A 288,358-nucleotide genomic window follows, 5' to 3' on the forward strand; every position below is an offset into this window, starting at 1 on the left:
TGAAATTAACAATTGAGCCGAGCACAGGAAACAAAGCCTTGATTATTGACCCAAGTGACCTTTCAGTCTCTCCCAGTTTAAACTTCCAGCAAGTGCTGCTGAAAGGAGTCATCAGTCAACATGAGGTCATGGATGCACCCCTTTGAGCTCTGCAAATTTTGGACGATGTATAATTCATGATTCATACCAGACAAATAAAATTACTCCCAGTGGTTTTTGGTATGTTCTTGGATCCGCTTCTATGAGCTCCTTTAGCTGGAGCAGATAAAATGTAGCCATCAATAAACTCCTGGCATCAAAGACAATGTAGTGACACTCAGCTTCCTCTTAGTTGAATATTTAATGCCATTCACATTATCACTCTGCCCGACAGAATGATGAATGTCACTTGCTCTGGAGAAAAAGCAAATCAATTTATTTGACTGCGAACTCTCGGGACGTGTTTTGCAAAAAGTGAAAACTCCTGAAAGGGTCAGACAAAATAAGCGGTGCACAAATAAACAGTTCATGTTAACTCCACTGTCAGTTTATGAGTGGAAGTCAGAGAGGAAGAGAGGATGAGAAACCGACAGACATCCTTCAAGAAGCTGAAAATATGAGCTGCATAATTTAAAATGTGAAATCATCCATCCACCCATTCATCATTTCCACTGATCTTCAGGTTGCCAAATAAACAGTTCAAGGATGGACCCAGACATCCTGCTCCTAAAATAACCTTCACTAGCTCATTTTGGGAATTCCACGGTGTTCCCAGACCAGAGGCGGTGCAGAGCCCCTCCAGCATGTTGTGGGTGTGCTCCAGGGTCTCCTCCCAGTGAGCTGTACCAAGACCATCTCCATGGGTAGGAGCAGCAGCTCTACTCCAGAGGTCCTCCACTTATCTCTAAGGTTGTCTGGCCACCAGGGGATTGCAGCATTGGCCTACCCTTAAATCCAAAAACTTCACTTTTTAGCATATCTCTTTCTTCGCCCAAATAGTGCCATCACTACTGCTGTAGGGGCCCAAACCATCTATCATCTCCTGTTTTATCATATCATCACTCCTAAGAGAGACATCAAGAAACTTGAAACCCTGAACTTCTCCACTTGAGTTAAAAACTCAGCCTGATCTGGATGGAGCAGTCTACCTTCTGTTATGAACCACTTATGGCATCAAACATAAGAGTTATGGACATCTGGAGTTCTGTGCTGCAGTATGACACTTGAAGTGCTTCAGTTGTGCCTTTAACACACAGTTTTAACAGAAATGTAAAAGGGGGATTTATGGATCAGGCATGTTCTGTTGTTTTAACCTATCATGCAGATCCCAACGTCTGTAATTATCTGTGCTGGTCTGAAAGGGGTTCACCAAACAAGAAGATCACCACCCCGTCTGTACCTTTGTCCTACTCCTCAACCACACTGCATGACAAAACCAGGACACAGACCAACTGGTGGTCTTAACGGGCCTCTGCAATAAATCAACCTGCTAACTCAGTGTTCCTACTAGTAAAGCTGAACAAGGTGAGGCAGCATTTAGTTTCGATGCTCCTCAGCTCTGGAACAAACTTCCTCATTCAAATAAGGACTACAACCATTTTGTTTCCTGCAGTCTGTATTTTAATGTCTTTTTCTTTTATCCAATGTTTTGTTATTTTCTTTTTCTCTTCCTTCTGATGCTCTGTAAAGCACTTTGGATTGTGTATGAATTGGTACTGTATAAATAAATTTGCCTTGCCCTGCCTAGATTCTTTTTGCTCAACCATTTGTTAATTACTGGCAGATTTCCTCTGCAGCGGCATTGTCTGTTTAAAGTGAGAACTGCAGTGAGTGTCCTGTGCCTGAAGCGGCAGTGTAAAAAGCAAAAGCGTTGCTGACTGCTGGTTTTTCTCTTCACATAGGCTACACCTGACCTGGCGTTCTGTTCAGATGTGACACCGCCCTGGAGGGAGGCATTGGCAGAGCCATTGCTGCCAAGAACTTAAAGTTATCCTTCTTCCAATGATCCACTTGGCCCTGTCTTTCAGTGTTTAACCCTGTCTCTCTCCTAGACTGAGCTTTTACTGTGACTAACTGTATGTGCTCTCTTTCATACTCTGGACTTGAAAGCTGGGTCAGAGTTCATCTGCTTAGCTGAGTTTCTCTCCCAGATGACTCTCATCTTAAAGATCATTGCCTGATCTTGGCCACAGAACCACATCATCTGCAGATAGCGAAGATGAGACTGTGATTTTCCCACAGTAGGCAGTCTCCTCTTCTGACTTTACTTGAGATCCTTTCCATGAACACAACAAACAGAATGTATAAAAATAAAACCAAAAACAGGAAACAACAAAAAACAAACTCGAAGCAAGTATATAAAAAACAATGACACTGATTTGACATAGGGCTGAAAATCAGGAATTGCGTATACAGAGAATGAGGAAAAAATGAGAACACTGGATGTGGTGGGATTATAATGTTTATATTTTTGTCCATTGTTGATAAAACCTTTCAAGAAAGAATTGTGATGAAATCTCTGGTAGTGAGCTTGAATTGGTGACCTGTGAAGGTCATTGTGTTTTTATAGTAATTCACATTGACAACGAGAAGCAAGTTCTATGAAGACATAAGACAAAGACAGTATACTAGGTTAGAGTCAGCAGTAGATTTGTCATTGGCTACATCTTGGAAAGAAGCTAAACCAGACACATGAGCTACGAGTACTTTCTATGGAGAAGAATACATAGAATTTATGGAAATAGTTTAATCAATGACTTTGACCAGGAAAGAGGCACAGTTAAACAGCAAAGCACTGTGCAAGGAACACCTTCTATGGTTAAGAAAAACAAAAAAGGGTGCACAAAGCTGACTTAAAGCAGTGCCTGAGAAATTTCATACGCAAATATAGTATTGTGATTGTGGCTGCTGATGTATCCAACATCTAATTATTGTAATCTTAAACTGATGAGTAACATTAAATGATGAGTGCTTACTTAGTCATCTCATTCTTAGCTAAAGCTAATAAAATGTGAATCCAGTTGATACACATAATTTACCCTCAGTAGTTTAGGCCTTAGTCACAGCGGCCATCAGCGTGTAACCCTTAACGTTTGTGATAGCAAGAATTAGAATTAATTTCCACTAAGACTCCTCTTGTTTGTTCTGCCTTGTATGAATTGTGTCAAGAGGGTGTGGCGCAGCATTTTGTTTCAGGAAGTGCCTCCAACATTGGATTAGATTGTGATGGCTCCATTAACCTGCTGCAGCAAGGACCGTATCAGTTCACAACACAGAGGCATTGATCCCTGAACAACACAGTCTGCAGGAGCACTTATGAATAATTGATTCAGCCACGAATGAACGCACATGCTGCTCTGGATGTACAAATATATAAGAATAAAAAATAAAACAGCTTTCATTTATTTTTACATAAGAGGGCACAAAATACATTAAAGCGTGTTATAAGCCATCTATTCACTTTGAATGTGAGCCACGTGTTATAAAATCGTTTACTCTGTGAGCGTTATTGACGTGTAAATTAATCTTAAGTACCAATAAATTTTGTATATTATTCGGTATGAAAAAAAAAACCTGTTAAGAAATAATATTTCAACAAAATCCTGTGTACCACCCTTGCTGTTTATACTGTGTACAATTAATTTTGCGAATCTCACGCTAGTAGGACAGACCTTAATCTTAAAACATATTTCAGTTAGAGTATTTAAAGAGAGGGATCTATGACCATTCCTCTTCGCACCATTTCTCTTGATCCTCCAGAGTCTTTCTATAGGATGTCCATGATGGTTGATTTTGTGTCCGGTGAACTATTTCTGTGTTGATTTGGTCAAATATGGATCTGCGATGCTGTGCACTCCAATGCGGTTCCCAGGGCCTTTAAAAAAGAAAAAGGCCCACAGCACCACAGAGCCACTGTCATGCTTAACAATGGTCGTGACTGTTTGATCCTGAAAAGCTCAATCTTAGTCTCATCTGACCAAAGCTCACAATTCCAGTTAAAATCCCAGCAGAAACTCCACTTTTTTTGTGATGGTTGTACAGAAACAGCTTTATCCTGGAATGCCGGCCTAGACAATCATTTTGACTTTAGATAGAGTCTAAACGTTTTGCCACTGGGCAAAAACTGTCTAGTTAAAAATAATTTAGGCCACAACTATTAGCATTTTCTTAATTTAGAAAAAAATTAAAAATAAATTTATTGTAATATTTTTAATGTTTGCCTACTCAACAATAAACTAAATACACAACTGAATAAATGCATTTATTTCTATGTAAAATTATGCTGTTGCAATAAAATCAACATTAAATATGGGAGATTTTTCCACATCATTACCAGGAAGGCAATGTGAAGTGAACAATAGGTATGACAATGAGCTGCAGTTTCTGCTTGAGTTCTAAAAGGCATTTGACCTTCATGCATCAAAGCCTAATATTTGCTCCATTATGTGTGTGTGTGTGTGTTCCTGTCTTGGCATCACAGTGAGAACCATTTTCCCAATTTCACCATCAAATTGAGGACCGTTTGTACCAAAATGAGGACATTTTGCTGGTCCTCACGACCTATTTTGCTAACGGTTAGGTTTAGGACTAAGATGTGAATTGAGTTTAGGTTAAGGTTAGGGTTAGGCATGAACTGCTAATGGTTAGGTTTAGGGTTATTGTCAGGGTTAGGGCATAGAAAGGGTTGAAAATGACTGAAAATCAATGGAAGTCAATGGCAACAGATGGTCCTCACTACATATAGCAAAACAAGAGTGTGTGTGTGTGTGTGTGTGTGTGTGTGTGTGTGTGTGTGTGTGTGTGTGTGTGTGTGTGTGTGTGTGTGTGTACGCATACTGTCAGAGCATAGGATCATGTGAATTATAGAGACAGTAAATTGAATTAGCAATAAGTCTGTGTGGCTCCACTGGTCTCAGTTGTTTCCATTGATCTGTATCAGAAAACTGTTCTGAACAGCAGTAACTGCACTGCTCCTCTGCTCCTCTAAATTTGCAGTGTGGGTTTACATGTGCGACGGAGACATGTCACAATGTGCCAATGTTGGAACCAATTGGATCATGAAGGTACCCACACACACGCCTCCAAATATGGTGCAACTGCACATGACCACCACTTAATCTCATGCAAACACAAACACAAACTGTGCTGAGTGCTAATAGAGCTAACTAATGCATCTCCAAGGCACAGCGAATGGCTGGGAAATGATACACAGTTTTTAAAGTTTTTATAAATAAAATCTCAAAAGTGAGGCAGGCATTTGCATTCCTATCCCCAGAGTTAATACTAAGTAGAACCACGTTTTGCTGCAATGACAGCAAAACCTTTGAAAGTCATCACTCTAATCCCAAAATAAATACAGTATTCATGTCTATGGTGAGTTCTGACCAGAGCTTTTTCCATTTTCAGGAAGTAATTGCAGCTGCACGGTGGTGCAGTTGGTAGCACTGTTGTGTTGCAGCAAGAAGGTCCTGGGTTCAATTCCTGGCTGGGGATCTTTCTGCATGGAGTTTGCATGTTCTCCCCATGCATGTGTGGGTTCTCACCAGGTACTCCAGCTTACTCCCACAGTCCAAAGACATGCCTGTTAGGTTAATTGGTCACTCTAAATTGCCCTTAGGTGTGTGCATGGTTGTTTGTGTGTTGCCCTGCGATGGACTGGTGACCTGTCCAGGGTGTACCCTGCCTCTCACCCATAGCCTGCTGGAGATAGGCACCTGTGACCCACTATGGAATAAGTGGTAGAAAATGACTGACTGAGGAAGTAAATGCACAAACTGATAATCTTTTAAACTGGTTTGCTATGTAAACACAGGAAATGAGTAAAGAGCCTTGCAGGCAAGTTTTACAAACAGCAACTGGATAAGACCTAAGATAATTTTCATTATATGTGGTCTGCCTTGTGTCTGTCCTTCAGTATTTTTTTTACAGCTGCCCTGCTCTTATATGATCACAGATAGCTTTAAAAATGTGTACCTGCATTTTAGTTTGAAAAACGTTGTTGAGTAACTATTAAGTCTGTTTTTCTGTTGTCATATTTCCATTCTGGGTGGCTCTTCCACTGATTAGTATGTGTTTGTGTATCGTATGCGCCGTGTTTTGTAGGCATTAGGATGCAGATAGACCCGGATATTAATCTGCTGTCGACATGCGAGCTGCCCTATCAGCTTTCCTCTGGGGAGATTTATTTATGCCTGCAGCCGCCCTGATTCCCGCAAGTAAGGCACATCGGCAGAGGTTTCTGTTCTCCGTCTTATTAGGGAGAGAGTAACCTAATCCCCGCTGGTCACCGGACTCCCCTTGGCTCAGTGCATATGAGCTTCCAGAGATTTTTCAGTGTGCCTAATATATCTAAAACAAGTACAATACATAAGCATGCATTTCCCTGGAGGAACACTTAAAATAGATATAGACAACAAAAAATATAATAATATAATCTGTAAAAACAACAAAAAGCATGACAATTGTACAATAAAATGTTATGTGGTGTGCTGATGACATGAAAAGTTAGGGTTGCTGTGTGAATTAAGTTAGAAGGCATCTGATTATAAATCGAGGCATTTTGCAGAGTTTGCACATCATTTCAAGCTGCGTTACAGATGCTGTTGCAAGGACAAAAAAATTAAATATAATATGAAATGAAGGATCACAGTCATGCATACATCTGAAAATGATGCATTTTAGCTTGTGCATTCACCAGAATGAAGACTTTCCACATTTCTAACTGCTTTTTTTTCACACCTAGTTATGGCAGGATATATTTAAACAGATCTTCCCTGTTTTAGAAAGATGTGTCTGCATGCTGACAAATGTTTCATTTTCTCTTCACAAGATAAACTCCATCCTCTCTTATTGTTGTTATTATAATCCGGATGTGCACCAGCAAATCGAGGAGACGTAGAGACAGGGAGAAAATTTAATTTGTGTTGTTTTTTTTCTACTTCAAGTCATAACAACGCTGCTGGAGAATTTTAAACATTCTGGACATGACAAACGTTTTTATTAGGAAAAGAAAACGAGAAATGAAGAAAGTAAATCTTTTGAGGGCCAAAGGTGCAAAAGTCCAGCAAATAAATAAGTCATTATATAATGCGAGATAATTTGCATAAACTAATAAATACATATATATATAAATGAGTTTTGACTGTTAAATGTGCAAATTAAATATTAAATCCGTAATCAAATAATTTAATGTGGAAATGATTCATTATAATTAAGACCCACAAAAATAGGGACGAAAACAAGAAAATAATGAAAGTTAAGAAGAAAGATTAACATTTATTACATTAAATCATTATAAAAATGTAAAGATACATTATTTAAACAACACAGATTATATTTAATTATTTAAATATGTCAATTAAAAATTTTAATTCAGAGGAGAGCATTTGTTTAATTTAGTCTAGTAGAATACTCTGTCATTCAGCACAGGAGCACCCCAAGGCTGTGTGCTGAGCCTGCTTTTTTTCTCACTGTACACCCATGACACCAAAAAAGTATCAAATTTGTAAATGACACTACGGTGGTTAGGCTGATTACTGGAGGCAATGAGAGTGCCTACAGAGAGGAGGTACAGGGACTCACTAACTGGTGTTCAGACTACAACCTGTTACTAAACACCAAATAATACAAAATAACTCATTGTTGACTACAGGAAACAGAAGAAACAGTTTCAGCCACTTCTCATTAACAATGACAGGGTGGAATAAGTCTCTAGTCTCCACATCTCAGAGGACATCACATAGACATCAAACACCAACTCACTGATTAAAAAAGCCCAACAACGACAAATTTCCTTAGTGTTCAGAACAGTCAGAAACTTTGGACTGTAATAACATCACTTAGTCTCCTTCTACAACTCTTCCATTAGGAGTTTCCTAACCTTTGGAATCCTCATGTGGTACAGCAGCTGCTCATCAGCAAACAGAAAGTCTCTCCAACAAGTCATAAAGATAGAAGGGCATATAATCAATACAAACCTGCCCACCCTCAGGACATTTACTCATCATGATGCCCCTGGAAGGCATAAAGCATCCCCAAAGACTATTACCATGCTGCTCACGAGCGGTTTGATCTTCTGTCATCAGGTAGGAGATACAGGTCCATTAAAGTATGGTCCACAAGACTGGCTAACAGTTTTTTATCCAACAGCCCCTGGCACAGTGAACTCTGCAGGAACACTTTAATGTCTCTAAGAACATGTACAATAACATAACACTGTGCAATACCTCAATACTGTGCAGGACACTGTGAATAACTTAACCCTGTGTGTGTATGCATGCTCTGTGTATGCGATGTGATTAAATGCCCTCAGTTTATGGAGCTAAACATTTATGTTGTCTTTTTTCTTCTTCGTCTGACCTGGACACCATTTGTAAAGTGCATCTGATTCTCATTGTATAGGCTTTGTGTATGCAATGACAATAAATGAATCTTATCTTATCTTAAGTGGAGCTAACTGCCCTGAAGTTGAGTTACTGGGTAGTTCAGCTAATCAGATGTCAGGGTCAATTTCAAGAGCCATAATGATAGCTAAAATTATTTTATGGTGTGCTGTAACACAGCAACTTTAAATAAAAAAAAAATTGTTCTTAATTCTTTTTCTAATGAATTGTTGGCATGTTTAACAACTTTTATTTCTATTAAAATAAATAAATGGATAATTAAGTAAATGAAATTATGAAATAAATACATGTTCTAAAGTCACAGGGCTTCAGTTACATCAGCTACTGGACTGTGAGACGTTTTGTAGGTCATTGCTTTTCCAGTTTTATTTTATATTACTAAGTTTATTTTTGATGAGGCAGGATGTGAGTCAGCTGAAGATGTAAAGCCAATGCGAGAGGACATTGGAGCAGAGCTTCTGAATCAATATTAAGAGGAAGATGATGATGGGACTTAGAGAAGACAATATCATTAGTCCTTATTACTGCTTTCACTCAATAAGTCACAAGAACACAGGAAAGGATAGGTCTGGTTATGACTCATTAACATCACATCACACTCATCATGAATATAAAGAAAACAGCTGCACTTTTAATGGCTGCGTCTATCCATTGCTCAGAGTTGGGTAGCTTTATAATGAAGGTTAAAGAGAGACGAAAGAATTTAGGGCAGTGTTAAGAGAAAATGTTACACAAATGTCCTGTTAAAATATTTAAATTTCCTCAACCATTTGTAGTCTGCAAAAGAAACTTCTCACAACTGTTAAACACCTGATAAAAAACATTAATACCCCATAAACATTTTGGTGCTCTGAGCCGCTGAGAATAAACTCATACTTCCAGGCTGACATTCAAAACATTTTGTGTGGTGGAAAACTAACAGCTAGAACACAACATCCCCATGGTGAAACATGGTGGAGGCAGCATCATTACGTGGGGAGGATTCTCTTTAGCAGGGAGAGGGTATTATCCATAGGTCTTTGTGCTTTGGTTTGTCACTTGTTTTTGAATTTGGATTATATCTGGTTGATAATTATTATCAATAGTGTTCCATACAAGGTAATTCCTTTACATTGAATGTTTGGGTTCTTTCTTGTGTTCTGCTCTTTGTGTGCTGGTTTAGATTCCTATTTTGGGATTGGTTGAACTTTTTTTTGTCCTATGGTTTTCCTTCTGTGTTCATTTGTGTGTCACCTTCCTCAGTTATCCTGCACAGGCTTTTTCCCAGACACACTGCATTCCAGTAATTGGTCCAATTAATTGGTACTCTTGCCAATCATTCCCCTTCTCAGTAGTTTCTTTATCTCGTCCCCAGATTCTTTTGTTCTCTGCTGACCACTGCAACCACGTCAGCGTCCCTGTGCTCCAGCTGCTTTGTCGTTTTCAGATTGTTTGATCTTCAGTTCCTCTCAACCCTGTTCCTCAGTTTTTAATGAACCATCATCACCAGCAACAGGAGACTCCCGTTATCATCTCTGCGCTTGGATCCAACTCCAATGCACACATTTTGTTTTTGTTATATAAAGGCGATCAGCTGTGAAACCATCATACTTATGATGAACACTTATCATGTTTCTGTTGCACCTTTGTCATGCATTTTTTGACCTTCTCGGGTTGTTTGGGGTCAATTTTGAAGCTTTAGGAGAGTGACACTTTATTGATCAGGGGAAGGAAGTGGGAGGTCATATCTGGCTTAAAAACATTATGTGGTTAATTAGGTTTTCAGTGTTGGTGCTACAGGCTTGCAAAAGATGTTCTAACTTTATTTGAAGCTATCTTAGATATTTGATGATAATGTTGGTGAAATGTTCACAATTTCTTTCAAAATAAAATTGAAATGTTCAATCTCTGAAAGTCATTGCTAGGAATTTTATTATTTTTTTGTTTGTTTCATTATTTTAAATTGTGTATTTTTATAGCCTGCACAGTATCACAGTTGGGAGAACTGCTGCCTGGCAGCAAGAAGGTCCTGGTTTCAGGTCCCAGTCTGAGGTTTTTCTGCATAGTGTTTGCATGTTCTCTCCATGCATCCATGAGTTCTCTCCGGGTTGTCCAGCATCCTCCCACAATCCAAAAACTTGAATGTTAAGTTAACTGAAATTCCCTATTAGCAACAAACACTCCATGTGGGCCTGAAGGCTGGCTCCTCCTTCTTACTTTTGAACAGAACTCCTAAATGATCCCAAATTTATGGCCAAATCAACACAAATTGTTTTTAGGAACTCAAGGTTTAATAACTTGAATTTGACATTTCTACTCATTCAGGATATACAATAAAGAAAACTGAAAGTATTTTAACATGAATGTTTCTAGAGTTTCCCCTCCATGGACATTTTTAGAAACAGATCGACTGAACACTGGAGAATCTCTGACAGCCACTCTGTCTCTCTCTCCAGTTTATAGGCCGCCTCACTTCCTGCCCAACCTCTAATGCACAGAGGAGAGAGTTGAAGTGAGGGGATGGTTTCGAAAAGCTTATATGTCTCTTGCAAGTCATGTTAACAGTTGCGGATCCTGCTGATGCAATCAATATGAGAGAGGAGAGTTTCCAGTAATTCAGAGAGTGTGCATGCAGCTTGTCTTACAGGGGGATGTGCAACACAAACCTGCAGAGCCATGAAGCATGGTCTGGATGCACACCCTCAGTTTAAACCAAACAGTTCATGTGGGCATAAAATTATGTAAAACGTAACTCAGGCAGCAGGGAATCAAGTGACTGAAAAACGAACTAGAACCGAATGTTTTTATTTCTCGTCAGCCAAGCTATGACCCAGGGATTATTTGCATGTTTTGATTTGTAATTATGAACCTTTTTATGAATAAATGTCCTCAAAAACATATTATTATGGATTATGATGATAATGATTATTATTATATGGTCTGTGCACCATGCAAATACAAACACAGTTGTTCGTGCAGATATTTACTAAGAGTTTGTTTATTTTGTTGCTTAATGGCACATTTAGCGCCACTCCTACTGGTAATACTTTGTATAGCTAATAGGACAGCGCTTAGTTTTCTCCTTCCTTCATTTCACAAAGTTGGGACAAAAAGATGGAGGGACCTGATTATGAAAGAAAAATAATTTTCTTCTCACATGAAGCATTTCTGTGTTGATTTGGTCAGATCTTTTGGATCATTATCCTCCTGAAAGACCCAATGAAGACCAATTTTGTAGTTTCCTGATTTTCTGTTTAAAAGGCACTCGAACTAGGTTTCCAGAGCCTTTGAAAGAAAAACAGGCCCAGGGCATCACAGGCCCTCCATATTTAACAGTGGCCAAGAGGTGCTTTTCACAAATTCATCTTTTGTCTCGGTCCTAACCAACCTGGATTATTTTTGGAGAAATAACCTAACCAGAAGCACAGTGTTTCAGTTAAAGTCCTTGTAGAACAGTTTGGCAAACACATACAGTTATGTTTGCAATGCCAGGACAGAAACACTTTTTCTGACATGCCTTGGGATGGTTGGCAAGAATGCGTCCAGCCTCAAAGCCAAAGCCTAACAGAAAGGTGTGTCTGTGTCACATTAAATGAATAAATAAATTACATTTATAAATTCTATTTATAAATACCAAGAACCTCAAAGCAGCTGAAAAGTAGGATAAGAATATAAACTCAAACATTTCTTCAGTTACATTTATCTTAGTGGAATTGTTATGGGACCCAGTTTATTTGGCGCTGGTATTTTTTTTTTCTCCACTGACTAAAAGTACTGAACTCATAGATTGGATTTTTCTATATTATTTGGAGTAAATTTATACTACCACAACAGAATAGGAATGTATTTTTAAGACTTTTTACACATATTTACCAGAGATCCGAATTATATATGAAGGTGTAATATATCTACAACAATGCCCATGGTTGACATCCTGCAATCTCTGTCAGTCATGTCACATTTTACTGAGGACAGAGTACTTGTTAGGCTCTGAGAAACACACCGCTGCCATCAGCATGTTTATTATCAGATGCCACAAGCTGTTAGTCACCACTAAAACCATTAGGTGCTGCATTGTGGCAGCAGGAGGTTATGTTCCCATCTGTTGTTAAAGGGTTTCAATTCAATTCAATTCAATTCAATTCAATTCAGTTTTATTTATATAGTGCCAATTCACAACACATGTCGTCTCAAAGCACTTCACAACAGTTAGGTTCATACATTCCAATTAATCCTAACAATTGAACAGTGCAGTCAGATTCAGTTATTTATTCAAATTGGATAAAAAGTTTTTCTGTCTAAGGAAACCCAGCAGATTGCATCTAGTCAGTGACTTGCAGCATTCACTCCTCCTGGATGAGCATGTAGAGACAGTGGACAGTCACTGACGTTGACTTTGCAGGCATCCCTCATACTGAGCATGCATGTAGCGACAGTGGAGAGGAAAAACTCCCTTTTAACAGGAAGAAACCTCCAACAGAACCAGGCTCAGTGTGAGCGGCCATCTGCCACGACCGACTGGGGGTTTGAGAGAACAAACCAGAGACACAAAGAGAACAAAGAAGCACTAATCCAGGAGTCCTTTCTATAGGAAGGAAAAGTAAATGTTAATGGATGTAGCTCCTTTAGTCGTTTCACCTAGAAAGAAAGAACAGATAAACTCTGAGCCAGTTTTCAAGGTTAGAGTCTGAAAGAGAGCACATATAATTAGTTACAGTAAAAGCTCAGTCAATTTCCATGTCTAGGAGAGAGAAAGGGTTAAACACTAAAAGACAGGGCTATGTGGATCATCGGTAGAGGGTGAGCATTAAGTTGTTGCCAGCAGAAGCTCGGACGATTCCCCTTTCCAGAAAGGTGTCACAGGTAGACACAGAGCCAGGCCAGGTGTAGCTTCTAGGATTTAATTTGTTAAGGCTCTAAAGCTACAGAGGAGAGGATACAACAATTACTGTCTCTGTGTGAGATTTTTACATCCATCCATCCATTTTCTATACCCACATCTTCCATACTGGGTCACGGGGGAGCTGGTGCCTATCTCCAGCAGTCTACGGGCGAGAGGCAGGGTAAACCCTGGACAAGTCACCAATCCATTGCTGGGCAAAACAGAGACATACAGGACAAACAACCATGCACACACCAATTCATACCTAAGGGCAATTTAGAGAGACCAATTAACCTATCAGTCATGTTTTTGGACTGAGGGAGGAAGCCGGAGTACCAAGAAAGAACCCACGCATGCACGGGGAAAACATGCAAACTCGATGCAGCCGGGAGCCAAACCCCAGACATTCTCACTGTAAGGCAGCAGCGCTACCAACTGCGCCATCATGCAGCTGGAGATTTTTACATTTTACATAAAATGTGCTTAGAATAGAGAAAAGGTGTGCATGTCTACACAAGCTGTTATTTACTGGGAAAAAAAACAGAAAATGATGTGAGGAAAACCTTTGGTGCATCTGTGCTTTAGGTGTTGCATTTTACAAAAACCCTACATGATTGCGTGTGCTTGGCTCCAGAAGACAGTAGATGGCAGCAGTGAGCTTTTGGATGATGGCTGCAGCACCACAAAAGATGCAGAGATCATCAGATTGTCTGTCTTTTAAAGAATTGAATCTGATATTAATATACTGCAGTGGACACTGTGTGTGCAAAAAACAGCCGCAAGAAAATCAGCAGCAAGTCAATTGTTGAGATTAGAACTTTTTAACCAACTGCTCTCAACTTTACGGCTTTGTGTCATTTAAAAAAAGAAGTAAGAGTTATTGTCAATAAAAGCCTTTTCAAAATATTAAGCTTCATTATTTGTTTGTCTGGAACAAATTTAATAGTTGCACAAAACAACTTGAAATATGTTTAATTTTTGCTGGGACTGGATGGAAGAATTAGATGTTGTGTAGGCAACATCTCCCCAGAAAACAGGCTACAACCAGTCTCATCATGTACTGTATACAGATACCCCCATGAGATGTCTCATTTTCTTCTGACATCTAATCTATGAGAACAAAATATATAGCACATATGTAACAGATTGGTGGCTCTTCGCATGTGTGAAAAAACTTTGCCAGCACTCCACCTCCAACAAGCCTGACTCTTGCTAACCAAGCTGCTTCAGCCAGTTTCATCACATCACACACAAACACAGTGCCCTGCAAAAAATTGAACTCAGCTACTCTGCAGCAACCATCTCATATATACTCACAATTATTTATTTAGGATTGATCAGGATACGCTTAAAGGTCATTTGGAAAGCGCTTGTGCATGATTCATTTGTTAGTTTTTCATTTACAGTTATTTATTTGAGCAGACTTGGGCAGTGAGTCACTCCCAGGATACTCCAGTGCAGATCAGGATGTGAGGAAGGCCAGAAAACCTTCCGACTTGTTCGTCACCTCACCAGCATCTTTAGCAGTCAGGGCACCTCTTCTAGAAGTCCATCTGAAGAATGAAACAATACTCAACCAGCCCACAGAAAAGGCCTGGGGGAGCTCAGTATATTCAAATTTAGTGCATAAATATATAGTAAAGCTACTCAGATGGACTCAGGAATACATTTAGCAGATGTGATCCTTAGATTTTTTTGTGTCTCTGTTTCCCTGTTGTTTATGTTCTCTAGGTGCTGCCATATTAGTTCATCACTTTGTGTTTAGTTTTTTTAGTTTATTCCTGTGTTCTATTCTTTGCTTATCTGAAATTATTTCTGTTAGATCTCCGATTGTTTTCATCTCCTAAAACATCAGAATTGTTTCACTTTCAGATGTGGTACTAAATCTGGTTTGTATCCGATGTTTTTCAAAGCGTCCACATTCAGAACGGTCATGACGCATTTCATCAGAACATTTGCGTCATTGTCCTGGCTCCAGCTATTCATAGACTGCTCCACAAAAGGTCATTGTAAATAGTTGCGCTCTTTTTTCTTACCTTTGTTCGCTTCTTTGCTCCCACAACTTAAAAAAGTGATACACAGCCACCAACATCTGTTATTACTTTCGTTCACAGTGTGCTGCTATGTGACGTCAGTATTCCCCTTCTTTGCATGTGGGTGTCTTTGGGGTCATGAACTGTTCAGACTGAAGTCTGATGGCAGTTGCAGTTACATAGTAGTGTGAATTACCATGTAAAAAAGATCGGATTTCAGCCTAAGTCTCAATCTCTCTGCTTTCCAGCTTCCATTCAGTCACAGCTGTTCAGCATGATCTCCTGATTAACTCACCTGCTTTCAATGTCATTCTCCACACCTCCCTCAATATATAAGCTCTCTCCATCTCATGTTTTTTGCTGGACTCTTGCCATGTTAAACTCTGTCTCTGCCGGTGTTTTATGTCCTGTACGTTTTCTGTTATAATTAATAAATCCTAATTACGCAAATCCCTGGTTCCTGTTTATCCTACTTCAAAGTCACGCCACATCACACCAGATGGCAATAAGGTGTTACGAATGCTGGTTCTGATCTTGCTCTATAATAAGCCCTTAGCACTGTTTTCTTTATTAAGTGTATTAGTTTGTGAAACAGTAGGATATTTGGTTTAATTTCTTTTTCTTTCAGGTTTCTAAGCTGACTGTAGCTTCAGTGGGTGTAAAGACATTAACATTCTTCAAAGGTAAAATGTCTTGTTGTTCATCTTTGTTCAAGCTTTTCAATATTTCAGACTCAGTTCAGTGAACTAAGCATTTTATGTTTCTGCAGTGAACATTTGGAATACTAAGACAGAAGTAGCAGACTCATTTCACAGAAGTTGAAAGCTGTTTATGAGGCTGTAGTGCTAACTGAAGCACAGGAACCTTTAGCATTCATTTCTCCAGCATGACACAGCTTCAAAGTTCAAAAAAGTATTTTTTTGTGATGATCTAAGATTTATTTTGTTTTTTAGAGATAAAAGTCCACTTCTTGCTAACAGTATTCATTATACCTGCTGTGATGAGCCAAAACAAGTGTTCAATAAATGCTTCCAGGCATGATTTACTTTTTCATCTAAATTATCTTAGGAGCACATGGTAGCAATGCTCACTTGCAGCAAAAAGCTCTTGGGTTCGAATCCCAGCTTGGGGTCTTTCCGTATGTTCTCCCTGTGCTTGTTTGGGTTCTCTCTGGGTACACCAGATTCTTCCAGAGTCCAAAAACATGACTGTTAGGTTAATTGGTTTCTCTAAAGTGCCCTTAAGTATTAATGTGTGCATTTGTGGTTGTTTGTTCTGCATGTCCTTGTGTTGCCCTGTGATGGACTGACGATCTGCCCAAGGTGGACCCTGCCTCTCGACCATGCTCTGCACGCCCATCGCCCTGCCTCTTTCCCCGCAACCCTGCAAGGATAAGTGGGTATAGATGACCTTTTTATTTTTGTAGAATCCATCCATCCATCCATCCATCTAGTTTCCCATATAGACAGAATAAAAAAGTTCCAAAAGTGAGCCACATTTACAATGAGAAGGTTGGGATTGTTGGTGCCTACAGTATCAGTATCTTGGTGCCTAGTTTGACTGTGAGTTAAAGTTTGAAACACAGAGCTGATTGTCAAGCAGGGTCACCAGGGCATATGTGCATTTTGTTTTGCAACAAGATTTCAACAAACCTTTCTTGAAAATCTTTAAACCTTTTCTGATTTTTGTTGGTTTTATGGGTTGCCAGTGAAGGACAAAAACAGATTAAATTCTGTGGTGAATGTTTCTAGGTTACAGTTGTTCAGTAGAGGGACTTGGACACTCTTTGGAAGAAACAGGTGGCTGAACAGTGAAAGAAAATGATAAGTCGTCCTCTCTGGAGTTTCTCCTATTGCATTCAGGCCAACATGATATTGTGCCAATGTCAAGAATAAAGCTTGGAGCTTGGACACTTGTTCTAAATAGTTATTTCCCCCTCATTTTGCTAGATATTTAGGTATGTGTTGCATTATATGTTTTTGTTCACTATTGTCTCTTTTTATTGCATTTACAATATATACATATTTGTTGATGGTTCTTTAGTTTGAAGAGTCATGTTGAGGTGTTTGCATGGACTGGAAGGCTACAAATAATTTGCCCATTGGGACTAAGAAGGTTGTGGGAATGTGACTCTAAGTCAGAATCTGAATCCATGCCATAAAATGCGATGGTGGCAGCATGGTGCTGTGGCGATGCTTTTCTTCAGCAGAGACATTAAAGCTTGATAAGAGTTTATGGGAAGATGGATGGATCCAATTCCTAAGGAAAACCTGTTGGTGAGGAATAGATTTACTTTCCAGGAGCTTAACAAGGCAAAATAATGAATATTTATGTATGCAATATTAATGGGTTGGAATGGTTCAGTTAAAGGCTAGACCAAAACAAAGTTTAAAAAGTGTTAATGTTCACAGATGCCCTCCATCCAACATAACTGAGCTTGAGCTATTTTGCAAAGAAAAATTGGCAAATAAATTATTTCTAGATGTGCAAAATTGCTAGAGACCTACCCCAAAAGACTTGCAGTTGTAATTACTGCAAATTTTTATGTAAAAATTTTTTTTAACCCACAAATCCTTTACATTCCAGTTCATAATTAAGTTTTTTGTGCTGCTCTGTACATTGAAGACTGTTAAATGTGGAAAAAAGTCAAGCAGTGTCAATGCTTTTGCATGGCACTGAAACAGAATTTAAGCTGTCCATTTTGGCAGCTTAGAAAACTCAAGTTGCAAAAAAAATCTTTATGTTTTCCATAGACGATTTTTAAAAATACATTTTCCAAAGTCCTAATGGAAAAAATCATTACTTCTGTAATGATGGTCTATAATAAACACTTTGGCTGAATTTCTTCGATGCAGGTGAGCATAAGAAAAAGCTCTCCTCCTTTACAGCTGTCTACCCTTGTTAGCTGCTCCTATTTTATTTAACTGCTCTGTCTGATGCATTTAGGCCAAGAACAGCCGTGGAAATTCTGGCCGTGCTTTGAAACGTGTAGCATAAATGACACCATCCTTTTCAGTGTCAGGATGATAAAATAACCCCAGTAAAAGATTGGCAGTATAAACACAGCTCTGATAAATGAGCTGCAGCATAAGTTTCCTTTTGCTTAGAAAAATTGATTGATTTCATTTATGGATTGTTTATCCTCATGACTGTCTGAACAATCAGTCACTTTAAATGAGGAAATAAAGTTTAAGGGAAAGTATTACACAATCTAGGGTTACATCATTATTTAAACCCCAAATTAGGTCACTTTCATTAACAAATAGGTCTTGAGATAATTTAATTGCCAGCATCAGGTAGATTATGTGGGCTCCCTCCTGCTGTGTGTGTGTGTGTGTGTGTGTGTGTGTGTGTGTGTGTGTGTGTGTGTGTGTGTGTGTGTGTGTGTGTGTGCCTGTGTGTGTGTGTGTGGCGTATGTGTGTGTGTGTATTCAGGTTCCTATCTTGTGTGGGCAACATTGCAGGGACTCGGGTTTACTTTGGTAACAAAAAATGTGGCATCAACCAATAAAATATTATTGTTTCCCCAAATTTCTTCTCATTTGCAGCTTTATGGAGATTTTGAGTCTTGTTTGAATTAAGAGCATTGTGAAATCATCCCGTTGGCCTGTATAAAAAATGATTACAGATAGACGTGTATAAAAAATAAATAAAACTTGGTGCTTTATGGGTCAGCCTTCTTCTTCTTCTTCTTAAATGAGCTAGACATTGTTGCCTTTTTTAATGAGAAAAAATGGTACCTTAAACAACTGCATGTAGACTTGTGAAATATTTAAACAAATGTAAAACAGTTGCCATGTATAGGTTCCTTTTAAAATATTACAGAAAGGGTCTTCTTGGAAGAAGAATCCAGGTAACCGTGGATATAATAGTAAGTCTTACAGCTCTTTTCTAACTTAATGTGGGTCTGCTCATCTAACATACAGTATCTTTCAGCTCAAAGGTGACTGCTCACTAAAAATATTATACTATTTCTATGAAAGATGGTTTCTAATTTAAAAAGGTAAATGTTTTACAGAACATTCAGCAAACTAGCAAACTAACAAAACATAAAAGTAAAACAAATACTACAGAAACACATGTATTAAAAAGATTAGTAAAGAACTAAAATAAGTCATTCGTGGCAGATGGCCACTCACACTGAGCCAGGTTCTGCTGAAGGTTTCTTTTAGCTAAAAGGGAGTTTTCCTTTCTACTGTCACCACATGCATGCTCAGTATGAGGGATTATAGTAAAGTTAGTGACTCCACACAATTGACTGTTTGATCAGGAGGAGGGATTTCTGCGAATTCAGTGACTAAATGCAATCAACTGGGTTTACTTAGATCCACCGAACTTGACTGTAGCGTTTTATCACTGATTACATTCAGCTGACTATATATCTCTCTGTATCAATTATTTTTCTTTTGCGCCTTGTGATTGGCTCTATATAAGTAAACTGAATTGAATTGAAAACAAACTTTAGCGGAATCAAAAAAACATCTGTTCCAATAAACATAGTATGCATGCTGTTGACTTGGGTTCGATTCCCAGTTCTGGTAATTTTGTTGCATGTTGCTGCCAACTCTCTTTATCCTCTTCTCCGTCTGATTATTTTACAATAAAGACTACTAAAGCCCAAAAACCCTTACAAAATAATAATAAAAAAGCCATTCAATAGATTGCAGAATTAAAATAATTAGGATTTTAAAAATGTGAAGAATTTTGTGGTTGTTTATAAAGAGCATTCTTTACCTTCTAATACATTTTTTTATTTCTTTTTATTTAATGAAATTACATGAAGGCAAACTTCCAAATTATTGACCCCAGAAGGAGGATTCTAAAAGAATCATAACCCTTTCCAATTCAGAAGGGATAGTAAATAAATCTTCAATTACAAACTTATGGATATATATCTCGGTAATGTTTCACAATACATACATGAAAGTTAACACTTTTCTTTCAGCTGGTGCCATTCTTTGGCAAGATGGATGTATCACCATGATCCTGCAGCAAAACTGGCCAGGTAACTGTCCTCATGTGAAACTGATCAGATCACACTGCAGCTGACACATTACAGCGTCAACGATTTGAATAATATGTCAAGGAATTACCTCAGATCTTTTAAATTTGTGTCTTTCATTTTGAATAGAAAAACCAGTCCATTCAAGATTGATAAAAGTCTAAATGTATGTATAATAAATATTTAATATGTAGTGTTCTTCTACATGCTTTAAATGTGGATGGTTTGCAGAATTCTTTTATGATATTCTTAGAGTCTATTGAAAGAAAATGCCATGGTGAGATCAATAGGGCTGCCCAAGACCTTCAAACAGAAGGTTGCAGTAGCACATGAGTCTGGTAAGGGATTTAGAGAGGTCTCAAAAGGAAATCAGACCTTCCACTGTACACATAATGGTTTATAAGCAGAGGAAACGTAAAACAAGAGAGTTACCCACAAAGCAGGCCACATAATGCTAAGTTTCCAAAAACCCAAAAATTTCAACTTACGGTAAGTAAGTAAATAAGTAAGTAAAGTTTTATTTATATAGCACCTCTCAAGACACAGATCACAAAGTGCTTCACAACACTAAAACAAATTACAATTGGAATAATATATTTATATATGTAAAATAAAAGAAGATAAGATAAAATCAAAAATAAACTAATCAAACGCAAGCCTAAAAAGATGAGTTTTTAGCTGTTTTTGAAAGACACCACCGAATCCGCAGTCCTTATACACAAGGGGATAGAGTTCCAGAGTCGGGGAGCTACTGTTGCAAAAGCTCTATCACCCTTAGTTTTCAGCCTTGTGTGATGTACAGCCAGTAGGACTTTATTGCATGACCTCAGAGACCTGGGGGGATTATACAGATATAAGAGTTCACTGATATAAGTTGGGGCTTGACCATGAAGACCTCTATAAGTCAGGACCAGAATCTTAAACTGAGCTCTGAAATTAATGGGGAGCCAGTGCAGCTGGATGAGTAACGGTATGGAGTGGGAATACTTAGAAGATTTTGTCAGAAGTCTAGCAGCAGCATTCTGAACAACCTGGAGACGTTCCAGGGAGTTTTTGCTAAGACAGGTAAATAAAGCATTACAGTAATCCAAACGTGAGGAAATGAATGCATGGATAGCAATCTCAAGTTCAGAACGTGACACAATGGGACTTTACTTAGCAAGGTTCCGTAAATGATAAAAACAAGAGTGAACCAGTGATTTGATGTGGGTATCTAAGGAGAAAGCAGAGTCAAAGGTTACACCAAGGTTCCTGATGGAAGATTTAGCAAATTTGCCAAGAGGACCAAGAGCTTCCATTATCCTGGGTATAAATCTATCAGTGGCACAAACAAGGACTTGTTTTTTCATCATTAAGTTGGAGAAAGTTATCAGCCATCCAACTTTTGATAGATTCAAAACATACAATCAGCAACTGTAACTTAAAGATATGTTCAGGCTTAAAGGAAATATACAGCTGAATGTCGTCGGCATAACAGTGATAAGAAATCCCTTCAAAAGTGCTCAGGATATGCTGTAAAGGAAGCAAATACAATAAAAATAACAAGGGCCCTAGGACAGAACCAGCAGGCCCCTGCTACTGTTGATGACAAAGTGCATGCCTGTGTAATCAGAAAGAGACTGAACTGAGGTTTTTGAGAGAGAATGTAGACAAAAACCAGGACCGAGACTTCTGGAATAATGTTTGTTGGTCTTATGAACCTAAAACTGAATTATTGGAATACCACAAAAGAGGACATGTTTGGCAGAAACCAAATACAGAAAGAACCTCACACCAACTTTGAAGCTTGAGCTGGAAGTGTCATGGTCGGGGTTGCTTTGCTGCACCAGGGCCTGACCAGTTCACCATCATAGAGTGCACCATGAATTTTACTGTATATCCGGGGGTGGCTTAAGGAAACATGAAACCATCCATCCATTGTCTATACCCACTTATCCTTGCAGAGTCACAGGAGGGCTTGTGCCTATCTCCAGTGGTCATTGGACAAGAGGTGCGGCAGAACCTGGACAGGTCGCCAGTCCATCACAGGGCAACATAGAGATGCACAGGACAGACAACCATCCACACGCACACACATATTCAAATCCAGGACATTATTGTTCCAAGGCAATAGTACCAATTAGTGCTCCACCGTGCAGCCCCAGAAATGTGTAGTGATCTGTAAAGAATTTAGACCAAAGCAGAACAGGACCCTAAAATGTGACAACGACCCAAAGGTTCCTCAGAGTGAGGTCAGAGACTGGTCTTTGGCAAAAATAATTTTATTATTGTTGATGGTGAAGCCAGGGTGGCCAACAGGTGCAAAGACAGCAAATGGCCAAACGCCCCGTGAACACATTAATGATGCAAACTCCATCATTCATGAACAATGCAAACTCCAAAACACAGAAACACACATAAAAAAAAAAAAACAATCCAACAGAAAAACGCTGCAGAAGAAAAATGTTGTATTGTTTTTTTGTGTTTTGGAGTTTGCATTATCAATGTGTTTGCATCGTGTTTCGGTGTCTGTGGCACGTTTAGCTGTTTGCTGCCCGTTTGCACCTGCCGGCCACTGTATGAAGCTAAACTCAGGAGGAGAAAATCAGTGGAGTTTAAAAAAAATCTCTCTTGTACTTCATTGACCTCTTATTTTTGCAGCAAATCATTTGAAAAAATGTTCTCGTTGTAATTTTGTGTTTGTGTTTTGTAAATTTTGTCCCCGGCAGAGTTGATTTGTTGGTCTGAAGGTCAAAAGTTTAAAAACCACAACACTCAGAGGTTGGGCACCCTGAATACTCTGACATTAGACTCGCCTCTGTGCGGCGGCGGCTGGTGGGGATACTGGTATGTCCTCTGAAGCGATGTAAACACAAACGTGTGTGTGTGTCTGTTTGTGTGTTGGCGGACTCTCATGAAAAGCAAGATGGCGGTGGAGCGCACAGCCGGCTCGGCTCGATGACTGACGGACAGACAGAGGAGGCAGCCGCTCTCATAGTGGGACTAACGGATAGACTCGGAGGGAAACCAGAATAAAACCACCAGTCCTCCTGGCGACCAGCACACCTCCATCCCACGGCAATGCAGCTGCACCGACGACCCACCGAGTGAAGTTCTGCGTGAGGACCGATTTAACGTTCATAAGCGGGTAAGTAGGGAATGATGAACCGTTACTGGAGGGATTTACCGAACAGCTGCCGCCGCGGCTCAGAACTAACACACATTATGCTAGCTCTGTCACCAGTGCTCTCGGTTTGTTTATACGGGTTTACACTGATTTTACCCTCATTATATACCTGAGCCCTTGCTGCTTGTGCTTCCGTTGAAGATGGACGTTGTTCCACAGGTTGTTTGAATTGAGTCAATTAAGCGAATCTAAATTTCGTTAAATGACACTGTCAACCAAACCACATCAAACCTTATGTCACCCGGTTTAAACCCGCTAAGCGTGCTGTTCAGGGCTAAAAATAACTCTAGTATTGTCTTACCCCTTTACACCCTTCAGCACGAACATTATGTTTTTAATGAGCTTTTCCTTCAGATAATGCTTGTTCTGGCGCAGAAGTTGCACTGGTTGAATGTGTTGAGTGATTTGTTGCTGTAAAGGTCTGTCAGTGGAAAACAGTTTTTTTTTTTTTTTTTTTTTTAAAGCTCAGTCAGCTGGTTTGGGCTAAAAGGAGACCAGGGTGGTGAGTTTATGCAAATACTGAGCATGTGAATGTTTAGGATGTGCGTCATATTGAATATAAACTCTCATTAACCCTAGCATTACTTTCAATGTAATGCTAGAGCAGGTGCGGTTCTTGCATGAACCGGGCCCTGCCTGAGGCCTTCCCCCTGCCGCCCCCCACACAGCCAAACACATGGAAAGACAATGAAACATGGTTTTGAAAATGAATGTATCGACATTAACAGTGGTATCCGCCGATATTTGTCTTTTTTTTTAACATATTGGTGTTGGTCCGATAAGTAAATTATTTAAGCTGATATTTAATTTTTTTAAGGGCTTTATGGCACTAGTGGACTTCATTCACTAGTAGCTGGACAGGAAGTTGGGCAGAGAGAAGAGGAAGACATGAAGCAAATGGCCCAGGGCCGGGAATCGAACCAGAGACAATGCTTTGAGGACTGAGCCTCTGCCTGCTCTACCACCAAGCCATGGCGCACAACAAACTGGGCCGTTGTTAACAACTAATATTTATTTCCATCCTGTTGCTGTTTGTGTGTGTTTCGGGAGGGGGTTGGCCCGCCATGTGGTATTTGTTTCGGCATGTCACAGTGTAGCAGCGCAGGATTGTGGGGTGTTTAATTGAAGCAGAGATGCAATGTTATCGGTGTGTATGTCTTTTCACAGAGTCGAAAGAGTAGGGAAATGTATAGAATAATAAATAACATTGACCGTTATAGGCCATAACAATATTGGATCTCGGCATTGGACCAAGTTTTCATATTGGTGCATCCCTATTACAAATATTTTACAAAGAAAAATCTAAAAGGTGTTGCATGTATTTGTATTTAGTCCTCTTGAGTCTTTTGGGGTATGTCTCCACCCCCTTTGCACATCTAGACACCTAAAGCTTTGCCAGAGCTTCTTTGTAAAAATAACTTAAGCTCATGTCAAATTGTATGAACATTAATTTTCAGGTTTCGCCCCAGATTCTCAGTTGTACTCAGGTCTGGACTCTGGCCTGGGCGTTAAGCACACAAATATGCTTTGATCTTTACCATTCCTTTGTAGCTCCGGTCGCATGTTTAGGGACATTGTCCTGCTAGAAGGTGAACCTCCAACCCAGCCTCAAGTCTTCTACACCGTCTAACGGGCTTTCTTCCAGGATTTTTCTGTATTTAGCTCTATCCATCTTCCCATCAACTCAGACCAGCTTCCCTGTTCCTGCTGAAGAAAAGCATCCCCTCGGCATGATGCTGCCACTACCATGTTTCACTATGGGGATGGTGGGTTTAGCATGTTAGTTTTCCATCATACAGAATATTTTGCATTTAGGCCGAAATGGTTGCGTTTGGTCTCATCTGACCAAAAGTAAACCTTCTTTCACATGTTTGCTGTGTTCTACACATGGAATTCAGGAACCGCTGTTGTTTCCCTAGTTTTTCTTGCTGTCACTGGGTGAGCAGAAAAAGGAGCCTAATTCCTCTTTAAAGTCACATGTTGCTTACCTGGGCTATTGTGTACTAGTATAAATGACAAAGATTTCCCCAGGACAGTTTGTACAAGACCGTTTATTGGCAGAAAGATTCTAGAGGTGGAAGACTATTTTTACAACTTGTGCGTGGTCTGACAAAAAATTCATTCAAAATCAAAAAAAGACTAGCCTTCCTGTTCCCGTTGAAGAAAAGTATCACCACAGCAAGGCAAATAAGTTATATTTGTAATTGTAATTTCATCTGACCAGAGCACCTTCTCCCAATATTTGATAACTTGTGGCAAAGTGCAAAAAAAGGCTTCTTTTGGGTTTCAACAATTCAATAATCTTGCCACTCTTCCATAAAGGTCAAATTGGCAGAGTACACCACCAATAGTTTGTCTAATGCTCCTCCAGAGTTACCATGGGCCTCTTGGCTTCTTCTCTGATGAATGTCGGTTTAGGTGGTCATTTCCTGATAGGTTTGCACTTTTGCCAAACTCTTTCCATTTTCAGAGGATTAATTGAACAGAGTTCTGTGAGATGGTCAACTTGACTCTGCTTTAAATGTCTTCACAACTTTCTCCTTGACCTGTTTGCTGTGTTCCTTGTTCTTCTTGAAGCTATTTCTTCTGTAATGTTCTCTAACAAACCTCCGAGTTCTTCACAGAACTGCTGGATTTATACTCCGATAACATTAAACTTAGGTGGACTGTTTTTTTAATTAAGTGACTTCTGAAATGCAAAGGGTTGCAATGGACTTTATTTAGGGTAGCAGAGTACAATAATAATAATAACTAGAAACCTGCAAGCAGCTTTGAAGGCCCTCGCACCCCTCAGCGCAACTCGGGCTGTTGAGCGACCACGGGAGCCTGGCATCTCCTCATACACGCCACCGACGATGACACTGCTTCACTTCAACATGTCGTCACTAAGTAGTACTGTGAGCAACATGTCATATGATCTTCGGTCATGCAGAGTTTCGGTCTGGCAAAAAGCATTCAAAATTTCGAGTATGCAGGTATGTCTATGTGAGAGAAGCTGTTGGTGCTTTAGAAAGGAAGCTGCTGAAAATATACCATCGGTCTTATGTGTCAGGCATTACACAGAAACCGCTGTAAGAGTTGATTTTAAGACAATCTGAGGGTTTCCTTTCCTACTCATTTGCTCAACATTATTTTTCTAACATTGCACATGCTGAAAAACTCTCTTGGATCTCCCGTAGCATCAGAAAACACTCTGCGACTGATCAGTTTAAATCCTCAGTGCTGCATACCAGAGAGGTAACATTTGCTACATACGTGTAAACATTTTTTCCCTATATTTTTGGGCTTTTAATCAACTTGTAATCTCAATGTACCTTATGAAATTGAAGGGTTGTGTTTTTTTGCACATGTTGGACAGGTCGTGTGCCTTCTGTCAAATTGTTTATGCCATGTCTGTTCATGTCTGGAAGGCAGAGGGTTGTCGTTTTGGAATGCCAGAGAGGAAAAAAAGGTCATACTTGAAATGAGGGAATGTTGTCTGACTGAAAACGGCCAAATGGCATGTCCTGTCATTGCCTGACCTAGCTGTGCAGTTGTGTGCCAGACAGAAACATCAAAAGGCGCAGGCAAGACGGCTAGACTGTGTCTGCTCAGGTGATTGAAGCCTCAAGGTAACCCTGATTCTTTGATGAAGCCTGCTGTCTGTCTACCTCTTGTGGCTGGGATGGGTTTTAGTACCTCAGGTGCAAGGCACACATTATTCCACATCTTGAGTATTCACTGAACACAAACAAAATGGGGAAACAGGCTGACTTCACAGAGCATAATGCCGCAGAATAAGAATGCTCTGAATGCCTGACCTGGAGATTGTGTTGAAACTGTTTCTCTTTCTTTGTCAGGTTTTATTTATGTTTTAATTGCATGCATGGATTTTTTGTAGGGCAGACGATGCACTGAACCTCCACTGGCTTTCATTTTATAGTCCTCTCTCAGGAGGTTGTTTTGTTATGAAACCGTAGCAGAACTGTGACACCATAAAGAGATTCTCAGTTGAAAGCAACATGCTCTCTCAGCCTGTTGTAGCTGGTTATAATTTTAGCTTTAAATAAAACACGAATGTTATTAAAACTACTGAAAGATTTGACTGAGTAAACTGCGTTGGATGCAGCTGGAGCTCAAACTTACAGTTGAAGTGAGTGATGGAGAGGAAATGTGGAGGCTAAGCAACAGTCAGAGTGATTTACAATCCAGTCTGCTAATTTCCCATTTATGTGAGTATTGAAATAGTCTGTCTGTCTTTTCTGTGATCTGCGCAGTTAGTTTTGGTTTGCTGTTGTGTTTAGAAATAAGATTTTTATTTCGCATGCAAAATACTGAACGGAAACCATTTCTGGTCTGAAAATGGTACAGTTTCATCTATTTTGGCCTTTTTGTTGCACTAGTTTGAATAATTGTGGATTTGCTCTAATCCTCAACATTATACATCCAGACTTAAATGACTGCATACAGCCCTGTTAATATTTGGATACACCACCCATAGCAAGTGACAGATAAGCACCTCTTCCTTCTTTATCATTCCATCCGTTTTGTGCAATGCACGTCCTCCGCTGGCAAGAAATTGGCACCCAGAACGATGTTGCCATCACCATGCTTGACAGTTGATGCTGTGTTCTCCGGTTTGAAAGCCTTACTTCAACTCCTCAAAACATACTTCTCATTACTGTGACCCCGCAGCTCAGTCTTTGTCTCATCTGACTAGAAAACGTGTCTTCAGAAGATAGTTGGCGTGGCCATGAGTGCTCAAACAGTTTGGTTTATGTGTGTACAAGATGATTGTTTGCACAAAGAGTTGTTGCAACATGGAGGCTTGTTTCCCTGAAACACGGATAACACTGCAGCTGCCCGGAGAAACTCATAAATTTGAACTTTCCTGATCAATAACTCGTTAGAAACACTAAAAATGACTCTAACTGTAACAACAGACTGCAATTTAATTCGGTTTAAGCAAGTGGCCCTGGAAGCTGAACAACTATGGCCTCTATGTGAGGCTGGCAGTGTGACAACTCGTGCTAAGGACCGTTTACAAACTGCCGTAACAATAATGGATGCCTCTAATATGTTTTATATAAGGCAATGTAGTTTGTGCTATAACTCATTTTTAAATAGATTTCCTTTAAATTTGCATAACATGGAACATAACCTCTCTTACCCTTTGCAATTGTTGACGTTTCCTTTGGTCATTTTCTGAAGAACATGGAACAGGGGTAATTCAGAGCATGCGCAGAAAAAGCAGTAACCCAGTGGAGACCAAAAATGTACAAGTTGGTAAAGACAAAGGAGTCCCATCATTTCAGTCTGCTATGTGGCCTCCATGGAGTAAAAATGATCTCCTTTGTACCCTTTAAGGTCCCTTTTGAGGTGTTCTGTACCTGTGCAGGTAATTTCAGAATAAAAGCTGTTTTTTATCACAGCAAGCCAGTTTAAAGAGCCGGAAGTGGCCTGGGGGCTGTAGAAACTTGTTTTGTAGCAAAATGTATGTGACCTTTTGCTGGTGTGGATAATAGGAAATTTCAACATGTAGTTAAAAGTGTTTCAGCTGTACAGGAATATTCCCTCCTGCTGACACTTCGGTAGCATGGAAATTCCTGAACTTTATTTGGAGACACAGTGAGGGAAATGTCAGTTGTTGGACCCACCAAACAGCCTATACATTTTAGTCTCTGTGTGCACAACATCCACAGAAGGTCTAGTTTAGCAGAAAACCTAGCCTTCCATGTAAGATCTGAGAGGAAATATTTGTGTACTAAGGGAAACACTGTAAAACCTAATTTATTCCAAATAAATGAACTAAATTAGCAGTTAATTCTCCCATTTCTGAACAATTACACTCAGCTTCACTCTCAGACTGTCACAGTGAAGTTTCAAATGCCAATTTACTTCATTCTTTTAGTTTTTACACGACTCCGTGACGTGACGTGTCCTTGAGAACAATTGCCCCTTTAAAAACAAAATAATTTGCCCTTTGTTGAGACAAAATGGAAAATCAACACAAGACCTAACCTCTAAACTGTGAAGCAAACCGAACTATTGATCTTGTGAACCATTCCACGCTTAACTTGAAATTTAAAATGTTGCTTAAGATGTTGGCACAGAAAAGTACCAAACAGTTTTAATGCCTTTTAACTGTCATTCAAAGAAACAAAATGAAAAGCTTCCTTAACAAGATGCTGTCAAGTCCAGCCTGAAACATCTTCCTAAATCTCACAGTAACTTATGGAAGGAAGCAAAGGAGGAAGGTGACAAAGAACCAAGTTGACAAGTAGGTGCGAAGTGGAAGGAAGCTGAAGGCATGCTTTGTTATAACATTGGAGGCTTTTCAAAGATGGCCCCAACATTGTGGCTCAAACCTTTGACAACACTTAACAACTTTGAATCTTGCAATTGCATGTACGTTTTCTATTTTTTATTTTTTGTCTGTGGCTTTGATCCTCTGCATTCTGGCTGTGCAGTCATTGTGTTCTACTGATATTTGACCCTAACTTAAGTTAAAATGATGAATGTGAGAATTTCTTTGATAACAGGAAGTGTTTCTGTTCACAGCAAAGAATCCTCTTTTATTTTAGGTCATCTTGTCCAAAAGGGAACGGTAATATAAAAGAGAAGATGAATTTTCAGAACAAATGAGAATAGGATTATATGTTCCCGGGGAATACCGTCCACAAACACTAATTAGCCTAAAGCTCGGAGGATTGTCTGCAGGGAGAAAAGTAGGATGTGTCATTGTTTGGTGGGAGGCATCTGCTGTGTGGGGAAAAATATATTTTTTTAAGACTTTACAGCAAAAGTGAGGTTTACAACTCAAGGCAAGTCACTAATCTGAACAGAAATGGCCTGAATTAATCAACTAATATTTGGTTCAGGTTAAGATTGTTGGAAGGTGGTGGGGTGTTGGCTATTTGATCCGTGGTCCCATTTTCCCTTTTTCCTACAATTCCACCACTACTATCTCTACATCAAGATGGGAAAGCTTTGAGAATCTATAATACATGTAAGCAAATATGAGCTGTTGTTTTAATTAACCCACAGTGACCCACCTTTATATTAAGTAGGTCTATGTTTTAATTCTCCCTCATTGGAAAGCTGATTGAATTGAGAGAAAGAGTTCTATTGGATGCTTCAGTGATGAAGTTTGTAAGCTTTATGATTCTATATTATTCCTCTACTGCTGCTTGGTTTCCTGGGTACACCACTGTAAGGCATAATGCCCTACTGTTTTCTCCTTGCGATCCAGAGCAAAAGAATTAAAGCCTAAATTAAAAGAAGAGAGTCCACGCTGGCAGCTCATTTGTGTATTTACATAAATAATTCTGCCTCAGGTGAAGCTACAGACTTGAGAACAGTTCTCTGCCAGCCAGGGAAATAAAAAATCAAGTTAGGGACCATGAGGCTGGTCTATGAGGTCAGGTTTCATACCCACTAAGCTTTGCATTTCTTTCAGGCTAATACTGTACACAGAACTGTGATGGGAAGACCTCCGGTAGCACTAAAGCTTTTAAGTACCTTTTTATCCAAATAATTTCATATGTGAAAAGTTTTATGCCATTTTCTTTCCCTTTATGCTACAGGACTTAATGATAGACCAAGAAATTCTTCCACATTGCATTTTGGATTGTTGGAAGGTAAAAACTCATTGAAGAGTTGAGAAACTAATAAAAACGTGTCTATATGTAGCTCAGGGTGGGGTATTTATTATTTATTTTTTTAATTGCTAATTGGTAATTAGTTGCTAATTGGGGTTGTGTGTGGGTCCCCTTAAGGATTGTTGCAATTTTAGGGGTAGGGTAAGGAAATAACGATTACAGAAAACACAGAAAAATAAAATAAAATCAAGCAATCTAAAATGTTTTATTTAATTAAAATTTTAATTCAGAATGACAAAATGTAAATAAGAGTCCTAAAATGGTAACATTTTGTACTTAACATTGTTGCCTTGCAACAAAAAGGTTCTAGGTTCAGATCCCGGACAGGGGTCTTTTGCATGTTTTTTTGCATCTGTTTGCATGCGTGGATTCTCTCCAGGTACTCCAGCTTCCTCCCACAGTTCAAATCAATTCAATTCAGTTTTATTTATATAGCGCCAATTCACAACACATGTTGTCTCAAGGCACTTCACAACAGTCAGGTACATACATTCCAATTAATCCTAACAATTGAACAGTGCAGTCGGAGTTAGCTTTTTATTCAAATTGGATAAAAAGTTTTTCTATCTAAGGAAACCCAGCAAATTGCATCCAGTCAGTGACTTGCAGCATTCCCTCCTCCCGGATGAGCATGTAGAGACAGTGGACAGTCACTGGCGTTGACTTTGCAGCAATCCCTCATACTGAGCATGCATGTAGCGACAGTGGAGAGGAAAAACTCCCTTTTAACAGGAAGAAACCTCCAACAGAACCAGGCTCAGTGTGAGCGGCCATCTGCCACTACCGACTGGGGGTTTGAGAGAACAGAGTAGAGACACAAAGAGAACACAGAAGCACTGATCCAGAAGTACTTTCTATGGGAAGGAAAAGTAAATGTTAATGGATGTAGCTCCTTTAGTTGTTTCATCTAGAAAGAAAGAACAGATAAACTCTGAGCCAGTTTTCAAGGTTAGAGTCTGAAAGAGAGCACATATAATTAGTTACAGTAAAAGCTCAGTCAATTTCCATGTCTAGGAGAGAGAAAGGGTTAAACACTAAAAGACAGGGCTATGTGGATCATTGGTAGAGGGTGAGCATTACGTTTTTGCCAGCAGAAGCTTGGACGATGCCCCTCTCCAGAAAGGTGTCACAGGCAGACACAGAGCCAGGCCAGGTGTAGCTTCTAGGAAGAGAAAAGAGAGAACAAAGTTAAAAGCTGAAATAACAGCAAATAATGCAATATTGGAGAGTAGTGTGAGAATGTAGCGAAGAGGGTGAAAGTGGTCATTATGTCCTCCAGCAGCCTAAGCCTATAGCAGCATAACTACACAGATAGTTTCAGTTCAGATTATTTAGTTAAACGGCGCTTATTTACAACAATGTCGTCTCAAGGCACCTCACAAAGGGTCCCACTGATGGTCATTGTTATACTAAAAACCACAAGGATTGGGATACCTCCCTCTGTCAGACTGATTATAACCATTGGAAAAGAGAAGGGGTCATACAGGTAGCAGAAATGGAGGGTGTGTTTGCACCTCAACCATAACTGAGCCGGTTTAGGCTAAACCTGACTCCCCCTTACTCCATCCAACAGGGAGGGAGGAAGGCTCTCTCCCTGATAAACTAAGCCACTCTAACTATAAGCTTTATCAAAAAGGAAAGTTTTAAGCCTAGCCTTAAAAGTAGACATGGTGTCTGCCTCACGGACTAAAACTGGGAGCTGGTTCCACAGGAGAGGAGCCTGATAACTAAAGGATCTGCCTCCCATTCTACTTCTAGAGACTCTAGGAACCACCAGTAAACCTGCAGTCTGAGAATGAAGTGCTCTGTTAGGAACATATGGAACTATCAGATCTCTGATGTATGAAGGAGCTAAATCATTGAGGGCTTTATATGTGAGGAGGAGAATTTTAAATTATATTCTGGATTTAACAGGGAGCCAATGAAGGGAAGCTAAAATAGGAGAAATATGATCTCTCTTTTTAATTTTCATTAAAACTCTTGCTGTAGCATTTTGAATCAGCTGAAGGCTTTTAACTGCATTTTGTGGACATCCTGATAGTAAAGAATTACAATAGTCCAGCCTTGAAGTAACAAATGCATGGACTAGTTTTTCAGCGTCACTCCTGGATAGGATATTTCTAATTTTGGCAATGTTCCGGATATGAAAGAAGGAAATCCTAAAAACCTGTTTGATATGGGATTTAAATGACATGTCCTGGTCAAAAATAACACCAAGGTTTTTTACATTATTATCAGAGGTCAATTTAATGCCATCCAGGTTAAGTGATTGACTAAGCAGTTAGGTTGTTGGTCTCTCGAAAATGTCTTTAGTTATGAGTGTGTGTGTGCATGGTTATTTGTTATGTGTTGCCCTGTGATGGACCGGCGACCTGTCCATGGTATACCCAGCGTTTCACCAAATGACCGCTGGAGATAAGCATCAGACCCTGGATGGATGGATGTTGGTTTCTATCCAGCTCTGCCAGTTACAACAGAGAAGTTGGTAAAAATCAATAAACCTGGAAATGACTTTGTACATTGTTCCTGTAGCATTCTTACAAGTTTTTGCCTTATGTCTTTAGAAATATAATCGCATATTGAAGTTACCAATAAATGGGGCCAGCAGGTAAACTTTGACATGAATGTGTCTGCTGCTGCGTCCCCATCCGTCATAATTTGTGCCTCACCATTCCTACCAATCACAACGCAGTCTTATGCTCCTACCAGGGAGCCAAATCCAAGATGCATTTTGTTTTACTTTTTTAAAATGCAGATCAGCATTATATATGTTTGTTTTGTTCAATGTTTACCAGTAAGAAAAAGCTTCTTGTTGCCCACTGCCCATAAGCACATTTCATCACCAGACTCACAGTTAAAGCTGTTATTTCTGTCCGCCTAAACAGCTGACTTTCCATTTTTCAGTTACTTTAATCCAGTTGCCCATTTGAAGGAATGTTTAGGAATCCTAGTTACGTTGGTAAAACCAAGCTCAGATCTGCTTTGATACCTTCCTAATGCCAAAGACTTAATTTCATTCCAGAGTTATTCACCTAGTGAAATAATGCATATTTCCAGCTTTATTTCCTACACTTTAAATTTGGTATTTGTTATATTGGTTTAAAAATGTTGACTTTCTTCAGACCACAAAGCTGAGAGGCTTTTTGTGTTTCCACCTGCAGCATGGATGCTGAGTGTTGCAAGGTTGCTACTCTTCTCATTGTACCATATTCACAAATATTGGTGACAAACTAGCACACACACACACACACACACACACACACACACACACACACACACACACACACGTTTCACACTCATGCACTTAAAGAGATGTTGCAAAAGGTTTAAGGTCATACAAGCCCTGGTTCATATTCTGGTTTTCTTAGATGCAACACTGATCTTACTGTAAAAAGAGAAAATGTTGAACTGAAATTAAGAAAACATTCATTAACCCAACTTTAGCTAACTATACCATAACCAGAATTCACTTCAAGCATCAGTGGGCAGGCACTGATTACTCTGCAGCTCTTGGTTTCAAAGACTGGTATACTTGACGGTTTTGGGAAGTTGTTCCTACAAAGTTCTAACTGTACTGTCACCAAATTGACCTCAGCCATGTATGACCTCCTGCTAGTTAAACAGCAGATTTTAATTTAAAGTAAAATCAGGTGGAATACATATGATATTTGTGCTGTTTATGATTTAAAAATATGTGGGTTATTGTTTGTATTGTGACCAAATGTACCTCCTGTTAAAGAAACTACAGCGCATAATTTAAAGTGAATGTCAGGGGGAATATCACAGAGAAGTTAGAGTTGAATAAAAAAATCCAGTGAGTGTATTCTGGGGCCATAGCACTGGCGGTGTACGGGTGGCTTCTTCTGGGCTTATTTTTGTAGACCTGGTTGCTTATTGCTCTCACAAGATCTGGCAACACTGTTGCAGCACGAATATAATTAAAGGTGGGGTGAAGATAATCACGAGGAGGCTGCATGAGATGTTTTCTGACCTGGGTCCTCTAAACAGTAAGCAGGTTACTTTTTTGACTTTATCATTTGATTGAGTTTTTTTTTTTCCTTATTAGATGTTGACAGATACACTTCTTCTGCAATGCATCGGTGTAAAGATCAACCTTTTACTCATGCTGATGTTTGCAGAAATGTGAAACTTACACTGTAATTGGTTTCAGCATTTCTGGGTGTTGGTTTAACCTCAAGTTGAATACAAAATGACTCATTAAAAGGAGAAACTTCTCATTAAATGTATGATATTAAAATACCTGATGCTGCTAAAAGACAGAGGAACTGAAGGCCTGGTGCTTTTTGCTAACTAGAAGCAGATGTTGGACATCCTACCCACTCATGTTTATGTTCATGAGCACATTCCTTCACACCTCCATGTGTCTGCCCTGCTGTGGTTGTTTCATTGCTGGATATCTATACAGCTGGAACAGAGAGCGCCGTCTGGTCTACAAAAACCTCGATGCAGAGTCCCTTCGGTGATTTTCATTGACCCTGCTTTCCCTGAAGCTGACACAGCTGGAAATTGTCCCCCCTGTCACTTTGACTCAAACACAAACCCTTGTCAAAGCGGACCGAGACCTAAGAGCCTTGGACATCTTATTGCACTCCTCCCTGAACTCTGGCTGGAAATATAAGTCAGTGAGTTTGGGCAAGGAAGCTTTGTCTACAGCTCTGGAGCCAAACCAGTCATGAAGCTCAAGTTTCACGTCCCCTCTCTGATTCTCCAATTAAAACTAGTGCCAAATGTGAATATATCCTAAAGAAAAACGAACAAGTAGTCAACAAGTAGCAGAGTTTTGTGGAACACCAGGTCTCATTAGTAATGAATTATCCCAGCATACATTATTCAGCAATGCATAAATTCACTCTGTACTGCTTCAGGTCCATTGTGAATGAACAGTTGGCTGTTTAAAGGCCTTACCAGATACCCTGCGAAATGCTAACCTGCTTTTTATTAAGGAAAGAAATCTGCTCGACTTCGATCTTTGGGCGTTTACCATAAGACCAAGTCAGACTTTCCATTTCAGGTCAGTTGGCCTGGATAGAAGTAGAGTTGGCCGGAAAGTTCAAATATTTGGCAACAGATTTTAATTTGTGCATGTCAGACACGATGTGAGTCACAGCTTTACATCATCTGGGCGCAGCTCTTTATGTAGTAATGATTTACATACGAAAAATAAGAGAAATTATACAATACTGTTGAGGGTTGTTTAAGATTTACTGCCTTTTTAGAGTATTCACACTCCATAAATTGTTTTACATTTTGTCACGTTAGAGCAACAAACTTCAATACATTTTATCAGTATTCTATATTATAGGTCAACACAAACTAGTGCACAACTGTGAGGAGGAAAATGATAAATACCTTCAAAATAAAATCCTATGCAACCAAATGCCTTCAGAAGTCACCTCAATGATAAGAAACCCACAGATCTGAGCAAAAAATCTTTACTTCAGGAGAAACTGGCCTGAAGAAACCCTTTTGGTAATATAAAGCCATAAGAATTTGTTTAAAGTTTGCCTCAAGCCATGCAATATACATTGAATTAAAATACGTTGAATTCTGTGACCCTAACATGACAGAATCTGAAGAGGTTAGGAGAACGTTTTTTGCAGCACACTTTGGTTTATTTATACTTTGGTGCTAATGGTGACCTGTGGGAAGAAAAATCTGTAAGAAATTACTTCTTACATGGAGAGTATAGTTTAATTTTAAAGCATTTTGATCAACTTACTGTGTATTATGTATGTCGTAAAGGCTGGAATGGTAAGCATATTTATTACTTCCAACTACATTAACTGAGCTAAGAAAAATAAAACCCCCTCTGTCATTTGTGTCCTGTCCAGTGTCCTGCTTTGTTGGTTTCTGCTGTCTGTGAACTAAAGGGCTGATTGAGAAGGGTGGAGCTGGTTTTTACCAGGTTGTCTTGCATTTATGGGGGCAGCATGGTTTATGTGTCCCGTGGGACACAAACAGGTACATCCCAAAACATATGAATATTGCGTAAAAGTGCAATATTTTTTGCCAGTCGTCTCAGAAAGTGAATCTCGTATATTATATAGAGTCATTACACATAGTTAAATATTCCAAGCCTTTGTTTTTTTAAATAATTTTGCTGATTATGACTTACAGGTAAAGAAATCCCAAAATTCAGTGTCTTACAATATGATGTAAAAGTTCATTATTGGACATTCATGGTGTCACACCAATCAACTAATCAACTCAAAACACCTACAAAGGTTTCCTGAGCCTTTCAACGGTCCCTCTGCTGACAAACTGTAAGAAGATGCTGATTTTATTTTCCAGCAGGACTTGGCAGCTGCCCACACTGCCAAAGGTACCAAAATCTGGTTCAATGACCATGATGTTCCTGTTCTAGATTGGCGAGGAAACTCCCCTGACCTGGACCCTATAGAAAATCTGTGGGCTGTTGTCAAGAGGAAGATGAGAGACACCAGACCCAACAAGGCAGATGAACTAAAAGCAGCTATCAAAGCAATCTGGGCTTCCCTTACACCTACGTAGTGCCACAGGCTGATCGCCTCTATGCCACTGTGCATTCATGCAGTAATTTATGCCAGAGAAGGCCCAACAAAGTATTGAGTACATAGAAATGAACATACTTTTCAAAAGCCTTGTATTTGTGCTTAAAACATCCTTTTTCTAATGTGTTCTAATGTGATAATTTAATTTTCTGTGTCACAGAATTTTTGGTTTTCTTTAGCCATAATCATGAAAGTTACAAGAAATAAAAGCTTGAAATATTTTACTCTATGTGGAATGAATCTCTATAAAATGACCATTTCACTTTCTGAAATGACTGGAAAAAATATTGCACTTTTACGCAATAATCAGATTTTTTGGGATGTGGCTGTAGACGAACTTCGTCCCTATGTAACAGGCTGTATGTAGTATTCCTGTTTTCTCCAGCTTTATATTTTTAGCAGGCGAGGATGCGTTCCAGTCTCCAGGCCCGTCATGTGATACTGTGGGAGGTCTCTGCTGCTCTGCATCTGTGAGACTGAAATGAATTAGGTCATCATCTATTTTATAGTAAGTGAGGCGGGGGATATACCGAACCTGCATACAACGGGTTATTGCTGAGTCTCATGCAAAGTCCTCCAGGTTAAACAAAGCACGTCATTTGCAAGAAACAAGATTACTGCTAACAAACACACTGTGCTATTAGCATATTTACACATCAGCTTTGAATATGATTCTCAACTGAATAATTGCAGAATGACTTTTTTTGTTTAAAGCATCTCTGCCTTCAACAAAGCCACATGTTTTAGGGTATGTTATCATTTCTGCTTGTTTCTCTGTCTATGAAAAACAGAGAATATCTGGCCAGGCACTTGTGTTTGCATGCATATGTTCCTATTGGGAATGTCAGAGCTGCTGGACATTCCAGACACAGGCGCACACGCAAGTTTTATTTCAAGGCAAAGGAGGTTGTGGGGACATGTAGAGATTGGTTTGGTAGGAGTTATCCTGACAGCCGTGATGCTTCAGTCTACCTACATTTTGAAAGAAGATAAATCTTGTGTTGCGTATTTTGTATCCTGTTGAGTTCGCTTCTGACTGAGGAAAGTGTTTTCCTTTGCTGTCCTCTGAAACCTGTGTTTTCTGATCTGGGAACATTTGCAAACCTTTTCCGTTGCTCAGACAGGAAGTGGAGCACTGACTGTGGTCTTGGACTCAGTATCATGAACAGATGGGTGGAGCTCAGGGCTCAAGTGGTTACTCTTAGTTCAACCAATTGCTGTTAGGATCAATTCCAAAAGGGGGCTTTGGTATTAAGGTACAGTGTCCCCCGCACTAATTTACTTACTGCGTTAACAACAAATAACAAGAATACTCTGTACACCCCCCTTTTGTCGATAGGAAATCACCCAATCATCTCAAGAGAGAGGATCCTTGACAATTCCTCTTTGGACAATCTCTTTAGATCATCCAGAGTCGTGGATCCTCTATTATGGTTTCTTCTCATAGGATCACCCCACAGGTCTTCACCAAGATTTCAGTCTGAAAGCTGAGACTGCAATGTAAGACGCTTGATTTTGGGTCTGAACTATTCCTGTTGATTTAGCCATATGTTTTGTGATCATCATCCTGCTCGAAGACCCAGTCTTGACTAGACATGGTTTCACACTAACACTGTAGAGACACAGAAATCTGTAACAATCTACATTTCCTTCAAATCAGAAAAACAGCAAATATAACATTGGTGTTGCTGAAATTGCAGATGTAATCTTCTCTAAGAAAAGCTAAAATTGTTGTCAGTGAGCTGTGTCATATACTCATGACTATGAATTAAAAATATGTTGTTGTTTTTAAACCAAAGATATTATTAGATAACCTGAGACTTAAATGCTAAAATTGTTCTATATAAATAAACTTACCTTGCGTTTCTTATAAACAGAGAGAGATCTGCTGAAACAGGGAAGGGAGACTCAATGTCACTTCAAACTCTGCCCACTCTGGGATTTTATTAAAGGACCTTTAAGCCAGAGGAGCAATATGGCCAAAAATGTTAATGGTTTAAAACTGTGGCTCTTTTATACTGGTACTTGGGGGGAAAAAGGCTACTCCATGCCTTTTTTCTGGCATTTAAAATATCTTTGTATTTCAGACTGCATGATGGTTCGTGATGTGGACGACGGTGGTAAGGATTTGTCCTGTAACTGGTGGGTTGCTGGTTCAAACCCGCTCTGTCTGTCTCAGCAGTTGTGTCCTTGGGCAAGACGATTCTGCTGCCTTTCCTGCTGATGGTGGTCAGAGGGCCCCGGTGGCCCCGATTGTAAGGCAGTCTCACTTCTGTCAGTCTGCCCCAGGGCAGCTGTGGTTACAGTGTAGTCTACCACGGTCAGTGTGTGAATGGGTGGATGACTGATTGTAGTGTAAAGCCCTTTGGGGTCTTCAGACTAGTTAAAGCGCTATGCAAGTGCAGGTCATTTAGCATTCTATGTTGTCTAACACAGTTCCCAGGGCATTTGTATAAGTGACAGGCCCACAGTATCGCAGATCCTTCACTGTACTTAATACTTGCGAGTTGCTTTTCCACTAACTAATCCTTTGTTTCATGTCTAACCCACCTGGACTTTTTGTTGCCAAAAAGAAAAGTCTCATCCAACTGAAGCACAAGGGTGTAGTTAAAGTCCCAGTAGCATTAAACAAGCTCCATATGTTTATGTTTTTGATATTACTCATGCCTTCCAAACAACCACTTGGCATGCAGATGGTGTCTGATAGTTGTGGCCTCAACATGCCATTGTTTGCTGTAGTTCTCTAACAGTGAGCTTTGATCACACAGTGTGATCAAAGATAAACTGGGGCTCTCACTCAGCTTTGTTCGACACAAATCTAGTTTTTTAAACTCTTAAAAAAATTGTTCTTACTGTAGACATGGCCAAGTTTAGGCCAGTAGCTATTTTCTTGTAGATTTCCTGATTTGCTAAACTTGAATAGCATCTATTCTTTCCCATTTTGACCAGTGGCTGTGAGAAATTTGCTTGCTTTAGGTCCCTTTATTTTATAGGATGTTTTTAGGGTGAGTGATCAAATAATAATTTTCACCAGACATCTTGTATGAAAGTTATTCCTTCTGCATACCACAGCTTTATAAAAATCACATGACACCATGAATCAGCTCAGCACGCCATGGCTGTTTCCTCGTCACTTTCCCAGAGTGTGGAAATGATGAGGCAAGATGTGTTCGTAATCTGAGTGCAAGAACCAGAACACACTGAAACAGTGCTTTCTCACCATCTTTCAATAACACAGCAGTGGCAACCAGGAGAGCAAAAACATGCCGTTCTCTGCTTGGATGTAAGCTCAGCTCACCGACCCTGCAAAGATCGTTTTATTTTATCAACAAACAAGCATTTCTTCACTAAATGTGTACAAAGCAGTTTATCTCAGAAAGAAACAACCATTATATTAGAGAAATGACGTGCAGAAACTCATGGGATACTGAATGAATCTGAAACAAAAGATGGAACATAAAGATAATAACCCGCTAAACTCAGAGTTTACTGTTTAACTACAGGTGAAATAATCTAGGTACTAAGAGTGGATTTGTGTAGCAGTAATGGCAGCAGGAATCTTGTTTGCATGGCAGCACACATGAGCCAACGAATTAGATGTAGTCACACACCTTACTAATGAAAGTCTGTTCCCACACCCTCCGCCTGCATATGGTTGGACTCTATGACCTCAGCTGGCATATTTTTTGGGTCTTAACATGTTGAAATAATTCCATAGCTGCTGAAACACACATTAGTGAATTCTTTAAAAAAATTAAAACGCATTTCCCGTGGTTTCTTTTTGCTAGCTCTTTGTGGAGATTTGTGGTATTTAAAACATTGCAGTGAATTGCTCCTGAGGCCGTTTCCCACATTTCCTGATTGCAGCTATCATGATCCACATGTGTTCTTGTGGCTATTGCATCATTTAACAGGAGAATACAGGCAATGGACGAATGCTCACTGCAGCCCACAGAGACTCATTCATGTCCTGAAGGTTTGTGTTAGTGAGTAGAGAGGCATATGGGAACATTACAACACCACACCCCTAAAATTACAAGCCTGCAGAGAGTGAAGGAGGATAATCATTTTGGGTTTACGTTGGAGCACCGTTACACTGGTTGACTGATCTTGATCGTTTGTCTGAATAAAAAAATAAATGAAATGGAGAATAACAGCCTGTTAAAACTCTGCAAAAAAAAAACAAAAAACACATACCATCTCCTACATCAGCCATAGTTTCTCTTCACACCATTGATTTTCCTTCCAAATGCAAATTCAGCTGTTTCATGTCACATCTTCACCTCATTTGTCCCACTTCCTCTGTATTCACGAAATACTCTCTCTGATTGTGACACTGCAAGCAATCAGTGGTCAAGTGCAAACCAGCACAGAAGTAAAACACTACTGTTAAGGAGCCCTGCTGATCATCTGATCTGCTGCTCATAGCTTAATTAGGTTCTTTGAAGATTTTGTGACAAAATCTTGGTGTCTATTAACATTTTGTCATTCTGATGAATGAACTTCATACCATCACAAGGCTTTCAAGCAATATTTTAAGTGACAATTGTTCAATATTCCGACACAGGGTTCCTGTTCTGTCTGGACACTATGACATTTTTATGTTCTAGGTCAGGATAAAACTGGAAAAGGGAAGGAGTATGGAAACCAGTTAATATTTCCAGACTTTATTCCATAATCAGTTGTCTTAACATTGAACCTAACAGTTCATCCATCAGTCAGTGAGTCTGTCCGTCCATCCATCCTTTCAACAACTTGTTCTTCTGTCTTTTCATGCATACATCTGTCCATCCGTCAGTTCTTCCATCCATCCGTTCTACCATCTATCTGGCCCTATGTCTATTCGCTGTAATTATGCCATGTTTAAAATGGCTAAATATGGATTAAGGAATTAGGAAATTTGAGTTTGGAAAACTCAAAGTTCTTTGTAGCCATCTTCAAAAGTGAAATAAACTGAAATTCTGTTCTGTTCTCTGAGACCTCTGTCCTTGAGTAAGGATGTTGAACCTTTAATCTTACTTCAGCTAACTTTCTAAACTTTAAGTACCTGCCTCATACTTGAAAACGTCTCCTTCCCTCCTCACATTTTCACTTTCTTTCATTTGCCCTTCCTCCTTTTAGTAAGATTAATGGCTGTCAGATTTTTATATCACGGCTAAAGCAAGCATAAAAGCCCTACTTCCTGCTGTATCAAAAATTAATCTTCCATAAGTCTCTCATTCTGTCTTCACGTCTCTCTTTCCTCAGAGGGCAGTTGGTGGGGATGGGAAATGATGGAGGACAAAGGCCCCCGTGTAGCCGACTACTTTGTGGTTGCCGGTCTGACGGATCCGTCCAAGCCATTGGACCAGGAGATCCATTTTGATGATGTGTGCCACAAAACGGCCAAGCCAAAAGCGCCCATCACTGATGTAGCAGTGGTAATCCGGTCACTTGGTGAAGAGGTACCTCCGGGGTTCACGTGCATAGAGACCACGGCGACCGGACACTCAGCTGATCTGAACAATGGAGGCCTCATGGCGCCTCAAATCTTCCTGTGCTACAGGCGAGGCCGGGACAAACCACCGCTCACTGATCTGGGGTGAGTACCATTCTCTAAAGTTGATTGAAACAAGGTAACATATTGTTGTAGGACGCTAATCACACTGTTCCTACAGTCTAGAGAAGTATTTTCCAGGTCTAAATAAGTGTGGAAAAATGACTTCCGTGTGTCCGTCCATCCATCGCCTGATGTTTACTTAATTAATCCCAAAGGGAAATTAAATGTTGTTACTGTTATAGAAACTTCCTCAAACGTTTTTGTGGATGGTGATGGCTGTAGGCAGGTAGGATCTCTTGTTGCAGTGGGTCTGAAGAAGCCTCTAACTGGAGACATTGTTGTTGTGTGACAGTCTGATGAAGAGGATGTTCTGGGTTTTCTGTAATGTTCTTTATTTTATGAAGAATCCTGCTTTGTACAGTCATCTCCAGAGGTTCTAGAGCAGTCCCCAGAACAGAGACAACCTTCTTTTTTAGTTTGTTGAGCTTTTTTAAGTCACTGGATCTGATGCCGCTACCCCAGAAGATAACAGATGATGGCAGAAGATATTGCACTCTCCACTACAGACCTATAGAGGATCTGCAGCATCTTGCCAACGCTGTAGGATTGAAGCTTTCTTAAAATGTACATTCTGCTCTGTCCCTTGTAAACGGCCTAATCTGTTGTGTCTCCAGTCTAGTTAGTTGTCCAGGAAAACACAGCGGTCCAATTATTTTTACCCATCCTCCATCTGGACATTCATACATCTATCAATCTATCCATCCAACTGTCCGTCCGTCCAGCCATCCTTTGTCCATTTTGTTTTTGTTTTTTTCTGAAAGGACAAACTTGACTTGATCTGTGCAACATTTACATTAATCGACCTGCCCATCTTTCCTGTCTGCCTACTGTCGAAAAAAAAGAAAAATAAAGGCCTCTAGTGCCAAAAAATTATCTTAAAAAAATAAATAAAAATGCTTAGCAACATTGTTATTGTGTTTTATACAGAAATGACTAAAACTACTATTTTTCAGTCTTATAGAAACTCTTTTAGGAGGATATCCTACAAATTTGCTTAAAATGCTATGACAGTTATTCCTAAACAGGAACATATGACTTGATTGTTTTTATTTATTTAAATCTCACATTAATAAACTAGTTACAGAAAACAACTTGACCTGCTGCAGTGCAGTGTGAACTAACCCTGCAGGGAATGTTTCCGTAAGGATTGTGTGCCTTTGTCTCAGACAGACGATTTTGCATGGCTGTTTTGTTTTGTTTTCTTGTATCACTTTGCTGTCATACAAGAAACCGGAATTACCAGGGCCACTTAAGTGCTTTCTACAATTTCCCGGTTGTCCAGCAGCTCCAATCAGTTGTGTTTTTACAATGAGCTGTTAGCAGTGGGATAGCTGGGCGTGTTGCCTGCAGTGTAGAGGTTCTCCATCTTGGATCAGATTCACTGAAGCTTTAGGTTCTCGTGTCTTTCTTTCCCTCCTTCCAGTTTCCTCCTTATTGCCATCTTTTGTTTTAGTATTCTGTCAAATACAGATTTTTCACTCTCCCAGTAAGACTTCCATAAAGTCCTGTTTTGTTAGTCAGTATAAGTTAAGAATTAAAAAAATGGTCCAGACAATCCTTTTCCTAAACTCTGTATTCCACCTGATTTACCCCAGGTATTCCCCTTTTTTGCCTGTTGTATCTGTAGTGGTGTCTCCCTCCTGGTAATTATTTACTGCTGCTATCAGTGATCATTGTAGTTGCTTTGCTCTTTCAGCTGTCAGCTTCAGTACATCTAAAATGCTGAAGTTTTCTTAGTTTCAGGGAGTGCTTAGTTCTGCCTAAAAGCCTCTTGGTTCAGCAGCCGCCTTCAGGCTGTTCCACACCATGAGTCTGCTGTGAAAGTGAATTACAGGTGTCTTCCACAGCAGTATCATCTGAATTATGTGAATTCAATACTCCATCTTTACGCACCGAAGGCAGGTGGTGATGATGCTAAACGGACACCTCCTTCTACCCGACAGTGCGGAATCAGTGCTTATCAGGCACCGATGCAGCCGCTCTGCTCAGACACAATCAGCGCCTTTGCTTTTGTGTGCCTGGTGGGACTATGGGGAGCTGAGGGGTTTAAATGAGCAAGTGTAGTCATCATTTTACAGACATTTTTAGTGCTCGATATGATGGTGAATAGTTGCACAGCTGGTGTTTTCTGACAGTTTGGGTTCATTTAGACAATATTATTCACTGCCTTTGCCAAATTAAGATTATAAACAAAGTCTAAGGTATTTTTATTTAAATGTACAATTTTCTGTTTCTTATGAACACAAATCTCATAAATGCTTCAACTTGTCATTAGGTTAATGTGCCTTACAAAAGTATCGATGAACTGTTACACTTATGTCAGCAACCTTCAATGTGTTTTGCTGGTATTTAATGTGAAAGACCAATGCAACATGGCGATTAATTGTCAAGTGGAAGGAAAATTATTTTTTTTTTTTATCTTGTACAAATAAAAAAAGAAAATGTGGCTTGCATTTGTATTTATCCCAACTGAGTTGATGCTTTGTAGGACCTCCTTTCACGAAACTAAAGGTTTTGCCCAATTTAGGAAAATGGAACAAGATCAGTTTAAATCGGATGGGGAGCATCTGTGAGCTTGAACTTTCTAGTCTTTCCTCGTGTTCTCTATGGATACAAGTCTGGACTTTGACTGGGCTGTTCTAACACATGAACATGCTTTTATCCTGACCCCATTGTAGCTTTGGCTGTATTTTTAAAGTTGTGCTCCTGCTGGTAGGTGAACCTCCACCCCAGTCTAAAGCCTTTCTGACAGTTCTTCTTGTCCTGTATTTAGCTCCTTCCCCCCCTCCTGTCAGCTATGACCAGGTTTCTTGTTTCTGCTCAAAAAAGGCATCCTGAAAGCATGATGCTGCTTCCACCACCTTACACCATGAGGTGTTGTGATCAGGATGCAATGTTACTTTACCCACCATGCATTGAGTTTTGTATGTAGATCAAAAGTTGAATTTGGGTTTCATCCATTCAGAGAATCTCCTTCCAGCTGTTTGCTGTGCCCACATGGAGTGTGGCAAACTGCAAGCAGGACTTGTTGCTTTCCTTCAACAACGACTATAATCATTAGATACACTGACTCACTCCTACACCTCATACATGCCTCTTCTCCTGCACACATATACATGGATATTCATAAACACATATGTGAACATACTATTCCTCCCCTCTCTCTTCTTAATTCTAGCAGACCTATTTTCTTTCTTACCCGTATTGTTTGATTTTTGTATGGTTGTTCGCCCTTAATTTATTTTAATGTTTTTAAATATTTCTAAGTATGTCTGTGTTTTTGTACCTTTTCTTTAAGGGCCTCTCGGGCCAGATCATCTTTGTAAAAGAGAACTAGTTCTCAAGCCTATTCAAAAAACTACATAAAATAGGTGGCTGAAAATAAAGAGTAGTTCCTGTAAATGCTTTTCAAACCTTTGACCTTCTTATACAAGCAGATGTTTTCAGGGAGTCTGTTCAAGGTCTCATTCAGCAAACACAAAGGCAGTTTGAAATTCTACTGAAATGCTGCATTTGTCAACAAAGGACAGATGCGTGATGTAAATAAATTGGAGTTGCTAAAATGACTAATTTTAAATGCCTTTAAGTTCTTTTTTTTGTCTGTAGGTCCTCCATACTGGGCAAATCTTTTGATCATTACTGCTTTGACCATTTTGGTTCCTTAAGGGCAAAAAATATATCTTTTTTCCTTTTATAGTGTTTGAACAGTTGCATTCATTGTCCTTGAGTTCAAATTGTAATCAATCAATAGAGACGGTGAGGCGTCAGTTCACAAGGAAAAAGCTAAAATTTATCGTCTTGTACTTTATGTCCAAATCAAGACCAGCATCTTTATTCCAGGGCAAAAACCACAAACAAAAGAAGAACGTGTATTTTCTTTAGTCAATAATTATTTACCACAACCAGAACTTGCTGTTGGGTTTGAATGCAGGTAAAACTGAGTTCTGTGATGTTTGAAATATGCAGGCAGCAGTGCTGCAGAGCTGTCAATTTCTCTGCATAAATAGCTGCTAATAAACTGAATGTTTTCCATATGGATGAGTTATTGTAAGTAAGGGAAGAGCAGTTTTTGTTTTTGTCTGTTATTCATTCACTGAGCCTGTTTTTCTGTGATCTTTAAAAAGTGGTTTTAATTAATATTTCATCAGGTTCACAAACTATTTCTGAGCTTTCATTTGAACATTTCCTGCTTTTTGTCCCCATTTCAGACTTGTTTTTCTTCCTGACCGTGATGCCATGCTGTGCCGTTTTAGAAAAGTTGATCATAAATGTACTAGGCCTGCAAAAAAAATACAGCAGAGGAATAGCAAGCCTGGTATTTGTTTTATAGATACAGGAGCAAATTTTGCGTTTACAACTATTTGAAATGAAATATTTCTTTATAAACCTTTTAAAATTACAGTCGTCAAACCATGCGTATAATTGCTGAGCAGCTTTTTGCATGTTTCCACTGGCATTTTCATGTTTAATGATTAGCTCCAAGTCTTTGAGGTTGGAAGGAGTCAGTCAATAAAAAAGAAAATAAACACGCTGGGGAAATTAAAAGATTACTTTAAACATAGGTCAGCCAGGGGTATGAATATTTTGGGCTGTAACAAACAAGGATTCACAATATTGAAAAGTGTTGTTTCACCTGCCAGCGCACACAAGGGAACTTCAATGACATCTCATTCTTAATGCACAGGCTTCAATATGGTGTCAGCCCACTGGTTGAATCTACAAAAGCTTCATCTCATCTGATGAGGTCCTCCCAAAGTTTAAGAGTTTTTATGGAATTCTCTGATCATCCTTCCAGAAGAGCATTTGTTTGGTCAGACACTGATGTTGGACGAGAAGACCCGGCTCAGGGCCTCTCCTCTAATTTATCCTATTATTGTTTAATTGGGCTGAGGTCAGGGCACCGCGCGGACTAGTCAAGTTCTTCCTAACCCATATGTTTATGGACCTTGCTTTTTGCACTGATTGATTATGTATACACTGTGGACGTATACACTGTGTTGCCAGACACAATGTCAAGATTCATCACTTCAATTAAACTTTCTTGACTCCTCTAGAGTCCGCTGACAGCATGCGTTGAACCACTGCGTCTGTGCCTTTGCTTTACACATGCTGATATAACTCTTGGGCCATATATGAAACTCTGCTTACTGTTCTTGAGCCAATCTAAAGCCCACATGAAGTTTAAAGGTCTGTAGCAATATGACTCTACATAACGTTGGTGACGTCTGTACCTCAGCATTCACTGATCCTGATCTGTGATTTTACGTGGCCTAACAGAGGCTGAGTTTCTGTCAATCCCAATCTCTTCCACTTTGTTATAATACCACTAACAGTTAACTGTTTGGGCATTGATTTTATACATCTGTCACCATGGAATCGTTTTGAAAACTTGAATTCAGTGATTTGGATGGGTGTACAAATACTTGTGGTAGTATAATGTATGTACGGTACAATGTCAGCACTCCATTCAAGGACATAAATTAGTGATGCTTAAACCAATCTGTGAATTTTCCCTTTACTGGCAATTCAAAAACTGAAAATTTTACTACCTTATCGAATGTATGAAACGAACAACATGCACCATTTTTGGTCATTAATGCATCAACCAACATCATGTACTTTGATGGACCTTTTTGAGTTTTGTTAAAAAAAAAAAGGCAATTAGTTGCACAGGATTAAAAAAAAAAAACATGAGTGTAAAGGGGGTTGAATACAAAAAGCATCTTCTCCTAAACCAAACTTTGGGTCTTCACCTAATTTGCCTATAAATTAATAGCCAAACAATTTTCTAATTGAACAACTATCTGTAGCTTCACATCATGTTATTTCACTTTATGTAGGGTCCTGTATGAGTGGAAAGAGCGGCTAAAACAGGGCTGTCACCTCATCCAGACCACGCCCGCTGGTCGGCCCGCCAACATCAGCGGTAACTCCTCCCAGCGAATCTACGTCACCTATCGCCGAGCGCCTGACAGCCAGCTGCATGCCTCCCTGGCTGTCACCGACATCTGCATCATCATCCCGAGCAAGGGGGAGACGCCCCCACACACCTTCTGCAAGGTGGAGAAGAATCTCAACAGCAGCATGGTGAGGATCCTCGAGACTCAGTGTAAAACTGCTTAACTTACATTACATTTTGTTTGGCAAGTGTTTCCTAGTGGATGTTAAAGCTGATAGAGTTTAGCGGAGAGAAAAACTTCTGTAGGTATATAGTACCGTGAAGATAAATGCATCTTCTCGTTCATGGATAAAATGGATAGCAAGTGTATGTCGGACTTTATATGCCTGCATGTCTGTTGATGCAGCTGTTTGAGGAAATCCTTGAAAATGGAGGAAATTAAGGTAGCAGGTGCAGCCTCGGGAGGCGAGTGTCCTGAAATATGAGAATTCATTGCTGGTGTTATCAGTAGTGGTCGGGTTCCCAAGTTACTGCATGACATTTCTGAGTCAGACGAAAATCACTCACTTTATCTTCACTGTGATGCCTCTCCTCTCTCAAATCTTTCCTGACTTATTTTTAAAGGTTCCTGAATTTCAAGTGAATAATTGAGTGAAAGCCAAAAAAAAAAAAGCAAAGGGTAATTCTGACAAGACCCTGATTTACACATCCTAACTTGTTTTGAAAATGTTTTAAAAGATCAGCAAATGACAGGTACAAACCATTTACTGAAGAGGTAACGGATGCACGATATATCTGTATTAACATTGGTGTCGGCCGATGCTATTCATTTTCTAACATATCGATTTGGCCCCATAAGTAAAACTGGGCCGATTATAACAAACACACACACACACACACACACACACGTACATATTTTGGGAGGGGGAAATCCTGGGAAATGTATAAGGGAATATAAATATAATGTATGATATTGGTAAATATTGGTTATCGACCTTTACAGCAATAGTAATATTGGATATAGGTATCGTCCTAAATTTTAAAATCAGTGCATGTGTAAAAGAGGTATAAAGTTTACCATTTTAAATACAATGTAAATCTCATCGAGGTAATTAAAATTTACTTTACAGACACCAAAGAAAAGAAATCCTTAAGTCTTTTCCAAACATTTAATAAGGTTCATTCAATCCTGGAAATCCTTGAAAATGATTGAAGCTTAATCGTGTTCTCCAGGATCAAAAACACGTTTTTCATAAAAATATATGCTGAATGCATAGTTCATATTGAGAAAAATGACATATATTGACTTTGTCTTGTTGGCCTCTCATCTCTCACTAAAAGCTGTAAACCCAACAGCAGGCTGGACTCCTGCAGGATCATAAAGATTTTAGGTTTAGAAAAAAATAACAAACAAGGAGCATCCAAGCTGGTGAAAATGATGGCACCACAGAGCAAAAAAACTGGAACCAAACCAGAGGAACATCTAGGAGAGTAACTGAGGATATGACTAAAGCTGGATGCAACTGAGGGATATTTATACTCGGAAAGGTGGTAACTTGGACAAGGTGGGACTAATTACTGAGCAGGAGCAGGAGAATGAGATAACTGAGGGAAACTAATAGGAGTGAATAGCTGAGCAATTTAATACTGCAATGACACACAAGGGCCAATTAAAAGACTAAGTTAACCATCAAAACAAAAAGGATAAAAACCAAAAAGGATAAACCAACAACAAGAGTTACAGTATAGATGCCAGAACACAAAACCAAAGATGACAAAACTAAACATCTTAGATAGAAGTTAACATCGTTAAAAAGCTTTATTAATAACAAGGCCTGATCTGATTTCATATGAAGAAGTGAAAGTTTCAGACTTCAACTGCAAAAAAAAACTTCCAAATGAACTGTGTGATGTCAGATATTGTAATGTTCCATCATATGAAAGATAGGAACTTAAAACCCTAAAGAAATTAGTTTTTAGATTGAGTTATATTTATAATCCATTCTGTATTTTTGACTTGCCACAGCACAGCCTGTTTTTTTACTAAGTTATCTTTTGTTGTGTGGATACTTAGAGATGCATAAACCCATACAAATAAGGGAAAAGGAGTCATTTCACTTCTTGTTTTGGCCTCTAGTCCCTTTAAAATTAGGGTGTGAAACTGGACTTGTGGTTCTGTAACTGGGTCTGGTTTCACTAACAAACAAACCAACAAACAGTCCTTTGTTTTTTGAATTGGTGCATACAAAATAAACACTTTTCACAGATCAGAAAATATGCTTTAAGTGACCTGTATTTCATGCAGTCCAGAGTTTAGAAATCAGCCAATTGTAGATATGAAATACAGGTGAGTCTGGAAAAAATGATGTAAGACTACAGTTCCCATAATTGAAATAACCTTTTTCCAGATTTAGTAACAGAGCACCCTGGCGATCTGTGGTCATTGTTGTCCTGAAAAGCAGGTTTTCCTTCTCTTTCAGTCCAGCAGAATTTATGCAGGGCTTCTTTCTTGCACAATACAGTTTCCAGTTACATTTCTGAGTCCAGCAGGAAGTACATGTGGTCATATTGATCTTTGTGGCAACATTCCTTTTGCTGTATTGTTGGGGGGCCTGAAGGTCACATGCATTCCTCAGCATCTAAGCACGCCTACATTTTAGCTCTGCATCATCCATGCAGTCCTACATTTTCAGGTAGCTGCTGGTTTCATTCTAGCAAATCAGGAACCTAAGATGGCTCCAAGGATGCAAATATACATGAAGGATGGGAGACAAGAGGAGCTTGATGGGATGTAGCCGGATAAACGTTTGAGTAACAGTGACTTTTTAAGTGCAGAATATTGCCATAATTATTTAATTTTCCAGCTTCCCTTTTGAAATGTTGTTCCTGATTGTCCACAAACAAGGTGCTGACTGCTTCTGTTCTGTTCCTGCTTGCAGTGGGGCTCCTCTGTTTACCTGTGTTACAAGAAGTCTGTGGCCAAAACCAACGTAATCGCCTACAAAGCAGGTGAGCCTTCCTAATCCAGGTGTATTTCCTTACATTGCCAGGTGAACTTACATAAACTGACTTCAGACATGAGAGAAACTAGTTCTGAGTGTTATTTTAAATCAGGGGTGCCCTTCTGAGCTACTATCCTGCAGTTCTTAGATGCACAACTGTTCCAACACACCTGAATCAAATGGCTGAATTCCCTGCAGAGGCCTGGTAAGAAGCAATTCATTTGAATCAGCTGTATTGGAGCAGGAATGCATGCAGGATGGTTGCTTTTGCAGACTGGACCTGGGCACTCCTGTTTAAGATAAATGCCAGTCCAGATGTCCAGTTGCATTGAGGATTATTTATGGTTTATTTAATAATAATAATAATAATAATTATATAGACCGGGGAGCATTTAGGGGCTGGAGGTCTTGCTTAGGGACCCAGAGTGGCAGGCTGTGGGATTAGAACCAGGGTACTTGTGGCCTCTTCGGGAAGCAAATCCCCTGCTCTCTAACCACTAGACCACCACTCCCCATTATTTGAATAAATATGTGTGACCTTCAGCTGTTTCTGTACTCCCTGCATGTTTGTGTCTTCAGCGATGATGACTTCAGAGTGCACTGGTTTCTCTGCATCCTTGCTAACAAGTAGAGGCTTGTTGAAGCATGCAGGCTTAAAGGTTGAGTGATAAGATCAGCTCCAGTTGTGCCAGTATTTTTGGTTGCTTTTAGTCATTACCATATTTTTCATATGACACTATTATTATTTTACATGAAGCATCTGTGTGATTTGGAAACCAAAAAAACAATGTTATGTTTACCTCGGCTTCAGATCCTCTGGCTGACGTGTTGGTGAGTATGCAGAAGACTGACTGACTGACTCTTCAATCTGAGTCTGACTAACACTTCGGATGAGTCAGTGACCAGAAATGCAGTTTATTCCAACAGTTTCTGTGCACATTAAGCCGCAGTAACTGCCTTTTTACACAGGCAGTTTAATGAGTTGATTTTTTGGCATTCATATTAGTGTTTTGCATGTAGTTCTCAGTATGTGGAATGGATTTGATATTGTATTGATATCCAGTCATAATTCTCTAAGTAAGTTTTATTTAGATGATTTAGCCCGTGCAGCACAAAGGACTCCATAGGAACTAAAGGCAACATTTTCTCACTCATCATCTTGGAGGTTAGGGTTGGTTGTACAGAACTGGTTAATAAAGAAATCCAGGATATGAAGGGTTACAGGGATTCAACACAGCCTGGAGTGTAATTTAAGGAATTCCCAGGTTTGGATGAGTAGATAAATAGTTGTGGAAAATTGTATTTCTCAGCTTTATCGTCTGTACGTATATCCGTCCATTCATCCGTCTGTTCATTTGTTCATCATCAATATATCCGGATAGATTTTTTTTTATGTCTTACGTTAATTAATTTATGCTTTAAACATAGTTAAAAAAGGATCTGGGAACTCTGGAAGAAGAAGTTTTCATTTGTTTCCACAGAGCGGAGTTTACCTCACTATCATTCACAGCTCATTTGCATATATATTTTTTTATCCTTTAAGGTTTGTTCAGCAGATATCCAGAGGAGGACTACGAGTCATTCCCTCTGCCGGAGTCAGTCCCTCTCTTCTGCCTTCCCATGGGGGCCACAATCGAGTGCTGGCCAGCAAACACAAAGTACGCCCTTCCTGTTTTTTCCACCTTTGTCCTCACCGGAGCCTCCGGAGATAAGGTAAGATGGTTAAAAGTTCTTTCAACTCATTTTTACTGACAAACACCTTGACACAAGCATCAGATTAAAAATACTGCCGACAGGAAGACTGTAACTGTCATACATGCAGCTGGTGTGTCTGGAGACTAAACACGCCACAGTGATGCACAAAACAATCCCACAGTGCACTGCTTCCCACGAGGAAAACTGGGTCAAGCATGTAGCAGAAACTGTGCAAATTCATGTTTCTCCCTTTGCAACACAAAACAAAAAAATCAGTCATGTGTCGATCTGTTCAGTTCTGTGAGTTTCTCAAGCCTACTTTTGGAGGTTTGACATTCTTAAGTTCTAGTTTTTTGACAAAAGACTTGTTGTGAAGCTTGAAAGCATCAAAGCTGTGTCCCGGTTGTATAGAGCTTAGTCTTTTTCTGTAGGTTTAACCTGTCAGGAAAATATTTTAATTACATTTTCTGTGTTTTCTTTTTTTTTTTCTGCTCTTATCATTTACTTTCTTGTTCTTCCTGTGCAGCACTTTGGTGCAACTTGTTTGTTATGAACTCCTGTATAAATAAAATTGACATTGAGAACAAAATAAAGACTCCAGGGATCAAAGTTCAATGAATCTGAATTTAAAAAAAGAATAATCCATTTCAGATTTTACACATCCAAGTACTACAGATTTTAAAATCCAGCTGAGACAGGTTTTTCCAGATGCCCTAAAAACAGTGAAACAACTCTTCATCACTTAATGAATTAAAGGCCAGCTTCAGCATTTGGTTCATTTTGTAAATTGTGAAACATGCAGATAATAAAACCCAACTCGGTAAATATTTTTTACTCAAATGAGCATCATATTTTAAAAACTGTTAGAAAAATCTGGAAATTTGAGTGTAGAAAAAAAGAGAATTTGAGCATGGAAAATTTGTAGGAACACTTATTCTTGATTTCCGAAAACACAAACCGTCCCCCGCTGCTCTGGTTCTGGGTTTGCAAAGTGGTCCTGCTGGGATGACTGAACCATGAGGTGAAACACAATCGTGATGAAAATAAATAACCTCCAGAGTGCATTGATTTTTTTTTTTTTTTAGTGGTGTCGAAGTTCAGATAGTGTCAAACCCTGCTGCTGAGTCATGGATCTGTGTATACTTATGTGTGTGTGTGTTTATGCATGGAGAAAGGCTGGAGGTGCCGCTGTTACACATGCAGGAGGATATGTGGTGGTGTGTATGCTGACTCGTCTTCAGGTCTGAGAACAGCTCAGCAGGACAGCTTAAAGACTGTTTACCTGGAAAAAAAACATCACCTGATAAATATTGCAGATGTGAAACTGAATCAAAATGTGTAACAAATCTAGATCAGTTATCAGGAAGGAGGACAAATGAAAATCAACTGATGTGGAACCCCCTAGAACCCTAATGGCACCCCTGTTGTTACTTCTCGGGACATCCCCCTGTTTCCAATAGAATGGCACATAAAGTTCTCCTATAACGTTTCACTGTGTTGCAGTGCACAGAGCAGAGGACATTTGACCTTCTTCCTAATCTTATCTAGGTTGCCTTGTGTCCTCACTGGTGTTCTCTTCATTTCAGCTCTGATTTGTTTTTTGGTGAGTCATGTTTGGATAGAGTTGGCCATTTGTTATTAATCATTATCCCGATGAAACATCGAATGACGACTCATTTTTAGCTTTCTGGCAGTAGTCACCGAACTTTTATCTAGGAGTGCACCAATTGCACTTTTCTGGCTGATTACTGACCTTCAAAAAGCCTGACCTGCCGATTCCGATTTTTGCCAATACTGATTTTGTTTTTAGAACTGACACTGTCAGGTGTTATAAGGTCACAATACACCTTCACAGTTCTAATCTTACTTTATTCAAAAGCATTGACGAATGCCCCTGAAATACCGTATTTTCCGCACTATAAGGCGCACTTAAAAACCATTAATTTTCTCAAAAAATGACAGTGCGCCTTGTAATCCGGAGCGCCTTATATATGGATCAATTGGTTAATTGGTTGATCCATACTGGTTGTACACGGCGCTCTGTCAAAATGTTTCAGTACGACTGGTAGCCGCACCGCTTGCAGCATTACGGCTACCGTAGTCAGGGGCGTCGCCGAAGTAATAGCGGTAAACACCTGTACTGTGCTTACTCCTAGTCCAACACCACTTGTGTGTGTATAACGTTTGAATGTACTGTTGCAGGAATTGCCTGAACTATATGTGATTAGAAGCTCAGTGTGTGGGGTGTATGTTTCGTGTGTGTGTATGGAAGATGTTGACATTACTCCTCCGGACAGAGGTGGCGCTGTGTGCTGCCGTAGCTGAGAATCAAGAGTGAAGGAGTGACGTCGGTATTATTGTGTGTGTGGGGTGGGTAGAGACGGCGACCGGAGCAGCGGTGTATGAGTCTGTAAGCCCTGTGTTTTTACGTGCTGCAAAGTCATTAAAAAGAACCCCGAATCTCGTCAACAACTCAGTGTTTTGATGCTGTTTCTTCATGCTCAACTCAGCAACGTATGAGTGAGGGAGTTAACCCCGAGGAAACTAGTAACTTCGGCCCTGGAGAAAGCGTCTCCCCTGTGTCATCAGACTACGGTCAGGGGACAGAAACAGGAAAGGTTAACAGTACTAACGTTTGATTTAGTGCATCAAACTGTTTCTTTTACGTGTTTACTGAATCAGGGAAAAGTTCCCTTTCACGTTTTAACTAACGTTTGATTTCAACTTCAACTTCATAGACTCCAATGCATTCCTAACGTGCGGTTGGCTCTATTCAATAGAATTCTATGTAGAGGAGACCTTACCATGAGAGTGAATGGAGTTATCAGAACGCTGGTTTGTAGTGTATTAATAAAGTTTGACTGACTGTTTTGTTGACATTCTCTTTAGCACAGCTCCATCTAGTGGATGCATAACGCAACCCCAGTCAAACGTTTGACTGCAGTAGCTTCTATTCTATGCGCCTTATAATCCGGTGCGCCCTATATATGAAAAAAGTTCTAAAATAGACCATTCATTGAAGGTGCGCCTTATAATCCGGTGCGCCTTATAGTGCGGAAAATACGGTAATACAAATTTGTTTTAACTGCACATAAGATGGTGCTTTCAAATATAAATGACACATTTAGTGCTTTGCCGTTCCTTTAGTCTTTTATTTTTCACATTTTAAAGAGAAACAAAACGTGCACGATAGATTTTACAAGTAAATAAGATCGGTGGATAAGATCGGTTTCATTTTAAGTATCAGCGGCCCACCGATCTCCCAAAATTAAGGAAATCGGGGCCGGCCAATTGGCTGACCAATGTCTTGATATTTAAGAGTTTGATATCCCATGCACTCTAACAAGGTTTGCAGCAAAAAAAGAGGCCCATACCATCATACGGCTTCCATCGTATTTAAGAGTAGGCATATGGAGCTTTTTTCCTGACTATTTCACACCAGATCCACCCACGAAAAATCTTGATCTTAGTCTCATCTGACATAAGCACATGGTTAGTAAAATCTAACTCTTGTCAGAAAATGAAAAAAAATTGTTCACTGTTGAATAATGTAAATTAAAAATATTTATACATTTTAGTTTTTTCTTGATTTGAATGTAAAGAAAATGCACTAAAATTTTTGCTTACCATTACACCCTTACTTAATATTTAGTAATATGTTACATAAATTTTAATACATACATCCATACATGAAGAATCCTATTTCTGGGACACATTAGAGTCACATCCAGCTGATAGATGATTGACTTAACTTTGAGCTGATTGAACCTGAAATTCATCTTTGGGGATTACAGAACATCTTTGCTCTCACAGGTCACATTCATAGTGCAATTATTATTGTGGAAATTTGACTTCTTCATCAGAAATTTTCGTTTTGCTCTAAATTCATGCAGGACCCTCACAGATTACTAAATTACACTGTAAGAAGATCTTGGTAGCAGTCATTTCAGTGACCATTGTGAGCAGTACTGTGCAAGGATAGATGTGAATTAACTCCCTTCTCCTGTTTCAGGTCTATGGTGCTGCCATCCAGTTTTATGAGCAGTACCCACAGGAGTGCCTGACTGATCAGCAGCTCACCCAGTTGGGTCTCCTGAGCCCAGAACAATGCAAATCCTCTCCATCCAACTCTGCAGCTGATGCCACCAACAATACTGCAAACGGCTCCACTAACGCCAGCTCAGTCTACACCAACAAGTGCATCTGCCTTCTCTCCCACTGGCCCTTCTTTGATGCTTTCCGCAAGTTCCTGACATTCCTGTACCGCTACTCCATCTCAGGCCCGCACGCGCTTCCCATCGAGAAGTAGGTCCTGTTGGGTTTCTCGTGCTTAAAAAAAGCAATTTTATATATTTAATGTCATCTTTAGGCAATCTACATGACAAACGTGTCTAATTTATATCCCATTACTACGGTGGCCGGGAGGTGTAAATCAACATTACAAAGTCTGAAACACTTTTACAAACTTTAAGACAAATTAACATTTTACATGCGAAACACTTTTACAAGTCCCCGGACAAATTTACATTTGACAAAGTCAGCCGGAAACTCCGAGGCTGACCCGGAAGTGATAACAGGAGTGCTCATTGTGATCCAAGACGGACAGCAATCGAGTGGCATTTTGCCCGTTTTCGGAACTACCCCTTCAGTTGTTTAGATACTGGACTGCAATAGGTGATGCAGTTGTAGATAGTACTTGAAATATGTTGTAAGGATAACTAAGAGATCATAAATGATCGGACAAATAAACATGATGTCTAACATTGACTGGCTTTAATTTTGAAATTGCACATCACATCTTAAAGAAATTCGATGAGAGGAATCTGCAAGTGTTCTCTTATCATCTTGAAGTGAGTAATCACTGGAAACAACCCGTTTTGTTGCAATAAACACAGAAACTTAGGGAAAATAAACGTAAAATGTCTTGTTTTTAAGGCCTTTAATTTTGAAATTCCACATCAGATGCTGGTGAAATTTGATAAGTGACATAACACAAAACCGCGTGAGGGCTGATTTGACAGTCATTTTCAAATGAAGGCTATAAAAGTGTTTCACATCTTGTTAAATTGTTTTCTGAAATGGGAATTTGTCTCTCAAGCTTTGTAAAAGGGTTTTAGATTTTGCAATGTTGGTTTGCATCTCCTGGCCACCATACATTACACAGAACCTACTCATACACTCACTGGCCACTTTATTAGGTACACCTGTCCAACTGCTCGTTAACGCAAATTTCTAATCAGCCAATCACATGGTAGCAACTCAATGCATTTAGGCATGTAGACATGGTCAAGACAATTTGCTGCAGTTCAAACCGAGCATCAGAATGGGGAAGAAAGGTGATTTAAGTGACTTTGAACATGGCATGGTTGTTGGTGCCAGACAGGCTGGTCTGAGTATTTCAGAAACTGCTGATCCACTGAGATTTTCACGCACTACCATCTCTAGAGTTTACAGAGAATGGTCAGAAAAAGAGAAAATATCCAGTGAGCGGCAGTTCTGTGGGCGCAAATGCCTTGTTGATGCCAGAGGTCAGAGGAGAATGGCCAGACTGGTTCGAGCTGATAGAAAGGCAACAATAACTCAAATAACTACTCGTTACAACCAAGTCATGCAGAAGAGCATCTCTGAACGCAAAACACATCGAACCTTGAGGCGGATGGGCTACAGCAGTAGAAGACCACACCGGGTGCCACTCCTGTCAGCTAAGAACAGGAAACTGAGGCTACAATTCACACAGGCTCATCAAAATTGGACAATAGTAGGTTGGAAAAACGTTGCCTGGTCTGATGACTCTCGATTTCTGCCTTCAACATTCAGATGGTAGGGTCAAAATTTGGCGTCAACAACATGAAAGCATGGATCCATCCTGCCTTGTATCAATGGTTCTGGCTGGTAGTGGTGGTGTAATGGTGTGGGGGATATTTTCTTGGCACACTTTGGGCTCCTTAGTACCAATTGAGCATCGTGTCAACACCACAGCCTACCTGAGTATTGTTGCTGACCATGTCCATCCCTTTATGACCACAGTGTACCCATCTTCTGATGGTTGCTTCCAGCAGAATAACGCGCCATGTCATAAAGCATGAATCATCTCAGACTGGTTTCTTGAACATGACAATGAGTTCACTGGACTCAAATGGCCTCCAGAGTCTCCAGATCTCAATCCAATAAAGCACCTTTGGGATGTGGTGGAACAGGAGATTCGCATCATGGATGCAGCCGACAAATCTGCAGCATCTGTGTGACGCTATCATGTCAATATGGACCAAACTCTCTGAGGAATGTTTCCAGTACCTTGTTGAATCTATGCCACGAAGGATTAAGGCAGTTCTGAAGGCAAAAGGGGGTCCAACCCGGTACTAGCAAGGTGTTGGGGCCATCCATTTTGGTCGCACATTGTGACACACGCAGCTCAACAGACGTCGCAGCTCTGACGTCACTGGGAGCATAAACCGGCCGAGATGCAGAGTTTCGTTGCCATTTCCCGCTGGTCTCACAGGACAGCGCAACGGAGGCGCATATCTGGAGAGACAAAGCTCGCAGGCGAACTTTTGCTCCACAAGGCCATTCCCGGAAGAGCTTGAAAGCTGGAAATCTGTCTGATACGAGAACATCAGAGGATTTATTCACCGATCGAAGACCACGCCGACACCCGGAACAGGTGGAAACCCACAGAGGTTCTATGTCCAAGGAGATGAGTTTTCCTCCTTGTGTAATGCAGTCGACTAACGGTTCATCTTTTCCCCTCCTGGACGGATGAGAAATGACCGTTTTCTTTTTCTTTAATTTGATCACGGACGCGTGGTCCCCCTCCCCTCCTTTTTCTTCAGACCTGATCCATACTCAACTGGTGGAGAGCAGAAATCAACGTCAAAGTAATTTCGTTCTTTTCATAGTAAACCGGATAGGTGCATTTAGAAGTCTGGGCAGGATAAGGCATAGTGAAGGTGATTTAGAATCACCAGCAGTTAATCTCAGGTATTAACTTGTTGCATGCAATACTGATTGAATTATGTTGTGCTGAGCTGTGTTTTGATTTGGTGCGCAAGCGCTGCTGAATTGTGCGTGATTAATGTTTTGTTCGGCTGATCCCAAATCAGTCAGGAGTTAGAAGTTGGACTTTTAAAAGTTTTTCATTCAAAGCAACTGCGGTCTGGGCCTCGCCCAACCACTCTTTGTTCCAGTTTTATTGCTGGAGATTTTCCACTGAGTTCCCGCCTCAGAGTTTTATGACCCTTTGTCAAGATTTGGGGCGATCAGCTGGTTGTGGCTAAAGGGGCGTGGCCCCACCGTTTTATCAGCTGATCGCTGCAATCGAGACATCCGAACACCAGGAAGATTTCTTTCCATTTAACCCAAATTACACATTTTGTCCATAAAACTACTGGTTTGATCTTCATAGACATTAAATGCACATATATATTTTTCTTTTATTATTATTGTTAGGTAGTCATTGTTATTCCCTTTGTGTAGAACGGTGCTTGTTAGTTAGGTGATGGTTTTGGACCAGAATAATGGTATATCATGATTATTCGGCTTCAATAAATCTTCATATATATAATTAAGAGAAGCTTTTGTGTTTATTGCAAGAGTGATTTATCTGTCAAAACAAGGTCGAAGTTCCCCCACCTTCGGTGAAGTGGTTGAATAAACAGTGACAGTTGGTGGTTTTGGTTAATAATTTGTAATTATTAAAGAGCTTTGACCCCATAATCACAACACCAGAGGACATCTCTGATTTCTATTCGTAAGTAATGATTTTTGGTTAAGAAATTTATTTTTTTCAAATAATGATTTTAAATTATAATTCTTGATGAACATTAATTAATCAATAATCATAATCCTTACAAAGGTGGTGTACCTAATAAAGTGGCCGGTGAGTATGTTTTGGTAACCATAGCTTTGACAGCAGCCTATCCTAGGAAGGGACGCAGCTGGGTCAGGAGTACCTTCTATGGGAAAGAACAACAAACAAAAGTGCCTTCATCCAGGAAAGAGGCAAAACTGAGTCAGGAGTACATTTTATGACAGGAAGAATGGATCACATAAAGTTTAAACAGCTATGCTTGCGGTTCATGTAGAGGAACAAGTAAAAATAGCAAAGTGAGGAAAAGTTGTCTGATGGGCACTAAAAAGACGATATACAATGCATTTCTTTTTGTATAATTAATATAATTTATTGCTAAGTTCCCCATGTTACCTGTTGCTGGCAGATATTTCCTACATTTTACACAGCACCCCTACTTTCTATGTTTGCCTTATAAATAATAGTGTTTTGCTGGCCAAATCAAAGAGACTCTGATGTTGGTACCTGATGTTTATTGCTCAGTTCTTTCACATTGAGTCGCTTTTTTTCCCGTACATCAGAAAATGGTAATAGTTTGTTTTTTTCCTGAAATTCTTCTACTCTGGTAATGTGAAAAAGCCTTTTTATGTTTCACTGCTGCACATAAAAGACATTATTCTGCCACCCACTTCTGTTATTTCTGGCCTCATGTCCCCCGCTCTTCTTTCCAGGCACATCTCTCACTTTATGCACAAAGTTCCTTTCCCGTCCTCCCAGAGGCCTCGCATTTTGGTGCAGGTAAGCTCTTTAATTGCAGGAGTGAATGCTTTGCATGTTAACCTCGGGTAATCACTTTTGCACAGAGGGAAACGGTGAAGAAGGTTTCCATTATAGATGAATATTTAAATGATTTATTGCAGGGTTTTTTTTTTTTGCTTGGTTGGTTTTAATCTCACTTTCCAGCTTTCCTCCAGCTTTCTCCTCATGACAGCCTGATGTTGAGCCAGCCAGTGAGCTCTCCGTTACCACTCAGGTGAGAGCAGCTGCTTTTAAAGTTTTATTATACAAACCTATACAATCTTCCTCTCAGACATTAGCTGCAACATATAGCTGCTACACCTTTTTAATGGCCATGATGGCAAAAGGGCGCTATTGATTTATCTAATTTTATTCTTGATTTAGGATCTTTCTTGTAGAACTCTGCAGTTTCTCAAATAGTTTAGGGGTGTTTACACTGTCTCTAGCAAAAATCAGTCACCTCCGGTTCTTGTAGTAATTGTATGGCTTTTTCATTCAGTTTTCAGTTTGTATTGTTTACTTGTGCTATCGATGATGAAGCCCAAAGCGCTCTTTTGCGTCATATCAAAGTTCTAGCTTTGCTTCTAACCTGCAGAAATGCATTTTTGATCCACAGTTTTTGCATTTTGTCTTAATTTTCCTTTTATCCCTTTAATTGCATTTCTCAGAGCCTTTCAAACTATGAAAATTACAAATTGAAACCATTGTTTTATTTTTTAGGGGTTTACTATTTTCATTAGAGATGCATTGGTTAGGCCTTTCCTGGCTGATACACATTTCCAGTTTGATTTGAAGTGTGAGCTGCTCTTTCTAATTTTGACCAGTAGATTCGTTTCTGAGGACCATATAAAAGTGTGCTGCAGGTTTTCTGATAGAAAGCAAATGTCCTTAACATTTAATCTGATTTTCATCACAGTTAAAAGAAAGTACATCAAAGTTCATGCATTTACAGATTTTGGCTTCTCCTGGCTTTAGTGCATATTGAATATTTTTAAATATTTTACCTGCTGTTCACCAATCAATGCCGATCAAGGGAAAATTCAATTTAATTCAGTTTTATTTATATAGCGCCAATTCACAACACATGTTGTCTCAAGGCACTTCACAACAGTCAGGTTCATACATTCCAATTAATCCTAACAATTGAACAGTACAGTCAGAGTTAGCTTTTTATTCAAATTGGATAAAAAGTTTTTCTGTCTAAGGAAACCCAGCAGATTGCATCTAGTCAGTGACTTGCAGCATTCACTCCTCCTGGATGAGCATGTAGAGACAGTGGACAGTCACTGGTGTTGACTTTGCAGCAATCCCTCATACTGAGCATGCATGTAGCAACAGTGGAGAGGAAAAACTCCCTTTTAACAGGAAGAAACCTCCAACAGAACCAGGCTCAGTGTGAGCGGCCATCTGCCACGACCGACTGGGGATTAGAGAGAACAGAGCAGAGACACAAAGAGAACAAAGAAGCACTGATCCAGGAGTCCTTTCTATGGGAAGGAAAAGTAAATGCTAGTGGATGTAGCTCCTTTAGTCATTTCATCTAGAAAGAAAGAACAGTTTTCAAGGTTGGAGTCTGAAAGAGAGCACATACAGTTAGTTACAGTTAAGCTCAGTCAATCGCCATGTCTAGGAGAGAGAAAGGGTTAAACACTAAAAGACAGGGCTATGTTGATCATCGGTAGAGGGTGAGCATTACGTTTTTGCCAGCAGAAGCTCGGACGATTCCCCTCTCCAGAAAGGTGTCACAGGTAGACACAGAGCCAGGCCAGGTGTAGCTTCTAGGAAGAGAAAAGAGAGAACAAAGTTAAAAGCTGAAATAACAGCAAATAATGCAAAATTGGAGAGTAGTGTGAGAATGTAGCAAAGAGGGTGAAAGTGGTCATTATGTCCTCCAGCAGCCTAAGCCTATAGCAGCATAACTACACAGATAGTTTCAGTTCAAATTATTTAGTTAAACGGCGCTTATTTACAACAATGTCGTCTCAAGGCACCTCACAAAGGGTCCCACTGATGGTCATTGTTATACTAAAAACTACAAGGATTGGGATACCTCTCTCTGTCAGACTGATTATAACCATTGGAAAAGAGAAGGGGTCATACAGGTAGCAGAAATGGACGGTGTGTTTGCACCTCAACCATAACTGAGACAGTTTAGGCTAAACCTGACTCCCCCTTACTCCATCCAACAGGGAGGGAGGAAGGCTCTCTCCCTGATAAACTAAGCCACTCTAACTATAAGCTTTATCAAAAAGGAAAGTTTTAAGTGTAGCCTTAAAAGTAGACAGGGTGTCTGCCTCACAGACTAAAACTGGGAGCTGGTTCCACAGGAGAGGAGCCTGATAACTAAAAGATCTGCCTCCCATTCTACTTCTAGAGACTCTAGGAACCACCAGTAAACCTGCAGTCTGAGAATGAAGTGCTCTGTTAGGAACATATGGAACAATCAGATCTCTGATGTATGATGGAGCTAGATCATTAAGGGCTTTATATGTGAGGAGGAGAATTTTAAATTCTATTCTGGATTTAACAGGGAGACAATGAAGGGAAGCTAAAATAGGAGAAATATGATCTCTCTTTTTAATTTTCATCAGAACTCTTGCTGCAGCATTTTGAATCAGCTGAAGGCTTTTAACTGCATTTTGTGGACATCCAGATAGTAAAGAATTACAATAGTCCAGCCTTGAAGTAACAAATGCATGGACTAGTTTTTCAGCGTCACTCCTGGATAGGATATTTCTAATTTTGGCAATGTTCCGGAGATGAAAGAAGGAAATCCTAAAAACCTGTTTGATATGGGATTTAAATGACATGCCCTGGTCAAAAATAACACCAAGGTTTTTTACTTTATTATCGGAGGTCAATTTAATGCCATCCAGATTAAGTGATTGACTAAGCAGTTTCTTTTTTAAAGACTCCGATCCAAAGACGACAACTTCTGTCTTGTCTGAATTTAGAAGCAAAAAATTTAAAGTCTTCCAGGTTTTTATATCTTCAAGACATGCTTGCAGTCTATCTAACTGGTTGGGCTCATCAGGATTTATGGATAAGTAAAGCTGAGTATCATCAGCGTAACAGTGAAAATTTATCCTATGCTGCCTGATAATTTGACCTATTGGAAGCATATATATAGTAAAGATAGATTAATAATATCTAAAATGGGGCTGGTAATCAGAGGGAACACTTCCTTAAATAATTTGGTTGGGATTGGGTCTAACATAGAAGTTGAAGGTTTAGATGAAGCTAATATTTCTGATAACTCAGGAAGCTTCACAGGATCAAAACAGTCCAAACACAAATCAGGTTCTGCAGTTATTTCCAATGTTGTCTTACTTGCTGAGGATGAAGTAATCATCTTCGGGAGTATGTCAAAGATTTTCTTTTTAATAGAATCAATTTTATTTAAGGAGAATCCCATAAAGTCATGACTGCTGAGAGCTAAGGGAATGGATGGCTCAACAGAGCTATGACTCTGTGTAAGTTTAGCAACTGTACTAAAGAGAAACCTAGGATTATTCTTGTTCTCTTCTTGTTCTCAGTAGGCTATTTTTCCAGTTTAAGTAGGAATCCTCTAGGTGTGTATTTTCTCTCCAATTTTCTAACATTGTGCTTTAAAGTATGCAGATCTAAATTAAACCAAGGAGCCTGCCTCCAATGAATGATTACCTTCTTTTTTAAGGGGGCTGCATTGTCTAATGCATCACGCAATGATGAAGAAACACTATGAATAAAATAATCAATTTGTGAAGGGGCAGAAACAGAATTATTGCCCTCCACTGTGCTTTTCAGTGATAATGAGGAAATTAAAAGTGGAACAGATTCTTTAAAGGTTGTTACAGCATCATTTGATAATGATCTACTATAATTACATTTTCTTTCAGGTGTGGAGTACTTGGTTAAATTAAACTCAAAGGTTATTAAGAAATGGTCAGGGTTATGAGAAAATATTGTTATGTCTTTACACTCAATGCAATATGTCAGCACAAGGTCCAGAGAATGAAGACAAAGGTTTGTAGGTTTGTTAATGTTTTGAGCAAAGCCAATTGAGTCCAAGATAGCATTAAACGCTATATTTAGGCTATCACTTTCAGCGTCAACATGAATGTTAAAATCCCCCACTATAATAACTTTATCTGTATTTAACACTAAATCAGATAAAAGGTCTGAAAACCGATCTAAAAATTGAGAATAAAGGCCTGGTGGACGGTACAAAACAACAAACAGAACAAAACAACAAACAGAAGTGGTTTTAGTGCTTTGCAATTTGGATGAGGAAAACTAAGGATTAAATATTCAAAAGAGTTGTAGCTATTGATTGGTCTGGGGCTAATCAATAAATCGGACTGAAATATTGTTGCTACTCCTCCTCTTCCTTGGACCCAGTCTTGGCCTGATTGCTTAGAGCATCTCTAATTTTCCTAAGTTCAATTGCAAGCATTTTTGGCATATGGCAACAAAGTTTTTAAAAAGTTGTCTTTGAATATTTTTTACTTTGTTATTGTGGTTGTTATTATTAGTGGAGTTTATGCATTTTCACTTTAGTTATAACTCCTTTCATATTCAAAGCCTCCGATTATTTCTGGTCCTGTTGGTTTAAATGAGAAAAGTTGCAGTAAAATAGTTGCAGTAAACCTGCTGCAATCTTTTCACACTTCACATATAATGTATTAAAACTACATGAATCACTCTAGAACCCAAAATACGTTGAACAAGAAGGCAAGTTAGCGGGATGTCGTCTTCTCTCCATTAAAGATTTTTTTCATTTAAGCTGTTGCTCTATGTTTTGTCTTCCTCAGCGGAGGAAGATTTTCCACACTGCTCCATAACCTCGGCCCAGAGAACGCCGTCACCTTACTCGTGTTCGCTGTCACAGAACATAAAATCCTGGTCCATTCTTTACGGCCGGCAGTGCTGACGAGCGTCACGGAGGCCTTGGTGTCTGTAAGTTACTGTGTCCGCACCACACTTCCACCAGACGATTTGAGAAGTTTCAAGTTGGAGAATGACCTAATTTAGTTGGTAATATCTAAATATGTTCCCCCTTTCAGTCTCGGTAACCTAGAGTGCCTCACAGACCTCTTAAACCTTTTCACATTTTGTCACATTACAACCACAAATTCGTATGTATTTTATTTAGATTTTATGTGGAAGACCAACAAGTAATTTTTACAAGTAAAAATCTTACAAGTAAAAAAGTGTGCCATCCCCTTTATTCTGGTACCGCTAAATTAAATCCAGTGCAATCGGACATCACCCAATTAAAGTCCAACTGAGTATAAATTTACCTCAGTATGAATGCAGCTGTTCTGTTTCTGGTCTCAGAGGTTTGTTAGAGTACATTAAAGAACAAACAGCATCATTAAGACCAAGGAACACAGAAGGATGTGCAGAAGTTTGTCAACATTTGAACAGCAAACCTTTGTACCATGCCAGAGTCCGGTTTCTGGAGCGGATCACGCCGGTTTGAACCCATCCTGGACCCTGAAACGGACCAGAGAACTGCACCCTGGCATGGTTTATCTGGACCCTGGAGCCGTACGCTTGTAGTGTGAATGCGTGGCGTTCCCAGTGTAGAGAGGATGTAATGTAAAAGCGGCGCATTTGAGTAGAAGAAGTAGTACAGGAAAAAAAAGTAAGACCATGAATCTGAAGACAAACCGTTAGAAAATGTCTCGTGGGGCAACGTGGAATAGTGAAGAGGTGTTGGTGCACAACTACATTTTAACACCAAAGTAGCAACAGAAACCCCGATGAGACGGATGCTGCCATCACCTTGTTTTACTGCGGTGTTCCTGTGGTGGTGTGGTGTGCTGTGTTGTTTTGATTTCAGCAGACCATTATACGTTATGTAGTCCACCAGGACTAGATGCTTTCTTTTGAAGAAAATGATTGGGTCAGGAACTTTCCGGCCGCTGAACATTGTTTTTCAGTTCCTCTATGATCGATGACCGGTGTGAACCCAAGAAGACTGAAGGTTAAAACCGACTCAAAGCTGGTTCAGCAAAGTATTAGTTTAAGGGTGTGCACACTTATGCAACCATGTCATTGCGGAGTTCTGTTATCACATTTCTCTCCAACAGATGTTTGTTTTCTGGCATTAAAGGTGGAAAAAAAGTTTTGGTGTCCATTATTTGCATCACAGAAACTTTTTATGTCAGCTCTAAAATCCAAATGAAACACTGAAGTTTATGGTTCAAAGGTTATGAATGCTTCTTTGAATGTAATCATGCAGCAGCGCTACATTTGAGGATGACCGGAGTTTCTCTTTTTTGTTTTCCACCTCAGATGATCTTTCCCTTCCACTGGCAGTGTCCTTACATCCCCCTGTGCCCCCTGGCATTGGCTGACGTGTTGAGTGCCCCCTGTCCATTTATTGTTGGAGTGGATTCTCGGTACTTTGACCTTTATGACCCTCCACCTGATGTGAACTGTGTAGACCTGGACACAAACACCATCTTCCAGTAAGCAGGTTTTAACTGAAGGTTTGTGAAGTGGAGGTTTTTGCAGAACTGTCGTCTCTGAGTTTGTTCTAATGCAGCCATTCTCACACACACACACAATTTAAAGCTCGATTTTTGTTGCTGCTTTTTCTTTTTTTCCCCCAGTCCACCAAGCTGCCAGGTCATGAGTTTTTAATTTTAGAGACCAGGCAAATCCGTTTTTTCTTTTTACTGTCAAACTTGCTTAAAAACATAACCAAAATGCATTTTCCCCAAGTTTAAACTTTAGTCAGCTGTGATTCATGTAAACTGTGGCCTTCTTATATACCAGAAACCTTTAAGGTGGTCTGAACTTCGATGCTCATGTTAGCATTGGCCTCTCTGCTTTTTCAGCAACGACGATAAGCGAGCTCTCACATGGAAGGTCCTGCCAAAGAAAGCCTGTAAAAACCTAATGAATGTGCTGAGTAATCTCCACCAGCAGCTGGTTGATGGTGAGTTCTCAGTGGGTTTTTTCTAAATGTTTTCTTTGGTTTTTAAACTTTATTTCTCTTTTCCTGAGTAGAAAGTGTTGAGGTGGAACAGCGGTGTTTTAATCTCAGTTTGCGCTTACAGTTGCAATTTTAAAGCTTTCTGAGTAATTATGGGTAATAAAACAAATTATTTGCTTCATTAAGTGTCTTTAGTTTTTCTTAATTTTTATGTTTTTTGCACCTTTTATTCTTTACGTATTCCTTGTCCTCTCCTTTCAACAAACTGAAAGTGAAAAATAATCCATCATGGATTAATATCCTAATCAGCGTCTGCCCTGCTGTGGAGCTCTCTCTGTTCTTGTCAACCTTCTCTGCTATTTGAAAAGCTCAGTCGCTGTGAGCCTATCGGGACCAGCTGCTTATTCAGCCGTAGTAATTGAATAAATGAATTTTCTGATTCAGTGAGGTTGAAAATCTCCTCTGTTGCTGCCAGAAGTCTGGAAATTGATATTTGTTCCAAGGTTTTTAGGTGAGTTTTATGTCCTTTTGGGAAAAGCCTGGTATAATCTTGAGCTTTATTGCTTTAAACATTTATTGTTCATCCCCACTTGATATAGCAATACTTCAACATTTTAATTACTCCTTGGGTATTAAATCCTTTGAATACAAGCATTTAGATTTTCTCATCCTGGGCATGAAGTCTCAATTTTAGTCTTTTTATTTTAGATTTTTTTCAAAGTGCAGCCATTGTATAGCATACAACTACACCACTTTAAAGACAAGAACTGGATTCATAAGTTTGAATTCTTTGGATTTACAATGGGAAAATCCATGGAGCCAAGTTGGAGTTATTTCTAAACAACTGAAGAGTCCAAGATTATCAATTTAAACATATGTAGATCAGTAGAAGGTACCACATTGGGAAACCAAATATCTTCTGGGCAAAGGTTTGACGATCAGACATGACAGACATGGTGCTATTTTGCCATAGCGACCAGGAGTTGGTTTGGAGGTGTCAAGATTAGGCTTTCAAGCCTAAGAACACTGTAAAAATTACTTAGCATGGTGGTGGCAGTATCATGCTGTGGGGCTATCTCACTGCCAGTGGTAGTGTTGTTTTTTTTAGATACTTTTTTTCTTCAACACCAGTGGCAGTGGCTTTTATTTTTGTTATTTATCCAAAGTAGGTAAACAGGAAGTGGGGTGGAGAGAGCAGAAGACTTGAAGTGTAGGTGTCCAGAGTCAGGACTCAAACCTGGGATTGCTGCATCGAGAACTGAGGGCTCAGTGCACCGCTCTATCGCTATACCATGTTGGTTTTACAGAGTGGATGGAGTTTTTATAGAGGAGAACTAGCTCTGATTCTTCAGCTTCACCTCAGATCAGCAGCTAGATGTTTGAAACATGGAAACATTTGGGTGTTCCAACAGGATGATGCCTGCCACATAAAAACTGGTTTTGGAATAACGTTTAGTTTCTAGAATGCTGCTCCCAATGTCCTGAACGCAACCCTGTTGAACAGGTCAGCGCTATAAACTGTACCAATTTCACCAAGAAGAGTTCATGTTTAATACTTTGTTCCTTTTTCCTCAGAAGTCTGTTATAGGAATCTTATGAGTTGAGCGTGTTCTAGCTTCAACTTTAGAAACCAGAATGATTTTGTTTTTGTTAGTGTTCCGCCTAGAGTTAGGAATCCAAGCTGTTGAGTTGACAGCTTTATTTCTATTCGTTTTCTATTCGTTTTGTGCATTTAAACACTAAATAATCATGTTATGGGATAGAGATTGTAAAGTATCGTGTGTACCACTGGTTCAGTGTGAAAAAAACCATTAAAAGTGCCAATAAATTGTTTATTCATGCAGCTGTCACTACATTTTACAGTTCTCGGGAAAGGTATCACCACCTTACAGATTTAATCTGTTTTTTCCTTTTTTGTCACTCTTAAATGTTTCATATTGTCAAAAATGTAATTTTAAAATCAGACAAAGATAAACTGAGTAAATACAAAAAGCTGTTTGTTTTCAAATGATTATTTCATGTGTGAAGGGAAAAGTAGCTGTCCAGACAGACCTGACTCTACGTGGAAAATTAATCATTTCCCCTTATTACATCATGAAGTAAGTGTGATTAACCACATTGTTAGTATATCAACCTTCAGTTTAACCAGCCCCTCAGACCTAATTATTTCCAGACCTGTAGAATCAAGAAATGATTCTACAAAACCTGTCTGACCACATGAAGTAAGCTAAAAGAGTTCAGCATTTTACCGCACTAAATAATTTAGGTTATTATTATCTGATATTGAAATTTGTTAGATCTGAAACACTTCGGTGTAACAAAAAAATGAAAACAAATCTGTAAGGGTCCAGACTTTGATAGCCATTTTGATTTTGAACTCAGGGTTGGTCGGGGTCCTGATTTTCCTTGGCTGGACCTTCATAATTCCGACTTCAGCTGACCAAAAATATCTAGCTAGAATTTTTGCCAAATTGCTGTTTTTTGTGTTGAAAATAATCTTGTAGTGCTGATGTATATCTCTGTGACCAGGTCAGTACCGTTCTGACGGGCTGCTGGAGCTGAGTATGAGCGATTCACAAGAGCTGAGCTGTGGGAAGAGTCTCCACACACTGGAGCTGGAGATCCAGGAAGCCTTCCTGCGCTTCATGGCAGCTATTTTAAAGGGTTACCGCTCCTTTCTGCGCCCCATCACACAGGCACCTTCGGAGAAAGCTACAGACGCCAGCTCGCTCTTCGACTTACAAGGTATCAGGAAATCATATGATCAAGCTCTGCGTGTGAAACCGGAGGTCAGATCCCCAAAGGAGGCAGGCTGAATGAATTAACCCAGCTCTCACTTTTCCCTGCACCCTCTTCAAAGTCTTCACGCAGGAACCATAACAAGCCCACTAGAGAGTAATGAAACGCTTTTTCTCTGATGGCGTTCCAAAAGCGACAGACTTTTAAGAAAAAAACCTGAGGAAAAATACAAAAACAGCATATGTTGGAACTGAGAGTTGTTTATTTCTTATCTTAAACTTAATATGTGAGGATGTTGAGGTGGGGATTTTGGGTCAAAGAGCATGAATGCAGACAGAGTTTCTGAAAAAAAGTAGCTTTTATCTGTATGGAAAAAATAATTTTAAGATATTTTTTCGGCACTATTGGCCATTATTTTTTTTTATTTTTTTTGACAGTAGGCAGATAGGAAAGAGGGGTAGAGAGAGGGGGAGACATTCGGCAAATGTCGCCGGGTCCGGAACTTGAACCCGGGACGGCCACTTCGAGGACTGTAGCCTCTGCAGATGGATGCGCGCTTAACCCCTACACCATCAGCGCCGCAGGAAATGGAAAATGTTTTCGTTTCCTGTCTTATAATAATAATAATAATAATAATAATAGGAAGAACGATGAAGTCTTTTTGACATTGACTTACATTCAAATAATAAAATTTTTACTTGTCACGTAACAACTTTGTGTCAAACTCATCAACTGTTTAGGTCTTTAAGTTACCGGCTGCCTCTCTTAGATCTGGGTTTTACAGTTTTATTCTTGGTTCCAGCTGGATCTTCTTTGAATGCCAAACAAAGTATTTAAAAGTGCTAGTTCATTAATATGAACAGTTTCAGAATTAAAGTATGAAAGATGACAAACTCTGCAAAGTGTTATCCTTTTTTTAATAGAGCTTGTCTTAATTAGTCGGCGCCAGTAAATAAATAAATAACCCCCAACATCTATGAAATAGCCTTTTAGCACACTGCTTTGTGTTATTTCATTATATTGTGCTGAAATGTCTGGAATATTATCAAATTTGGCAGGAAATGAAGAAAGTCTAAAGAAAGTATGACATTTTGAAATGTAACTTCTTGGGATTTTTGACTCAAAAGGATATGGTGTTATTTCATACTGGCAGGAAAATATTTTGATTAAATGGCTGGAGCCTGAATGATGCTGAACCAAAAATGCAGCCTGTTAACAGTTTTAATCTGGCAAAATGTTTGGCATGTTTTTTTACAGAGGGAAAATAAACAGAAACTAAATAACAATTCATGCATTATAACTAAATTATGAAGAAAACGGACGCAAAGTCTATAAAAAAGGAGAGAAAAATAGTGGAGGAAGAAGAAACCCAACCTGATTGAACGTTAGTCATGTTAAAATGCAGGACGGGTTGGAAAAGTAACCAGCGATACCTAATATTGTCGAATCGAATGAAGATGAAGCAAGGTGGAGGTTAGGTGTTTCGGTGAAACTCTGCAGCTTGATGCTGTTGGACCAATTTGTTAATTGGGTTAATGGGAAGAAAGAAAACACATGACATATGGGAACGTTTCACATTTGATTATCAAATCAAAACACTAGAGCTGCAGCTGCTAAATGCTGATCTTAGTCAAGCCTGTGAAATGAAGCTGATGAGCGCTGGTTCTGATTACAGCTGAAATGGGGCGAGGAAACAGCATGGCTGCATCAGTGGAGGATCACTGCAGCCAAGGTCATGTCCAGTCTGACTTATGGTCTCAGCACACAGGAATGTCGTTGCATTACATAATGATCTGAGCAGAGACAGAACAGTGTTTCTGTCATGTGGGAATCACTTTTTATTCTAATAAAAAGAAAAAGATGAAAAACTTGTTTTTTTATGACACCACTTTATGTTTATCTTGTTAAGGCTAAGAATATTTTTTATGATTACACCTTGGCTGCAGTGTTCTTTACTCCAGTGTCTCTGAAGGTGGCATTTAGGTTGCTTCTGAACTTCTTATTTCTAGCATGATCAAGCTATGATCAGTTAATTACATCTAACTAGGTCTGGTACCTCAAACACTGGGACATATAAATGTGATGGTGAGCTCCACAAAGTTACAAACTAAAAGTTTGAAATTGACATAAAAATATATGAACCAAATCAAATGTGTGGGAAAAGCAGCAAAGATATATTTGCTCCATAATCAAAAAGGTTAAAATGTAGCCTACACAGTTTTCTTCTGACTTATAAATTGAGGCTAGACCTATTTAATAATAAAAGCACTGGGCACCTTTCAGTGTTTTTACTACATGGTCAATGTGCACTGTGAAAAGAGCCAAATATTTTAGGGTTAGGGTGTTTCTATGTTAAGGTCTCCATCTGGTGCAGAAAATTACTTGACATCTGGAGGTGATTTCTCGTACTCGTACTCGTCGTCTTCCGCTTATCCGGGACCGGGTTGCGGGGACAGCAGACTCAGCAGATACACCGAGACGTCCCTCTCTCCAGACACCTCCTCCAGTTCCTCCAGGGGGAGCCCAAGGCGTTCCCAGGCCAGCCGAGAGACATAGTCCCTCCAGCGTGTCCTGGGCCGTTCCCTGGGCCTCCTCCCGGTGGGACGTGCCTGGAACACCTCCCGAGGAAGGCGTCCAGGAGGCATCCGGTATAGATGCCCGAGCCACCTCAACTGGCTCCTCTCGATGTGGAGGAGCAGCGGCTCTACTCCGAGCCCCTCCCGGATGGCCGAGCTCCTCACCCTATCTCTAAGGGAGTGCCCGGCCACCATACTGAGGAAGCTCATTTCAGCCACTTGTATCCGTGATCTCGTTCTTTCGGTCATGACCCAAAGTTCATGGCCATAGGTGAGGGTAGGAACGTAGACCGACCAGTAAATTGAGAGCTTTGCTTTTCGGCTCAGCTCTCTCTTCACCACAACGGACCAGCACAGCACCCCCATTACTGTGGCAGACGCACCGATCTGTTTGTCGATCTCCCGCTCCATTCTTCACTCGTGAACAAGACCCCGAGATACTTAAACTCCTCCACTTGAGTCAGGAACTCCCCTCCAACCTGAAGAGGAGGAGGGGAGAGGAGAGGAGGTGATTTCTGAAAAACATAATTTTGGCTGGTGGTTTATAGCTGCTCAAAGAGGGCTTGAATGTCCTAAATGGTGTTCTTTAAAGTATATCCTACTTAATAAAGTATGGTGTCATCTGCATAAAGGTGAACTTTAACAGTAGACATATTCTTGTCAATTGTGCAAAACAGGGCCTAAACATGAGCCCTGGGGTACTCCTTTTAAAATCTTCAGAAAACTGGAGTAATTTCCTGCTGCAAGAAACACTAAAAGCTACTTTTAAGCTATCTTAAAGGCAACTTGCAGGTGTCCAGTAGTTTAGTAACTACTCAGTCAGAGAACTTATTAAGGCAAAAACTGTATCGACAAGTTTAAAAGTGTGTTTTTTTTATATTGTAGAATATTAGTAAATATTGTTTTGTTTTTTTTGTTTATAAAATAATTTATTTCAAAACCTGTCTTGTGTTTTAGTTTTTATCAACATGGTGGTGAGGGGAAGGACTTTTGTATAGAAAGTTCTAAACTATTTGTACCCCTTTCAAAACATTAGATTTATCCTCACTGACTTCTACTTGGACATTATCCCCAATCTGCTTTGCTGAAGGAATTTAGTATAAATTGAGGGGCTTTCTTCTTGCATATTCCCTTCTCTACATTAAGATTTGCAAGCTTGCTAGTTTTGATTTGTTATAGAATCATTTTGTTAAGCTGTTTGTACATAATTATATTTCAGATAGGAATGGAAGGATAAACAGGAGGCAACAATTCAGAATAAGTCATTATTTACTTAATATTCTTCCCATGATCCTGAGAAAGTGTTGTTTTTTTATATGGGAAAAAGAAAACTACATAGCGTAGATGCCGGGATGAGCTTTGGATTAGAAAATACCTGATAGTCCTGCTTACAAGTGGCCTCTGTCACGATTAAAATATTTATCAGCTACAGGAAGCACTCGGCGTTCACCTCTGAGCTGTGTGCCAGTGGCCGTCCTTCCTGCTCTCTGTCTCATAACAGCTGAGTCTTATTACTCAGTTAAGCTGCTTTCAGCATCTATTATGGAGGCTTTTCATGATGTTCGCGCACATCCCAGATTGGCCATTACACTAATAACACTGCGGCGTGCATTATCCAAACCAAGATAAATGGAAGTTGTGGAATATTTTTCTGACCTTACAGAATAATGGCATCTTTAACCACAAAATCACACACCTTTGGAGGAAGTCAGTTAATTGTTCCTGTTATAGCCCATCATCTCTCTGCAGATGGAATCAGCTGAGCTCTGTACAAATATGAAGCAGCTGTAAATACCCTGATGCATATCTGAGAGTTGAACAAGGTGCAGTTTTTTAAAGTCTGATATCTTCTGTCTGCAGGATTCTTGAAGAGCCGTGACCGCTCGCACCAGAAGTTCTACTCTCTGATGACCAAGACCCAGATGTTCATCCGCTTCATCGAGGAATGCTCCTTCGTCAGCGACAAAGACACCAGCTTGGCGTTCTTTGACGACTGTGTTGACAAGGTGAGTTCCAGATTTCACATTTTGATCAATTTTAATTTAGCTTCCTAAGAAAGTCTTTTCTCATCCTTCTGTTTCTAGTTCTGCTTTGGTTTAGTTAAGTTTTCTTCTCTTTCTCTTCTTGCTTCCTCCTGTGAGCAGCTTTACAACTCAGAACGGAGTGCAGAGAAAGGAGGGAAGGTAAGTCTGCTGCTATCATTACCTGTTCTGCCTGCTCCCAGATGTGCACGACCTGTGCAAATAACCAATGGCAATGCACAGCTGTTTGGGGCATGTTGAAGGCCTTTAGGAAAACTTCCAAGCCTGCAGATCTGGTTTAAGTTTCAACCTTTTCATATGCTTTACATGGTTGCATTAAGGCTGCATCAGCATCCTTGGTGTGGTGCATTTTTAATGTTCATTTAGATATTCGCTGCATGTATTATACTTGCTGCCACAGCAGTTTCTCCTGCATGTGTGAAATAACTTTTTTTAGGTCATCTGTGTGTGCAGTGTTCTGCAAAACATCTCATGAGTTTAGTATAGAACGTTTTTTTGTGATATCTTTAACATTACCAGAATATAAAGGTTTTTGGAGAACTTGTGTTAGAGTCTTATGGCTCCATTTCAAAGGGTTAAGAGTGACCTACTACATAAATGATCAGCCAGAACATGTATGATCATTGCAGGCTCATGCACAAAGCACCCTTAGAGAATCAGTGGTTTGTCTTCCTTTGCTCTGTGTGCAGCATTTTGGACAGTTTAGCCTGTGTTGGTGTGTTGAAGGTTAAACTTCATGTGCTTGCAGTTTTAGGACTCAAGCGGCAACTATTTTTACCTGAGTCACATCTATGGTACACTGGTTTTAGTGGCTCTAGAGTAGACCGGGTATAATTTAGATTTAGTGGAAATGAATCCGGAGCTTTTTGTGCTCCCAGAGCTGCAGCTGGGTTGGTTGGTGTGTCCTGATCTCCTCCTGCCCCTCCTGTAGGTGAGCTGTGTGGAGGAAATCATCAGTTTGTCTTTGTTATCTCTGGCTGTCTTTTTATCTACTCCCATTTGGAGAAACCACAGTGCACCTCTCAACACACACAGATGACTCGAGTAGAGAAAAATCGGCTTAAAGTTCATTGATCCCTGAAGGAGAGAAGATTATTGTAAAAGGTATTTTATCTGAGCTTTTTGAATGTATTTATAATTATTAAAATAAACAGTGAAGAGCAAGAGTAAACACAAACACCCGTGGGGATAGATCAATAAGTATCGTCCACAGCTGGACGCATTCTTCAAATGATTCGTAATCATTCAGGTACGTTTTTTATTGCAGCAATATATTCTGATCCTGAAAATATAGAACTCTTCAAAATGGGAAAGACAAGAGATAATATTATTAAAGTAAGGCACATGTCTACTGATCTTCAAAAGAAAAAGCCCCAATAAAATAGCTAATTGCCTAAAGCTGCTGATATCTGCAGTCTGAAAACTAAATAAATTCAATTTAGTTTATTTGTATAGCGCCAATTCACAACACATGTGTCAAAGCACTTCACAAAAGTCAGATACATACATTCCAATTAATCGTAACCATTGAACAGTGCAGTCAGATTCAGTTATTTATTCAAATTGGATAAAAGTTTTTCTGTCTAAGGAAACCCAGCAGATTACATCTAGTCAGTGACTTGCAGCATTCCCTCCTCCTGGATGAGCATGTAGAGACAGTGGACAGTCACTGGCGTTGACTTTGCAGCAATCCCTCATACTGAGCATGCATGTAGCGACAGTGGAGAGGAAAACCTCCCTTTTAACAGGAAGAAACCTCCAGCAGAACCAGAACCAGGCTCAGTGTGAGCGGCCATCTGCCACAACCGACTGGGGGTTTGAGAGAACAGAGCAGAGACACAAAAAGAACACAGAAGCACTGATCCAGGAGTACTTTCTATGGGAAGGAAAAGTAAATGTTAATGGATGTAGTTCCTTTAGTCATTTCACCTAGAAAGAAAGAACAGATAAACTCTGAGCCAGTTTTCAAGGTTAGAGTCTGAAAGAGAGCACATATAATTAGTTACAGTAAAAGCTCAGTCAATTTCCATGTCTAGGAGAGAGAAAGGTTTAAACACTAACAGACAGGGCCATGTGGATCATCGGTAGAGGGTGAGCATTAAGTTGTTGCCAGCAGAAGCTCGGACGATTCCCCTCTCCAGAAAGGTGTCACAGGTAGACACAGAGCCAGGCCAGGTGTAGCTTCTAGGAAGAGAAAAGAGAGAGAACATAAAGTTAAAAACTGAAATAACAGCAAATAATGCAGAATTAGAAAGTAGTGTGAGAATGTAGAAGAGAGTGAAAGTGGTCATTATGTCCTCCAACAGCCTACGCCTATAGCAACATAACTACAGAGATAGCTCAGGATAACCTAAGCCACTCTAACTATAAGCTTTATCAAAAAGGAAAGTTTTAAGCCTAGTCTTAAAAGTAGACAGTTTGTCCATCTGGAGCCCACTGATGGCCATTGTTATACTAAAAACCACAACGATTGGGAAACCTCTCTATGTCAGATTGACCAAATAAAACCTTTAAAACAACTGGAATTGAGACAAACAAGGCTGGATCAGGAGCCCAGTGGATCTTGCCACCAAGCACAGTGAGGAGAAAATGCATCCCCAGTGCTCACTGTTAGGGAGTGAAACAAAGGCTGAATATATGGGAAAGCACCTCCTGTCCACAGATCAGTATGGTGGAGGATCTGTGATGCTCTGGGCTTCTTTCTCTTACAGTGACCATGGGAACCTTGCTAACGTGCATGGCTTCATGGACTCTTTGCAATACCAGGACATTTTAATAAAACTCTGGAGGTCTTTCCTAGTAGACTAAAAATGGGTCTTCATTGGGTCTTTTGGTCACATAATAATCTAAAACATCCAAATCAACTGGGAAATAGTTCACCAGACACAAACATAACATTCTTCCATGCCCATTCAATTTCCAGACTTAAATACGGTAGAGCATCTGTGTGGTGAGCTGAAGAGAATATGACCATTAATGTGGGTCATCTTAATTAAAGGCTGGCTTTTAAGTTTCTCTTTTTGATTTAGATTAAATTGAAGAGAGAACTAAGAGAACCAGTGTCCTCTAAGAAGTACAAACCAGCTACTAGTGAAAAGCTGTAGAAATAGCTCCTTAATCACCAGTAATGGGCCAATTTGCAGGCACCAATATTTGATTTGATTATCTCTTATATCCTCAAATAAGATTTTTTTTCTGTAGTTCTATAAACAACTTAAGGAGAAATTCTGGGATGACACAAATTCTTTAAGCAGACATCTTAATCTTTCATGTTGCCAAAATCTGCCAATAACAATCCTTCATATCCCAAAAAAGCACTTATCCTTATTACTTTGCAGCTTCTAAAGTGCCTCAGAAAACTTTATTTGAAAATTAAAAGGCTGTGAAGAACAATGCCTAAGCTTTTTATTTTATTTCCTTCCTTTTTGGGTAGTTGCAAACATCTTTCATAAGCTGCTCATATATAATTCAACTTTGTTTAAAGATGACCTAAAAAGAACAACCAAGAAGAAGAGCAGAAGAAGATCCTCTTCTTCATTCCCCAGTGAGAGTCTTCCACACTTCAACCTTGACTGAGATTGTTATCAGTCTTCAATTACCTTCAGGCTAACTTGGCTAAATTATGAACTTTAAGTAACCGCTTCGCCTCCCTTCTGTCTGGAATGGATAAATCAGCACCTGCACAGCTAAAGCCTGCCATTAAGCACTTTTCAATTTACTGTGCTTGCTACTGTGACTGTTAATTCTTTTAGATCCACCACAAATCTCAGATGTGCTGCTGTAAGACTGAGAGTCAAGCCTGTCAGCCTCGGTCGTTGTAGCTGTTGTTAAGTCTGTGCATTAAATTTAAACAGCTTTGAGGAAAATCAAATGCAATCATTGCTTTTTCCCTGTGGTGTGTGGTTGTAACCTCTTATCTTTGGGGTTAAGAGTCACTGTTGGAGACGCGCTGTTAGAAACTCAGATTTATAGTCATTTAATGCTCCTGCTGAGACGATTGTAGGCTTGTAAGAGCCACGTACCAAACACATGATCTGCCTGAGTGCAACTCATGTAAGATTCTTTACAGGACCTTAAAAGATTCATCTTTTAGTGCCACTACTGCATAATTTTTGGACTTTTGATGCTTTGCTATCCTTCATTGTCATCAAATATACTTTTTAAGGAGAAATGCCATGCACAATGCTCCCTAAAAGCATTCAAATACTGTGAACTTTCCCACATTTTTGTCATATTACAACCATGGACTACAATGTTTTTATTGGGATTGTATGCAGTGCAATGAAGGTAATAGATGGTTTTTAAAAGTTGTTACAAATAAAAGTCTGAAAATTGGGCCATGCATTTGTTTTCAGCCTTGTTTTCTCTGATACCCCTGAATAAAATCTAGTGCAACCAGTTACCTTTTCATCCCAGAACATTGTTCAATCCATTCTCTGGAAAAAGCCAATGGATTAAACAAGAAGATGGCAATGACCTACCAAGAAATGACCATTCACCTACCCTGACAAGGAGAGGAACAATCAGAAGCTGCCAAGACGGATATGGTAACACTGGAGGAACTGCGGAGATTCAAATTTTAGGTGGGAGAATCTGTTGACAGGTTAGTTGTGCACCCCAAAAATCAGATCTTTATGGAAAAGAAAATTCTGACCAACATGCAAATACAGGTCCTTCTCAAAATATTAGCATATTGTGATAAAGTTAATTATTTCCCATAATGTCATGATGAAAATTTAACATTCATATATTTTAGATTCATTGCACACTAACTGAAATATTTCAGGTCTTTTATTGTCTTAATACGGATGATTTTGGCATACAGCTCATGAAAACCCAAAATTCCTATCTCACAAAATTAGCATATCATTAAAAGGGTCTCTAAACGAGCTATGAACCTAATCATCTGAATCAACGAGTTAACTCTAAAAACCTGCAAAAGATTCCTGAGGCCTTTAAAACTCCCAGCCTGGTTCATCACTCAAAACCCCAATCATGGGTAAGACTGCCGACCTGACTGCTGTCCAGAAGGCCACTATTGACACCCTCAAGCAAGAGGGTAAGACACAGAAAGACATTTCTGAACGAATAGGCTGTTCCCAGAGTGCTGTATCAAGGCACCTCAGTGGGAAGTCTGTGGGAAGGAAAAAGTGTGGCAGAAAACGCTGCACAACGAGAAGAGGTGACCGGACCCTGAGGAAGATTGTGGAGAAGGGCCGATTCCAGACCTTGGGGGACCTGCGGAAGCAGTGGACTGAGTCTAGAGTAGAAACATCCAGAGCCACCGTGCACAGGCGTGTGCAGGAAATTGGCTACAGGTGCCACATTCCCCAGGTCAAGCCACTTTTGAACCAGAAACAGCGGCAGAAGCGCCTGACCTGGGCTACAGAGAAACAGCACTGGACTGTTGCTCAGTGGTCCAAAGTACTTTTTTCAGATGAAAGCAAATTCTGCATGTCATTCAGTAATCAAGGTGCCAGAGTCTGGAGGAAGACTGGGGAGAAGAAAATGCCAGAAGTCCAGTGTCAAGTACCCACAGTCAGTGATGGTCTGAGGTGCCGTGTCAGCTGCTGGTGTTGGTCTACTGTGTTTTATCAAGGGCAGGGTCAATGCAGCTAGCTATCAGGAGATTTTGGAGCACTTCATGCTTCCATCTGCTGAAAAGCTTTATGGAGATGAAGATTTCATTTTTCAGCACGACCTGGCACCTGCTCACAGTGCCAAAACCACTGGTAAATGGTTTACTGACCATGGTATCACTGTGCTCAATTGGCCTGCCAACTCTCCTGACCTGAACCCCATAGAGAATCTGTGGGATATTGTGAAGAGAACGTTGAGAGACTCAAGACCCAACACTCTGGATGAGCTAAAGGCCGCTATCGAAGCATCCCGGGCCTCCATAAGACCTCAGCAGTGCCACAGGCTGATTGCCTCCATGCCACGCCGCATTGAAGCAGTCATTTCTGCAAAAGGATTCCCGACCAAGTATTGAGTGCATAACTGTACATGATTATTTGAAGGTTGATGTTTTTTGTATTAAAAACACTTTTCTTTTATTGGTTGGATGAAATATGCTAATTTTGTGAGATAGGAATTTTGGGTTTTCATGAGCTGTATGCCAAAATCATCCGTATTAAGACAATAAAAGACCTGAAATATTTCAGTTAGTGTGCAATGAATCTAAAATATATGAATGTTCAATTTTCATCATGACATTATGCAAAATAATGAACTTTATCACAATATGCTAATATTTTGGACCTGTACAGTTCTTTATCAAACTTTTCAGAGCACCGTCCTCCTATGACTTGTGAAGAAGATCCTCATCTGCTTGGGACAGACACTTAAGGAAGATCTGAGACTAAACAGCCAAACTCTACATTTATTTTTTCCTTTTATGCTCCAGGTACTGCCATGAAAGATGGATCAAGACGAGAAAGAAATGGATCCCAGATAAAAGTAGCTAAAAGCTCTTTCTCCACAAAGCAGCCTTGTTTTAAGGTGGAATGAAGAACTCTCCTGGAGTCCTAAGTTGTTTCAGAATCTTTAGGTCCACCTGTAGAGTAGAGTCTCTGCTCTTTCCCATCAAAAGGAGTCAGCTGAAGTGGTTCAGACATATAATCAAAAAGTGTCTTGGAGACCTTCACTTTAGAGCTTTTCAGGGCTGGGAGGAGACCCCCAGGCAGATGCAGAACCCTCTTAAACTTCATATGGTTAAACACAGTTATTCATACCCCTGGCAGATTTAGATGTAAGATGGTTTTGATTGAAACATAAGTTTTGTGTCTGGTATCTGAAATGAGACAGGCTCAAAAGATAATGAAAATAATTTTGTAAGAAAAAAAAACTTTTTTTTTTTTATATAACAAAATGCCACCAATTCAGTAATCAGTGGAATTTTGTTTTGGCATTATAACAATCAAACCCCTCTTGTAACCCACTGGTGTCTTCATTATTTATCTTTGATGATGACCTCCAGGTCTTTGAGGTTGGAATGGCTGCTTGCCATCGCCCTAGTCTTTAGCTCTCTCCATTCATTCCCTTTCAGATAATTATTTAATTCAAATTACCTAAAAGAAACAAGATATTTTTCCTAAAATACAAATATTATTTTAGCCAAAAAATGAATGTCTAGATGACAAAGTATTAACCTGCTTCTCTAGAAGTTAACAAATGCAGTTTTTTGTGGGCGATGCTGATGTTTAAAAGTAATGGCGGCTGATGGTGAGTATTTCTGAAAATAATTTGTCTTTTATGTCACCGATCAGTTTTCTTTCATGCATCTGAAAAGCTTTTCTAAGAGCCGGGATCAGAATTTGTCTTTTGGTACGAAACATCTGTGAGATAGTAGGCTGAAGTGACCTGGCTGAGGCAGCAGATTTAGAGCTCTGCTGCTGCTGGTGGCCTTTCAGAAGATTCACATGCATGGTGTTCACAGATCTGCTCTGCATCTGCCGAGTGTACTCGGGCGAGGCTGCTGACCCATCAAAATATTTGACCAAAGCAGATGTTTTGTGGCTCCACGGGTAAAAAGGAGACAGACATACAGCTGGTTCACAGTAACCTCCAGTTGTTTTAGTGTGTAATGTTTTAATCACACAGCACACAGAAGGTCCTAACACCCCTAGACCTGTGATGTCAGTCGGCTCTGTTGCCCAAGTTGAAACTATACGTTTCTGTCTGCTTTAATTTTAATTACTTAGATTCAGTGTTTTTCATTTACAGCAGGAAGCTTGTAGCTGATCTCCATGTAGCTTAGGCTGCTGCACTGGTTTTCCTGCCAGTTTTCTATTATAGGAGCTTTATTTGTTCTCATTAGAGGCTGCTTGGCTTTGTCTTTTTTCCATTTTCAGTTTTATCATTAATATCATTAAATCTGTGATGAATGAGAATGTGTTTATTGTAGCTTTACTTTGTGTCCGGATGCTATTCATTCTGTATGTGACAGATTGCAGAGGTAGGGGGATAAATCAGAGAAAAGAGAGAGGTGGGGCAGGAAAAACTAGGTCATCTACTGTCACCCTCCCTCATCTCTCTCACCTTCACCACAGCATTAAATTACCCTGAAGTTTTTTGTTTTTTTTTTAGGTACAAGAGTCCAATTTGTATCTTCACCAAACACTGACCCATGCAAATGACGTTGCATTCTGTTCTGATTTAGGAGGATTCTCCTCCCTTGCTCAGTACAATATTCCCTATTTCCATTAGTTGAGATAAATGAAAGCGTCGCAACTCAGGAATATATGTGTGCTGCGGTCCGCAGGTGGATGGTGACCGCCCCGACGAGACCAGGCTGATCGAGATTGATGAATCCCAGCGCAGCGAGCACACAGTCTTCATCACACCTCCAGAGCTGCCGCCTCTGCCTGATGGGGAGGAATATCCACTGTGCTACAGGTACAAACTGGACCTTCTGAAGGGTTGTTTTAGTCCAGTACAGAATGGAAAAACATGTATGTTTCCAAGGTGTTCTCCATGTTCCATTTCCAGAACATAAAGTTCTTGAGTGGAGTAATGCTCAGACTGATTATATAGAAAAGATGTATGGACAGTGGGGTTGGTCCAGGGGCGGATCTACAGGGGGGCCAGGGGTGGGAAACTGCCCCACTGCTGTATAGGCTCGCATAGGCTGTGGAGAGAATCTACAGAAACAAAAAATAATAGACAAGAGACTAATGGGGGCAGACATAGAAACAGAAGGAGCGCTAATGTACAGGACTGTGAAAAAGTTTAAACCACCCCTGTAGTCTGTATATTTGTTTACCAAGCAGCCTGATTTTTCTCCTGAAATCCATCTTCATCAATAGTTCTCGGAGATTTATGAAGGTCTTATGAAATTTGTCTCTGGACTTGTCTCCTTTTTCACCCATTTCTGGACCTAATCAAGACCGCTTCTTTGAGCAGTTTGTGCAACTTCTGTCAGCTGTTGAAAATAAACTCGTTAAGTAGGGCTGCGCTGCACTCTGTGATGGAACATCTCCGTAATATGTGTCTGGCCGTTGTCTCACAGGTATGATGGTTTCCCGGTGTTAACTCTGGAGCTGTTCGACCCTGTGGAGGGCCTGCGGACACCCTCCTCCCGCCTTGCTGCCAGACACAGCTGTCCCACCAGTCCTGCCCCGATGTTCAGACGCACCAAGCAGGTGAGAGCAGCAGTAACCTGGTTCCTTCGGATTGGTATGGCTTACAGATAATGAAAACCCAAAATTTAGTGGAGAGAAAATGTGGCAGGAAATGGTTTAGCCAACAACATGGATAATTGCAGCCTTGAGAAGATTATCAAACATAATTCATTCAAGAATTTGGGGGAGCTTTACGAGGAGTGAACTGAGGCTGGAGTCAGTGCATCAAAAACCACCTTCCTCGTGTCAAGCCACTTGTAAACCAGAGATGTCAGAAGGGTCTTATCTGGGCTAAGGAGAAAACAACTGGCCCAAAAGAAGTGGTCCAAAGACCTCTTTTCAGATGAAAGTAAAGTTAGAAATCAAGTCTGGATGAAGAGAATCCATGCTGCTTGAAGCACTTCATGCTTCTTTCTGCTGAGGAGCTGTATGGAGATGCTGATTTCATTTTCCATCAGGACTTTGGCACCTGCCTACACTCCTGAAAGTACCAAAAGCTGGTTCAATCACCATGGTGTTACTGTGGTTGATATCCCAGCAAACTGGCTTCTGCTGAACCCCATGAAGAATCTATGGAGTATTTTCAACAGGAAGACGAGACACCAGACCCAACAATGCAGATGACCTGAAGGCTGCTATTAAATTAACCTGGGCTTCCAATACACCTCAGCAGAACCACAGGCTGATCGCCTCCATGCCACGCCAGATCAATGCATAATTCATGCAGAAGGAGCCCCAACCAAGTATTGAGTGCATCGAAATGAACATACTTTTCAGAAGCCTGATATTTCCATTTAAAAGATCATTTTATATTGACCTTGCGTATTGTTCAAATTTTTTGAGATACTGAATTGTGGGTTTTCAGTTTCAAAAGCCATAATCATCAAAATGACAAAAAGTAAAAGCCTGAACTATTTCACTATATGTTCAATGAATCTCTGAGTTTCACTTTCTAAAAAGACTGACAATTTAATACTTTTTTCCCGATATTTCAATTTTTTTTGAGCAGTGCCGGTATAACTTATCTTTATCCCCAGGAGATCAAATCAGCGCAGAAGATAGCCAAGAAGTACTCGTCCATCCCTCAGCTGTGGTCCAAGTGCCTGCTTCGTCACTGTTACGGCCTGTGGTTCATCTGTCTGCCAGCGTACGTGAAGGTCTGTCACTCCAAGGTCCGGGCGCTGCGCACCGCCTACGACGTCCTCAGGAAGATGCAGGCCAAGAAGCTGCAGCCTCCTGATGAGGTACATGAGCCGTTTCCTGTCTAATCAGTCGGGGTGCTCTAGCCTCATTGTTTCAGTCAGCGTTCAGTGCTTCCATCTTCCTGCCTAAACAATCACACCCGATTACACCCAGGTGTGCTACCGGGTCCTGATGCAGCTGTGTGGACAGTATGGCCAGCCTGTCCTGGCTGTCAGAGTCCTCTTTGAGATGAAGAAGGCCGGCGTTCACCCCAATGCCATCACCTACGGCTACTACAACAAGGTATGTGTATAGTGTACAGTTCTGATAGCCATTAGCATGTGATGTGAGAATGGCAATATATTAAACCTTTTGGAGGTGGCTTTCACAGCAAAAATGTATACAGAGCAGTCGTAAGTAAAGTATAGGTTCTGCAGCCCTAAATATATGATGAGATGATCCAACTGAGATGTAGAAAGAGCAGGACTCCCGCAGCATCTGGAAATGAATGCAGTTTAAGTTTTTTTCAGGACTAGATAAGCAGCCATTCGTGTTTTTTTTTTTTTTTTTTTTATTCAGGTTTTATATTTAAACCTGGGCTACACAAAGTCACAGTTGTTAGCCCTATCGCTTTGCAGCAAGAAGGACTCCCAGCCTGGGGTCTTTCCGCATTAAGTTTGCTGTGGGTACTTTGGCCTCTTCCAACAGTCCAGAAAAGGGTGGAAAATGTGGGGTCATTGTTAATCAGCTCTTCAGTGTTTGTTTCAGTAGATGAAGTTAAAGCCATGGTCCGAAGACATACAGCTTTGCATGAGGAATAAAAAGTGGACCCACAGCAGCCTTGATGTTGATTATTTATTCATTAATAATTATGTTCAGATTATTGAAGCACTCCACAGTTGTTACCCAGGAGGGACCACAGTGACATATTTGCAGGATCGGCTTTTATGTGGATCGAAACAAGTGAAATAAGCAGTTTTCCTCCAAGGTTGTACACCGTTGTGGGCTATAAATCACGTCTCTGTTGTTGGTGTCACATTTCCCTGATCTGGTGATCTATGCAGTATACAGGTCCTTCTCAAAATATTAGCATATTGTGATAAAGTTCATTATTTTCCATAATGTCATGATGAAAATTTAACATTCATATATTTTAGATTCATTGCACACTAACTGAAATATTTCAGGTCTTTTATTGTCTTAATACGGATGATTTTGGCATACAGCTCATGAAAACCCAAAATTCCTATCTCACAAAATTAGCATATCATTAAAAGGGTCTCTAAACGAGCTATGAACCTAATCATCTGAATCAACGAGTTAACTCTAAACACCTGCAAAAGATTCCTGAGGCCTTTAAAACTCCCAGCCTGGTTCATCACTCAAAACCCCAATCATGGGTAAGACTGCCGACCTGACTGCTGTCCAGAAGGCCACTATTGACACCCTCAAGCAAGAGGGTAAGACACAGAAAGACATTTCTGAACGAATAGGCTGTTCCCAGAGTGCTGTATCAAGGCACCTCAGTGGGAAGTCTGTGGGAAGGAAAAAGTGTGGCAGAAAACGCTGCACAACGAGAAGAGGTGACCGGACCCTGAGGAAGATTGTGGAGAAGGGCCGATTCCAGACCTTGGGGGACCTGCGGAAGCAGTGGACTGAGTCTGGAGTAGAAACATCCAGAGCCACCGTGCACAGGCGTGTGCAGGAAATGGGCTACAGGTGCCGCATTCCCCAGACCTGGGCTACAGAGAAGCAGCACTGGACTGTTGCTCAGTGGTCCAAAGTACTTTTTTCGGATGAAAGCAAATTCTGCATGTCATTCGGAAATCAAGGTGCCAGAGTCTGGAGGAAGACTGGGGAGAAGGAAATGCCAAAATGCCAGAAGTCCAGTGTCAAGTACCCACAGTCAGTGATGGTCTGGGGTGCCGTGTCAGCTGCTGGTGTTGGTCCACTGTGTTTTATCAAGGGCAGGGTCAATGCAGCTAGCTATCAGGAGATTTTGGAGCACTTCATGCTTCCATCTGCTGAAAAGCTTTATGGAGATGAAGATTTCATTTTTCAGCACAACCTGGCACCTGCTCACAGTGCCAAAACCACTGGTAAATGGTTTACTGACCATGGTATCACTGTGCTCAATTGGCCTGCCAACTCTCCTGACCTGAACCCCATAGAGAATCTGTGGGATATTGTGAAGAGAACGTTGAGAGACTCAAGACCCAACACTCTGGATGAGCTAAAGGCCGCTATCGAAGCATCCTGGGCCTCCATAAGACCTCAGCAGTGCCACAGGCTGATTGCCTCCATGCCACGCCGCATTGAAGCAGTCATTTCGTCAAAAGGATTCCCGACCAAGTATTGAGTGCATAACTGTACATGATTATTTGAAGGTTGACGTTTTTTGTAATAAAAACACTTTTCTTTTATTGGTCGGATGAAATATGCTAATTTTGTGAGATAGGAATTTTGGGTTTTCATGAGCTGTATGCCAAAATCATCCATATTAAGACAATAAAAGACCTGAAATATTTCAGTTAGTGTGCAATGAATCTAAAATATATGAATGTTACATTTTCATCATGACATTATGGAAAATAATGAACTTTATCACAATATGCTAATATTTTGAGAAGGACCTGTATAAGGCAGTATACCAGGCATTGAGGGGGTGGTCTGTCAGGTATCAAGGCCACAGCGGTAAAGGTTGGTCAGGTTTGGCATCTTGGAAAGAGGCAGACTTGGAGGCAGCCTAATTGCACATTCATTGCTGCAGCACAACAGAAAACCCTGACAACCCTTTTACCTCTGTCAACTCAGTACAACACAACTGTAATTTATGATGAACTATGTGGAGTTTTTTCAGTCAAAATATCATCTAAGCAGCTACTTTAAAAGTCACCAACTGGAGAAAGAACATATATACATAATTTTGTTTACCTCAAATAAACTGTAAAACTGATATTAATTTCTACAGAGATCTTTGCAGAGCTATCTTCTTGCATCTCTGTCACCATGAAGGTGTTGATTGATGATGTGTTAACAGGATCTGCGCCCTGAGCATGAGGCCAGAGCTAGCAGAATAAATGGCTACAACGCGATAATCAGTGAGATTCCTGAGGTCTTGGCACCAGAACATCACACTCTGTCGTCCAGCGGCATTCAGACAGACCCGAATCAAATGGCTGGAATACCTTCTCAGCATGTTAAGTTCTGCAGGGGCCTGGTGCTGACCCATTGATTTCATCTTAATCTGTAAAAGCAGGAACTCATTGAAAAGTTTGACATTAGAAGGACTTGGTGCGTCTTTTTAAACTGTATTAAACTTAACCTTCTGTCGATGTTTTATCAGATGCACGTCTCTGATCTCTTGACAAAACAGCAGGTGAAACTTTTAAAAAGGGAATCCTTGAAGTCCAAAATGTCTGATTTCAGCTTGAAATGAAACGTTCTATCATTACATGCAGCTGAGGCCAAAATTATAAATACGCCTGTCGGATTCATTTTAAAAATGGTTTTCATTCAACCAGAACGTTTTGTTTCGGATCATATATAAGACATCATAAAACATAATACAGTAAGAGTATCAGTTTAGGAAAGAAAATCTGGTTTTATTTGCATTTAATAAAAAAACAAATTACCTGCTGAAAATATTTATACTGTTCAAAACAATCCATGGAAATATTATGAAGATAATTGAGAAAGTTAAGCTGCATGTAACACAAAAAAGTTTTCACTTAGTTCAGAGAAAACCCAACTTGTTATCTTGATACAAGAAAATCCTTGAAGATGGACCTGCAAGTCATTTCTTTATTATTCAATCTGAAAATGTCTGGAGAAATTAGATGTCTTCTTGGCTTTTCAAGAGAAAACAAAACTTATCAGCAGATGACAAATTTTATTTTCTTTCTGTAACAAAATCTAATTTATTTATCTCAAGGAAACAAGAACTATAATTACAATGTAATTCAGATTTGTCACATAAAAAATATTTGTATTGCATTTAAAATTTATATGGACGGCCATGTTTAAGTTGGTCCACATCTTTAGAATTTCCATTCAAGAAAAGCCAGCCCAGTAAGCCTGGTTCTGTTCACTTTCAATGTTATAGATATGTTTTAAATATTTTTAGGGACCATTGAAAGTTATCTCAGGGATAAACAGAGACTCTCCAATGTGACTCAGTTGGCCTCAATTATTTATCTTTTTCTTCATTATTGCTGAGCTCAACTGTGCACTAATGACTACAGTAGTTAAAACCTTCAACAACTAATTAGGCCCAGTTTTAAGTCCCTCAGGATATTTTGACGTTTGACGGTAAAATTAGAAGCTATAATTTATTCGTAAATTATGTTTTTCAAGCTCAGTAATTTTTCTTTGGAAATAAATAGAACATTTAGCATTGAGAGATTGGAAAAACATCAAGTATTTTTCCCGCCACCAAACTTTCCTCCTCCGTTTTGTGTCCAGGCAGTGTTAGAGAGCACGTGGCCTTCCAGCACCAGAGGAGGATACTTCCTGTGGATGAAGCTGAGAAATGTCATTCTGGGCGTGGCTCAGTTCAAAAGAGCTCTGCGACGACATGGACCTCTCATCCAGAGCCCTCTGTCAGGTAACTGTAATCAGTCATTAATGAAAAAAGAAATGTTGTTTGGAACTAATGCAGACCAAGAACATCTGATATTTACATGAAAACGCCTTTTATTATTAGTACAAAAATTAGTGGAAAAATATGTTTTTGTGTCAACTTCACCCTTCAGATTATCGGGTACACTTTAGCAGGTTAAATATCGCAATTCTTGATCATTAATCTACAATGGCTTGTTTTGACTCCAACCAACTTTCACTCATCACTCATTTTGTCGTTGATATTTTTTTGTTATTTCCTGCTGCATATTCAACAGCTCAGATCATACGGTATAAGTGATTTGGTTAAGAAATTGTTGAATTTTGCTAATTTGTTTAGCCTGACATCTCGGTGAAAATTTCCTCCTGATTTTCCAAACTGAGATTGCTCTGATTGCTGTTGTAGGTTTGATAATAACTGCTTATTATTACCCCACACAGCCCCACTTATGGGTGTATATCATCCATTTGAGGTTGGGTTTCTAATCCAAAAGCATTTAGCAGATTTTGAGGCTAACATTTAATGTTTAAAAAAAATCTCTAAAATCTGAAGAGAAATTTGTTCACAAATTGAAGAATATTAACCAACTTCTGGGAAATCTTAAACTTCAAGTAACTCTAAAACAGCCTAGAAAATCATCTTGTCATGCATGTGTAGTTCAAAGCATGACATTAAAAACAGGTACAAAACATAAACGTTTAGTTCATTTTTTATCCTTTTATTTAAATGTGGTAGCAAAAATAAATATTCAAATAGAATAAAAAAATGATTAATCAAATCCCTCTTCTCAAAAAATATTTGTGGTTTTAATTATAAAAACAGCCTTTACTACTTTTATTTTTTGCATTGTATTTTGCTTGATTAGTTCAATAAATAAGTTAAGTTAATTAAAATTAACTAAACTTAGTTTTAAAAACCTAGTGTTAAAATTTGTAATGTATTAATTTTTTTCAACATATAAAACATCTGTTATTTATGATCATATTTATTAAATAAAAAATATTCTTCATAACCAAAATTAAATAATTTAAGCAAAAGTCAATTAAAATGTAGAATCATTTTAACAACCTATTATTAGTTTTACAGTGCCTGTGACACGCTTCTCACTCAAATGCAGATATTGAAAGGAAATATCTTTAATATTTAAGAAAATGCGCAGGAATTGACATCTTAGCATTAAAGACTTGATTAAAGGCAATTGTGTGACAAAATAGGCATATTTCGTTGTCAAATTTTGCAAGTCCAAAGTTGCCAGGAAGTGACATCAGAGGGGTAGTCTTGGTCATTCATTGTGTGAGCGTTAAAGAACAGTTTAGGTAGAGGCCAAGATGCATTGCAAACAGAGTTAATATGGTGAAACAGTGCATTGTTGGTGGTAGCAGCAATACTACGACAGCAGCCGTTAATCTGAACTACTTTCCTGAAGTGAAAAGGGTCAGAGCTGGAAAACTGAGGAGGGACAGATGGGCTGGTCCCACCAAGCACAGCCAGTTGTGATCGGAGTACTTTTCGGCAAACTGCTTTGAACAAGAAAAGGTTGTTGCTGCTGTTGCTAAACTGATCAAGGTTCAGCAGGTAAGAACACGTCCTTGTTGCAAAAGTACATTTAGATGTCAGCATTAATAAAAATCCGAAATTTTTATTATTAAAATAGGATATATTACACGTGCATACAATATTTTTAAATGAATGTTTCTCTACAGATTCTAATATAAAGTAAAAAAAAATGACACATCAGGTAATGTCCCCAGATCTTGAATCATCGGTTGTGTCTGCTGCTGCTGCTCCATGCTGCTCACTTAGCATCCGGTTGTTTAACTCAGTGCTATAAAGATATTGTAACCCTGGATTTACACTGTATCTGCTCTGGTCCAGTCCATTGCGAAGCCCGGAGCAGCACCAAGGACAATACGCAGATAAGTCCAAAGCAACTCATTCTGTGGAAGTTAAACTGCTTCATTTTTCGTTTTATGGATCCAGATATTTTCATGTGCTTTGTTCTATAATGGGTGAGTTCACTGAGTGCAGTGAAGCTATATTTGTTGCTTAATCTGGTGCATTTAATGTTTAATTGCTCAGTTTATAATACCTTAGTTAACCCAGTAACTGATCTAATTTATCTAATGCAACAACGGCTCATATATACACATTTATATATAAATATATGTGTGTATTTATTAACAGAGCGAGATCTACAGGTCCTTCTCAAAATATTAGCATATTGTGATAAAGTTCATTATTTTCCATAATGTAATGATGAAAATTTAACATTCATATATTTTAAATTTATTGCACACTAACTGAAATATTTCAGGTCTTTTATTGTCTTAATACAGATGATTTTGCCATACAGCTCATGAAAACCCAAAATTCCTATCTCACAAAATTAGCATATCATTAAAAGGGTCTCTAAACGAGCTATGAACCTAATCATCTGAATCAACGAGTTAACTCTAAACACCTGCAAAAGATTCCTGAGGCCTTTAAAACTCCCAGCCTGGTTCATCACTCAAAACCCCAATCATGGGTAAGACTGCCGACCTGACTGCTGTCCAGAAGGCCACTATTGACACCCTCAAGCAAGAGGGTAAGACACAGAAAGATATTTCTGAACGAATAGGCTGTTCTCAGAGTGCTGTATCAAGGCACCTCAGTGGGAAGTCTGTGGGAAGGAAAATTTGTGGCAGAAAACGCTGCACAACGAGAAGAGGTGACCGGACCCTGAGGAGGATTGTGGAGAAGGGCTGATTCCAGACCTTGGGGGACCTGCGGAAGCAGTGGACTGAGTCTGGAGTAGAAACATCCAGAGCCACCGTGCACAGGCGTGTGCAGGAAATGGGCTACAGGTGCCGCATTCCCAGACCTGGGCTACAGAGAAGCAGCACTGGACTGTTGCTCAGTGGTCCAAAGTACTTTTTTCGGATGAAAGCAAATTCGTTGAAGCAGTCATTTCTGCAAAAGGATTCCCGACCAAGTATTGAGTGCATAACTGTACATGATTATTTGAAGGTTGACGTTTTTTGTATTAAAAACACTTTTCTTTTATTGGTCGGATGAAATATGCTAATTTTGTGAGATAGGAATTTTGGGTTTTCATGAGCTGTATGCCAAAATCATCCGTATTAAGACAATAAAAGACCTGAAATATTTCAGTTAGTGTGCAATGAATCTAAAATATATGAATGTTAAATTTTCATCATGACATTATGGAAAATAATGAACTTTATCACAATATGCTAATATTTTGAGAAGGACCTGTATTCTTTCTTCAGAGAATTATTTTGAAAATCCGGATGTTGTGCTTGTTCTGTTTCCTGGTGGTCCGGTAGGATTCATGCATATTGACTCCGGCATCCGGCAGAAATAGACTAGTCAAATTAGATGGCCGTCCGCACGTCGCAGCACTTGAGCTCTGCCATCTGATGAAAGCTGACTTTCTTCTCCTGACTCTGCTGCGTCTCCCTGTGATAGTGACTGAAATATATCTACAGAAACATCTGATTCTTCGCTGCTGTCTGTGTGCTGGCCATTCTAGCAGCAGTTAGTTGTGGGGGTTCCCCTTTGACGTCATGAAAGAGCTCAACAAAATTGCAAAGGAGTAGTCTGGAAATGCCTGTTTAGTGAAAGTTATGACCATATGTCTCAACAACCGCTCATTTCAGTGGGATGACTTTACTTTTAAAATATTGTATTAATGTTTCCTTCCAATAAATGTAATTGGATCATGAAAATTCGATGTCACAGGCACTTTAAATGAATTATTAATATAAATGGTGATACTTTGTTGATTTTACTTCCCTGCATGCGGGTGAATTCTTCCACACCCGGTGCATGATAATCCCCGTGCTGCTAATCCCTGCTTTATTAAGATCCTCCCCGTTATCAGCCGGCGCTTTGTGTTCCTGACCCGAGTTCAGTGCTGATCCACTTTGAAACACTCAGTTGTTCCAGTTAAACTCATTTCTACACCCAGTAAAGACATAATATACAGATTTCTCTTCTTTGTTTGCTGCATCTCTGAGCTGCTGTGTGCTGATTACAAGTGGTACACATAAAGTGTTCCAGTTCTCTGCTTGTTCTTGGTACTTACTGGCACGTTTTTTCTGGAGGCCTTTTTTTCTTGTCACTGGAAGCACTGCTTCATCTCCTGTGATTGAAAATGATAATAATTCAACTTTTTTATCTTATTGATTCACTTAACATCTATAATATGGTCAGCAAGGATTAGAGCTGGACAGTTTTGAATGAATCCATCCATCCATCCATCCATCCATCCATCCATCCATCCATCCATCCACTCTTTAAACCCATTCCTCTGTCCATCCATCCATGTATCCTTTTAAACTCATCCATCCATCCATCCATCCATCCATTCTTTAAACCCATTCCTCTGTCCATCCATCCATCTATCCTTTTAAACTCATCCATCCATCCATCCATCCATCCACTCTTTAAACCCATTCCTCTGTCCATCCATCCATCTATCCTTTTAAACTCATCCATCCATCCATCCATCCATCCACTCTTTAAACCCATTCCTCTGTCCATCCATCCATCTATCCTTTTAAACTCATCCATCCATCCATCCATCCACTCTTTAAACCCATTCCTCTGTCCATCCATCCATCTGACCTTAATGTCATAGTTACTTTTTTTAATACTCTATAACTGGTTTAAAAATAGCTGATTTTGAAGTGAAACTTTGACTAGGAACTCTGTGATTTATTCATGTCTAATTTAAAACCCATCTACTGAAATAAGTAAATTCCAGGAACATGAAGGCATTCATTAATAAACAGAACAAAGAGCAGTTGAGGCATTATGACGCAAAAAGCCATCTTTCTTTGACAGCTTGTTGTTTCTGGGCAGACGGCAGTGACCTGGACGCTGTGAGTCATGGCAGTCTGGATAGCTCTGCTGAGCCTAACCTGGCCGAGCAGAGCCCCTTCGCCTCTGACTCCGTCAAAGTAGACCCCACTGACGATATATCTAGCACAGGTACACTTCAGATGGTTGCTGCCATCGGCATTCGTCATGGTTTACATCTTTTTCTTTTCTCTCATTGACATTTTATTATCCTCCTTCCTTATGTACTCCTCCGCTCTACTTGTTTTCCTCCTCATTTCACACCTCCCTCCCTCTGGTGCTCGATATTCCACCTTTATTTCACCACTTCCTCTCACTCCTCTGGTTTTGCGGCTGTGGTTTCTGCTCTGCTCTGTCCGTAACCCTACCCTTCACTTTGGCCCTGCCTGTGCTGCCCTTGCATGCAGTTGGCCGCGGGGGCGACAGCGTGGGTGCCAGGCCCGTGGCGGCCCGCTCACCCTGGGTGGGCTCTGAGCTCAGAGAAGCCACTCTCCACCCAGGTAAAACCTCTCAATCAGTCCGCCTCCATTTCTTTCTCTGCATTTGTCTCTTTTGTTGTTAGATTTTTCTCACTTCTTTTCCGAGTCGATGGTGTCATTCCTCTATCCGACACATCCGTCTGCTGCTCGTTCCTCTCCTGCCCTTCACTCTTACTCTCGGTCCTCTCTGTGTTTTGTCATTGTTAATTATGGAGTGTAATTGCCCAGAGGCACATTCTTTTAGATTATGGACATCATTCTAATCATGGAGATGGTGCCTCTGTGAGCAGACTGGCACTTTGTGCTGAGAGATGTTACAGCTAAGCTACAATGATGGATTTATTATTTCAGTGCTGAAAAGACTTTTTTAAAACTTGCAGGGAGCTGCATATAGCTTCAAACGGTATTACACAGAAGCTGCGGTGTCTCATGGTTAATTTAGATATGATGACATGAAAGTGAGAAAATCTTTGGACAGACAGTTGCCTAGAAGTTGAAGACGGAGAAAGGAGTCAAATTTATCAGCAGCTGTGAAAAAAAACATTTTCTGGCAGAAACTGTAGAGATCTGCAGGGCATGTAGTGGATGTCTTTATCAATCTCGGTGTAGCTGACCATTTGGCCTTCTTATGATCCTCAGAGCTGGGGAAGAAATTGATGAACAATTCTTTTGTGTTTCTTATTCATTTATTTACTACTATTTATTTTATTATTTTTTTACATTTATTTTTTGAAGTTGCAATTTCTCCAGATTTAAATAAACATAGATGTCTGTTTTGTCTGAGAAATAGTCACCAAACAAAAGTTATCTTTGGGTGAACTGACACACAGTTTAGTTTTTGTTTGCATTGCATCTGTCTTTCAGTTGTTTTCCTTTCGGTTTTCCAGGAGATCAGTCGGATTTGGGTTATAACTCCCTGTCCAAGGAGGAAGTTCGGCGAGGAGACCCCGTTCCCCAGGACTCCGTCCCCAACAAAGACGATAAGAAGGAGAGCGACTGCAGCTCCTGTCAGTAGTTCATCTGATGTGACCCTCTGCTCTTTTAGAAACCAATACATGATAGAGTTCCAGCCACATGGGCTTTCATACTTCCTCTGCTTTCATCTCTTCCTATTTTTTATAGTTTTTGCTTCTCATGAACATCAAAGTGTCTGTTCTGAATCTGATTTTCTTGTGGGTCCAGTGTCAGAGACTGAAAGTGCAAAGGGAAGTAAGGACTGCCTCCCTCAGCTGGACTTGGAGATCAGTTCCTCCTTCAAACCTCGTGGCATCGTCCGGAGCAGCTATCCGTATGGAAATTCTGCGAGTAAACCTAAGAGCTCCACAAGTGCAGGTACTTCCAGACATCAGAGTCTAATGAGCTTCGGTGGTGGTAACCGATCAATCATGGTCACCAGTTGACCTCTATTTGGTATCTTTCAGCTTTTCAAGCAGCACGGTTATGGTAAAAGAAAACGCACACTTCTCAGTTTAGAAAGATTGAAGGCAAAATTCTAAAAGCTGTGAACCCTCAAAGTTTTGTTTCTGTACACCTCTAAAGATTCACATCATTTCAATCAGTTTGAGGTCTGGACTTTGACTGGGCCATTGCAAACACATTAATTCTTATCTATTATCCATTATGTATTTTTTACACTTAATTTAAAAGGGTGTACTTTTTTTTTTAATCTCAACTGTAATCTAATCTTCAGCTTCCCATCTAAACAGTAACAGGCTGGTTTCCCCCTGTCTGTCAGGACACATCGCCGGTCTCCTCTTCACCACCTCTCTGGATGAGATTGGAGAGGTTCACACCAACAGCTTGCTCAGGAGACACCGGAGCGCCCTGGAGGAGGTGGTGGGCAGTTCTGGCAGCGGCGCCGCTCTGGACTGGCAGGTTGTGAGAGGCAGCCGGCTGAGCGGGGACACAATAGGAAGCAGCGGCAGTGGCACCACCGTCCTTGGCCTCAGTATGAGCCAGGCTGAGACCGACCCAGATAAGATTGCGGGACACCTGGGCGCAGATGCCAAAATTCTCTCCGGTACTAATTACAGCAAGAGCAAGAGGCCTCATTTAAGGGGTTTTGTAGGGCTGGAGAAGCTGTCCGCTAAAGCTATGAAAAACTGTAATCACAGAGAGGAGGAAGAGGATGCACAGGACTACAGTGATGAAGACAAAAGTAACATAGAAGCCATTTTTGATTTTGAAGATCTGGATATAGAAAAGCCTGCACCAGGGGCCAAACATCTTAAAACTCACAAAAGACCTGTTGAACGCAGCACCAGCTATGGAGGCATGAGCACCGTGTTGTCCAAGGGAACAGTGAAGCGTACAGGCATCGAAACAGGCTTCGACCCTCTCTCCCTCCTGGCTGCAGAGTCACAGACCACTCAGCAAGATGTGAGCCATTACTCAGAAGAAGACGAGGCCAGCACGGCGAGCGCTCGCAGGAACCTGGCCAGAGAGATAGAACTCTACATGAGCCACATGGACACCCCACTGAGCAGCCGCACGTCCAGCTCGGAGCTGCAGGATCCCGTCAGCCCCCTGCTCCTCCACCCCTCCTCGGCTTCCGCCTTCCGCAGATCCAGCCTGCCCCATACCTCCTCTCTCAGGACGACTGGAGTACCCCGCTCCAGCACCTTCCACCAGACCTCCCCCTCCCAGCCCATCTCGCGCCAGCGCCTGATGTCGTCCCCTTCCTGCCGGAGCTCCAGCACCAGCCCCAGCCTCAGCCCTCGACCCAGTCCATTCAGGGAGCATGCCGACATGACAAGCCTGGCGTCGCCTTCCTCGTCCTCCTTTGCCATGGACACCCTGCTCACACCGACACTGGACGTTTTCAAGACCAGTATGTTCTCGGCTGGGAGGGGCGTGGCCGAGAAGGCAAGCCGTTGGTACTCACGTTTTGCTACGTACACCACACCCACCAAGGTACAGTGCTGCTGATCACGCTGATTTAACTCATGCTTAAAAAGCTGTTTATTTAAATGATCAAGTATGGAAGTGGCACCATCTGCTTGGCATTAGGCTCATAATTCTTTAAACTTTCAAACAGCCTTATGAGAATACAATTTCAAAATTTGCAGCAGGAAAAAGAAAAATCAGAAAATACAGCCAGTATAAACCTAGGGAGCCTGTTTTATGCACCTAACCTCTAAAAAGTTGTTTTGTTGTAGTAAAACATGATGACCTGGATCTGCTTCCATCTGCTGGCTGCCTGTTTATTTCACGTTCCTGCACAGTCTGGAGAAATGATCAGATTGAACCATTTTCCAGGTTTGGATATAAAAAAAGAAACCGGAGAATAGAAACATTTTTGTGCCTCCAGATTTTTTACCTTTCCGTCCTTCCATCCAATTACACTTAGCAATTAAAGTTTAAAGACATGGGGAAAAGGACAGAACTTTGGAAATTTGTGTCTGGAAAATGTGCAGGAACCCTAGTTTGTTTTTGGGACAATAAGTAAAAACATTTACAAGCCCCATACACTGAGGCTGAAGTCTATTACGGGCCTACAGGTCCTTCTCAAAAAATTAGCATATTGTGATAAAGTTCATTATTTTCCATAATGTAATGATGAAAATTTAATATTCATATATTTTAGATTCATTGCACACTAACTGAAATATTTCAGGTCTTTTATTGTCTTAATATGGATGATTTTGGCATACAGCTCATGAAAACCCAAAATTCCTATCTCACAAAATTAGCATATTTCATCCGACCAATAAAAGAAAAGTGTTTTTAATACAAAAAACATCAACCTTCAAATAATCATGTACAGTTATGCACTCAATACTTGGTCAGGAATCCTTTTGCAGAAATGACTGCTTCAATGCGGCGTGGCATGGAGGCAATCAGCCTGTGGCACTGCTGAGGTCTTATGGAGGCCCAGGATGCTTCGATAGCGGCCTTTAGCTCATGCAGAGTGTTGGGTCTTGAGTCTCTCAACGTTCTCTTCACAATATCCCACAGATTCTCTATGGGGTTCAGGTCAGGAGAGTTGGCAGGCCAATTGAGCACAGTGATACCATGGTCAGTAAACCATTTACCAGTGGTTTTGGCACTGTGAGCAGGTGCCAGGTCGTGCTGAAAAATGAAATCTTCATCTCCATAAAGCTTTTCAGCAGATGGAAGCATGAAGTGCTCCAAAATCTCCTGATAGCTAGCTGCATTGACCCTGCCATTGATAAAACACAGTGGACCAACACCAGCAGCTGACACGGCACCCCAGACCATCCCTGACTGTGGGTACTTGACACTGGACTTCTGGCATTTTGGCATTTCCTTCTCCCCAGTCTTCCTCCAGACTCTGGCACCTTGATTTCCGAATGACATGCAGAATTTGCTTTCATCCGAAAAAAGTACTTTGGACCACTGAGCAACAGTCCAGTGCTGCTTCTCTGTAGCCCAGGTCAGGCGCTTCTGCCGCTGTTTCTGGTTCAAAAGTGGCTTGACCTGGGGAATGCGGCACCTGTAGCCCATTTCCTGCACACGCCTGTGCACGGTGGCTCTAGATGTTTCTACTCCAGACTCAGTCCACTGCTTCCGCAGGTCCCCCAAGGTCTGGAATCGGCCCTTGTCCACAATCTTCCTCAGGGTCCGGTCACCTCTTCTCGTTGTGCAGCGTTTTCTGCCACACTTTTTCCTTCCCACAGACTTCCCACTGAGGTGCCTTGATACAGCACTCTGGGAACAGCCTATTCGTTCAGAAATTTCTTTCTGTGTCTTACCCTCTTGCTTGAGGGTGTCAATAGTGGCCTTCTGGACAGCAGTCAGGTCGGCAGTCTTACTCATGATTGGGGTTTTGAGTGATGAACCAGGCTGGGAGTTTTAAAGGCCTCAGGAATCTTTTGCAGGTGTTTAGAGTTAACTCGTTGATTCAGATGATTAGGTTCATAGCTCGTTTAGAGACCCTTTTAATGATATGCTAATTTTGTGAGATAGGAATTTTGGGTTTTCATGAGCTGTATGCCAAAATCATCCGTATTAAGACAATAAAAGACCTGAAATATTTCAGTTAGGGTGCAATGAATCTAAAATATATGAATATTAAATTTTCATCATTACATTATGGAAAATAATGAACTTTATCACAATATGCTAATATTGTGGGAAGGACCTGTATGTTTGATCTCCAGCCTGGCTACCTATGCGTCTCACTGTGCACGCTTCTCTGAAATTATTGTGGCATCACTAATGTGTTCCTCTCTCCTCTGTCCATCCAGGACATTTACGGTGACCGTCTGAGTGTGTCCTCCCTCAGTGTTGGAGATCCAGACTGCTCATCCGTGCAGGACGAAGCAGAGTGTGAGGAGGCGGAGAGCCTTGTAGTCTCCCCACAGAAGAATGGACCTTCTGGTTTCCGCAGGAGCCACAGGAGAAGCCCTGTCCACAGCAGAGTGGACAGTCCCACAGTAAGCCGCAGCCTCGGGAGACCAACATCTCTTCCTCCTGGTGAGAACTTCTTTTACTTTGATCTGCATGGTAACACAGAATAATCCACATGGTTAGATTCTTTATATCAGCTGAAATGAAAACAGAAGTTCCAGAACAGTTTTCATGGGTCTCTAGGATGTCCTCTCTCTCTGCCTGGATTCTCTCTGCCGGACAAGTCCGACCTTGGATCTTCACGCTACACCAGCAACACCAGCATCTTCAACAACTACGCCATGGAGGTGAAACCACAACATGACGAACCTAAAATGTTTAATGCTTTTTTTACTTCTAAATTTAATCTCAGTTCCTGCAGATTGGGGAGCTCCACTTTTCCAGATAATAAGCTTAATTGTTGAGTCTTTCATCCGTGTGCATTTTCTCTCTGCAGCTGCTAATTTCTAGCTGCTCTCGCTGTAAAACATGCGATTGTTTGGTGTATGACGAGGAGATCATGGCCGGCTGGACAGCCGACGACTCAAACCTCAACACCACCTGCCCCTTCTGTGGAAACCCCTTCCTGCCTTTCCTCAACGTGGAGATCCGGGACATGAGAGGACCCGGAAGGTACACGGTGATCTCTAACAGGGCCCCTCTCCCTTTTTTCATGTCAAGATTACGTAGTTTTCCAGACTCAAATTTCCATAGTTCCCACTCCATTTTAGTATGAACGGAAAAGTTAACTTTGAATTTATGATCAGTGATGGGAGGGAGGGAAAAAGGAGGAATGGAGGGATGCATAGGTGGAAGGAAGCTGTGACCAAATAAAGGCAGAAAGTAGGGAAGAAGGGAAAGAAAAACAAAGAGGAGAAATGAAGCAAGAACAGTAGTAAAAGGAGGAAATGAAGAAGCATACAGTGCAGACCAAAAGTTAGGACACACCTTCTCATTCTGAAGGCAAAAGGGCCAACAAGTGCTAAGCATCTCTGGGAACTCCTTCAAGACTGTTGGAAAACCATTTCAGGTGACTACCTCTTGAAGCTCATCAACAGAATGCCAAGAGTGTGCGGAGCAGTAATCAAAGCAAAAGGTGGCTACTTTGAAGAACCTAGAATATAAGACATATTTTCAGTTGGTCTGTACTGTAGATGAAGGAAGAAAAGAAATGGATGGTTTGAAGGATTGAAGATGGATGATTTGAGAAGAGCCTTGAAAAGTTTTTATTTAGTGGGAAATAAAGTCTAGAAATACAAATATTTTCCACAGTTTTTTTTTCCCATACTGATCTAGACATGGAAGTTTCCTTTTCCAGACTTTAAATGAGCGCCTCATTACTAATCTGAATTCATACTGAGGAAATTTAGGACTTACGATTTTCTGTAAATTATTGAACTGAATGTTTTTAGCTTTCACTATTAATTGAAAAATTCCAAAATATTTTTTTATTAAACCCAAAGGGAAATTAAATGTTGTTGTAGCTCATTATGTAGGTTTCTTCAAAGAGCTGTTGTAGATGCTGATGAGCAGGAAGGATCTCCTGTAGTGCTCTGTCTTACAGCACATCTGAAGAAGCCTCTGACTGAAGTCACTGTTCTCTTTCAGAGCATTCGTTTCGTGTCTCACATTGGGAACGCACTCAGCGTAACCTCATCAGAAGCTCCTATTGCATTATGCCAGCCAGGATTGGCTGGAAATAAGCCTGTCAGTGTCAGAGAGGGCAGGGTCCCTCCCCACTGAAGGTTTATTCAAAAACCTCTTCTTGCAACGAGCAGAAGTTCCAACTAGCTCTCAATTAGATACAGCCTCTCTTCGGAGCCTAGCTAAAGTGTCCACAGATGCTTTGCTCTGGGTTTGTCCAGCATCGCGGAGAGTAGCTATTCCCTCGGTAGAAATACCACGGGAAGAGTAAAAATACTCACCAAAAAAAATAAAAAAATGGGTCAACTTACCTGTTACGGTTGGCCGTTACAGAGTAGCATTATTCCCGCTGTAAGCTACCCATAGGGAAGCCGCAACGCTCCCCCCAACCTAGCCACACCTGGTTAGCTTAGCTGTCACCAGCTAGTTTTCTTCTTTTCTTTTCGTAGCCTCACAGCCAAATATCCTTTTAAGATGGAGATTGCCAAGTCTTCCACAAAAGCTGAGGAGAGCATACAGGTATGAACCTGCCCGTGTGGGATACCCACCTGGCTTGTGTGGTGTGTCTCGGTCTGAAACATGCCCAAGCAGCCTTTGAGCCCGGGGAGGAGTGCTCTCACTGTAGCCGGTTCTCCTTCAAGGTGCTCCGTCGCCGTCTGGCCCGTCAGTTGACATTGTCCAGCAACGACCCAGTGTTGGCTTCGACAGCATCCGCACAGGAACCAGCCAATCAAATGGTTTCTCTGACCACTGATGCAGTAGCCGGACCAGGTTGGGGAGAAATCTTCGACGGCGTGGACCCTCTGCCACCTGAAATGTCCGAGCACGGCCCCGCATCCGGCCCGCTGGACCTCCTCATGGCGGGAGATGAACTCTCTGACCTGGATTCGGAGATACCCTTCTCGGATAACGATGAGGATTATGACCCATCTCCCCCTCCCTCAAGACGGGTTGCAAAACCCACTTCCTCAGGCACGGGCCGACCCGGTCATGGTATGGATGAACTGGATTTTGACCTGCATGACGTGTGCAAACGCACTGCTGCAAACTTAAACATCCAGTGGCCCGAGGTTCAAGCGGAGGTTGTCCGCTCCCGCTTCGACGGAAAAAAGCTGTCAAAACCACGGAAAACAGGCAGACAACTCTTGCCGTTTTTCCCGGAGCAACTGGAAGAACTGGCCGTCTCCTGGCGCAACAAGCCCTTTAAGGAGAAGCACCTGGTGGTTGGCAGTTCGGTGCTGGATTGTGACGGATGGAAAAGTGCGGCCTCAGCCAGATGCCTCCAGTCGAGCCGGAGGTGGCAGCGCACCTACACCCGAAGACCTCCATGTCAGCGGGAGGACCCGCCCTCCTTTCAAGAGCGGACCGTTTTCCGTCCAGCCTGACGGATAAGTCCTGCAGGGCTGCGGCGCTCTCAGTCCGTGCTCTGAACGCCTCGTCTCTGCTGATGGCTTATCAGGCGGAACTCGAGGAGCAAATGACCGCCTCACCTGACGCTGCGTTATGGGAGGAAGTGTGCATCATAACAGATCACTCCCTTCACCTCCACAAAGTGGCAATCCAGGCTCTGGGCAGAACCATGGGGCTCATGGTTCTGCAGGAGAGAGCCAGGTGGCTGAACCTCACCATGCTTTCCATTAAAGAGAAGGAGGACCTCCTGGACACCCCCATCACACCTCAGGGCCTGTTCGGAGCAGCGGTCACCTCGATGCAAAAAAGGTGGGAGGAGAAGAAGAGGGATGATGAAGCCTTGAAGCTGCGTCTCCCCAGACGTACATTTGCCACTGGGACCACGGACCCACCACCCCAGCGCCAGACTTTTACCCAGGCGGCAGCTTGCTTTCCCCCCACCTTCAGGATCCCGAGACAACCGAAAGAGCAATCAGCTGGTCAGGCACCACAGAAACCCTCTGCCTCCAAGGGACAGTGGTCGCCCCGACCAGCCACCTCCACGCAGGTGGTAAGGAGGAAGAAGCGGTTGGCCTGACCTCCTCTCTGGATGGAGGGAGCGAGCAGGGATCGCTTCCCTCCATGGCTCTGTTCCCGAGCCCGTTCAAGGAGTTCAGTGCATGATCGAGAGGACGTTTGAGCCTGCTCAGCACGCCCCAAAGAAACAGAGACTGTGTTCATTACGGGGAATTACACAGCGACCCCCGTTCATGTCCCACAAGCACGTTTTTCTGTTCAACAGAAATAAATGTTCAGACTGTTGCATCCAGGCCACGAGCCGAGGGCGCAGTTAAAAACATTGAAACATATAAACACAATAACTCTTCGGGATTTGGTGCCTCCTTTTTCAGAAGGAGTGAGACCTATCCCGAGTGTGAGCAGCTCTGTTGCGCAGTCAATACTGCGTGCATGCGCACTACAAGACGGAGCTTTTTGCGACCTAGCGCCAGAAGGCGGCGCTCTCAGCCCGTTTTCCACAGACTGGCCTGTCAGCCGCCTGACAGTGAAAATCAATCTTTGGAAAAATGCACAGACTCAGAGTGGGTTTTAAGAACAATAAGGAGGGGATACAGGCTGCAGTTCGCCGTATCCCCCCCATGCTTCAGGGGAGTGACTCAGTCACAAGCAGAAGGGGAAGCCGCTCTTTTCCTACAGGAGGAAATGTCCTCGTTGCTGGAGAAGAGAGCGATTAGACTGATTCCTCACGAACACTACGGTGTTGGTTTTTATTCACGCCATTTCCTCGTGCCGAAGAAAGGCGGGTGAGGGATGCGTGCAATTTCAAACCTCCGGGCGGTGAACAAGCATCTGAGAAAATACAAATTCAGGATGCTGACCCACACCTCCCTGCTGCTCTTCCTACGTCCCGGCGATTGGTTTACTTCAATCGACCTCAAGGATGCTTTTTTCCACATCCCCATATACCCACCACACAGAAAATATCTCAGAGTTGCATTTCAGGGAAACTGTTACGAATACCTCGTGGCCTCTCATCGGTGGCTGAACCCACACTTCCGTCAGAGAGTGAGGGTTACCACAGCCTGCACAAGAGCACTACGTCCTTGGCAGGATGCCAATATGCTGACCGAGGGTGTTCCGATGGGAGTCGTGCAAGACAGAAAGGTGGTCACGACCGATGCCTCCCTGTGGGGCTGGGGAGGTATATGCGAACGACAAATGGTGAATGGGTCTTGGGGCCCAAACATGCTGTCAGCTAACAAATTACCTGGAGCTGATGGCTGTTCACTTAACATTAAAACATTTTCTCCCTATCCTGAGGGGGACAGCATGTGCTTAGATCAACAGGCAGGGAGATCTGAGGTCAATGAGGCTCCACTGGCTGACTCACAGACTGATAATTTGGAGCAGCAGACATTTTCTGTCTCTGAGGGGCACTCACATCCCAGGAGTCCTGAACTGTGGAGCAGACCTTCTCTCCTCTGTATGCAGAGTGGAAGCTCCATCCAGAGGTGGCCAAGCTGGTCAACCATCAGTGGACCTGTTTGCTTCACAGAAGAACAATCAGTGCCCCCTGTTCTTCTCCCTGCACAATCGGAACGCGCCTCCGGGGGTGGCCGCATAGCCCCCTTTCAGTGTTCTATGGCGGTGATTTTAGCCTTCTTACAGAACCTGATTGAACAGGGAAAAGCTTTTTCCACTATTAAGGTTTACTTGGCTGCAATTTCAGCCTGTCATGTAGGTTTTGAAGGAAAAACTGCAGGACAGCACCCCGTAGTGGGCCGGTTCATACGAGGGGCTTGCAGGAAGCTCCCCGTTTCAAGACCCACTGCTCCATCATGGGATCTGCCACTGGTGCTGGATGCTCTCACTAGCCCACCCTACTGGATCAGGTGGAATTAAAGATAGTAGCTCTTAAAACAGCACTCCTGTTGGCACTGGTCTCTGCTAAGCGTGTGGGAGAAATCCACGCTTTATCAGTGCATCCTTCTTGCACAAAATTTTCTCCGGACAAAACTAGGGTGGTTTTGTTCCCCAACCCTGCATTTGAGCCTAAAGTGTTTGGGTCATACTCTCCAATTGAGCTGGTGGCTTTTAATCCCCCTCCTTTCTCCTCACAGGAACAGGAGAAGCTGCACAATCTCTGTCCGATACATGCTTTACACATCTACCTAGGGAGAACAAAACGGGTCAGGAAAAGTGACCAGCTGTTTGTCTCCTGGGCTAAGAATCATTATGGGAAACCGGTGTCAAAACAGCGGCTCGCCCATTGGATCACTGCTGCAATCTCCTTGGCCTATAGTTCAAAAGGGCTTCAGCCTCCAGAGGGCTCTGACTCTACTAGGGGCTTAAGGTCTTCATGGGCTCTGCTCAGAGGAGTATCTCTGCGAGAGATTTGTGCTGCTGCAAGCTGGGCGTCTCCTCACACATTTGCTCGGTTTTACAAACTTGACGTCGCAGCATCATCGCTGGCTCATTCAGTACTCAGTGTGGCACCAAGCACTATAGAGAACTGTGATTGATTGTTTTACAATGTGCTGACATGCAGTGTGTAATCTGCTGAGCAATATGGGAGTCAGTATATTTTCATTCCCAATGTGAGACACGAAACGAATGCTATGAAAGAGAACTTTAGGTTACTTTCGTAACCCTGGTTCTCTGAGTAGCATGAGTGAGTGTCTCACCAAGTCACCCTCCTTGCTTTGACGTTGCAAGGAAGAGGTGAATGTTTTTGAATAAACCATCAGTGCAGCGACAGCTCTATAAATAGGGGGAGGGAACCTGCCCTCTGACACTTTCCAGCCAATCCTGGCTGGCGTAATGCAGTAGGAGCTTCTGATGAGGTCACGCCGAGGGCGTTCCCAATGTGAGACACTCATTCATGCTACTCAGAGAACCGGGGTTACGAAAGTAACCTAAAGTTTTTGTAGTACAGTCTCCTGAAGAGGTTGCTCAGGGTTCTCCATAATGTTTTTCATTTTATGAAGAATCCTTCTTTGCACAATGATCTCCAGAGGTTCTAGAGGAGTCCCAGAACAGAGCCAGCCTTCTAGATGAGTAATCAGAATGAAAAGTAACAGAGCTACTCCAACCTACTGCCACCTTGAGCGGCGCAATTCCAGAATGAATAAAAGCCAACACAAAATTTAGTTATTCCCATCTTAGTCCATCCTGAAACAATTTTGACATGAAGAATCTGACCATTCCTGGATGTAAGTGTCTTATGTTTTCTTCTCCTTTAAGGCTTTTCCTGAAGGGCAGCCCATCTGTGGATGACGCCATGACATCATCGTACTCCGCCTCCACGGGTTTGGACACAGGGACGTCCACGTTGTCTACGCCGTGTCCCACTACAGCTGTGTTCCCTCCCTCACCAACTGCAGCTGCGCAGGAATCTTCTGGAGGGTAGATCCTCGACTCATCCTCATATTTATGCTTAAAATATTTCTGAACTGCAGGTGAAAGCCGAAGGAAAAAAAACCTGTTAGGGCATGTATGTATAACAACAATATATAATAATAATAAATACTTTAGTAGTATTAAAAGCAACATGCAAACCTAAACCAAATAACACTTAAAAACAGCAACAAATTTGACTGCATTTTGTTTTTGCAAAAAGTTCAGAATCAACTTGGGTCGCCATCCTGAACACGCCCTGCCTGTCTCCACAGGGCTTGGCCCAACAGGGCTCAAGGCATCAACATCCCCACAGAGCGGCGCCAGGGGTCGCGGTCCTCCGGAGGACCCATGACCCGTAGCGTCAGCGCCTTCGGCCCCATGGAGGAAGAGTCCCAGTTCAGCCACCACCTGCCGACATCAGGCAGTCTGCCGAGCCACCTGAACGAAGCCACGGTTTGTCTCAACAGACAGAAAACATCACCCTTTAAACTGGTTCAGTGATGGTGGCGGACTTAAGTGTTTTTATCACGCAGCGTTTAGAAATGATATGATGTTCAGATTTTCATTGAGTGAGTCCAAAATGGACTGGATCCAAAATGAGAGCATCAGAGGGACAGCTCAGGTTGGAGACAGGGAGGCAAGGCTGAGATGGTTTAGAAATGTGCAGAAGAGGGACAGTGGATATACTGGACGTAGGATGGTGGATATGGAGCTTCTAGGGAGCGAGGAAAGAGGTTCATCGATGTAGTGCAAGAATATTTGCAGAGGGTTGAATGTTTGGGATGGAGAGAGACACAGGCAGGTGATCTGTGGCGCCCCCTGGAGCCATACGAAAGAAGTACGATTAGAGAAACATTTGCTTGTCCAGACTGTTCTTTATACCAACTTCAAAAAAGTTTATATTGTAACACTCATTTAATCAAATAAGCATATAATTGTTTTTACTAGTAATTATCATAGAGTGAAAGAAATCTTGAGATAAACCCATCAGATCAGGTAAAGCTTTAACACAGTGAGAGCTATAATATAAAAACACCATTTAAATAATGACTTTCTATCCTTCCTGCTGTAAATGGTCATTAATTATTAATATCAGTAGCAGCAGCAGCGTGTGAGAGAACAGTCGCTATAAACCAGGAACAGTTTTACTGATATTTAAAGCAAAATGATTACAGAGTTAGCATGTCAAACTAGCTTTAGCATCTTCACTCAGTAACAACGTCCACACGGATATGGTTTGTTGCTGATCTGGAAAAAGATCTGGGTTTTCGAGTCTCTGGCCAGACGATCAAGCTGAGAATTGTTCCATTCTGGCCACAGACTGATTTCTCTGTACATCTCTACAAAAAAAAAAATCATCTTATGGAACGAGAATCTGGAATTTCGAAATCTAGACGTTTGGACTCAACTACACTAAAGTTTTACCTGCTGGGTCAGACATTTTTGTGTTTATAGTGGAAGAACCAAACTTGAGATGAATGATTCACATAGAGAAGAAAATGACTGTAAATGTCAGATCTTATTTAGTTGGAGGCGCGACACACACGCATGTCTCTGCCTTATTCTGATGCTCTGACTTACATCACCCTGAGGGACTCTATAAGTGATCATCCCACAACTTCATTCCTGAAGCCTGTCACTTGTGTCCCAACAAGGACCCACTGAGCATGGACTGGCAGCTCCACAATCCTGAGCCGGTGACGGTTCCCTACCTGAGCCCACTAGTGCTGTGGAAGGAGCTGGAGAGTCTGCTGGAGAACGAGGGTGACCCGGTGATCGCCGAAGCAGACATGGTGGACCATCATCCCATCATCTACTGGAACCTGGTGTGGTACTTCAGACGGCTGGACCTGCCCAGCAACCTGCCGGGCCTCATCCTCACCTCTGAGCACTGCAACAGAGACTTGCAGGTCAGGAACATTTATCATCTCAGCCTGGTTTGAAGGATGCAGATGCTGTCGGTGTAACTTCGTGTTTTTGTCTCGTCTCTTATCAGGTACCTCGTCATTGGATGTCCGAGGACAGTAAACACGTGCTGATCCAGATCCTGTGGGACAACCTGAAGCTGCATCAGGACCCCGTCCAGCCTCTCTACATCCTCTGGAACACATACAGTGAGTCACGCTGCTAATCCCAAACACAGGAGGTACACAGGGTGAAACATAGAAAGATTTCTGAAATGATTTTTTATAAAATCAGGAAAGAAAATGTATCTGACAGTTTAAACAGGAAATGATGTATGGATGAAGCAGGAGTGGACAGATTTGGACGCCTCTGGCTTTAATTTACATCTAAACAGAGGGAGCGGTGCGGAGGCTGCCAGTTTTCCGAGGAGTCTGTTAATCCTTGTGCTAACGGGCTCTGTCTGCTCTCTTGTCTTCCTCCAGGGCTTAATTGTACTCTGTTGTTAGAGAGTGAGTGCTCCTCTCTGCTGCAGACTCCCTCAGATGAGTCCTGCTTGCCTTCTGGTCTGTTCTATGTGCTTTGCTCCATGCTCTGCTGTGTTTTCTGTGGAAACTCAGCCTCTACCTGTCATAGTTTCAGTGCTGGGTGGTGATTTTGTCTCCGTACGGTCCTGCTCTGTGCTTATATTTGGGTTTGCATCTCCTGTGACTATCCGCTTCGTTCGTCTGATTGTTTTTCTGCAGCAGCATAAAGATGGATGTCACTGTAGGTCTTTAATGGTTTTTCTTTGGACTTTGGCCATTCATTTTTCAGCACATTCAGTCCTTAAATCTAGTTACACGTTTGATCTGATTTTAAATGCTGTAATTTGGATTTTGCAGATATAGTGCCTTGCAAAAATATTCATACCCATTAAACTTTTCAACATTTTGTCACATTACAGGCAAAAACTTCAGTACTTTTAGTGGATTTTTCATGTGATAGACTGACACACTAGCACATTGAAGCTTGGGGTGAAAACACGACAAAATGTAAAAAAAAAAGACAAGGTGTGAATACTGTTGCAATGCACTGTAAAAGCTGTTTAATCACCAATTATTATACTTTTAAAGTAAAAGCTGTGGAGTAACTTCACCTTAGACTGGAAAGTTGATTGAACTGTGGAACAAAATCCAACCTCCTCTCTGTGCATCTGAAGCCCAGACAGAAGAAGCTCACTGCTCATCTGTGTGTGTGCTGGTAGATGCAGGGTACCCTCTGTCCCGGCTAGTCCCGGAGGAGGAGAAGCCCTTCACCGACGAGCTGCTGCAGGGCGTGGTTAGGAGCATCCAGAGGAATGACGTCAGCCGCCCGATGGCTCAGCTGCTGCAGCTCCTGGACAAGATGCTTGGAGTCAAACGGCAAAGGTCAGTTGGAATCTCAATATATAAACACAGAAAAATCCCAGCTAGCATGAATGTAACATGTAGTTTTTGGTGTTCTTTGTGTCAGGAGTTTGTACAGGGACATCCTCTTCCTCTCCCTGGTGGCTCTGGGAAAAGATAACATTGATATTGGTGAGTTGGAATTTCCTCATTTTACTTTTTTTACACATTAAATCTTTACATGATATTTACAATTTTTCCTGCAGAAAGTCGACTGTCAGCTGTTTTATTTCAGAGTTTCTAAATAAAATATATTTTTTACAGTTTCACACTTGGATTCAGCTTCTGTGGAGACTGGGTAGACTTGCTAAAGAGCTGAAAAATGGCTCAAAAGTTGGCTTTCACCAACCCGCTGCAATAAATACCCAACCTGTTGGTGCTTCTCTGTAATAATATCTGTATAATAATTACTACTGGGTTTATTTTAACACTTGTCTGCAGATATTACCAGCTATTGCTATCAGTGCTGATCCAAGCATTTATTAAAATAATGTTCTACCAGAACCATTATCTAAAGGTTGTGTCCATCCATCTACTCATCCATCACTTCAGTCCATCCAGAAAAGAATAGAAATATTCTTCTTGGTCCCACAGTGGGGTAATCCAGGTGTACCAGCAGCAAAGTGAAAGGCAAATGGAAGCATGCAGATATGAACAGAGGTAAAAATAATAAAACAAAAAATAGGAATAAGGGAGACTGGAGAGCAGGAGTGTCAAACTCCAATCCTCAAGCGCCGGTGTCCTGCAACTTCTAGATGTGTCCCTGGTCCAACACACCTCAAACAAATGGCTGCATTTCCTCCTCAGTAGGCAGTCAGGTTCTCCAGAGTTCTGCTAATGATCCAAGTATTTGAGTCAGCTGTGTTGACGCAGAGGAACATCGAAACGTTGCAGGTTTACCGGCCCTTGAGGACTGGAGTTTGAGACCTGTGCTGTAGAGTAAAAGCAAATTTACAACATAAAGAAAACATTGTACAGTTATGAAAAATAACATACTCAGATTAAAAAGGAAATCTGTAGCAGAGTAGGATCTTAAAAAAAATTTACAAAATAATGCATCCATCCACCTTACAACCTGGTTTTTCCGTTTTTGCAGTTTCCATATTTAAAGTCTGGCCACTGTGCAAACATCTGCCATAAATTAATTCAGTTTATATCATTAACCTGCATTTAAGATTGACGTAAAAGGACTGAGAACTCAGGAGTTTGTAGTGTGGAAATGAACGCTGTTTAAAAAAAAAATATATCATTTGTCTCCTCTCAGATGCCTTCGACCGGGAGTACAAGCTGGCGTATGATCGCCTGCTGCCGCACCTGGTGAAGCTGACCCACAACTGTGACCGTCCTCCGAGCACGGGCGTGATGGAATGCCGCAGGACGTTTGGAGAACCTTACCTGTGAAAGGCTCACCTTCATCTCTCTCCTCATGGCTTTAACTCCAGCTCAGGAACCCTGCAGGAAGACTGAATGTGCACTACGGTAACGCTCGGAGCAGCCGTCGGCGATCGACTGCGCCCTGTTTAATGTAGCCTGAACGTTTTACAGACTTCATCTTGGCGATGAGACAAACTCCCAGTGCTTATGGACATCATCCAGCATCTCACCTCGTCTGTGTTAAAATCCTGTGAAAATGACAGATATACTGTAAATACAAGACTTTTTAACCCATCATTTATGTTTAATCACAAAATCAAATGAAGACTAACTAGCAATATTTTAACTTGAATTGTATTTATACAAAGTTAGCTTTATTTATTGCATCCTGTTGTTGCCGTGTTGTCAAAGAACTCACTGCTCTCACCTCCAAACCCAGGAGAACCTGTTTACGTTGCATCAAACCACCAAAAACAGCCATTTTCTACCGCTTATTCCATAGTGGGTCGCGGGGAAGCTGGTGCCTATCTCCAGCAGTCTGCGGGCGAGAGGCGGGGTAGGACAGGTCGCCAGTCCATCGCAGGGCAACACACAAACAACCACCAAAAACAAAAACATAAAAAGCTGCATTTCTCAAGTCAAACCGCAGGAAACATAAGCAGCTCTTTTAAAAACCATTTCATGCCAAACATAGACTGCAGGCTCTCTGTTTCAGCACAGATAAATGTTTTATTCAGTGACATTTTATGTCCTCTGTTTCTCTGCTTTTAATTCAGTTTTCTTCAGAAAGACTGGCACAAAACTAGAAGTGACCGTGTTAACCGTTGACCTTCTCCACAGAGGCTCCACTCAGTAACTAGAAGTAGACAGCAGAGGTTATGCAAAGGAAAACTGTTGCAGGCAGTTAACTTAATTTTACTTTCAAAAGATGAACAACTTGAATATTTTTCCATAATAATGAGATGAGGTCCCTGATTCTGGATACTTTGAGAAGAAACATGTTTGGTTTGTTGAACATCATTTCCCTAACAGAGCATCATTATCAGACTTCCTACATTTATTGAAGACATTTCTAAAGAGTCCAGAGATTAAATTTGGAACCTGGAAAACCCAGAGACAGACAGACAGGAAGGATGGATGGATAGGAAAGGCTGATGGATCGATGGATGAATGGTTGAATATCGGAATGGATGGACATACAGATGGACCGATATTGGGACAGATAGTGGGATAAAACGATGGAAGAAAGGACAGATATCGGGGTGGACAGACTGATGGATGGACAGACTGGCATAAGGGTAAACAGACAAATAAAATAGCAGGATGGACAGAGAGGTGGATGGGTAACAACGTGGACTAAATTAGTCTGGAATATGTTTTCTTTTTTTTTTTTTACAGGTCCAATTTTGTAGAAGTCTGAAATCTGATTTAAGGCTTTCCAAACTGTGTAGGAACCCTGTTTGTATTTTATACAGATGTTTAAATGAAAATCTGAGCATTTATTGCATACCATGACCTGTCTTGCAGATGTCCAGTTTCCATCTGATTGGTTGTGGCCTTGTTCTTTCAGTCAAATAAGTGAAAACGCCTTCGAGACGTCTGCTTTACCAGGTCGTCTCCACAGGCGGGAATCAGCTGGTAACAAATATACAAATAATATCCTAATACAGGAGTTATTAAACAGCTCAGCAGCTCACAACACAGCTTTAAACTATACAGGTCCTTCTCAAAATATTAGCATATTGTGATAACGTTCATTATTTTCCATAATGTCATGATTAAAATTTTACATTCATATATTTTAGATTCATTGCACACTAACTGAAATATTTCAGGTCTTTTATTGTCTTAATACGGATGATTTTGGCATACAGCTCATGAAAACCCAAAATTCCTATCTCACAAAATTAGCATATTTCTTCCGACCAATAAAAGAAAAGTGTTTTTTATACAAAAAACGTCAACCTTCAAATAATCATGTACAGTTATGCACTCAATACTTGGTCGGGAATCCTTTTGCAGAAATGACTGCTTCAATGCGGTGTGGCATGGAGGCAATCAGCCTGTGGCACTGCTGAGGTCTTATGGAGGCCCAGGATGCTTCGATAGCGGCCTTTAGCTCATCCAGAGTGTTGGGTCTTGAGTCTCTCAACGTTCTCTTCACAATATCCCACAGATTCTCTATGGGGTTCAGGTCAGGAGAGTTGGCAGGCCAATTGAGCACAGTGATACCATGGTCAGTAAACCATTTACCAGTGGTTTTGGCACTGTGAGCAGGTGCCAGGTCGTGCTGAAAAATGAAATCTTCATCTCCATAAAGCTTTTCAGCAGATGGAAGCATGAAGTGCTCCAAAATCTCCTGATAGCTAGCTGCATTGACCCTGCCCTTGATAAAACACAGTGGACCAACACCAGCAGCTGACACGGCACCCCAGACCATCACTGACTGTGGGTACTTGACCCTGGACTTCTGGCATTTTGGCATTTCCTTCTCCCCAGTCTTCCTCCAGACTCTGGCACCTTGATTTCCGAATGACATGCAGAATTTGCTTTCATCCGAAAAAAGTACTTTGGACCGCTGAGCAACAGTCCAGTGCTGCTTCTCTGTAGCCCAGGTCAGGCGCTTCTGCTGCTGTTTCTGGTTCAAAAGTGGCTTGACCTGGGGAATGCGGCACCAAGTAGCCCATTTCCTGCACACGCCTGTGCACGGTGGCTCTGGATGTTTCTACTCCAGACTCAGTCCACTGCTTCCACAGGTCCCCCAAGGTCTGGAATCGGCCCTTCTCCACAATCTTCCTCAGGGTCCGGTCACCTCTTCTCGTTTTGCAGCGTTTTCTGCCACACTTTTTCCTTCCCAGACTTCCCACTGAGGTGCCTTGATACAGCACTCTGGGAACAGCCTATTCGTTCAGAAATTTCTTTCTGTGTCTTACCCTCTTGCTTGAGGGCATCAATAGTGGCCTTCTGGACAGCAGTCAGGTCGGCAGTCTTACCCATGATTGGGGTTTTGAGTGATGAACCAGGCTGGGAGTTTTAAAGGCCTCAGGAATCTTTTTCAGGTGTTTAGAGTTAACTCGTTGATTCAGATGATTAGGTTCATAGCTCGTTTAGAGACCCTTTTAATAATATGCTAATTTTGTGATAGGAATTTTGGGTTTTCATGAGCTGTATGCCAAAATCATCCGTATTAAGACAATAAAAGACCTGAAATATTTCAGTTAGTGTGCAATGAATCTAAAATATATGAATGTTAAATTTTCATCATGACATTATGGAAAATAATGAACTTTATCACAATATGCTAATATTGTGAGAAGGACCTGTAGGTTAAAAAAGAACAAATAGTTGATTTTTAAAAGCTCAACATGCTTTGTGTTTCCAGCTGGTAAAGTTCAGAGGTGAATTTCTCACATTCAGCCCTTCACCAAAGAGTACATTATTGATATTTGCTGCCAAATGATCAGCACGCTGCTGCTAAAAGACAAGTCTACGGAGCCCGGCAAGTGTCGGCGAGTAAAAAAATTTAAATGACGGTGGAAATCCGTGCTCACGCTTTACTAAACTGTTTATCAAGCCATGCAGACAGATTGCAGGAACTGAGCACAGTGTTCAGTTTTGCAACCTGTGCGCGCAGATTACCCAGTGATGTCAGAGTTTAGACGTGTAACAAAAATAAAGTCACATTATAAGCTGTGAAGTGTGCCGATTTAAACATGGTAATGCTTTAAAAGATTAAATATGACAACAGATCCACTGAATTTACGTCGCAGGTATGGGCCGTGCATCCAAACTCTCAGATCTCACCGAGTAATCTGCACGGATTGCAAAAACGGAGAGTACAATTTAGTAAAGCGTGAGCACAGATTTCCACAGATCTAAAATTAAATATCCAGATTTTATTTATTTAGCTGCTTTCATTCTGTAGCTAGAATTTTAAAAAGTCTTAAAAATCTTTTTAACAATTATAATTTTCATTTGTAAAAGCTAATTTTTAGAGGAATGAAGTAGAACTTTCACGTTGTATATTTGCTGGCCAACAGGTTTCTCTCCAAACATCCGTCTGGACTCAGAAGTTGTAAGAACTCTGAGACAGAGTTTGGTTCTTCCTCTAAATGTGAGCAGAGACTAGAAAACATGAGATCTACAAATGTTTTCAGGGGTTTAAAGAAAAAGGATCAGTACCAAATTGTGGGGTTTAAATGTGGACCCAGAATAAATCTGATCCAGCACAGTTTCGATATTTCTGAGTTTACTGTTGTGCCCTTTTAAAGATGGGTCCAGATGTTATTTTTGTGATTAAATAAAAGTGTGAAGTTTTTGGGGGATTTGAAAACTGAATGAGATTCTGTTAAGAAGAACCAAATGAACTGGACAGAACTTGATGTAAACACCTAATCAGTGTTTGTATTTTATTTTGTAATGTACAGTACCAGTCCTAGTTCTGGACCTGGCTTCACATAAATGTTTGTGGATTTGGTTGAAGGAGGACCCCTGAGTTTAAACTTGAGGGTTTCATGAGTGTCAACCCAATGTGTGCGATTTGTTGCAGAAGAGACCAAAACTGGAACCCCAACAAGAATCCCAAGGAAAAAAAAAAAAAAAAGATGGAAGAACTGGGATTTTTGCTGCTTGGAAAAAGAAATAAAATAAAATAAAAATCACCTGTGGATTTTTGTTTAAAATGATTTTCCCAGAACTGAGTCCATAAATGTTTTGTTTGCTAGTTGTACAGAAATGTGAGTTTTTACAGACCTGCAGGACTGGAACTGTAAATAAAATCATTTAGAGCTCATCGTTAGGTTGTTTTACTTTTTTTAAGTAGAAGACGTGCCACTGAAAATATATTTGATGAAAATGTGTAACTGAATATTAATAATATGGAGCATAATTTCATTCAATAGAACGATATAAAAAGGCGATGTTAAAAATTCAAACGCCTGTTTTGTGTTTTATGGCAGTTTTAATCCCAAGGAACCGAAATGCAGGGATGTCTGAGAAAATGTTTTCTCTCGCTGTATTTTCTACAGTGCAGTTTGGTAATAGAATTAAACATTAGTACAGAAATTTCTCAAAATGCTCCATTGCCTTTAGATGTAGATTTATAAATTGTCCGTTAATGGGAACTGCATCAAGAAGCAGAATATCACCTTTTTTATTTAAATGGTCGATTTTGGTGTTTCAGACAAATCAAACCTCCAGTGCAGGTACATAAAGGTTTTCTATTGTGGCTACTACACAGTTCTGCAACTCCCAGTAAAAAATTGATTCAGGACAATCGCTAGTTTCTGTACAGAAAGATGTTACTGTGGGCTCCCTGCTCACGCTGCCCACTAGAAACAGCGGGAATCCCCATGGCAACCAGCGACTTTCTCCGTCACTGACAGGAAGGTTGAAACATGTTCGGTTTTGCAAAAGTAGCTACATCCCAGTGCAGCAAATTTGTTCTCAAATTTAGTTTTACAATAAATTAGATGAGTTCAGATTCACTTCCATCGGTTTCCAAAACTGTGGTGCAGAAAGAGCAAAATAAGGTGTTGCGTTTGCGTTGCTTCGTCATTTGTTTTAGTAGTGATGTTTGAATTTAACGACACATACCAAAAAAAAAAATTTAAAAAAATAGGACTACTGTGAATGTCAGCAAATAAAAAAAAAAAGAAACTTTGGTGCATCAGTTCATTATAAAACACCCAATAATATATTGGACTGGTCTTGAAAGCAACAAAGTTGAGCCATATTCAGTTATAAATGTTTTTTAAATGTTTCCAAAAGTCAAATATCACTTGTTTTCCCAAGAACCATTAATGCACCAGTTCCTCTTAACAAAAATAATTTATTGCAGCATGGAATTGCCGTCTCACAAATACATATACTTTATTTATCCGTGTTTGCATCTATTTTGATCCAAACAACAGCGGTTAACAGTAATGCAACAAAGTGACACCGCTCAGCTTTTCCTCATAGCTACAACAATCTGAAGCACTTAAAACAACGACTTTCTCAGACACTTTTCTCCCTTTGACATCAAAACAGGAACAAACAGATGTTTGGGGAAATACTGAGCAGAATTGGAGGCTCACAGGTCAGAAATACTAAGCTCAAAAACTCAGAGGTTGCATCAGTGAATCTGCAACTGCTGGAGCTGATGCATCTAGATAACCTGTTGACGTCTTTTCAGTGTATGGCATTTAAATCCCGAAGTGGAACGATCAAACAACTTAAACAAGTTTTTAAAACTATATTAAAAAAAGGTGCAAAAGTTTGAATTTCTGGTGGATTTTCTATAAATATTAGGCTTCTTCATGTAAACCAACATGGCTCTGTGTGAAAGTATAACTGCCCTCGTTGTTAAATCATGAATTAGATCAGCCCCGTTTTTTGTTTCAGGTTCTGTAGCCCGATACAGGGCCAAATACCGCTAGACCCATAAATTCAAGATATCACCTAAACAGAACCTGTCTGATAACATTGAGTAGGCCAAAATATCACCAAAAAGGTATACATTATACCCAGATCTTAAGAAACAAAGTCACCAACATCTATCAGTCTGGAAACTGTTGGAACCAGTGATAACCATTAACCACAAATGGAGCAAACCTGGATGAGTGGTAAATCTGCACAGGCTGGCCACCAGGAGCACATCAGTGACTCATTACAGAAGCCTACAGAAGAACGTAGAACATCTAAATCTCTGCAGGCTTCGCTTGCATCAGTGAAGATCAAAATTCAACAACGAGAAAGAGACTGGGGCAAAAAGGACCTCTATTGGACACTTCCAAGGCCAGAACTACTGCTGACCAAAAACACCACAATTTTCTCCAATCTTAGGAGACATGAAAGGTCAGGAAGATGACTACAGCAAAAATAACTTTACTGAAATTTTCTCCACCTTCTACATCACACTACTGTGATCTCCTGACCTGGACGACTTAATGTAATTGATAGAACCTTGAATTTGGGTCTCCACAGCGAAATCCCAAAGGAGATCTGGCCAGCAGTTTGTGTCCTTAAGCTCAAACATACTCGTGCTATGCAGCAGGACTAATGATCAGAATCACAACAGCAAGTGGTGGCGTGATATTGAGCAGGCCGTTCATGACCAAACACCTTATATGAAGATGAAAGGAAGAAATTCTGCAAAGAGTAGGTCAAAATCCTCCACAGCTATATAAAACAAAAAACAAAAAAAAAACTGCTTGCACAAATGCTTGATGGCAGTTGCTGCCGCCAAGAGTGGCAGTTATACTTCACAAAGAGCCAGCTTTTTCCTCTTGATAAATTAAATCATTTCAAGATGGCAAACAGAATCTGTAAAAGGGAAACTAATTTTTCAACGCACCGTAGGGCTTGCCACGTTAAAAGAAGCTTCAGCATCGAAGGTTTTTGTTATATACATAAATAAATAAAAACATTTTCCCCATCTTACATGGCATGGAAGGACGGGAAGTGGAAAACTGCTACCTTTAAAGAATAACAGGACCTGTAATCAGTGAAAGTAAATTTACTGACAGGGTTTCCTTCACCTTCTACATCACAGCACTAGTATGATCTTCAGCTCAGGTTATGAAACACTGGCCTTCAAACTGTAGTACATGTGCGCCATCTAGTGGCCAACAAGATGTTAAAGTATCATCTGAAAGGTACAGAAATTATAATATCAGGTTACGTTTGATCAGCAGTTAAAATATCAGGCTACTATTTTAATAAGTTTGATTCCGACTAAATGGCAAAAGTCTGCCCCCTGCTGACACAAACTGGTACTTCCAGTGTAGATAAACTATGGAGTCTAGGAATCCAGCAGTAATTTAAGGCTCTATGTAATCCAGAAACTATGGTTACATTAACTTTGTGGATTCTTTAGCTGCTCTTCGACAGATTAGATAATATTCCAATGTTCCAAAGTTCATTGTGTCTGTATACAATATAGTCTTTAGGTTCTTTTGTTATTACACCCACAATTATTTTGCCCCCCATGCGGACCACTGCAAACGGGAAAACCACATTATGGATTGGGAAAGGGCCAAAATCCCAGCATGGAAAACAACAAATTGTTGAAATATGGAGGCAGTGAAGATTGGAAAGCAAACGTACACCGCTATGGTGCTGAGGCTGAGGGAACCTTCCAGCATCCCTTCACGTGGAACGACATCCTCCAGCGATGAGCCGGCAGCCTCAGGGAACAACAGCAGACACCAATGATGAAGACTAAAGTCTCCATTGAAACATTTTATTAGACATAAAATTGTTTGTCTAATAACAAAAGAACCTACAGACTAGATTAGATAATAAATATTGGACTATTAAAATTATTGTATGCATACTTGCTGTGTGGGGCTTCAGATTAAAAATATGTGTGGTCACCTCAGTCATAATGATGGTACCTGGAGAACTAAGACATTTCTGAGGTGCACAAGGTTGGTAACAAATAAATCCCACAGAACCGATCAGGTCTGGAAATTTATGTCCATCGGTGCCATCAGATTGAAACTGGACAGATGAGAACCTGGTACTCCAGCAGGACACTGAAGACGACGAACACAAAGTACAGTATGAACATGGTGATGCCCAGCTTTTTGCTCATCTTCCAGCGACTGGCGGCGATGGAGATGATGACGAAGAGGAGCATGAGGAAGAGCAGCACGATGGTGCAGAACAGCCCGTTGGAGCTGACTGTTACAGCCTCGCCGTTGTGCAGCACAGAGTATAGGAGCCAAGGGATGGGCAGGCTGGAACCACACAGGACAGGTGTGGCTTTTTAGGTTATTCCAACCATTTCATTTTATTATAACACAGTCAGTTTTAAAATTTAACCAAAAATTTATGTTTGCCATAATTCTTGGAGAGAAATTATAATCAGCAAGTGAGAGTTTTACAAAAAAAAAAAAAGAAAAATCAGAAATCCGACCCAGCATGGAAACCTACCGAGTTAGTTACACTTGTTTGGGTTCAGGATCCAAGAGAAAGAACTTTTTTAAATAATTTCTTCTTCATAGCAGTTGATTTTCAGTAAGATACTTAGTATTTGGGTGATAAAAGAACTGTGGCCCCCTCCACATACAAAGTCGAATCACTGTTGGACTTTAACACAAAATTATATTTCCCATGAAAAAAAGAACTTCCAGTTACAGGATCGCTCACCCAACAGTGATGTCAAAGATGTTGCTTCCCACCGAGCTGGAGACGGCCATGTCTCCTAAACCTTTCCGAGCCACAATCACACTGGTGATGAGGTCTGGGATGGATGTTCCTGCTGCCAGGATGGTCAGGCCCATGACCTCCTCAGAAATACCAATAGTTTCACCTATCTGGGCACAAGCATATGAAGGAAAAAAAATGTCATCCATGGGAGCGATTCAAGGCCGGAACCACTGCCCTCTCACGTTGTTGGATGTTAAATCTGGTGTCAAAAAAACATTATGCTGACAGTCAAACACCTGATGAAAACCATAAATTCTGCTCGCCACCAGAAATCCTGAAGGAGAACTGTGACCTTAAGCTCTGGTGCACTTGGGTTAGCAGAACTGTAATTCAAAGCACACCAGCAAGTCTATCTCGGAATAGCTCAAAAAGAACATAAGGTTAGAGTGGCCTAGTTAAAGTCTGGACTAAAAACCTTCTGCGATGACCTTAAACGGTCCATTAATTTTTGAAACACTTTCAGTGTAGCTAAATTAAAATAATTCTGCAAAGAAGAGTGGGCCAAAACTTGTTGGTAAATTAAAACCTTGTATCCTTTTCCTTCCACTTCATAATTATGCCCCAATTCTGTGTTGGTCCATCAAAAGGCACTGTAAAAACAGTTTTGTTTCATCTGGGATTTTGATGTTTTTCCTGCCTTCAGGTTAGTCTGAGATAAACCAAAAACTTAATCTCCAGTTAACATAGAAAGAAACCAAAAAAATCCAGAAGGCTGAAAGTCATTTTCTGGGATGCAGTTGAAATATTTCAAAGTAAAAACATAATTTTTAAAAAAGGCACAGATTCGGCATCAATGCTTCATATTCATTATGAAGCATTGATGCCGTGGGCAGCAGTCAAGCCTCATATTTGTTTAAAATTCAGGGATCCAGAGTGAGATGTGTGAAGAATGGACCCACCTGATGAGCCCACCACACCATCAGGTAGGAGAAGATGCTAATCCAGAAGATGGAACCGAGGAACGTGAGGATTAAGAATTTTCTGGACGCCTGGAAAACAGTCCAACAGTGACCAAGTGCTACAGAAGTGTTGCAAAGCATTATCAAAACCCAGAGCATCTGAACGCATTTCATTAACTGCTGGAACAATGGGAACGGGGACTAATGGTGGAGTCAAATAAGAACCAGCAGAAATTTTGCCAGAAAATGATTTAAAATTCAGCTTTAGAACGTTTAAGATGTTTCGGAGATGAAAGAAGAGTGTCCTTGCTCACCGGCTTGCGGACGTCCGGCAGCGTCAGCCACAGCAAGAACATGATGGGCAGCAGCAACAGGTAGGTGGCCTGTTTGCGTGGCTTTGCAGGCCACTTCAAAGACAGAGGCGGGGTCTCCTCTTCTTCTTCATTATCCTCTTCCTTGCTCTCACTGGAGTCGCTGCTTTCATCTTCACCGCCGTCTTCCTCAGCGCTGTCCTGGGAGCCTCCAGATCTTCCTTCTGATGCCACTGCCTGCAGACAGAAGAATGCATCTCAAAGTAAAACCATCATCCTAACATTTGGATTTTGGTCCATCCTCTGCTCATTTCTTTATGCCAGTTTGGTTACAATGAACAAAGCAATCTTTTTAAGTGGTCCTGATAAACAGTTCTTCAGGCAAACTGAACGTCTTTTGGAGTTTTTCTTTGTGTGGAAAAAAAAAACAAAAAAAACAAAACATCTAAAGTCCAGTTTCCATCCAGCACCTCAACATTTTAGGAGAAATTATTTTCTCATTCTGTCCTACGAAACATTCAGGCATAAAAAGGCTGCTGAGCTGAACCAGTTCTGTCACCAAAATGAAGCTTTTATCTTGTGTCTTACCTGTAATTATTTTCAATATATTTTAAAAGATAAATCAGATTGTTTGTGTCATTTTTAGTGTTAATAGAATAGGGTAAAAAGCTTTGAATGAAATATCAATAAAAAATGTTTGCCCTCATTTATACATTCTTTAGAAAATATTTGGGAGAATAAATATTGGACAATGCCTTTATTGCTGGTAAGCAACAGAGCTGCTGTAAATGTTTTTTTTTTTTTTTCTTTTTTCTTGGGAACATCTTTGTCAGGTTATTTGTGCTAATTTTATATAGAACATGGTACAGCTCTGCTCTTGTATGATATTCTGATTTTCTTATACTAGCTCATTTAAAATAATCCAAAGTTGCCTAATAATGTTGCTGTATCTACTGTGTAGTTAGATAAGTGTAGTAGTTAGATAGTGTGCTGCAACTGCTTTCATTTTATAAAGCCATGAACTCAACTAAAAAAAAACTGATTTTGCTGAACACATCCAGTAAGTCTCTCTACTTGTACTGTGCAGGAACAGGTAAATCTAATCTAATCCTGGATGGATGCGCTAAGGAAATATTAAACGTGTTCCACACATGAATGCCCATTTTTACTATGCCAATAAAAGAAAACTTTAAACTTTTCTAAACTTCCATAGAGATGGAAAACTATATAACTAACTTCCAAATGGATTCAAATGTTTTTAAATACAATTTTGCCACATATCCGTCCTTCTCCAAAAGGACTCCACTTTACGCCACACAGCAGATCAAAATGCAACGATACATGAATAGAGTCTGGATTGTCTTGACTGGGGTGGAGGCACTGATGACCACACTGACCGCGTCGTGACATAAGCCTTTGTGGGAGCGTTGAAGTAGATGAAGCACTTTGCAGGCTAACATCAGTAACTTGAATTTGATGCGGGCAGCCAGTGGAGCTCAACAAACAGAGCAGTGGCTGATTAAAGACCAGATTGAAGATGAGACGCACCGCCGTGTTCTGCAGAAGCTTTACAGCGCAGGCTGGGACACCAACAAGGGATGACCACTGACTCCACCAGGAGCTCGGTGATGTGTTGGTTTAGCTACGGCATGATCCTACGTTCAACAATGCGAAGCCGCACGACCAAGAGGCAGAGGAAACAATCTTTAAAAATCAGCTGGTCATTGATTGGTTTTATCCAACTTTGATGGAGTAAGAGATGATGATTCATTTCAGATGTGGATGTCTGTGGTTGGTTTGGCTGAGAAGACGGGCAGTTCAGTTTTAGGGAAGTTTAGTTGGAGGTCATGAGCTTTCATCCACGTCCATAAGCCAGAGAGACAGTCTGAGATTGGTGCTGAGACCATGTGTGCATCAGGTGAGAATGACTAATCGATTGTGACCATGAATAACCTAAGCCTTAAATTAGTTTCATTAAAGAGAGGATGAGTTTTCTTGTCAACTAATTTCCAGATATCATGTTGTTATAAAAAGTACATCTGAAACTGTGGAAATTTCAGGAAAATTATGTGTTTGTTTTCAGCAGATTAAAAACTTTAAATGTCTTGCCTTTGACTCCTCTGGCCTTTCAGAGGTCTTCTGCGTGGTCTCCTCTGCAGGAGGCTGCGAGGTGGATGGCTGAGCTGCAGCGCCCCCTGGTGCTCCAAAAGAAGCAGTCTGCTCGCTCTTGGGTTTCTGACCTACGTGTTAAAGCAGAAAAGAAACAGAGCCAGTTGTCTATATGGCAGACATGCAGGACTAATACCATCTCATGTTTTTAAAGTTTAAACTGCAGAATAAATTCCGATTAACGTTTACTTCTGGTATTTACAAATAAATTTAAAATACATTTTTATTGAGATTCTGCACACTCAGTCACCATTTCCACATAAACAGCTGCATTTATCATCTATCAAAAAATAAAAGTGAATATTTTTAAACAAGCATGACAATTTACATATTCACATCCAAGATGTAATCTGCATTTGGTTCCCTTTGGTCTGATGTGCTAAAAGCATGTATGTGAGATATAACGCTTTAATTTCAGATGCTGATTTTTCTGAAAGGACGAGAGCTAACCAAACCTTGGTAAATCATAAATCTGTAATTAACCAAAGTTTCCAGTTTGACTAGCCACACACAGGCCAGATTACGGCCAGACCTTTAATAGACACTTAAACAGAACCTGTCTGACAACATGAAGTAGACTAAGAGATTTCAAAAAGGAACATCATGCCCTGAACTAAAAAAAAAAAAAACTGAACAGATGAGAAAATAGGGTCATGTACATCTCTCTATCTGGAAAGGCTTACATAGACATTTCCAAGACTTTAGGGCTCCAGAGTATCACTGTGACAGCCACTATCCACAAATAGAGAAAACCTGGAACAGTGGGGAACCTTCCCAGGAGCTGCCAGCCAACCAAAATTACTCCCAGAGTGCATCAATGACTCATCAAGAAGGTCACAAAGGAACCCATAACATCTAAACCACTGCAAACCTTACTTTCCTCAGAGTCAGTTCACTTTCATTTATGCAGAATCAATCTGTATTCAAGTAGCTTCAGATTGAGGGTTTAGTCAGGACCTTTTACACTTGTTTATTAAAGAAAACTTCAGCCAACATTGTTAGATGAAGAGTCTCAAACTCTGTCCTGCAACATTTAGATATATCCCTGCCCCGACACACCTGAATAAAATGGCTGAATTGCTTCTTCTGGAGAGGCCTGGTAAAGATCCATTCATTTAACTCAGGTGTGCCCAAACAGGGATGCATCTAAAGGTTACTGTTCCATTCAGGGACTGAAGTTGGAAACCCCTGGTTTAGGTTATAAGGTCATTTGTGGTCAGCAATGTATTTTGGTTGGGAGTTACGTTTCCTTCCACAAAGAGCAACAAATGTTTATTGATGAGACTCATCCATTCTGTAAAACTGAGAAAAGTGCAACTTAAAATTTCTTTGAGGTAATCCCTGACAATTGTCATGCCCAGAACCAGCCCAAGGCAAAAGTGAGCCAAGCTGCTGCTTAGGGCCACATACCTTCATAATCAACTGCTTCAAGTATGCTATGAGCCTACTTAACTGGAAATGTGCCGCCTGATGAAACTTTAATGGAAAAAAAGACAAAAATATTACATCTACGAAAGTTTAAAGTTTGCCATCTTCAGACAATCGACTTTAAAGCTGCTTTAAAGTGTTGAAAACTCAACATACAGGTCCTTCTCAAAATATTAGCATATTGTGATAAAGTTCATTATTTTCCATAATGTCATGATGAAAATTTAACATTCATATATTTTAGATTCATTGCACACCAACTGAAATATTTCAGGTCTTTTATTGTCTTAATACGGATGATTTTGGCATACATCTCATGAAAACCCAAAATTCCTATCTCACAAAATTAGCATATCATTAAAAGGGTCTCTAAACGAGCTATGAACCTAATCATCTGAATCAACGAGTTAACTCTAAACACCTGCAAAAGATTCCTGAGGCCTTTAAAACTCCCAGCCTGGTTCATCACTCAAAACCCCAATCATGGGTAAGACTGCCGACCTGACTGCTGTCCAGAAGGCCACTATTGACACCCTCAAGCAAGAGGGTAAGACACAGAAAGACATTTCTGAACGAATAGGCTGTTCCCAGAGTGCTGTATCAAGGCACCTCAGTGGGAAGTCTGTGGGAAGGAAAAAGTGTGGCAGAAAACGCTGCACAACGAGAAGAGGTGACCGGACACTGAGGAAAATTGTGGAGAAGGGCCGATTCCAGACCTTGGGGGACCTGCGGAAGCAGTGGACTGAGTCTGGAGTAGAAACATCCAGAGCCACCGTGCACAGGCGTGTGCAGGAAATGGGCTACAGGTGCCGCATTCCCCAGGTCAAGCCACTTTTGAACCAGAAACAGCGGCAGAAGCGCCTGACCTGGGCTACAGAGAAGCAGCACTGGACTGTTGCTCAGTGGTCCAAAGTACTTTTTTCGGATGAAAGCAAATTCTGCATGTCATTCGGAAATCAAGGTGCCAGAGTCTGGAGGAAGACTGGGGAGAAGGAAATGCCAAAATGCCAAAAGTCCAGTGTCAAGTACCCACAGTCAGTGATGGTCTGGGGTGCCGTGTCAGCTGCTGGTGTTGGTCCACTGTGTTTTATCAAGGGCAGGGTCAATGCAGCTAGCTATCAGGAGATTTTGGAGCACTTCATGCTTCCATCTGCTGAAAAGCTTTATGGAGATGAAGATTTCATTTTTCAGCACGACCTGGCACCTGCTCAGTGTCAAAACCACTGGTAAATGGTTTACTGACCATGGTATCACTGTGCTCAATTGGCCTGCCAACTCTCCTGACCTGAACCCCATAGAGAATCTGTGGGATATTATGAAGAGAACGTTGAGAGACTCAAGACCCAACACTCTGGATGAGCTAAAGGCCGCTATCGAAGCATCCTGGGCCTCTATAAGACCTCAGCAGTGCCACAGGCCTCCATGCCACGCCGCATTGAAGCAGTCATTTCTGCAAAAGGATTCCCGACCAAGTATTGAGTGCATAACTGTACATGATTATTTGAAGGTTGACGTTTTTTGTATTAAAAACACTTTTCTTTTATTAGTCGGATGAAATATGCTAATTTTGTGAGATAGGAATTTTGGGTTTTCATGAGCTGTATGCCAAAATCATCCGTATTAAGACAATAAAAGACCTGAAATATTTCAGTTAGTGTGCAATGAATCTAAAATATATGAATGTTAAATTTTCATCATGACATTATGGAAAATAATTAACTTCATCACAATATGCTAATATTTTGAGAAGGACCTGTACATTAGATGATTAGCTGAGGGATGATGAATCAGGCTGTTCTTCTACAGATGATCCACTTGGCCCTGTCGTTCAGTGTTTAACCCTGTCCCTCTCCTAGACAAAGCTATTGGCTGACGTTTTACTGTAACTAACTGTACGTCTGTATGACCTTTTCACCCTATAGACTTGAAAACCAACTCAGAGCTTATCTGCTTAGCTGTTTCTCTTCTAAATGAAGCCACTAAAATTAACTAAACATTAACTTTTTTTAAACATAGAAAGTACCCCTGGATCAGTGCTTTTGTGTTCTTTTGTGTCTCTGCTCTGTTCTCTCAAACCCCCAGTTGGCAGATGGCCGCTCACACCGAGCCTGGATCTGCTGGAGGTTTCTTCCTGTTAAAAAGGGAGTTTTTCCTCTCCACTGTCGCTACATGCATGCTCAGTATGAGTGATGGCTGCAAAGTCAATGCAAGCGACTGTCTACTATCTCTATATGCTCATCCGGGAGGAGTGAACACTGCAAGTCACTGACTCAATGCAATCTGCTGGCTTTCCTTTTTAACCAATTTGAATAAACTGAACTTGACTGCATTGTTGATAACTAGAATAAATTATGTCTCTAACTGACTTTAAATCTGTATGATTGGATTGAATTGTCAGTTTTTTTGCCTTGAGCTGTTTGTTGTGAAGTGGCGCTATACAAGTATAGATCTCTCTAAAAATGAAGAAACAGGAATGTTTTCCATTTTCCTTTAGTAGCCGCTTCGTTTTACATCAACTAAAGTCCTAAAAAGATATCTTGAAAACACAGATGTGATAAAAATTGGTCAAGCAGCTCTTCCTGTGCTCCCCCCTCTGAGGTAAAACAAATCATATTACTGCCTCTGAGCTGTTGTGTGAGCCTGTATGAAGTGTGTGTGGGAGAGATTTGAGTGCTCACAGATAAACACTCCTCTGAAGGATCCTCCCATCTGCATGTTAACCCTCGGAGCCGATTGATTCAAGCTCATTGAGGCCCCTCAAAGCTCTCTGCAGCGCGTCTTTGCCGTGCACATCTGAGTCTCAAGCACCTCATTAGTGCATAATGTGATGCAGGGACACAGAGTTTAAAAGTCAGCACTGATTGAAGAGGACACCCTCCTTAGACCGTCTCTTACAGTCATCACAGAAACATTAAAACATTTAAATATATAACATGACTACCATCACATTTGAAAGGATTTCACTTTGGTTCTTCAATCAACATACTTCCTTCCACAGCCAGGGTTTTGGACTGAAGGAAAAAATTAGACTACCTTAAGAAAACCACCTTTTGTAACTGAGCTGCTACCACACCACACTGCCAGGCCTTTTTATATAAAACTATTATAAAAACTTCAAAAAATAAACATAAATCCCGGATCCAAGCGGCTGAAATGAGCTTCCTCCGATGGGTGGCTCAACTCAGCCCGAGAGATAGGGTCAGGAGCCGCTGCTTCTCCACATCGACAGGAGCCAGTTAAGGTATTTCAGGCATCTGATCAGGATACCTCCTAGTGCATCACACTAGGAAGAGATCCTGGGGAAGACCCAGAACTCACTGGAGGGTCTATATATCCTGGTGGTTGTTAGGAAATGATTTATCATGGCACTTTAGGCAGCAGCGTCACCATATGTGATCTGTTACCTGTTGCATTTGGGAAAGCTCAAACAATTCATTTTTTTACAACTCGTGCCTAATGCTTTTAAGCTGGAAGTCACTCTGTGATCCTGCGGTTAAACTGAACTGATGACTAAACCCAAGCCTGAGTTTAATGTGCAGAATCAAGATGGGTTTAAAGAAACAAGAAACAGCATCACGTTCTGTGGATTGGGACAGGCACAGTTAAATGTGGATGATCCACTGTATGTAACGGATCTAATTATAATGCAGCAAGGAACAGGAATTTAAGATGGTATCCATGTTGAAACTGATTTAATGTGTTTATTGTTATACTTTACATTTAAATATCCATTATTTACTCCCAGCCCCTCCCCCATTTGCCACACAACAAGGCTGCATTTCTGCTTTGAAAAGCTAATTTCTAATTTCACAACAACAGCTTTTTGACGGTATTAGAAACCTTTAGAAACTTAGTCAGAGTACCTAACAGCAAAACTAAAATCCATCCTTTGTCAGTTTGTAAATTGGAAAATCCGTAGAGTTGTGAGTTTAGTGTTCAAATGTAGTCAACAGGTCTGAGATGTATTTGAAGATAGTAGCATTTAAAGTGGGATTGTTTTAGGTACTTAGTAGTCACCGTGTTATCTGCAGTGGACATTATATTGTACTTTATCTGGGCAAATAAAGCCAGCTAACACGTCATTCCCTGATCTTCATCAGTCTGTCTGGAGGCCCACTTTTAGTGGTTTCTTTATTCCAGAGAGCCGGCAGATTTTAAAGTACGACTCACTCACCTTCGGCATGGGGGTGATGTGACCAGTTCTCTTGGTTCTCTCTCACTGGAACATCCAGAGGTTTTACTTTGTTCTTTGCTGCAATTAAGAGAACAGTCACTTATACAGAGATCCGAGATGCCCCCTTTTTCCTCAAGCTGTTCTGAGTGACCACTTCACCGAATCTTTGAGCTCAACACACAGCAACCATAGTAATGAGCCTCAATTAGGCACAAACACTGAATTCATGAAGGATAAAAGGGAGTCATCCACCCACATGTCAGCCGGCTGCATGCGAGGAGTTATGCAACGCTGAAAGAAAACGGCTCATCTAGCGTCTACCAATAAACACAAAAATATAAACAGACTGGTGAACTGATGGATCCGAAGCTCATTTTTCTAGCCTTCATAACACCACAGCCACATGGAAGCTTTTTAGCAAAACAAGAACCTGCACAGAGAACCCACATCCACAGAACAAAAAGCACATCATCCAAACAAACATGCAGCTACTTTTTACAAACCAAAACACATTTAATTTACACCAGCAGCACTCTTAAAACATTATAACCAGTTCTAACTTAACATATTCTGTTTTACTTTCTCCAAAAAAGCTTAAGAAACAGTTCTCCATACTTTCTGCAGGTCATTTAAATCTTTCTTTTGACTAATAAAAATCTTAGCACTGAATTGTTCAATGATAAAATGGCAAATCCAAAAACAACATGGCAACTGTATTTTTAAGCCCTTATAAGCAGTCCATTGCAAAAATCAGAATTACAAACAATTTTCAAATGTAAAATACTTTTCGTTGTATCATTAGATGACCTTGTTTTATTTATTGTCCCATATTAATAAGCTAAACAATCCAAAAAAAAAAGAAACTGGAAAAAAAAATGGAACTAGCAGCCAAAGTTTAAGGGGAAATGATAAACCTTCAAAAAGTCTGGAGAACCTCTCCTCAAGACAACATTTAAAAATTACAAGAAAGCCTGGCTGTTTGGGGCGAACATAACGAATGATTTAGAAAAGGACATGACACCAATGTTTCTACGGCTTACCTTTCTTCTGTACAAGCCCCTCCCCTTTGACATCACCGTTAAAGGACGTTTCTGATTGGCAAAAGTGGACAACAGAAGACTTGACATGAGTCACCTCCACACTATCTTCAAACTTTCTGTTTGAAAGTAGTTCAGACATGAAATGAGGACAACGTCTGACAATGGAGCTGCCACTAAGGTCACCGGCATCTACGGCGAGAATCCAAAAGATTAGAAACACCAACGTAACTTCTCTGTTTTTCTTTCAATACATCTCGCCACCCTTACCTTTTGTGATTTTCTTTCGCCGGCTGGCTCTTATGGCCATTCTGAGGACTGCTTCTAAGACGGGAAACACAGGTATGACATGGTAGAAATTACCCAGAAGGTCTTATTCATTCTTAATTCAGGTTCAATTAAAATTTAAAAAGCAATCTCCTTTAATAAATCTTGATTTGCAGGAAAAACAGAATCACAACATTAAAATCTTCTGTTTCACAGAAGACTGGCTACCAGGCTGGTCCAATTTAGCCATGAAATCTCCCACACTAAAATGACAGGTGTTTCAGTTTCATTGTCCAACTACTGTATATATTTGAGCCTGTATGTACAGTGGGGAGAACTAGTATTTAATACACTGCCTATTTTCCAGGTTTTCCCACTTGCAAAGCAAGTAGAAGTCTTTAACTTTTATCATAGGTACTCTTCAACTTAGTGATTTTTTTAAGTAATTAATTTCCATTGTATGGCATGACAAATATTTGATACCTCAGAAAAACAAAACTTAATATTTGGTACAGAAACCTTTGTTTGCAATTACAGATACCCATTACAGATCATATCCACATACAGATCTTCTCCAGATCCTTCAGGTCGCTGTATAGTTCTGGACTGATCCCTCACCTTACTCGTGATCATTGATGCCCCCCGAGGTGAGACCTTGCATGGAGCACCAGACCGAGGGAGACTGACATCTTAAACTTCTTCCATTTTTTTATAATTGCTCCAACAGTTGTTGCCTTCTCACCAAGCTTCTTGGCTATTTTTCTGTAGCCCATCCCAGCCTTGTGCAGGTCTGCTATTTTATCCCTGATTTCCTCACACAGCTCTCTGATCTTGACCATTGTGGAGAGGTTGGAGTTTGATTGATTGAGTGTGTGGACAGGTGTCTTTTATACAGATAACGAGTTCAAACAAGTGCAGTTAATACAGGTAATGAGTGGAGAACAGGAGGGCTTCTTAAAGAAGAACTAACAGGCCTATGAGAGCTGGGATTCTTACTGGTTGTTAGGTGATCAAACACTTATACAATAAAACGTAAATTGTTTATTTAAAAATCACACAATGTGATTTTCTGGATTTTTGTTTTAGATTCCATCACTCACAGTTGAAGAGTACCTATAATAAAAATGTAAGACTTCTACAGGCTTTGCAAGTGGGAAAACCTGCATAATTAGCATTGTATCAAACTTGTTCTCCACACTGCATAATTGTGTATCGACACAGATTTGACAGAATCCTTAATTAAAACGGGTGAACCCAATTCTTGTTTTGAAAAGTAATCATTTAAATGAGTGTGGTTGGGATCACCATGTAAGACCATCAAGAAACCAGTGTGATCTACCTTCTCCCAGTGGGTCGAGTGTGCACATCATCAGCTGGAAGATGGTGCTCCTCAGAGACATGTTGTGGAGGGATGCTGAGCTGCCACCTCGCTGTAAAACAGGACGTACCTGCAGATCAGCAGAGACGTGGTCAGATAGAACACTAAAGATCTAAACAGTTCATGCAACATGTAACTACTGTGGACCTTCGAGAGGAAATCAACCTGATGTGCAGCAGGAAGCATGTAGGGTGTTGTTGCAAGAAACTAGTAAGATTATTTTCCATCTCCTAAACAAGAAGAAGCATGTGTTGCTCTCTTTCCTGGGAGTATCAGTTAATCTTCTTGGCAAAAATGCTTTTAGATCACCCACTCAACTATTTGTCAGTACACAAGTTGAGTTTCAGCAATGATCTAATTTCATTCAAGTCAGATTTAGCATTATTTCTCCATTTTACTGCTCAAAAACAAATATTATAAAAAGGTATAAATAAGTATTATGTAAGGAACAGTTATTTGTTTATTTGCAGCCAAAAACTTCTTTTTCAAGTTTGAAGAAATAAGTCCAGATTGTAAGGCCTGTTTGATGATATGAGATGTGTAACAGAGGCTTTCGTACCCTGAGCAGAGCTTTGTCCTCTTGTGATTCTGGTTGCAGGCTGTTGTGCTGAGGGCTGCTTGGTACAGGTGGTACCACTTCATGCTTGGGTTTGCTCTCCGTTTTTTTGGGATCTGCAGCAGGACGTGGAGGTTGTGCAGCCTCACTATCCTGGAAGTTCAGAAACAGCTTTGCAGTTACACAAACAGTGCTGTGAAAACATCTGCCCTCTTACAGATTTCATTTGGTTTTGGTTTTTTAATTTGTCACAATTAAGTGTTTGAGATCAAACTAAATTTAAAATCAGATCAAACTAATCAGAATAAATACAGAAGGCAGTTTTAAAATTATGACTTCATTCATTAAAGAAAAACAAATGCCAAGATGGTCCCATGTGAATATATAACTGCCCCGTCTGTTAATTGACGGGATTTATTATGATTTTTTTTATCTAAAGAATTTAAAGAACAGATGAGGAACAGTCATTGGCATCTACTAGTCAGGAAAAGGTAGCAAACCCATTTCTAAGGCTTTAGGACTTCTGTGAACCACAGCAAGAACCACAATCTACAAATGGAGAAATCATGGCCCAGTGGAGAACATTCCCAGTAGTGGCTGGCCTGCCAAAATCACTCCAACAGTGCAGTGACGACTCATCAAAGAGGTCATAGAAAAATCCAGGAACACATCTAAGGCACTGCAGTCCTCAGTTAAAGTTAGTTTCAAGATTCAGGCCAGAGGTAGCCTGACTGCCATTAGGTACCAAGATGAGATCCTCAGACCCCTTGTGAGACCATATGCTGGTGCGGTTGGCCCTGGGTTCCTCCTAATGCAGGACAATGCTAGACCTCATGTGGCTGGAGTGTGTCAGCAGTTCCTGCAAGATGAAGACATTGAAGCTATGGACTGGCCCGTCCGTTCCCCAGACCTGAATCCGATTGAGCACATCTGGGACATCATGTCTCGCTCCATCCACCAACGTCACGTTGCACCACAGACTGTCCAGGAGTTGGTGGATGCTTTAGTCCAGGTCTGGGAGGAGATCCCTCAGGAGACCATCCGCCGTCTCATCAGGAGGATGCCCAGGCGTTGTAGGGAGGTCATACAGACACATTTTGACTTGTTTTAAGGACATCGCATCAAAGTTGGATCAGCCTGTAGTGTGTTTTTCCACTTTAATTTTGTGTGTGACTCCAAATCCAGGCCTCCATTGGTTAATAAATTTGATTTCAAGGGTGGCAAAACCAGTTATTAGAGGCCGATTTTTTATTTATTTATTTTTACACATAGGGCTATGTTATTTTGGATAGCTTTTTCCACCATGAATAAATGAAAACTGCTTTGATTAAATCATGATTAATCAATTATTGAAATAATCGTCAACTAATTTTGTAATCGGATAATTGTTAACTGGAGTTCACACACGCTAAAATATGCTATTTGCTCCAAGAACAAACCACTCAGCAGTAATTAGGCCAAAATTGTACCAAAAAATATAAATATTTTGCATTTAAGATGAAAGCCCTTCTTTGTGTGTAAATCTCTTTCCAAGTAGAATAATTTTAGCTACACCTGGTTTGAATCCTGTGAAAATAAATAAATCTCCAATTAAGCTCCTTTTGCTTTTGGATTAATCGAAAAAAATAAATCGACATTATTCGATTCTCAAAATCGTAAACTACAACCCTAGTTATGACACATTTTTTTATTTTCCTTTTGGATTAATACATTATTTTGACTTTGGGAATGTCAATCACTAAATGGCTTCTGATTTTTCAAGTCAATGGCAAAACACAAAAACAGAAGGAGGCACAGATTATTTGGTTTAAAAGGCATATGATTGAAAAAAATAATAATCTTATCATAATTGAATCAGAAATATTTTCATTTTCAGGAAAATCCCTCAAAGCAACCTTTACAACCCTAAGAAAATTTTGCCTCCATTCCAGCTGAATAAAATTTGGTTAGAGCCACAAAAGCAACATGACTCTTCCAAACAAGATGTCTTTAGAATACCTACTATACTACAAACCTGTAATCGCTCGATCTTTTATTTTTATTTTAAACTGAAAAATTTAAAAGCTACTGGCCAGACCTCTCTGTAAATCTACCAAACTGACTTTAGATATAGTTTCTCACCTGTAGAACAACATATCATGGTCGATTGGCTATTTTGTTGTAAAGGTTTTGTTAATCAAGGTGAAATGGGCCCAAAACAAGCTGCTGTGTGCGCATACCTCTGATGATGTCACAAAAAGCACCATGAAACTGATTAGAGTACTTTTGAGTGCATCAATTTTCCCTTTGTTTTTCCCTCCTTAGTTGCAGGTTTTCAATCAAATCCCTCCTTTAAAAATGTTTGAGTCATTTATAAGAAGCCTGGATAGTTAAGTTGATATGTTCCATGATTTTTAGGGTCCTAATGGGAAGCAGTACAAAAACCAAACAAACGATAAATGACCTCCGAAAACTCTGAAAGAGATGTTCTTCAGGTAAGCTATTGTAGTACAAGTTTGTACAGCACACAAGGCCACTGTGCTGAGAAATAATTTTCTTATTTGATGAGTGGTGAATTTGCCCAGGAAGCAACCAGATGGGAAAACAGTTTGGTTAGAAAGTATTCTGTGATATGCTGCACACTTCTGTACCCAGCTATGTTTTAGGTATTAATGTACATTTGTTAAATTACGTAAAAATAAATACACCAGTGGATGGTGCCTTTAAGATGTTCGTCAGATTTGAGCTGATTTTGCAGTGATCTGCAGCGAACAATGGTTTAAAAAAAAAACATTTTCATCTGTATGACCAACAACAATTACTCTGATGAATAACGAGCAGTTCAGGCTAAAGAACCTGACTAAGAAAACCCATCAACCATTCTCGTTTACGAATTAGAATATACAATCATTTATTATTATTATGGCTCTGCTCATTTAATTTTTGAACGTCCTTAATTGTTGATAACATAAATAGAATCTCTGTTATTTCGGAGATCATAAAACTGCAGGAGTTCATGTAAAACATAAGCTTTCAGTTACTGGTGTTTTATGATTTAAACACCAGCTGGAATATTTTCACAGAAAAGCTGCTTGGAGATAATTTATCTGCAAATGGACCACAGGATTTCCTGAAATGAGAATTTTAACACTTCCGACCCAGATGTGAGTCCAAAGTTTCTGCTGACTCACCTTCTCCGGCTCTGCTGAGTTCCTTACCTTGACGATGCTCTTGTGCTTGTTGAGCTGGCGTTTGAACGTCCGCTCAAGCTGACTGTTGAACTTCATGAAGACCACATAGCTCACGTAGCCCAGCACTAGTATGATGCTCTCCCACCACCAGATCATGTTGTCCGAGAAGAAGGCAATGAGCATGATGAGGTCCAGGATGTAGAAAGTCACATCCCTGAAGAGCGGCCACCAGGTGAGGCGCAGCATCTCCCGGGAGACGATGGCACACATACCAATCACAAATAGGATGTTGAAGACAGCCGAGCCCACGATGGTGCCGATGCCCACGTTGCTGTGGGAGATGAAGACACCGATAAGGGAGGTGAAGAGCTCCGGGGCAGAGCCTCCAGCCGCCATGAAGGTGGCTCCAGCCACGTCGTCTGAGATCTCCAGCTTGGCAGTGATGACCTCCAGCGCAGGAACGAAGAACTCGTCGCAGACGATGGCCAGAGCAACAAACATGTAGATCATGCCAGTGACATGCAGGAACACCCAGCCTTGCCGTCTCTGCCGTACTGAGAAGTAGTCTTCTGGATAGTCCACCTTACTTTGTGGGGGCTGGAGGGGTTGTTTGGGAGGAGCTGTGGTGGTCAGCGGCGGGGGAGTTGGACGTGCTCTGGGTAGCCGTGGATGCACGTAGATGCACTGCTCTAGATCTGTCCTGTTGACGATCATCTCCTCCTCAGTCTCATTGGATGCTCTCACCTCCCGAAGTCCGACCTCCACAGCATCCTCACCGCCCCTGTCTGATCCAACATCGGTCCTGATAGGGGCTTGAGGCTGCCTGGTCTTCAGACTCAGTGTGTAGATGAAACACAGCAGTATGCCTGAGACTAAGAAGAGGACACGGCTGCGCTTGAGCCTCCTCCTCTGAGGCGACTGCATGTTCACCGTCTAGAGTCCCAGCAGGAAGTTAGATCAGATGCATTGCTATTCCGCGGTGGCTTCTGTGCCGTTATGTGGTGAGAAGACTCCACAAACGGAGCTGAGGCAGAAAGAGAGTGGGGTTTATCTTTTCACAGCCGGGCGGCTTCAACCTGTGGAAGGCCAGAGAGCAGAAAATCATGAGCATGTGCAAGTTTTTACCTCTCAGTGTGCATGACTACCAATCTGAAGCAGAGAGGTGAGTGTTTGTCGGGGTTGATGGAGGATGCAGACAGCCACATGTTGCCATGGCTACATAATCACTCAGGCTCTTGATTGTCACGAAACCTGAGTCCACCGAGACACGTTCCGCGCGTTAAAATGTGCAGAAAACAGCGCATTTATGATGTCAGTTCACCTGGGAGTCTGAACTGCGCTACAATCAACAACAGGAGTGCACATGAGCAGAAAGTGATGAGACATTCATTTAAACCAGCGGGCTGAGATTCTGAGGTTCATGAAAGCCGAACAGCTGCAACTGAAAAGAGAGTCGAGCAAGTGTAAGGATAACGCGAATCATGACGCAGTTTTACTCTTCGTTTTCTTTACCGCTTTTAAATAAAAATAAAATGAATATGCTAAAAAAACATAAAGCAGTGATGTTCAGTGTTGGGCTGGGTGTGGTCACCCAGGTGTTAACTTGTTCCATCCGATTGTCTCATTCAATAATGTCGAATACTAAAGATGAAGCGTATTTATGTTCGGTCTGCCAGTTGTCCTCCTTACCTGAAGGTGTGTTTTAGGAGAAGCACCTACCGGACTCCTGCCCAGGTGAAAGGATGATAAAGGGTGTATTCACACCTGCCACTTTTGGTCCGCTTTAAACGGACCACAGTTTCCCTCCTTGGTCCGGACCTTTTGCGCAGGTGTGAATACACTCAAGCGAACTCTGGTCCGGACCAAACAACCGGACCGAGACCCACTTTTTGAGGTGGTCTCTGTCCGCTTCCAAACGGACTCTGGTGCGGTTCGCTTGTGGTCTGAATACAAACCGGCCCCGATCCGAACCAACTACAAAAAGCGTACATCTTTGGACATAAAAAGCCACCGTAGCCGGTAGCAAAGGTGTGTGTTGTAAGGTAATCATACCTGATAAGCTTTGTGTTGCTTAGCAACGCTACTGGCTTGTTGTGGGACAAGGCACGTAGAGAACGTCGGCGTTCAGCACGCATTCTCCGACGGGGTTCCAACATTATAAAGGGAACGTCTCAAAATCTACCCTAAATGAGCTGCTCTTCACTCTCACAATAATATTGCAGCTGTAATAACGGCACAAACATGCAGAACAGAGATGCTGCAGCACGTCTACAGTTGTTTTCCTAAATGTGGGTCTGTGCTCTGTCCCGCCCCCGTCATTTCTGTCCAATGGGAACAATGATAGTCACCCGCGTGGCTTTGTTTACAAGTAATAGTTCACTTGTAAACAGTACAATGTGAAAACAAACGGTACCACATGAAAAAAATCAAGTTCGCTTTTGGTTCGGACCAAAGGACTTTCCTGGTGTGAATACACCCTCAGTGTTTAGTATGGTTCTGGTTTTCAAGATGGACCCAATCTTGTCCAGAAACCCCTATACTGAAATCATGGTGTGTTTAAAAAGTTTGAGGGATGTTTAAACAGTACAATGTGAAAACAAACGGCTTTTGCTTTAAACGGACCACAGTTCGTTTCCCCCTTTGGTCCGGACCTTTTGCGCAGGTGTGAATACACTCAAGCGAACTCTGGTCCGGACCAAATAACCGGACTGAGACCCACTTTTTGAGGTGGTCTCTGTCCGCTTCCAAACGGACTCTGGTGCGGTTCGCTTATGGTCTGAATACAAACCGGCCCCGATCCGAACCAACTACAAAACGCGTACGTCTCTTTGGACATAAAAAGCCACCGTAGCCGGTAGCAAAGGTGTGTGTTGTAAGGTAATCATACCTGATAAGCTGTGTGTTGCTTAGCAACGCTACTGGCTTGTTGTGGGACAAGTTACATAGAGAACGTCGGCGTTCAGCACGCATTCTCCGATGGGGTTCCAACATTACAAGTCCTTCTCAAAATATTAGCATATTGTGATAAAGTTCATTATTTTCCATAATGTCATGATGAAAATTTAACATTCATATATTTTAGATTCATTGCACACTAACTGAAATATTTCAGGTCTTTTATTGTCTTAATACGGATGATTTTGGCATACAGTTCATGAAAACCCAAAATTCCTATCTCACAAAATTAGCATATTTCATCCGACCAATAAAAGAAAAGTGTTTTTATTACAAAAAACGTCAACCTTCAAATAATCATGTACAGTTATGCACTCAATATTTGGTCGGGAATCCTTTTGCAGAAATGACTGCTTCAATGCGGCGTGGCATGGAGGCAATCAGCCTGTGGCACTGCTGAGGTCTTATGGAGGCCCAGGATGCTTCGATAGCGGCCTTTAGCTCATCCAGAGTGTTGGGTCTTGAGTCTCTCAACGTTCTCTTCACAATATCCCACAGATTCTCTATGGGGTTCAGGTCAGGAGAGTTGGCAGGCCAATTGAGCACAGTGATACCATGGTCAGTAAACCATTTACCAGTGGTTTTGGCACTGTGAGCAGGTGCCAGGTCGTGCTGAAAAATGAAATCTTCATCTCCATAAAGCTTTTCAGTAGATGGAAGCATGAAGTGCTCCAAAATCTCCTGATAGCTAGCTGCATTGACCCTGCCCTTGATAAAACACAGTGGACCAACACCAGCAGCTGACACGGCACCCCAGACCATCACTGACTGTGGGTACTTGACACTGGACTTCTGGCATTTCCTTCTCCCCAGTCTTCCTCCAGACTCTGGCACCTTGATTACTGAATGACATGCAGAATTTGCTTTCATCCGAAAAAGTACTTTGGACCACTGAGCAGCAGTCCAGTGCTGCTTCTCTGTAGCCCAGGTCAGGCGCTTCTGCCGCTGTTTCTGGTTCAAAAGTGGCTTGACCTGGGGAATGCGGCACCTGTAGCCCATTTCCTGCACACGTCTGTGCACGGTGGCTCTGGATGTTTCTACTCCAGACTCATTCCACTGCTTCCGCAGGTCCCCCAAGGTCTGGAATCGGCCCTTCTCCACAATCTTCCTCAGGGTCCGGTCACCTCTTCTCGTTGTGCAGCGTTTTCTGACACACTTTTTCCTTCCCACAGACTTCCCACTGAGGTGCCTTGATACAGCACTCTGGGAACAGCCTATTCATTCAGAAATTTCTTTCTGTGTCTTACCCTCTTGCTTGAGGGTGTCAATAGTGGCCTTCTGGACAGCAGTCAGGTCGGCAGTCTTACCCATGATTGGGGTTTTGAGTGATGAACCAGGCTGGGAGTTTTAAAGGCCTCAGGAATCTTTTGCAGGTGTTTAGAGTTAACTCGTTGATTCAGATGATTAGGTCCATAGCTCGTTTAGAGACCCTTTTAATGATATGCTAATTTTGTGAGATAGGAATTTTGGGTTTTCATGAGCTGTATGCCAAAATCATCCGTATTAAGACAATAAAAGACCTGAAATATTTCAGTTAGTGTGCAATGAATCTAAAATATATGAATGTTAAATTTTCATCATTACATTATGGAAAATAATGAACTTTATCACAATATGCTAATATTTTGAGAAGGACCTGTATAAATGGAACGTCTCAAAATCTACCTTGAATGAGCTGCTCTTCACTCTCACAATAATATTGCAGCTGTAATAACGGCACAAACATGCAGAACAGAGATGCTGCAGCACGTCTACAGTTGTTTTCCTAAATGTGGGTCTGTGCTCTGTCCCGCCCCCATCATTTCTGTCCAATGATCGTTACCCGTGTGGCTTTGTTTACAATAGTTAATTTATAAAAAGTACAATGTGAAAACAAGCGGTACCAAATGAAAAAATAAAGTTCGCTTTTGCTTTAAACGGACCAGAGTTCGTTTCCCTCCTTGGTCCGGACCTTTTGCGCAGGTGTGAATACACTCAAGCGAACTCTGGTCCGGACCAAACAACCGGACTGAGACCCACTTTTTGAGGTGGTCTCTGTCTGCTTCCAAACGGACTCTGGTGCGGTTCGCTTATGGTCTGAATACAAACCGGCCCCGATCCGAACCAACTACAAAACGCGTACGTCTCTTTGGACATAAAAAGCCACCAAGCAAAGGTGTGTGTTGTAAGGTAATCATACCTGATAAGCTTTGTGTTGCTTAGCAACGCTACTGGCTTGTTGTGGGACAAGGCACGTAGAGAACGTCGGCGTTCAGCACGCATTCTCCGACGGGGTTCCAACATTATAAAGGGAACGTCTCAAAATCTACCTTGAATGAGCTGCTCTTCACTCTCACAGTAATATTGCAGCTGTAATAACGGCACAAACATGCAGAACAGAGATGCTGCAGCACGTCTACAGTTGTTTTCCTAAATGTGGGTCTGTGCTCTGTCCCGCCCCCATCATTTCTGTCCAATGGGAACAATGATCGTTACCCGTGTGGCTTTGTTTACAAGTAATAGTTCACTTGTAAACACTACAATGTGAAAACAAACGGTACCACATGAAAAAAATCAAGTTCACTGTTGGTTCGGACCAAACGACTTTCCTGGTGTGAATACACCCTCAGTGTTTAGTATGGTTCTGGTTTTCAAGATGGACCCAATCTTGTCCAGAAACCCCTATACTGAAATCATGGTGTGTTTAAAAAGTTTGAGGGATGTTTTCTAAAGACACTGTAGGATATTGTATTTACAGAAAAGTATGCCAAAATTAAAAAAAATTAACTCAAATGATTTTTTTTTTTAAACAGAAGAAAATGTTTGCTATTACATATCAATTACTGCCATTATGTGTATTGTCTACAGATCAAAAATATTTGAATCATTTTTCATTTAGTCAGAACAATCCAGGTCTGACTCAGGTGTGTTAAAGCAGGGAAACGTCTAAAACATGCAGCAGTGTGCCTTTCGGAGCAGGGATGAAAAACAGTGAAGTTTTGTGGTTCTAGGCAGGAGTGTCAAACTCCAGTCCTGGTGGGCAGGTGTCCTGCAACTTTTCTAATGACCTAATTATGTGATCCAGGTGTGCTGACACAGACACATTTAAAGGTTGCAGGACACCAGCCCTCCAGGGTTGGAGTTTGACACTTGTGTTTTAGAGCTAAATGTAAATTAATTACTCTGATAAGTAAAAAGTGGAAACTTAAAATAGACTGTTAGCAGACTAAGCAGAGACACCCAGACTTCCCTCTCCCCACACACCCCCTCTGGGGGAAGCCCAGGGCATTCCCAGGCCAGCTGAGATACATAGTCCCTCCAGCGTTTCCTGGGCCATCCTTTGGGCCTCCTCCCACTGGGACGTGCCTGGAATCCCTCCCGGGGGAGACGTCCAAGAGGCATCTAAATCAGATGCCCGAGCCACCTCAACTGACTCCTCTTGACTTAACCCAAGTTTCCAATGTTGCCATGTTTCTGTGATGTTTTAGATGATACTGCATGTAATAAAATACATTCTCACTATAAACATATTAATAAGCACCATAATTGCCATTTTATGATGAGGTTATTAGTGAAAATGTTTATTTGGTGGCAAAATTTACATTCAACATGGCAGCCTTAAGAATCCATATCAGGGGGTTCAATTTTGTTTCATGACCCCACCCAGAAATCACATGGAAAGCCTCATGCTTTCAGCAAGAAGTGAATTATAAAAACGTATCTTCATTAAAGATCGCAAACATCCCCTAAAACACTGATAGATTATAAAATAGGTTATTTAAAAATAGGTTCCTGTAACCGGTGGGTTGCCGGTTCGAACCCTCGTTCTGTCCATCTCAGTCATGACAATGACACTTCACCTGCTTTGCCTGCTGATGGTGGTCAGAGTGCTCAGTGGTGCTGATTGTATGGCAGCCTCACTTCTGTCAGTTTGCCCCAGGGCAGCTGTGGCTACAATGTAGCCTACCACTGTCAGTGTGTCAATGTGTGGATGACTGACTGTAGCGTAAAGCACTCTGGGGTCCTCGGACTTAATAAAGTGCTATCCAAGAGCAGACCAAAACTGACATTTACCTAATAAATAATGCAGTTCAGACTGAAAATTATATCAGAAAATGCAACCAAAAGATTAAGTTTATAAATGTTACAGGAAAAAATGTCTATTTTTAAAAAATTGCCAAATGTTCTGAAATGTGAAACAAATACCGTGTCTTTGAATGCACCACAGTGAAGGTATCATATGATTGTTAGTGAACATTTGGTCTGCTGTGACAGTACATGGCTTGTAGCTTGTAAACGGTGGATTAAAAAGACTGAATTAAATGTTTAACTAGTCCAGGGAGCAGATCCATAACAGATGCACATCTCTAAAAATCATAAATGTCTTTTTCCATGCAGCAACTATGGACTTAAATCCAAAATAGATACCATGCAGAAGTATATAAAATATTGGTGAGATGAGATCTAAAGAAAAAAACTAATTAATAAGAGGTTTTCTAAATGACTTGATCACTAAATCACTTTTTTTAATCAAATGCCAAAATATTTGTTAAAGTATTTCTTAATAAATAAATAAAAAATTTAAAAAATTTGCATTATGATGCTGTAGAGCTATTTCTACCTGGATTTAGTGGAACCTTGGATGTTGCAGCTTTGGTTCTTCATCCAACCAAACAGATCCAGACACAGTTATACTCACAATGTCTTATGGCAAGAAAACCAGTAGCTTTACACCTCATACGCTTCTAAATCATGCAATTATGTTGGGGACAAGTTAAATATTTCTGCATTTTACAGAACAGGGTTTATGTCATTTAGTTCTATATACAGAGGTTTCACTACAGATATGGTCTGGCTTTAGATTGTAGTAACAATAATCTGTGATGTTTACTCTCAAAAGGTCATCAAAGGTCACTGAAGGTTAGCCTGCTTCCCGCCCCTTTCAAACCACACAGATCATTATGCGGTGCATTCACTTGCAACTGGATATCTCATATCTACTAATTTAAACATTAGATCAGATAGATTATAGGTTTGTGTACAGAACAATTAAATGTGTTTAATTTTTTGAAAAAATATATTTGTAATTAATCAGAAGTAACGTGACAAAGTCCAAGCCCTCATTTAAACCAGACTTTGTGAACCGTTGATGCATTCCTCAACACGCTGATATTCTTTAAAAATTCAATAAAAAAAATTAAAAAACTTGTAAAGAAAATAAAAATTAGTAAATCAATAATTTTCTTTAAATACGTAGCTCAATTAGATTTGACTATTTTTTACAATTTGTTTCCTCAATAAATAAATGAAACAATGACAGTGTTATCGCACACAAATTGTGTCTGCCTGGTTAATTTATGAATGATTTTTGTTTCATGCCAATAAAACTGCTGATTTATCTACGGAAATGATTAAGTTTGGGAGTTTCCATGTCCCAGAATCTAAAATAAATAAATGCACATGTAACAAATGTTTTAAAGCTGTGCAAAAGCAAAGTATATGTCAGAACAGGGGTGTCCAAAGTGTGGCCCATGAACCGATTTTGTGTGGCCCCCGACCACAATTCAAGAACATTTGACCCTCCAGCACCGGCGGTTGAGGTAGGTGGCGATTTGTTTTGTTTTAATTAGAACTAAATCTTTACTGACATACTGAGAAATGTGAGGAACAACACAAAGTATTAATCTTTAAATAATCATAATTTCTTTTTAATGTTTTGGTTCTGCAGTGATTGACCGAAAATCAAAAAATACTTAATTTGTTTCACTAAAATATCGCATGTTTAGTTCATCACTGAGCAGGTAAAAAGAAGATCAAGTTACCCATATTTTTTGAGTTTTTAATAAAACAAAAATTAAATATTTATGACCCTTTCAAGTTGATTTTGACCCATGTGGCAAAGATTTCGGACACTACTGTATTAGAATGAATCCTCACGTGCATTTCTAGCTTTGAGAAATGAACTAAGAATATTACGCATTTGACACCAGGTACTGGATTCCAACTCCTCCACGGGAGTTTATTTGTCAGAACCTAAAACAACCTTATTTAACACTATTTAAAATAAAACACTGTAAATAACTTTATCATTGTGTTAAAATATCAGCATTGGGTTTAAAAAGGAGAATTTATTCCCTTGAATAAATATAAACCAATTAATTCCCAAATGGACAGTGAGGGACGTGTCAGACTAGCATGTCCAGAGTTTAAGTAAGTCCTGGAGCTTGTGCAGCAGGAATTTACAGAAGAAAGTTCACCAAGTGGAGGAATGATGACACCATGATGCCATCAGTTCGAAGTGAAAGTGTAAGAAAATGAAAAAAAAAGGCATTAAGAGGGAATTAAACACCTGGTGCCAGGTGTATGAAAAGTAAAGACGTGGATCAGTTATTGGACTTTCTTCTTCCTGGATCGGTATCGTCTCCGTCTCTGCTTGTAGAGGTGTCGGAAGTTAATGAAGAGTCCTGGAGAAAGGGAGAACTTGTGTTATCATGCAGCTTATTGTAGCCCATCTAAACATGGTTCTTCTCATTCAATCCCTTCTCTAATTGAATTTTGCAGTTTTCTAGCACCTTACTGTCATGAAATGTTTCTTAACAGTGGACATTTACTTAAAATGATAAATCCACAACCTAAAACTGCTTGGACTGGGTTTTCCTGAACTACTGAGTCTCATGCATTTTCTTTTTTAAATTTAAGTCAACTTTCTGTCAGATTTTCTGTCTTGCAGCATCTTTATTATCGGACTTCTTTAATGCTGCCTAGACTCTGTATTTCAGTCCTTCTAGTTATGCTTCTTTTAACTACTTGGTCTCCTGTTTTAATTGACTGTCAACTGGTCTTTCCTAAAAATGTGACGTTGTGTCTCAATGAGATTCACCTGTAAAAATATACTTAAATAAAAGGAAAATACCGAAATGACTTCAGTCAGAAATAGTTAATGAAAAATTTCACACAGTTTTATAAGACAGTGAATAAGCTTATTGTGTCCTACTTTAATCCAATTAATAAAAAAAGAAGGAAACAGAATTCAAATTCAATTCAAAAATACTTTGATTCATTTAGAGATTTATTATGACGGGAATTTTTTTTAATGCAGTTTCAAGATTTAAGAAGTAATACTACCTGACACCTTTTGCACTGAGTACCTGTACTACAATTACTGTTACCAGTACTTATTATTATTGTTTTTTATTACTGTTATTACTACTGTTGGTACGATTACTGTTTTACTATTATTATATACTGCTACAATTATTACAATGATAATATATATGGTTATTAATGTTAATAACATTACTTATCATAAGTATTATCACCTTGCCATTATGTACCTTTTTATTGCGTCTACCTTAGTATTTGTATTAAAATCCATCCATCCATCAAAAGTATATAAAAATTATTATCTAATAGTTTATTTAAATCTACATTAATTTTTGTATTTGAACATTAAAAAGAGCCAGAAATCATCAGAGATGTGCCGATTTCTCCAATCAATAACTGAATATCGATTGGAGAAAATGTATTCTATGAAACATCTGATTTTCCGTGAATTTGTCAGAAGAATGTGCTCCAAACTAAAACAGTATTTCACACATAAAGATGCACAGGTTGTTCTGTCGGTGGATTCTCACCCAGAAACATGAGGACCAGGTAGAGCTGCAGAGTGTAGGAGAAACTCAACGATCGTCCGAGCACGGAGGGGAGCGGGATGCTGAACAGACGGGTCTCATCGAAGATGGGCAGGGACTGGATCACAGCGACCGCTGAAACAACAATATAACAATAAACTCAGCAACAAGCACAACCTGCTGCAGACGGTGGCTTCACTCAGCGGAAGACCACAAACCTTCGGCTACAACCCCAAGCGGGTACAGAGGGATCCACAGGCTGTATCTGAGCCATGTCAACAACTTCCACTCGGTGTCGATGCAGGCCAGCATGTAGAACGGGTATCTGACACAGAAAGAGAGAAAGTGAGGTTAACATACACAAGAAAACCACAAAGCAACCAACTAGAAATCACAGAAAGCAGGGAGCAGACCTGAAGATCTCTATGGTGCTCCACAGGTAGAACACAAAGAACACCACAGCTTTGTTCTGCATCTCCTCCAGGCTGCCGAAGATGACAAACAAAATGACGTTTCTCCCTGCCACCTAAAGGAGACAGGACCTCACATTAAAACACAAAATGTGTGAAAACCGAAGTCAGGAAACAATTTAGGGTTTGTTGGACACAGAAGCTCCAGACGTAAAAGCCCCAGTCTGAACAGAGAAGCAGCTTTCCCCAACAGCCAGACCGTGTTGTAAGCCAACCAGTCCATGCAGGGAGGAACAGCTCGCAGATTCAAGCCTAATTTTCTCAGCAAAAGCATCAAACCTGCACGGATGTTGAGTCGTGGACGTGGACGGACCTGGAGCAACGAGGAGACACTGGCCTCATCCATATATGGACTGAATGAGTTGAATGAGCGGCTCTTGACCCTCGCAAAGATTTTGCAGCTGTAATAACAGCCCAAATATGCAGAAGATTAATGCAGCACGCAGGACTTCCATGATAGCTTTCTTCCATTTCCGGGTCTGTCCCTCCTTTGTCATTTTTGTCCAATAGGAGAAATGATCTCCTCACACATGGTTTTGTTTACAAGTTATAATTCACTTGCAAAAAGTACAACGTGAAAGCAAAATGAAAATGTCCACTTTTTGTCTGAACCAAAGGACTTTCCTGGTGTGAATACGCTCATAATATTTAGGTAGATGATAACACATCAGTGCTTTAATCTCACATTTTGGACTAAGTTTTATGTAGGCAGACTGTTTCAGCTCATGAATCACTCTGCTGGGTGGATCATTTCTGTCTTTCTTGCGACTGGTTCTGTTTAGCTACCATGTTATATCCAACAAGTCAGGATAGAGACACCTCTCTGGTTTTTCCACCTGTTTTTTCAGTACTAAACCAGAGCTGGTTATGCTGTATTTGATTTAATCAGACAACAGAAATGACAACAGTAGCATCTTTAAATTTCTAGAAAGCTGATCTAGAAATGCTAGCGATCCCCAGCTTCATGAAGCTGTACACCTTCTCTCTTTACTGATAATGTGTAAGAACTGCTTAAAAACCGTATATTCCCATGCAACCTTAAGCAGATGTTTCTGCCTTGTGACTCACAAGAATCTGCAAACAGACTTAACTGAAATAGAAACTTGAGCTGCTTGTAAGTTCTGTCGTTCTCTACCAGAGTCAGGATACTTTAGATTAATAACAGGCGTCAAACCAGCCTGAAAACGAAAATCCAGATCATTTTGTGTTAAATGTTATATTTGAGTATAAGTCACTCTGTTCAAAATACATGAACTACTTCCTGCTGTAATGTTACTGGCCTTTTCATGTTTGTTGAGAAAAAAACAGAAAAATCAACTCGAGTATCTTGTTTTTATTACCTGGATCATAGCAGGAAAGAACTTGGTCTTAACTAGCCCAAGTAAGGGGTTAATGACCTCGAGCACGGCCATCATCTGACAGAAATACATCATGTCTGCCGCGGTGTGGAAGGTGTCATAGAACGAGTCTGTGGAGGCCGAGAGACACAAAAACAAGCATGATTAAGAAGCAGCCAATGCACCACAAATAACAGTAATCATTTGCCAAACAAATCCCTGCTGCGTTGTTGTGTTCCTGTTTCTATTCAAATGAGCTCATTTGTGCAAAGCTCCTGAAAAACAAAACAGAGCGCACTGGCTGCGTCCTCTGGACTCCTATTCTGCTTTTTTACAGCGTGAACCTAATTGTGTTGGTGTGCTTTCAGTTTTTGTGATCCAACGCTCGTCGGCCCAGTCTCTCATTATTCTGTCCATACATTTTAAAAGCTTTTAAAGAGGACAATAGTTTTGCAACTCATTCCTGTTTTCATTTTTTGTCTACAGTTCCAGAATCCAGATATTAAGTCAGGTTTAAAGTCAGATACTGAGATGAACTGTATAAAAGACATTAGAACTATACGAACATCTGATTTTAACTGTACATCTCTGCTCTTACCACTTAGATTTGATTTTTGGTTGCAGCTACACTGGATACTAAAAAACTAGTATGTAGTGAGTTTATATTTTTCTTTTAAAACAAACCTTGACCGAGGATGACGAGTCGAACGGTCATGTTGACGAAGATCCAGGAGAATCCCAGGAACTGCACCAGGTTGTACATGAACAAGTAGCCCTTCTTCAGTCCGAGGTAGGCTGAGGAAACAGAGGAAGAAGAGTTAACTAACACCAATGAACAACACTCAACAAATATCCTTGTCGACAGAGAAGGTCTATGGCAACGATACAGGCGGTGGCTGGAGAAAACGACTCACGGTCTTTACGAACTCTCGACTCCACGCTTATCTTGTTGATCTTCTCCTGAAACAACAAAAGAAGGTTAAGTTAGAGAGTGACATACTTACAATGTCAACATGTCTTAGTGGACAATCTTTTACATTTTATTACAGCATCCTGTATGGAAGCCCATTTCCACCACTCTGAAGAAAAAAAAAACCCAACAACTTGTGTCTCATAATTATGAGACTAAATTAAGTAAATTTAAAAACTCTAGGAAAGGTACTGTAATTATACATTTTGACATACTTAATACAGTGTTAAATATATTTTTTATAGATATTAGGTCATCTGTTTCTCATGTAAGCATTGGATGTGAAAGTACGGAAGATCATTGCATTCACCAAAGATTAAAAATAGACATCTTTTCTCATAGTTACGAGATCAGGATCTTGTAATTATGAGAAAAAAATGTCATAATTACGAGATCAGATGCCATAATTATGAGAAAGGATCCTGTAAGTATGACATTGCAGTTCCAATTAGGGAAACAGTTAAAGAGCAGTTCCACCTTATTTTTCATTATCTTGAGCATCTTTAATCTGCTCCAGTTCTAATGTGGTCCAAATGACAAAAAAGCACTAATATGGCCCTTTATGGAACTTTTACAAATTAAATAAAGGTTTCACAAATCCCAAATTGTGTTTATACGATTCTGCTGTTAGTGTAGAACAATCTAGTCCAGGTGGAAATGTGTCTAAGCATTGTAGTTTTAAAGTTGGACCAGATAAAGTTAAGTTATAATAATGAGATAGCCATTTCACAATTATGAGATCCAAGTTTTTTTTCCTCAGAGAGGCGGAAACGGGCTTTCATACATTAGCCGTCAGGATTTACAGTAAATAAAAAACAAATAAAGTGAATTTAAATGTGATATTTATTAGCTGTTGTGTGTAGGGAATCCAGCAGCACCAAAAGACAAAATAAAACTGACTTCATTCTCCCCCTTTTACACCAACACATAAATATGGTGGTCCACTATGGCTGAGCTGTGAGGAGGACATCTTCATTACAATAAAAGGCACTGTTAATTCAGAGGAATAAAAACACAAATGTTTTTATTTAACAAAAATCCTAAATAAACAAAGACATTAATTTTGTTAACAATGATCCAAAATATTTTCCATGTTATAGATTTTCCAGACTTCCAGACAGTTCATTTTTGGTTCATTCTAAAGGATAGTTAAAGAAAGGATGGATGGATGGATTGCAGCTACCAGGGATAGATGGTACCCAGGTTTGTTTCAATAATAAAAGCTCTTTCTTGCCTTGGCCTGGAGCTCCACCTCAGCATCCGACTCATCCAGCCAGCGGTCAAAGTCCGGACCCAGAAACACAGGTTTCTTTTCTCTTAGCGTCAGACGCTGCCACCAGCGCTCTTCACGCTTCTTGATCTTGATGTCCACCTGACGCTGAGTGGACTTTTGGTGGATCTAAAAGCAAACCAGCAGCGAACAAAAGGAGATGCTCTGAATGGTGACACACAGAGGAAACAAAATGTAGGGCAGCTGTAATGTGTAAGAAACTTTGTGTCTATATCTATTTCATAGTATTCCTCTCAGGTCATCTACATATTGCAAGATTGTGCTTGCAGACCTACATTAAACCAGCAGTTTGTAACATTTACTGTCAGTAAAAAAGTTGACAATGTTGTACATTCAGCTGGTAATCAGGATGTTTAACCAAAAGGCATAAAGAGTTCAAATTAAAAGTTCAAGAAAGAGGTTGTCCTGATTGACCTTCTTATGTACTATATTGCTGTTTATTCTGATATGAATAAAAATGTGTATACCATCACAAATGAGGAACAAAAAAAGGTATCAGCACCTCAGGTTTAACTGGTTCCAGGAACTCCAAACTGAACTCGTACTGGTTGTCTCCTTTAGCTCCATGACCCTGTGCTGTGGAGCAGTAACATCATTTTAACCATTTGTAGAATATTTTTCACATAAGTAGCACTTTTCACAAGAGCAGAATTATAACCAACGAACACTTCACATAAATGAAAGCACAAACCTCTGAACTGGAGCGTGTTGTCTTCCATCAAGCGGATATCAACGTTCTGGAAAACAAAAAGCTGCAGATTGAAACTCAGAAAATGGACAAAAAGATCAGGCCGGAATAAAAAAATTAAAGCTTTTAATTATTCAACTTTCTTAATATTTCACAGAAAAAAGAATAAGGATTAACAAAATATAGATAAGACAAATATTTACTTTACACCTAAAACCTTCATCTGTTAAACATAGCAGAAACAAACGTGATCCAAACTTCATGAAGGTGATGATGTTCTTTTTCTGTTGTTGAGAGGTTTATCAACTCTACAGCCAATTCAGAAGGTCGTTGTTCTGCAGTGTGCTAATTTGGGTAAATGACTTATGTGTGAAACCTGACAGCAGTTTTTCTGGAAGCCTGTTTCAGCTTTCATTAAGCCATTCTTTAAGAGGGTTGAACTAGATCCGGAAGCACCATGAAAGGTCATGCATCTTTTATGAGCCTACTGTCCAACAGATGCAGGATGAAAGGGCTAAATCTGCAGCTGGGTAAGAAAAGCAGAAGATTCAAACAAAGAGCCAATCAGAAGATCTAAATGAAGAACTGAAGAGCTCATTTTAAAACCACATCCTCTGAGCCTTGGCTCATTTAAACTGCATTTTCCTCTGACTCTCCTGCAGGGAAGCTTTAAGGGAGAGACACCTTATACTGGCAGGATACCTTTGTGGCCAACTGCTAATTATTTTATTTCTACTCAGTTTAAGTTGTTTAATGTAATAAAACTGCAGTTATTTACTAAATGATTCCACTTGTAAACACAGGTATTTGTGGCATTTAGAAGTAAAGTAAATTTGAAATGTAAAATAAGTACATTTATAGAGCTTAAGTACTGTTATTAAATTAATTCAATTTATTTGTAGGTGAGCTGAAACATTATTACTACGAATGTTTCAGTATTTCCTATGCAGGTGTATGTTTCTCAGTCATCCATAGAAACCCGTGTAAATATTTGTGTGTGGGAAAAAGTTTCTTAAACATGGGATAAGAATGTTAATTTGACTAAAGTCTAAATAAAAGCCATGAAATCTAAAAACTCACTGTTTCATTGGTCAGCAAACACATCGTCAGGTTTAGTGAAACTCAGATAAAGGTTATAAGGAAACACCATGACGCATTTATTGGGATACATTTGTACTCCCTTCTGGTCTATCATCTGAAAGTATGAAACCACCAGCAGCTCAAATCCATAGTCCGTGTTTTTAACACATGTAATTTTTGAATTAAAAGAAAGTTTCTACTAGTCAGGGTAGCACTACAGAATGCAGCCTGTACTCTTCCAGAACCTGTGGTTCTTATTTTAGAACTTCCCCAGAGCTTCTTAGGTACTTCCCAGGTACTTTCTACTTTCTAAAATTCCTTTAACCAACCACTTACTTCAATGGAAGATACACTGTTACCACTCACCTCATTATATAGCAAAGTCCCTGAAAGTAACCAGATTAAACATGAAAGTAAATTACAAGTACGTCCCAGGAATGGAACCAGAAAGTTCCATAAAAGTTCAATGAAACTTTAAGAAAGTAGCTAGTATCTTGTAAAAAAGTAACCAATAAGTATGACAAAACTTCCTGGATGCTCCCAAGTGAGTTCCATTTAAAGTTTCAGAAAAGTAAGTTCCAGGAAAGTGCCTAGTAAGTTGCATGACGGTTCAAAAAAAGTTCAATGAAAGTTCCAAGATTGTTCCTGGAAAGATGTGGATTTGTCCAGTAAGTCTGGAAAATCCCAAAAAGCATTCAGCAGATTCTGGGTAATTAACCCTTAAGTGCCAGAAAAGTACAGACTGTATTATTCAGCAGTACGTTTCAAGAAAGTACTTGCTAGGTGGCCGGAAAGCCCCCTACAAGTTCCAAACAAGAACCCTCCAAGTTCTGGGAACGTACGGGCTTTAACATGTAGTGATACCTAAATGAAAGTGTGTGTCATAAAGAGAGTCAGAATCAGCTAAAAATCGGCAGTCTATATTGGCCAGCGATATGTTGATCAGTGCACTTCTTTATACACCAGGAACCTTCATTCCATGGTGAAAACTAGATAAGAGTCTTGGATAGGTAGGTAAGAGAGATCCAGTTGCATTCAACTCAGATACTTTAAATACCTGCTCATATCTGTAGAGGAGTACACAAAATTCCCTAGAATTTAAAATGTTCTGAACACAACCCAAATCTGTGTGAATCACATTTAACATCTGTTTTCTTTGTCCTCAAGGCAGTCGGGGCTCGTTTTGCCACTTAGTGGGCGTAACCTTCAACGTACTGACGTCATGCGCATGGACTGTTTCAATCCAGCTAACCCGTCACTAGCTTACAGGAGAACTATAAAACATCAGAAAACAGCACTGAAAACGTTAAATAATGCTAAGTATCTTAATGGCATCCAGGTGCGGTTTGACCACCAGATAACCCTCATAATGCTATTGGGTGTTGGGCCGGACTGTCCTACCGTAGCATCGCTCAGTTCCACCCTAAGAAAGATCTCTCCGTGCCGCTGAGCCCAGTAAACATGAGGAGTCAGGATCTGCATGTCCACGCTGTGTTTTCTGATAACTACACGCCACGAAGAAGGAGGAAATTCATTCAGATTGATCAATGGAAGTCATCATCGAGACTGTCAAACACCACGGACCCATAGATACAGATGGAGGGTTCGACTTCCGGAAATATATTCTATACAGATTTCAAAATAAGAGCATCAGTAGGCAGCTCTTCTTCCTCTCTCGGTTTTTAACGGCTGGCCCCGTTCAACATGTTTGGACTGCTGCCATCTCCTGGACGTTAGTGATTCCTACAATCTCTCGCCAGTTTAATTTTTTCAAGTGTTCCTGCATTTTTTGTTACTTTTATTATTTTTGAATGTAGCACATGTAATTTTTACGAAATCAAAAATGCAAAAAGGACGATTTGTCACATTTAAGTTAAATATATTTTTGAATATCACTGATTTTAATATTTTAGCAAGATTGTCAATTGTGATCCATTCAGCAATCATTTTTAGTTTAATTTAGTTTCTGAAGATTATCTCGGACTTTTATCTTGTATTTTGTGATCCACAGAGAGGTCCTGATCCCAACTTTAGGAATCTCTGGTATACACTAGTTCCAGGTCTAGATTTTGTGTTTTCTAAAAACACAAATTGTTGCTCCAAGATAGGGTTTAATAAAACATTACAGTCAGTCATTTTCTACCGTTTCTTCCACAGTGGATCGCGGGGAAGCTGGTGCCTATCTCCAGCAGTCTATGGGCGGGGTACACCCTGGACAGGTCGCCAGTCCATCGCAGGGCTAAAACATTAAATTTATATGTAAATGTATATGCCCTGCTAATACATTTAAATGTGATTTTCCATCATTTTTGTGCTTTTCTGAGTATATAGCAAGCTTTTCAGCTTTGTTTTCTGTAAACAATTAGCTAAAGATTAGAGATTATTCTTTTCCTTAGTTTGATTATTCTTACAAACTTAAAATGTCTGATCACTATAAAGAAAAAAAACATTTGAATTAGAAGTTTAGTTTTGTTGTTGTGAAATTGTTAATATTATTAATATTATTATATATTAATTAATATATATTCATATTGAGTTTATATGTATTTGGATAATTGGATTTTACAATTTTTGCAAAATAAAGCTGTTTTTTTTATTTTTTTAGATGTTTTTTAACATTCTAAAAAATATTAAAAACAAAGTAAAAATTATTCACTTCTTTCAAAATATCTTTACGTCTTTCACAGATAGTTAAAGCAAAAACAAGGTATAAACTTGTAAAGAAATACATACTTAAAAAAGACAACAATCCCAGAAAAATCAGGACTGAGTACAACCATTTGTCTTTCCTATTATTTTCCATTTTGTTTGTCTCATAAACAATTTCTTTTCTAGTTTTTTCAGATCCTTGTGATAATATATAACACACTCCTAGCAATGGATAAACATGGAAATAAAATCAACGTTATTCAGTACTGTATGGCAAACTGGTAAATGAGTAAATCATATTTAGTTTTTTTTATTAAATGACCTGAGCTAAACTTTGATTCTTTAGAAGTGGCCCAAGACAAACTCATACACTAGTTCATAAATTAAAATTTTATGAGTATTTCCAAACTGTGGCAATTCATTATGACAAATACTGCTCCTTTTTCTCCATATATGGGGTACAGTGCAAAAGAGTTTGGTCACTGCTAATGCAAGGACTCATGATTTATCTCACATTGCCTTTAAAGCTGATAGTGCTTGGAAAATAATGCACTGAATGTGGACAGAAACTGAAGGGAAAATGCACCAAAAATTGTATTTGTTTCTAAAGAGCCATGAAAAAACATAACTTTGTGCCTTAAGGTAAGAGCATTTTTAAGCCTAAGTAATGTATATGTCAGATTTAGGTGGCTTAGCATTAAAACATATAATATTCATGCAAAAAAAGGAGCCAAATTCCACCCAAAAGCTTCTAGAAAATTATTAATCATTTTGAAAGATTGGATTCTGCTTAAACATAACATGGCGATTTGAGGGATGACTCAACTTTTGGGCAGTCCTGTAAGATTCGTCATCATTTCCTAAAATACGCACATCTTATTTCTAACGTCAATATGTGGTTGGGATTATACAGTAATACGGCATACTTTAAATTAAATTTGACATTATGCTTATGACTTTATATCTCTGTGTCAGCACATGACTTTCATGCAAACAATGATTATGTTTGCTTAACTTTAAAGCAACTTTATGGATTCTTGGTAATTCGTGCAAAAATTTAAAAGTTGCATGATATCATTTCATATAAAAAAACAAAAAACAAAAAAAACAGCAGTTACCTCTACTCCTGCAAAAATAATATAATATATATATTACAGAGGTTATAATGTTATGTGCCTTGAGATGATATTTGGGGGGAATTGGTACTATATATGAAATAACCACCGATTTAATTAGGTGGTTTTCTGCTGCATAGAATATTATATCTTTGTTCTGTTTTGCTCTTTTACAGCAATAAAAGCAGAATAAACAGATATTAGTTTGAGTATATCTTGCAACCAACTGCCAACTGCCTTGACAATCCATGGGTGTGCTTCTAAGCAGCCAACTTCCTTTTTCTTGTACAAGCAAAACATGTAGGAAACATTTTTTCAGTTAGCTAACCAGTAGTGTGCAGCAACAAGTCGGGGAGGGGCAGGGCTGTAAATTCTGTGCACAGTATAGCCAAATAAACCTCAATAAGTCCATCACTTTCTCTGACATTTAAAAAAATGACTAAATCGTGGATACGTTGACAGGAAATGCAAGTCGGTCTGAAACTGACCTTTTCAAATCTTGGTATATCTTGATATCTTCTTGTGCCTTGTCAGTTTCTTTTTAATTATATTTCCATATTATTCCTTCATTGTTGTAATTGTGTTGTGAATTGGCGCTATATAAATAAAACTGAATAAACGAATAAAACTAATTTCTTATCTTACAATGGAAAGCACTTTGAACTGCATTGTTTAATATAAACGTTGCCTTGCTTTGTTTTTTTCTCAGGATGCAGATAAATCAAATGTTTTGTCCATTTCCTGTGAGACGATCGGAGCTTCTTCATGTTTCTATATTAGTTCTCTCAACGATGACAAAGACTGCCGTCACTTTGTTACAACGATTTAAATGGAAGTGGAATTAAAACAAGATCTTCTACAGCTACGGTTCCTGAACGCATCATCAGACTAAACTTCCACATTCTGTAGAAATTTAAGGACAAACTACGCTGTTCTTGATCCACTGAAAGCGGAAACCTCACCTTTTCCGTTATGGATTGTTTATTTTTAAGACTAACCCGGACTGCAGGCCTGTTGCGGATCGGTAACGCCTCTCGGTTACAAAGTGCAACCTCCCGGAAGATTAGAAAAGCAGTTTTATGTGAAAGTTCCTCAGGTGAAAGGACACTTTTACCGACGAGCAGCTACCAGGAGCTGCTCGGGATTTGACTTTCACACAGTTAGACATACTTCAACAAGCTCGGCTGAAGTTCTAGTTGAGGTGTTTAAATTCAGGTCCCCTAACGATGAAACGAGAAGGTGAAACCACAGCGGAACTGTCCAGAGCTCCGGTTTCCTCTCCGGTCAACACCACAGAGCAGTCAAAGAAGATGAGGGTTATGAACGCCGTGTATATAATCACTGCTCTGGATATTACCTGGATGTTTTTGCAATTGTCTGTAACCCCAGTAAGTATAATTTCCATTATGTCCGACAGGGAAAGTGAAAGTTCCGTGATCCCCTTGAAACGCGCACGTTTTGAAGCTGGTAAAACATAAAGCTTTACAACTTTATTTAAAATGTACAAGGGTTACTGATATTGTATGGCTCTTTGGATGTTGCTAAGTTTAATCAGATATACATGCTTAATAAAGTGCTAGATTTTATATTTTCTCCTGCTTTGGAAAAAGTACAAAACGTACATTTTATGTGCCAGTAGTAAATAATCAGCTGGAATCAATTCTCCATTCCAGTTTAAATAGTACAGAGTCCTGTGCACCAGTTTCAAATATCCTCATATTGTTATTTTCATTTAAAGATTAGACAGACCTCGCTGTAATCATTTAAATTGGTCTTGTTCAACACTTCTGCAGTTTCAGATTCTTTATTTGGACTTTGACTGTTCTTTCACTCATTTCTAGTCCTTGTTCTTGCCTAAAGCTGCATCTCAGTAAATTAGAATGACCTCAAAAAGTAAATTTTTCAGTAAATCAATTAAAAAGTTGGATCTAATATATTATGTTGATTCATTGCACACAGAGTGATATATTTCAAATCTTATTTTTTGTTCATTTTAATTATTATGGCTTACAACTAATGAAAACCCCAAATTCAGTTTCTCAGAAAATCTCCATAATACATAAAACTTATAAAATAATATTCATGTGTGGAAGACTGCTGTCTGCTGTTTTCCAGTCAGCTTTCGTGTTAAAGCTGGTTGTAAACAGTGCAGTATCCAAGCATATTAATGTAAAGTTTGGTGGAAGGAAAAGTGTGGTATAAAAAAAAGTGCACAAGCAGCATGGATAACCTCAGGTTATTTTAAAATGAAATATCAACACACAAACCTAAGGGCAATTTAGAGAGACCAATTAACATAACAGGCATTGGACTGTCTTAGGAAGCCAGAATACCCAGTGAGAACCCTTGCATGCACGGGGGGGGAACACGCAAACTCCATGCAGAAAGACCCCCGGCAGGACCTTCTTGCTGCAAGGCAACAGTACTACCGACTGCGCCACCGTGTACCCCAATGAAATAACATTTTGAAATCAAGGTCACCTACCCCTTCTGTCTGAAGTACCAATGCCTGCTTTAAAACCTCTTAAGCCCGACCCCCTGAACTGGGGGCAAAATTTAACTTTTACTTTCTTTTACTTTATTTACTGCAAGTTCCATTAGTTAAATACATATGTGGTATCCACAAAAATAGTAGAATCTTGGCTAAAAGCTGATATAAACAACTTCTACAAACACCAAAAACAGTTAAAACTAAAGGCAACTGAATCAGAAAATTAACAAACTCCACAAAATGACATAACTGGAAAACTCGGTCTCAGCTGTTCATCACACAGCTTCTACCAGCATGTCTGCTGGAAGCAGAAAGTGCACAGATTCTAAAAAATACATTTTGTCTTAGTCCACCCAGGTTTTACTCAACCATCAGTAAAGGCAGGCCAGAATTATCACTTCCATTTGAAAAACACAATAATTAACATAATGATTGTTTAGATAGAGTGGGTCAATTCTTAGAAAAATTCAGTTAGATTTGCGTATGCTATTTTGAGCTCAAACTTCACAAAACCCCTTTAGGCTTAAAAGGTTAATGACCATGGTATCATTGTGCTTTATTGGCCAATAAACTAACCTGACCTAAACCCCAGAGAGAATAAATGGAGTGTTGTCAAGTGGAAGACGAGAGACATCAGTGCCAACAATGCAGACGAGCTGAAGGCTGCTATCAAAGCAACCGTAACTCCTCAGCAGAGTCACAGACTGATTACCTTCATACCACACTGCGTTGATGCAGTAATTCATGCAAAAGGAGCCCAAACTAAGCATTGAGTTTATATAATGTACGGTATATAAACATACTCTGCCTGTCAAAAGTTTTAGAACGCTTTTCTCACTTAATGGGGGTCTTTATTTTCATGACTATGTAAATTGTAGATTCTCACCAGAGACAACAAACCTGTGAATGAACACACATGGAATTATGTATTAAACAAAAAGAAAAAATAACTAAACATTTTTATATTTCAGATTTTTACAAAATAGCCACCCTTTGCTTTGATGACTGCTATGATCTCTTAACATTCCCTCCATGAGCTTCATGAGGTGGTCGCCTGAAATGGTTTTCCAAAGAGTCAATTCAATTCAGTTTATTTATATAGCGCCAATTCACAACACATGTCGTCTCAACGCACTTCACAACAGTCAGGTACATACATTCCTATTAATCCTAACAATTGAACAGTGCAGTCGGAGTTAGCTTTTTATTCAAATTGGATAAAAAGTTTTTCTATCTAAGGAAACCCAGCAGATTGCATCCAGTCAGAGACTTGCAGCCTTGCCTCCTCCTGGATGAGCATGTAGAGACAGTGGACAGTCACTGGCGTTGACTTTGCAGCAATCCTTCATACTGAGCATGCATGTAGCGACAGCGGAGAGGAAAAACTCCCTTTTAACAGGAAGAAACCTCCAGCAAAACCAGAACCAGGCTCAGTGTGAGCAGCCATCTGCCACGACCGACTGGGGGTTTGAGAGAACAGAGCAGAGACACAAAGAGAACAAAGAAGCACTGATCCAGGAGTACTTTCTATGGGAAGGAAAAGTAAATGTTGATGGATGCAGCTCCTTTAGTCGTTTCACCTAGAAAGAAAGAACAGATAAACTCTGAGCCAGTTTTCAAGGTTAGAGTGTGAAAGAGAGCACTTAGAGTTAGTCACAGTAAACGTTCAGTCAATTGCCATGTCTAGGAGTCTTGAAAGAACTTCCCAGACGTTCATTGAGAGATGGGCAAAGGTTAATATTTCAGTCATTACAGCAAAGGACGGCCACTTTAAGGATTCTAAAATAAAACATATTTAAAGTTATTTTAAAATTTTTCATTACTCCATGTGTTCATTCACTGTTTTGATGCCTTCACTGAGAATCTACGTACAATGTAAATAGTCATAAACATGAAGAAAACCATTAAATGAGAAAGTCGTTCTAAAACTTTTGAACAGTAGTGTACTTTTCAGTAGGGTCAGAGATTCCCTCCCGGATCTCTGAGCCTCCTTTAGGCTGGAAAGGTTGTGTATTTCCTCACCATAGTTCCCCGACATGACTTCTGTTGTGGGTTGACGCTATACATTAATAATAATAATAATGTTGCTGTTGAAACGGCTGCTTCTACTCGTTCTGAGTTTAAAATTTTTTGGTAGTAAACGACTTTTTATTTTTTTGTATTCTTTTTAGTCTGATCACTTTCAGTGAGGGAAGAATGGAGCGGGAGATCGACAGACGGATCGGTGCAGCTGCCACAGTAATGGGGGCGCTGTGCCGGTCCATTGTGGTGAAGAGAGAGCTGAGCCGAAAAGCAAAGCTCTCAATTTACTGGTCGGTCTACGTTCCTACCCTCACCTATGGCCATGAACTTTGGGTCATGACCGAAAGAACGAGATCACGGATACAAGCGACTGAAATGAGCTTCCTCCGTAGGGTGGCCGGGCACTCCCTTAGAGATAGGGTGAGGAGCTCGGCCATCCGGGAGGAGCTCGGAGTAGAGCCGCTGCTCCTCCACATCGAGAGGAGCCAGTTGAGGTGGCTCGGGCATCTATACCGGATGCCTCCTGGACGCCTTCCTCGGGAGGTGTTCCAGGCACGTCCCACCGGGAGGAGGCCCAGGGGACGGCCCAGGACACGCTGGAGGGACTATGTCTCTCGGCTGGCCTGGGAACGCCTTGGGCTCCCCCTGGAGGAGCTGGAGGAGGTGTCTGGAGAGAGGGACGTCTGGGCGTCTCTGCTGAGTCTGCTGCCCCCGCGACCCGGTCCTGGATAAGCGGAAGACGACGAACGAACGAACGAACTTTCATAATAGATGATATTCACGGAAATAGTTGTTACTTTGTGTGAATATGTACTGTGTGAGTTGTTGAACTTTGTTTCTTTTTTTCTGTATTTCAGTAGTACTCAGGTTAAATGCCACCAGTTATAATTTCACAGTTTTTTAGTAAAATACCAGCTGGAGTTATAATTAATGTAAACTGTTTGGTTTAATAGAGAAAGTTTTGTTCTCGTTGTTTGGTTTATAATGGAGAAATGATTGATAGAAAAAGAAGAAAAATACAGTGGTGTGAAAAAGTGTCTGCCTCCTTTCTTTATTTTCATTTCTTTGCATGTTTGTCAAACTTAAGTGTTTCAGATTGTGTTTTTAAGATCATGCAACAGCATCTCAATAGGATTCAGGATAGGACTTTGACTAGGCCACTTTAAAGTCTTCATTTTGATTTTCTTCAGCCATTCCGAGGTGGTCTTGCTGGTGTGTTTTGGATCATGGTCCTGCTGCAGAACCCAAGGTCACTGAGCTTGAGTGTCACGAACAGATGGCCGGACATTGTCCTTTAGGATTTTTTTGGTAGACAGCAGAATTCATGGTATCATTTATCACAGCATGTCCTGAAGCTGCAAACAGCCCCAGACCATCACATTACCATCACCATAGTTTACTTTTGGTATGATGTTCTCTTTCTGAAATGCGGTTTTGGTTTGACGCCAGGTGTAATGGGACACACACCTTCCAAAAAGTTCAACTTTAGTCTTGTCAGGAGTATTTTCCCAAAAGTCTTGGGGGCTATCATGATGTTTTCTGGAAAAACTGAGATGAGCCTTTAGGACTCTTTTTCACACCACTGATCTAAAACCTTCCATTGTAGCTCTGGTTGTTAATGTCCTTTTCCTGCCGGACGGGGAACTTCGGCCCAGCCTCATTTTTTTTGCAGCCTCTAACAGTTTTTTCATTTAGGGTTGTCTTGTATTTAGCTTCATCCATCTTCTTATCCTCTCAACTAATTTCCCTGTTACAGCTACAGAGAGCATCCCCACAGCATGATGCTGCCATCACCACCATGTTTCATAACGGGGATGGTGTGTTCAGGGTGATGTGCTGTTTTAGTGTTTTCCACATTGGTGAAAGAGTAAAATTTTGGTCTAATCTGACCAGAGCACCTTCTTTCACATTTTTGATGTGTCCCGTACATTCCTTGTGACACACTGCAAACTAAACTTCTTACTGGTCTCTTCCTGCCACTCTTCCATAAAAGCCAGTTTTATAGGATCCACGATTAAAAGTTGTCTTGCCAACAGATTCTCCCACCTGAGCTGTTGAACTCTGCAGCTTCTCCAGAGTTAGCATGGGTCCTTGGCTGCTTCTCTGATTAATGTTTGCAGTTCTGTTATACACTTTCTATTTTCAAATGATAGGTTGAACAGCGCTTTGTGAGATGTTCAAAGTACTGAATATTGTTTTATAACCTAACCCTCCATATTTCATTGTTGACAACGATCCCCTACTTTGTGTTGTTCTATCACATAAAACCCTTGTAAAATACATTGAGGTTTGCTGTTTTAATGTGACAAAGGGAAAAAGTTTTAGGAGTATTAATACTTTTGCAAGGTGCTGTAATAACAGAGTCTTTCTGTGTTTGATTCCCTGCATTGTAAAGTTTGCATTTTCTTAATATCTCCACAGTATTTGGCGAAGAAACTTGGCTTTGACACGCTGTGGTTCGGTTATTTGCAAACTACAGTAGGAGTGATACAGCTAATTGGAGGTCCTGTGTTTGGAAGGTAGACATGAAGTATTGGCAATATGAAAACAGCTACATATTTTTGCACATTGCATTAGATCTCACCGGGCTGTAAGGAATGTTTAATGCTCTTCCAAAAAAAAAAGCATTGGTAGGGTTTTGATTAGCTTCATTTTCTTGGCAGGTTTGGAGATGTCTTTGGGGCACGAGCTGCCTTGTCTCTGGCGTGTGCATCAACCTCAGTTTTTTTTGTGCTTCTGGCCATTGCAGACCATCCCTTCATGCTCTTCATACATAAACTACCTTCAATCTTTATGCACGTCCTTCCTGGTGAGCATCAACCATCCAGTCCTCCTTAGTACTTGTTAAAGGGAGGGTAAATGTTTTTGTATAGTTGCCTGCAGTCATAAAAGTGTGTTTTTGTGTTTGGAGCAAAATCGTGTCCGTGAACATACAAAATAATTTTCTAAAATGCACAGTAGAAACAAATCATATATAATTGAATTAAATATATATTTTTTATCTGCTAACACATGCAGTTTTGGACTGTTTTCATGTTGTTGTCCTTCTGTCTACAGCATGTCAGATGGTCGTCACAGACCTCTCAGAGCCTGAGAAACGGGCCGATGCTTTATCCAAACTGGGTCTGTGTTTTGGCATCGGGATGATAGCTGGCTCCACATTAGGGGGACAGCTTAGCACGCACTATGGGTGAGTATAACTGTGCGTGTCAGTGGATCACACATGGATCCCTGGCTTCAGCTCTGGAGAAGGTTTCTGTGCTTGTATCTCCTCAGGGAGAAGTTTACAGCCTGTGTTGGTGCTGCAGGGAGTGCCTTCAGTTTGCTGCTGGTTTTAAGCTTCATCCCAAAGTCTACCAAATCCGAGGCGCCTAGAAGTAGCAGCAAATGTAAGAAAGCATACTTTACGTTCTTAGCTAAATCTGAATCTGGAAAATGCTGTTGCATTCAAGTTCCATGCTTGCAAACAATAAGCAAAAAGGTTGATTGTTTTTGTTTTTTATCCAGCTGAGCAGAAATGGAGCCTCGCTTTTCACTGTTGGGTCAGTCAACACCAACTAATAGTCACCGTTCATTTAATCGATTTACCTAAAATCTTTTGTTACTTTGTAACAAAATAATTCTCTAAAACCTTTTAATGATCGTTGATCATTTCTTTAAGTTTTAATCTGAGCTTAATATGGCTAAAAGTCCAGTCCAGACCTAAATCCAACTAAAAGTCTGTGGTGTTCATACCCAGTCCGACTGAAACTGAGATTTCTTTTGGAAGTAAAAATGGCAAAGCATTTCAGTCTCTAGATGTCCAATTCGGGTCAAGACATATCCCAAAAAATTAGCAGCTGTGACTGAAGCAAAAAAGTGGCTCTACAAAGTGTTGACTTGGGGGGCAGAATATAAATGCACATGGCACTTTCCAGATTTTTATTTGTCAAAAAATTAAGAGCAGTTAATCCTTTCACTTCCACTTTGTAGTTATATGCTATTTTGGGTCTTTTACATAAAAACTCAATGAAATTCACAGAAGACCTGCGAAATGTGAAAATTATGGAGGTGATTAAAAGCAGACAGATTAAGAGGCAAGTTGTCTTTACACTTGCTCAGTTTTCCAGCTATGCATGATGCCTGTAGAGTGAACTGCAGGGCACTGAGCACACATCCCTGAGCGACACCTGTGCTTGGTTTAATAGAACAATTTGTTGCGCTGCAAACATGTTGTGTCTGATGTTTATCTAATAGGAAGTCCAATATCTAGTTTTTGAGTATTTTCGATGACTGTGGACGTACCACATTTACAACATTAAAGGCTGAAATAAAGACCTAATCCTAAATGTTGATAAGAAAGCCCTCCTTATCTGTAGAATGATCAAAGGCGTCCAATATTTCAGCTCAATTGTTTGAATATTTTCAAATCATACAATGTGTTGTCACTTGGTTACCAAGGTGACAAGAGGGTTCAAATGTAGTCAAAGCCAGTGTGGATGAAATATCCAACAGCAAAATATGGAGGTTTTACAAACTCTGAAATCTAAAAATCATGAAAGGTATTTAGAAAAAAGGCTGGTGTTCTGTCAGCTTATCACCACCATATTCTCTCATCCATCCTTCCTGATGTGGAGTGGAAATTCACACTCATGCAGAACAAAAATAAGACTCTGCAGAGGGTAAACAAGGCTCTGCAGAAACAAGTTGAGCATCTGTTGACTGGGGGCACACTGCTGAAGGTGGAGCATCAAAGAGCCATCAAATTAATCCAAACAGAGAGCTCCTGAGGGGCCAACTGGTGCAGTGCAAGAACCAACTGGTGGTGCTGGTTAAGAAGATAAACATACAGGAAACTGACTTGAGGAGGGAGTGCAAGATAAGCAAGGTCCACAGGCAAGAGTTGGACATCGTGAAGAAGTCCAACTCTTAGTATAGAGTAAAAACAAGTGGCCAACCAGAGAGCTGAGCAACACAGCCTTAAGGAGCAGTTAGAGCAGGTCATCAAAGAGAGAGACTGCCTCAACAACAAGTGGGTCTGTTGCCAAAATGAATGTTCAGAGCTGCGTGTCAAGATCAGCATCCAGCAGTCAAGCCTGAACAAGAAAGAGAGTCAGTGCAGGGAGGAGATGAGGCAAATCCATCTTCTAAAGCTGGACGACCAGAGACTCGAGAGGGAGAGGATATTTGTAGGAGGAACTAAGCTCAGAAAGGAAGAAGCTCATTAAGAGCACAGCTCATCGCTCATTGAAGAACCAGACAGGAGGTAGAGTGATTTACAGAAAGAGCTGCTCAGTAAGACTGAAGAGCTGAGGAGGACCCAGAAGCTGGGCGGGGAGTCACACTCAGCTGTCTGTGCAGCATCAGCAGAGCCAGGTGGCACTCAGAAACCATAAAGATAAGCTAAAGGCCGTCACGGCCTGAGATGGAGAAAATGTGGAAGGAATTAAAGGCCATCAGGAAGGAGAAGCTTGGGGAAAAACAGAAGAACTGGTCAGTGAAAAAGAAAAAGAAACTCGAGACATAATCTAGAACCAAATCCAGCCAGTCCCTTCACTGCAGTACCAAATCTCACCAGATGGCTGCATCCTTGACACCAAATTATTGATCACTGAAAAGAAACTGCAACAATAAATCTACAGTTGCAATTAGTTAAAACATTGTTTTTATATAACAATGTGACCTGGATTAAATATACTACATCAAAAAGCAAAACAACTTAATAAGTACAAAAATCCTTTAAAAAGAAACTAACACACAGCTGAAATTCTGTTTTAAAAATCCTTTTTGGAAGCTCAGACTAAAGATTACAGCTTTAAATAGCATAATACACGTTTTTAAAAGATGAAGCTCAGGCTTCCTCACTCTGCAGACAAAAGTTGGGATATAACCTGGTTCCAAAGTGACTTTAAATTAACTTTCTTTGCAGATTTGTTTGAAATTGTAAACGTAACTTGAAATTGTCTTCAGTAACGTGGGGTCAACACCTATTTTTAGAGGGGAAAAAAATCAAGGAAAATTTAAAACACAAAATAACATCATGAAAATTATGGGTGAGAAATTCATATTCATAGTTATAATCGGTTTTCATCCTGGTGCATTTTAAATCTTTCTTTAAACTATGTAACGTACATGAAAAAGAGAACACAAAATAAGCTCCTAAACATAACAATTACTTTTTGTTATAATCCATAAGCACAATTTAGACAGGTCTGTGAGATGGACAGGAGATAAAAGATTAAAGCATGAAAACAGTGCTTGATTTCTAAGCAAAAATATCTCCTGAATTCATGGGCTGAACCAGTTTTGTGTTGATCTACAACAGACAAAGAAGAAACCATTTGAATTTGGATCTTGACAAATAGTGTCACCAAGACACCATTTGCTCTTTTTTTCTTAGTTGGATATGAAAAACAACAAATATAACAGCTTGACAGATTACATTTTAGTTCAAAATTTGTGATTTCCAAATAGAAAATAGCTGAAAACTTGACATATGTGATCAACTAAAGGATGATGCATTGTACTGGTGCTGTGTCATTTTTTTCCTCTTTGTAAATGACGCATCTAAAAGAACTCTTCTGCAAATAGATTTTTAAGCCCCGCCATTTGTTTTCTCCTCTACATTTCCTCTTTTCAAATTGTTTCTTTGTCAATGTGGAAAAAATGTTGGCATGGTCAAGGTGCTGGACAAAAAACTTAGTGGAGAAAGTAGTCAAAGCATACAGAAAAACCTGGAAAAAAAAGCCTGAAAAAAACTATTGATCAACATTGGTTTGAAATATTTAATTGAGGCGTTTACAGAATGTCAAAGTGTTTTTATTAGTCTCCCATAGCGTAGTTTTGTTGGACAAAGAGCAATGCTACCACGCAGTACTGACATAAAATAAGCAACATTAATTGAGAAAAATTGTAAAAAACATGTACAGAAAAGCCAGTTGTCTTTGTTTCTTTTTATCTCCTGCTAATCGGTCATTTAACAGCGTGTTTTGATAGATGAATGTACAAATTATTAATAAAACTGTGTTTATGTAAAAGTCTCTATATACTGTCTAGTGTGCTGTATGCAATGTACAGTACTAAACGTACATGATGTCACCTGGCAGCAAATATTTCACCACAAATGTTATTTCCCAGGATTCTGGCGAAAACATGAAGAAGAACAAACTGTTCTGCTGATCTTTTACAAAAATCTTTTCTTCTTTCAAGAAATTGACACAAATTGTTGCAGATGAACTATTCTGCAGGCAGTGTTTCATAGGAATATCATTTGTGTCACTTTTATCAAACAAGATGGTGATTTTCTGCGCTGAGATGGGAACAACACGGCCTGAAAATGCTTCTTGTCCTCTTTACATTGTCTCCACTTGTGCGTTTGGGAGGAATAAGGCCATATGGGCATTGTCCAATAATCAGATACATTTCCATTAATTTGCAAAGACCAAGAGTCACTGCTGCTGTCAGTGTTATCTGAATACGCCTGTACTTAAAAGTCCCCTTGACCAAGAATTAGTCAGGCAATTTGCAACGTCGTGTTTCTCAAATTATTTTTGTAGGTAGGATTATTCTAAAATTACTACATTTAATTTCTTGAAACTTGGAAAGGATGAGAATGGATAAAGAAAAATAATAATAATAATAATGTGATTATCTAGTTTTTCCCTGGAAATAGTTTCCCTGGCAATTAATTATTGTTAGTCTGTTTTTATTCTAATTTATACAAGGTAACATTTTATGTGGTTATTTGAAGATAAAAGTACCATTTATTGAAGGAACATTGATTATTTCCTCTTGGACTTTTCTATAGCTGAGAACCAAAACCAGAAGGTATTCAGTTTGGGAGAAATCACAAGATTGATGAAGTTTCCAGGCGTGATGAGGATTTTTCTTATCAAAATCATCACAGGTTTGCCATCAGGTAAGAATCGTCTACAAGAGCTTCTTTTAAAATAGCTGGTTAATTCTTACGTCATTATTTTAAATTAAATTAATTAAATTAACACAGTTTACTCTGTAAAATGTAATACTCTTCAATACAGTCAGCAAATTTTGCCAATACCAAGATCATGAAGGGTAAACACACCGTAGGAGTCCTGAGTCCATGGGTAAACGGTAGTGTTGTAGTCAGTTGTAGTGTACAGGTTGGAAGAGGGCTTCCAACCTGTACACTAATGAGCTACCAATAACATATGCAACCCTATCCAGTCTGTTGCACATTATTTGATAATTTCCAGTGTGGAGCCAGTTTACGGCAGCTTTCAGTCAGATTATTTCACCACACTAGATCCCCAGCCTCATAGGGGCAATGTCACTGTCATCATAAAAGTCTTCTGTTTGTCACTTGTGGTTAAACTGTTGCACTGACAAAAAGCTGTCTTCAGACGCTTGTACAGAGAGCGAACAAACTTGCCTAGAGAGTTGTGCCTCGATTATTGTAGTCTCGAATCCAGTATGATTTCCAACGGGGCTCGAGCCTACCTGCCATGGGTGAGAAAATATGCCGTAAATAGGGTACTAGAATGCACACTAGTGTTTTAAGCAAACGTAACCTGTGAGAGGAAGGGGTCCCCCTCACCCTCACATGCCAGCAGAGTATTGGAAAGCAGATCAGTAAGAGGTCAATTAAGCCTCTCTACCTTGCCATCGGACTTGGGGTTATAGGGTGTGGTGTTTGTTTCTTATGACCCAACATCCTGCACAACTGTCTTACAACATCAGACTCAAATTGCCTGCCCATGTCCATCTGCAGCATCTCCATCACACCATGGTCAATGATATATTTGTTAAAGAGCCACTCAGCCACAGTGGTAGCATGATCACTCTGCAACTGACACTTCCTTCACTTTAGTCGCAAACCTGCTGCTATGAACCTCAAAAGAACCTCCCCAAGAGCTTTCACTTATTCGCTGAACGACCTACTATAAAAATCAAGATGTCATTTAGATATACTATGCAAGTCTGCTTGGGGAGCCCTTTGAGCACTAGCTCCATGACTCTTTCAAATGTCACAGAGGCATTGGTGAGGCCTATGGGCTGCAGTAAATGTCTTCCAGCTAACTCGATTGGCCAGTAGCCACTGGAAAAGTCCAAAGTATTAAACCATGTGGCCTCAGCCAGAGTGTCCAATGTGTCATCGACCCATTGAAGTGGATGGGAATCCTTTAGTATAACAGCGTTTAAACCCCTGTAATCTGTGCTTTCTTAGGCATATTTCAAGTGATGTTCTCCATCATTGCAATGGATTTCTTCAAGCTTGAAGCTAAGCAGAATGGCTACCTGATGGCCTACTTTGGTATCGTCCAAATGGTGAGACTAAAATAATATTGGAATTCCATTGTTTAAGGTTCTGGAGCCTCACTGTCAGGTTCAGTAAAAACCAACATGTTTTTCCAGGTTGTTCAGGGAGGAGTGATTGGTAGACTCACATCCAGATTTCCTGAGAGATCCCTTCTTCTTTTGTCCATCGGAGTTACCGCAGGAGTGGGACTGGCTCAGGTAAACATAAAACACACACAGATTTGCTGGAAAGTACCAGATGATCTTTCAGGATCGCTGAAATGTGATTTATTTTAAAATACTTATGTCACCTCCTTGATGCAGGCCTACATGCAGACCGTGTTCCAGCTCTGCCTTACCGTCACACCTTGGATCTTTTCTCTTAGCGTGTTCAATGTCATCACCGACAGCATGCTCACCAAAAGCGTGCCGTCCTCTGACACAGGTGGTCTATTTGACTTCTCTTATTTTACTCTTACTTTAAATAATTTACATAAGGGATTCTAACACATGATTGCTGAGCTAAAATTTAAAATCAACAAAAGAAAGATTACCCAGTTTGTTTCGGTGTCAGTTGTAGACAAAGATCCCACAAATAAGGCATTATCAGAAGGCATTTTTGTGCAGTAACTTTCTGATCCCTCCCTGCTCTCATTCTCAGGAACGATGCTGGGACTGTGTGCATCCGTTCAGTCCCTGATTCGGACAATCGGACCGACCATAGGGGGTTTCCTGTACATGAACTACGGCCTTACCTCTATAGGTCTAATTGAGTTCTTTGTGAATAGTGTTGTGTTTGTTTACCTGCTGCAGCGACACCTCAGGAAGACAGAGAGGCAGAATGAATAAAGATGTCATTTTTATTTTTTTATTGTATATTTTTCTAGAACTAGAAAACACAGTGATGAGATGAGCATTGATGTTTCATTGTAGAAATGGCCATTTTGCAGCTTCATGTTTGCAATGTTTGCAATGTGCTGCTGTATTTTTACTTTTAAGTTGGTCAAGATTTAAATTCATTACTATGTTGTTCAAGTGGAAACCACTAGATGGCAGCAAAATGTCCAGTTTATTTGGAGATGTTTCTGTTGAACAGAATTTTTAATTCTCAAGGCTGCTCCTGGGAATTTTTTAAATCATGATTTTAATTAATAATGATCCAGTAAAAGCATTCCAATTATCTAACTTTTAGATTTGCAAACAATGTTTACGTTTTTATGTAATTGTTCTTTTATAATCTTTAAAATAATTACGTTTAAATGCATTAAGTATTTAAAGGCAATATTGTATGAAACAACTATGACTGCAAAATGCATTTGTTTGTAGCAGTTCTTTGTTGTGACTCCTGACATTGATTCACTGACACTAGGTGCTTTGAAAAAAAAACAAAAACACTTTTAATCACTGAAACAGATTGGTCATTTTCAGACGTATGCATTCTGAAAATCAAAAATAGTTTTGATAATTTTAAAGGCCTTTGACCACTTTCTAAATGCTAATTGCTGCCTTTTCCAGTGATGATTACTGTTTATCCTTTACAAAAGACCATAAGGCACATCAGCATCTTATAGCTTTATAACCACTATTGTTTTTTTCACATCGGTTCATTTTAATGTGTGTAGTTCAAAAAGCTAAAATGGAAAATTCCTAAAATTATTTAAATAAATGCAGTTCCTTAGGTTCACCCCAGGGGGGAAAATTCGCAATTCATACAGTAGAATAAATCCCCAAAAATTAGTTTTTCTGTGTGAAGAATTAAATAGTGGAAAGTCACATCTGAGTTTGTACTGGACAGTTAATGTAACCACTGTCAGAGGCCTATTTTATGTAAAAATACTGTTATAGAAGTAGGGCCCATATTCTGTAGGAAAGAGTTGGTGCCAAAAATTAATACAAATTTTTTTTATATACATTTGTTTCTTGGCAGTCAAGTGGTTATTTAACCTGTTGAGTGGACATGGACCAAAATAATGTCTCTATAGTGGACATGAATGTACCAAAATAAGCAAAACATCGCCTAAAATATGTGATGTAAAGATGTGGTTTATTAGTCTGACAGCTAATTTCCAATGGCCATGCTAATGGTGCAATCTGCTACTAAACTACTACTGAAGTTTAATGTTTAACTTGGAAAAAAATCAAACCAAGAGAGAAATAGAGCAATACACAGCTAGCTCATAAATGTGCTAAACGTTTAAAAATTTACTTCTGAAGTAATATAATTAATAGTTTCAATGTCTATTGGCAAACAAGTGGTTGTTAAAAAGTTAGCTCGTATTTATTTCTAATTTAAAGTCTCTAAAAATTAAGCAATATGCAAGTTTTATTCAATCAAGTCGATAATCGACTAGAGAAAGTTTTATGTTATAATATGCACATTTTTTTAATAGAACAAATTAAATGGGAGGGATGTTGTTTTCTCTAGCTACCACTGAGCTGCGGTGTAGCCTACATCCTGGACAGTTCACCAGTTCATCACAGGGCAACACAGACTAACAGGACAAACACACTCAGAGAGAACCTGTAGATGTGAAAATTCAGACCAGAATGTTCTTGCTGCAATGCAACATTTCTAACAACTCCACCCCCCATAAAATACCTCATTTGAAAAAACAATAAGCATTTAATCACTCTCTCTTTTGTTCCTATTCATGTTTTCGCATTTTGAGCCGATGCTGCTGCCAAGCTGCAGCATGTTGAAGTGATGTCATAAAATCTGGAGCAGGTGTTTTCTTTGTTCCCCCCAAAGTACTTTGTTTTTTAAATGTTACATCCAACAACCCCAGATAAACTCATATTACAGGATTTTCACTAAGCAGATGCAACTGGTGATTTGTTTGAACAAATGACTAAAAAGAGCAATGCAGAACAGTACTTTTGGGTATTTAGGTATCATAGGAAAACGTGCTAGAATTGCAGACTTGGTTTGTTATGTTACAAGATAGGTAAATCCAATTATAAGGGTCCAAATACAATTTTAATCAATCCAGTCAAATCATCTCATTTTCAGATTCAACTACATACAGTCCAATACAATCCTAACTATAGTGTACAGTAAGAGTCTAGTCATTTTAAGTTGACTAATCCTACAATTAAGTAAACATTTGTGGAAGAACAAGAAATATGTTATTCTAAGGTGATTTAAAAGATATTTAAAGAATCCAAGATGTTATGGTAAGATTTTATAAAGGTTATATTTAGTCGAGCTTAGTTGGCTGGTTTTGATTGGTTGTTTAGACGGTCTGCACTTTAATATGATCAGGGGTCTCAGTGGGAATCCCATCATTTGAGTCTGATTCCACACCTGGTTCATTACTTGCTGTAGGCTGAGCACACGTTTCGTTAAAAGATTGTCCATGTCGCACATACTTCTTCCATCTTTGCCTCTGTGTTCGACAGACTCAAAGGAACTGTGGGTGGATTTGAAGAGTGTCACTGTATCTGTGGCCCCAGCAGTGGAGAGGGGCGGTCCTGACCACTGCAGGGGGTGCCTTGTTACACTTGGCCCTTTGAGCCAGAGGGAGCAGTCACAATGGTGCTGTTAACACTCCTGACTAGGACCTTTGGGTCCTCTGAAAGTTTAATGTGACTCTGTGAGCGACCTGCGCTCACTGAGGTCAGAGATGAGCGCAGCCCGGCGACGCTCCGAGGCTGCCTTGTGTCAGCTCATTGGAAACTAAATGCCAATGGGGGGGCCCTGAGTCCCAGGCCTGTTTTATCCCCTGCGGCATGGATAATGAGGCATCTGTCTCCACCTGCCTCATGGAGAGATGAGGCTCACTGTCTCTCTTAAAAAGAGCACAGGTTATCTATCTGATTTGACCACAGCAGGCTAGGCATATGATCTGAAGCAGAGGAGCCTTGAATCTAAATGTTTTATAGCATGGCTTTCTTATGTCTGTTTACAGAGCTCCACACGACGCAGGAACATTTTGCTCAGTGTCTCCTTAAGTGCATTCAGGAAATTACAAACAGATCAATCAAACATGAGGAACGGAACTACATCTAACTGTTTCTGCCAAAGCAAGCTTCTCTACTGCCATAGAACTTTGTAATTACATCTTTGATTTATTGGTGGAGTTTTGCTACAAAGAACACATGGAAATTTGGTTTGCATATGAACATCACCTTGACATCCCCCAACAGGTCGTTGTAACCTCCACAGAACCCTCCTTATGGAGCTCGTGGAGCTGGCCACATGAGCGAAAGGTGATCTTAGAAGGGTTTTGTCTTGGTGTAATCAGACAGAGATATCATCAATCATGAGAGGAGGAATTACTGCTGGGTAACAATGGGAGATAAGATAATGAGTTGAGACCCAGTGAGGGACAGCTCGAGTTCCAATCCTGATTACATGGCAACAACCACCTCCAAGGTGAAGAAAAGGAAAAGAACGTTTATTAGTAACTTTCTGGTTGCCTGCGTCTTCAAATAGTTTTTGATGGTATATTTCTTCATGAGAGTAATGAAGCCTGAAAATAATGACTTTAATTGCAACAGCTTGCTTTGGTCAGATGACACAAAGTCTGAGCTTTGTAGAACTAAACACTTCACATTGTTCTGGCAAAAAATAAAGATACATCTGTGGAAAAGCACCTAATGTTCACTGTTAAGTATGGTGGACCTGTGACGCTGTGGGCCTGTTTTTCTGCCAAATGTCCAAAATGTTTGAAATACCAGGTCCTTCAAATTAAAAACAGTTGGAGTCTGGTAGAAAAATAAAAACAGGTTATGAAAAAACCATATTGTATCAAGATCTCAGTCCAAGACCTAAATCCTAACTAAAACCTGTGGAGACGACTTCATAAGACCAAACCCAGAACTCACTGAGTAAAGAGAATTGTTCCAGGACATCTTACTTTGTATTGTCATGTAGAAATACATATATTCCACCACCAAATAAATGTTCTCAACCTAAAGGTTGGATTTTTCAACTTTTTTTTTTGTGTGAGACTATTCTACTGCAAAGAATAGTAATTTATTTTAGGGTCAGGGGTGCCAATACCTGTGAAGGTGTCTAAGGTGCTTACCGAATCCTAAGATCAGGGTTCAATCCTATACCGTCCCATAGAGCATCAATGGTTGCATAGATAAAACCTAGAAGATAAAAACAGCTGCTAATCTTTTATTTTCCCTACTTTGAAAACTTCTGTGGCAGTTTTAAAGAATTGCTTCAAAATGTTTGAAATAATTTTATTTTTTTCCCTGATATATATAAAAACTTGGTAGTAGTTTCATGCTTTGAAAACATCCACAAAGGAAACCTCCAATGATTGTAGATATGTTTATACTGTTTAATTTGTATTGTATTGCACCGACTACGCCAAAACAAATTCCTTGTATGTCCAAAAACGTACTTGGCAATAAAGGTTTTCTTACACTTTTATTGGCATTCAAAAAGCCTGCAGACCTCAACAAAATCAGACTCAGCATAAAAATATTATGGGTGAATTAAAAATCTTTATTCAAACATTATCCTGTCGGTAAATCTCACGTGTGAAAACCCTCATACAGTGCGTAGTCGTGCGTCATGAAAGATGTGCTGACCTCTCCTCAACGTGCTCAGTCCTGTGATAGTGGCTCTGAGCCCCATGAGGCCCGGTCTGACCGGCACCCTTAGTCTACACTCTCACTCCCTGACATGTGCCAGAGCTAATTAATCCTCCACTGACGCCTCTCTGCAGCATCACACCGGACAACAGGACAATAAATGACCTCAGAGGACTGCCGGTTGTCGCCGCATCAGACAGCCTCTTTCCTTTCCCTCCTTTGAAGGCCATGTTTGTTTACTACACCACTGAGTTAATACTAATGAGCTGCAGAGTGTTAGCCAATTATCTTTTTGCTCACCACAGAGCATCAGCAAGGTTTCTTTATAAAGTCAATGCTGCTTCTTGGAAATACCTTTTTCTAGGATAATGACAGTTGGGGCTTTCAGCATTCGAGGATAATATAAAAAAATAGCGGATGTGGCTATCACTTTAATTACAGCTGAGCCGATTAGAAAACAATACGCTGCATTAGTTAAATGCGGGAAAAGTGCGCCAAGCGAGGCATCTGTTTTAGAAGAGCTGTAAGCTCTGCATGTTGTTTGCATGACTCATACAGAGCAGCATCTGTGCCATTAAGAGATAAATCTGACCATTATTGGTCATATTGGTCAGCTTAAAGAGAACCTTGTATGAGTTTTTAAAACAGTCAATTAATTACAAGTTTAAGTCAAGCTGGATTATCTAGCTGGGATAGGGTCAAGCATCTGGAGGGGTCAAGTTGAAGTGTAATATCAAAGCTTGATGTGGCAAAACCTGGATCTTTATAGTAACATTGGTAATACACCCTTAAATTCAAAAATTAACTTTTTTTTACTGCTACAACATTATTTGAGATTGGGGAACATTTTTACTTTGCACTGTGAGAGAAAACCTTGTTTTGAAGGTTCTTCAGACAACTGAACTTGGATGAAAACAGGTTGATTTTCTCCCAGGGATGGCCACTGATGAAGGTTGTGTCTGGTAATTCATTTCTGTCTTAATTCATGTGTTTTGGATGATTATCACACTAAAAGACAGAATGACAGCTCTTTTCAGTTTTCTGGCAGAGGACAGTCAATTATTTTACTTCAAAGACATCGTGGTGCCATGTACTAACACGTTTCCCAGGACCGTAGCATTACAGATCTTCCACCAGACTTAACAATGGATTAGAGATGTTTTTTGTTCTATATTCTTACCTTGTTTTACACCTGACCCATCTGGTCTGTTGAGTGTAAGTAAAAATTTATTTTTACAGACAGGATGTCACAAAAGCAATATCCAAGGGAGAAAACAAAACACAATACATTCCTAAATGCACATTATAAAAATGTCTTTATCAAATTTTTTTTAAGTATCCAATGAGTCCAAACTCTGAGGCAGTGGATACCACTGCTGTCTCCTCCAAATGGCTTTTGGCAAACTGCAAACAGGACTTCTCATGGCTTTCTTCAAGCAATGGCTTTTTTGGTGCTTTTCTTCCAGATCTGTGAAGTGCATGGCTGATACCCCTGTCGACAGAATGTCCCACAAAGCTCTGGATCTTTTTAGCTCCTCTAGAATTACCAGTCCTCTTTTCTGCTTTTCTGATAAATGCTCTCTGTCCTCTTCCTGTCAGTTTAGGTGGACGGCCATGTCTAGGTAGATTTATTGTTGTGAGATGCTTTGAACTTTTCCACAACTTTATCCCTGATCTGCGCTGTGTGCATCTCATGATGCTGTTTGTTCTCTAATGTTCTCTAATGAACCTCTGAGGCTTTCAGAGAACAGCTGGATTTACACTGAGATTGAACTGTACACCGGGGGGCTTAACCAAATAGACATCTGAATGCAAGTAGTTGTACAAGATTTTAGGGTTGTCATATTAATACACATATGGACAAAACTGTTGGTATCCCTCGGTTAATGAAAGAAAAACCCATAATGGTTACAGAAATAACTTGAATCTGTCAAAGATAATAATGAATAAAAATTCAATGAAAATGAACAAATGAAAGTCAGACATTGCTTTTCAAACATGCTTCAACAGAATTATTTAAAAAAATAAACTGTGCAGCAAATCAGCCCCAGAACATAACAGAGCCACCTCCATGTTTCACAGTAGGGACAGTGTGCTTTTCTTTATATGCTTCATTGTTACGTCTGCAAACAGCTGATGTGCCTTGCCAAAAAGTAAAATTTTTGTCTCATCTGTCCATAGGACATTCTCCCAGAAGCTTTGTGGCTTGTCAACATGTAGTTTGGCAAATTCCTGTCTGGCTTTTTTAGGATTTGTTTTCAACAATGGTGTTCTCCTTGGTCGTCTCCCATGAAGTCCACTTTGCCTCAAACAACGTCAGATGGTGCGATCTGACACTGATGTTCCTCGAGCTTGAAGTTCACCTTTAATCTCTTCAGACGTTTTTCTGGGCTCTTTTGTTACCGTTCCTATTATCTGTCTCTTTGTTTTCTCATCAATTTTCCTCCTGCGGCCACGTCCAGGGAGGTTGGCTACAGTCCCATGGATCTTAAATTTCTGAATAATATGTGCAACTTTAGTCACAGGAACATGAAGCTGCTTGGAGATGGTCTTATAACCTTTACCTTTAACATGCTTGTCTATAATTTTCTTTCTAATCTCCTGAGACAACTTTTTCCTTCGCTTCCTCTGGTCCATGTTGAGTGTGGTACACACCATGTCACCAAACAGCATAGTGACTACCTGTAGCCCTATATATAGACCCACTGACTGATTACAAGAATGTAGACACCTGTGATGCTAATTAATGGACACACCTTGACTTAACATGTCTCTTTGGTCACATTATTTTCAGGGGTACCATCATGTTTGTCCAGGCCTGTTTCATAAGTTTATTTTTTAAAATAATTCTGTTGAAGCATGTTTGAAAGCAATCTCTGACTTTCATTTGTTCATTTTCATATAATTTTCATTCATTTTTATCTTTGTCAGATTCAAGTTATTTCTGTGACCATTTTGGGTTTTTCTTTCATTAACCGAGGGGCACCAACAATATTGTCCACGTGTGTATGAATACTTTTGAGTGTTGTTGCTGTGAGAACCAGCGACCTGTCCTGAGTGGAATTCTGTTGGATTCAAAACATGTAGTGTTTTAAATGGGCCTTTTTCAGGCACATATTTTCACTATAGGACTCCTGAAAAGCCTTAGAGCTAAAATACTTCTTTCTTCAGTGCCCCACTAATAAGAAAAAGACATGTAATATACTGTTTTAAATAAGCTTACATGTCTATCATATTTGCTCAGGTGATTGATTCCCTGATTATCACAGCTTTTAGGTGGCAGATGGTGGGGTCGCTGGTAATCTCAGCTGCCCACTGGACTGACCCTCTGAACTCCAGCCGTACTAACAGCCCCCCCTCTCCCAAAATCTTAACGAGCAAGCTAAGCTGCACGGCCAAAGAGCTGCTTTAAACTGGTGAGTAATGGCTGTGTCAGCAGTCAGAAGATGAGCCTCATGGTGGGCCGAGGTGGGAGCGGGTTAAACAGCATGGGGTATTACAGCCCAGCTACAGCTAAATGAGCTCCATTATTAATGGGAAAAGGAGCAGTAAACATGACAGCAACTGTTCCTGTACAGTGCTGCCAACTGCAAACTGACAAACTTTGTTTACCAACGGAAAAAAAGCTCTGTTTACACAATGCTGCATATTTTTAATAGAAGATAAATCTTTACTAAACTGAGTCCAATCTTCAAGTTAGGATTTCAGCATCAGTGGCAGTTTTTCATATAAGTCATATAGCTCACTGCCCAGGGTGGCACGGCATAGGAGAAGGTCACAAGCGCTGGAAGAAAAACATTTCAGTAGTTACCTTAATTATGTTGAAATTGGTAACACATGCATAAACTAGGGTTGTGGGTACATGTTTGTATGCGGTTCAGTGGGTACAGAAGGAGGTGCTCACCCAGAAAACTATTCATGCAAGAACCACCACTTTTTGGGATATTTGTAGTTTCCAAAATGGGGGTTCGGACACCATTTGGTGTTTTGGATATTCTCCAGAAAACAAAGTCAGAAACTTAAAAGGATTTTTTTTTTGCCATATTTTTTTTTTGCCTGAATTCGTAAACGTGAATAAAAACGTTGGCACAGCTGTTTGTGATGTCCTTGTATCCTTCTTTATTTGACTCAATCAGAGAATATCAGGCTGCAAATCTCTGTCATGGTTTTTCTGTTGGTCGGAGACAGACGTTTGGGGCCCACTGGATTAAAGTTTTAAATGGTAGGGCATTCAGAAAGTATAACACTACGTATATCCATGCAAATGTTTACAATATGTTTTTATAGAAATAAAACAATAGTCATTTCAGTTACTTCATCTGCTGTAATCTTCTTGCCTTTTTTGTGCTTCTACAAGGGGGCTTAATCTCATCTAAAGTCATCTGACCTAATCCCCAGTAGCAGCGGTGTTCGAGCCAAATTAGTTCTTTGACTGATAGCCATCTCCCAGACATATCCTTTTATTAGTTTATTTTTACTTGACTCATGCAAAAAGGAAATTAGACAGTTGAGGAGTGGATGAGAGGGTTCTCAATTTGTTGTTGGTCAATTCTTCAAATATGGATCCAGTAAAAACCATAGACTGCATGTAGGATGGATTGATAGATGGATGTATGGTTTTGTTTGTACTTGTTAGTAGGAAAACATTAATAATTTTTGATTAACATTTGTGGAGTGAATCAGCCTGCCTAATCCAGCCCTTTTTTAAAATAAATTGTAAAAGATTATGTTGACGCATTGCTGGTACCAAATTCAACACTACAGTTGCTTGTACTCCCATTCATACTTGTTCTCGTACTCATCGTCTTAAACTTATCCAGATGCCCAGACATCCCTCTCTGACACCTCCTCCAGCTCTATGTGGTGAAATCCGAGGCATTCCCAGGACAGCCGAGATACATGGTCCACTACAGTTGCTTTAAAGCAAAATAAAAGTCATAAATTTGTAAGTAAAAGTGATTCAGCTTTTTTTTTTCACAATTTTCCTAATTGTGGCCTTTATTGAAAGTTACCAGACAGGAAATGGGCAGAGAGAGAAGGGGGAAGACATGCAGCAAAGGTCCCAAGGTCAGGAGTATAGCCTCTGTATTTGGGGCGCCGGCTGTACCGCTCTACCACTGCACCATGCAATGGCCCATGATTCACATTTTTAAAGTGTGACATATTTCTCACCATGGATTCTGTTTATTAATTGTGTTAATGTTTTGGTTTCTGTTTTTAAAATTTAGGTCAGTATGGTTAGTTTTTTTAGGCTGCATGTTGGTGTAGTTGGTAGCACTGTTGCCTTGCAGCAAGAAAGTCTTGGATCTTTCTGCATGTAGTTTGCAAGCATGGATTCTCTCCAGGTACTCCGGCTTCCTCCCACAGTCCAAAAATATGACTGTTAGGTTAATTGGTTACTTTAAATTGCCCTTAGGTGTCAGGGTGAATGTGCATGGCTGTTCATCCTGTGTGTCTCTATGTTGCCCTGTGATTGACTAGCAACCTGTCCAGGTGCATCTCGCCTCTCACCCAATGACTGCTGGAAATGGGCACTAACCCCACCTCGACCCTACAAGGACAGGTGCATATAGACACCTGATGGATTTTTTGTGTTTTTGCCTATGGTCTTGTTCTGTATTTGTTCTTGTTTTTTATGCTGTTTGCTTAAACTGCATTTCTGTCAACACTATAAAGCCTTGTTAGGAAAATGATGGCTATCTTTTGGTAGCTTTCATGTTAAAATAACATGAGTTGAAATAACAATTATTTTCAATATCTTGATGCCTGACCATTATACTGCATAAAAGATTCATTGTGTGCCTATGTTATATGTAACAAACACCAAGAACTTGTAATCCTACTCTTAGACAATAGCTGACATTGAAAAGGACTATCCAAATCCAAGTTGATTCACAGCTGAAGTGAATTGTGGGTTACATTAACCAGATTGGAAAATTGTGAGTAATATATATATTTATACTGGTAGTAGACAGAAAGGGTATGATATATTCCTCAGTTAATGTAGGCAAGTCATGCAATTTCAGAAGCAGGAATAATAGTATAATGTGTGGGTTGGTATTTTCATAATTTCACAGTTTTATTTTGTGGATTTAGCTATAACAGCAACAAGCTCATGGATTGATCGTAACTGCATGTTTTCTGCATTCTTTTTTCTTTGTATATTCATGAGGATCTGAAAATTTAGAGCTGTTTTACATTCTTCTTGCTACTTTTTCCTAGAGGCCAGATTTGTAGAGTGCACAGCGACTGTTTGTTCTGTGAACTGATTCTCCCACTTGAGATTCTCCCACTGCGGTTCTCTGCAGCTCCTCCAGAGCTACCATCGACTTATTGGCTGCGTCTCTGATTTAAACTCTTCTTGCCTGGACTTTCAGTTTAGGTGGACGTCCATGTCTTGTTAGGTTTGCAGTTGTGCCATGCACTTTCCTTCTGAACAGAGCTCTGTCAGATGCTTAAATAACCTAACCCTGTTTTACACTTCTGATGCTGTTTGTTCACTTACGTTCTCTACTAAAAGCCTTTACAGAGCAGCTACATTAATAATAAATATCTACTACTATGAAGTGGCTTCTTAGGGCGGTTCGTTACACTGACTGTTATTTAGAGTCATCTGAGAAAAAAGGGGGTTGAACATAATGCACAGCACACTTTTCAGGGTCTTTTTTTAAATTCCATCTATCATGTTCCTTCACCTTTCTAATTGTGCACTACTTTGCATTAATATGTCACATAAAATTCCTACAAAATACACAAAAGTTTAAGGTGTATGAATACGTTTGAACTGTCCATGTCAGACTTTTAAAGACCTCATAAAAATATATTTCTCTTCATAGTAGCAGCTTCATGAAGACCCAAACCCCATTGGTCTATAAAGGCCACCTTTTTATGTCCGTTACTAGAGAACTAGCGATTTAGATTATGCTCACTGAAGCAGACATGAGGCCCTCACTTTTTTTTATTTTTTTTTTAAATGTGTATTGTTTGAATTCAAGCTGTACTAATTAAAGCTAAAACAACAGTAAACACCCTGAAAAATGTTGCCAGCAGCAGCAGCAGCAGCAGCAGCAGCAGTTGGCTGGTAAGTGCTTGTGGATCTCCTAAACAAACCTTAAGGCCCTGAGCTGCATCAAGAGGCTCAGCTGAGCTCCAATCTGACATTTATCTCTTCGGGTCATTCCGCTGATGGCAGCACGACGGTGCTTTAGGAAGCAGCTGTTTACTGTCAGAGATCTAGGTCAGGACGGACAGAAAGAGCTGGACAAGCACAGAGCCAGGCTGTGATAACAGTCCTGTGTGTATGAATAGCTGGATATTTATGGCACAATCAATATTATGGTGTTTTTTTTCTCAATGCTGTTTGAAGAAAATAAAATAAAAATAAAAATGTAACTATACACAAAAATTTGTCACATGTAAAATATGCCCAAATTTTGACTGAAGTAGACATATCCAGGGCTGCAGATTGATGAAGTTGCTAACCCTGTTGCCTTGTAGCCACAGGTCCTGGGTTCAAATCCCAGTGTAGGAGCTTTCTGTATGTTCTCCTTATACATGCAGGGGTTCTCCCCTGTTACTTTTGCTTCCTTGCACAGTTAAAAAATTTGACTGTTAGATTAATTGGTGTTTTTTAATTGCCCTTAGGTATGAAAGTGTGCATGCACAACCCTGCACGGAAAAGCTAGTTTAGACCCCGGATGGATTAATAAACATCTCCATCATCCAAGTGTTTTAAAAATTAATAACTGTATTGTAATAAATGAGTACAAAGTTTTTCTACACGTGAAAAAGCTGTTCTGCTTGTTTTATTTAAATGACATGCTTTTAGCAAGAAGATCCAACATTGTAAAAAAAATTACCAATATAATAACAGAGAAACAACCCATTATTTTACCAATTTACCAAAATGATTCCCTGGAAGCAGTTCAAATTTAGTTCAAGATTGTTGCATTGAAATGAAGGTTATTGGTAAATAAACATTTGTTTTTCTGTTTAAAAACAAATCTTTTTAACAAATGTGTTAAAAAAACAAACAATAAGAAAAAAACATTGTGAAAACAGCAAAGACCAACCTGTAAATAGCAATAACACTGATGTTTGCAAAAATTGTATTGTTTTTAAAAGCAGTTTTTTTATTGAAGATTTTATTTATTAAGAGACAACAAATATTTCCAAACAAACCTGACATTATGTCTAAATTCTACCTCAATAAATCATGAATTTAATGTAATTAACCAATTCTTTTTTGAAAGCATTAGTTCACTAGCCACCTATATGCCTGATCACCACCCAACTTGTAAAAATCAAGGTTACAAAAAGCAAAACATGCAGAAGCATCTGGACCTTATATACCATAAGTGGTATGACACAATATGTAGGTGCCCTCTCTTATCTATTGGTCCCGACATCATGCAACCTGCCTACTTACAGGGCAGTTGCACAATACTACCATCCAGCCTCATGCAAACCAAAATTATGAACCCCATCAAATTCTTTAAAGTGCAGAAAGGCCTCTCTAATGGCATCTAGAAGGCATGTTTTGTCTCTGGTGACTTTTATGCGGTTGCTCTTGTAATTGCCTGTAAAACTATTGCTATATTCGTGATGCCATCTCCATGCCCTGTTCCAGTTCTTTGCAAATCATATCATTTACAAGATCATTGCTGCTCTGCATGTGTCGTTTTGGGTGTCCAATGTTTTTGTCAAAGCATGTTTTAACATAAGGAAACCATAACAAAACAAGGAATCATGGCTTTGTTGGATGTTAGATCTTCATCACTATTGTTAGGAGTATAGGAATGATTCCTAGGAATTAGAAAAAAAGACTTTTAGGAAGGAGCCAACAGTCAGAAACCTTAACAATTTAATCTTAAACGTTTTTACTGTGACTGACTCTATGTGCTCTCTTTCAGACTCTAACCTTGAAAACTGGCTCAGAGTTTATCTGTTCTTTCTTTCTAGGTGAAACGACTAAAGGAGCTACATCCATTAACATTTACTTTTCCTTCCCATAGAAAGGACTCCTGGATCAGTGCTTCTGTATTCTTTTTGTGTCTCTGCTCTGTTCTCTCAAACCCCCAGTCGGTCGTGGCAGATGGTCGCTCACACTGAGCCTGGTTCTGATGGAGGTTTCTTCCTGTTAAAAGGGAGTTTTTCCTCTCCACTGTCGCTACATGCATGCTCAGTATGAGGGATTGCTGCAAAGTCAACGCCAGTGACTGTCCACTGTCTCTACATGCTCATCCGGGAGGAGGGAATGCTGCAAGTCACTGACTGGATGTAATCTGCTGGGTTTCCTTAGATAGAAAAACTTTTTATCCAATTTGAATAAATAACTGAATATGACTGCACTGTTCAATGGTTAGGACTAATTGGAATGTAAGTACCTGACTGTTGTGAAGAGCCTTGAGACGACATGTGTTGTGAATTGGCGCTATATAAATTAACTGAATTACTCACTCTCATTGTAGGTGATGATGATGCTGAGGATAAAGAATTGCTGCCAGATTTTTCCACCTGACGCACAGGTAAGAGGCTCAGACACCACAGTCAGATCCCAAAGGCAGCTTTATCACACTGTTACATAACACTCACACTGATGCGGGGCTGATGTGAGGATGCAGCCACACTGCCGTCGTCAGCACTGGTCAGATCAGATTTACCTTCCCCTTCAAACCTTCCCCTCACTCCTCCTTGAGTTTCCTTTATGATCCATGGCAATGATCCTCTGCATGTGTGTGCATGTGTGTTATCCTCTTTCATATGAGTGGCCTGCTCAGTCTGGTGAGGTTACAGAGTGCGAGGCCGGTGATGTAATCCAGTATGTGTTGCAATGTATAAACAATTGATGTGATAACTGGAGGTACGAGTGTAATTTCTTAGCTGTGCAGTCAAACAGAAACATATGAAATCATAAAAAAATCAGAGTGAAAGACCTAGTCAGTTAAATGGCCAAACTGAAGGATTCCTCTCCAGTCTGTGTAAAACCAGGATGTGTTTTAAGTATTTTACATTTGAAAAATATTTTTAATTTTAAACTTTATTCCCTGTCCTATTGTCTCAAGGTTCCATCCATGCATCCACCCATAAAAAAACAAACAATTCGCAAAAAGTCATATTCAGTATTTGCTTTCTTACCAGAAGTCAGTGAACATGGGACATTGTTGGCTTAACCCAGCTGACCAGCTTAAGTTTGTTTACTGTAACAAGCTTCACTTCAGGTGCCCGTACCAGATAAACCAGTACACCTGTTTTAATTCTCAGTCCTGGTGCTGTAAGCGATCTTTGAGGATGTGAAGTATAATCATAAAACATCATTCAAACCAGTTAGGAGGATTATCATCAGATCTTCTAAGTTCAACCAGTGCAAAGCGTTACTGTTGTAATGAGTGTTTAAAATAACCACATCCCTATACTGATATGTGCAGCAGCATAGGGATTTGTCCATTACCTGGCCTTTTACATCTCTTCACGAAAACTCAACATGATTTTTTTACTTCTGGCAAGATCTTGTCTGACCACGATGCCGTTAAACTGTTGAAAAAGTGAATAATTAAAAGTAAAAGCAAATGCAAGAACATGTAAAAGTTGTTGAAGACAGATGTTTAGCTGAGAATGTTCAACCTTTATGTTAAAATGAACATTGTCAGCTCTGACTGTCCTGTTGGTTTTAAACAGTCCCTAGAAGCGTGAACTATATTCATAATATCTTATCTTGACCAATGCAGAGCATTTGGCTGCACTGGATTGGCTTCGTTCTTATTTGAATGAAAGTTTAGTGGTAATTTTTTACATTTTCTGTCCACCTCAGCCCATCTGTCTTGTGGGGTTCCTCAGGGATCAATTCTTGGTCCTATTCCTCTTTTTTTTTTAGACCTGCTCCATTTTAGGTCTAATCTTAGTAAACAATCCATCTACTTCCACTGCTACACAGACGACTGCCAGATTTCACAGGCAGTAACAAACTTGGGAGTATTGATGGATGCAGATTTTAAACTGAATAAACAGAATAGCTCTGCTTTGCAGTAAAGTTTCTTCCAGTTAAGGCAAACGACATAACTTAAGCCAGTTTTGTCAAGGGATGATTTGGAGAAAATAATACATGCTTTTATCTCAACTTGTCTATGGTGGGGTCAGTAAAGGATCCCTTTCACGTCTTCAACTTGTTCAAATTCTGTGGCTTGTCTTTTAACTGTTACAAACAGACATGAGCAGGTTTCACCAATCTTCTCCTCCCTTCATTGGCTTCCTGTGCATCACAGGGTTAATTTTAAAATCCTAATTCTGGATTACAAGTGCCTAAATAATCTTGCTCCTCTGTCCTCTGATTTACTCCAGCCTCATCTTCAGTCTTCCAGCTGCTTTTAGTTGTCCCAAAAACTAGGTGGAAACTTAGTGGTGATCGAGCTTATTTGGTTTTGGCTCCCAAACTTGGGAATACTTTGCCTCTAAAAATTAGACAGGCATCAATGCTTTCAGTTTTTAAGTCTCTTTTAAACAACCAATTTTCTTAATGGTGTCTGGCCCCGTGTGAGTTGACATGCTCCTTTTAATGGCTCTGTTCTATTTTATGTTTATTAGTGTTTTAGTCTGTTTAAATCCTTGGTTTCATCTCTTTTATTTATCTAATTGCTGTACAGTACTTTAGGCAAACCTTTTAAATGTGTTTTATAAATAACTGGCCTTGGACCTTGTGTCCTTATTGTTTTTTCTAAGATGTCTTGAATTTAGTGTATTTTAGTTTCCTGTAATAATCTAAAATGTTTCAAACACCAATAATTGAAATCTGCAACTTGCAGAAAAGGGTTTAGTTTTATTAGACCTAGTGCATGGAGGTACGTATGGTTTCACTGGACCTGTGTTGATTGCCTCATATGTGTCATTACATAACACAGATCTTCTAATCGTTCTTTGAATCCTAATATTAGACTGGACCAATGCTAATCTATTTGTCTTGGCATAATCTATGGCCTGCTCATGTCAGCAAGTCTTCACCTAAAACTTGATGGTGTCACTGTAGAGTGCAGCTTATAATTATTATGTAAACAGTTAATATGCTACGATTGGCTCTGCCTGCAGGCTACAGTCATGGACAACACACAGTCATCTTCTGAATACAGAGTCCAGATCTGATTCTAAATCAGAATCAGCTTTATTGCCAAGTTTGCACAGGCAAACAAGGACTTTGACTCTGGTACACTTTGCTCTCAATAATAAAGAGTATCTTTTTAAATGTACATAAATAAACAATTGATTTTACAATTGGATATAATGTGAGATCAGTCCAAGTATGCGTAGTGTGTAAGTAACAGCGCAGTTGCATTTATGACAATACTTTAATACAATGCAGACAATAAACCTGGTGTGCAGTTAGATCATTTTGAAGAAAACCTCCTCAGAACCTTGTAAAAACCATAAAAGGTCAGAATCTTTGTGTGGACCCTTGCTGATTGCTCAACAATCTTTCAGCCTGGACACATAAGAGCAGCAGTTGTTTGTATAACCACAGTGCATCAATTTATCCATCCATTGTTTGGCTGGTGCTTAGTCAAGATCAGATTACATCAAGATCAGACACCCCAGCGGCATTCTCCATATTATTCTTTGGGACTATAAGATGTTCAGATTCCAGAAGTCTGAACAGAAACCCAGATCAGAATGATCAAGAGTGCCATGAAATGAACAGTGCTGAAACACCACTGTGACTGTCCACAGTGAAGCCAGTTTTACACCACCTTGGACTGAGGATTTTCACCAAGAAAAAGCAGCCCGTTTGTGGGTCCCACCCACATAGACAAGTTTGATGGCCAGAAGTACAAAGATTGAGCTACAATTACAAAATAATGTTTGGAGGAGTCAAGGAGAGGATTTCAACTCTTAGAACACTGCAACAGCTCTCAAGCATGGTAGTGGCAGCATCATGCTATGGGTGCTTCCATTGATAGAGATAGTGAAATTTTGAACACTGTAAATTTACAAGAGAATAAAAACAAATATTTTCTTATATTAAAAAAATTCCAAATTTATGCAACGTGCAGTTTGCAGCCTAATAACATTAGTGTCATTCTGTTGTGGAAATTTTATACAAATTTAACATAAAAAAAAATTGCTACAAATATGCTAGAGCTATCCTTTTTTATCTTCATATTTAAACACATTTCTCAGGTCTGTAACAGTTTTGGTTAAAAGGTATGAAGAGTCACTGTGGAGGGCCTAAAGAGCCATGTGTTGCTCTGGAGCCGCAGGTTGCAGATCCAGCCACATTTTCTAATCATTGGAGTCATTTAAAATCTGTAAAGCAAGTTTTTATAGGATGTAGGGCTTTGGAACAAGAGAGGAAATATCTTGATGAAGATCTTATTGGATTATTCTTATTAATTTAGTACAGAGTCCCACTTCAGAGCACACAGAAGCATATGAAGACAATTAACCTTATTCTTAACAAATGCAATCTTTTATTTTGTTTTCCACCAATCTGCTATCCATCCTACAATGCAATGCACCTTACAGTCAGTTTGCATATCACGGAAAAATATCAGAGGGAGAAGAGCCCTCATCTTGGACAAAGGATGGAGGTTAGGGAACTAAACCTTAGGGAACCGATCTGAAACCTTCACAAAAATCAGCCAAAACAGCAGAATATTGAACATTTATGAAGCTGAAATTAATATTTAGACCTATCAAATAACCATACATGATGTTTAGTAATTACACCTCACATTTAATATTGAGAATCTCCAAAGTCCAACCTTCTGACATACCTGACGTTAATAAACCATAAAGCAATAAGAGTTCTGGCTCATAAAATATTTAAAGGAACCACTGGCACATTATATTTAAATTAAAGTTTTAATATTTATGAGGAAAATGTGAATACATGAGTTGGTTAGTCCAGTTTGATCAAAACATCAGTTAGCAGAAGCTGCAATTTCAATATATTAGGTCATTTTTTTCCCTCCATTGAAACAAACAAAAAAAATATTTCATTTGTGGGTAAATATTTATGTTCTAAAAACAATAAATATCTAGTAAGATAAATATTAATAACATTTTTTCTTTATCTGTTTTGTTGAAAATCTTTTGAAATAGTTAAAACAATTTCTTGAACATATTTTCTTACAGATCTTTGCAAAAAAGTCCCATCCTGTGTCATGATTGATGAGGATTGTACTGGACCAAAATGCAGTCAGAAACTGGGGAGCAACATAGTGAGTAAAAAAAAGATTTAATAATGCAAAAAGTACAAAACTTACTTTCAGGCACAAAGAAACCAGACCATGGAGCATGAAACAGAGAATGAGGCAGAAAACCAGACCATACGGCAGAACAACAAAAGGATCCAGCCCGGAACAAAGAGAACTGCTGAGTATTTATACTGGGTCAGAGTTAGAGAAATGTCAGGCAAACAAGAAGAGCTTATCAGAGAAAATGAGTTGCAGGTGAGGCAGAGAGAGAAAGGCAGATCAGCTGAAGGAAGAAGGCTAATTAACATGAAGATAGCAGAAAAGTATCAAATGGAAATCTAACAGGAAAATTTGTTCTTGTTGTGATTTGTGGGTGTTTTGGGGTTTTTGTTGGTTTTATTTCACAGTTAAGGTTTTGAATCGTTCTTCTGTTTGTTTTCCTGGTCATGCATTAGTTTTTGTATTCATGTTTTGCTTAGTTGGGTATTTGGATTGGGCTTCTGGTTATACTTTGGTTTCATGTTTTTCTAGTTAGATTTCTATTTGTTTGTATCCTTGAAGTTCTGTTTTGCCCTGTCATGTTGTGTTCTGTCTGTTAATTATCTTTATCCGGTTCACCTGCTCCAAGCTAATCTGTCTCCTTGCTCCACCTGGTTTAGTCTCCATATATACACTCCTGTTCAGTTATTCAGCGCGGAAACATTTTTCAAACCATGTCTTGTCTTCTGGATCATGCTCATGTGGTTCACACAACACCTCAGCTATATTGGGCACAAAAGCAATAAATTTTGAGTTTTTAGTGAATTGCTAATTTTTTTATGGTGAAATGTTAATAGGACAAAAATAAAAAACAAGAATTTTGTGCACAGGTTTGATTTTAATGTTGATTTTCTCTGATCCACATCAGTTTAATATGCACACAGACCCAACTAAATCCATACACTCCCATTAATTAGTTAAACATCCCTCAGTAAGTTACATCTTGACTGCACCATTTTCGTAGCTTTTATCGAGATTCTGGTATAATTCTGGCTGGATGTTTGACCTTTCCTCTTAGGAGATTTGGCTGATTTGATTTAAATTGGTCACTTTTCTGGTACTGACCTCACCTTTAAGCACAGTGGACAAATGTTCAAATGCTTTGGGAAGGGCATTTAGGAATCCTGCTAATCTTTGATTGGATAACTTGATTGTCCAATCGAAGATCAGATTTTGTGTTTGGGGTCATTTTTACCCTCAGTCCAGCTAAACAAAGCTTGATTAGAGCCACAAGTGTTACATGACCTTTTGAAAAAAAGACAACCTGTAGTTTTGATAAATATCTACTATAGGAAATTTGTTTTGGTTTTTAAAGAGCCACAATTTCTTTTCTATTTTGTTTTATTTTTTATGAAAACCTAAAACCTTTGCAAAAAGAGAATGGATACATTTTCTCCTATGGGATGTTGATATTTGTGGAACATTTTGTAAAATAAACACAGTTTCCAACTTAATGACAAGAAAAATAGATCTATAGAAATCGTACTGGTTCTTTTAGTGTCATTGTGTTGTACAAAATCAATGCAATTATTCCATGAAAAAACTGCTAACCTCTGCATTCACTGTTATATCTGTACTTAAAACTTCTAGTAGGTTCTTTATTTTTAGCTGAAGTTATTAAGGGCCATTGTGGAAGGTCCAAAGGGCCAAAGTCATCTTCATTCATTATTCCATCCACACTATGCAATGCAGTAGCACCTCTGGTGCTGAAACAGTCCACAGCATGATGCTTCCACCTCCTTGACAGTTAGTGCAACTTTATTAGGTTTAAAAGCCTCACATTGACTCCTCCAGGCATAGTTTTTGTTATTGTGGTCAAACAGCTCAATATTTGTCTCTTCTGACCATAAAACCTAGGCTTGTTATCTTGCAGGTGCTTGTGATATTGTGGGCAAATTTCAATCGGTTTTGAAACGGGCTTTTTTGTTGGTTGGCAACATGTTAGTCCTTCTTCAATATGGAGAGGGACACTGCTTGTTCAGCAGTTTCCAGTTTATGATAAGCTTTATCTTTTGTGGCCCCTTGGTTGTTGATGAACATCCAAATATCTTTCTTCTGAGATGGTAGATTTGGTTCTGCTTTTGCCTTAGTGGTGAAACATATGAAAACCTCTTCTCATGTACAGTTGGAATTAGCCCCCAAACAATTTAGATAGATGATAGATATAAGCATTAAAATAGCACACTTGAAACAAACCAAAGGAGGAAGGTGGACACCTGCTTAAGAAAACAAAGCCACCATTCACACCAGTGATCAATGTGTAACTGGGTGGACCCTTGTGGAACCCCCCCCCGCCCCTTCAGACTGCTGACCTCAGAAAACTAATTAACTGTTAAATCTCACAAAGGTCAACCATGTCCCATCCAAGGATGAAGAGAGTAGCCACCATATGGCTAAAGATGATCACAAGAAGTGTGTCTTCACTGCTCTTTTAATCTTTTGAGCTAATTGTGTCTCTTCCCCCTTCTTTCTTATTCCCAGGGCTTCCTGGTGACAGCGGCCGAGGCCCCGGCAGACAAAATGTGCTCAAACTCTAATCTACTTAACTGCTTTCCACTTTGTTTTTCTGGTTATGGTTGGGTCCTGTTGCTGAGGGGCTGAAACACGCTGATATAGACGTAAATTATGCTCTACAAGCACAAATGTTCTGTTTTGATTTAAATGAGTATGAAACAGATGATGATGTCAGATGCGTAAATCTTTGATGGATTAGATAGGTGTTGATTAATTTCTATTAACTATTTATTTATTGCAAATATGAGAACTGTATGGAGTATAGTAGTTTAGAGAATAGTAGTTTCTTCTAATACAGTCATTGTTGAAAGATGTTAGGTGGAACAGTAGAAATAAAATCAGGTTATCATGAATTGCTTAGATAGTCGAATTAGAACAAAACCAGAGGATGAAACAGACTCAGCACACAGAATAAGACGGTAAATGAGATTTATTTCTACTGTAGACAGGTAGGCAGATAGGCAGGTCGACAGGCAGACAGGCAGACAGGCAGGCAGACGGATAGGCAGACAGACAGGAGTCCACATAACTGAGGTTATGTTCCAGCAAAGGTCTTTATCAGCAGCTACCTTAAGAAGCCCATGAGCTCATTAGGAGAATGCGTTGCAGCTGCAGACAATGAGCTGCCAGAACCAACCAGAAGGGGAGGAGCAGAGATCCTACACTACCCTCCCCTCAACGATTGCCTCCAGGCAATCCAGAACGCTTTTCAGGATGGCGTTTGTAAAAGGACGTGATGAGAGCAGGGTCCAGGATGTGAGAACGGGGAACCCAGGTTCTCTCTTCAGGTCCATATCCTGCCCAATCCACAAGATATTGAAAACCACGCCCCCTACGCCGAACATCCAGGATACGATTGACCGTATATGCAGGGTGGTCATCAATGAGTCGAGCAGGAGGAGGGGGCTTGGTGGGAGGACTCAGGGGGCTTTCCGAGACTGGCTTGATCTGGGAAACATGGAAAGTAGGGTGAATGTGCATGGAAGATGGTAGTTTGAGTCTCACCGCAGATGGGTTGATGAACCTCTCGATGAGAAAAGGGCCAATGAAACGGGGGGCCAACTTTCTAGAAGTATCTTTTAATTTAATATTCCTGGTGGAAAGCCAGACTCTCTGATTGATGCGGTAGACAGGTGCAGCAGAACGGTGATGGTTAGCGAACCTCTTATTTTGTTCCAGGGTGCGTAGGAGGGTCCTCCTGGTCTGTTGCCAGATCCTACGACACCTGGAAACATAATGCTGAACAGAGGGGACCAGGATGTCAGATTCAACACTGGGAAACAGCGGGGGTAGATAGCCCAGTGAAGCCTCAAAGGGGGACAAACCAGTAGCAGAGGAAGTATGTGTGTTGTGAGCATATTCGATCCATGTGAGATGTTTGCACCAAGAAGAGGGGTTGTCATTTATTACGCACCTCAAGGCGACTTCAAGTTCCTGGTTGCATCTTTCTGTCTGTCCATTAGATTGTGGGTGGTATCCAGATGAAAGACTTACGGAGGCACCAAGAGCTTTGCAAAACTCCTTCCAAACTTGCGAGATGAACTGCGGACCACGGTCAGAAACAATGTCCAAAGGTATGCCATGGATGCGGAAAACGTGGAGAACCAGGAGTTGGGCAGTCTCCAATGCAGACGGAAGCTTGGGTAAAGGAACAAAATGGGCTGTTTTAGAGAATCTGTCAACAACATTAAGGATGACTGTGTTACCGTCAGATGGCGGGAGACCAGTGATGAAATCAACGGAAATGTGGGACCAGGGGCGGCTAGGGGTGGGCAGAGGTTGAAGAAGACCAGCAGGGGGTTGATTAGTGTTCTTGTTTCGAGCACATGTGGGACAAGCTGCAACAAAATCTTTAATGTTGAGGTTCATAGTCGGCCACCAGAAATACCTTTTGGTAAATGTGATCACACGAGTCACCCCAGGATGACAAGTCAATTTATTGTTGTGCACCCAATCCAGAACTTTATTGACGACAGAGCTGGGAACGAACAGCTTGCCCACTGGGCCAGTACCTGGGTCAGGTTCGGACCTCTGTGCCTCCCTGATGTCCTTTTCAATGGCCCAGGTGAGGGCGCCCACAATACAAGAATCCGGTAGGATGGAAGCTTCAGTCTTGAGTTGGTCAGAATGAGAGAACTGGCGAGAGAGAGCGTCAGGCTTAATGTTCTTGGAACCGGGTCTGTAGGAGATAGAAAAATGAAAACGAGCAAAAAACAGAGACCAACGGGCTTGTCTGGGGTTAAGTCTCTTGGCATTTTGAATGTAGGAGAGGTTCTTATGATCAGTCCAAATGAGAAAAGGGACTTCCGTACCCTCTAACCAATGCCACCATTCCTCAAGCGCCAACTTGATGGCTAACAGTTCACGGTTGCCCACATCATAATTTTGCTTTGCTGGAGACAAGCGACGAGAAAAATAGGCACATGGATGTAATTTATCATCCAGAGGAGACCGTTGAGATAGAATAGCCCCTACTCCAATGTCAGAAGCATCAATCTCTACAATAAATTGTGCACATGGATCAGGATGGGTCAATATGGGTGCTGAAGAAAATAGAATCTTTAATTCCCCAAATGCCCTTTCTGCCTCAGGAGTCCAATGGAACGTTTTCAGAGAAGAGGTGAGTTGAGTGAGAGGTGCAGTGACCTGACTGTAGTTCCTTATAAACCTCCTATAAAAATGTGCAAATCCCAAGATCCTTTGAAGTTGCCTGCGATCAGTTGGAGTAGGCCACTCTGCTACTGCCTTGGTTTTCTCGGGATCAGCTCTGTACCTGCCTGCCTCAAAAATAAAACCCAAAAAAGACAGATGTGACACTGAATTCGCACTTTTCGGCTTTAACAAAGAGTTGATTCTCAAAAAGCATGTGGAGAACTGTTCTGACATGCTGGCGATGTTGTTCTATGTCCTGGGAAAAAATCAAAATGTCATCCAGATAAACGAAAACAAAGAGGTTGAGAAAGTCACGAAGAACATCATTAATAAGAGCCTGGAAAACAGCGGGTGCATTAGTCAACCCGAAAGGCATAACCAAATACTCAAAATGTCCTAGGGGGGTTTTGAAAGCTGTTTTCCACTCATCACCCTCTCGGATCCGGACCAAATGGTAAGCATTGCGCAGGTCGAGTTTAGTGAAGATCTTGGCAGAATGTAATTGTTCATGTATGGAATCAATAAGTGGTAGTGGGTATTTATTTTTAATAGTGATTTGATTCAATCCTCTATAATCAATACAAGGTCTTAATGTGCCGTACTTCTTACCCACGAAGAAGAATCCGGCGCCAACAGGGGAGGTAGATGGACGAATGATCCCAGATGCTAAAGAATCCTCAATGTACTCTTTCATGACCCTTCTCTCGGGTCCGGAGAGTTTAAAGAGTCTGCTGGATGGTAGCGGAGCGCCTGGGAGGAGATCAATAGGGCAGTCATAGGGGCGATGCAGAGGTAAAGAAAGAGCCCCTTGTTTGCTAAACACAGGTGCGAGATTGTGGTATTCAGGTGGAACTTTGGACAGATCAACAGGCTCAGAAGGTTTGAGTTGTTTGATAGAGTGAGAGACAGCAGTCTTTAAGCAGTTATGGAGACAGAGATTACTCCATCTCTCTACTCTGCCCTCCACCCAATTAATAACGGGATTATGTTTCTGCAACCAGGGAAACCCCAAAACTAATTGTGGAGAGATGGAAGAGACAACAAAGAACTCACCCCATTCATGATGGTTACCAGAGGTGATGATGTGAAGCTGAGGCACTTTAAATCTCACTTGAGACATGGTTTGACCAGTGATGCCAGTGACAGAAAGGGAATTGTTGAGAGGCTGAGAGGGTATTTGACGTTTATCAACCAGATCCGAGGAAATAAGATTCTGTTCAGCACCAGAATCAATAAAAGCGTCAACAAGAAACTTCTCTTGGCCAACAATAATAGTGACCGGAAAACACAGACGAGAGACAGGGGAAGAATGGGATATGCTCATCAAAGTCCCCTGACCTATTGACGAGCTCTCTCTTTTCCCTTCTTGGGGCATCTTGTGATAAAATGTCCTCCTTGTCCACAATATAGGCAAAGACCACCCTCAAAGTGGCGTTGTCGTTCCTCTGGGGAGAGTCGAGTGTGACCAATCTGCATCGGCTCCGGTTCCGCAGATCCCTCTGAAGAGGAAGTGGGTGCGTCGAGGAAAGTGGTTCGAGGCGCCAGAGAGTGCTGCCACTGTGAATTGTAGTTCCTTTCTGTTTGTCTCTCTCTTAGACGGTTGTCAATGCGGATCGATAGGTTGATTAATTCATCCAGTCTTTTGGGTTCATCTCTCAAAACCAACTGGTCCTTTACTTGATCTGCAAGGGATTTAACAAAAATACCCTTGAGTGCCGCTTCATCCCAACCCACCTCCTGCGCTGCCACCCGGAAGTTGATGGCGAACTCAGCCAACGCTCTCCTTCCCTGTTTGAGGGTGAGTATCTTCTTAGCTGCTGCCTCCTGCTGGAGTGGTTGATCGAAGACTCTCTTGAAGTGACTGAAAAAAATGGCATAACTAAGAGACTCAACAGGGTTAGATGCCAAATAGGCGTGTGCCCAGCGCAGAGCAGATCCCTTTAGCGAGGTAACAATATAAGTAATCTTGGAGGCAGCAGTAGGGAAAAGGGAGGGGGAACGACTAAATGCTAATTCACACTGGAGAGAAAAACCACCAAAGTTATTAGGATTACCATCAAACAGTTCAGACGGACGGATGTCAGGCTCTCGGATCCCAGAAGATAGAATTGTGGGTGGCTGAGGATTCTCTAAACGAGCTGGAGGATTGGACGAGGCAGGTGAGAGTTTGGTTATGATTTCGCTTAAAGCATGAACCATACCACCAAGTTCTGTGAGATGAGAATCCATAGTCCTTTGTTGTTGCAGTAGCTGTTGAAGCATGGTTTCAGTAGATTGTAGGCATTCCTTTAAGGAAGTCTGTTCATCATCTGAATTGTTCTTCGACATGTTAGAGGGCTGGAACATACTATTATGAATTGCTTAGATAGTCGAATTAGAACAAAACCAGAGGATGAAACAGACTCAGCACACAGGATAAGACGGTAAATGAGGTTTATTTCTACTGTAGACTTTGTTTAAGGAATCTTGAGTTGGAGTTGTCCAGAAGCCAGAGGAGGAGGAGGTAAACCCAGGAATCCAAGGAGAGAGAGAGAGTACTGGTGATGAGAATATTTACAGTGCAATCCTTAGGAGGGAGTATTACCAGATGTTGGTAGGCAGGTAGGCAGGTAGGCAGGTTGACAGGCAGACAGGCAGGCAGACGGATAGGCAGACAGACAGGAGTCCACATAACTTCTTCTTCTTCTGTGTTATTTTTTGGCAGTTGGCAAATAACGTTATGATGTGCATTACCGCCACCGACTGGTATGGAGTGTGGTTCTTCATGGTTTTAAATCTTATTTACTGTTACAACAATAAAATTCTATTTATTAATTTAGTGCTTTTGAAAAATCTAATTATAATTTCAATATGCTTGCTACCTAAACTTATTTGCAAAGTATCTCTCAAAATAAAATTTTATTTAATACCTACAAATTCTCTCCTTAAAATTGTTCTTTCTTGTTTATATTTCTGACACTTCAATATTACATGTTCTATTGTTTCCTCCTCTCCACAATGATCACATTTTCCTGTATTATGTTTCTTTATCTTGAACAATGTAGAATTAAGTCCTGTATGTCCTATTCTTAATCTTGTAATTAATCTTTCCTCTTTTCTACTCCTTCTTCCAGTTCTTACTTCTCCTACTATCTTGTTGATTCTGTAAAACCATCTTCCTTTCTTTTCTTCATCCCACCTTTTTTGCCACTCTTTCCTGATTCTCTGTTTAATTATATTTCTTGCCTCTGACCTACTAATATTTATTTTAAAGCTAATGTTGTTTTGTGTTGCCTTCTTTGCTATTCTGTCCGCCTTCTCATTCCTTCCAACTCCTACATGTGCTGGCACCCATAAAAACACTAATATTAATCCCATTCTTTGTATTCTAAATAAAGTATGTTTTATTTCCAACAAAATGTCTGGTCTACCCTCTGAATGATTATGTTTTAAACTTAATAATGCTGAACTTGAGTCTGAACAAATGATTGTTTTTAATGGTTTTATATCCTCCACCCACTGCACTGCTAACAATATGGCTAATAATTCTCCTGAATATACTGATAATCCATCTGTAATTCTTTTTCCTACTTTTATTTTAAATTCTGGTATTACAAATGCTACTCCTATTTTTTCATCTGTTTTTGATGCGTCTGTGTAAATCTGGACATAATGATAGTAATTGTTTATATATTCTTGTATTATACTTGAATCTAATCTACATTTTGGATCCTTTTTCTTTTCCATCAACGCCATATCCACCACTGCTTCTGGTAACAGCCACAGTGGCACTACTGGCAAAGGCAACATTAAACTTATTTCTTTTTCATATATTTGAAATTCTTCTGCTATATTATTGATAATCCAACCAAAACTATTAACTTGTTTTTTTTCTTTTTCCCAGCATGGTTTTAAAATATCACGTGTGGGATGATCCAGATTATTGCTTTGTAAATTTATCCAGTAATTTATTGCTAACTGTTTCCTTCTTAGATCTAATGGCATCTCTCCCATCTCTACCTGAAGTGCTGCTATTGGACTGGTTCTGATTGCTCCTGTACAAATTCTTAAAGCTCGATGTTGTATATTGTCTAATTTTATAAAATGAGTGTTTGCTGCTGATCCATAAATTATACTTCCATAATCAATATTTGATCTAATGAATCCTGTATAAATTCTTTTTAATGATGTTCGATCTGCTCCCCAATCAATACCAGCCATACATCTCATAATGTTTAATATTTTTTTGCATTTATCTATGATTCTTTCTATATGTACTTTCCATATAATTTTTTCATCAAACCATATACCTAAAAATTTTATATTTTTTAGTTGTTCTAAAACTTGATTGTATAATTTTAGTTTTATATTTTCTCTTTTCCTTTTCTGTGTAAACACCATTACTTTTGTTTTTTCCACTGATAACTTAAATCTCCATTGCTTTGCCCATTGTTCTATTCTAATAATCGCATCCTGTATTTTCTTTTCAATAAGTTTGATATTACGACCCATTTTCCATATAGCTCCATCATCTGCAAATAGTGAGCAACCGACTTCCTTACCAATATTTTTAAATACATCATTTATCATTATAGAAAACAATAACGGACTTATAATACTTCCTTGAGGAGTACCATTATCTATTATATATTTACCTGACAATTCTTGACCAATTCTTACTTGTATTGTTCTATTTGATAAAAAATCTTTAATCCAGTTAAACATTTTTCCAGTAATACCCATTTTATTTAATTTAATTAATAATCCTTCAACCCACATCATGTCATAAGCTTTTTCTATGTCAAAAAATACAGCTACTACATTTTCTTTGTTTATTTGTGCTCTCCTAATTTCATATTCTAAACATAATGCAGAGTCATTTGTGCTTCTCCCTTTTCTAAACCCATTTTGATTTCTAGATATATATCCATTAATATTTAAATAATATGTTAATCTATTATTAATCATTTTGTCCATTATTTTACAAATATTTGATGTTAATGCGATCGGTCTATAATTTTCTGGTTTTGTGTTATCTTTTCCTGGTTTAGCTATTGGAATTCCAGCAAAGGTCTGTATCAGCAGCTACCTTAAGAAGCCCATGAGCTCATTAGGAGAATGGATTGCAGCTGCAGACAATGAGCTGCCAGAACCAACCAGAAGGGGAGGAGCAGAGATCCTACACAGGTGTCTTGGAAAATATGAAATTTGCTTCTAGTATTTTCAAGCATGGATAAGCAGAGGTGGGTAGTAACTACTTACATGTACTCTGTTACTTTTACTTGAATGACTTTTCAGAAATATGTTCTTGTAGGAGTAGTGTTCCTGCACCATATTTTTTCTTTTGAGTAATATTATTTTTAAGTAATGCTACTCTTAATTAAGTACAATTTCTAGCTACTCTACCAAACCTCGAGCTACTTCAGTGAATGAAGAATAAGAATGTTTTACCAAAAATTCCCCAGACCCACACCCACAGTTTATGTTGAAGTGAGACTTCTTGCTTGTACACAAGCTTTGTTATTCTAGTGTTATTTTCTAGCTGCTGAGCCTGCTGTGCAATGTGGAGGTCAAGTGAACATACAGTTAACAGTAGATATTGTCAAAGGAAGTACTTTGCTCTGTTCTAACATATATAGACATTACCTATAGGCTTTTTGTTGTGAAAAAATATTGGAAATGTGTGTTTCTTCAGCCTGAATCTGTTATTTTGTAATAATGTTTTTGCCCATTTTCTTATTTCATTTATTAAAATATCAGCATTTGCATAAATTTATAGCTACTGTCTGATTACATCGTTTTGTTCAAATTAAATTAGATGCTATGATCAAACAGTAATGCATTACCCGAGTCCCGTTTTATCAAATACTTTTTTGCTCCTTATTTACTCATTTTTGGGATAATTGCTTTTCACTTCTACTGGAGTAAAATTACTTCAATGCAGTTTTTTTTGCAGTACCAGTGGCCTTTATTTTTCAAATTATTTCAACAATAAGCTGACAGGAGCGGGATGGAGAGAGGGGGAAGACATGCAGCAAAGGTTGCCTGGGCTACTAACCTGTCCTTCAGTATACTCTATGCACCTCTGTGGACATTTATGGAAACAAGTTTACCAAGTATGGAAAAAAACATTTCTGTTGCTAGAATCTTCCCTAAATTCAATTTTCCAGAATAAAAAAATCTGTCTTTCCTTTTCTAAATTGCTCCAAAAAGTGCACTTATTTAGTAAGGCAAAGGGGTTATTAGGGTGAAAACAATTACGAGATACACCAGTTTCATTTCCCACTAACACTGCAATTACATGTGACACTGAAGACAATGACAGAATTAAGCAGAACTAGCATCACAATAAACATGAGGTCTCATTTTGACATACATAGGAAATTAACCTTTATCATGAGAACATAACTCTAATATATCAACAAAATAAGCATAAGTTGTGATCACAGCAATGGGATCATAAAAATATTATCACGACAGCAGAACTCTAGATCTCATATTTTAAGATCTTAAGGTAAACATCTTGAATATAGCTAATTTTATAGAAACAATTATCCATTAATGATGTCTGGATTTTTGGGTTGCAAACTAAAAGACCACCAGCACATCCAAGCTCCGACTATTTCATGTCTGTTCTGGAGGTATTGACACCCAGAGCCCACCAATACTAAACTGTAGACATTATAACATCTGAATCAAATCAGATTGAACATTTGAAGTTTTTGTGCTGAAAGCACAAAGGTGAATTTATTGCAATGATTAAAATTTGAGACCTAATGGATAATGCACTTGGCGGTACTCAACTTTACTGCCAACCTTGCAATAGACGTGGTCCTGAACAGATTGAATCAACCAGTCAGGGTTTGGGCTAGAGTTAAAGTTTGACGGGGGACAGTTTGAGAGACCTGGCAGGCAATAAGAGGACGCTTAATGTGACGGAGACAGTCGATAGAGAGGCAAACACATTGTAAATGGATGGGCGTCTGGTTAAATGAATGTACTGTGTTGCTGCCTCAGTAGGGGTGGATATGTGGACACGGGATGTCCCTGACACGGTGCTTTGCTTTCGCTACGATAAAGGAACCAAAGTCCAACTCGATTGCTCTTCACAGTCATGATAAGTAGTTCTCCAGGCTTTCTGAAGGTTTTTTAAAGTTTCTCTTAAAGTTTTTCTTGTTTTTTTAAGCTACTCTGCTCTGGGAATTACTCAGGCATGAAAAGGCTCCTAAACTAAGCTCTGCAGATTAGTTTTTAGTTGAAAGTCCCAAACATAACACAGCTTGACAAACAGAAAATAACATTTTAGCACAAACAAGGTGATTCCCAGTGAAGATTCAGCTGAAAATGTAGCATACTGTAGATTATGCAAGATGTAGACGATGCAAGCTGCAAGAGGATGCATCTCTCTTGTCCTGGGTCTGGATTTATTTCCTTCCTGCACAAAATGCTGTTGTGGTCAGGAACAAGAACTGGTCAGCAACTGAAGCGAAAATGTCTTAAGGATGCCTGGAGAACTATGGATCAAGACCAAGAGAAGACAGTCTGGCTGCTCTGGAGGAGAATATAGAGAAACTGAATAGTTTGAACTATTTGATGATGACATTTTGATGATGACATTTTAGCATCAAATGTCCTAACTTGCATCTGTTCTGAGTACTATACAAGCTGACATTTGAGGCTGTGAGAGTAATGTTTCCTCAAGCCCTGTTGACTGATCTAGTAATATTTTTCTTTTTGTGATTTAGACCTAGATTTATAATTTAACCAGTTCTGTATGAGATTAAAATGAAAATCCCTTAAAAAAGAAAAAAGTCTCATCTGCAAAAACACTTTAAGACCAGATTTCTACCCTCTGTGGTCACGCCAACTCTTGGGTTGAAAACAGACACAATTTAACGGAGTAGCCTGTTGCTTTAATCTGCTGTAGTACTATATAACATCGTTTTGGGTTAGCAAAAATAAATGAATTAAAGCTGCTCAAAAATATATATACTATATCCGTGAGAACATCCTTTTTGGAATTAAACAAATGGACAATAAGTGGTAAAGAAAACCGCTAAACTGTGTGAAAGAACAAATTATGGATTCTTGATGTTTTCTGTTTCCTAAAAAAAGAAATTATTTTTCATTTAGACCTAAACCTTACAATAAAAAGCCATGATGCTTCTTCTTGTGAACAGCTTCTTAATTATAAATAGTGGATCCCTGTTGATGAGTGTATGTGAATGAATGTTGGCCAAACCTGCAGCCTCTCCCAACTCTATTATTCCCTCTTTGACCTTATCTCCAGCAGCCAGGTTGGATGGGACAGAGTCTACAAAAACAGGGGGAAATGGGAGTTAATAGGCAGCTCCTCTACAAACACTGGAGGTCATTATGAATGGGAAGCAATCACACAGATCATATATACAGCAGCCAGACACAGAGCTGGAATCTGGGAGGGGGAAACAAATTCAAGAGGCAGGTAGATATAATAATCTGTCTCTCCTGTGATCGTCCTTGTAAACGCAGACAGTGAAGAGTAGCGTTGACTGATGTGGACATGAGGAGACACGAGGATAGCTGGTCTAAAGTTACAGCTCCTGCAGCAGCTTCAGGAATCAACTGTGTTTTCATTCTTAAGCCTCTATTTGCAGACTCAGTGAAGGTCTGTGTTGAACGGCACCAATGTTCTTCCAATGTGACTGATTGATCCAGTAGATGAACAGTAAAGATTAAGAGGATGACAAATAGGCATGCTGCTTACACAGCGCTTGAGGCTTAATCCTCCACCCCTCCACCCCTCGGGCTCCCTTTTGAGGACCTGCTGCCGAGACGGACACGCAGACGGCGACATTCCCAGCAGGGAGAATACACGGATCTGTTGAAACTCAACAAGTGTCAGCTCAAGCTCATTACAGGAAACCTCTCCGTCTGCATCTCCACACTGCAGTAAAGGTGGCCCACCTTCCCAAAATTTTGGAAGTCTTCGTTTTTATATCTTAAGCTCAAAAGAAAGACAGAAACACTTCTTCATTCATAGGATTTCCAGTGCAAAATTATGGAGGATCACCTGTCGAAGATCCCCATGATACCTTCATCTTCTCCAACTGATTCCTCGGCCAGTGGTGGGACGGAGGATTGCCGAGGAGGTAAGAAGGCCACAATTCAGCTGCAGAAACAGGTCTCCATGAGGCCTAGAAGATGGGATGTAAGCTTTTTGCTATGAGGAAAACGAAACGACAAAACAAACAATGTTTTTTAAACCATCTATTAATAATTTTTTTTCACGTCTCTAACAACCCTAAAAGATTATTATAATCCATATATTGATAGTAAAAAAAAATATTTTCGAGAAAGATTTATTTGCTCTGTTTTCTGCATCCCTGTGTCATTTGTTTTAAACAATTTTTGCAATTAAGATACTGATATTGGCTTTACTTCATCTTGCTTTATTTGCATCAAATATGGAAACGTTAAATATTGAAAATCAACATTGGTTTGTTGTCATGCAAAATGTTAAATTATTTAATTCCACAAGACTTAAACAAACCTGAAAAATATCATAATCATGCCCATTTATTAATATTAACACAAATATTTAAAGCAAAACTTGTCTCACTTGTTTAAGCTGTCTGTCTGCCAATTAGTTTTTTTATTTATACTGAACTTGATCCTGATTCAGCGTGGTTTCATTTGCATCAGATATTTATTTATGGAACCTATAAATGTAAATATATATCGAGGTTAAACTATAAAGAAAAATTACAGTAAAAAAATAATAAGAAATTCAACTTCAATTTTCTGATAAAAAAAGTCTAGTCTAATTCAAGATGACATACGCAGAGTGTGAGGGTTGTCAGAGGGTTGTTTACTGTCAGAGCTGTATCTGACTGTTGGTACAGATGGCAGGCTCATGCACAAAACAATACCTCTGGATGAATGGCACCATAACTGACTGGCTGCTTTGTATTTTTGTGTTTGACTCGCAGCCAAGAGTCCAGCTCCAGGAAAAGCTCTCAGTCCAGCTCTGGTGTGCAAAGTATGTGGAGACACCAGCAGTGGGAAGCATTACGGCATCTACGCCTGCAATGGCTGCAGCGGCTTCTTCAAGCGCAGCGTGAGGAGGAGACTCATCTACAGGTAAGAACAACTCTAAAAACATCTAATCCTGCAAAGGTTTTGTCAAAACAGAGCTGCTTTATACTGGGCGTGTTATGAAAGAAATAGGGCAAATTACCCGACACATTGTATTGGATTTACAATTTTGCAGCATAGACTCATACATTTCCACTCAACATGCAATCAGTTACAGTTGAAAGGTGACAGTTCTAGGAGAATTAGAGAAAATTGATGAAAGTCTTTTATCAGACTGGTAAAAAGTCAGAAATATCTGAAAGTTGCTTTAATCTGCTTCACATATAATGTATTTTCAGTTGATTTTAAATATTAAAAGAATCCTTTCATTTAACCGTAAGATTGTAGATAACTATACATGTTTAGAAATAGTATAATTTTTTAATTAATGGATAAACACAAATTATTATTTATGTTATAATCTTGTTATCATATCAAATATAAGTTCTTGGATTTTTCCATTTAACCAGCCCAGATTTCCTGTTTTTTTAAGTATTTTTTAAAAATGTTGATCTTTTAAAGGAATAAAATGGGAAAATCTGCAAACAATATTTTGTTGTTTTGTTTGTCTGAGTTATAAACATTCGATTTCGGTTTGCAAATTAAGCCTATAGTCCTTACAGTAATTATAGGAAGTCATTTTTCAGTTGACTCAAACTCAAGATATTTTTACCCGTAAAAAGAATACATAAACAAAAAGTTAAAAATCTACGGCTTTTCTTATTAATTCATGTTGAGTACAAATATTTATATTAATACTTCCCCTTTAATGCTGTTTATTAATAAATTATTAAAGTCCAGAGGGAGATTGTAAGCCATTTTGTCAACTTTGAGCCTCCCTTTAAAAGCCTGACTCTGTGTCAACAGGTGCCAAGCTGGTACTGGGATGTGTCCTGTGGACAAAGCTCATCGGAACCAGTGCCAGGCATGTCGGTTAAAGAAGTGCTTGCAGGCGGGCATGAATAAGGATGGTAAGTTTCCAGATAACTTGGTAAAGATCTGCAGTCCTAAACTCAAACATTAGCTGCATTTCATAAGTTTCTGATTAAATAACTAAGTTCTCCTCTGCAGCTGTGCAGAACGAGCGGCAGCCTCGCAGTACATCTCAGGTCCGTTTGGATTCCATCGATGTCGACCCTGACAGGGAGCACCTGGCAACCACAAGGGAGCCCACTTCATCCTCCTCCTCTTCATCGTTGTCCTCCTCCAGTGGCTCTGTCATCACTTGGCCCCACATCACCTCTTCCATTTCCATCACCTCCTCTGTGCCCTCCCAGCGTTGCATCAGCCCGCAGAACAACCACCGCTTCATGGCCAGCCTCATGACGGCCGAGACTTGCGCCAAGCTGGAGCCCGAGGATGGTGAGGAGAAACTGTTCCCAGTGGAAATACTGTCAATTGTTTTGGAAGACAGGTCCATTTAATAAATGAGCTAAAAGTAACAAAAAGCTACATTCTGGGTAATTTTACATCCATTTTACTGTAATCCTGAAAACCGAGTCATTTAGTGGAAGAGGCAGATAGGTCAGATTCAACTTGTTCAGTAATATCAAACACTCCCTCTTCTTTATTTTAAAAATCATACAAACAAAGGATGAGATTCTCAGTGCAAAAAAACATTTTAATTCCCCTAAGATCTCCTTTTGAGTCTAAACCTCATCTTTCTGGTCACAGTGGATGAAAACATTGACGTGACAAGCAATGAGCCAGAGAGAGCATCCTCAGAGTACCACATGGCTTTGTACCCATCCGGCTCCGAAAACGTCTACGAGACCTCGGCGAGGCTGCTCTTCATGTCGGTGAAATGGGCCAAGAACCTGCCAGTCTTTTCCAACCTACCCTTCAGAGACCAGGTGAGATTCCCACAGAAGTCTTAAAGCTTCTTGGGAAAGAGGTTACTGAATTATTATTAATTAAATTATGAATTTAAATAAAACATTTTATAAATTTTTTCCAAAACACATCCCTTAAAGTGAAATTGAAGATGGCCTAGTCAAAGTCCAGAACTATATCTAATTGAGGTTTAATTGAACATAATACAATAAATGTGTTCTCATCAATCTCTAATCACTTTTTTATGTTATTGTTTTACTTTCTCATTTCATCTTTCAGCATATTTTTATTAGGATATCCTTTATGCTTTAATTTGAACATGATATTTTCTGCAAAATGTAATTTGCAGGAAACATTTAGTGAAATATAATGTAATTAACAATCACTAAAGTAAATATAATTTAGTAATTCTGTGTTACTGTTTCTAATGGAATTTCTGAATGCAGTTTTAAGTGATAAGAGCATTTAGAAAATTTCAAAACTACCACTTGAATTCATTTGATTCATGGAGAGCAACAATAGAAGCTTCATTTTCAACCCGGTGCTGACAACCCGTACTAGTAGACTTCAAGTCACCAACAAGTCAGATTTTTCATGATTTTCTTTATTTTTTCCCCCTAGGTGATCTTACTGGAGGAGGCTTGGAGCGAGCTCTTCCTGCTCTGCACCATCCAGTGGTCCCTCCCTCTGGACAGCTGCCCTCTGCTCTCCCTACCTGACCTCTGTCCCGGCATGCAGGGAAAAACCAGCTACACCAGCCTAGACCTGCGCCTCCTGCAGGAGGTTTTCAGCCGCTTTAAGGCTCTCGCTGTTGATCCCACAGAGTTTGCCTGCCTCAAGGCCATTGTGCTCTTCAAGCCAGGTCAGAGTGAAAGCAGACAGCCATTGAGACCAAGACTTGGGTAAAATTAGAGAAATATTTTACTTTAATATGTGGTCTCCTTTTGCAAACAGAGACTCGAGGTTTGAAGGATCCAGAACAGGTGGAGAACCTCCAGGATCAGTCTCAAGTCATGCTGGGACAACATATCCGCTCACACTACCCCAGTCAGCCTGCCAGGTAACCTCCTGTCAGGATAACTGTTCTGACTGTTAATTTATCATGAAAATGACTTAAACTAATATTTACATGTAACTCTGAAATTTATAACTTTTTCCAAAATTATTTTAATATTAATTTATAAAGGAAAGTAATGTTTGTGTCATTTTTTTCTTTCCTCTAATTTGTTTTGATGCCTTGAATCTTTAATCCAAGGCAGTTTACCTTAGTTTAGGTTGTTAGAGTTTATGGCCACCAGATGATGCCAAAGCACACATAAAGTCCGTTTTATTTTTGACAATTTGATGTCTGGTAGCCAGAATACTGGACTTTATGTAATAAATTATTCAGCGCACGTCAAACTATTGTACGTATATAATGTGTTAATGTGTTATCTTTAGTGTCATTGTACAAGTACCAAAAAATTGCTCTTTCACAGCACCCCCCACCCCGCCAATAAAAAAACAACAAAATAAAAATATATTTACTAAAAAACGTATAGTAAAAACTAATGAAATAATTAAAGAAAATAAAAAACCCTAAATAATAAAAAAAATTAATTCTGATAAAACTAAAATCTAAATAAATTAAATAAAACCATTACAAATTAAAATAAACAAAAATCTAAATACAAAACCTAAATAAAAATATTAAAGAAAGAAAAATAAAATAAATTAATTAAAGCCAAATAAATAACTAAATATAAATAGTAAAAATATGAGTAATAAATATTAAATTAAATATAAGAGACTAACCTTAATAATTAACATGAAATAGAAATGAATGTTTTTGGAGGTTTTGTAAGCTTGTATTATGAACTTAAATTGTAAGTTGACATTTTTTGTTGAGTTGGTTCATGTTTCCCTCTGACGCTGAATCCATTATAATTTATCGGCTGTGTTCAGGTTCGGAAAGCTGCTTCTCCTTCTTCCCTCTCTGCGCTTTGTGAACTCGGAGCGGATTGAGCTGCTGTTCTTCCACAGGACCATCGGAAACACTCCCATGGAGAAGCTCCTGTGCGACATGTTTAAAAACTAAACGACTCCCAGTTGGGATCTCATGCAGTCATCAGTATACCTCTCTAACTGGACTCAACTGGCTTTGTTGTGTTCTTTATGCAGATAATTCTGCATGCTTTTATTTTTGTAAAGATTCATTATTGTTTACTTGTTGCTTCCATGTGGGGTCTTTATAGACCATTAAAAAATGCACTTCAGTCCCTCTGTCAGTTTGTATCATATTTAGATGCTGATTTGTTTCTGAAAAGAACCACTTCCATCTTCTGAGCTTTTTGTTTTTGTGAAGATGTGACCCAGATCTTGGTTTGTTTGTTCATAGATGGACTGTATATGTCTCTTGTCATTAATGGGAATCCTGTGTTTGTGTTTTGCTGTCTTCATAAAGTGAAAATAATTCTAATAATAACAAGTTTCGGCGCTTTGTTTGGCCATACCACATTATAGCAGCTGCAAATAAAAAGTGAGCCTCAACAGCGCCATCTCCTGTCTGGATCACACAAAATAAAAACCAGTTAAACGAGACCCCCAATAAAGTCTTAATTATAGTAATGCAACTGTTGCTTGATTTCTTTATATGAGGGAAGAAAGGATGAGATCAATGCCTGTCTGGATTTACTGCAATGACTGCAAACTCTTTCAGATAAAAGTATATTCCTGGGACTGATGGCATCCTGTTATGGATAATACGTTATAGACGCTCTGTTCACTTATTTGAAGAGTTAATCATGGATGATAAACATTCAAAGAAGAAACAGAAGTCATTTTCCATGTTATACTCACAATACCTGAACTGGAAGTTAATGCATTTCTAACTTATTGGACAATAATATCCAATACATTGGCGATTCTGGCAAAGTTGTGCAAAAACGGTTAAATTAATAAGAAAAAAATCACGATAGGAAGAAATAAAAATGTTCAAGATCACAGTGATTTAATCTCGTCCACTTAATACAACCTCCTTTTTCCATCACCCGTTTAACATTTCCTCTAACATTGATACAAGCAGATATTTGGATCTCTTTGCAAAATCTCTCTAGACTGTACAGATTTCTGGATCTTCTCTTACAATCTCTTTTCTTGAGCTTTTGGTCATATGTTTTGGTTCTATATTGTGTTGAAAGACTCAGAGATGACTCCTTTTCAGTTCCCTTACAGATGCCACTGGGTTTATATTAAAATGCTCTGGTATTTCACAAAGTTAATGATGCAATGCATATCTTCCCAGGTCTTTAGAAGAGAAAAAGGCCCACGGTATGACAGATACTCCATATAATAATATATATATATATAATAGCTGTGGTGGGTGCCACATATAACCTTGTCTTTATGTCATTGCTTTAATGCAGTTTAATTACACTTTTTTTTGGATTATTTCAATTTTATACTTGCGGTGCAGTGCTTTAAAAAATGTATTTGAATATTGTACTCGTACTAGTACTCGTCGTCTTCCGCTTTATCCGGGACCGGGTCGCGGGGGCAGCAGACTCAGCAGAGATGCCCAGATGTCTCTTTCCCCAGACACCTCCTCCAGCTCCTCCGGGGGGAGCCCAAGGCATTCCTAAGCCAGCCGAGAGACATAGTCCCTCCAGCGTGTTCTGGGCCGTTCCGTGGTGGGCCTCCTCCCGGTGGGACGTGCCTGGAACACCCACCGAGGAGGCATCCGATATAGAGCCCGAGCCACCTCAACTGGCTCCTCTCGATGTGGAGGAGCAGCGGCTCTACTCCGAGCCCCTCTCGGATGGCCGAACTCCTCACCCTATCTCTAAGGGAGTGCCCGGCCACCCTACGGAGGAAGCTCATTTCAGCCGCTTGTATCCGGGATCTCGTTCTTTCGGTCATGACCCAAAGTTCATGGCCATAGGTGAGGGTAGGAACATAGACCGACCGGTAAATGGAAAGCTTCGCTTTTTGGCTCAGCTCTCTCTTCACCACAACGGACCGGCACAGAGCCCCCATTACTGCGGCAGCCGCACCGATCCGTCTGTCGATCTCCCGCTCCATTCTTCCCTCACTCGTGAACAAGACCCTGAGATACTTGAACTCCTCCACTTGAGGCAGGAACTCCCCTCCAACCTGAAGAGGACAAGCCACCCTTTTCCGGCTGAGAACCATGGCCTCAGACATGGAGGAGCTGATCTTCATCCCAGCCGCTTCACACTCGGATGCGAACCGCCCCAGTGCATGCTGTAGGTCTTGGCTAGAGGGGGCCAGCAGGACCACGTCATCTGCAAAAAGAAGAGATGAAATCCACTGGTCCCCAAACCAGACCCCTCCGGCCCTTGGCTGCGCCTAAAAATCCTGTCCATAAAAATAATGCACCAAGAACAGGTCCGACTTAGTGCCGGCAATGCGGATCAAACTCCTGCTCCACTTTACAGAGACCGGATGGGCCCTAATAAAGGGCCCCCGATTCCATACTCCTGGAGCACCCCCCACAGGGCACCATGAGGGACACAGTCGAATGCCTTTTCCAGGTCCACAAAACACATGTGGACCGGTTGGGCAAACTCCCAAGAACCCTCGAGTACCCTGTAGAGGGTATAGAGCTGGTCCAGTGTTCCACAGCCGGTACGAAAAACACACTGCTCCTCCTGAAGCCGAGGTTCGACTATCGGTCGGACTGTCCTCTCCATTACACTGGCGTAGGCCTTACCAAGGAGGCTGAGAAGTGTGATCCACCTGTAGTTAGAACACACTCTTCAGTCACCCTTCTTATGAAGGGGTACCACCACCCCAGTGTGCCACCCCAGAGGCACTGTCCCCAACTGCCACGCAATGTTGAAGAGGCGTGACAGCCCTACAACATCCAGAGACTTGAGGTACTCAGGGCGGATCTCATCCACCCCCAAAGCCCTGCCACCGTTCTCGTGAGAAAGAACAGATGAAGGGCAGGAAATTAAGATTAACACAAGTTTAATTTGGAAGATAATAAGTCCAATGATTTCCAATATAAAATGAATACACAAAGAAAGAAAGCACTGCTTCCCCCTCCTGAGGTGCCGGACGGTTTGCCAGAATCGCTTCGAGGTCAACTGGTAGTCCTTCTCCATGGCCTCACTTAACTCCTCCCAGGCCCGGGTTTTTGCCTCAGCCACAGCGCGGGCCGCAGCACGCTTGGCCTCTCGGTACCAGTCAGCCGCCTCAGGAATCCCACAAGCTAACCACTGGCAATAAAACTCCTTCTTCAGCTTGACAGCGTCCCTTACTGCCGGTGTCCACCACCGGGTTCTGGGATTGCTGCCGTGACAGGCACCGCGGACCTTACGGCCACAACTACGGGCAGCAGCATCAACAATAGATGCGAAGAACATGGTCCACTCGAACCCTGTGTATCCAATAACCCCTGGAATCTGGTCAAAGCTCTCCCGGAGGTGGGAGTTGAATACGTCCCTGGCCAAGGGCTCTGCCAGACGTTCCCAGCAGACCCTCACTATGTGCTTGGGCCTGCAAAGTCTGTCCGGCTTTCTCCTCTTCCAGCGGATCCAACTCACCACCAGGTGGTGATCAGTGGATAGCTCAGCCCCTCTCTTCACCCGAGTGTCCAAAACATGCGGCCGAAAGGTCTGATGATACGACAACAAAGTCAATCATTGACCTCCTGCCAGGGTGTCCTGGTGCCAAGTGCACTGATGGACACCCTTATGTTTGAACATGGTGTTCATTATGGACAATCCGTGACTAGCACAGAAGTCCAATAACAAAACACCACTCGGATTCAGATCGGGGAGGCCATTCCTCCCGATCACGCCTCTCCAGGTGTCACTGTCATTTCCCACGTGGGCGCTGAAGTCCCCCAGCAGAATAATGGAGTCCCCGGGAGGGGCACTATCCAGCACCCCCGACAGGTCGCCAAGAAGGCCGGGTACTCCGCACTACCGCCTGGCCCATAGGCCGAGATGACAGTCAGAGACCTGTCCCCAACCTGAAGGCGCAGGGATGCGACCCTCTCACCCACTGGGGTAAACCCCAACACGAGTCGGCTGAGCTGGGGGGCAACAAGCAAACTCACCCCAGCCCGCCGCCTCTCCCTGTGAGCCACTCCAGGGTAGAAGAGAGTCCAGCCCCTCTCAAGGAGATGGGTTCCAGAGCCCACGCTGTGCGTGGAGGTGAGCCCGACTATTTCTAGTCAATATCTCTCGTCCTCTCCCCCAGTGAGGTGACATTCCACGTCCCTAGGGCTGGCCTAAGCATCTGGGGAGGTCTCCACTTTCGTCCGCCGCCCAATCCTCTTTGCACCGGTCCCTCACAGTTGTGGGCCCACTGGTCGATGGCCTCGCGTCTCTCCGTCTGACTTTGCCCGGCCGGGTCCCGCGAGGAGCAACCCAGCCACCAGGCGGTCTCTGACGGGTCCCGACCCCAGGCCTGGCTCCAGGGTGGGACCCCGGCTCCACCGTACCGGGCGACATCACTTGCCTCGTTTGTTTAGTCCTCATGAAGGTGTCTTGAGGGTGTATTTGAATATTGCTCTGAATATTTCCCACCCAATAAAACCTAAAATGAATAGATTGATAACCATTTTACAATCAGTAAGATCATTTTAACAATACTATAATAAAATATATGCATCGATAAACCTTTATTTGTTTTTGGTTTAGATATACAGCCATTGAAAACACTGACAAAACTATTTACTGTGGTCCATTTTGTAACAACAAATTAATATAACAAAGTTTACAGTAGTCAACAATTGAAAAGAGCAAAGTTTTAATGCTCATTTCACATGATATCCTACAACAACATGTACAAAAAAAGCCTGGTGACATATTATAGACCTTTCCTGTTCCAAATAAGATTTCATACCAAACAAAGTGACTGAAGAGACGGCTGATGTAATTTAGCTAAATGTCAGCTTGATAAGAAACGTCAGTCAGTATTCCTCTGCCTTCTTCTTCAAACACAATAAGAAAAGCTAAAATGAGAATAAACAAATTTTTCATGTTTGAACTCAAGAGTTTCAAGCTGAAATGTGAAATGTGGAGTTGTTAATCACCCCGAGACTCTAGTTGAAATGTAATTTAGGACAAACCCGAGCAAATTACCTCCAGTGAATGAATAATGGTTTTCTTTTATTTAAATAGCTGCAGCAAGTGTCAGAAGTCCCGTGGCAGGTGCTTCAACACTTATGCACAGATCGGTCACATGAGTGAGCTCATAGATCAAGATTGGGAGACAAATATCCCCCAAAGAACGAGTGTCAGATTTCACAGCAATGAGCTCAGTGCATCTTTTAAAGATTTTTTATAAAGCTCCAAAAGCTCCCAGATAGCTCTGACTGTAAGTCCTTTCAGTCTGTAGATGTTTTAATTTAACGCAGTCTTAATTTAACACAGAAAAAAGGTGCTCCTCACGTGTCCATGCTCTAATTTTGACCTTTCCTCGGCTTTTGTCACACAAAGGGTCCCTTTGTTTAAATAAAGGGTTTTCATCTTATTATGGGATTAGTTTCTTAAGCAACAGGCAGGAGTAAGCAAATACTTTGTGCTGCCACGTTGCAGAAAAGCCTTATGGCATAACACCTCCCGAACCTGAAATCACACAATCTGGTGTTTGAACAAACTTGGTTTCTGCTCTTTGTTTTAAAAAATGAAACATCTCAACAAGCTCTTGTTTCTGCAATCTGAAACTTTTCTAAAAATCTTTTCTTTTAGAACTTTGTCTTACCTTACCTTTGCTTTCTCTCAAACTATGATGAGTCTGCTGGGAATTGCAACCAGCTAAGTGCTAAAGTCACCTCAGTTTCTCTGTGGCAATATTGCAGGCAAGAAGATGTACTTCAGAGCAGGTGTAGCTATGAGAGGATTAACTGAGGTACAGTGCTGAATCTCAGCACAGCTTGCTCTTATGTTTGTCAACAAGACAAAAACTATTCTTACCTGAATGCAACTCAAATGCAGGCATTAATCCTAAACTTCAGGATGAAAACCATCTCAGTCAAAATTTATAATAATGCATTTTATAAAATAATAAATTATTTTAATCCAACGAAGCAGATTGTAAACCAGCATGATTTCATTAAAGTCATATAGACTCTTTTAGCATTGCTCTATTGATTCCAGAAATGCATACAATCAGGTTAAATTATTTTTTTCTAACTGGTAGATGTTCAAGGGCATCCCTACCAGGGCACAGTTGTTGGTTCAGGCCTGAATTACGAAAACAATTCAATCTCTAACAGCCCAAACACATTTTCATCATTGCATCAGAATTATTTATACCATTACACAGAAAAATATAATATTAACCCACGTTGTATTTAATTGTATGGTATGCTTAGGGTAATTTTCTATTTAAAAGATCAATTTGTGTCTAAGCTTTAACTTTCAGGTTGATGTTTTAAGATGTTGCTTCCATATTTCCACATAAGGTTGTGTTCAATTTAATTTCCCTTTGGGATTAATAAAGTATTTTTGAATTTGAATTGTTCTCACATGGATTTTGGCCTCATATTTTGTGAAGTGCATCAGTCCCTCCCCCGGCAAAACACCCAACAACACGATGCAGCCACCCCCACATGCTTTGTAGTAATTATTCATCCACCTACCCACTTATCCTTAAAGGTTGCGGGGGGACCAGTACCTATCTTCTGCAATTGTTGAATGACAGGCTGGTACACCCTGAACAGGTCAGGATAAAGCACCATGCACACACACACACGCACGCACGCACACACACACGCATACCTTTAGAGAGACCAATTACAAGTCAGATACAACTAAATGACAACAGTGATTTTAATGACACTCTTAAAATTATGGCCAGGTGTGAGTATTTTGATTTGTGAACTGTTTGTATATTATTCCACAATTAGGGTGCGTGGCAGAAAAATGCTGTTACTAAAATCTATCTAGCAAAGAACATTCAAAAGCAACCATCTGTAAGCATGTAAACAGTAGCTTGAAACTAGAGCTAATGGAAAGTGGGTTACTGAAGTATGCTGTAAATTTGCCCAGCACAGCTTCATAAATAAGAACATACCAATGTTGATGTCTATAGATTGTTAGATGTCCAGCTAACTAAATCATAGAGGAGGCAGGCATGACTGAAGCATTAAGTATTTGAACTGAAACTGAAATAAGCATGTTTTACAGAATGAAGGCTCCTTAAAGAAGAGGCTTCATACATGTACAGTATATTACTGTAATTAATCACAAATAGAAAGGCAGCTTCAAGCAGCTTTTTACTGCAAGGAACGTAAAACATAATTTATTTCTGGAATAAAAAGTTATTTTAATTTTAAGTTTATTAATAGTATTACAGACTTGTTCATTAAAATAAGGTTTATTCCAATGCATATTCCCAGATATTTATAGAACACGTTTTCAATTATTACATCAATGGACAGAAAAATTCCTAAATTGTCAAAGTTCTGCAAATAGTTTTCTGGGCATTTAAAAACCAGTTCTAGAGTGTTCAAACCTCTTTGTAAAGATGAAATACAGTATGGAGTTCTTCTAACACCTGTGCTGCAGTGAGAGCAGATGTGTAGACGTTGGTATCATCTGCATACATATGCAGTTTAGCTCAATTGTGTTTATTTAGGTCATTTATAAATAAACAGAAAATAAAACTGGAGCCTAAATGAAACCCTAGGGCAAACCTTCAGCTATGCCAAGAAAGTCTGATTTTTAACCCTCTGCCAGCACACATTTAGTCCAACTATAAATAAGAAACACTTTCAGAGCCTTAGGACCAAAGCCAATCCTCTTGAGTTTGTCTAGAAGTAATTAATGATCCACTAAGTGAATTGCTTTTAAACATTGTACAAAAAGGCCGTAAAATGCAAGTTTCTACTCAAGGCACCAATTGGATAATTTTTCATGCTGTGAACATTTCTAAAACCAGACTGAAACAAAAAAAACAAAAAAATTATAGTCAAATAAAAATGGTTTCAACTGTAAATTGACCTGAGATTCAAAAATCTTAGCCAGGACTAAAAGTTGGTAAATTAAGGTTGTCAGGCTTGAAAGACTCTCTCTTTTTCCTCCAAATAACAAAGATCATCATAACCAAACACTTAGTTCCATGCGATCACAAGACATATTGCAAAAATTAAGATATTTGTCCTTATGTGTATCTGTAAACTGCAATCTGGCTTTTTAAGTTGCTTTTGGAGTAATGACTTCTTCTTTTCAACTCATGTTGGTACTGAATACATTTCATTGTTGATAGGGATACTTTCTCACCAGCTTCAGTCAGCATCTTCACAAGGTCTTTTTCTTTCATTCTGGTGTTGAATCTAACATTGTCCACCAAAAACCTTTCACCTCTGAGAGACAGAATCCATCTCCTTCTTCCTTTTTAGCTGTTTTATTCTGAGTGTTTTTCCATAAAGTCACACAGAGAAGTATTGTGTTTGAGGCGCTTCCTTGAAATACATCCACCAGTGTGTCTCCTATTAACTTGAATGTTGTGAATTAACAGAAGCTTAGACAAAATTGTGGTAATCGTAACTAACCTAAACCAGGAAAGGTTTAGTCAGATTTAATGTCAGATGGAAAGAAAGAAAAGGTTATGTGTTTTTTTATACAGTTCATGTAAATATATAGCCTCAGCTTTCTTGAACTGAAATATTTTTTTCCTTATATATACATTTTATTTGCTCATTTGATGAAAGTCTTGCGAATCCATTTGGAGAAACTCAAACACAGCGATTGTTTTTAACTCAATAAGTCCTGGAACAGGTATGAATGAAAAAGAATGAAAAATAATTTTATTGTATGTTTTTTTTAGCTCCAAACTAAAAATAAAATATGTTATTAGGGGGAAGATGTACATTAACATATTCGGTTTTACGTTAATGTGTTTTCCAATAAGTATCACTTGAAAACAGGGGAGAAAAGCAGAAGAAGAATTTCTATGCTTCTTCTCTCTGTTTCTGTTAATTTAATCTTTTCCGACTCTCGCCCTCCCCTCCTTTGCTGCTGTTAATCTGTTGCATTGAGCTCTCAGTCAGACTAGGCTGTTTCAGGGTGTACAAGCCAAATTTTTCACAGGCACATTGGTGCACCAGCAGATTATTAACCGACAGTTCTTGAGAGAAAAAAAAATCCTCTGGATCCTTGTTTGTCTACTTCACCTGTTTGAAAACACCCAAACAGCAGAGATGAATCAGAGCAAGACTGAGATTGAGCCTTTTCAGTATTCCAACTATGACTACTCTGACTGGTACTCCAACCCAGAGCCGACCAAACTTCCGAAAGAGTGAGTACTAAAACATTGTCGCGCCACTGCAGCTCTGTCAAGCTTGAGCACGGTTCCAGTAATACTTTTTGATTGGGTTTTTTTATGCAGATATTTGCTGTTTCCTCTTTGTCTCCAGAGTAATCTTACCCTGTGACCCAACTGCAGATGAGCGGTACTTCCATATATGCATGCTGTCAATATCTGTAAGTACACTCAAGCAACAAGACTTGTGCATATAAGGTAAAGGCATGTTTCATGGGGATTGGGCCGAATTGATGTAATGCTGCAAGTTTTAAGATATTTGAGCTGATATGAAGACTTAACTATTACAACGTTTTAGATGTAAAACTTTAAGAGTCTAAGTTTATAATGATGTTTATTTATTTACGACTGAATAATTTGCTTGGAAAACAGACCTGACCCTGTTCTTTTTTCAGTAATTGATGTAAAGTAAACCGCTGCATTAGGACCTCTGCAACTCATCAAATATAATGAAACATTGTGGCTTAAAAAAGTTTTTTTTTTCTTCAAAACAAACTGACATACAGTACAGCCCTCAGACTCTGTAAATCCTTTCATATTTTGTCACACTACAACCACAAATATATTTTATTTGGATTTTATGCAATATAGCAACACACAGTTGTGCAAACTTGCAAAACTGATATAAAAAGATTTATAAATAAGAATCTGAAAAGTATAGCATACCTTTGTTTTCTTCAACTTTTATTCTGATACAACAAAATCAAATTCAGCGAGACCAATTGCCTTCAGAAATCCACTAATTACTAAGTACAGTCCATCTGTGTGCAATTTATTCACCGTACAAATGTGGCTGTTCTGTAAATGCCACAGATGTTTGTTAGAGATGTAAGAGAACATGAGTGAAAAACAGCATCATGGAAACCAAGGAACGAACAGACGGGTCAGGAAGAAAGTTGTGGAGATGTTTAAGACAGGATTAGATTATAAAACAACATTCCAAACATTAAATATCTCACAGAGTACCGTCATTTGAAAACAGAAAGAGTATGACGCAACTGCAAACCTATTAAAACATGGCTGTCCACCTACAATTTTAGGAGTTTATTAATCAGACCCAAAATCTAGAACTTTGGATGAGCAGCAGAGATCCAAAGCTCAGGTATCTGTTGACAGGACAAATATTAGTCATACATTCTTCTTGCCACTCTTCAAGTCTGGCCTAGAAGAGTGGCAAGAAGAAAGTCATTAAAGCAACAGAAAGAATTTATGGAGTCATATAGGAGACACAGCAAACGTGGATGAAGGTTAAAATATTTGCTTACCTGCAAAAATGCTATAACTGTGGTGGAGAGAACCTAAGACTGCCCTTTACCCTGAACACCATCCCCACGCTGAAACATGGTGGTAGCAACATTATGGTGTGGCTAAGCCTTTCTTTAGCAGGGTGAGGGAAATAGGTTAAAGGTGATGGAAGATGGATGCAGCTCAATAAAGGACAATCCTAGAAGAAAACCTATTAGAAGCCCCCAAAACTGAAGGTCCTGGGTTCGATTCCTGGCCTGGGGTCTTTCTGCATGGAGTTCGCATGTTCTCCCTGTGCATGCGTGGGTTCTCACCGGGTATTCCGGCTTCCTCCCACAGTCCAAAGACATGCCTGTTAGGTTTATTGGTAACTCTAAGTTGCCCTTAGGTATATGAATGAGTGTGTGCTTGGTTGTTTGTGTGTTGCCCTGCGATGGACTGGCGACCTGTCCAGGGTGTACCCCGCCTCTCGCCCATAGACTGCTGGAGATAGGTGTTGTAATTATTAATCTGAGAATAATCTTTAATATTTTATCAAATAATATTTTGGTCTGTTAAGGGTTGTCCTGTGAATACCAGCCCAGTCAGGCGATGGTATTAGGACAAAATAGAAAGATGTGAGACAAGCTCTGGCATTATTGAACAGCATAAACTCTGCACATATATGGAATGAATTCACACAATTTCTTAAAATACAAGAATTTATTAACAAAAATAAGTCAACTCAAAGTCAAACATATTTCAATCAACAAACTCTTTACTATGCTAAAACAATTCAACTAAACTACCAAGCAGAATTAAAGAATAACAAAGACTTATGGGCTATGTACAATATAAACAAGTTGATTAAAGATGATTGAAAACCATGACCAAAAGAGTGATGCAACATTACCATGTAATGTTTATGTTTGAGGACCAAGGATTATCTTGAAGAATCTGGAAGTGAAGTTAGTCTTGGAACCAACTTAAGCAATAATCAGCAAACATTTAGACAACCACTCACAATGCAAAATCAGATAAAATATTATTTTAATAAAATAATGTTTTAAATAACAAACAAACCAAACTTCATAAAATGACAAACATTCAGATTATTTCATCCTAAATCTGTCTCTGCCCAAAACACTTAACCTGGTGAACCATGGTGAGGAAACGTTGTCCAAGGGAAAGGTTTGAAGAAAGTATCCACAGTCAACAAGCGGTTAACTCGGTAGCTTTGCGGGGGATTGAAGGTGCGTTCGCTCTGAACAAAAGGGTTAGCTCCGGAGCTGTAGCTGGGCGGCCCGTCCTGTCCGCTCCTACAGGGCTCGGAGAGAAAGTCAAGCAATGCTTGTACCTTAATTACCCCTGTTCATGAATGAAAATACCGGATACAAAGATAGTATTTCATTCGTACTTATCTTTGCATATGATCGATGATCGTATGACACTCTTGGATCCAGTTTGAAGAGTTTATGTCTGTTTGCCAGCAAAGAGACATCAACACGCTGGGCCTCTCCTGACTGGTCCCTCTCAAAGGCCCTGTGGAAAGAGGTCGGCTTGTTGGAGAGGGGGTGCTCTTATTCAGACAGTGGCATCATGGGAAGTCTGCTGCTACCCCCCTTTCCTCAGTTGCTGGAAGTCAGTTAAATGCAATTTATTTTGAAAGTTCCAGAAGAGTCCGTACCAGAGTTTAACGTCGAAATCCATGGCTGTGGGTCCCAACATAGGCACCAGCTCCCCCGTGACCCACTATGGTATAAGCGGTAGAAAATGACTGAATATATATATATATATATATATAGTTAGTGGGCCCACCACCTGCAGGGAGAACCGTGAGGGACCGGTGCAAAGAGGATTGGGTGGCGGACGAAGGTGGAGACCTCAGTGGCCCGATACCCGGATGCTTAGGCTGGCTCTAGGGACGTGGAATGTCACCTCGCTGGGGGGGAAGGAGCCTGAGCTTGTGCGGGAGGTCGAGAGATATCGACTAGAAATAGTCGGGCTCGCCTCCACGCACAGCGTGGGCTCTGGAACCCATCTCCTTGAGAGGGGTTGGACTCTCTTCTACTCTGGAGTGGCCCACGGGGAAAGGCGGCGGGCTGGTGTGGGTTTGCTTGTTGCCCCCCAGCTCAGCCGTCTCGTGTTGGGGTTTACCCCAGTGGATGAGAGGGTCGTATCCCTGCACCTACGGGTTGGGGAGAGGTCTCTGACTATCATTTCAGCCTACGGGCCGAGTGGTAGTGCAGAGTACCCGGCCTTCTTGGCGTCCCTGTCGGGGGTGCTGGATAGTGCCCCTCCCGGGGACTCCATTATTCTGCTGGGGGACTTCAACGCCCACGTGGGGAACGACAGTGACACCTGGAGAGGCGTGATCAGGAGGAATGGCCTCCCCGATCTGAATCCGAGTGGTGTTTTGTTATTGGACTTCTGTGCTAGTCACGGATTGTCCAAAACGAACACCATGTTCACACATAAGGGTGTCCATCAGTGCACTTGGCACCAGGACACCCTAGGCAGGAGGTCGATGATCGACTTTGTTGTCGTATCATCAGACCTTCGGCCACATGTTTTGGACACTCGGGTGAAGAGAGGGGCTGAGCTGTCCACTGATCACCACCTGGAGGAGGAGAAAGCCAGACAGACTTGGCAGGCCCAAGTCTGTCCTAGTGAGGGTCTGCTGGGAACGCTCTCGGGGACAGTGCCTCTGGACTGGCAGACTGGGGTGGTGGTCCCCCTTCATAAGAAGGGGGACCGGAGGGTGTGTTCCAACTACAGGGGGATCACACTCCTCAGCCTCCCTGGTAAGGCCTACGCCAGGGTATTGGAGAGGAGAGTCTGACCGATAGTCGAACCTCGGCTTCAGGAGGAGCAGTGTGGTTTTCGTCCCGGCGGTGGAACACTGGACCAGCTCTATACCCTCTACACGGTGCGCGAGGGTTCATGGGAGTTTGCCCAACCGGTTCACATGTGTTTTGTGGACCTGGAGAAGGCATTTGACTGTGTCCCTCATGATGCCCTGTGGGGGGTGCTCCAGGAGTATGGAATCGGGGGCCCTTTATTAGGGGCCATCCGGTCCCTGTACGAGTGGAACAGGAGTTTGGTCCGCATTGCCGGCACTAAGTCGGACCTGTTCCCGGTGCATGTTGGACTCCGGCAGGGCTGCCCTTTGTCACCGGTCCTGTTCATAACTTTTATGGACAGGATTTCTAGACACTGCCAAGGGCCGGAGGGGGTCTGGTTTGGGGACCAGTGGATTTCGTCTTTTCTTTTTGCGGATGACGTGGTCCTGCTGGCCCCCTCTAGCCAAGACCAACAGCAACAGCAACAGCTGTGGCGGTTCGCAGCCGAGTGTGAAGCGGCTGGGATGAGGATCAGCTCCTCCAAGTCCGAGGCCATGGTACTCGACCGGAAAAGGGTGGCTTGTCCTCTTCAGGTTGGAGGGGAGTTCCTGCCTCAAGTTGAGGAGTTTAAGTATCTCGGGGTCTTGTTCACGAGTGAGGGAAGAATGGAGCGGGAGATTGACAGACGGATCGGTGCGGCTGCCACAGTAATGGGGCGCTGTGCCGGTCCGTTGTGGTGAAGAGAGAGCTGAGCCGAAAAGCAAAGCTCTCAATTTACCGGTCAGTCTACGTTCCTACCCTCACCTATGGCCATGAACTTTGGGTCATGGCCGAAAGAACGAGATCCCGGATACAAGCGGCTGAAATGAGCTTCCTCCATAAGGTGGCCGGGCACTCCCTTAGAGATAGGGTGAGGAGCTCGGCCATCCGGGAGGGGCTCGGAGTAGAGCCGCTGCTCCTCCACATCGAGAGGAGCCAGTTGAGGTGGCTCGGGCATCTATACCGGATGCCTCCCGGACGCCTTCCTCGGGAGGTGTTCCAGGCACGTCCCACCGGGAGGAGGCCCAGGGGACGGCCAAGGACACGCTGGAGGGACTATGTCTCTCGGCTGGCCTGGGAACGCCTTGGGCTCCCCCTGGAGGAGCTGGAGGATGTGTCTGGAGAGAGGGACGTCTGGGCGTCTCTGCTGAGTCTGCTGTATATATATATATATATATATATATATATATATATATATATATATATATATACAGCAGGCCATGAAATGATTTAGATTAAACCATATTAGTAAGTAAGAATGGCCCAGTCAAAGTCCAGACCTAATTCCAACTGAGAATCTGTAGCAGCTGTAACTGCAGTGAAAGGGGGGTTCAACAGAGTGTTGCTTTAAGGGTGAAAAATAAAAACAGATCCCACACTTTTCAGATTTTTAAGTCTTTTACTTTACACCTTACATTTATGCTCTACTTTGTGTTTGTCTATTGCACCAAACCACAACAAAAATAGAGCTAAAATAGAGCTTCCTAAAGCCATGAGAAATATGGTTTAAGGCAACTTTAAAACATTACAGGAAAGATGTTACCTTAAAGAATCCTTTCTTTCCCTTGAATACTAGAGGTTTTAACAATTTCTTACTATCAAGAGGAACTTTGATTGAGTTCTAAATCAAACATGTTTTCCAGAGCATGATGTAAAATCAAATGCCGTTTTCATATCCCAACACTGTGCAAATGTTTTATTCACTGGGATTTGACAGAGTTTCCACCTTGCTTGCAGTTTGTGATGATGCTGATCCTGGCAGTTCTCACCAAAAAAAACAAGTTGTGCCAGGGGTTCGCAAGAGGGTCATCCAGCATTTTCAGGTAAATATATAGGAAACTCTGAGGTAAATGGGCTTTAAAAAAAAATAAATAATAATAATATATATATATATATATATGATTCTTTAGTCCAGCTAATTTCCTGGACCAGACTCAACAGAAGGGCCTGGTCATGGCTGTGTTTGGACTGGTCTTCAGTAAGCTGGCCATGCTGATGATTGCCCCAGACCCACTGCCATTCATCAAAGATACACCAGCGGGCATTAAAGGTGTCTTTGAAAAGAGGCTGTCTTCATAGCAGACAGAAAGATAACTTTTACTCATCTAAGTCACCAAGGTTTAACATAAACCCAAGCTCAACAACCATTTTTTCCCTTACATTTACAGAGTACATGAAGATAATTGCCATTTTCTACTATCCGGTCCTGTACTATCCTCTGCTGGTGTGTGGCACTCTGCAGCAAAGTGCAGGTTATGTGTTCGGGGCGCTTCTTTCCTTCACTCACTTTGGGGTTCTGGTGTGGCAGAAGTTTGACTGTCCAAAGACACCAGAGGTAAAGCATGGTAAAATCCAATAATACACATCTCACATGTATATAGGGGCTCCATACATTTAGCTTTGTTTGGTTGGGTATTAATTGGGCCTGAGGTCAAAAGTCACTTGCAATGACTAAATGGGACCATGTGGGAGGACCAGCTGGGCACCATAAATAGGTTTTAGGCCAATTCAAAATGGGGAATGCATCTAGAACCCATATGGGTCCTACTTCTTGCTCAAAGATGGTCTGCATAAAATGTATCTCTGAAATGTATAGTTTCCTAATTCAACCAGAATACAATTCCAACTACTCCAATTCCAAGCACTTTTTTCAGCCTTCCTGCTCATGGGTTTTGCTCACACCCGATGAGACTTACTGGGCCTTGGCATTAAATGTCTAGTATGGGAGCCACTTGACTTAACTAAAGACATTTCAGCAAAACAATTTGGGCTCCCTGTGAAGGTTGTAGCCAAGTTCAGAAATGGGCAACAAATGTAGGACCTATAAGTACACCCCTTCTTGCCCCAAGTTGTTCTTCATCAAAAGTTTTTATGAAATGTATAGGGTCCTCATTTATCAGAACACAATCCCAGCTATGGCCCAGTTTTCCCTTCCCTTATGGGTCCTCATGGGATTTGCTCATGCTAGATAGGTACTAAGTGGGACTAAAGTTAAAATGGACTCCTTGTATGGGGCCCGCTTGGTTATACTAAATACAACCCATAACAGCAAAACCATTTGGGCCACCTATGTAGGTCAGTTCAAAATAGGTTACATATTTAGGACCTATATGGGTCCCACTTTTGCCCAGAGTTGTCCTGCTATAAATTTATTTGGGGAACTTAAAGGTTACTTATGATACTAGAACATTTTTCTTTGCACATTTCTAAACCAATTAGGCCTCATATGTAAATGGAGAGGTATGTATGTGATTCCATTTGCCCACAGAAGGGGCACGAGATGGAATAAGCGTTGAGTGGTATAAGCAATGAGTGTTGCTGAAGCGTCCAACGGTTTATAAACCTTCAAAGTGACCCTTATAAAACTCCAACAACATCCTGGTAAAGCATATCTAACATGTTCACAAATATTAAACACCTACAAACTCATTTAGACTCCTGTTATTATAATGTTTTAAAGCAGTTTTAAATAATTAAGGGTGTTAAGAGTGAATTATCAACACTAAGCAGGTTTAGCTTCTTAACAAAGTAACGTTCTTAAGCCTTGACAATAATTTAGGTTGAATATATTGGTAGAAATAGGTTTGTCTCTTCTCATGTTTGCAGATCTATAAGTACTATTCCCTCCTTGCAAGTCTACCACAGATGGCCTGTCTGGCATACCTTTGTGTTCAGTTTCCTGTGCTGTTTGTAAAAGGACCAAAGACTGAGGAGGTGAGAATAATATTCAGATAACATTAGTAATTTAGCTTTTCTTTGTGAAGATAAGAAGTACAGCATTTTATTATCCGTACATCAAAACCGTACACTCACAGCGTACATTTAGTATAAATATGTAAAGTTTAGAGGAGATTAAAACAAAGGAGCAGTATGTACATGTATTTGTATGTACAGTCATTTTTTATGTGAAGAAAAGGGGAAAAAAATATAGCAGGTATTGCAAATATACTTATTTTGTTTCACAGTACAGTAGCTGACTACTCAGGCTGTAAGATGCTCATTGTGTCAGAGAGACAGCCTTCATGTCCAGGATGTGTTTGGTCTGCAGAGATGTTAGCTGCCCTTTTTCTGACCCTAGACATCAGGGGAGTGAGCATTAGCCAGGTGGACAGAATGCCGTGGTGCCCGCTGGTGTAGCTTGATGTGTGTACCTGCACGTTTCCCCTGCTGGCGTCTCCAGTAAATACCACACAGAGCAGTAAATATAGAACAGAGCTGGATTTGCAACTGGGATCTCAGAAAAACGCTGGCCACTGGTTTGTTAGGTCATTTCTGGTGCAAAGTAACAAAGAAAATTTTCAACCATTCAAAAAATGGGTTTTAACTCAGTGTTAAGAAAGAAAGCTATTAAAAGAGATTTTTTATATACTATAAATCAGTTTAGAACAGCATCAGTAAAGCTGCTGCATCTGTTTAAATCGTGTCCAACATCAAAGTCCAGATAAAAGCAGATATCACAACAAACTGTTATTTCTCATAGGACCTGGACAGCAGCTACTACACCGACTATGTCAAGTCACTTCTCAAGAAAAAGTCCTCGACTGTTAGGTGAGTGGACATAAACCTGTTATTGATCCAAGGAAAAGTATTAGATTCTTATCTCTATTTATTCCACTCAGCGAAACTAACACGTATTCTGATGCATTCTTAAGCCCAAACATAGAGTTAATCAATCTTATCATGAGCTGTACATCTTTTGAATAATCTGATATGGCATTTATCAGCCAGGTAAGGTGAGAGAAAATTAAGTATTAACCTTGTTTATTATAAATAAAATACATATATTTACAATAAACTGTTTAATATTCATCAATTAGCCAAAGTAAACTCTGCAAATGCAATACCAACAGACAATTAATTACTTTTATCCATCAAGTTCAACTGAAACCCTTATGGAGAGTAATATTCTCTTGTCTGTGGAGATGAGGCTTCATTTAAATTCATATAAACACAGAAGAACTGCAATTAGTATCAAAATGTTTTTCTGTATGGTTATATCTACTGAGAAAACATATAATCAGATTGTGACCAATTGTTAAAACATGGACTCAAGTACAGCTCAAAAAATTAGAATATCATGAAAAAGTACTTTTTCTCATTCTTTTCAGAAATTGAAAATTGTACATTATATATTCCACATAAAGTGAAATATTTCAAGCTTTTATTTCTTGTAATTTTGATGGTTATGGCTTTAAGATTATGAAAACTTCAAATTCAACATCTCAGAAAATTCGAATATTACATAAAATCAATAAAAAACTTAAATTTTAAAAAGAAAGGTTAGGCTTCTGAGATGTTCATTTCTATGCACTCAGTACATGGCTGGGCCTTGACTCAAAATGGGTGTCTAGTATGGGAACTACTTGACTTACGTAAAGCCATTTTTAGCAAACCCTTTAGGCCATGCTCATTGTGAGTTTGTCTCAAGCACAGGAGGTTAAATATTTTAGTGTCTTGTTCCATAGAGGCAGGATGCAGTGTAAACTGAACAGATGGATTCAAGGTTTACAGATAGGTACCAATAGGTACCAGTCCCCCTACTACCCTTCAAGGGTAAGTGGGTATAGACAATGAATGAATGTGAAGAACATTAGCAGGTTTAGTGGCATAAAAGAGATAAATGTGTAAATTTTAACTGTATTCTTAAAGCAAAGTATCTTGGAGGGTTGTTTGAAACAGAGACAATTTTCAAAAATTCAGTATTTGGGTTGCATGATGTTCCAGAATGTCATACTGTTACCTGGCTGTATAAAAGCATTTAACTCATGAATTTAAATAGTATTTATGCTGAATTAAATTTGTGCCAATTTGGTAAAAAATATTTAAAGTAGGCTGCACGGTGGCGCAGTTGGTAGCACTGGTGCCTTGCAGCAAGAAGGTACTGGGTTCAATTCCTGGCCTGGGGTCTTTCTGCATGGAGTTTGCATGTTCTCCCTGTGCATGCGTGGGTTCTCACTGGGTACTCCAGCTTCCTCCCACAGTCCAAAGACATGCCTGTTAGGTTAATTGGTCTCTCTAAATTGCCCTTAGATGTATGAATGAGTGTGTGCATGGTTGTTTGTGTGTTGCCCTGTGATGGACTGGCGACCTGTCCAGGGTGTACCCTGCCTCTTGCCCATAGACTGCTGGAGATAGGCACCAGCTCCCCTGTGACCCACTATGGAATAAGTGGTAGAAAATGAATGAATATTTAAAGTATTCTGCTTAGGTAGTAGTGGGTTAAATGTTTTCTGCTCTTTGTGTTTATTAATTTTACGACAGCTCTTCAGTGACAGATAAACCGTCACTGGTAGAGAGAATACTGGAGGTGCCGAAGAGTTACATTTATTTACCTGAAAAAGGTGAGATTCTTTAAACTGATACACACATTTTTACTTCAATACTATGAAACTTTATCCACATACATTAATCAATGATTTTCAATTTCACCCCCAGTGTTTCAGTTCCCACTGACGCTGGCAGTGTTGTCTTTTGTTACCTGTGTGGCCATCTATCACGTACGCCTCTTTATTATTCAACATTTCCTTTCTTTTTATTAAGTGAACATGTCAGGAAGTATCAGTGTTTTGCTATTTAGACCGCGCTGTTATTGGTTGTCCTGGTGGTCCCAACGCTTCACATAGTCCTCGCTGGAATCGATGAAAACATCGCCTTCCTGTTGCTGGGATTTGGGATCGTCCTGTCAGACGACAGGATGGAGGTTGTCAGAATTGTGACTTTCTACACTTGGTTGCTGGAAGGTGTGTGGAGAAAATTAATTGTTTGCATTTTATAAAAACATGGAAGTCTAACAAGAGTTTAATTTTGTCTATCTTTCATACTGTTAGTGTGCTACCTCTGTGCAATGACGCTGTCTTGTTTGGCCAGTCTTGTAATGCTTATGAGGTCCATGGTTCTTCACAGGTATGTGCAGAGAAACATCCCCACAGAAAGATACTCTTCTTTGGAAAAACACATTTTACTGACAACTTACTATATAATAATACAGTTGTACCATGTTTTTCAGTAATCGGATATTGGTTTTGTATATGCATTCTTCAGAATTGTTTCCATATCTTATTGTTTTAGTTTTGAAATCTAAACACACCCTGTCACTTTTATCTTTAATCAGCTGAATGCAAGACATTGTTTAAATATCTGAACCTAATGCATCTTTTATTTAATTTATTTTCAGGACAAACCTAAAAGGACTGTACAAGGGAGATGTGTACAAAAATTATAACAGTCAAAAAACCATCAGTCCATCCAGATCTGGTGTTTTCTGCCTGATGGGTCTAACTGGATACCAGGCTGCAATCGTTTGCCTCGGTGATACCTTGATAAATTAAGAAAACAGAACATATTTGTCCGATTAAAGCATAAGTCTGACATGCAACATTTTCCTTAATCCATTCAACAGTAAACAAGGCAATATGGTGATGATAAAAGTGCCCTCAAGCCCAATCACAAATTAATACAAAGCAAAAACATTAATATGCATCAACCTTTGTTGTATCCATATATTTATTTCTATATTTTTTCTTTACCTTTACCTGGACACCTTAAACCTTTAATTGGTATTTTACACAAATGTTATTGTGCACTACTGCTAGCACTGTTAGCATGGATGTTAGACCAGCAGCTTGCTTGCATTTAGCATTGAAGTATTTTATACAAATGTTTTAGATATGTTTTTAATTAAATCATTCCACATTTATAAAGTGTCATCATCTCTATATGTATGTAACGTGTTCTACAACACATGCGAAGTGCAGCTGCACTCTTTAGCACCATTGTTAACAGAAGCAGCAGGTTTAACTTGCAAAAGTATATTTTATGAAAAATACAGTGTTACTTTTTAAATTAAATCACTGTGCTGTAATAAATACAGCTAAAACAAAAACTTTCACAGTCTGCTGTATAAACGGGTCTGTGGTAGTATAGCTATATAGCAGTCGGTGGCATTTGGTACATCGAGATTCCTGACTTTTATTTAATTATTATTTTTTTTAAACTATCTTTGATGCATATTTATTTTTTTTCTCCATTCCCTCATCAGTTTTTTTTTTAAAGTTTGAGATTTTATTTTCATTATTAATTTATCTATTTTTTCATGAACAGTAATTTATCTATACTTTATTTTCTAGGTTTTAGTCCTCCACAAATATCTTCTTGTCTTACAATAAATACAAACCAGCAGCAGTTTAATAAAAATATTAGACCACTATTCATTTATACAAACTCTATATTCCTATCACGCAATTATTTGTAAAAGGGAAAATGGAAAAAAAAAAAAGAAATTTATATTTAGAGTCACATATTCCAACGTGTTGATGAATATGAACTGTGTTTGAAGGTAAAACCAACATTGATCTTTAATTTATGTTGTATTTGCAGGAATGGCAATCCAGACCCTTGTGTTTTTCATCTGCTTCTTGTTTCTGGTATTTTTAATCATCATCCCTATTTTTTACGGCCGAAACCTAATCGTTTTTGAAGTTGCTGGGAAGTCATGGTGAGTCGGTGCCCCTAATGTGTTTCCATTTGAAGTATTTGTGTTGGATCAGAACAAGTCCTTGTGATTTTTCAGGCCAGCCTGGGTGATGGTCATAGTGGTCTCAGCGCTTCAACATGTGACCGCTGAGTTTTTCTTCATCAAAAAGGATGCTGGCACAACAGATTTGAATAAAAGGTGTGTTTGTTGGGTTCTTCTTATTTCTTTGAAACTTTATGAACTACATGTGCAAAATAAAGGGGCTTAGAGCAACACACATTTTATTTATTATGAAGATTTATAAAAAAACATTAAACAAATAAACTTACTAAAATAAACAGCAAATTTGAGTAAAATACTATTTAATATACTTTATGAAATACAGCCTGTTATGCTTTGACTTCTGTAAAAAAAAACAGGTTAAAGAATTCTAGTAATGCAGAAGAACAAGACAAGGCCAGTTTATTTGTACGCAGTAGGAGGCATATTAAGAGATTTACATAAAAATGTGTCATTAAATATAATGTAGGAAGCAGTTTATGCAAAATATATCAAACAACACACCTCTAAAAGCTGATCAAATTATCAAATACAAGAAACCCGATACAGAAATATACAGGTGTGTCATCAGCATATGTTTAAAATAATGTTTTAAAGCACTGAGCTACAGAGAGCATGCAAATGTTGAATAAAAGTCGTCCCAGAATGGAGCCTTGAGGAAGCCCACTTGTGGTCTTTTCACTCAAATTTATAACTGTCACATAAAAGAAAGTGTTACCAATTCAGCCCAGTAAGATTTAAAATTATTTTACAGAATTAACAAAAAAGTAAACCATTTATTTTTTATTTAATTTTTGGGTTATTTTCAGAGAGAGTCTTTTTCTTCTCACCTACCTTCTGTTTGTGGTCAACATTGTGGTGGGATTGGTTGTTGCTATTTGGAGAGTGGTGATAACAGCTTTGTACAACATTGTCCACTTTGGGCGGGTCGACATTAGTCTCCTTCACCGCACTGCAGAGTACTATGATCCAGGTAAAGACGTTCCTCTAACGAGCTGTAGCTGTTCGGATTTATTAATCAAGATATTTTTAAGCTGTTAGATTTGATCTGGAGCTTCTTGTGTCTGTTGACCCCACCCAGCATACAGATACTACACTCAGTTCCTGAAGGTGGAAGTCAGTCAGTCTCACCCTGTGCTGAAGGCTTTTTGTGGACTGTTGCTGGACATGATGGTTGAGGTTGGCAGGGCCGGACAGAAAGTACGGGATGCAGAAGAAGGTATAGAGACCCTGAGCCACATACACTCATGCATTACTGTTCATTTAATGTTTAGCTACCATCATTCCCCTTTACGCTTCAGAGGGTTTGACCTATATGTAGTGTCACCTTTCAGGACTGAAAACACCCGAGAAGTTAAAGGATTGCTCTGTGTCTCATTCAAACCCATAGATCCAAAAGTCATCATGCAATGGATAAATGGCTTCATTATGATTAAACATCTCTCATGAAGAGTTTGGGGAAAATAGTAGACTAAAAGGACAGACTCAGAGCAAAAAATAATAATTACTGAAGTCATTCTGGGTGTTGGAGTTGCTGCCTTATAAGATGCCAACAGAACTTTTAAAATAACTTTTTTAATGAAAGCACAGCTGCATAACTGTAGAAGAAAATATCATTACCAGATGTTATTTCACTCCCTCGAATTGTAAAAAAGTCTACTTTTAATGAAAATTGTTTTTTTCTTCATTGAAAGGGACATCTTGAGTTCAGGAGTGATTTTAAAGATGGCTTTTTGACAGACTTTTTATAATAACTGGTCTACAAGAACAACATAAAATGAAATAGGTTATCTATTTGATTTGAACACTGAGCTCAATGAGAAGTTATGTTGCTTATGACATAAAGTCCTTAACTGAATGTCTTAATTCGATGTCAAAACTTTTTGACATGATTGGCTCCTTTTGCCATCTCATTGTGTGCTCCCCCTTTATGCTTTCAGGAGTCCAGGAGAACAGACCCAACAAGGCGGCCAGCAGTCAGAGGATTTGTGCTCGCTGGCAGCTGCTGTACACGCTGGTGAACAACCCATCCCTGCTGGGCTCCAGGAAACACTTCCAGACACTGCAGACGTCCGAGAGCGTCCGGAATGGCACGCCCAACTGCACTTCCAAGCAGGGCAGCAGGAAAGAGTCAGGAAAGGTGGAAGCAGAGCCTGTGCAGTCCCCTGAGAGCGCATCTAGTCAAGATAAAACTGAATGAGTGCATTGGCCTGTGCGGCAGAGTCAGTAATATATTCCAATTAAAATAAATTAAGCATGTAATGCACTGAACAGGGGAACAGACGTTATTGTAAGAGTTATAAAATTAGCTTTATTACACAGGAATTAATGAGGATTAAGTTTTGGCCTAATTGATATACTTAGCTTAACAGAATTTGATCAAGAAGAATGTGATAAGGAGTTGGTTAAATTGAATTTACTCCCTGGCTCACTCTGTGTGGTCCTTATTATAAGATGTTATGACTCCAGTCATTGTGTTGTAGTCGGTGTATGTGCTGTAGAAACTGTTTTAGGCCCTAACTTTATGTAACATGAACAATGGCCACCTCTTAATGACATTTAAATGATAATATAATGAATTGCATGTAGAGTGTAGGTAGCTTCTTAAGTTAAGGGGCTACTTTGTGCTTACAAGTCTTCCATTTTTATCTATGTCAGTAAACCCATGCAGAATTATTTTGTCTGTAAATGTTTACAGACATGCTACTATATTCAAACCAGGCCTTCATTGACGAGTTTGGATCAGTTCTAAGATTGAACAGGCTGCAGGAGGAGATTGATTGTTTTTATTTTGCTTATAAGCAGTCAGTCTTACATTTTCGTCCATAGGTATTGGCATCCCTGATGTTAATACTTTAAAGAACTCACTTGGCCAACAAGACAGTACTTCTCCTATAACATTTGACAAGATTGGAGCATACAGAGTTGTGGTCCAGAGTCCTGAGTCCACTCTGCTCTTTAGCTCACCCCACAGGTTTCTATAAGATTTAGGTCTGTGGACTGAGATGACCATGGAAGAAGGTGGATTTTGTGTCTGGTGAGCCATCACCAGACACAAGAGAGTTGGTTGCACTGCTGCACACGCTTTGAAGGGAACGTAATGTTTGTGAGAGCTTTTAAAAGGCAGAAGCTGGTCCAGGTGCGGAACGGTGATGAATTACCAAACAATCTATGCTTTTCCTCAGTGGGGTAGATGTAGTAGAGGGCTATGAAACAGAACATTCCTGGGGTTTGTTCCCAGGAGGTGGAGGTGTGTCCACCTGATAAAAAAGTGGTTCAGAATAAAAGTTTGGTTTACCTTGAACAAAGGATTTTCATGTTATTAATACACAACACTATGTTATTGCAGTAATATATGGATTTTCAGGCATTTTACACACCCCTATGAGGAGTGCCAATAGTATGTTTGCATTATCTCCCTAATATATATTTATTTCATAACAGCATGTTTAATCTGACTGACCCACAATCCAATAATTAAACAGTCATTTAAAAGGTCACAGCAGATTTAAAAAAATCCTAAGCTTCTAACAGACAAATGAGACACCAGCTGATGCTGAACGTTATCTCCAGCTGAATCACATTTTGTGCATCTAAATGCTCTGAGAAGCCTTCTTTTAAACCCTATATTGATGTTCACAACAAACAGGCTGACAGGGCTAATCAATGTCAGCATATGTGTCAGCAGTGAGAGGTCAATTATATGCCAATGGGTTAAAGCAGCCGCATCCGAGGATACCAATCTCATTAGCTGTCAGTTCTCTGATGATGTGCTGCCTGTATCAACTGAGCACATATGTAAAACATAGGTAGTTTATGTCGAAGCATTTATAATGGAATAAATAGCTTTATATCTGCTTTTAGGAGTTTGTTTTATGAAAACCCTTCTAGTTGTATTTCAGCTTTGGGACAATAACAGATTTTAAAGCAGAGATCCTGCAAAATATTTGGATGCCAGGTGAACTGTTTTCTAGCAGGATGAACACACTACAAAATAAAAACATCTTCTAATGTGGAATAGCACATTTTTCATGTGCATTTATTAAACATCTAGTTTGCATTTTTTTTAAACTGAAGGGCCATATAGTTTAAGTTTTTTTTCTCCCCTCACTTTTGATGGGAGATGGAAGTACTGGGAAAGTGATTACTGAATATTTCACATGTTTAAAGTATTACCTAATTTAGGTTCTGCCTATAATCTATAAGCATAAAAATTGTGCTTTATTTGTTAAACTAATCTAAAGTAATTTTTGTATCTTTTCTTACACACAAAGTTTACCCAGATGTTTTGAAAATAAACTACAAAAAAGGATAGATTTACTTTTCTAAGGTCACAGAGAAATATTTTCTTTTTATAGAATATTCTCAGTTAAAGAAAACCCAGCATTTGCAAAAAAAAATAGCAAAATGTTGTAAAAAAAACTCAAGAGTTAAAAGAGTTTTTACATTTTATTGAGGCTCATTGAAGGTTAGAGGAGATTTAATTAAAATAGACAAATTCCTTTAACACTTGGGTTTAAACAGACAAGAAGTACAGATATAAAGTTGAATTTTGAGTTGAGAACAATGAAGACACAACATCCAGGTTAACATGCAGGTCCCCTAAAACAGCAGCCTAGATAGACCCAGGACACAATTGGATAATACTGAAGTCCTTGTACATATTTTGCCAACAGGCAGAGCAAGTTTACAGTTTTTATGGTTATTTTGACAGAACATCTTTATATTATTACAGGGCAAACAGATTATTCTTGAAACAATTAAACTCTCTTAAATGATTATGTTAGTCTTCTGGGTTTGAACTAGATTCCTAATGAGACACAAATTCATAAACATATTCACTTTCACAACAGCAAACATGTATTTAAATATTTACCGTAAGAGCAGACCATTCTTCACTTTTTTCTTTCTGACCCCAGAGAACATATTACACAAAGAGAGCATAATTGCAAAGTGGTAGGAAAAGGATAAATTTAAAAATGTTTTACAAACATAATTAAAACATTTGGTAATTTATTTTTGTGCCCTTTACTCTGATACCCCAAATAAAGGTTTGTGCAATCACCATCCTTCAGAGGTCACCTAATTAGTAAGAAGTGTCCAGAGAACCATGGTAACTCTGGAGGAGTTGCAGAGATCAACAGGTCTGGTGGAGGTAATCTGTCAACAGGACAGCTATTAGTTTGGCCTTCAAGGAAAAGTGACAACCAGAAAGCTGCTGTGTTGTTCAAAGAAACCCATAAGAAGTACTTTTGACAGCTGGCCATCAGCCATGCAGGAGAAACAGCAAACAGATGGAAGCAGGTGCTCTGGTCAAATGAGACCAAAATTAAACCTCCTGGTATTCGTGCAAAAGGCTATGTGCAGAGGAAAACTAACAGCACATCACCTTGAACACACCATCCACACCATGAAACACGGTGGTGGCAGCATCATGCATTGATGCTGCTTTAAAAGTGTGGTAGAACATTTTTCTTGAAAATCATACTGTACATTTACTTTAAAACCAAACTACTAGTACAATTGAAAAGTAAGGCTGATCAGGGTCAGAACACATTTGCAGATTAGTCCTCAGGATATTTGTAGTTGCTGGTAATATTTACAGCTTCAGCCCCCAAAGGCAGCCCGTCACTATACTCATATCCCAGCTCACAGTCGTTTATGTTTCCTATACAAGTGAAAGACTCGCTAACAATACTTTCCTCTGTGTCTGCCTCTTTCTCCTCATCATCATCTACGCTCTCTGTCTCTACGTTGTCCTCATTTATCTTCCTCTGAGATTCTGTGATGGGAGCGTGCAAGCTCAAGTTGGTCAGCTTCCTCTTCAGGAGGTACTGGTCTTTGGCCTTGAGGATCAGCTTGTAAGTCTTGCTGCGGTATTTGTAGACTAGGTGAAAGCATGTTGCTCCAAGCAGAGGCACAGTGGACACAGTGAGCAGGCAGATGCTGACTGAGATAATGATGAGGTTCGGTACCCTCTGTCTGGTGGTAAACAGCACCTGGATTTCACAGTCCTCCCCTCTGTAGGTCAGACACAGAGAGTAGTTGGTTTCAGGCTGTAAACCACTGAACAGGTAGGTGTTGACTCCTTCTTTGATCTGGGACCACTGCATGGCAGAGTGTTTGTTATCTGCAGCGATGCACAGATACAAACCACTTGAGTGGTCTTTTTCCAGGAAATCTGGAAAACCAGAGGTCTCCTCGCCATCACTCTGGAAGCTCTTGGCTCTGTTGGGGCTCCTGTCTCTGGGTATGAGTAGAGGATTGAGTCGCACTGTTGCCTTGGTTTCTGACACCCCCAGTGCAATGACACCAAAGTCAAATGTGTACTGCTTTATGCCGTCCAGGCTGGCGTTCAGGATGTAGCTTGAAAAGTTTTTTGTGTTTGCAGTTAAGCCACATTTGCGTAAACCTGTCACATATCTTGTTGCGTCCTCATAAAATTTAGAATTGATGCTTGCAGTCGGCAGGATGGTAGATTCAACTGTCAAATGGTCTTTTCGTTTTAAATCTGGAGGATACAGAGAATCAAAAACCGTTTTTCTCTTTGTTTGTTGTTGCATCAATGGGCTTGTGGAAGTAAACACTGTTGTCATCAGTTTGATGGCTGTTGGTTTTGGACGTGGAACCACCTTAACAGACACTGAATCTTCAGCTCTGCCAAACCCATTTGTTGCAGAGCAGCTGTAGTCTCCGCCATTCTCTTTTCTGAGGCTTGAAATGAGAACAGTGCCGTTATTAAACACTTTAACGGAGTCAAAACCTTCATTAGATTCTGCTGAGCCGTCATCAGCAACGGACAGAGCCACCTCATGTTTTTGGCCTCTGCTGGGAATATTCCACACCACCAGTGGCTTTGGGTTTCCTTTGAACTCACAAGTCAAAATTAATTTGGTCTTCTCATTGAAAACCATGTTGGGAACATGTGGCTTAATCAGAATTGTGACATTTGGGCTCGTGCACTTGGACTCAGGCAATTTTGAAATGACTTCATCTTTAAGCTCCTTGGGAGTTGCACAAGTGATCAAACACTGATCTGACACTGAGACGGTGGTTGTGGAGATCCAGTCTCTGAGCCAGTTTAAGGTGCAGGTGCACACAAAAGGATTGCTAAAAATTTGTAAATGTGACAAAGACACCAGACCATCAAATGTCCCCTCAGCTATGGTTCCAAATCTGTTATTGTTAAGTCTGAGGGACCTCAGGTCTTTGAGGTTGGAAAAGGCATCTCTGGGCAGGTGGGACAGCTCATTGTGATTCATCTTCAGCATCTCCAGAGTTGTCAGGTTCTGCAGATCCCCCCAGGGGAAATCTACCATCTTATTGTGGCTAATGTCAAAGTTCCGAAGATGAACCAAAGATACGAGGCTCCCTTCTTCGATGGAGACGATAATGTTGTGGGTCATCCACAGGGAGGTTATCTCAGTAACATTGTCAAAGCGTCCCAACGGGATTGTAGTGATCCGGTTAAAGGACAGACTCAAGGTCATCACATTGAAAGGCAAACCATCCGGGACTTCGGTTAAATATTTGAAGGAGCATTGAGCAAAAAGACGACCAAATTTATCCGAGCAGGTGCAGAGCTCAGGACAGCAGTGGACGGATGGGAAGAATACGATGATCCACAAAGCAAAGGCAAGGATATCTGCTGCTGCCATTTCTGCTCCTGTAAAACAGCATCACAGCCAGGATATTAATGGGAATAATTTAAATGGTTTCATCATTCCCCACTAAGAAGGTATGTGCATAATATCAATGAATGAGGTGGTACAAGTAAAAGGACATCATAGTGAGATTATCACAGTTTATTAATCCGATGTCATTAAAACATTTTTAACTCGGTTACATAAAATGTTAACAGCTAATATAAACGAGGTATTATATTCCCAACAGGAGCATTTAGAGAACAGCATTTTGTTCCTGAATTAATAAGTTTGTATTTTTTGTCAAAAAAGTGTTACATTTCAAAAAGAATCATATGTGCCGTCAGAAAAAACGTCATTCTGTAAATGAGGCAAACTCTCATATTTTCTTTTCCACATTACCATAATTTAGTAGTTGGTGTAGCAGAGAATGCATTGTGCTTTTTTTGTTTAATCAAATCCTTAATTGAAAAGGGAGATTTGAAATAAGCAATGTGCAGTTTTCATAGTAAATGTTAGTTTGGAAAGAACATGTGCATTTTTTTATCTTCCAGAATATATATGGTTAATGGTATTACTTTTTGGCCTCAGTAGCAGATTCCTGCAGCATATCACATAACATTGTTTAAGTTATCATGCTTTGTGGGACCCATAAACAGCCTGAAGGTAGGGAGGCCATACATAATAATAATATAACTAAGATTCCAGTTTGCAGATAAGGTAAACTGGACACAGAAACACAAACAGAATAACTAGAGGTTCTGCCAAGGCCTGCTTGAAACCAAGAGGATGGAAGTACGGGGAAAGTGATTACTAAATGTGATACATGAATGTGGTCGCCAATGGACTTCAGCTATGGAAAACAGGAATCTGGGATGCCGACTATATGGGAACCGACTGAAACCATGAGGGAAAACAGAGAGATCAGGTAAAACTAAAGCAATAACTTAGCATGAACATAAGAAACTACTAAAAACAAAACCCAATTCAAAATCTTAAATCGAAACACATGGGAAGAACAGGGATCAGAAAATGAACAAACAGAACACAAGTATAAGAATCCAACTCAAAACCAAACACATTCACTATGTGTAACAAATAAGATCCTAGAGAAGTGAAAAGCTTTAGAAGCTGGTCTCTGAGTCCAGGTCCACAGCAGGCAAGGGATTATTTAAATAAACTATTTGTAAGACTGTTGGAGGACATGTCTACATATGGACTGTTTTTTTTTTGTGGTTTTTTCTTTTTTTTTTTTTACAAATAATAAAAGTGTTTGCTTATTTTAAGTTGACATTAGAAAGGGGAAATATGAACACTTTAATCTAGTTTTTAAATGTTTTTAAGTTGAGTATTTCATAAATTTAACTGAGTTTGAAAGACTTTTATCCCCTGATCTTCTTGGACAAGAAAAACATTTCCTTTGAGTTTAATTGGCATTACCTGATGACATACTATTTGACTGTTTGGAGAAAAACGCGAGACATTTTTCATTCTAAAAGCTGCAAAAACACACAATCTGAGCAGATGTGAGTTCTTGTTTAATGCAGAGGCTGCTGGTTTTCAAACTGCGCAGCAGCTTCTGTCCTTGGTGCTGAAAGACAGAAGAAGGTCTGGTCTGTTTGTGTCTGCAGACTGCAGGACTTAAGCATCACAAGCAGTCTATGCAATCAGACACAACACCACGAAGCTCATGTGAAAGCAAAGAAACTGCGTCAGATCTGTGACAGCTGCTTACCTGTGTTCTGGGTTTGTTTACCTAACTCTGCGGAATAATTCGAAATGCATCAGTCAGTGTTTGCAGTCAGACTTCAGAAAGCACAGTTGCTGCGTCAGTTTGTCTGCTGACATGATGGAAACAGCCAATGTTTTGCTGCAGAGGCAGTGTGCTGTCTGCGAACATCAGCATCTGCTTGTCCTTCCGTGGCATCTACCTCCTCCTCCTCCCCCTTCCCCTTCCACTCTCTCTCAGCTCTGGATGGAACCACGTTATCACTCCAAACAAATATTTTAAAGGGGAAACAACCTCTAATATTCTTAGATGTGGTGATTGAGGTGAGTCATAACCAAATGTATAATTTAAATCATTTTAAATTGTTACGCTCGAAGAGAAAAAAACAAAAAACAAAGAACTCCAGATGATTATTTTAAACTTTTATCTATCTTAAATATATTTCACAATATAATCTGACTGTCAGGTTCTCAGTGTTAATGGAATAGCATGACGAAGCTTTGAATCAAATAGTAAACAACATAATTATTTACCTCCATTTAAAAACCCTTCAGAAAATAGCTGATACATTATATTATTGGACCATGGCTTTATTCCTGGTGAAGAACAGAGCTGCTCTAAATATTGTTGTAGGAACATCTCCCTCTGGTTATTAGAGCTTATTGGATGTAGTACATGTTGGAGCTCTGCTCTAGTTTTATAATGAGGGTCTGATTTTCTTAGGCAAGAAATGTTGCCTAATAATGTAACTGTAGATACTCTAGTATCTACAGTTACATTATTAGTGTGTTGCAACCTCTTTCATAAATCCATAATCTCAATTAAATAATTTGCTATGTTGAACACATCAAGTCTCTCTGCAGCAGCTACATGTTTTGGTCATACTGTTTAGCAAAAGTTGAATTTAATCTAGAACTGTCCTAAATAGGTTGGAGGGGAGTTCCTGCCTCAAGTGGAGGAGTTTAAGTATCTCGGGGTCTTGTTCACGAGTGAGGGAAGAATGGAGCGGGAGATCGACAGACGGATCGGTGCGGCTGCCACAGTAATGGGGGCGCTGTGCCGGTCAATTGTGGCGAAGAGAGAGCTGAGCCGAAAAGCGAAGCTCTCCATTTACCGGTCGATCTACGTTCCTACCTTCATCTATGGCCATGAACTTTGGGTCATGACCGAAAGAACGAGATCCCGGATACAAGCAGCTGAAATGAGCTTCCTCCGTAGGGTGGCCGGGCACTCCCTTAGAGATAGGGTGAGGAGCTCAGCCATCTGGGAGGGGCTCGGAGTAGAGCCGCTGCTCCTCCACATCGAGAGGAGCCAGTTGAGGTGGTTCGGGCATCTATACCGGACGCCTCCTGGACGCCTTCCTCGGGAGGTGTTCCAGGCACGTCCCACCTGGAGGAGGACCCGGGGACGGCCCAGGACACGCTGGAGGGACTATGTCTCTCGGCTGGCCTGGGAACGCCTTGGGTTCCCCCTGGAGGAGCTGGAGGAGGTGTCTGGGGAGAGGGACGTCTGGGCGTCTCTGCTGAGTCTGCTGCCCCCGCGACCCGGTCCCGGATAAGCGGAAGACAACGAGTACGAGAACTGTCCTAAATAGACCAACTGAGGACATTTTCTGAGCATCATTTAACTCAGAGAGGCTCAAAAAGTCTGTTTTTTTTTTTATGGTACTAATAATTCAATTCAATTCAGTTTTATTTATATAGCGCCAATTCACAACACATGTTTTCTCAAGGCACTTCACAACAGTCAGGTACATACATTCCAATTAATCCTAACCATTGAACAGTGCAGTCGGAGTTAGCTTTTTACTCAAATTGGATAAAAAGCTTTTCTGTCTAAGGAAACCCAGCAGATTGCATCCAGTCAGTGACTTGCAGCATTCACTCCTCCTAGATGAGCATGTAGAGACAGTGGACAGTCACTGGTGTTGACTTTGCAGCAATCCCTCATACTGAGCATGCATGTAGCGACAGTGGAGAGGAAAAACTCCCTTTTAACAGGAAGAAACCTCCAGCAGAACCAGAACCAGGCTCAGTGTGAGCGGCCATCTGCCACGACTGACTGGGGGTTTGAGGGAACAGAGCAGAGACACAGAGAACAAAGAAGCACTGATCCAGGAGTACTTTCATACAATCGGTAAACTATGAAACGTTTCTGAACCTTAATGAAGTTTTCTGCATAACATCGTAAAATCGAATAGTATTAAGCTTTAATGCCCCCCAACGTGTCCATCTAGAGGAGGAAAGTTTTTAAAATTCTTGTTGCCAAAAATAACTCAACCTCATACAGACTGATGGAGAGCATCTAAGAAGACTTATTTTTTAGTTTTGCCACAGGCTCTTAAATTAATTTAGGTTTGGACTTTTGGACTTTAACTGGGCTATTTTAACACAAATGAATTCTGACTGTATTTTTAGGGTCATTGTTAAGTTGCGGCTCCAATCTAAATACTTCTGCAGCCTCTAACAGGTTTTCCTCCAGTGTTGTTCTGTATTTAGCTTCATCCATCTCTACAACAACTCTGACCAGCTTCCCTGTCCCTGTTGAAAAAAAACGCAGCCCCACAGCATGATGCTGCCATCACCATATTTCACCATGAGGATGGTGTATTCAGGTCATTCTGCATGTTAGTTGTCATCCATATGTACCTTCTTCCACGTGTTTGCTGTGTCCCCAACATGGCAAAAACAAACAGAACCTGCAGCAAATCAACAAGTCAAGATACACAAGATGGCGCCGCAGATGGTCGCCTCGGCGTGTTGGTGCGCATTGTTTTGTTTTGTTTTTTGCTTTAAAACGGTCTTCTGTGATGGTACCCGGAGCTCTCTCACCAGAGAAGAACTCATGAACATCAGGGCTACTACACCAGAGGAGTTATTTCCCACTTTTCTGCCTACTGCTCTGGAATTTTTGGATATTCTGGTCAAAGGTGTGCTCACCTTTGCTCACGCGGTGAAACGCCGGAAGAGAGGGAAACGGGCTGGGGTGCTGGTACGTCTTCGCCAGCGTGGACTACGAACACCGTTACCTGGAATATTTCTCTCTAACGTGCGCTCACTTCCCAACAAAATGGAGGAACTACAACTGTTGTTGGGGAAAAACAGGGACTTTTATTCATCGGCAGTTTTGTGCTTCACGGAGCTGTGTGGATTAATACCGGACTCTGCGCTGCAGCTGGCAGGATTCCAGCTCTACAGAGCGGACAGAGACACGAAACTCTCCGGCAAAGCGAAAGGTGGAGGAATCTGTTTTTACCTCAACAGTGGTTGGTGCAACGACGTGACAGTGATTCAGCAGCACTGTTCTCCAGACCTGGAAGCCTTCATCATAAACTGTAAGCCTTTCTATTCCCCCCGTGAGTTCGCTTCGTTCATCCTGGTCGGTGTTTACATCCCGCCACAAGCTAACGTGCAGGTCGCACAGCGCATGCTCGCCGACCAGATACTGAGTGTGGAGCGGACCAACCCGGACTCCTTAGTTATTGTCGTTGGCGACTTTAACAAAGGTAATCTGACCCACGAACTCCCCAAATATAGACAGTTTATAAAATGTCCGACCAGAGAGGACAACATTCTGGATCACTGTTACACCACCATCAGAGACGCTTATCACGCCGTCCCACGTGCTGCACTGGGCCAATCCGACCACATCATGGTCCACCTGATTCCTGCATACAGGCAGAAACTAAAGCTCTGCAAACCTGTTGTGAGGACGACAAGGAAGTGGAGCAGTGAGGCTGTGGAGAATCTCCAGGCGTGTTTAGGCTGTACAGACTGGGATGTGTTCAGGACTACTACCAACAGTCTGGACGAGTACACAGAGGCTGTGACTTCCTACATCAGCTTCTGTGAGGACAGCTGTGTACCATCATGCACCAGGATGAGTTACAACAACGACAAACCCTGGTTCACAGCTAAACTCAGAAGGTTAAGACTGGATAAGGAAGAGGCCTTCAGGAGTGGGGACAAAGACATATACAGAGAGGCAAAGTACAAGTTTGGCAAGGCAGTGAAAGAGGCCAAACGACTGTACTCTGAGAAGCTCCAAATCCAGTTCTCAGCCAACGACTCTGCATCTGTCTGGAAAGGGCTCAGGCAGATCACCAACAAGAAGCCGAAAGCCCCCCACTCCATCAACGACCGACGCCTCGCCAACGACCTGAACGAGTTCTACTGCCGCTTTGAAAGACAAAGGGACAGTCCTGCAACCATCCCCCACCACGCCCCCCAACAGCTGCAGCCACAATCCACCACCCCCACCTCCCCAACCTCAAGAGGGGCCTTGGCACCTCCAATCCCCACCCTGAAGTTCCCCCCCACCAGCCCCCTACCCACGCCGAGGACGGCTCTTTCCATCCAGGAGAGGGACGTCAACAAACTCTTCAGGAGACAGAACCCCCGGAAAGCTGCTGGTCCGGATTCTGTCTCACCAGCCAGCCTGAAGCACTGCGCTGATCAGCTGTCTCCAGTCTTCACAGACATTTTTAACACCTCACTGGAGACATGTCATGTGCCAGCCTGCTTCAAGTCCTCCATCATTGTCCCTTTTCCCAAGAAGCCAAGGACCACAGGGCTTAATGACTTCAGACCCGTCGCCCTGACCTCTGTGGTGATGAAGTCCTTTGAGCGCCTTGTGCTCTCACACCTAAATCACCGACCCCCTCCTGGACCCCCTGCAGTTTGCCTACAGAGCCAACAGGTCTGTAGATGATGCAGTCAACCTAGCCCTTCACTTCATCCTCCGGCACCTGGACTCCACAGGAACCTATGCTGGGATCCTGTTTGTGGATTTCAGCTCTGCCTTCAACACCATCGTCCCAGTTCTGCTACAGGAGAAGCTCTCCCAGCTGAGTGTGCCCGACTCCACCTGCAGGTGGATCACTGACTTCCTTTCTGACAGGAAGCAGCGCGTGAGGCTGGGGAAGCACGTCTCTGACTCCCTGACCATCAGCACCGGTTCCCCCCAAGGCTGTGTTCTCTCTCCTCTGCTCTTCTCCCTGTACACCAACAGCTGCACCTCCAGTCACCAGTCTGTCAAGCTTCTGAAGTTTGCGGACGACACCACCCTGATCGGACTCATCTCTGATGGTGACGAGTCCGCGTACAGATGGGAGGTGGACCATCTGTTGGACTGGTGCAGCCAGAACAACCTTGAGCTCAACGCTCTAAAGACAGTAGAGATGGTTGTGGACTTCAGGCAGAACCCAGCCCCACCTGCCCCCATCACCCTCTGTGACTCCACAATTGACACTGTGGAATCTTTCCGCTTCCTGGGAACCATCATCTCCCAGGATCTCAAGTGGGAGCCAAACATCAGCTCCCTCATCAAGAAAGCCCAGCAGAGGATGTTCTTCCTGCGGCAGCTGAAGAAATTCAACCTGCCAAAGACTATGATGGTGCACTTCTACACAGCCATCATTGAGTCCATCCTCACCTCCTCCATCACCATCTGGTACGCCGCTGCTACAGCCAAGGATAAGGGCAGGCTGCAGCGTGTCATTCGGTCTGCTGAGAAGGTGATTGGCTGCAGTCTACTGTCGCTCCAGGAACTGTACACCTCCAGGACCCTGAAGCGGGCAGGGAAGATTCTGGCTGATCCCTCCCACCCCGGTCACAGACTCTTTGAGACTCTCCCCTCTGGCAGGAGGCTGCGGTCCATCCGGACCAAAACCTCACGCCACAAGAACAGTTTTTTCCCATCTGCCACCAGCCTGGTTAACAAAGCCCGGAAACCACCCTGACACTCTCCCTTTCCCCCACACCCCCCCTTTTTTTGCTGACAGGACACTTGTAACCTGCAACTCTATGCGTTACATTAACGCTCAGCTTGGACTCATGCTTTACTTGCACTGCTTTACTTGCACAATGATCACCTGCACTGTTGTATTGCTCTTGCATCTTATACTGCTCTATATTTACTCTCACTCACTTAAAACTGTGCACATATATTTATATTATATTGTAGATATGTTTATACTGTTTAATTTGTACTGTATTGCACCGACTACGCCAAAACAAATTCCTTGTATGTCCAAAAATGTACTTGGCAATAAAGCTTTTCTGATTCTGATGAGTACAGAAGATTTAACCTTTTGGATCCTATCTGTCTTTATCCCAAATCATTTTAAATTAAGTCAAAATGCTACAAAACAACAATCCCAAAAAAGCTTGTAAATAAGCACAAAAGTTATTATTGAACTAAATGTAATAGGTATATCTGCATGTTTATTTAGATACTTTTTATAATAAAATGGCTGGCAGCTCAGCTCATAAACAGGTGATCAGTTCACCTATTGTGAGTTCAATGAAAAAAAATATCCAAAACGTTTACTGAATATTTGTATATAATAACAATATTTGTCACAGTTTTGGAGTATGATGTGCTGGGTGATTGTGTTCTGTTTCTAGAAGCTGCAGTTCTGGACGGAGTGTTGCAGTCACAACTGACTGTCATCAGCTTTTAACATCAGGATATTTAAGCATCTCTCTGACAACCACTCAGTGCATGATAGTCAACCATTTTTAGTAGTGAGTCAAGTCAACCATTGAATAAAAAAAGAGATTTTTTTTCAGAAACCCTTGTTCTCTGAGTTCTCTCTGCATGTGGGTCACAAAGCCAAATGAAAACATAACAGAACCATCAGGCCAGATTAACCCAGCAGAGAACCTCAGAAGTACTGCGTTCAAACAAGCCTTGATATTGGCAAAACATGCATCATTTTCTAACCAACGCCTCAGTCAATTTACCGGCTTATCACAGGATCTCCATATAAAACTATTCATTCTATTATCTGTCAGCTTTAATAAGATTTTCAAACCTACTGTAATGGAAAAATATAAAACAAAATAACTAATGACACAAATAATTGTTGTGTTAGTGTTTGCTATGGTGATTCCCACATCTTCTGGGAAGCTTCAACGCCAAACCTACAACTGGTAATCTAACAGTTTTAACTTCAAACAAACAACGTCCAAAAGTCAAATTAGATCATTCTTTAACTGTAGGTGGAATTACCCTCTCATGGCCACCCGTTGATTCTAATGTGGCCCAAAATTCCAGTTTTGAGTGGAAAATTCAGAGGTAAAGTAAATTGGGGCTGAATTTGAGTTTTAAAGTGAACCCTCTGTGGGGATTTGACCAAAATACTTAGGTGCCCTGTACAGAGCTGCTTAGGGCCCCAAAACCATTAGGGGGCTCCCATAAATGCTTTGATGTTAACATTTAAATTTTAACATTGACCTTGAAGTGATTGTTTCAGCATAAATAAATCAAAAGATTTTAAAGTGGTTAAAATTAAAATGTAAGATTGGAGCCTGGACATTAGTTGCGGTGATGTTCGTAACAGGATGAGGGGCCCCAAATCAAATTCTGCTTAAGGCCATATTCGACCTTGGGCCAGCCCTGGTCCTGTAGCAGTGGGAAACCCACTTGGTGAAACTTGACTAAAAAGTCTATGTCTTCATTTATGTATATCTGTCACGGTGTGACATTTTGGACTTTGTTTTATTGTCTCTTGTGATGGTTTATTTTGTCTTGAGGTTTCTATTTTGGTTTTTGTATCATGTTTATTAGTTTGTTTTGCTCCCTCTACCCCCTCCTGGTGTTTTGTTGTTTTCCTCCCTCAAGTTTCCTTTATGGTTGTTTCCTTATTACTTTGTATGGTTTTATTATTATTATGGTTCTTTATTCTCCCTGGATTCTTTTAGTTTAGTTCTCATTTAGTATTTCTGTTAGGTATTTGTTCTCTCTCTCTCTGTTTAGTCCTGAGCTTTGTTTCTACAATTTCAGCCTTCCTTTTTAGGTAAGCTCTAGTTATTGTTTACGTTTATTCTACTTCTCGTTTCCTCCTTTCCATTCTCAGTTTGTCCCCTTAGTGTTACTTAGGTTTGTTTACTTTTATAGTCTGGGTTTCCTTATGGTTTCTATTTTGTTTAGGCCTTAGGTTGTTGTTCTTCTGTTCCCTCCAGTTTCTGTTTCCTTTAGTTCTTGGTTATTCTGGATTTCTTATGCTTTTGGTTATCTTAGTCGATAGTTTTGCTTAGGTCTGTTTCTCTTTATTGTTTATTAGTTCCACCTGTCCCTTCTGCCTCCCTGCCTCCATGTCACACCTGCTCCCTGTTTCTTTGATTACCTGCCCTTTGTTATCCCTCAGTATATTAGTTGGTTTTGTGTCATTGTGTGTGCTGGCTCCTCTCCGTTACTACCCCTGATTCTGTCTCGCTACGTTTTCCTTTATTGAACTCTTATGTAAGTTTTGGTCTGAACTCTTGTAGTACCTGCAGTGATTTGCTACGTGTTTGTAAAATACCTCTGAAAATAAATTCTGAAGACTTACTACAACATGGGCTTCCCAAGTTCTGGTCTGCATTTTGGTCCGACTCAAAATCAAACCTTGACAATATCTGTTCATGTGGAGTTGAAGCTATAGACATTATGAGAGCTGAAACCGAAACATTTCTAAAAACGTATTGGGGAGCAATTCTAAATTTGACTTTGAGCTGAATAAAGGGCCTAAAACCTCATGTAACCTAAATCACAAATTTGTAAAAAACATAAATAGTGCGATGGACTGGCGATCTGTCCAGGATGTACCCTGCCTCTCGCCCATAGACTGCTGGAGATAGTCACCAGCTCCCCCGCGACCCACTATGGAATAAGCGGTAGAAAATGACTGACTGACTGACATAAATAGTATTGACAATTCAGTCATGTAAAGTTTAATTAATTTAAATAATTTTCCATCCTGTAATTAAAGCTCTGAGATTTCGCTGCTGAAAACATTTGGCCAAACTCTGGAGCCAAAAACTCTACAAATTTTATGAATACGGTCATCTATGCCAACTGTTATCTGGTAGTTTATCTGATATGCAACGTTGAGTATAAAAATAACATATAAGGCTACTCAGTCCAATAATGGATATTTTAACAATGGTTATAATTTGTTTTGAGAGCACATGGCGTAAACTGCAGAACTTGATTTAGGAGCTCTTAAATACTTAACAGGATTTGAATTCTAACTTGTTAATGGAAGAAAAATAATATATTTTACCACATTTTGAGATCAGGGAATTTGTGAAAAGTAGTTTTCTGAAAGCCATTAATATGTGAATTGAGAAAAGCAGAAATTACTCTTTTGAATCAGGTTTGTGCTTCCTGCGCAAATGTCAAAATAAATCTGAGAAGACGAATTTGCAATTTCTACTGCAAAAAGGCAGAAATGAAATTTCGCAACAGAAAAAAAAGTAGGTAGAAAAACATCCACAATGCATTTTTTGTCATAACTGTAATTACACTGATTTTCCAGCAGATACAGTGGGGAGAACAAGTCTTGAGTTCAAACAGGTGCATTTAACACATGTCATACATGTCAATGCAGACGGTAAGTGGAGAACAGGGGGGGCTTTTTAAAGAAGAATGAACAGGACTGACAGCCGGGATTCTTACTGGTTTCTGATGTATCAAATACTTATGTTATGCAATAAAATGTAAATTAGAAATCATAAAATTTGACTTTCTGGATTTTTGTTTTAGATTCCGTCACTCGCAGTTGAGGAGTAGTTGTTCTCCCTACTGTAACACAGCAGTTTGTTAGTGTGGAAGGTTTGCACATCATTTCCACAATGTCCTCCTTCAAGCGCAACAACTGCCACACAAAAGTAATATCATTTAGATCAAATTTGATGATACGTTTAAAGATGTGTTGCATTCACACACATCACATTTATTGGTGTTCATGTCAGAAAAATGTGCGGCTCACCTAGAAAACGCCAGATTTATATTTAATAACTGGTATTTTAGGATTGTGTTGTTTCAGCTCAACTTTAATTTATTCCCAACTGGTCTCACTGTGTGAGATTAACATACATGTTGATGTGTATGTGGACCTCTTTATCTCTGTGGAGTTTCTTTTATTGCAGACCTACAAAACTCATTATGCCTCCTTTGTTCCAATCTGCGTAAGGTTTCCTGAGTCCAGACCTCACTTAAGATCATCACAAATATTTTGCACCAAATTCTAGTGAATGTTTTTCTTTTATTAGAGAGAGTTTCTAATTTACAAATACCACTGTTGACACCTGTTGACAGTGTCAGAGCTTACATTACATTTTTCCTCATTATTTATCAGTAATTATAGATAAAATGTAACAAATTTGGAATAACCTATATTTTAAGCTACTTAACATCATGCTTTTAGAATAAATGATGAATAAATGAATAAACGAAAATCAGAAGTCCTCAGCTGCTGGCAGCACCTCCTTATTCCACCAGGAGTCACTCTTTGCAAAACAATGGCGATGATGGAACTGACTGAAATGGTTCAGATATTTTGTTTTATTCAAGGCGTTCTCAAAACACAAAACTGTCAGCAGATATAGATTGTGACACCACTCTCCTTTTTTACAAGGTACAACTTGAATAAATTTGTATGTGGATGTTGAGTGTAAACAGAAATTCTTAGTTTGGACAGGACCTTAATACAGGAAGGAGATGAGGAGAAACTCAAAGCAGGTGATATAGAGAATATTTTAAGCTCATAACATGCAGAAGCAGCTTTGGAGTCTAACGTTTTTCTCTATTTAATATCAGAGTTCAAGGTTTTAATGATTAGAAATCGTAGGCCTCAAATATATGTCATAATGTGGCAAAAATTTCCTTATTAGCAACAGGTGAAACCAAAAAGGAAGAGTGATTGTCAACAAACAACAGCTGTTGCTTTATCTTTGCACAATTTCCTCTATATTATTAACTCTCAAAATGAAATTGCAATAAGTTTGAAGCAAATCTTTTGTCCAAACAAGGACAGAGATGAATTTTTAAAAAGCATAAAAATAACCTAATGTGCAGGCCTTTTATTCTAACTTTTCTTTGACATTTTTCATAATTTGTTCTTTATGAATGGTTAAGTGCACAATCTGAAACCAGCTCTATGCTTTGAATGTATTTATCGGACTATATGGGATTATTTCAACACAAGTAAAGCTGAGCAAACAAATGAATACTCAAGCTTCATTTCTTAGAACATTTTTGTCTTTCTATTCAGTCAGTCATTTTCTACCGCTTATTCCATAGTGGGTCGCGGGGGAGCTGGTGCCCATCTCCAGCAGTCTATGGGCGAGAGGCGGGGTTACACCCTGGACAGGTTGCCAGTCCACCGCAGGGCAACACACAAACAACCAAGCACACACTCATTCATACACCTAAGGGCAATTTAGAGAGACCAATTAATGCCTAGCAGGCATGTCTTTGGATTGTGGGACTGTCTTTCTATTCATTGCAGAAAAATATTTCCTAATAGGCCAGTGGGTGGCGATAACATTTAGACAGGTCGACTTGGCCTCGTGTTTTAAATCGTTGTCATGCTGGAACATCGGAGTACGTCCCATGCCCAATTTGTCCTCTAGTATTTTCTGATAACATGCTGCATTCATCCTGCCAACAATTTTGACCAAGTTTCCTGTGCCTTTGTAGCTCACACATTGCCAAAACCTCAGCAATCCCACTCCATGTTTCATAGTAGGAATGGTGTATTCCTCTCCAAATGTGACATTGATGGTTGGGGCCAAAAAATTCCATTTTTGTCTCATTACTCCAAATGTCTAGAAATGTTGAGGCTTGTCTTTGTGCTGTCTGGTGTATTGTACTTTTTCAATTTCAGATTCAAACAGCAAATGTCACAGCAAGGAACATCAGTCACTTCAATCTAGTCTTAACTGTTAGGCCTTGGATCATCTCCTCTGCAGGAATGCCAATTTATGAACTGGGCGTCAGAGGGTCTGAAGGAGCACCTTTCCCTTTAACACATACATATTTGCCAACAAATTCTTCCAGAGAAGCCTGTGCAGTCAGTCAGTGTGCATCGGTTTGCATTTGAATCCATCCGAGGATGAATTTAATCAAACCATCTTCCATATTTCACACTTATGGAAAATTAAAAAGAAATCATACGTGTCAATGCAGACGGTAAAGAAGCTGAAGCTCCCCTCACTCCACCTTCATCACCTTCACCTCCTCCCCTCCATGTACAGCCTACACCCCTCAGTGCAGGAGAGCAATGAGATTTTACCGGTAATATGTTTCTACTGCTCCTTCTGTGATGCCCTGCGGTATCACCACTGACCAGGAAGAGCTTGAAGGGCTTCGGAGAGCCTCATTTAGCTCCATAATCCTTCACAACTCTCAACATGTTTGCATGGTGTTATGCACTTATGCACACACTAAGGACAGAGTGAGGAGACAGAATAAGTCTAAACACAAAAGTGGAGTCAATTTACATGGCTGAATTAACATAGCGGAGGCACTGCATTATGCAAATGTGTTATGGTTCCTCTGTGGAAGTGCTCGTAAATTGGATGATGTTTTATGATGATGTTAGAGTGAGTTAAAGCAAGGGGGATCAGTGCATTTGGAACCGCTTTGATATATCTGAACCCCTCCTCAGCTCGTCCTGCTCCAAGACAATTCGGCAGCTTGCCTTCGTGGTGCTTCCCACAAGCTGTCATGAATTCAGGCGTTCGGCCTCAGCAAGTCTATAAGACAATAAAACCGTGCTGGATTAGCCTGCGGACTGTAGCAGAGGATGAGAAGTAGTAAAACCTCACTACTGAGATAAAAGGATTGGAAATGTATCATTGGAGAGCTGAAAAAAGAGAGATGTGACTTGTTTTTGGTGCGGTTTGCAGAAGTCTGGATAAAGGAACCATGAACAAGGTCAAACACTCTGAAATAAACAAGAATTAATCCTGTTACAGAGGCTAAGGTTCAGTGCAAGAAGAGTGTGTTGCAGTAACTCGTATAAACCCACACATAGGCAGCGGCCTTGGCTTTGTTCTAGCTATTTGTCTGGTATTGCAAAGGTTCCATTTACTCCTGATTGCCTGTGACTGCTGACCTTTGAACCCAATTCACACCGGTACTGGAGGAGAACCCTTCAATACTGGCATCAGGTTGCTTTTGCCCCTGAGCCAGTGGATAAATTATGCCCTTGGAAACACTCAAACACACACAAAGAGACAGGATGAAAATACTCAATCAGCTGTTTTACATGTTTTCGTCATTTTTGTTTCACAAACTGCTTTGTTTTACCAAATTAATTCTCCAGGAGTCATATCTTGTGTGGTTGAAGCGGGGCTAAAATGCAGAGAAGAACTTGGAATAAGTATGGCTGAAGATTTATTAATAAAGAAAACAAAAATTACAGATCTGTTTTTTTGTTCTCATTTTATTAACTTAAACTTGGTGTTGGTACTGAAAGTTACAACAAACAAAAACCAATAAAGAAGAAAACGCTGATTATGGCCTATCATTTACACCATCTTAACAAAGTTGTACAGTGTAACTGGCAACATTTGGACTAAAATGTATTTTTTCAAGACTAACTTCTGTGATTTCTAAAAGAAACAAATCTTAAACCTTTGTTTAAACCTTGACTCCCGATAAAACCGAGTGCTTTCACAATGAATATGTTTTCACTGTGATGTCACCTTCTGGTTCATCTAAAATCAACTTTGGATTTCTTAAAAGCCATCAGCGCTTTGGTTTCTGGGATCTCACAGAGACATGCATGCCTCACAGTGACCAAGGACAAATAATTAAACATTCATCAGAAGGTTTCTGTGAGAACATGTGTGTGCAGACCAAGACCATCTGCACATACAATAGCAACAAACATTGGTTCACTTCTCATCTGAGAAAGCTGCGCAGGGATAAGGAAGAGGCTCTCAGCAGTGGGGACCGGGCCCTGTATAAGCAGGCCAGGAACAAACTGACCAAGGAGATCAAAGCAGCAAAGAGAAGCTACAGTGAAAAGCTAAGGAAACACTTCTCACATGGAGACACTTCTGCTGTTTGGAATGGTTTGAAAAACCTGACTGCCTACAGGATACCTTCCCCCAACCCTGACCAGAATCCTCACTTGGCAAATCAGTTGAATGGCTTCTACTGCAGGTATAAATATGCAACAGTTGACACCTCAACCCATTATCTCCGCATCCCATTCAGACAGAAATTCTTGGCATACATCAACCACCCTCCTGCCTTCAGACCCCCTGCCTGCACTATGAATTCTCAAAGGACGATGTAAATAGGATCTTTCAGCGCTTGAAAACAAAGAAGGCCTCAGGACCTGATAATATCTCTCCATGCCTGAGAGCCTATAAATGACTATAGGCCTGTTGCTCTGATGTCTGTGGTCATAAAATCTTTTGAGCGACTGGTGTCCAAACACCAGGACATCGCAGGCCCGCTGGACCCCCCTGCAGTTTGCCTACCAGGCAAACAGGTTGGCAGATGATGCAGTCAACTTCATCCTGCAACACCTCGATCACCCAGGGATGTTCACCAGGATCCTGTTTGTGGACTTACCAACATCATCAGCCCAGGCATCCTCTACCAGAAGCTCATCCAGCTCAAAGTCCCGGTCTCCACCTGTGCTGGATCACCAGCTTCCTGAAGGGCTGGTAGCTGCAGGTGGGGCTGAGGAGCATCTTCTCCCGCACAAGAATTATCAGCACCAGAATTATCAGCACCAGCGCCTCCCAGGGTTGTGTTCTCTCCCACTCCTCTTCTCCCTCTACACAATTGACTGCACCTCAGCAGACCCGTCTGTGAAACCCCTGACGTTTGCAGATGACACCACTGTTGCTGGTCTGATCCAGGACAGTGATGAGTCTGCATACAGACAGGAGGTGGATTGGCTGGTTCACTGCTGTGGTCACAGCCACCTGGAAATCAGGACAAGTCCAGACTGCACCAATCAGGTCTGCAGAGGGAATCATCATGGCTGACCTTCCCTCTATCCAGGAGTTATACAGGTCTAGGGTCAGGAAAAGGGGAGACCCCACACACCCTGCACATAAACTGTTTAGGCTTTTACCTTCAGGTGGCGCTACAGAGTGCTGTCTGCTAAAACCAGCCGCCACATAGACAATTTCTTCCCCCAGGCTGTCTCTCTGACAAACACTTGACAGTCAGAGTTAAAGATCAACACCATGCAAACTTGGACTGATCTCACACTATATTATATTGTAAAGTCAATTGTGTATATATGTACATTTAAAAATATATTCTTCATTTCCATTGTTATATATACAAAAAAGAAAAAAGCTTCACAAGGGAATTCAAGGTAAGTTACCATGCTGGCAGCATGTGTGGGTCCTGGGTGGTCTCAAACCAAAGCTACAACCAAAACATGTCAACACCCTTTGGCAACATCCCAAGTAACATACATCAATACTTTTGGTACTGTGGCACCTCCAGCTGCAGTGACCAACTTTCTACACATTCAAAAGGTGTCGACATTTGAAGTGGCGAAGAACCAAAGTAGCAGGAGAACATTGGCAAGTGCATGGAGGATGAATACATTTTGATGAATAGACTAAAACTTACAGGAGATGAAGGAAAACTCAAGAACCAGTAGTAACAGGAAAGCAGGATTTAACAACAAAGCAGCTGGACAAACAGACGACCCGACAATGAGGGAACAGAACCCGGACTTGAATACAACACAGCATTAACAGAACTACATGAAAAACAGGTGGGTGTAATTAACAGAAAACACAACACAGACTTCATGACAGAAGGTGACTTGTACATGAGTATGTGTATGTGCAAACACCTCCAAATTGTGCCCAGGTTCAGGTGTGCTAGTTGACAGGAGACTGAGGAAAGCAGTTAAAGCTTTAACATGAAAAACATACCTGAGGGGATGTCAAAGTTAAAGCCCGAGCATAATTTTGCCATTAAGGAGGAAGAGGAGAAAAGACTATAAGCATCAGTCAATAGAGCTGCAGTGGGATATTAAACTTCGGTGTCAGCGTTATTTATCATGGTGATCGGTGACAATCATTCTGGATATTGTGTGCATGATTCTTCCTGACCACATCTTCCCAGGTATCATCAACGAACGTACAAAATAACACAGGAGTCCCCAGCCAAGTTTACCAAAGACAAACGTATTAGCATCCTCTCATCATGAAAATCATGTTTTCTCCAGCACAGTAGAGGTGGTGTATTTCTGGTGCTGATGGTGTGCTTACTTAAGAAGCTGCTGACCACGAACTAAAACACTGATGTACTGAAGGCAAAAGACATGAGCATGCATGCATTACTAGTGCACATAAACACTGAAATCTATTTCATTTTCTTTTTAACTGTTTTCTCTGGCAAGACGAAGCCGAACAGATATACTTTCATACATGGAGCATTATGACTATCGCTACAGTGCTCCACTTGATATATACACATAAACTTTATTAAAAACTGCTTTATGGTTTATTTCAAATGCAATGAACATGGAGACAGAAACAAAAGTGAAAAAAGCAGCAAGAAAGGGAGAGAGGTGGACCAAAAAGGTAAAAGGGAGAGAAAGAGATAAGAATAGGGGACAGAATAAAGAGAAAATTGGATTACACCACACTCTAGGTGGGTAAGGTAAGGTAAATTGATTTATATAGCGCTTTTCAGGAACAAGACATTCAAAGCGCTGTACATGAAGAACAATTACAATACAATCACAAAGAAAATAAACACAGATACAGACAGAAAAACTAATCAAATGACACTAATAATTCTTGGGAGTAATAATAATTAATAATCCTTCCAAGTTTACTGGTAGAAATTGGTTCCAAGCCACACTTAAACCATCTTATGTTAAAAGAAGATGATAATATTGATAGTCTCATCATTCCACTGAATTCTAACTAGGGAAGCTGAGTCACTGGTACACAACAGCTTTAATCCACATTTTCAGGTGCTAATAATATATTGCTTTTACTGGTACTGAAGTGGAACTAAGTAATAACAGTCCATTGTAGTCTAATTAAGGAAGCTGGGTAATTGGTGTAAGAGCAGCTATAGTCCAAATTACTAATAATGTAGAACAATGCTTCTACACCTGCAGAAATAGAGAAAACCACAAGAACAAACAACAAATGTACACAGTACTAATTAATATAAGATGTATTTAGTGTCAACCAGAGCCCCATATAGAGTATATCTAAATATTTGTGTATCTGTATACACCTAAAACCAAACACCTGTGGGTGCATGTGTGAGCGCGCTTGTGTATATAAGGTTTTTCCATGAGAATCTTTTTTTTTTTCCATACAAATATTAAATTGTGGGCAAGAGGAGCCACAGACCTGCGCCCAGGACCCAAGGCAGACATCCAAAGCCCCCCAGAGTATGAGAGCCCAGAGCGGACCACCGCCAGGTCCCCTTCTGAGATCCACTTCAGGTTAACAATTATGGCCTTGTGGAACGATACCTTAATTTTTAAATATCATCCAATATCAGGCCTTGAGTAACTCAAGGGCCACACTCATTTACATTTTCCCACCTCTACCCACCATTCTCTCTTCATTCCCCTTCCCCCTCCCTACATCCAAGCTACCCTTGTTACAGAGGCAGAAAATGTAGTTTAGGGCCCAGGTGCCAAGCGACAGCACTACCCGCCTCCTCATCTACCTCATCTTCGTAGCCCTGGCCTCCCATCACAAAGGGAGTAAATGTATTCATCTCATCCTCTGCGGCCAGAGAGGTCACAGCCTTATCTTGCCCTCTGCTGTACCGCTGTCAGCTGCGCAGCCACAAACCATAACTTCTAACTGCTAGCAAGAACACCATGCAGTCGGATGCTTGTGAGGAACACAGGGAAAGAAAGCGGAGAAAAGAGACCGGGATTCAAAGAAGGGAGTTGGAAGTGTGGGAAATGGCAAAAGTATTGCACAAAAATATTTAACAGGAGCCTATATGTTTACAGAAAATTATTCCAGTTCAGTTTCTTTTATAACATCAATTCACAACAAATATTTTATATTAAAATATGCAAAATCCACCTCAGTTCAAATTATAGTCAGATTTCCATCCAACATGAAGTCCAGTATTCCAAATACAATACAAAACAATGCGATCAAGTCGTCACATTGTGCTACTTGGAAAAAGTGTTCTTTTTAAGAAAGTCCAGTAATTTCTTTTGAGTTGTTAACTTTGCAGCAATTGCTTCCCATGTGGGGACAGTGGAGAGGAACCATTAGCTTCTCACAGAAAGTAACCTCCAGATAAAACAGTCTCAGCATGAGTAGCCACCTGCTGTAGTCAATTAGTGCTTGATTTTACTATCTTTATGAGGACTTTTCGGTTACTTTCATTGACTTCCGTTTATTTTCCTTGATTTTTAGTGCCTAACCCTGACCCTAACACCATTATAACACAGATCTTTGTTTTAGTTTCTCTAAAGTTTGGTGAAAATAGCACAAAATGAGGAATAGTCCCAACAATCTGCGGTTTTACACAGGGTTAATAGTTAAAGTTGCAAATCGGTTTTAGAGTGAACATCACTGATTTTCACAAGAGGATTGGCAAACACCATTAAAACACACTTTCTGTTTACTTTTGTAAAATGCGGTGGAAATAGCTCAAATTGATGGCCCCAAAGGACAAACAGGATCAGCCACAGCAAACTGTGATCACCCTGCCAGCCTCCAGGAGGGGCAACTGGAAATGGCAACAGCAAACTGACACCATCCATGCACCCCAGATGCCAGATCAATTCTAAAAAGCTTTTTCCAGCGTTTCATACACCGCATAACCTCTGGAATGCTTAGTTGGTGGTACATAACAGCGCATAACCACTTAAACAAGATGAGAAAACTTACCAGAAAGGTGTGAGTTCAGACCGGTTTCTTGAATGAAAACTCAGAAATGGCCCAGGGGTCACTAACCCAGCTAGCCAGCTTAGTCCTGGTGACAGCAATTGTTACACTTCAAGACCTAATTAGTCTCCTTGGTGTGATAGAGTAAGGCCACTTGAGCTCAATTATATAAAGTATAAGGGTTCAGAGAGACCATAGTAGGGATTAAAACTGAATTAATCTTTTAAAACGGAGTTGACAGTAGGCGCAATGCATGCTGGGTAAGTAAAAAACGGACTTTTATTTTTGCAAGATGAAGTGGACCTAACCAGGTGTAAACCATCTGTAAAGCATAAAAATGAACAGAAATCAGTTCAGACCTGCTTCTAAAACCGATCTTCAAACTTAAACCGGTGCAAAACTGCAGATTGCTGTGATTGTTCCTGAAAAAACAAGTGATGTTCACTCTAAAACCGACCTTCAAATTTACCTGTTAAGGCTATGCAAAACCTAAATTATAGGTCCAGTTTCAACCACTCAGTCGCTGGACGAGTTGGGGAGAGTCACCGAGAGAGAAAAATTGCCTACCCTAACCCTGGACGAGTTGGGGAGAGTCACCGAGAGAGAAAAATTGCCTAACCAGTTAATACCTAACCCTAACAATAACTCAATTCATACCCTAGTCCTAAACCTAACCCCTGTCCCAAGAACAGAATTTGAAAAAGTGAGGACCAGGAAAATGTCCTCACTTTGTTAAAATGTCCTCACTTTGCGATAAAAATACGAAAAAATTTGTAATTTTCATCATTACATTATGGAAAATAATGAACTTTATCACAATATGCTAATATTTTGAGAAGGACCTCACTTAAAATTGTGCACATATATTTATGTTATATTGTAGATATGTTTATACTGTTTAATTTGTATTGTATTGCACTGACTACGCCAAAACAAATTCCTTGTATGTCCAAAAACGTACTTGGCAATAAAGCTTTTCTGATTCTGATTCTGATTCTGATAACGTTCTCCAAACAATAACCTCTCTCCTCTCCTCCTCAGTGCTAGTCTAGATCCCTCCGACAGTTCGAGATTCAAAAAGCGTTCCAAGGTTTGGTGTAAAGGCATTATTTTCTAACTTTTGTGCATAAAAGCCATGATACCATTATACAGATCTGGTATTTTTTCCAATGATCCTTCCATATCTAACACCTGGTAGTTTTGTAATTGTTTTGTTCTCTTGTGGTTAAAATAATTGTAATACAAAGGTGTATGGGTCAATAGGTCACCACAGTTTGATTCAGTGGAAATGAGGCTAAGAATTGGTGATGTCAGATTGTTCAATTATTTATTCTCTGTGGATTTCTACAACTTCTGGTAGATGTTACTCTGGATTAATATTACATATATATATATATATATATATATATATATATATATATATATATATATATATATATATATATATAGTCAGTCAGTCAGTCAGTCTGACTGATATATATATATATATATATATATATATATATATATATTTATTTCTTTTTTTCTTTTGAAGAAGCTCTCATTAAAAAAGCATAAGAGTTTAGGCACAGATTTTCTCACATGCAGGACTGTACATTTCCCCAACAGGGGCTGATGGGTTTTGCAGAGAATTAAAGCAGAAAGACGTTTGACGAGAAGTAAGAACATTCCGACTTCGTGGTGTCTGGGCACTCAGCAGGAAGTGTTTTACAGTATAGTCCACACTCCCACCAGTTAGTTGTACACATCAGATTCTTAGAGTGATCAGTTTTAATTAGAAGAGCATCTAATCAGGAGCAGTAACAGGAGGGTGTCTGCGCTGACAGTGGGACAAAGGGAGTGTGAGGAGGCGAAGCCGCGGCAGGCAGGTTGTTTAAATGTGTGTTTTAATGTGTGCTTGCAGCTCTGGTTTCCCTCGCTTCAGATTTGTGGGCGTCTAATTAATATGGATAGAGCATTAAGCCTTTTGGACTGCGGTGCCTCTCATTTCATGACTATTAATGATTTTAATGAACTGGGCTAATAAGGCCGTTTTTCTCCACTGAGCTCTGGAAGGGCTGTCCAACACACGCCAGGGTCAAGAGGACGGGCTCCCCTACCCCCCACATGGGAAATTAAACCCGCTCTCACAAACCTATTAATGCTACGTTGTCCGAACACTCATCAGACACTCAAACAGTGAGCACTCCGTGTGAAACTGTGGAGACATACAGCTCTGACCAGTCATTTAAAGAGACTGAGTGCACATCTTGTTCTGCAAAAAGGGGAAAAAAATCACCAAGGAAGAAAACAAAAGCTCATTTAAACACAGGTTTGAATCTTCAGTTAATTTATACTGAGTGGTTTTTGTATGATGGACAAAGGTTTTCCCAAAAACCTCTGGAAAAAAAAATTGAATTGCCACTCAGTTATTTTTATTTTGCAGCAAAAGAAAAAAATATACAATTAATTTCTTTTAATTTAATAGCTGAACTTTCTGAATTATATCTCAAATAAATAAACTGGTGGAAAATATTATGAAAACACTCTGTAATTTTCTTTTCAAACCCAAATATCTACACAACTCTAAGTCTAAAAGAGAGAGCTTGCAGACCTTAAATTGTTAAACCTGACTGATTGACAAGAAACACGGCTGTATCAAGAGAGCTGACACTTAAAGCAGCAGGAAAAAAGAAAGAGTACTAAAATGATAAAATTACAGTTTGTATGATGAAGTTTTACTCAGGTAAAAGTTAAATTACCTGTGTAATCTTCTGTTGCTGCCCTCAACTTTGTTTACAACTTATGCCCTTTTGTTCTCTGGAAAGTACTCCTGGCCCAGTGCTTTCAGCTGGGACTGTTTCCTTTCCCCCTAAACTCCAACTGGAGCAGGCAGATGGCCACTCATATACTGAACCTGGTTGTTTATTTCTTTCTATAAAAAAGTGGTTTCTCTCCATGGTCCCCATGCTTGCTTTGAATTTCTGCAAGTTAATGACTCAGCGCAAAAAGGTCAAAAGTTTTAGAATGTCTTTCTCATTTAATGGTTTTCTTTATGTTTGACTATTTACATTGTACATAGATTCACACCAAAGGCATAAAACAGTGAATGAACACACAAGCAATTATGTAGCAAACACAACATTGTAAAATAACTTTAAATATCTTTTATAGTTTAGGTGACTTAAAGAAGCCGCCCTTTGCTGTGATGACTAAAATGATAACTTTTGCCTGTCTCTCAATGCACCTCTGGGAAGTTCTTTCAAACCTCTTTGGAAAATTATTTCAGGTGACCACCTCATGAAGCTCATGGAGAGAACGGCAGGAGAGCAAATGGTGGCTATTTTGAAGAGTCTAAAATAGAAAAATGTTTAGAGTTATTTCACACTTTTTGTTTTTTGAACTGAATCAGTCTATGGAAGTGGAACTACAATAGTCATATTCAATAGAATAACAGTATTTTACCTACAGTGAGGGTAGCATTAAAGGTAGCTATATTTTATTTTTCCACCACACCTCCATCATGCTCATCGTCACTCAGTCACTTTCTTTCAGAGCATTCTTTTCCTTCATATCAAATTTCCTCCAAAGTGTGAAACCATCCAAGCATCTAACGACCTGGGTCATACAAACTAGTCACTATTTGAGATTGATCAATGCTTGCAAAACTGACAGGTCAAAGGTTGTTCAGAAATATTTAATTGCTCCCTCCGTTTTCCTCTAACATAAATTTATGTTGCTTTTTGATGAAGCAACATAGCTGAATATCATCTGTATAAATGCATTGTGAGATTATGCCAAATTTGGCTATACATTGTCCAAAAGGAAGTATATAAAGCATAAACGGGAATGGCACTAAAACAGAACTGTTATACATGTTGCTGTTGAGAGGACCCAAATCCAGGCAGGTAGGTAAAATGGCTTCAAAGTGCTGTCTGGGGTGGATTGATTACCGAGGTCCTTCACAGGAGGTTTAATTACCAGAATGAATGTCAGCAGTGAGGGGAGCCGGACCTGAGAGGCTGAGGGAAAGTGAATAATAAACTGGCAGAATATCTAGGGCAAACTGAGAGAAACTAATAGGACTAATAGGAAAATAGAAGTGAACAGAACACAGAGCTCAAAAGAAGGGAGATTACCAAAAATAAAACAGAAACTATAGTCTAAGAGAGAGAAATTAAGACACCACAGAATCTAAATACATGAAACACTTTGAGAACAGAACACGAGCCCATAAATACCAGAACTAAAGGATGAACTAGACACAAATTGTTAAATGTGAGAAAAACTCAAAAATAATTCAAATACAAGATGATGACAGGGAAATTTAAGACATTTTAGAATGGTATTGGAGACATTTTGTGAAATAAAAATCTCTAAGGCTTAAAATCATCAGTACCTTTGTAAAAATAAGTAATATATTTGAAGAAAACTTGTTGATTATGTCAAACATATTTGAGGTTCGAATTTTAGGGGCTTTTGAATTTAAAATGTTTTTTCTTTGGAATTTTTAACAAACTGCATCAAGTCACTTTTTCTCCATTCACCTGCCACAAAGGTGAATGGAGAAGTTCGTCAATTTAACTGCTTCATTTGTTGCGTTTGGACACGTGTCTGCAAAGTCTCTAATGACAGACAAAAAGACACACGAAATGAACGGAGAAGACAGACAGAGAACTCAGTCTTTCTATGTATGTAGCTTTGAACCTAATCAGCTTCTAGCCTACAGGATTTTTGTTAGGCATACAGATAGACCAGGTTTCCTTCTGAGAAATCTAGATGATTTAATAAACTTCCAATAATATTTGGTAGCTCTGATTATTCGTATTGATTATTTCTCACTTTTGAAATGGTTATAAATGTTATGTCTGAAATGCTAAGAGGGTTATAAACATAGTTTTCATACTTAATGGACAGTTTTTACCTTCCTTTACCAACACATCATCCTGAGCGTGTCCTGATATTAAACCTCATCCACCATTTGTGTCTCGTCCTCAGTTGAGCATATCTTGGTCATGGCCAGAACATCTGGTTGTTGGAGAGAGCATTTCAAAGCTGGTTAACTAAATCACCTATCAGATGAGTGTTGGCTTCACCATGAGCAAGATGTTGCATCTATAAAATGGCCACTTTGATCAGCTGGGCCTGGTAAGACTGTTTGGAAAATCTTTAATTTTGTCTTTGTCGGCATCGCCTGTTTGTATGCATGTAAACATTCCTGAGACTTATCAGCTCCTGAGAGAATATGTTCACGTTCCATAACTAAGTACCTCACATCTGTACCTGGTCTCTGTTGGAATCTGTTGTAATATTGATATGTGACTTAACCATTCAAACACTGAAGTGTGCAGAAAAGTTACCTGTGGCCTCTGACTTGCACAGGACTTCAACGTATCACAATGTGTGACCACAACATACTAAAATTTTAATGGGAAGCCATATTACACTGTACAATAAAGGCTTGACCCGTCACTGCAGGAAAATCATCTTGGACAGATCTGGCCAATATTTCAGTCCAGCAATAAACCTACGGCAAGTTATGTGTGTTAATGCACTTCTTCTTAGATTCACATGATAAAAAGAGGGAGAGCAGGAACAGTGAAAACTCAGAGTTAGAAGCACCCATGTCAAAGCAGCCGTACACTGGACAAACTACCAGATAATGTCAGAGACTGCTTGATTTTTGTCATAGGTTGTTGTTGGGCAGGAGGGAGCTTAATTGGCAGTTGGTGCATCTGTCACACTGAACAACCACACAATTTATTTAAGTCTACAGCGAGAGATTTTATCCAGATTCTTTCACACTGAAAGATTTAGGTCATAACAGAAAGTTTGATGAAGTCTGAACAACCATTAGACCTTGATCGCTCACATATTAAGAATGCTGAGCATTTATTCACTTCAGACACCCTTCTATTCTTATCAGTAGAAGTAGGTCGTTCATTCTTTGTTTGTCCTAACATTTGTTGTTAATTTGGTGTACTACTTAAATATCTAATCAGTAATTAAATTGAACAAATAAATTGTTCTCCATAATGGTAGTAAATATAATACATTTATTAAACTGAATAATAAAATTGTATAAATTTAATATAGCACCAATATACAATCAGTGTGGTATAAAACAGTGGAATGTGATCAGGGCATTCCACAGTAATTTCCCCAATTTAAGCTGATCATCAGGTGTTTGAACTGCCCAAATATCTACTTGCTGCTGCCCAATTTTTTTGGAGAATCAATAACTAGATTGCACTGCCCTGATGCATGAAATCTACCTCAGCATCCCTGCTATGAGGCTATTCTTCTGTAAGGAAGTCCTTAATGTTCAAAATACAACAACCTGAGTTTTTTGTGCTCACTGTTCACCTCACGTTTTTGTATTTTGTTAAAGATGTTAAACTTTTAATTTTTGTGTCACATGGTTCATTAATAATAGGAGCATTTTAAAACATCCATCAAGACGATTTAATCATCTCATTCATCACATAAACAGCTGCAGCTTTTAAATCCTAAATCTACCTGAAGTCATGGCACTGGGCTTGGGGTTTTCCCTTGTTAATGAAGCTCAAGAAAATAAGGGTTCAGTCATAAACAGTAATGAGTAAAGAGAGAATAAACATTATGTGACAAGATCAGAGCCACGGTATATAGCAAACATCACACTAAGATAATTATTCTGAATCAAAGAAGAAAATGCTTTTTGTGAGTGTCACTGCTGGAGGAAATGAGCCAGAACAGATGACAGATCTGCGGCTGATTATAAAAAGAAACGGTCTGACATTAACGAGGGGAAATAAAAAGAACAACCACGCTAACACATTGAGTCTGTAAATTAAATCCTCACTTGTTCAGCTGAAATGTTCTGCGTGGTTAAAACCCAGGCAAAGGTTTTCCACTGTGCTGGACATACACTGTACTACAATATCTCAGACATACGTGTTTACTTTGTTCTTTACCCTGCTGACAGCAAATCCAAGGAGCAGTCACCTAACATCTGACAGGCTGAAGAAAATATGTGATGCATTTGTCATATTTTGGTGAATGACCCAAATGCCGGATCAGAAGGCAGCAGGTGAAAAAAAAGTCAAATATTTTAATAAACAGAGCAAAGCAAAACTCAATATATTGCAGAATCAGGAAAAATAGGTTTCACTACCAGGAAGGAAGGACTGAAATGAATAAACGATCTCCAAATTAACAGCAAGTTAGGGAGACAAATAACAGGAGTAAAAACAGTCTGAAGGAACAAAGGGGACTATGACCCTGTCACTATCTTTTCTTTCTCTGATATTTTCCTTGGATTTGTTGGTTGTGAAAGAGGGATAATTTAGCTAATATCCTTGCCTAAATTCTGTTCATGAGGTTAGAGAAAAACATAAGGAAAAACAGTACTTGGCAAATACTACAGCACTGAAAATACTGCTTCCAAAAATAAAAACCAAAAGGCTACGTAAGTACTGCAGTGTTAGTTAGCCATTTCACAAAGGTCACCGAAGGTCTTTCTTTGCTTCTCTGCCCCGAGTTAATTTTAGAGCTCTTGCAAGAAGTTAATTTCTTTGAGTCAGGTGTGTTGGAGTTGGAATAACTCTGAAAAACCCAGCACAGTTTGTTCAGATGAGCAGAATAAGGAAAACACATTCTGGAAGAATTATCTTCAGTTCTTTAAGAGATAAAGGTTTCTGTTGAGGTAATTGGTTTAATGTTTTAGAAAATAGACTAATTGTCCAGGGCTGCTCCTGCACATGGCGGTTATCTGTGGAACATACACTACGGCAAAACAGTCCTGACCAGTACACTTGTGTTTGTCAAACTATCCCAGCCAAAATATAAGCGATATATCGATGGCGCTTACCTGTGGGGAAAATCAACTCTGTCAGGAACCTTCATTGCTATCTGCTGTCCCTTCACACTCTTGATTCCCAGACCATATAACCTGCCCTCTGTTGCTCTGGTATAAAATTTAGGAGAACCATAAACAGATAATCTGAAAAGTGGGGTGTGTATTTGTATTTAGCACCCCTGAATGTAAATACTTTGCAGAATTACATTACCCTGCATTTACAGCTGAAAGCCTTTGGAGAGTGGTTCTGAGATCATTGCATATCCCGAGAGATTTTTGCCTTTTCTTTTTGCAAAGTAGCTCAAAGTCAGATTGGATCGGAAACATCTGTAAACAGCAATTTTCAGTGACTTCAATATATTTTGAATTAGGGTTGGGGCCCGGATTTTAGCAGGGCATTTTTAAGACATAAACATGCTTTGATCTCAACCATGCTATTGCAGCTCTGATTTTATGTTCAGGGCAGCTGTCCTGCTGGAAGGTGAACCTCTGCCACATACTCCATCTTCCCATCAACTCTGACCAGCTTCTCTGTCCCTGCTGGAAAAATCTATTCCCACAGCATGAAGCTGCCACCATGTTTTACTGCAGGGATGGTGTGTTTCGGTTAATGTGCTACATCAATTTTCTGCAACACACCGTGTTTTCCATGCTGGCCCAAAACTTGAGAATGGAAAAGCAATCTTAATGGATAAGGATTAACCCTGTTTTCAGTCTCTGCAAAGCTTTTACCTCATTCTACAGGAAGAAATATCTCTTCTCATCTCGCCTCACCAGTTCAGTAAAACACAAAGAGGCAAGAGCAACTCTTGATGGCCTTTTACTTTCATATATAGGCCGTCATGCTAATAGACAGCCTTTAATTATCAATTCAGTGCAGCAAAAAACTTTGAACTCTTAACTTTCCAATCCCTGCTCAGGCTAAACTGCAAGTCGTGCACACTTGTCCTTGACTTCATTTTGTTCCACCTCGTCTTCCTCTAATTCTCCTCACTTGCTGGGTCACATCGCAGCAGAGACGCTGGCCTTGTGTGAGGAAAATTTACAGCCCCGTGTAACCATCTGCTCTGCAGCAAACGCATGATGCTCGAGCTCCTTCATCCTCTTCAGTGTGCTGCTTTGTATTGTAAATGTGCTATTAGCATTCATGAAGGTATTTACATGCATTCCAAAGCCATGCTGCATGGTAGTTAAACTGCACATAGCTTAAAGCAAAAATTATGGCATCCTCCCAACTTATAATGGCTTTTCTTCAAGGGACAACTTACCGGGCAATCTTGGTCTTTAATTTCAATAATTTTATGTTTCAGGGGATAATAAAATATTTTCCCTGCCAGGTTCTACAATTTAAATATAATCACGTGTGTTCAAAACCATGTGTCGTTATTTATTTGAGAAAGAGCTAAAAAGGTTGTATGCAAAAAATGTCCACCCAGTGATTCAACAGTTTGGGATTTGCATATTCTCCCTGGGTTTGTAGGGTTTTCTTGCTCCTGCACCTTCTTTTCCCCTAAGATGAAATGGCTGCCTGTTTATTAGCTGAATCTCTTCAAACTAAGAGCAAGCCAGGCAAAAAAAAAAAAGTGTTTAAGTTCCAATGAGGCAATTGCAACGAGCTATTAGCTTCAAATTTGGCAAAAAGTAAATGAAAAATTATACATACAAACTCAAACAGATGCAGTAGATATAAAAAAATCTACACATCCCTGTGAAAATACTAGGTTTTTGTGATGTAGAACATTTTCACCCTAAAATGTGACGTAAAAATGTCAGTAGTCAGTCATTTTCTACCGCTTATTCCATAGTGGGTCGCGGGGGAGCTGGTGCCTATCTCCAGCAGTCTATGGGCAAGAGGCGGGGTACACCCTGGACAGGTCGCCAGTCCATCACAGGGCAACACACACAAACAACCATGCACACACTCATTCATACACCTAAGGGCAATTTAGAGATACCAATTAACCTAACAGGCATGTCTTTGGACTGTGGGAGGAAGCCAGAGTACCCAGTGAGAACCCACACATGCACGGGGAGAACATGCAAACTCCATTCAGAAAGACCCCAGGCTGGGAATCGAACCCAGGACCTTCTTGCTGCAAGGCAACAGTGCTACCAACTGTGCCACCGTGCAGCACATATGTTATGAATAAAATAGAATTTCAGTCTAGAAGTGTGTTTGGAATCATTGTCCTGCAGAAACATCCGAATCTCTGAGTTGTTGGTTTGGTCTGAATTTGAAGAATGTAACACTGGTAGTGAAACAGGCCCTCAGCATGATGTCGCCACCACCATTCATGACAGATGGTACAATGTTCTTAGATTTTTAAGCTGCATCTTGACTCCAGCAAACATATTTCCTGGTATTGTTGTAAAACCATTTCATCAACCAGACAATGAACCTGAATATACATCAAAACTGGTTTTAGAATGGATGAAAAATCTGGCTTTGACATCAACCCAATTTAAAAGTAAAGCACTATGTTCTAAAGTTGGGTCTGAACCAGGAAACGAATATTTAAATAACCTCTACTAATTATGCCAAGAAGAGTGGTCACATTTTGAGCCAGAATCTGACATAATTGTGCCTAATTTTCAGATCTGCATGCAGAGATCACAGAGGAGTCATTGTTAGCGAAGGTAAGTAGCCACAGGTGACGTCTGAGGAAAGGAGTTCAAACGACTTGATGAAGGTAAGCATGATGAAGGTGAAAACTGACAGACCCTGAGGTTAGTGGCAAGGTGGCTACTTGCACTGCTCAGAGAGTTTCCCCAGGCTTAGGTGGAATCACATAAGTATTCAGGTAAGTTTCCTGGAAGGATGAAGAGATCCAACATCTTGGAAGGTAAGTTCACACACAGGAGTCAGATCAGGAGACAAAAAGATTGTTTGTTGTATAGTTATTGCACCCTGGTAAAAGAACTGTTTAAATGCATAAATAAAAGCCCAGGTTTAATAAAAAAAGTCATACTGATGAAGAGTCACTGAACTGCTCACTGGCCTTGTAAGAAAATGAGTGAAGAAACAGCCAAAGAAATACTAATAGATCTTCAGAAAGCCTGGAGAGCTGCTGATTCAGACCACTTTTAAGGATTAAAAGATGAGGCGACTCATTGTACACAACATATAAAGAAAGTAGAGGTTACTTAAAACATTTGCAGAGTGCATGGCCTAGAACTCAGAAGCACTTACTTGGCATTGTGTGAGTTCCACAAAGATTTTCATACAATTAGGATAATCAGAATTTTATTGCAGAAGGCTGTACATCTCTTAAATGCAGCCTTTAAACATACAAGCCTTTCTGTATTTCCGTTATTTCTCTGGTTTCAAGGGGACAGGGTCAAATGTTTGACAATTAGCATCAAAAACTCAACAATTGACAATATTAGCCCCATCTGACACCACTGAACTCCCCGCACAGCACAACACAGAGGGATGGATTTGCATAATAATAGTCAGAAACATTATGGGGAAGATAACCGACTGTGGCCCGCTGGCATTTATCTAGATGCTCCTCTGTATGCTGAAGACGTGCCTCCTCTCCTCAAGGCCTTTAGTGGCTGATATTGTGCTCGGCTCTTGATGGCTGAGAGAGCAGAGCTAATACAGCCCCGCCGGCTTTTACAGCCACATCTATTACAGCCACTAACTGTCCCATTTGTCCTCATGACCAAACAACAACTGCATCGCGCTGAGGGTTCTGGGAAAGGGGTTGATTGTATAGAGAGCTGGTTTTGTGTACAGTGCACAAGTTTTTCATTTGGTCATTACAGGCTCCCTCGCTGACACAATCATTATTTTTAGTCACCATTAAGGGCTTATTGCTCCTTTTTTAATTAAGCAAGTTTCTTAATTAGATGTGCGGCATTGGGGCCTACAAACGGCCCGTCGAGGTAATGAAATAAGGGCCCGTGTTTATGGAGGGAGAGGGGATAAAGGGAGTGTGTGTTTGTGTGGGTGTATGCATGGAGACGTCAGATTTCTGCTGCAGAGAGTGATGGCGTTAGTTCACGTATGGTGTAGCGCTGTGATAAATGTGTTTGTAAGGCGAAAAGCCTCGCCACAAGGCGAATACTTTCTTCATATTAGTCACTATTGACATCTTATTTTGCAGTGGCCTGATCTAGTTAGTGCTGCTGCAGTCAGATGTTTGGCTGCCAAACATTAGCCTCATCTGAGCCAGACGTGCTCTGAACGGCAACACCCTGCCGTCACAAACAGAAGGACAGAACCTCTCCGATTCTGCAAGATGTTTTTTGTGCGCTTGCATCTGTTAGCAGAGTAATTTAGGCTGTGCGCATCGATACATCACAGGGCTCTCTAAATTGAGCTCTAAAACACAAAAGGGAAGGGCAAAGAAGATGGACGCAGAAATCAATCTTTCGTCTGATAACAAGGAGTGAACGCATATGCTGCCAGTCTGAGAAGTGACAAGGCATCGGCATATAGCTGTATCTGGGTATCTGCCTGTGATGTCCTCCGAAAACAATCATCTCTGACGTGCCGAACACAAGGCAGCTTCAGATAAGGCTGTTTAATGCTGACCAAGCTTAGAGAATATCAACATGAATTGCCTTATGGAATATGACAGCAGAAAAGACAATCAGTGTAGATAGTTGAGAGAAAATATGCCAGCAAAAAGCAAATAAAAATGCAGCCATTCTCACTGCATGTTTCTGCATCTCCATTTATTTCAGACCTATTTAAGCTGTGCAGCAACACCCACAGTGTGTTTATCTTTGTTGCAGAGAGAACAGAGTGTCTGTGTTACTGTTGCCGAAGCCCAGACTTGATCTCAGCCCAGCCTCTGAGCTGCTATTGATCTGAAGCACATTAGTTCTGCACTGGGGGACTAAACAAGGCCTGCAGAGCTCTGCCACAATCACGCAGCAGGCTAAAGATAGGCTTTTGACTGGAGACCTGTGCAGAAACCCTGGAGCTCAGACAAAAAAAAAAACCTGCAGTCTGTTTGGATGCCTTTTTATTCCTGCTGAAATTCCCACTGTTTCTGCTTAATTGACAACAGTTCGGTGTTGAAAATTCTTCTTTTTATACAAATTCTTTGAACTTTCTTAAAAGTTTCAGCTAAACTGAAGTTAACTCAACTTTATACCTGACCGATTCAGATGTTCTTGAAAGGTTTCAGGTTGTTTCTACAAATCATTTGTTTATATTTGCCAATAAACTGTAATTATACAGACAAATTTTTATGGCCATTTGTTGTCAGTCAGAGATATCCTGTCAGTGAGTAAAAATGGCAACAAAGAACAAATAAGAAGACATGATCAACCTGTTTGCCCAGGACAATGGCTGTGACTGCACCACTTCCAAAGCATGGAGATGATTTATATAGGTCAGGGAAGTCAAACTAAAATACACATGTTGACAAAATAAATAACTATTAAGCCATGGTGTTTATTTTAAAAATGTCTACAATTGCGAATTTTCTTTCTTCAGTTCGCTTCGTTCATCCTGGTCGGTGTTTACATCCCGCCGCAAGCTAACGTGCAGGTCGCACAGCGCATGCTCGCCGACCAGATACTGAGTGTGGAGCGGACCAACCCGGACTCCTTAGTAATCGTCGTTGGTGACTTTAACAAAGGTAATCTGACCCACGAACTCCCCAAATATAGACAGTTTATAAAATGTCCGACCAGAGAGGACAACATTCTGGATCACTGTTACACCACCATCAGAGACGCTTATCACGCCGTCCCACGTGCTGCACTGGGCCAATCCGACCACATCATGGTCCACCTGATTCCTGCATACAGGCAGAAACTAAAGCTCTGCAAACCTGTTGTGAGGACGACAAGGAAGTGGAGCAGTGAGGCTGTGGAGAATCTCCAGGCGTGTTTAGGCTGTACAGACTGGGATGTGTTCAGGACTACTACCAACAGTCTGGACGAGGACACAGAGGCTGTGACTTCCTACATCAGCTTCTGTGAGGACAGCTGTGTACCATCATGCACCAGGATGAGTTACAACAACGACAAACCCTGGTTCACAGCTAAACTCAGAAGGTTAAGACTGGATAAGGAAGAGGCCTTCAGGAGTGGGGACAAAGACATATACAGAGAGGCAAAGTACAAGTTTGGCAAGGCAGTGAAAGAGGCCAAACGACTGTACTCTGAGAAGCTCCAAATCCAGTTCTCAGCCAACGACTCTGCATCTGTCTGGAAAGGGCTCAAGCAGATCACCAACAAGAAGCCGAAAGCCCCCCACTCCATCAACGACCGACGCCTCGCCAACAACCTGAACGAGTTCTACTGCCGCTTTGAAAGACAAAGGGACAGTCCTGCAACCATCCCCCACGACGCCCCCCAACAGCTGCAGCCACAATCCACCACCCCCACCTCCCCAACCTCAAGAGGGGCCTTGGCACCTCCAATCCCCACCCTGAAGTTCCCCCCCACCAGCCCCCTACCCACGCCAAGGACGGCTCTTTCCATCCAGGAGAGGGACGTCAACAAACTCTTCAGGAGACAGAACCCCCGGAAAGCTGCTGGTCCGGATTCTGTCTCACCAGCCAGCCTGAAGCACTGCGCTGATCAGCTGTCTCCAGTCTTCACAGACATTTTTAACACCTCACTGGAGACATGTCATGTGCCAGCCTGCTTCAAGTCCTCCACCATCGTCCCTGTTCCCAAGAAGCCAAGGACCACAGGGCTTAATGACTTCAGACCCGTCGCCCTGACCTCTGTGGTGATGAAGTCCTTTGAGCGCCTTGTGCTCTCACACCTAAAAGACATCACCGACCCCCTCCTGGACCCCCTGCAGTTTGCCTACAGAGCCAACAGGTCTGTAGATGATGCAGTCAACCTAGCCCTTCACTTCATCCTCCGGCACCTGGACTCCACAGGAACCTACGCCAGGATCCTGTTTGTGGATTTCAGCTCTGCCTTCAACACCATCGTCCCAGTTCTGCTACAGGAGAAGCTCTCCCAGCTGAGTGTGCCCGACTCCACCTGCAGGTGGATCACTGACTTCCTGTCTGACAGGAAGCAGCGCGTGAGGCTGGGGAAGCACGTCTCTGACTCCCTGACCATCAGCACCGGTTCCCCCCAAGGCTGTGTTCTCTCTCCTCTGCTGTTCTCCCTGTACACCAACAGCTGCACCTCCAGTCACCAGTCTGTCAAGCTTCTGAAGTTTGCGGACGACACCACCCTGATCGGACTCATCTCTGATGGTGACGAGTCCGCGTACAGATGGGAGGTGGACCATCTGTTGGACTGGTGCAGCCAGAACAACCTTGAGCTCAACGCTCTAAAGACAGTAGAGATGGTTGTGGACTTCAGGCAGAACCCAGCCCCACCTGCCCCCATCACCCTCTGTGACTCCACAATTGACACTGTGGAATCTTTCCGCTTCCTGGGAACCATCATCTCTCAGGATCTCAAGTGGGAGCCAAACATCAGCTCCCTCATCAAGAAAGCCCAGCAGAGGATGTTCTTCCTGCGGCAGCTGAAGAAATTCAACCTGCCAAAGACTATGATGGTGCACTTCTACACAGCCATCATTGAGTCCATCCTCACCTCCTCCATCACCATCTGGTACGCCGCTGCTACAGCCAAGGATAAGGGCAGGCTGCAGCGTGTCATTCGGTCTGCTGAGAAGGTGATTGGCTGCAGTCTACTGTCGCTCCAGGAACTGTACACCTCCAGGACCCTGAAGCGGGCAGGGAAGATTCTGGCTGATCCCTCCCACCCCGGTCACAGACTCTTTGAGACTCTCCCCTCTGGCAGGAGGCTGCGGTCCATCCGGAACAAAACCTCACGCCACAAGAACAGTTTTTTCCCATCTGCCACCAGTCTGGTTAACAAAGCCCGGAAACCACCCTGACACTCTCCCTTTCCCCCACACCCTCCCTTTATTTGCTGACAGGACACCTGTAACCTGCAACTCTATGCGTTACATTAACGCTCAGCTTGGACTCCTGCTTTACTTGCACTGCCATACTTGCACAATGATCACCTGCACTGTTGTATTGCTCTTGCATCTTATACTGCTCTATATTTACTCTCACTCACTTAAAACTGTGCACATATATTTATATTATATTGTAGATATGTTTATACTGTTTAATTTGTATTGTATTGCACCGACTACGCCAAAACAAATTCCTTGTATGTCCAAAAACGTACTTGGCAATAAAGCTTTTCTGATTCTGATTCTGATTCTGATTTAGATACAGCGATAAACATTTTCAAATTGTTACGGCTTGAGCAATGGACTAATCCAGAATGCAGACTAGCAGGCAGCATGATGTTAAATGGAAAAATATTTAATAACAAAAAAACTCACTCACAGGAGGTGACGGCAAAAACAGACATGGGCAGGCTTGGCAAGACAGGCTTCGTGTGAACAGCAGGACATGAGCATGAAAATGAAAAATGTTTCGGCGCCGACTAACTGAACAAGGTGTGTTTAAATGGAGCATGATACAGGTGGAACACAAAACTGATTAACATGGTGCAGGTGAACCGAATAAACTTAATTGACAGAACAAAACGTGACTGGAGCAAAACATGGCTTGAACAGAACGCAAATCCAAGGAAACAAACTAATAGAAACATAACTAGAAAAACATGAAACGAAAGCATGACCAGATCCAAAAACTTAACTTGACCGCACATGAACTAGAAGACAAAATCTAAAGCATGACTAGGAAAATAATAAACAGAGACATGATTAAAGACTGGAGCAGTGAAAAACATAAGGAAAAAACCAGAAACCAAAAACCAAACAACCCCAAATCATAACAGAAATAGAGAAAAGCAAAGCTTATTACGCCAAGCACGTGAAATAAAATGCAGAATAAAAGACATATCTTTGCCACTAAGTTCTTAAAATAAATAGCAAAAAATTGAATGACTCGTTCTATGTTAGTAGCTTTCTGAGATCATTTCACTGTTAAACTTTTTTCACAGGCTAACAATAATAAATTCTTTCAATGGAAATCCAACCATTCATGTTCATGCTTAGGAGTAGTAAGCATAAAGCATAAGCAGAAAGCATAAAGAATAAAGAAACCATTCATGCACACTCAGATCGACTCTGATGCAGACTGGTCCTAGCCTGATACCTGGACTGGTAGTCACATGAGGCCGCCAGTCAACAGAGGAGGAGGGGGCTTGTGACTCCCGATTGGTGCATCAACGCACCACCAGAGTATTTTGAGGGATTTGTAGTAGTAGCGGTAATTTCTCGCTGGCCAAATTTGGCCCTCTGTGTCATTAAATTTGGCCCACAAGCCTGAGTTTGACACCTATGAACCAGGTCCTGGACACACAAGATATCTTGTATAATATTTTTTTTTTTCTGCCTGTTGTTCACATACTCCATATTAAACTGACATTTAAAACTGTTGACTTTGGTTCCCTTTTGCTCTTAATGTACAAAATGTGTACATTAGGTAGGAAATAAAAACATGACTTTTACCAAAGAAGACTAGGTTGAATTAGTGCAAATATGCCTGGCATCAATCTGGGGACTCTGACTGTTAAAACTGTTTATCAGAGGAATAGCCTGGGGGAAGAACTGTCTCTGTGGCAGCTGGTTTTTGCAAACTGCACTCTGTACTATATGTACAGATGTATCCAAGTCCTTACGGTGTATCTATGGAGAAGTTTTAACAAAAGTAAGTGCGTACCAACTATTGCTTTGTGTAGTCAGTGTTGGAGTTATCCCTAAACTCCTGCATGCTCGTTTGTTTGGTAAAGCTAAGACCTCCTATACTGTTTTTAATAAAAAACAAAGTAATAAAAGAAACACGGAGACAGCAGTCTTTAGATGCCTGTACAAGGAGAAGATCGTCCGAATCCTTCTGAAACTTCTGATTACTTCACCAAGAACAGCAGTCTTTATTCAAAAGCCAGGCGTATACTTGTACATGAACAATGTACATTTTAATCGAGTTTCAGAGCTGTCTGGCACTTCTGACATGACTTTTCAGCAATTCCTGTTTTTCTACAAATATCTTCTTGTCGTAGGGCAGATCTTACAGAGACACATCCAAAAATATCTTCTTGTTACTGAGCAAATGATATCCAAGTCAAACACACACAGAGAAGCCTGTTTGCAGGCTTCAGTTACACAATACATTTTATTTCACACATTTTTAAACATACTTGAGCATAGCAATACAGATCCTTTAAGCATAGCATGAATATTTTCCAACTGCTGCACCCCCCCTTTTAACTGCTCAGGCACTCTGGTCTAAACCAGTTTGATAAGCCTCCTCCTAGTACTTTTCCATCACCCCTAACTCTGTTGTGATTATGAGCTTAATAATCAGTAAGCATATTAGATTTATTATACTTCAACAATTTACCCTTTTGAAGTCTTTTAAGAGACTTCACTCTCTAATTCCCCACAGGTTATATTTTAAGCAACTTTAAATCTTCAGCATGCCTTCCTGCTCCTCATCATCACAGTCCACCTCTAGCAGTGGCATCATGGTGGGATGCTGAGAAGCCTTCCCCTCAATAGTTGCAGTAATAAAGCGAACAATCAATGATCTGATACATGGTACACAACAGCATCCACACGTTACCATAATAGCTACAAATACAGCAATAGAAATCATTATAGACATTATCAATCCTTTCCAGTGTCCAAACATGCCAGTCAGCCAATCTTCAAAGGGATTATTGATTGCAGAGTGCTCATGCATGGTTGCAGAGAGGGTCTTAAGTCCCTCTAAAGCCTTTGACACTGAACCATCAGGTGCAGTGTTGTTGGGAATAAAAGTGCAACACATATCCCCAAACATTGCACAGACGCCCCCTTTTTCTGCTAACAGCATATCTAATGCCATTCGGTTTTGCACCGCCATGAGGGAGGTTGGTGCCAATTGTTCAGACAGGCCTTCTACTGCATCCCTTGTTAGGTTAGCTAGACGTAAAACATTGTAATGGATGTAGTTGATGCGGTCAACATTCTTATTTGGGGTCACAGGAAAAAAGGCTGCAACTATTGGGATATTTTCAAAACCTGCTGAGATTTGATCTGCGATTTTATATTCATTTGGCAATCCCCGAGATACTCCAATGGCATCAATGTAAGTGGGGGAGCCCTGACTCAGGTCAAAGGTTCCAGCGCTCCTTTTCATGACGTGCCTTCTTCTTCTACGTATTAACGCTCTGGTCTTATCATGAGTGGTCATAGCAGATGTTAGATTAGGTCCTATCAGGATCAGTGGTGCCTGTAGCAGTCTATGGTCTCCGCAATAATAGTAGAGTCCTGACCTTGCCCAACGTCCAATGCCCTTGCCTGAAGCGGTCCTATTACACCAATCTAAGGGGATCTGTCCCACATTGATTTTAGGGTTTTGAGCAGTAAAATTAAAACAAGTATAAGTGCCATTCCCTTTTTGAGGGGTAAATGGTCCTGTTTTGGATGCTTAAATTCCTTTTTTTTATTCATCAAGAATCAATAAGGTGGTCTTAGTGGGGTCCACCTTAAAGGTGTTGTCTGTTGGGTGTCATGTTATCATTGTCAGGTCAGTGAGGTTCATAGGTCAGTCAGAACCTTGGTCATTTGGTCTGTGCACATAATGTTTCATAGATCCAGCCTATGATTAGTCAGCAAAACTTCCACCTATAGGAGAAAAATTGATTGTTAATGAATGAGCTGCTATTCCTAGGAACACTGTCTTCCTCCTGGATGAGCATCACCTGTTGAAAAACGTTCATCATTGTTTGTTTCACATATTCAATCAGATCTTTATATTATACCAGTAGGTGAAGTTGTTAGTATCTCATGTAGACTGACATATACTGTTGCATTTGAAGAGGATCTCAGATTAAATAAACATAGTTAGAGCTTCAATCCAGGTTCATTTTGTGTCTGCAGACTTTAGCCAATTTCTCTTTTTTTTTTTTACATAAAGAGCAAGATTCAAAACATTTTCAAAAGACAGATTGTGGCAGAATGTAGACAAAACTGCTTATTGATTGACAAAATAACATTCAAGCAAACAATCACCATATTAAAAGGATCTACTTCTTGAGAATCACTAAACTTCTGGGGGCCGGTTTTGGCCCGCGGACCTTGAGTTTGACACATGCAGGGTAGAGTTACAATCTTCATCTCTCAGCAGAGACAGACTTCTGCTGTTTGCAGAAGTGTTATCTTTGTTTTCAGGCAGCTGCATCTCTGTGTCAAGGTCGTTTCACAGAGCTGAAATTTAACTTCTCTCAAAGAGGAAAAATCAAGAATGCAAACAATCTGAGCCAAATATGGAATTATTGTGTCATGCAACATATAACCAAACATTCATTCCAACAAAACAAAGACAAACATCAAAGACAGACAAATGGCCAAATTTGAAGCTTCAAGAATTCAAAGAAATTTTTAACAATCTCTTTTCAGAATATGTTTTCTCAGCCATATCTTTTGATGCTACAATTGATCAATTTTGTTATGACAATCTTCAGGATCCTTTTTAAGATGAGTGCACATAGTCCAAAGAGATCTCAAACTATTTAGAAGCACAGCAACAGTTTTCTCTTAAATGAATCCAAATTCACTGATGCTGAAACCTTTTGCCAATTCTTTGTACTGTAACTCTGTAATAATAATAACTACAATCCTGAGTGTTATTGTTATAGTTCTCTTTTTGTTTGGCTCAATTTGATCGCAGCTGCATTCAAGAATTTCTCTGCTCAGGTTAAATGCAAAGAAGTATTTTAAGCCGGCGTTGCCATTTTTTTATGGTATACCCAAACAAAACAAAAACTGCAGTGTTTGACTTAATCAGAAATTAAGATAAGAAGCTTGACTCCAAACTGGACTTTTTCCACATAGTGTTTCAAAGAGAAGACACATAATTTTCTTTAATTTGGCTATTTAAATTTTGAAAGTTGGGGAGAAAATTATTACTAGAACCCCTCTTTAATAATCCAAATGCTGATAAATGTTCCAATATTTTATAATTTAGTAATCTGAAATTACCCTGTGTACCTTTCTACTCCTATGTATTGTTTTAATCTTTAAACCCTAAGAAATCAAACAAGGAACCTTTATTTCTGTTCTTTTCCTAAAATGAAGGATTTTATTCATCTTTATTCCGTTATAAAAATCCTAACCTTGGTTCCAAAACAAAACTCTTCAACTCCAATCTGTGTCCCCCAGAGTAGAGATTTTGAGTATTATTGCATTTCAAAACCACCAAATGACTGGAAAACCCTCATTGGCTTAGATCTATTTTAATAGATAATTGGTCTACCTTTAATTAAATATTATAATTTTATGGACCCAAAATCTATGGCTTGCGGGCTTCAGGAGTCCAGGAACCACAGGTTGAGTACTACTGCATTGAACAATGATGTTAGCTCTCTTGAAGGATTGGCTGAATATCCCCAGACCTGTTGGTGTATTATTTCTGCTTAGACAATAATCAGATTTAAAATCACTAGTTCACAGCTCCTAATTTACCTCAGATCATATTTGCTCCTATCCCAGTTCATAAGAAGCTTCAGACAAACATTATGCTAAAAAGCCAAAAACAAAACAAAAACCAGATCTGTTTTAAAATAAAGAAAAAGCATGCTTAAAAACATTGGTACTGTGGTGGAAAATAACTCCACAGTTGTGAAGGCCTTTTCTATGCAGTCTTTTAGGAAACATGAGATTAGTTTAATTTTTATGTGGTACCACCGTCCAATCAGAATCTTTCTTACCTTCAAAAATAACCCAATTTTTTCCATTCTCATTTTAAAGGTTTGTTTTACCAAGGAAAATGTGTTTATGTTTTATGCAACTTCTATCTATTATTGAAGTGCACTAAATGCGCTCGAGTTTCTAACTAGTCTAGCTGAATTATCCTATTCAGCTCATAGGTTATCATGCTGGTCTTGTTACAAATGTTATTTATAACTCACACTCACACCCTGACTGTTACTGATCTCACAGGCTCACAGCCTGTTCATAGCTTCACGGGACTTTTGACTATGTGTTTTTAAGTTTTACCACATCTGTAATCTGGTTTTATTGAGACAGAACTCAAATAAAACACAGCATTCAAACCTTTGTGTTTTTTGCCCGGTCTTAGCTTTCTGACTCCAGAATACAATGCACAACCTAGGGACTTTAACCCTATTTTAAGGACTCTAACCTTCTTTTACTGGTTTATGGGGACTCGAACCCCGCAGAAGGACTCTAACCTTCTTTTACTGGTTTATGGGGACTCGAACCCCGCAGAAGGACTCTAACCTTCTTTTACTGGTTTATGGGGACTCGAACCCCGCAGAAGGACTCTAACCTTCTGTTCTTTATAGTTTCCCACACTAAGGGACTTCAACCCAGCAAAATCATGAATTCTCATCAGAAAACATGTGGAGTTGCCAAACTCAGGAAACAGAATTTGTAGTACCTTTCAACTACAGGCCTCTAACCCTTTGGGCCTCTAACCCTTTTAAAAAACATTTCTCATTTTGCTTTTCGTGACCTCTTTTACAGAACCATAATGCATTACTTTACACGTGTTAAATTTAGCAGAACTTTTTACTTACTCAGACATCTGACACCAAGAATTTAGGCCTATCGACAATGCCAAAAGTGCAGAGTTCGTTTAAACAGGTTTCTGCTTACCTCGTAAGAAGTGCGGGGGTACCCCGGTGTCAGAGTCTTTTGGTGAAGTTCTGATTTAGCCGAAAGTCCTCGCTTTTCCCAAATCACGTCGGGGTCACCAAAAATGTTGGAGTTATCCCTAAACTCCTGCATGCCCGTTTGTTTGGTAAAGCTAAGACCTCCTATACTGTTATTAATAAAAAACAAAGTAATAAAAGAAACACGGAGACAGCAGTCTTTAGATGCCTGTACAGGGAGAAGATCGTCCGAATCCTTCTGAAACTTCCGAAACTTCTGATTACTTCCCCAAGAACAGCAGTGTTTATTCAAAAGCCAGGCGTATACTTGTACATGAAAAACATACATTTTAATCGAGTTTCAGAGCTGTCTGGCACTTCTGACATGACTTTTCAGCAATTCCTGTTTTTCTACAAATATCTTCTTGTCGTAGGGCAGATCTTACAGAGACACATCCAAAAATATCTTCTTGTTACTGAGCAAATGATATCCAAGTCAAACACACACAGAGAAGCCTGTTTGCAGCCTTCAGTTACACAATACATTTTATTTCACACATTATTAAACATACTTGAGCATAGCAATACAGATCCTTTAAGCATAGCATGAATATTTTCTGGTCTAAACCAGTTTGATAAGCCTCCTCTTAGTACTTTTCCATCACCCCTAACTCTGTTGTGATTATGCAATAACACAGCTCCATAATCAGTGAGCATATTAGATTTATTATACTTCAACATCAGCTTGTGCTGAAAACAACAGGTCTTGTTTTATATATTTCCTCCTAATATCTAATGTGAGGAAAGGGTCAAGAATAAAAAGGGAAAAAATCTGACGAATGGCAGAAATGAAGGGTGGATGGATATAAAGGCTGATGGAAGGCCAGATAAACAGATGGATAAATTATTTTTCCACATATCTTAGTTAGATGCAAATATTATAAAGCTGAAAACAATGACTGAGGGAAGAAATGGCCAAATTAATAGCAGGTGTACTGATTGGTAATAAGGGCCTGCAGGTGTGAGGGCACCAGTTATAGATGAAAAGAACAAAGATACATTAAACACAAATTCATAAAATCTTAAATGACCAAGTAAACTCAGTATAATCCTCAACAAACCCATAAACCACAACATGATCGGGTACAAATATAAGCACTAACATATAAGAAAATGTATTTATTACTTTTCCATTTATGAAGAAAACTTCAAATATTTTAGCGTGCAGACAGGCTCTCTGCTCCCTTTGTGTCCAGTTAGGGTTAGTTAAGGTTCTGCACCTTTATCCAGGTACTGAGTAATATTTGCACTCCTCTCACAGACAACATGGCTTTTTACTTTAGCTGCCCATTGTAAAGTCATGTTCCCATGTTTCTGTCTTTGTATAAGAGCGAGTCTGAATGCCACAGGTACATTGTTGTGCCGAGCTTTTCCAAGCTGCCTGCTTTATTTCAGCCTCTGGTTTTTTGAGAGTGAACCAGGTCTTCTGCATGCCCCTGGAAAGAAACCTGACAGGAAAATGCTATAAGACAAGCTTCAAAAGACACAGAGATTGCTTCCCTGTCCTCCACCAAATAAACCCCACCCCCTTCCAGTTATTCCTGTTTGGATTCGTTCATACATCACATGAACAAGACGGAGGCATGCAAGTAAAGAAGGATGGAACGGATTCATTTGCAAACCATTCCCTGGAGGGCCTGTAAAATTGCCTCCATTTGGATGGACTGTCAGTGGCCAGGGGGCTCTTCTCCCCAGACAGCCACATCAGCGCGGCTGCATCCCTGTGATTCTCCTCACAAACTCCTGCCTTGGGCTTCCAGCCTCTCTGTGTGCCATCTGTACCCGGCAGAAACCCAGGATGAAGTTCTCGCTCCCCGGTTAATCTCCCTGCATTGGAGCCCACTTTGATCCGAGTTGTTACAGCAGACAGGGCCAGGAGAGACAGCATCCACCGCAAAGATCCAACAAAGGAAAATAAGAGAGTAAACATAAGCTGGATTTACACTGAGCTGCAAGTCAACTGAAAATCAGTATGAAAAATAACCAAATCTGCTCCTTTCATCCTGAAATAAAAATAAACTGAAATGTGATTGTTTTTCATTTCTCCAACTGATTGAAATCCTTGTTAAACCTAAATTGTTTATTTCTGTCGATCTGCTCACTCTCAGATGTGAAGCCATCTGAAGAAGCCATGTGAAGCCATTCTGTTTGCTCTGACCCAACACTTGTGCTGTTAATTATTAAATTGTTCTAATGCATTTTTTCTGCTACATGGTTAACAGAAAAGATGAAATAAAAACGATATTGTTTAAAATATGACTTCTATAGCTTCTCTGTTGTTCACAGGTCTCTGTTTCTGTGCACAGTATAAAGCAAAGGCGAGGTCATTTGTTGGAATTTGGATTGAGAGTCGCAGCTTTTTGGCTAAAGGAAAACAAAAATGCTTTGGGTTTTATTTTCCACTGATGACAGACTCCCATAAAGCAGCACATGACAGTAAAAGTTATCCTTGAAGAGTAGCATGTTTGGAGCAAATTCATGTAAACTGAGCTTCAAATCATTTAATAAGACCATAAGTATGTTGGTTTTGCTGCTATTTTTAAGCAGAAAAGCTTTACTTAAGGACAGTTGCTAAAATAGGTCAATCTCAGAAGTGATGACAAACTTATTTTCTAGAAGAATGAGGATCTTCAGTCATCATGCCAGGACACCAACAATCTCTGTGTTTGCACTAGTGAAAATATACCTCTGTTTAAATCTGCAAAAAGAGTCTATTCACCTCTACCATTCAAACAAAAAAAAAAAGGGTTACGTTTCAAGATTCTGGACAGGAAAAGTTACCATAGAAATAAAGCTTAGACATGTGCAAAAAAGTATACAAATGAATGACATCTTAGTTGTGCTTTAAAGAGTGTAGTTTAGCCTGTCTTCTGGGCCCTGATTAAAGGTTTATAAGAGTCCTTTAAGGGACTAATTGATTATTAGTCGTAAGTGTTGAGAATTTAGCAGAATGAGGGTCTGTGCAGGGTGTAGATTGGTGGCACTTATAGGGGCCCAGGGGGTTAATGGGAACCCCTTAAAATTTGCTGGCTCACTTTGACCATCCATGGATCCATTCTTTATTTTAATCTCTTCCTCACAGGGGAGCTGGTGCCCAACTCCAGGGATCATTGAGCAAGAAGCAGTTTACACTCTAGGCAGGTGACCAGTCTGTCACAGGGCACTACAGAAACACGCAGGGCAAACTAACTACCAACACTCACGGGCCAATTCAACCTAACACTCTGTCATACCTGCTTGTGTTTTGAGTTCTTGAGTTTGTGTTTTGTTATATTACCTCGTCTAGTTCTTTGTTTTCTGTCTCCCTGCACCCCAAGCCCACACCTGTTCTGTGTTTTCCCCTGATTGTCTGGTCACGTGTGTCATTGGTTCCCCCTGCTGACCTGGTAACCCTGACCAGAAGTTCTTATGTGCATATTATTTTTTTAATCAAAGTCAAATTATGTTAAAACAAGATTAACTCCAATGACTTGCAATATATTTATGTAAATATTGTATCTTTTTCATTTATCCAGGTAAATATATCATTGAGAATAAAGTACGAGAGAGATCTGGCTTTATTTCTTTATTTGTGTGTTTATTTATCATTGTATCCTTTGCTTCCAGGTAAATGTCTCATTATTAAAATATATTTTTTAAGTGGGACCCAATCTGTATTTATACTTGCTTTAGTGCTTTTTTTCCTCTTGTCTCTTCATACAACCCCTCATATATGAAAAAGAAACAAATAAGAACATATGCACATTATCACTGATCTCCCTAACATGAGCTTCACGGCCACTCAGTGAGGAAGTGTCTCAAATATTTTAAAACCAACATAAGCCCTTTTTACTTCATCTTTTTGTTTCCATGATCTACATGTTTGCTACGGCCTCGCGATCAACTGAGAGATCCTGACATATAATGGGGCACTGAGGACAACCCCCCAATATAAAGCCCCTGAGCCCCTGAGGGGAGACAGGATTGCAAAAAGAGTGGGATGAAGTAGAAAGCTAAGTCAGCAGCAGTCCGTGCACAGAGACTAGAGATATCATGAGATCCTCATATCTCTGTCGGATCTAAGAAATGGGTTGATCATCAGAATTTGATGAAGATAACAAGATGCTGAGGAAACAACAGCATCTATTTAAAGTAGTGAATGGATTCAGCCAGAATACACGAGGATCACAAAATAAGATGAGGGGATAATCTGCAAAACGCAGATAAAATACACTGTGAAATGTACTGAACAGTTGCTATTGTTGCCTCTAAAACAACACTGAGTAGGTCTGGGTATGGTCAGATGTCCAAGGATGTATGACAGTAGATTGTTTTGGTTCCATACAGAACCCACTGATGTCCAGTCAGGTGGCAAAATGTCTGCATGTGTGGATTATGACTAAACCAAATGTCAAAGTAAAATCTATGTGAAAAGCATAGTACAGTTTTGTTTTTTGTTTTTTTTCCAGAACATTACGTTGTACCAAAACTGTGAGTTTCACCTTTGAGTACCACCGAGTTTCTTTCTGCAGCATCTCTGCCTCTCTGCCACAACTGTTTACAATGAAGATCCGATGACTGAAGTGGATTTGGTTTGGGGAGAAGAAGCA

At 40.3% G+C, this 288,358-nt stretch overlaps 7 protein-coding genes across 15 annotated transcripts; 4 read left to right on the plus strand and 3 right to left on the minus strand.

Annotated features, from left to right (window-relative positions):
- The first annotated feature begins 22,769 nt into the window (after positions 1 to 22,769).
- LOC124867034 (C-myc promoter-binding protein-like) lies at positions 22,770 to 115,773 on the plus strand. Of its 6 annotated transcripts, XM_047363225.1 has the most exons (33): positions 22,770 to 23,404; positions 42,882 to 43,215; positions 49,074 to 49,320; positions 52,072 to 52,141; positions 53,678 to 53,847; positions 57,842 to 58,134; positions 62,347 to 62,413; positions 62,590 to 62,648; positions 67,207 to 67,351; positions 68,696 to 68,871; positions 69,244 to 69,344; positions 71,871 to 72,086; positions 76,517 to 76,662; positions 76,801 to 76,839; positions 84,962 to 85,095; positions 85,709 to 85,841; positions 86,858 to 87,064; positions 87,177 to 87,305; positions 91,467 to 91,608; positions 96,493 to 96,621; positions 97,856 to 97,975; positions 98,151 to 98,300; positions 98,704 to 99,881; positions 102,179 to 102,407; positions 102,525 to 102,628; positions 102,778 to 102,953; positions 109,116 to 109,277; positions 109,544 to 109,724; positions 110,927 to 111,181; positions 111,268 to 111,385; positions 112,420 to 112,582; positions 112,668 to 112,732; positions 113,865 to 115,773. In XM_047363225.1, exons 2-33 carry the CDS (start codon positions 42,905 to 42,907, stop codon positions 113,999 to 114,001), a joined length of 5,952 nt encoding a protein of 1,983 aa, XP_047219181.1. In that variant the 5' UTR covers positions 22,770 to 23,404; positions 42,882 to 42,904; the 3' UTR covers positions 114,002 to 115,773. The 6 variants fall into 6 exon arrangements, with proteins under 6 accessions (XP_047219181.1, XP_047219175.1, XP_047219177.1 ...); XM_047363219.1 differs by lacking the exons at positions 22,770 to 23,404; positions 42,882 to 43,215; positions 49,074 to 49,320; ... (1 more) ...; positions 53,678 to 53,847; positions 57,842 to 58,134 and adding exons at positions 96,897 to 96,989; positions 111,659 to 111,685 and having other exon boundaries at positions 62,352 to 62,413; positions 96,475 to 96,621; XM_047363221.1 differs by lacking the exons at positions 22,770 to 23,404; positions 42,882 to 43,215; positions 49,074 to 49,320; ... (1 more) ...; positions 53,678 to 53,847; positions 57,842 to 58,134 and adding exons at positions 96,897 to 96,989; positions 111,659 to 111,685 and having other exon boundaries at positions 62,352 to 62,413.
- Positions 115,774 to 118,023: 2,250 nt separating this feature from the next.
- Positions 118,024 to 143,760, minus strand: LOC124867410 (sodium/potassium/calcium exchanger 2-like). Of its 3 annotated transcripts, none has more exons than XM_047363836.1 (12): positions 143,693 to 143,760; positions 138,586 to 139,634; positions 135,392 to 135,541; positions 134,794 to 134,902; positions 133,458 to 133,508; positions 133,191 to 133,379; positions 132,151 to 132,228; positions 126,489 to 126,619; positions 124,383 to 124,616; positions 124,069 to 124,158; positions 123,110 to 123,276; positions 118,024 to 122,697 (listed from the first exon to the last, which is right to left on the minus strand). In XM_047363836.1, the coding sequence occupies exons 2-12, from the start codon at positions 139,480 to 139,482 to the stop codon at positions 122,448 to 122,450; spliced, it is 2,346 nt and encodes a 781-aa protein (XP_047219792.1). In that variant the 5' UTR covers positions 139,483 to 139,634; positions 143,693 to 143,760; the 3' UTR covers positions 118,024 to 122,447. The 3 variants fall into 3 exon arrangements, with proteins under 3 accessions (XP_047219792.1, XP_047219790.1, XP_047219791.1); XM_047363834.1 differs by having other exon boundaries at positions 133,458 to 133,511; XM_047363835.1 differs by lacking the exon at positions 143,693 to 143,760 and adding an exon at positions 140,248 to 140,370 and having other exon boundaries at positions 133,458 to 133,511.
- A 3,725-nt stretch (positions 143,761 to 147,485) lies between these two features.
- On the minus strand, positions 147,486 to 156,598 carry LOC124866441 (very-long-chain (3R)-3-hydroxyacyl-CoA dehydratase-like). The gene is made up of 11 exons (XM_047362220.1): positions 156,361 to 156,598; positions 153,883 to 153,928; positions 153,694 to 153,767; positions 153,135 to 153,299; positions 151,845 to 151,890; positions 151,615 to 151,725; positions 150,934 to 151,061; positions 149,537 to 149,649; positions 149,342 to 149,448; positions 149,127 to 149,258; positions 147,486 to 147,956 (listed from the first exon to the last, which is right to left on the minus strand). Exons 1-11 carry the CDS (start codon positions 156,439 to 156,441, stop codon positions 147,880 to 147,882), a joined length of 1,080 nt encoding a protein of 359 aa, XP_047218176.1. The 5' UTR covers positions 156,442 to 156,598; the 3' UTR covers positions 147,486 to 147,879.
- Positions 156,599 to 159,554: 2,956 nt separating this feature from the next.
- On the plus strand, positions 159,555 to 173,788 carry slc22a18 (solute carrier family 22 member 18). The gene is made up of 10 exons (XM_047363992.1): positions 159,555 to 160,111; positions 165,658 to 165,755; positions 165,900 to 166,045; positions 166,294 to 166,426; positions 166,513 to 166,625; positions 171,023 to 171,133; positions 172,421 to 172,521; positions 172,609 to 172,710; positions 172,816 to 172,936; positions 173,153 to 173,788. The coding sequence occupies exons 1-10, from the start codon at positions 159,950 to 159,952 to the stop codon at positions 173,338 to 173,340; spliced, it is 1,275 nt and encodes a 424-aa protein (XP_047219948.1). The 5' UTR covers positions 159,555 to 159,949; the 3' UTR covers positions 173,341 to 173,788.
- A 28,814-nt stretch (positions 173,789 to 202,602) lies between these two features.
- On the plus strand, positions 202,603 to 211,964 carry LOC124867206 (photoreceptor-specific nuclear receptor-like). Its single transcript, XM_047363522.1, has 9 exons — positions 202,603 to 202,651; positions 205,920 to 206,539; positions 207,380 to 207,530; positions 208,392 to 208,495; positions 208,596 to 208,886; positions 209,199 to 209,377; positions 209,979 to 210,219; positions 210,312 to 210,417; positions 211,302 to 211,964. Exons 2-9 carry the CDS (start codon positions 206,449 to 206,451, stop codon positions 211,432 to 211,434), a joined length of 1,296 nt encoding a protein of 431 aa, XP_047219478.1. The 5' UTR covers positions 202,603 to 202,651; positions 205,920 to 206,448; the 3' UTR covers positions 211,435 to 211,964.
- Positions 211,965 to 220,378: 8,414 nt separating this feature from the next.
- LOC124866704 (receptor for retinol uptake stra6-like) lies at positions 220,379 to 236,583 on the plus strand. Of its 2 annotated transcripts, XM_047362605.1 has the most exons (17): positions 220,379 to 220,616; positions 220,735 to 220,801; positions 226,484 to 226,569; positions 226,657 to 226,796; positions 226,915 to 227,081; positions 228,353 to 228,460; positions 229,227 to 229,294; positions 231,008 to 231,087; positions 231,182 to 231,243; positions 231,324 to 231,486; positions 231,574 to 231,649; positions 231,921 to 232,054; positions 233,123 to 233,240; positions 233,316 to 233,417; positions 234,089 to 234,252; positions 234,361 to 234,498; positions 235,220 to 236,583. In XM_047362605.1, the coding sequence occupies exons 1-17, from the start codon at positions 220,519 to 220,521 to the stop codon at positions 235,477 to 235,479; spliced, it is 2,031 nt and encodes a 676-aa protein (XP_047218561.1). In that variant the 5' UTR covers positions 220,379 to 220,518; the 3' UTR covers positions 235,480 to 236,583. The 2 variants fall into 2 exon arrangements, with proteins under 2 accessions (XP_047218561.1, XP_047218563.1); XM_047362607.1 differs by lacking the exon at positions 228,353 to 228,460.
- Positions 236,584 to 237,709: 1,126 nt separating this feature from the next.
- Positions 237,710 to 261,359, minus strand: LOC124866552 (immunoglobulin superfamily containing leucine-rich repeat protein 2-like). Its single transcript, XM_047362384.1, has 2 exons — positions 261,305 to 261,359; positions 237,710 to 240,945 (listed from the first exon to the last, which is right to left on the minus strand). Exon 2 carries the CDS (start codon positions 240,935 to 240,937, stop codon positions 238,844 to 238,846), a length of 2,094 nt encoding a protein of 697 aa, XP_047218340.1. The 5' UTR covers positions 240,938 to 240,945; positions 261,305 to 261,359; the 3' UTR covers positions 237,710 to 238,843.
- Between the last annotated feature and the right edge of the window lie 26,999 nt (positions 261,360 to 288,358).

Source organism: Girardinichthys multiradiatus, chromosome 4, assembly GCF_021462225.1.
Source record: "Girardinichthys multiradiatus isolate DD_20200921_A chromosome 4, DD_fGirMul_XY1, whole genome shotgun sequence".
Taxonomy (NCBI): Eukaryota; Metazoa; Chordata; class Actinopteri; order Cyprinodontiformes; family Goodeidae; genus Girardinichthys; species Girardinichthys multiradiatus.

Coding starts and splice junctions, on each gene's coding strand:
- LOC124867034 (XM_047363225.1), top strand. CDS start 42,905: ATGATGGAGGACAAAGGCCCCCGTGTAGCCGACTACTTTGTGGTTGCC. Junction 109,278..109,543: donor GCGCAGGAATCTTCTGGAGG/GTAGATCCTCGA, acceptor CTGTCTCCACAG/GGCTTGGCCCAACAGGGCTC. Junction 112,583..112,667: donor CTTGGAGTCAAACGGCAAAG/GTCAGTTGGAAT, acceptor TCTTTGTGTCAG/GAGTTTGTACAGGGACATCC.
- LOC124867410 (XM_047363834.1), bottom strand. CDS start 139,482: ATGCAGTCGCCTCAGAGGAGGAGGCTCAAGCGCAGCCGTGTCCTCTTC. Junction 132,229..133,190: donor GGGGCTTGTACAGAAGAAAG/GTAAGCCGTAGA, acceptor TCTTAATTGCAG/CAAAGAACAAAGTAAAACCT. Junction 124,617..126,488: donor AAAGGCCAGAGGAGTCAAAG/GCAAGACATTTA, acceptor TTCTGTCTGCAG/GCAGTGGCATCAGAAGGAAG.
- LOC124866441 (XM_047362220.1), bottom strand. CDS start 156,441: ATGCAGATCCTGACTCCTCATGTTTACTGGGCTCAGCGGCACGGAGAG. Junction 153,768..153,882: donor CAACACGCTCCAGTTCAGAG/GTTTGTGCTTTC, acceptor ACTGCTCCACAG/CACAGGGTCATGGAGCTAAA. Junction 151,726..151,844: donor GTCGAGAGTTCGTAAAGACC/GTGAGTCGTTTT, acceptor CTGTTTCCTCAG/CCTACCTCGGACTGAAGAAG.
- slc22a18 (XM_047363992.1), top strand. CDS start 159,950: ATGAAACGAGAAGGTGAAACCACAGCGGAACTGTCCAGAGCTCCGGTT. Junction 160,112..165,657: donor TGCAATTGTCTGTAACCCCA/GTAAGTATAATT, acceptor ATATCTCCACAG/TATTTGGCGAAGAAACTTGG. Junction 172,522..172,608: donor ACTTTGGTATCGTCCAAATG/GTGAGACTAAAA, acceptor ATGTTTTTCCAG/GTTGTTCAGGGAGGAGTGAT.
- LOC124867206 (XM_047363522.1), top strand. CDS start 206,449: ATGGAGGATCACCTGTCGAAGATCCCCATGATACCTTCATCTTCTCCA. Junction 208,496..208,595: donor GGCGGGCATGAATAAGGATG/GTAAGTTTCCAG, acceptor TCTCCTCTGCAG/CTGTGCAGAACGAGCGGCAG. Junction 208,887..209,198: donor CAAGCTGGAGCCCGAGGATG/GTGAGGAGAAAC, acceptor TTCTGGTCACAG/TGGATGAAAACATTGACGTG.
- LOC124866704 (XM_047362605.1), top strand. CDS start 220,519: ATGAATCAGAGCAAGACTGAGATTGAGCCTTTTCAGTATTCCAACTAT. Junction 229,295..231,007: donor AAAAAGTCCTCGACTGTTAG/GTGAGTGGACAT, acceptor ATTTTACGACAG/CTCTTCAGTGACAGATAAAC. Junction 234,499..235,219: donor AGTACGGGATGCAGAAGAAG/GTATAGAGACCC, acceptor TTATGCTTTCAG/GAGTCCAGGAGAACAGACCC.
- LOC124866552 (XM_047362384.1), bottom strand. CDS start 240,937: ATGGCAGCAGCAGATATCCTTGCCTTTGCTTTGTGGATCATCGTATTC.